The 223,356-nt window shown below is 47.3% G+C and overlaps 4 protein-coding genes, 1 long non-coding RNA gene and 2 other non-coding genes across 11 annotated transcripts; 4 read left to right on the top strand and 3 right to left on the bottom strand.

The window, feature by feature from the left end:
• Nucleotides 1-8,563: 8,563 nt before the first annotated feature.
• ADAM9 (ADAM metallopeptidase domain 9) lies at nucleotides 8,564-94,658 on the bottom strand. Its single transcript, XM_040970510.1, has 22 exons — nucleotides 94,478-94,658; nucleotides 83,486-83,583; nucleotides 80,814-80,872; nucleotides 78,964-79,042; nucleotides 72,780-72,856; nucleotides 71,667-71,862; nucleotides 68,504-68,569; nucleotides 65,020-65,091; nucleotides 63,337-63,506; nucleotides 62,006-62,087; nucleotides 61,366-61,499; nucleotides 53,254-53,425; nucleotides 47,604-47,696; nucleotides 45,638-45,833; nucleotides 38,543-38,648; nucleotides 36,592-36,775; nucleotides 25,799-25,879; nucleotides 25,460-25,565; nucleotides 22,975-23,113; nucleotides 22,024-22,111; nucleotides 12,451-12,518; nucleotides 8,564-9,933 (listed from the first exon to the last, which is right to left on the bottom strand). Exons 1-22 carry the CDS (start codon nucleotides 94,575-94,577, stop codon nucleotides 9,840-9,842), a joined length of 2,460 nt encoding a protein of 819 aa, XP_040826444.1. The 5' UTR covers nucleotides 94,578-94,658; the 3' UTR covers nucleotides 8,564-9,839.
• Nucleotides 70,219-70,322, top strand: LOC121150041. The gene has a single exon (XR_005882922.1). It is a non-coding gene; the product is annotated as a U6 spliceosomal RNA (small nuclear RNA).
• A 375-nt stretch (nucleotides 94,659-95,033) lies between the features above and the next one.
• Nucleotides 95,034-101,322, top strand: TM2D2 (TM2 domain containing 2). Its single transcript, XM_040970486.1, has 4 exons — nucleotides 95,034-95,322; nucleotides 95,944-96,031; nucleotides 99,610-99,725; nucleotides 100,633-101,322. Exons 1-4 carry the CDS (start codon nucleotides 95,096-95,098, stop codon nucleotides 100,844-100,846), a joined length of 645 nt encoding a protein of 214 aa, XP_040826420.1. The 5' UTR covers nucleotides 95,034-95,095; the 3' UTR covers nucleotides 100,847-101,322.
• Nucleotides 101,323-103,328: 2,006 nt separating this feature from the next.
• On the bottom strand, nucleotides 103,329-115,044 carry HTRA4 (HtrA serine peptidase 4). The gene is made up of 9 exons (XM_040970432.1): nucleotides 114,320-115,044; nucleotides 114,122-114,221; nucleotides 112,869-113,073; nucleotides 110,960-111,154; nucleotides 110,163-110,195; nucleotides 108,430-108,544; nucleotides 108,056-108,113; nucleotides 107,638-107,733; nucleotides 103,329-103,618 (listed from the first exon to the last, which is right to left on the bottom strand). Exons 1-9 carry the CDS (start codon nucleotides 114,792-114,794, stop codon nucleotides 103,453-103,455), a joined length of 1,443 nt encoding a protein of 480 aa, XP_040826366.1. The 5' UTR covers nucleotides 114,795-115,044; the 3' UTR covers nucleotides 103,329-103,452.
• A 92-nt stretch (nucleotides 115,045-115,136) lies between these two features.
• On the bottom strand, nucleotides 115,137-194,855 carry PLEKHA2 (pleckstrin homology domain containing A2). 4 transcript variants are annotated; one of them, XM_040970473.1, is made up of 12 exons: nucleotides 194,788-194,855; nucleotides 163,483-163,646; nucleotides 146,426-146,482; nucleotides 140,368-140,416; nucleotides 137,148-137,245; nucleotides 132,380-132,517; nucleotides 131,770-131,916; nucleotides 131,490-131,558; nucleotides 131,057-131,127; nucleotides 126,588-126,651; nucleotides 119,489-119,566; nucleotides 115,137-119,153 (listed from the first exon to the last, which is right to left on the bottom strand). In XM_040970473.1, the coding sequence occupies exons 2-12, from the start codon at nucleotides 163,621-163,623 to the stop codon at nucleotides 118,788-118,790; spliced, it is 1,278 nt and encodes a 425-aa protein (XP_040826407.1). In that variant the 5' UTR covers nucleotides 163,624-163,646; nucleotides 194,788-194,855; the 3' UTR covers nucleotides 115,137-118,787. The 4 variants fall into 4 exon arrangements, with proteins under 4 accessions (XP_040826407.1, XP_040826390.1, XP_040826380.1 ...); XM_040970456.1 differs by lacking the exon at nucleotides 194,788-194,855 and adding an exon at nucleotides 176,650-176,800; XM_040970446.1 differs by lacking the exon at nucleotides 194,788-194,855 and adding an exon at nucleotides 176,103-176,403.
• On the top strand, nucleotides 165,972-166,096 carry LOC121150046. Its single transcript, XR_005882923.1, has one exon. It is a non-coding gene; the product is annotated as a small nucleolar RNA ACA64 (small nucleolar RNA).
• On the top strand, nucleotides 185,190-186,999 carry LOC121149857. 2 transcript variants are annotated; one of them, XR_005882860.1, is made up of 2 exons: nucleotides 185,190-185,445; nucleotides 186,411-186,999. It is a non-coding gene; the product is annotated as an uncharacterized LOC121149857 (long non-coding RNA). The 2 variants fall into 2 exon arrangements; XR_005882859.1 differs by having other exon boundaries at nucleotides 186,289-186,999.
• Nucleotides 194,856-223,356: the final 28,501 nt, after the last annotated feature.

Below are 223,356 nucleotides of genomic sequence, written 5' to 3'. Positions count from 1 at the left end.
ATTTAACATTAAGAGACAGAAGAATATTCCCTTAAATATATATTTCTTAAAAGATAATGAGAACACAAAATGTTTATATTCAGCTAGATCATCATCCAGTTAAAAAGCAGAAGACAGAGTTACAGCAAAACATTATTATGTCAAACAGATTCTAGACATTTTAAATTAAGAGAAGGAAGATTACACAAAGTATTTAGAAAAGAAACCCAAAGTACCACAGATTTGTAAGGTTTTTTTTTTATCAATGCAAAAGCACATACTTGGTAAATATGATACAAATGAAAGGTAACAAAATCAAACAGAGTCATTATTCTAATACATTTGTACAGAAAAAAGTAATTACAAGAAAAATCTGCAGCTAGCAACCACAAAATCAAAATCCAATTACTCAGACCCATGAAATATTAAACAGAGACTTTAAGTTAATATTTATTTTTTGAAGGCCTAAAATACCACTTCAGCAAGGTTAAATGCATCCATTACATCAGATGGATTTTGTGTTCTGCGTATGAATGAGTCAAGGGGTCTACAAGCCCTTCGAACATAATTTAATGGAAGGTTGTGGAGACAGACCAAGTGACTTCCAGAACTCACACTGTGCCTCTAACCCACAGAGAAAGGGGTAATTATGAGGAAAGGGCCAAACGGAAATCCCTGGAGACGATCTCTGCCATTTACAAAGCACTAAACAAAGAGTCCACATACAGAAATTAGTCCTACCAAAAGGCAATTAAAATACGCAATAGTGATTCGCATTACGGACCCAGCATGACTCCTTTGTGTTGGAAAACAACACATACTAAACAAGAGAATGGACTAGAACAAGCTGGGACAATAGAGTGAGAAGCCATTAAAACAGGCAGAAAAGGACTAGCCAAGGAGAAGCAGAAAGGGGACACTCAGGGAAGTAGCAGAGGTCGGGAGGATGGCAGAGGGAGACCGACAGAGCCGTGGGCGCAGGGTAGCAGCCAGCCAACGGAACAGCACAGCAGCGAGCCCACCCCACAGCACCGTCCCTCAGGTGGGAAGGGGCCTCACCAAGAACGCAGCAGGTGAATTCAGCCAAGGAAGTGCAGGTCTGGCTGATTTTTTTTTAAAAGAAGTGTTTATTTTTTTATTGGAAAAGCAGACACACAAAGAGGAGGAGAGACAGAAAAGAAGATGGTCTGTCGACTGATTCATTCCCCAAGTAGTTGCAATGACTGAAGCTGCGCCAATCCAAAGTCAGGAGCCAGGAGCCAGGAGCCTCTCCCGGCTCTCCCACATGGATGCAGGACCCCAAAGCATTGGGCCGTCCTCGACTGTTTTCCCAGGCCACAAGCAGGGAGCTGGATGGGAAATGAAGCTGCCAGGATTAGAACTGGCGCCCCTATGGAATCCTGGCGAGTTCAAGGTAAGGACTTTAGCTGCGAGGCTATCGCACTGGGCCCTCTGATTTTTCTAATTCGATCACAAGCAAATACAGATTGCAGAGCCCATTTCAGATGGATATGGGAATGGGGTGGATTTCACAGCCCAGATATTCACCAGTGGCTTTTCATTTAAGGGGATGTATAGTAACTGTATAGCAAAGCCTCTGGGGGTGGGAGGAATGACAGCGAGCTGCGCACAGGCCGAGCCAGTGGAGAGCTCACGCCTGGCTCAAGGCATTGCACTGGTCCCAGCAGAAAAACAATACCGACTTGGCATCCCATCAGTTTCACCCAAAACAGGTCCAGGTTGTCCCCAGACCTAATTCTAAGCAGGTTCCAGCAAGAAGAGGAAAGAAAGGGCCCGGTGGCGCGGTGGCGCAAGTGGTTAAGGTCCTCGCCTTGCATGCCCGGGATCCCATATGGGCGCCGGTTCTATCCCGGCAGCCCCGCTTCCCTTCCAGCTCCCTGCCTGTGGCCCAGGAAAGCAGTCGAGGACGGCCCAAAGCTTTGGGAACCTGCACCCAACGTGGGAGACCCGGAAGAGGCTCCTGGCTTCGGACCGGCATAGTATCGGCTGTTGCGCTCACTTAGGGAGTGAATCATCGGATGGAAGATCTTCCTCTCTGTCTCTCCTCTCTGTATATCCGCCTTTCCAATAAAAATAAAAAGAATTTAAAAAAAGAAGAGGAAATAAAAAAAAAAATCCGTGCAGCGGGCACACCTGACAGCCCTGTGATCCAGTTTAAAGTCAGTTGGCGTCTTCCTAATCCCAAATTCTGCTGGACCCAGGGAGTGGAAAAAGGCTGAGCAGACAAAAGTGCGGCCACAACACGGAATCACAGGAGCCCTGGCTGCAGAGGACACGGCAGAAGCATAGCGTGGGAGCCTAAGACTGCCATTCGCTGGAAGCAGTGAGGCACGAGTGACACAAAAGCAGCAGCCACGAACCAGATTAGTCATGTTAACCTGTAAGCCTGTGGGTGGCACAGCTTACACACTGGCCAAGGGAGAAGGATCCAAACAGAGTTGCAGTCCCAAGGGAAAAAGAAGGGGCAGCATACAATGAGGTTACTGACAAAGCATCCCACAGAGGAGTGAAAGACTGGCTTACCTCGGAATTGACGGGGGAAGATGAGGTACAGATTTTTTTTAATTGCTATGAAGCTCCTTACAGACAATGAGAAGCACATAAAGGAGTTCAAGGAATTTAAGGAACACGTACACAGGAGAACCCAACATTGAAACAAAACTAAACTGAATTATTAGGAATGAGGAGCGCAATCCAACACATAAAAACTATCCAGACGCCCACTGAAAGAGGAAGGATAAAGAAATGGCGGTTGCACGCCTTCACTGTTGGTGGGATTAGGCTAGCGCAACCGCTATGGAAGTCAGTATGGAGGTTGCTAAGAGAACTGAAAATAGACCCGCTGGATGACTCAGCTGTCCTACTGCTGGGAATCGACCCAAAGGAAATGAGGTCTGCATGTGAGACAGGGATCTGTAATCCTATATTTACAGCAGCACAATCTGCAACAGCAAAGACATGGAAACGATCCAGACGCCCACCCAAAGAGGAGTGGTTAAAGAAAATGTGGTACTTCTACTCCATGGAATACTACTAAACCATTACAAAGAATGAATGTTCCCATTTACAACCAAATGGTCCTAACGACAGACCATTATGCTCAATGACATCAGTCAATCCCGGAAGGAAAGTTACCTCTGACACAAGTCAAAACATCATGCAAAATGTAGGATCAGTGGAGCTTGCAATACTGCGTCTCATGGGTTTTGATATTGTTATTTTTATTTTCATTTCTTCAAACATTTCTTCTATCAAATTCTTCACTGACTCATAGGTCATGCAGTAGCATCATTTTCTTCAAGAATTTTTTTTTGTTTTCTTTTTCATTTCCTCAACAACACATTGATCATTCAGTCGCAAGCTATTTAACTTCATAGCCTTGTACATTTTTAACTTTATTCCTGCTGTTGATTTGATTTGATGGCTTTTCATTTAAGGGGATGTATAGTAACTGTATAGCAGAGACAACCAGATGTGGAGATGTGAGGATACAATGCAGTATGTATCTCTACTTCCAAGTCAAAGATAGACTCCCAATGAAACGTCTAAGTCTATCTTGACAATAGGATGCTGGACTCTGCCATTGTCCATACCATAAACGTCAGGATACACTTCAATGGCAGAATGATGGACTTACGACTGACCGAAGGATGATACTACTATAATAATACTGGGGAAATCAGTAGGGGATGGGGTTGGGCAAGGGCGTGAAGGAAATCCCAGAGCTCGTGGAATCGTATCATAAAATTTTTAAAAGATGATATACAGTTGCTTTGGGGAAGATATTTTATTTGCTTTTGTATTCCCTAAATCTGAGTATTACAGGCTTACTAAAGAAAACTGATTTTTTTTTTTAATTTCAAAATTTGAACGAAAGAAAGAAAAAAGGAGGAGGAGGAGAAAGAGGAGGGGAGGAGGAGAAGAAGAAATAATTGTGCTGCCTCTGCTCCATGGAATGCTACTGAGACATTAAAAAAAGAATAAAATTCTACCATTTTCAATGAAGTGCTCAGTGAAATAACCAATCCTGAAGGACAGACAGCACATGTTGTCTCTGGTATGACACAGCCTTCATGCAAAATACAGGATCAGCAGATACACTGGAAAACATGTGTACACACGTCCTCACCGGAGGAACTGTGTAATGGAGACTAGCATTCCAGGAAGTGGAGATGCCTTGCAGTAGGCACCTCTACTCCCAAATAAAAGGACTCCCAATGAAGCTGTTAAGTATATCTTAATCATACGATACCAGACTCTCTGCCATCTCTACCTACAATGCCATGACACACTTCCATACCAGAATCACACCGTTGCAATAACATCGGGGAAAACGGTTGGTGGGGAAGAATGGAGCAGCAAGGAAAGGGGACTTGAGAGGGAGATCCCTATTCCTACGAACCCAAGTCATGAAAAAGAAATAAAAAAAAAAAAAACCAAGAGAATGGCAAAGAATGTTGTTGAATTTAATCTTTAATGGCAATGAATATTCTTGAGTTTTTAATTCTTGAATGTAATAACCACAGTAAAAAATGACATTGTTTCTAATATGGTCCGAAACAAACACAGGCATTTGCTATTAGATGGACCGCTGACACAGACCGTCTTCTGTATCGCGATAATCAGACACTTCACGCTTGCCTTTCTGCTTGGCACTAGTGGCAGGACACCTTGCCCGAAGACCTTGCTAAACTGCTGCTTCTGTTTGAACCTAGAATCCAGACATTTCACTATCTGTGGTAGAAAGAATGCTGACCCAAAGGTGTCCACCTTCTCAATGCCAGAACCGGTGATTATACTGCTCCATGGCACTGTCAAGGCTGCTAACCAGTAGACCATCAAGTACCTAACTATCTCAGATGAACTGAGCAGGCTTAACTTAACCAGAAGTGTCCTTACAAGTAGAAGCATGAAACATAAAGAGGTAGCAAGACAAGCACACAGCCCAGTGCTACTGAATGATGAAGATGAAGGGAAGGGGCTGCAAGCTAAGGGATGTGGGCAGCCACTAGAAGCTGAAGATTCTCCCCTTAGCAGAATCCGTGTGCCAGAAGGAACACTGCACCTCCAACATGCTCATTTAAACCCAGTCAGCCTTACTTTGGATTTACAACCCACCCGCCACTGATATCATTGTATGTGGCAATTTTCTACAACAGGAATAGGCAACTAAAAGCACCTCTGTAAGAAGAAATTAGAGGGCTCCATGCCTCTGGGCTCCACGATTCCATGGCTCTGAGACCTGAAGGAAGTAGCAGGTGAAGCAGAGCCCTGACAACGACTTACATACACTACACGAGAAGCCAGGTGCCTGAGCACACAGTGGGAAATATCCCCCACACGCAACAAGAGGAGCAGTACTGTGCAGCCCACTCTGGAAGCAGGGCTGCTTTGACCACTCACTCCCTGTCTTTGGGATCCAAGGTGAGGGAAGGCGCCTCCTGACATGGGCCGCAGTGCCAGCAGCTCCACAGGTTCTCCTTCCGAGCCAGGGGAAGTGAGCTCAGGCACAGTCTGACATTCAAATGGTGCAAAGAACCTGTGCTGGGCCTCTTCAAGAGAATCGCAGAAAGGCTCCCGGTGGTTTTGAAACAAAGACGGCTTCTCAGTGCTGCATGGAGTGGGTTGAACACTGACTTCTCAAAATATATACCCAGGTAGAGCCAGCACTGGGTCAGAGTATATTAAGGAGCAGCCAGGAATGCCAGCATCCCATATGGGCACCAGCCAACAGTCCTGGCTGTACCACTTCCAAAGACGTTACAAGTTATTGGCCTGGAGAGAGTAGTAAAAGATGGCCCGTATGTTTAGCTGCCTACCACCCATGCGGGAAACCTAGCTGATGTTCCTAGCTGCTGGCTGTGGCCCGGCACTCATCATTTGATCATGTGCAAAAAGCTGGGAAGTGAAACAGCGCATCTTTCTCTCTCCCTCCCTCTGTGTAATATATATAAAACTATAAAATATATATTATATATGTACATGTGTATATATGTGTGTGTGTGTGTGTGTGTGTGTGTGTGTGTGTGTGTGTGTATTGGTCCACCAAGAATGTATGAATGCAACCTTATTTGGAAAATAGGTTTTTGCAAGGTAGAATTGAGGATCTTAAGATAACAGCACCATGAGGGTGGATCTTCATTCCATTAACAAGCATCTTTAAATAAAACAAGAGAAGACACATGGTGATATAAAGAAAGGCAGAAATTGGGAAAACATATCTACAAGCCAAGGATGGCTGGAACGAACCAAAACCAGCAGAGGGCATGGAAGGGATGATCTGACTGAGCTTCCAAAAGGAACCAGCACTACCAACCCTTTGAGAGCAAACTCTCAGCCAGAGACAACATCAAATAATACATATCTGCTATTTTTAAGCGATCCTGTTGTGACAGAGCACAGGGGAGAAATGTGGCAGGTACATTTCTGGTAGCAAAGTTTCTGGTTTGTCACTGAAGTTTGAGAGACTAAAACTCCAATGATGTGATACTACAGGAAATACGTGCAAATACAAACTGACATTGCATGGCACTCCCTGGGCAATCCAATGGAAAGTTCACAACCAGGACTGGGCTTGGAAAGTTCCTAAAGGCTTCAGGTTGTTGAAGCGGATGACCCACAACCCAGGACACGCATCCCTACTGTACTTCCATTACCCCTTCAACCAACATGGATTATTCCCAATGAACAGCTGAGAGGCAAATTAGGCACCTGAAATGCCAATGGTACTCAAATAACAACTTCCAGAACCTTAAAAACCCATGTAGAATTGTCCCTGGAAGAGACCAGAAAAAAGAAGTCCTTTCAGTAAGTGAAATTATGCTTTTTTGCCCATATAAGGATCAGGTATGCTGTAGAGCAACTTTTCTTCTGTCCTCTTTTTAATTTAATGGCATATTAATATAAACAGATTTAATGTACTTCACATAGTTCCAAGAATACTTCCCTTTCTCTCTTGCTTAACCACTTTTTTCTTCTTCCTTTTCTTCCTTCCCTTATTTTAAAAATAAAGATAACCTTTAAGGGGATGAGTGCAGTAGAGATAGTCACAAACAGGTGGGAAGACACAATGCCATGTGCATCTCTACTTCCAATCAAAGATGGACTCCCAATGAAACTGTTGCCTGTATCCTCACAATAGGATGCTGGCCTCTGCCATTGTCCATGCCTACAATGTCAGGATACACTTCAATGGCAGAATCATGGACTTAGGACTGACTGTGAAGGGCCATACTATTGTAAGGACATGGGGGAGATGGGTAGGGGGCTGGGGATTTGAGGAGGGCGTAAGGGAAGTCCCAGAATCTAATGAACTGTATCATGGAATAACAATTTTAAGATTTTTAAAAATTTCATTGGAAAGTGAGATATGAACAAAGGAGGAGAGACAGAGAGCAAGATCTTCCGTCTGCTGAATCATTTCCCAAGTGGCCGCAAAGGCCAGAGCTGCATCCATCTGAATCCAGGAGTGAATTTTTTAAAAAATGAAGTGTAATGGAATAAATTGTGTTCAAACACACCGTGACATTAAAGGTAAGTAAAAATTTTGTAGTAGAATATTTTTAAAGTTTTATTGGACCACGGTTACCAAACATGATAACAAGAGTGAATAAAGATGTTCTATGGATGACTGAGAGGTATGCTGTGGGACACAATGTTTTCAATGAAGCATGCTTCAAATAATCAACAATTAACACTGCATTAAATGGATCATTTGGGGAAGGCACAATTATATCATACCTGATATGAAAACAGGCCACAATGCTACAGCGTTGTAATGGCTGAACAAAGGGATGACCAGGACAAAAGGCCCACAGCCAGGCCCGTGTTCAGACGGGCTGTACCTGTCACTTGTGGGCACTGCTCTGCTGGAAGGCTGTATTTTGCAGGCTGCACGGCCCAGCCGCCTTTATCCTCTGGGTTACGGATGAGGTCAGCTCAGAGCTCACAGGGACATCTCCAAGAGGCCCAACACGCACACTCCAAGTGTGCCCCTCTCCCCCGTCGCCATCTGCCCCCGACCGAGCGCCCACCAGGGCTCACAGCCCCGTCTGATGCCCACGGGGACCCCTCCACACGACAAAGGCCTTCCTGCGCCTGCGAGGGGCACAGGGGCGGCCCTGCCTTACCGGGGCCTGACGCCGGCGAGCCCCCGAGCCCGGCGAGCAGCAGCAGCAGCAGGTGGAACATGGTGCGCTCTGCTCTGTCGCCTCCCAGCGCCAACTGGGGGCGCGGCCGTTGGTCTCAGGGAGCGGGGCGCCTTTACCCGTCCCGTCGCGCGTTCGAGGCCGCGGGGCGCGGGACTCCCGTGGACACCAGTGCCCTGCGCGGCCCTCTCCTGACCCCCGCGGCCACCGCAGCCAGGCCGCCCCTACGGCATCCGCGCCCGACCCCCGGGGCCGTCCCCACACACGTTCCCCTCCATTTTGATGGTCTCAAAAAACTGAAGCGTTTTCCCAGCCAGTTAGGCAACATCTGTGAGTGTTTTATTAGGATTTTATCCAAAACTGAAACGTAATTAATGAGACATGAATATTGAAGAAGTTACTGGGAGACGTAAGAATTTTAAATTTTATTTATTGTGTTATATCTGTACATGTATACAAACCAAAAATCTGTTTAAAACTAATGAAATTCAGTTAATAAACATATTATTAAACTTTATTATGAAAGGTTATGAAAAAAATTTTGTTTAAAATTCTATTGCCCATACCATTTCTTACATAGTAAAAATTCATTTTTAATAAAACAGACAATCACTCACAGATACCACAGTAACTTTTGCATTTAAGAAAGCCACTTCTTTTCTCCGCCCACATTTCTAGGAAAATGTCTGCCAGAGGTCAGATCCAGCACACCGGAGTAAATGTAAACATTCTAAATGATTTGAAGTCAAGCTCTGAGAATTCAAATTTTAGACTTAAAGTGCTCATGAAATTCTCAAGTGCTTTTGTAACTGCTCCAACGGTTGAAGGTATTGAAAGTGTTTCTGCTTGAGTACAGCCATGAATCAACAGCGTTATCTGATTACATGTGTTAAACACCTCGTACCTTAAAGCTTGCAATTTGAAATGCGATTGTAAAAGGAGGCCCATGCGTTAAAATGATTCATAATAGAAATTCCCTAATATTAAATTCATGTTTACTAGTCATCATCTATGGGTGAATGAACGTTAAAATGGACGCTAACAACTGTGTGAGGACACAGGCTCCTGTGTCTTGCACTTTGACAATAAGGTCGCAACACTTTGATAAACAGTGTTTCTTGTGCATTCTTGCAAACAGAGCATCTGTCTGGGTGCTGAGGGAGTAACATTCTAGGTGTGTGGTTATTAACGTGTGCGACAGGACAAGCACTCAGTGTTTTCGCTGGCTAACTGGCTGGCACAGGTTGTTAGCTGTCACGCAGCAATTACATTAATTGTTCACCAGCAATTACATTAATGATAACTAAAGGTCAAAGGTTCAAATCAACATCGAAGCACACACATAATGAAGATTTTCACATCAATACAGTTCGTTTGAGAGTCACTGAAACAGCATCTTCCAAATGAGATAATCCAGAGAGAACGCGTCGCTCCACAGGTGACCGACTGAGGCGCATTCGGCCAGGGGGACTCTGAGTACCCCTCGGCTTCCTCCCGTGCGCTTGTGCTTCCAACTCGCGCGGCTGAGCTCCATTTCGCTGTGTTAGTGTAGTTTTATGCTATTTTGTTTTCATTCATAGTTGTAACAGGAGAAAAAGACTTTTCGGGAAAATGTGAGGAAGGAAAAAAAAAAAAAAAGTAGAAGCTGAGTTCCCTGAAGACAATTTGCCCAAAAAAGGGATTAAAAAAAACTCAGGTGAGAGAACTGTATAAAGGAGGGGCAGGTGCAGGGCGAGCAGGAACTAGATTTCCCTGAGATGGTATTTTCGGTTGTGGTGGAGGTGGCCTGCGAGGAGAGAAAAAAAAGATAGTAGCGGAATTGGAACGAACAAAATAACACCATATTTATTACTAATCAATCTAACATCATCTTCAACCTAGCTGGCAACAACAGGTCAGAGTACTTTAAATTATGAAGTTTTTTTTAATGAGCTATTCCATGGCCAAAGGGCTCTAAGCAGAGTCTAAAATAGAAATACGCGCTTTAAACTAACATTGCTCCAATACTCAATAGTGAAGGTTCTAGGCTGTATGTTTTAGATTTACTTAGCTAACCTATAGAAGAGAACTGGGACCACCAGGGGATAGAGAACTAAATGGGCTGTTTCATATCATGACAGCAAATTATTGTTAACTGTAAACCTAGCTGAGGGCCAACACCGCTATAGTGGGTTAAGATGCTGCCTACAATGACAGAATCCCATACGGGTGCTGGCTGGCGTCCTAACGTGCCTGGGAAAGCAGCAGGCGATAGCCCAAGCACTTGGGACCTGAACCCTACATGCAAGACCCCGAAGAAGCTCCTGGTTCCTGGCTTCAGACAGGCCCAGCTCCAGTAGTTGTGACCATTTTAGGGAATGAACTAATGAATGGAAATAAGTTTTTGCACATGCATTCTCTCTCTCTCTCTCACTCTGTCTCTCCCTCACCCTCTCTCTGTAACCCTGCTTTTTAAATAAATATTATAAAAGCACGTGAAAACTAGCTCTATGTTTACATGCGCATAATTGAAATTCTACCTCCTACAAGCTGAAGGGCCACTCTGAGAATTAAACCAGCTATTACTTCTATACTCACTGCTCGCAATTTTTATACACTACCAATCATTAGACACATCCAATTTTAGAGTACCTCTGATTCATTACCACAGGACACTGGATTCCACCATATCTATGCTCTTCCATCAATGTCCAGTTGCATTTTAATGTACTCTTACGGCATAATAAAGATTATATGTGAGATCACTCCTCAGCGTATTAATGTAGTTGTCATTTGATTTGATTTGTATTTTAAGGAATACAAAAATGTAGTAATAAATGCCTCCTTTCCGGCTGAGATTAAACTCATCCATTGAGTTCTTTGATCTCCGTTCTTGTTGTCATTCCTAGAACTGACATAGATCTGTTTGCAAAAAGATCTGCTCTGTGCTGAAATTCTCAGTCTTAACCACTGATCCCTTATTTTCAAGTCAGTGTGTGGCCATTATTAACAGGATCCCTTCTTCCCACGGTCTATTCTGGTTCTTGGCTTTAACCAAATTTTCTTTCCTTGTGCTTCTGGCTTTTTCATTAGGAGCAAGACTTAAAAATTACTGGTAATAGTTGAGAAAATAGTTCACTCTGACCTTTAGGATCCCAAAACAAAGACTGGGAACACCCTTAAGAGGACCCCAATTTTATTTTTTAAGATTTATTTTAGTTGGAAAGGCAGCTTTACAGAGAGAAGGAGAGAGAGAAAGATCTTCCATTTGCTGGTTCACTCCTCAAGTAGGCTTTGGGCCATCCTCCACTGCTTTCCCTGGCCACAAGCAGGGAGCTGGATGGGAAGTGGAGCATTTGAGACATGAACCAGTACCGATATGGGATCCCAGTGTATACAAGGCGAGGACTTCAGCCACTAGGCCATCATGCCAAGCTCCTAGGACCTCAATCTTCGTCCATGACCCTGAGTGTTTGTTGAATACACTCTTCACCTTCTTAGCCTATCAGTTGTCACTTTCAGAACAGGTGGACAAGTTAAGGACAGAAAAGTGACCCAACACTGAAAACCTCACCAGACTCCATTCCTCTTCTGGACCTTTCCCCCACAACTGCTCTCTTCCTGTTTCCAATGCTTTCAAATCACTTATTTTCTAACTTCAGCCAGTTTTTTGAACTGTTCTCAATGGGAAGGCTACTCCAACCCATCTGGTCCCTATAGCTGGCCGGTTCAAAGGCCTTCAACTGTGAATCATACAACCCAAAGGCTCAGCAGTAACTGGTCATATGTCTTTCTCAAGCTTCTTTAAATACCATTTTGATACTATACTAAGATGATTACAAGCTATTTCAAAAATGTGTAACCTTTATGCAAGCTGTCTTCTATCTAAATTTGCCCTCAACTTTGTAAGCTAAATGATGAATGCTAAATTAAATTAGAAAAAGGGGAAATTTTTTAATTATATTGGCCTTTTTCTTATTTTGACTCACTTATTTCATTTCTTAGAAAGGCAGAAAGACTTCTGTTTCTACAGAGACTGCCCATCTATTGGTTCCACCAAAGCCTACAAAAGCCCAGACTGGGCCAGGCCAAAGCCAAAAGTCAGGCACTCAATCCCAGTCTCTCTCCAGGGAGGCAGGAAGCCAGCCATCATGAAGCTGCACTCGGACCTAGCTTCTCCAATAGGAGCTGGGAGTGCCCTACCCAGCACCTGAACCACTACAGCAAGCCCTGCCCACCTGCCCTCAACACAGGGAAAATACTAGACATCAGTGATTCTCGGGCTCCACTCTGGTCACAGAATCAAAGCAAATTCACTTCAGACCTTGATGGGTACTGCTGAGGTTGCTTGGCTGCATAGGTTGGTACAGGAAATCGATTTGCATATATAGGCTAAAAAGAAAAAAAAGGCATCAATGTGAAAAACATTAAAACAGATGAAGAAGGATAACATAATGATCAAGGGACCCATTCAGCAAGAAGAGATCACCATAATAAATATACATGCACCAAATCCCAAGGCACCTAGCTACGTGAAACAAACATTAACAGACTTACAGGGAGAAACAGACTCCAATACAATCATAGTGACCTCAACACCTCTTTAACAGCAATGGACAGATAAAAAAAACAGAAACTCAGCAAAGAAACAACTCACCCAAACTCTAGAGCAAATGGACTTAGTTGATATCTATTGAACCTTTCATCCTACAGATAGAGAATACACTTTTTTTTTTCAGCAGTGTGTGGAACCTTCTCCAGAATTGACCATGTTATAGGCCACAAAACAGGCTCCAGCAAATTTGGAAAAATCGAAATTATACCATGCATCTTCTCAGACCATCATGGAGTGAAGCCAGAGACCAAGAATCAAAACACCCAAGAAGACTTGCAAACACATATAGACTGAATAATATGTTACTAAATGAGCAATGGATTAGAGAGGAAATCAAAGGGGAAATTTAAAAATTGCCTGAAACAAATAAAGGCATCAACACAACTTATCAAAACTTATGGAATACAATCGAGGCAGTGTTAAGAAGAAAGCTCATCTCAGTCAATGCTTATGTTAAGAAATTAGAAAGTCATCAAGTAAATCATCTAACCTTACAATTGAAGGAACTAGAAAAGCAATAGCAAAACAATACCAAGATTAGTAGGAACAAAGAAATCACCAAAATAAGGGAGGAAACAAACAAAATAGAGACCAAGAGAACTATACATAAGAACAATTAATCAAGGAGCTGGTTCTTTGAGAAAATCAACAAAATAGATTCCGCAGTAGCCCAACTAATAAAAAAAAAAAAAGGAGAGAGAAAATACACATCAATAGCATCAGAGACAAAAGGAGATATAACAACAGATACCTCAGAAATACAAAGAATCATCAGGAACTATTACAAGCAACTATATGTGAAAAAATCAGAAGACCTAGAAGAGAAGGACAGATTTTTGGATCCGTACAATCCACCAAATTGAATCAAGAAGCAATTAGCAGTCTAAATAAACCAATAACATGCACTGAGATTAAATCAGTAATCAAAGCCCTGCCAACCAAGAAAAGTCCTGGACCAGATGGCTTCACTGCTGATTCTACCAAACATTTCAAGAGGAAGTTACGCCAATCCTACACAAGCTTTTCCAAACAATAGAAAGAGAGGCAATCCATCCACATTCTTTCTATGAAGCTAGTATTACCTTAATACAAAAACCAGATAGACAAACAACAGAAAAAGAAAACTACAGAACAATATCCTTGATGAACGTAGATGCAAAGATCCTCAATAAAATACTAGCCAACAGGATCCAACAACACATCAGGCAGATCATTCACCTGCACCAGGTGGGATTCATCCCAGGCATGCACGGATGGTTCAACATTTCCAAAACAATGAATGTGATACACCACATCAACACATTGAAAAATAAAAACCATATGATCCTCACAATAGATGCAGAAAAGGCATTTGATAAAATCCAACAACACTTCATGCTGAAAACCCTAAGCAAGATAGGCATAGAAGGGACATTCTACAACACAGTCAAAGCAATCTGTGAAAAACCCAATGCCAGCATCATGCTAAATGGGGAAAGATTGGAAGCCTTCCCGCTAAAATCTGGAACTAGACAGGGATGTCCATTATCACCACTACTCTTCACTAAAGTAGTGGAAGTCCATGCCAGAGCTATTAAGCAAGAAAAAAAGAATTAAAGGAATCCAAATTGGAAAAGAGGAAATGAAATTATCTCTATTTGCAGGCGACATGATTCTCTACATAGGAGAACCAAAAGACTCAGTCAAGAGACTATTGGAACTCATAAGAGACTTTGGAAGGGTAGCAGGATACAAAATTAACTGATAGCACTAGTGTACACAAATAATTCCATGGCTGAGAAAGAAATTGTAAGTACAGTCCCTTTTAAGATAGAGGAGAGGAATCTTAAATACCCAGGAATTTTAGCTAACCAAATATGTGAAAGGTCTCTATGACAAAAACTACAAAACAATAAAAAAGGAAATAGAAGAAGACCTTGAAAAATTGAGAATCTTACCATGTTCCTGGATTGGCAGGATCAACATCATCAAAATGACCATATTACCAAAAGCAATATACAAACGCAATCCAAATCAAAATCCCAACAACATTATTCTCAGAAATAGAAAAGATGATACAAAAGTTCATCTGGAATCCTAAAAGACCACAAATAGCCAAACCTATCCTGAAAAATATAAATTAAGCTGGAGGAATCACAATTCTAGACTTCAAGGCATATGACAGAGCAGTGATCATAGAAACAGTCTGGTACTGGTACAGAAACAGAGAAGATGATCAATAGAACAGAATAGAAACACCAGAAGAGAGTCCACACATGGATAGTCAACTAATCTTTGACAATAACACTGAAAACAATCCAGGCAAAAAGCCTGGTCTCTTCAACAAATGCTGTTGGGACAACTGGGTAAACTTGCAGAATTAAGAATCAATTATAAGAAAATCAACTTTAAATGGATCAAGGACTTAAATCTATACCTGAAAACCATCAAACTCTTAAAGGAGAACATAAGAAACACACTCCAAGATATAGGAACAGAGAAAGACTTCTTAGAAAAGACATCAAAAGCAAAGGCAATCAAATCCCAACTGAACAAATGGGACTACATCAAACTAAGAAGCTTCTGTACAGCAAAGGAAACAATCAACAAAGTGAAGAAGCAATCAACTGAATGGGAGAAAATGTTTGCACACTACACAAGTGATAGGGGACTAAGATTTATAAAGAGCTTCAGAAACCCAGGGACAGCAAAACAAACAAAAAAACAGCCCTGCAACAATATGGGCAAATGAAATTAACAGACATTTTTCAAAAGAACAGATTCAAATGGCTAACAGACATATGAAAAGATGCTCAGGCTCCCTACCCATCAGAGGGATACAAATGAAAACCACATTGAGGTACCATCTAACTCCAGTGAGACTGGCATACATTCAGAACTCAACTAATAACACCTGCTGGTGTGGATGTGGGGAGAAAGGCACCCTCCTTCACTGCTGGTGGGAGTGCAGGCTAGTACAACCACTGTGGAAATCAGTATGGAGAGTGCTTGGAGAATTGCAAATGAACCTGCCACATGAACCAGCTATCCTGCTGCTAGCAATATACCCAACAGAAATGAAATCTGCATATGAGAAGGAGATATATAATCCTATATTTGCAGCAGCACAGTCTACACTAGCAAAGACATGGAAACAACATAGATGTGCGTCCAAAGAAGAGTGGTTAAAGAAACTGTGGTACTCCATGGAATATCATTCAACTACTAAGAAGAATGAAATCATACTATTTACAACTAGATGGTCCCAACTAGAGACCATCATGCTCAGTGAAATCAGTCAATCACAGAAGAACAAATACCGTATGTTCTCTCTTGTATAAGGAAGCCAGCATGCAAAGTGTAACTTCAATAATCTGATCAATACCGTTTTTGTTTTGTTTTGGCTGCATCCCATGTGTTTTGATGTTTTCTATTTCATTTTTATTTATTCCAAATACTCTCTTTTCTCTTGTCGAATTCATTGCTGGCTCGTGGATTATGCGGTGGCATCATTTTTCCCAAGAGACTTTTGTATATATTTGATAAAACAACTGAATGATTGATATTCTGGAACATTAATAATCCATAGGAAGGGTTATGTTCTTGTCCCTAGAATTTCTTGATGGATCCTCAGAACTGTGGGTTTCCCTATGGCTCATATGACCCTCGAAGTGCAGCAACTCCCTTGAATATAACACTGCCCTGGAGAAGATGCAACCCCAGTGGAACTGCCTCTAAGAACTGAAAAACTCAATTTGTTTAACATTCCTCTTGTTCCACCACAGGTCAGGAGTGCAGAGAAATTCTCCACCTTCTTAGAATGTTTGAGGAAGACTTTAAGTGTAACTTATTATTTATAGACAACAAATTCTTAACTGCATTAGGCATTAGAAAGCCATAGAAATTTGTAGTGGGATCCAAGCACAACCCTTACACCCTCTTAAAAGGAGGTTGTGTGTACAGAGCAGGAGGGGATCTCATGGTGGAACAGGAGGATAAGAGGTGGTCTGTATCCTAGTCCCGGAGACTCCCGGAAGCCTCCCAAGTGCTTCCGCTACAGAAGCAATGGGTACTTCGTTGAGGATTGTCAGTATGGACACCGGGAACTGTATCCTGGCTGCCTAGGAGATCACAGGGAATACGAATGCCCTCAGAGGCTGAGAACTCTGAGGTCACTCATTTCCTGCTGGATTTCCCACACAGGATGGTAGCAGCCCCAAACCCTCTCACGGGGTCTGGTGACATCGGAATAACAGCCTGGATGCCCAGGTGGTACTCAGAGATAAAAGGGTTGTAAATTTCCTTCTGGACTCAGGAGAGGAGCTTTCTCCAGTCCTTATCTAGTTCCAGCCTTGGCTCCCAGGCCTCTCTTACACCAACCATCAGGGTTGCTTGTGAGCCCCAAAATTAGTTCGGATAGACAGAGACTAATAAAGGTCAGCTAGTTGATAATCACGCAGCTTGTACTTTACTGATCAGGCTTCCTATTTGGCTTTTTAGATAGACAGAGAGAGACATAGATAAAGATATGGAAAGTCTGGAACAGCCAGGCAAAAGGCCAACTAGCCTATAATAGCTCAGCCTGTACGTACTGGTCAGGCTCCCTAGTTGCTTCTCCTGGACTTTACTAGGTAGGATGTAGAGTTAAATTCTTCCTCACTCACTGGGTTGTTGGGAATTTCCCTGCTCACCTGCCTAATACTTTTCTATTCTGCAAAACCACATTTAATCACTATATATTGCAAAGTTTCAATTGTGGCTTAATTTTCTCCCTCCAAAAAAACGTTCATCAATTTATGATTGTTAATGCTAAACAAGATGTAATTGCATAGAAACTTTGATGTTAAGTTTGTACTCAGCTTACTCAGCTGTTATTTATATGATGGATGTTAATGTTGATGCTTCCACTGTTCCTGTGCCACTCTGATTTAGGTTAAATTCAAAAACACATTAACTTAGCTTGGGAGAAAAAAAAAAGGGTTTATAGCAGCCAGTTATGTATATACTAAAATTGAGATGCCAAGGAAGTAGTTACAGGATGTGGTTAAGAAGTCACATTTTCTAATATATTGGTCACTCAATACCATGCCAATTAACTTCATGATGTTGTTAATTTCGATGTTTCTTCCTGTTATTGAAGTTGTGTAGTGACATCTCATTGGAGGAGATGATATTCTGCCAGCTCTACTTTCAGACCAAGGATGGTCTCCCAATGAAACTGTTGAATTTATCTGGACAATAAGATGCTGGACTCTCCCCATGGTCCATACCAGCAATGAAGGAATCATGACTGGATATGATCTGTACTACTGTAACAATATGGAGGAATTCAATATGGGGGGAAGTCTTGGAGAGGGACTGGGGGAATCCAAGAGCCTATGAAACTGTGTTATAAAATGATATAAAATTTTAAAAATAAATCTAAAATATATATATATATTATTAAAAAGTATAAAAGTTATGGGAGTCCTATAAGGAACGGAAAGAGAAGGTGGTTTTAAAAACATATTTAATGAAACTATAAAGGAAAATTTCCCTAATTGGGAAACAGAATACAGAAGGGGCACAGATTTCCCAACAAGGTTGACCAAAAGCGATCTTCACCACAACACATGATAATCAGGCTCTCTTCAGTTGCACATAAGGAACACATCCCTAAGTGTGCAAGAGAAAACAACAACTGACCTACAGAGGAACCCCAATCAGACTCACAGCTAACCTCTCACACAGAAAACTCTACAGGCCAGAAGAGAATGGACAACATAGTTCAGATTCTAGAAGCAAAAAACTGTCAACCCAGAATAACGTACCCAGCAAAGTTTTCCTTTGTGTTTGAAAATGAAATAAAATTCTTCCACAGTCAAGAAAAGCTCAAAGAATATGCCTTTTCCAGACTTGCCCTACAAAGGATAAAGATGTTCTTTTGACAGAGAAAGAAATAGCGCCCACCAAAACCAAAGGCACTTGTGAAAAACATCCCAGTAAAATAACAACAGAAGACTAAATCAAACAATGAACATCCCATTGCTAAAATGACGGGCCCATATTACCATCCTTTCGTATTAACGCTGAATGTAAATGGCTTACACTCATCAACAAACATCACAGACTACTAAACTGGATCAAAAATCAAAACCCATCTATCTCTTTCCTATAGCAGACACCTCTCCCCAACAAAGATCAGTGGAAACTATATCTCATGTATTTTGATGTTTTTGTTGTTATTTTCATTTTTTTCAAAAGTTTTTTCCTCATACTAAATTATTCAATGATTCATAGGTCATACAGTAGCATTCTTTTAAGAATGTTCTTGATTTTTTTTTCCATTTCTTCAGCAACACATGTTTTTTAACTTCAAGGTGTTGTAAATTTCTATTTTTCTTCCTGTTGTTAATTTTGTTTTGTGGCTTTTCATTTAATAGGATATATAGTAACTTATAATGGAGACTATATATCTAGATGTGAAGATACAATGCAGTATGCATCTCTACTTCCATATCAAAGATAGACTCACAATGCAACTGGTAAATGTATCTTGACAATAGAATACTGGGCTCTCTGCCATTATCCATGCCCTTATGTCTGTTTATGAAGAACTATACTACTGTAACAATATAGACAAAATCAGTATTTGGGAGTAGGAGATTTGGTGAGAGGGATAAGGCAAATCCCAGAACATAAGAAACTGTATCATGAAATAATAATAATGGAGAAAAAAGAAGAAATTCAGATGAAAACATGAAAAAATCCTCATGCTCATTAGTCAGCACGAAATGGAAATTAAAATGACAATGACGTTTCACTTCATCCCTGTTGGAATGGTTATCATCCAAAAATCAGATAACACTAGATGCTGGAGAGTATAGTGAAAAACATACTCTAGCCCACTGCTGGTGGGAATGTAAACCAATGTTACCATTATGGAGGACAATATGCAGATTCCTCAGATATCTGAATACAAATACACCATATGACCCAGCCATCCCACTCATGGGAATTCATCCAAATGAAATCAGCATATCAAGGAGAGTTATCTGTACTCCTATGTTCACAGTAGTTCAATTCATAATAACTAAGCTAGGAATCAACCCAGATGTCCACCAATGAACAACTGGATAAAGAAAATGTGGTATAAACACATGATGGAATATGATTCCGCTATGAGACAGAATGGACTCTTGTCTTTGCAAGCATACAGATGCAATAAGACCACTATGTTTAGTGAAGTAAGTCATTCCACAACACAAATTTCCCTAATCTGTGCTAACCAATCCAGAGTACCAAAAAAAGTAAACCTTAGGTATGAGAAGAACATGCTGGAACTTGATTAAGGTGTCTAATGTCTGTTTATACACCTGGAAAACAACAATTTTTTTGATTTTTGCATGCTTAGGTTTTTATTTCTTTGCTTACCTTTTTTCTTTTTTCTTTTTTTTTTTTATTGTTGCTTACATTGTATTATGTAGTACAGTTTTGATTCCCCCCCCCATACCCCTCCCCCCATGGTGGATTCCTCCACCTTGTTGCATAACCATAGTTCAAATTCAGTTGAGATTCATTGCTTGCAAACACATGCCTAGCATAAAGTTCAGCGTCTTATTGTCCAGATAAGTTCAGTGGCCTCTTGGGGAGACCTTCTATGGTCTGGAGATAGGTCAGCCTTGTTGGGGCTTTTAACTGACCGGATCTTTACTCTGTGCTTACCTTTTTTCAATGTTCTTTCAGATTATTACTATTATCTACCTTCCTTTGTGAATACTGTCACCGAATGAAGGTGAAGCATGTAAAAAATAATACACGCACACACACACACACACAAAAAGACAACCAACAAAGGCAACATTTCACAAGTCCACAGCTAAAACCACAACCAACAATGAAGAATTCAGCTTTTCCAAGAAGACAAGGCATCTTTATCTTGTATATTGATTCTATTAAACACAGTATTGGGAATCCTCAGCAGAGCAACCAAGCAAGAGGAAGAAATAAAAACTACCCAAAGTGTAAAGAAAAAGTCCCTGTTTGTAGCTCTTATATAGAAAACCCTAAAGGTTCCTCCTGAACACTAGAATAAACAAAACATGTAAAGTTACAAGATACAAATTCGATATATAAAAAGCAGTAGCTTATTAGACACTAAACATAAACCATCTCACCACCACCAACAAAAAAAATCTCATTTGGAATAACATTAAAAAGAAATAAAGTTGGAATAAATTGAACCAACCAGGAAAAAGTTCAATAAAACGAAATTATAAAATATTGATGAAGGAAACTGAAGAGAGAAAAATGCAAAATCTCATGCTAATGAATTGGAAGAATTAATATTAGTTAAAATGTCCAAAATACTCAAAGAAATCTACATACTCAATGCAATTCCCTTCACAATTCCAATGACATTCTTTGTAGCACTAGGGGGAAAAAATCTTAAAATCCCTAAGTACAAAAGCAGAAGCGGACAAGTGGTAGCACATCAGCATGAACGCAAAGGATACCCATTAACAGAGCGAAAGAATAATCTAGAAAAAGAATATTTGCAAACACACATCAACGAAGACTTGGTATCCAAAACCCATAAAGAATACAAACAACTCATCTGCCCAACACACACACACACACACACACACACACACACCAATGACAAACAGGCAGGAGACCCGAAGAGAGGTTCTCAGAAGATATCACGATGTCAACAAGCCTATGGACAAACACTCAACACCCTAATCATTAGGGAAGTGAAAATCAAAACTACAAGGAATTATCACTTCACAGCCGTGTCAAATGTCAAATACAACATTTTCTGAAAGTCTGAAAACAGAAAAACCCAATATATAAATGTAAATATGCTATAAATAAACAGCACAGGAATATATGTGTATTAATAAAATTACATCGCTACTGACACTTCTTAACATTTTCTTAGGAACTGCTAGTCCTAATGCTGTAACAACTCGGCATCTCCAGGAACTCACACCACGTCAACTGGGCGAAGCAAGGTATTGAACACAAGACGACCCGTGGACACAGGAAAGAACGGTGGTGACACAGTCCCTCCATTACACTCTGTTTCAAGGTAAGTCGGTGCTCCTGTGTGAAATTCCTTTCCCTTGTGCTCAGAGCCAGGGACTCAGCTACTATTCCTTTAAGATGGGGACTCCACAGGATATTCTTGACATTTTAATAGCCCTATCTGTATGCAGTTAGCTCTAGCTTGTAATCTTCAGACCTGGCAATGCAATGCATGAATACAATTAATACAGTACTTAACGCAATGAACTTTTTAATCTCCCACTTTAAACTTACAGCTTCTCTAGGAGTCGTCCCTGGAGAAACATGCCTGGGAGCACTCGCTGGCTGCCTAGAGACGTGGCCTTGAGTTTTTGCATCCGATCTAAAAGGCACAAGAATTTCTGAGCTGAAATAAAACGTCGATCATGATCTCTTACACATGCCTTCCACTTTTCCACATTCAGAAGAACAGAGTCAGTGTTGGTAATAACCCTAAGGAAAGCTGAAACTTGGGGTTTCATACGTGACATGAGTAAGCACTAAACACATTTCATCATTCGATGCGTCAAGTCAATAAGCAAACAAAATTCTAAGAAATTATGAAATCTTTCAGTTTCTATTTTCTTCATCAAATCTTTTTTTTTTTTTTGGCAAAGTAGCAGAGAAAGAGGGAATGGAGACTCTCTACCCTCTGGTGCCCACCCAAACAGCCCCAACAGCCAATCCCAGGCTGGAACTCCACCCTAGTGCCTGCACTGCTGGCGGGAACCCAAGCACTTAGGCCACTACCTGCTGCGTCCCCAAAGCGCCTTCCGGGGACACTGCTTTGAGAAGCTTGGCGCTCCCACAGCATGGAAGCGTGCCAAATGCTGGGCCACAGCATCCACCCCAAAACTTCTTTTTTAAAAAAAAATTAGATTCACAAAATCTGTTTTCAAAATTGAGAAAGTGTTCAACATTTACCTGTCTTATCTCCTGTTTTGATTGCTAGCCCTAATCTGATTTCATGTCCCAAATTCTACTTGTTCACCAACGGAAAGAAACTTCAGCTATAGTTAGTACCGAAGGCCATTTGCACCATGAGACAGGCCACTCATAATCTTTCCATCTCCCTGGGACAAGCAGCTTAACCACCATTATCTTTCAAAACATGCTAAGCAAAGACTGACAGCCCTTGTGAGAGCTTCATTGCCATTAAACCCTTACGTGCCATGCGGACTTCAAAGGAAAACACAAGCTATGTACCCGTATGCTTGCGACCTCTTCTTTCTGCACAAGGTTCTCCGGAGCCAGTCTCTCTTGATGAAGCAAAAAACAGCCAATGCCACGAGCAAAATGAGGAAGAAGAACGCGAGCAGACCATTCCTCAGGGCAGTATTCTTTTCTAGAGGGAGGACATGAGGGAGAATGGCCACAATGCTAAAACCATAACATTTTCCCTTAAAATTTCACATTATTCAGTACTGAAACGGATATAAACTGAATATACGGAGAGGTCTTGAACTCACGCCTGACCACTGCATTTCTGCCTTCACAAAAAAACACAGCCATTCTTATTCATTTCCTTCCTAATATCACATTTCGCAATATAAGCAAAACGTTCACTTTTACCAGCAGTCCTTCCTTACACAAAAATAATACACTATAAATATTGTTTGGCATGCCACTTTTTTTTAATTATGTATCTTTCAACAGCATAGAGGGCATATTCATTTTCTATACATGTATGCCAACCTCCAGACAATGTTGTGTAGTTAATTAAACCACTGCTTTACTAATACATACTTGGGTTTTGCCAGTCCTTCACTATTACAAAAACTATGCTGCAGTCAGTAGCCTGATGCACACATCACGTCATATGACTGCATGACTACGGAATAACATGCCAAAAGCAGAACTGCTGTACCAGAGGGTATATGCAGTCATCATTTGTAAAGACACTATTACCAAACTGCGCTCCAGAGTGATGGTTACAAGCTAGTTGCCCGTGTACAACATGGAGGAATTCCATACGTGGTCGCTTACACAGAAAAGTTGAGGATTTTTGCCAAACAGGTAGGTGCAACAACAATTTATTACCTCAATTCCATTTATATACCTTTTTAAATGCTATTCAGTTGAGCAATCATATCAGGCCACCTAAGTCTACTGAAATAAATCTCCTCAACAGAAATCCAGAAATATCCACTACCCAACAAGGTGAAACTCAAGATTTCTGGCTTCTCGCAGAAAAAAGTTACAAAGCATGCAAATAAACAAGGAAATATGACCCAAAATGAGAAAAAAAAATCTATTGAGACTAAAAAAATATATATTAGAAGTTATTAAAACTACACTCAACTTTTTTTAACAAAGGTATTGTGTTTAATTTATTTAACAAAAAATAATATGTTATACTGAGTCATGGAAAAGGTATATATTAAAAAGAAACTTCCAAGGTGTAAAGAGCATCAAAATAAAATAATTTTAAAAGAAAGGAACTTCCAAGAAAAGATATAATGTCGTGTGTGTGTGTGTGTGTGTGTGTGTGTGTGTGTGTAGAATTGGAGGCAAAGGGCCTCCACAAAAAAAAAAAAGTGAACTTAACAAATAACAACAGACATTATCCAAAATTAAACATAAAAATAAAGAATAGTGAAAAACAAAAGTAACATCGGCAGATGTAAAAGAACCCCAAAGAAGCAAGCATCCATGACGTAGAGTCTCTTGAGGGGAAAGAGATAAACAGGGCAAAATAAACAGCACCTGCATAGCAGCCAGCACCGTGTGGTACAGGGTAAAGCCACTCTGTGACATCAGCATCCCACAGGGGCACCAGTGTACGTCCCAGCTGTTCCACTTCGGATGCAGCTCCCCGCCATGGCTTAGTCAATGAGCATGACCCAAGCGCTTGGGTCCAGGCCATCCACACAGGAGACCTGGCTGAAGCTTCCAGCTCCTGACATCAGCCAGGCCCAGCCTTGACGTCTGCAGCCACTAATAATCTAATTAAACGTAAGTGGTCAAAACCCAATTAAAAGGTGGACATCGGCAGACCCAACGAAAACAAGTATATGGTCCAAATATATACTGTCCAGAACAAAAACAGATTAAAAGCAAAATGTTTGGGAAACTAGAGACTAATGCTGAGTCAGGTTCAAGTAGAATTTTACAAAAAGGCGACTGAAACAGTGACAAGGAAGTTCAGTTCTCATCTTTTTGCATGAACTGTTTCGTGCATGCTTACACACCTATGCTTAACAAATGCCTGTGTAGATGGTAGGAAAAAAATTATGGAAAAATCTTCCCAGTGCTGATTGAGGAAAAGGCATCTGGAGTGACTAAGTTGATACCTAGGTGCAAGGCAGGGAACACTACCAGGGATAAAGAAGACTATTTCATGATAAAAAGGAGCCAACATGTAAGGAAGGAACACCAGCTCTACACGTGCAGGAAGGAGAATACTCAAAGCAACAGCATTCCAAGAAGCAGGGCGGTGGGGACAGGCCCAGATAACACAACGCTTTCCTCTCGTCACCTGACGGAAGCAGCAGACAGCAAGCCAGCACGGAGCAGTGACTGTCGGGAGCTCTGACAGAACACTCCACACAACAGGAACAGCAGCTGGGATACAGAATCAACATGATCTATATCTAACAACTGCAGCAGGAAGGGAGGGAGCGATGTGGGGGAGACACTACCTAACCTGGGTCACCGGCCAATCACACTGATTTTCTTACTTATTACTTGCCATTGTACGTAGGTCCACTGTCCACACTTCCTCCGTATCCTGTAGTCTCACAATTTGGGGGAGCCCAGCCATCGTCACAGTGACAATTCTTATTGCTATTACACACCTTCGAAGCAATCAAAAAGCCACTTCCGTTAATTGTGAATGCGTTTTTGACAATCAACGCAAGAATGGGAACAAAGAAAAAGGATTAAATTCACACCAAGTTAGAAACACTCTTTAAGGATGAAACATTTATCAGGAGTCTACATTCTCTAACATTCCCGTAGCCTAAAATAAGCCTGGCAGCGCTTCTGTGGCACTCCCTCAAGAGACAAACCAAAGGGCAATATGACCTACCCCATGTCCATGGCACTTTTTCTCAACGTCACAGTCATAATTTAGAACAGAAGCATTTACACATTGGAAATTTCTACAGATCTGGAAAAAAGGAGGCAAAGAAAAATTGAACACATTAATGACATTAAAATCAATATCTGGGTACAGACTATCTCACTGGAGAATTCTATTACATTTCAGCAAATACAGAAAGGCAAGTGAAACTAACATAGAACCAGTGATCAAAAAGGGCCAAAAGCCACAAAACCACAGTATATGCTTGAATACGAAGATAGAGACGGAAAACCTAGACAGAATATTCCTAAGTGGATTTTTTTTTTTCAACTCAAAAGTAACTAGACAAGCTCACTCTAGGGCTGTTAGGTCAATAACATGAAATACACAATTATATTATCTATGGTAAACTCTCATTGTAACAGGCACCAAACACACTTCCAATTTTAAAATCATTCCAAAAAGAATAAAACAAGACATAGACTACAATCTACAACTTACTAAATTTCAGTTTTCTGGAAAGCTGATTAGTCTGTGTCAAGTTAGGAAGAGATTACTGGAGGGGTGGTGTTGTGGCACAGTGCACTAAGCTGCCACCCACTCCATATGAACACTGGTTCAGGTCCTGGCTACTCCATTGCCACACCAGGTCCGTGAGCATACCAGCACTAAAGCAGCAGCAGCTGGCCCGAGTTTTCAAACAGCTGTAATACAGGTTGGGGGGCGGGGGGCAAATGAAATTCAAGAATACCAGCCTGGCCCAGTCCCAGCTATTGCTCTCCATCTCTCCTTCGCTTTCCTCTCCCTCTCTCTCTCTCTCTCTCTCCCTCCCTCCCTTCCTCCCTACCTCTCTCTCTCTCTCTCTCCTCTCCTCTCCCCTCTCTTTTCTCCACACTCTTTCCCTTCCTCCCTTCTTTCTCGTCTCCATTCCTCGCTCTCGGCCTGCTTTTCAAATAAATAAATAAATATTTTTAAGAACATTAATTTTTAATTAATAATTAGGTGAAAGTGCACATTTTCATTAGGTAGCCAACTATAAATATGATCAGAATGCTTATATGCTCTGGTGAAATAAACAAAAAATAAAGAACACATGATAAAATATCAATGCACATCTTTATTCCTTCAGAAACACATAACAGTAAACATTCGGGGGATAGATTCATTTACCCGGATGGGACATCATTTAGGACTTACATGTATATAAACATTACATGACAGTCCATGAACAACAAACATACACTACTTCTATGTGTCAGTTTAAAACTAAAACAAGGGCCCAACACAGTAACCCAGTGGCTAAAATTGTCCCTTTGCATGTGCCAGGATTCCACATACGTGCCGGTTCTAATCCCGGCAGCCTCGCTTCTCATCCAGCTCCCTGCTTGTGGCCTGGGAAAGTAGTCGAGGACGGCCCAAAGCCTTGAGATCCTGCACCTGCATGGGCGACCCGGAAGAAGAAGCTCCTGGTTCCTGCTCCAGGCATTGCGGCCAACTGGAAGTGAATCATTGGAAGTGATCTTCCTCTCTGTCTCTCCTTTTCTCTGTAATCAGACTTTCCAATAAAAACAAATCTTTTTGAAAAATGAGCGCAGAACAATAGCCTAGAGGTTAAAATCCTAGCCATACATGCACTGGGATCCAATACGGGCTCTGGTTCCTATCCTGGCACTCCACTTCCCATCCAGCTCCCTGCTTGTGGCCTGGGAAAGCAGTCAAGGACTGCCCAAAGCCTTGAGAGCCTGCACCCATGTTGGACACCGGGAAGAGGCTCCTGGCTCCTGGCTTCGGATTGGCTCAGCTCCAGCCGCTGTAACCTCTTGGGGAGTGAACCACTGGATGGAAGATCTTTCTCTCTGTTTCTCCTTCTCTCTGTATATCTGCTTCCCAATAAAAATAAGTTTTTCAAAAACAACAATAATAACAAATAAGAAAATTTAAAACACAGGATTGAACAGATTTTTCTTAAGAATCTCTATATTCTGCTTTTTCTAATAACTTTCAATTTTTAAAGAAAATTCATTTTTAAACATTCATCTGATTAAAAAATTGAGATAGTACACACGATTCCTCAGTAAAACATCACTGTCATCTGTCCTGTAAGCACACAGTACACCTGGAAAACATTTTCTCAAAGTTTAGAAAACGTTAGCCAATGCTTTCTTTCAATCACTAATGTACAGTGGCTACCTAAAGCATTAAATAAACTTTTGCAAATAAGATTAATGTGTTAACGGCTGGCAGATTTGCTTTTTTAAAAAGCAGTAGCAAGAGAAGGTTGTTCTGACTGACAGTGTCAACTTTGGAGAGCAGATGGAACCAAAGCGGAAGCAGCACACACAGCAGGCCTGCCATGTTAACCTCAGCAGGCCCCACGCACAGGAGGAGCACACACAGCAGGCCTGGCGTGTTAACCTCAGCAGGCCCCACGCACGGGCAGGAGCAGAGCAGGCCTGCCGTGTTAACCTCAGCAGGCCCCACGCACGGGCAGGAGCAGAGCAGGCCTGCCGTGTTAACCTCAGCAGGCCCCACGCACGGGATGGAGCAGAGCAGGCCTGCCGTGTTAACCTCAGCAGACCCCACGCACGGGATGGAGCACACAGCAAGGCGGCAGCAGGTCCGTTGCAGACCTGGCTGCAAAGCCGAGCTGCCTGGAGCAGGGACAACCAAAGGAGGGTTTGGTTATTTTTCCCCATTTTCCCCTCCCAATGTCCCCTAAAATTATGTTGAATAAATATTTTAAAAGGTCCAGGTCTGGGGCAGGTGCTCGGCCTAAGAGTGAAGCGACTGCCGAGCACACCCAGCATCTCAGACTGGAATGGAGTTCCAGTCCCAGCTACTCCACTCCCAGTCTATTTTCCTGGGATGTTTTAAGGGCTGGAGGCCCTGGCACACACGGAGAAGAACTTAGAGCACCTGGCTTCTGCCTGGTCCCAGCCTGGTTACTGCAGGCACCAGGGAGTCATTCAGAAGATGAGAGCTCTTGCTCTCTCTTCTTGTTTCTTTACCTTACAGACAAAATACAAAGGGTCAAGCAGGTAAAAACTGTTTAGACGCTGAGTCTGAAGTTACAACCAAACTGGCAGGCCATGTAAACTGCCCACGGTTCAGTCTTTGGTAGAAGCCAGAGGAGGACCCAGCAACGTAGCCTAGCAGCTAAAATCCTGGCCTTGCATGCACAGGAATCCCATGTGGGTGCTGCCTTTAATCCCGGCAGCCTCACTTCCCATCCAGCTTTCTGCTTGCAGCCTGGGAAAGCAGTAGAGGATGACCCAGAATCTTGGGACCCTACACCCATGTGGGGGAGATCCAGAAGAGACTCCGGAGCCTGACTTTGAATTGGCACAGATTCGACCATTGCAGCCACTTGGGGAGTGAACCAATGGACAGAAGATCTTCCTGTCTCTCCTCCTCTCCAATATCTGCCTTTCCAATAAAATTGGGGAAAAAAAAAAAAGGCAGAAAGGCTGGAATCCAATCTACCTAATAAACTTCAGATGTGGGTGGTCATTTGGCCTAGCGGTCTCAGGATGGCACTGGGGATGCCCTTATGCTCTGTTAACGTGCCCAGGTTTAAGTCCCAGCTCTGCGTCTCATTCTAGCTTCCTGCTAATGTATGCCCAGGAAGGCAGCAGACAATGACTGATGTGCTTGAACGCCCCTCACCTCAATGGGAGCTCCTGCTCCTGAGGTGGGCTTGGCCCGGCCTCGGCTGGAAGGAGCTGAGCAGTGAGCCAGCAGATGGAATCTCTTTCCTGCCTGTGGCAAGCAATTGCTATACTATGGTATGAATACTGCTGGAATAGCTTGTTTTAATCAAGAAGATAAATAGACAGTAATGCGTATCGAAATAAAATGTCTTAAAACATGTTTATGTAACAGCATCTCAGACACTCATAGACAAATGGAATAAAAAGACAAATTGAATGGGCCCAGTGGGATGGTTCAATTGGCTAATCCTTCTGCTCAAAGAGCCAGGATCCCATCTGGCGCCAGTTCCTAATGCAGCAGCCCCACTTCCCATCCAGCTCCCTGCTTGTGGCCTGGGAAAGCAGTTGAGGACGGCCCAAAGCCTTGGGACCCTGCACCCGTGTGGGAGACCCCAAAGAAGCTCTAAGCTCCTGCTTCAGATAGGCTCAGCTCCAGCCATTGCAGCCACTTGGGGAGTGAACCATTGGACGGAAGATCTTCCTTTCTGTCTCTCCTCCCCTCTGTATATCTGACTTTGCAATAAAAATAAATACTTAGAAAAAAGTGATAGTAATAATAAAATTATAAATCCAAAAATGCATGGACTTAATAAAGACATGGAAAGATATCCAAGGAGGAAAATACCAAGTAAAATAATGATACTTTTTGTCACATAAAAATGCCAGAATTAAAAAGACTTGAGTTGACAAGAAGAGGGAGAAAAACATATGCAATTACAGGAATCCAAATTACTACCACTATCCTGAAAGTTACAACTTCTATCAAAGCTATAAAGGTATTACAACCCCTAATCTAAATCACCTTTTATGAATCTATCCAAATAGACACATTCACAAAAGCAGATGACATTAAATAAAGAAAAGTGTTTGGCATTAGTTAAATAAGTAAGTTATAGACAAAATCTCTTGTTATGTGGTTAACAATAACTTTTTCAATAATGAAGTGCAGAATTCTCCCTTCTCCATGATACTAAAAAGTCCTTTCAGGACACAAATCAGAGCCTCATCACAGGCCTCTGTGCTCTAGAGTCCTGAGAGAGGGCATTTAACACATTGTTAAGACAGCAACATAGCAGTGAGAGCATTCAATCCTAAAAAATCAGTTTAGAAGAAGAATTAGTAGGGCATAATCCAGGAAATCTATATATTCTTTTTTAAAAAAGATTTATTTATTTTTATTGGGAAGGCATATTCACAGAGAGAAAGAGGAAGATCTTGAATCTGCTGATTTTCTCTGCAAATGGCCACAACCCCTGCAACTGAGCCGATGAAGAGCCAGGAGCCTCTTCCGGATCTCCCACGTGGGTGGAGGGTCCCCAAGGCCTTGGGTCGTCGTCGACTGCTTTCCCAGGCCACAAGCAGGGGGCTGCATGGGAAGTGGAGCAGCCGAGACAGGAACTGGCATCATATGGGATTACAGTGCTTGCAGGTGGCAGATTAGTTAGTTGAGCCATCTCACCAGCTACAAACTTATAGGTCTCATTTATACAATATTTTTAAAAATCACAAAAACGTGATTTTTAAAAAGTTTTTAATTTTCTGATTTTTAATCACAAAAACGTCACAAACATCTTTCCTGAAAAGAAAAGCTTCTTCAAACTAAGAAAAAAATTTGACGGAAGTAGGAAATTGAAGACACACACTTGAGATGACATTGCAGGGAAGGGGGGGGAGGGGAGCTATGTAGCAAACCAACATAAAGAAAGTGTGGTGTTAACAGGAACACATGGAGTGAATTAATAAAAACAAAAGATGCAAAGTATGTTCGAAGTGAACGAAACACAGAATCCATAACTAAAATGTAATAGCCAAGAAACTACAAGGGTCCATCAGTCCTCTCAGTTGAGAAATGTTTTAACGTCTAGGAGAAAAACTGAAGACAGGAAACTGCAAGGCGAATTCAACATGCCTTTCTCGAAATCGTCAGTTGATTAAATAGAGCGTTCATTACAAACGTGAAGGATCTGAAAACCAGGATACTTCAGCAAGTGTGCAAACAAAATGAGACCGAAAGATACATTTAGTTTGACAACGTTTTGACAAAGCTTTACAGATCTGTTTTCAGAATAAGCATTTCCCATGAAGCACTGCAAGTTTTAAGAAAGAATACGCTCTTCGAAGCGCTCAGAACACAGAGGAAAAGACGAAAACATTACCAGCTTATTGAAAATGGGCATTTGGGTGTCTTCGTTCCAAAGTCAAGGAAATACTTGATAGCTTTTGAGCCAACAAAGCATGCCCAATTTCCAGAATTGAAGGCTTGTTCTCACAGTAAATCTTTTGTCCCATATTTTTCTGGATTTGAAACCAGGCAGTCAGCACTTACTCTGTTTCAGCAATCTTGCCGCAGACAAATCCCCTAACTTTGGGAACCCAGAGATTTGCGGCAGTCAGGCATGCTGGCACACAGCATCACTGCCCGTCACTCAGCCCACTGAGGTCAACCCAAGGCTCTCAATGTCAAGAGTTTCGTGTTCTCAATCAAGGTGACAGAGCACTCCAACACCAAATACCAAATGCCAAAGGACCAGCTGTCCTTTGTCTCTTCATTTAATTTTACAGAGCCAAAATAACACATGCACGTGGTTAGAAATGAAATGGTGTTGAAAGGTTTCTGACAAAAGCAACTCCGCTTCAGTAACCCTCTGCTCTGGCAGTCTACAAGCAGCCACTGTTTCTTTCAATAATTAACCTCTTGTTTTAAATTAATATGGTACTTCTTGATTTACTTATTTTTCAACACCAACCAACATCCTCCATGAACTTAGCTTTCTGACCTCACCCGCAAAGCCTCTCCTCCACCTGCTTCAAGTACGGTGTGATGGTTCCGGCATGTAAGTGGGCCTACTGCTGAGACTCAACCGCTCACTCCTTACCAAGCAAAGCCCCAGCTAGCCGAGAGAGGGCAAAGCTCTGCCTTTACTGCCAGCAAAGCATTTCTGTGACTTAAGCACACACTTAATGCACTTCTTGACAATGCACGCCAGAAACAAACTTAGCTGCCAAGCTACGGGCTGCTCCGGACAGCCTCGGCCTCCCCCACCATCAGAAGCAGGGGCTGCCCCACTGAGCTTAGTGCGTGGCTGAGAGAGCAGAGCAGACTGCACTCTGCAGGAGACCACATCTCAAGGAGAGGGCAGAAGGGCTGAGTCACCTGTGCCCAGTGCCCAGTGTCCTCAATAACTGGGACAGTCGCTTGGCCTAAGTGGGAGAGCAGGGAAGAGAATCAGCCCAAGTCTATTAGGAAACAGTCAGGGAAGGAGGTTGAGGGGTGTCTCTGGACAACTGAAACAAAAACAGGGCCCAGCTCAGCAGCCTAGCAGCTAAAGTTCTCGCCTTGCACATGCTGGGATCCTATATAGATGCCAGTTCTAATCCCAGCAGCCCCACTTCCCATCCAGCTCCCTGCTTGTGGCCTGGGAAAGCAGTCGAGGATGGCCCAAAGCCTTGGAATCCTGCATCCACATTGAGACCCAGAAGAGGCTTCCGGCTCCTGGCTTTGGATTGGGGATCAGCTCCAGCCATTGCAGCCACTTGGGGAGTGAATCAGCAGTCAAAAGATCTTCCTCTCCTCTCTCCTCCTCTCTGTGTACCTGACTTTCCAATAAAAATAAATGAATCCTTGCTTTTTTTAAAGCAGAAACACTGCTTTTTTTAAAGCAGTGTGTGCAAAATAAAGTACAATGAGTGTATTTTCCTTTGCTAATAGCACTTAATTTTTTTACTTCAAGTAAAACTTGCCTTTCTTCTTATACAACCTTCATCATAACCTTGATATTTTTTCCCTCAAGAAAGCAATGATGTCATATCCTCTTTTTACTTATTTTTTTCCACGATAAAGATTTGTAATCCCGGAGCCCTGTACAGAGCCCTTATGCTCCAGCTGAACTGTGCGTACCTACACCCCTTAGCCCTGATCACAGCCTGCTGTCTGGGAATTTCTCTTTCATCTTCTTCCGTTTTCTGAATTGAATTCTTTCACTTTTTTTGGTTTACTTCCTCATTTCCTAGAACATCATTTCAAATGATTACTTAAGAATGGACGAATTGCAATTAATGGGCTTAAGACATTGAGCATCTGAAATGCTTTTACTACTCTCCTCTCTTCGGAATGCTCATGTAATTTAAGAACATGCCCTTGTGCAAGCTAGATGAGAATCACTGCGAACCACAGAAGCAATGCGGAATTCCTCCGCCAGCTGCAGCACTGGGTTTCTGTTCTACCTTCACAATGAAAAGTCAAACTCTGGCTCTCAAGTCTGCAGCTCTGGACTGGACCGATACCGCCAGCAATGGGAAAAGAATCATGGAACGACTGTCCGAAATTCCACATTCCAGAGCCTTTTATTTGATCCTGTGGTTTGATTCAATCCAATCCCTTTGCTATTTTAACCAACAGGCAGCAGAGCTTTTGTGGTATCTGAGAACAGATTAAAATCACAGAGTAAACTTTTATAGGCCAAAAACAATTGAGACTTCAGTTACGAAAGCACAAAAGTATATTTACACACCAGCAAACAAAATTCAGGAATGCATCTAAAGGAACATAAAACATTTCATTATGGTGTTTGCTCTAGGAATGTGAGATTATAACGTAAAACATATGAAAGTGTATGATGTATAATAAATACACATAATCACTATAAAACATTATTGGGGAATGTAATAATGAGACCCGTTACATGAATAGGTCAAAAGAAAATAACTACTATTCTACTATGAAAAAATTACCGATAGGGCCCAGGACAAAGGCTCAACTGGCTAATACTCCCCCATTGCCAGAGCCAGAATCCCATGTGGACACCAGTTCATGTCCCGGCTGCTCCGCTTCCCATCCAGCTCCCTGCTTGTGGCCTGGGAAAGCAGCTGAGGACGGCCCAAAGCCCTGGGACCCTGCACCCACGTGGAGGAACCTGGAAGGAGTTCTTGGTCCCTGGCTTCACGTCGGCTCAGCTCCAGCTGTTGTGACTGTTGTGTTAGGGAATAAAGTAACAGAAGGAAGAGACTTTCGTCTCTTTTCTCTATAAATTTGCCATTCCAATAAAAATAAGTGGTATTTTTAAAGTTACCTATAAGGGTTTTAATTTTTTGTTCTCCTTGACTAGAATTTGAAATTAACAAATACTATCCATCCCAAGCCATCACCCCAAGCCACACACAAATGCAGAAGACCGGTTGTATTCTCAGCCGTTAGGATCAAGGCAAGGATGTGCACTATCATATTTAACATTGCTCTCAAACCTTTATCCTTGTAGTTGTATAAGAACAAATAAACTCTAATGTTCAGAAAATGATTATTTGCCTAGAAAATTTTAACCAACTAAAATACCTGACAATATACAGCTGGTAATAAAATGAATATATGCAAATTAATTTTGTGAATATCAATAATAGCCAGTCAAAAACATAGATAAAATAGCTTTTCTTATTAATTAAAAAAAATTAAAAATATACTATAAAATATATACACACATATGTAATATTATAAAAATGTGGAGGGGGCCCCATTAAAATGTCTAGGAATAAAACTAATCAAAAATTAAAATGGGCTATGTTGAAATCTTTTTAAAAGATCCCCCAAAAAACCAGAAAGACATACCATGTTCTTGTATGGGACTCAATAATGTAAACATGTCACTTTCCCCATAATAAAAGTATAAACTTAATGTCATCCCAACCAAAATTCCAAAGCGCCTTTTTTTTTTTTTAAGCACCTTGACAAACTGATCTCAAGTTCGTCTGAAATGATAAATAAATGAAAACAGCCAAGGAAATTACGAAGGAATGAGGAGGCTTTTCTCCTACCGGATGTTAACAAAACGCACAGCCATCCAAAGTCAAACAAAGCAGACCTGACACACGAGCAGTTGGACGCATCACCACACAGGAAGAGGAGCCAGAAGCTGAGCCCGAGGGAGACAGAGAAACTTAACAGGTAATTAAACAGATTTCAAATTATCACTGAGGCGGTCAGGCAGGGATAACCACTGTGAAACCAAAACACCAAAACCTGACATTTGCTAGTAATTTCTAATTCTAATCAACAAACAATAAAAAGAAAATCATCATCGAAATCTTTTAAAACAAATGCTACTTGCAGCCTTTGGGTTTCTAAAGCCACAATAAGTACAAACGTATTTCATAGTTAGAATAGTAGCCACCTCTCTTTATATAGTAATTTTTAAAAATTTTTTTCACTCTGATATTCAGACAGTAACAAAATCTTTTCCAAAGAGAAACAGAGCAAAACTGTTACTGTACCTAAAACCTAAAACCTATCAACATCACTGTAGTGATTTAATCTGAGAAAACAACAGGGAATTTTCTGAAACTTCTATGGTGATGCAATTTACGTACTGTTGTTCACGCTAGCTACGACACTGCAGTACATTTCAGCTGAAAGGGAAGTACAGAAGTATGTGGGTCTTGCTTCATGGAAAGCAAAGCACAGAACGTAAACCAATGCAAGTAACCTCACGGTCCACTCATTCATCGTTTTCATTGGGTACGTCATCGGCCAATCACATTCCCCGCTTCTCTGTACTCCTCCATCCAGGTTGGCTTCTTCAAAGTGATCTACAGCCCTGTTCCATCCTAACTCCACATCGCTTAAGCTTGTCACACTCCTCCTAGCCCAGCTAGATTCTGTCCTCGCTCTTCACTATCTTTCTTAACTGGACAGTCCCCTAAAATGGGGTATTTATCACAGGTCAGCTACATGGAACCAGTGATAGTTAAGTCCAGGGCTGGCTAGCTCTGGCACATATCTGACCCCAACTGCTGGGGTGAGGGGTGCGCACTGAGGAGCACAGGACTGCCACTGACATTTCTAACACACAGGCACACCCCAGCTCCTGGAGACCACCAAAATGTCCCCACAGCAGCAAAGACACTAACAAAATACAGCAAGACCCTGGATGGTGACACTAGGGTCCTTCCTTATTTTCTTCTTTGTGGCTCTGGATTTTTCTAATGCTACAATAAATACAAATGTTATTTCATAATGACAATAGTAACCACCTCTCTTTATGTAGCAATTTTTCAATTTTCTTTCACTTTCCTTTTGTAAGCAGAAAACATTTTGATTACCTTTCCAACACCACATTTTGTGCCTTCGTTAACCATCCCAGGATCTGGAACATCCGATCCCAGCTGGAAATCTACACCCCAACATTTGGTGCCCCGGCTGGGTGTCTGAATAATAGCAGGCACGATTCCAAATACCGGCATGTGCTGAACATTCTCACACTGAAGCTTCCCGCACAGAGCATTCCTGGAGGGAAATCATGTAAACACAAAAATCAGGGCATTAACACAGGCAAATGACATGCCTGTACACAGATCACAGATAAGGCCCATTACGATTCAGCGGAAAGGAATCCCAGCAGGGGGGAAAAATGCTGCTGTGTAACAGCGACGGAGATCAAAGCGGCTCTCCTTAAGTATGGCAGAGAAGGAAGGATGGTAGGCAGCTGCAAATACGGGAATGGTGCGAGTCGCAGGGGACGGTCATCCTCCTCCTTGTCCCACCTGAAGGCCTGCACTGTCCCCGAGCGCTCGTGTCTTCTCACTATCTGGGAAGGAGAAACACTGGGTGCTGTGATGTGACCCAACCTCTTCTGCCTGGTCCTTAGTCATGCAGTCACTTCATTCATTCATGAACTAATCCAGCGTTGAGTGTATGGAGTTCTCCCTGACTGCAGAGCTGTGTGTGTGACAGTCCTGTCCTATATTGTACAGAATCTTTTTTAAGATTTACTTTTTATTTAATAGGCAGATTTACAGATAAGGAGAGAATGAGAGAAAGATCTTCTATCCATAGGTTCACTCTCCAAGTGGCTGCAATGTTCAGAGTTGAACTGATCAGAAGCTCTAAGAGACCTCTTGCGGGTCTCTCCCATGGGTGCAGGGTCCCAAGGCTTTGGGCCATCCTCTGCTGCTTTTTCTGGCCATAAGTTGGGTGGGGAATGGAGCAGCTGGAACATGAACTGGGGCCCATATGGGATGCTGGCACCACAGCGTGTAGGATTAGCCTGCCGAGCCATGACGTCAGCTCCACGCTTACATACTTCTTATGTCAATTCCCATGATGCAGTACTGAGATTTCCCTCGTAACAGACTGTCAACGGGGACAACCACCCAACTCTACCACGGATCTCTTCTCGATTACTACCAAGTCATCACCGGACCTTTCCCCCAATATACCTAACTCGTGACCTCCAAAAACTTCCACGTCTTAACAGCCTTTGATTTCCTCAGTTAAAATTCATCTCCTTGGAATTTTTCCTTATTGGTTCCAGATTTTCTCCAAAAATACCCAGGGGAAAAAAAAATGCCTTTTTTTCTTTTCACATGTTAAAACACATATTTCTGAACAATTTTTAAATAGTTGCTAACTATTTACTTCGATAAGACAAAATCCTACAACTATTTTTCATGCTACAAGGAAGGCCCATTCAGAACACGTCCCGTTTGTCTCACTGCCTCTGGAACACAGTGCTCCAAATGGAGAGTGAAATCTTAATTACATATATCTTGACAATAGAATGCTGACTTTTAAAAAAAAGAACAAAAGAAAAAAATCTTAATTACAGCATAACAAAGAAAAACGCGAGCTCTCACTGACCGAATCAGACACACTGCACTTCTATCAAGCCCACTATTCTAGTAGCGTTTAGAGCAACTTTATTACATTATTGAGATGCTTATATCTACCACAAACTAAAATCCTACTTAAATTTTGAACATGCTGCTGGCAGGTCTTTTTCTGTCTTCTACAAGCATTTAGTAATATCTTCTATTGAAGGGCAAAGAGAAGGGGTATTTAGTTGCAGTTCCTGTTAGGCCAAGGATAAATGTTTTGAGACAATAGGTAACTAAAGGGATTAATGATTGTACCAGTTTTGTTCCTAACACCAGAATCTGAGGTCTTCGAAAAGTTCATGTATTAAAAGGGAAGAAGCACAGCAGTCGTAAGACATATGAGGGCTGACCTGTCTCACAGTCCTGTATATTCTCCTTGGAGCTCACCGCCACTTACCCGGTAGCACACTTCTTGTATTCATTGCCAGAGAAACCACAATTGCCAAATCTGTCACCTTTAGAATTCACTTCAATGAAACAATCTCTTGGGGCAGCTTTGGCTTCTGAAACATGAAACATTTCAAAAAGGAAAAAAGTTATGGCAATTTAACTCAGATGTACAAGCATTCCCTGTATCAGTTCACACTACTGGACCAACCTCCCCAATACATCTGACAAACTTAAGGTCTTACATACAGAACACTTCACTGTTTTTTATACATAACAAATGCAAAATAAAGCTTGGGGTATACTTAAAAATTAGGCTGGACTCAAATAACCAAGACTTTACAAAAAGGTCATTAAACAAGAATTCATAATTAAATTTAAAAGCACCAGAATATATAGTACTTTCAGAATAGTCACACTTCTTTCCCTTACATTTGGTTCCTTCTTCCTGGGTACTGGGAAGTGTAGAAACTCATGAGTGGTTTTCCTCTTTGTATCTCCTCTTCCCCCAGGAACAACAAGAAATGGCAAATTTGGAAGCAACAAATTCACCCACTTTTCCCTAAATCTTGATCTTTTCCATCCTAATAAACCATGTAATAATTTTTTAAATAAAATAAATTTTAAAGCTAAAAAAAGAAGTTCATGGAAAATGGGAAAAAAAAAAACTTGAAAAGACCAAGAACACAAAATAATTAGTTAATTAAGGATAAACTTTAAAAGACCCTAAAAGCAAAAACAGTTCCAACACTAAAAGCAGTAAGTTTCTACAGCGAGTGCACCGACCAAGTGCTTCGCAGGAAGAACAGAAACAGAGCCACATCGGGGTGAATCACCCTCATGGTCCCTAAGCTTTCCCAGAGCAACGAGAAAAGGGCACATGTGACAACTCAGAGGGGTCAGAGCCACGCCGCAGCTGGTGAAGCTGCCATCTGTAACCCTGGCATCCCAAGACAGAAGCCCAGGCTCAAGGCCCAGCCACTCCACTTCTCAGTTCCCTACTCATGTGCCTGGGAAAGCACAGAAAATGTCCAAGAACCAGTGGGAGGCCCAGGCGGAGTCCTGGGCTTCAGAATGGACCAGCCCCTGCCACTGCAACCATCTCTCTCTCTCTCTCTCTCCCCGACCTCTGTCACTCTGCCTTTCATAAATAAATAAAGCCTTTAAAAAAAGAGAATCAGAGCAGCTTCAGGCTTCACAGCAACTCTGTGAACTAGAAAATATCAAAGCAACGGCTTCAAAATTGTGAAGGAAAACTATTTCTTCTACTGTCAAAATATTTAGCAAAAGTATGCATTCGATTTATAAAAATAAAAACATTTTCACACTTCCAGGATCTCAAACGATTCACCTCTAATTCACCCTAAGGAAACCACAAAAAGAAAAGCTACACAGCTGGTTGGTTGGTTGGTTGGTTGGTTGGTTGGTTGGTTGGTTTGGCTGGTTGGTTGGTTGGTTGGTTGGTTGGCTGGCTGGTTGGTTGGTTGGTTGGTTGGTTGTTGAAACATGGAACAAAAGCAGCTTATAGTGTACATGTAGCAAACATCACGGTTTATATAAAGATATTCAAAGGGTTAAGGAGATTGAAATGCTACTCAGAGCACGGATGGCATTTAGACAACCTCATGCCTCCCTGGGATATTCCAAAAGATACACACCTTTCACCAGGACTATAAGAAATGAATTTGAGGAGGAGCCACAACATCCTTGAAAAGTTCATTGATGCTAGCTGACAACACTGCTTTATGTCTACAAGTGATTCCTATTTGGTATGTATGAGTTCATCAAATGAGCAGAAGATTAACTTGAATCATGAAATCAGAGACCCACAACCTCTCGGTCAACTCCTTGAGTCAGTTGACAGACACTCTTGAATGAACACAGACCTGGTTCCCTTATGAACATCCCCTGCACCCAAATACTGTGAAGCATTATCCAAGCCACTTTTAAGTGATCTTTCACCGGGTACTGCATATCTGCGTAGCCAATAATTCACATGCTGAAGCCTTAATGTCCAGTGTGATGCTACATGGAGACAGGTCTTACAATGGGTAAATCAAAGGTCACAGGGTGGAACTTCATGACACAATGAGTGGCCTTTTGAGAAGAGGGGATGATCTCCTTTCTCTTACCACTTCCGGAAGACACAAGAGCAACCATCTAGAAGGCAGCAGAAGAGACCACAGCAGACGTCACATTGGTTGCCATCTTTCACTTGGGCTTTGTTACATCCAGAACTGTGAGGGGAAAAATGCCTATTGCTCCGGTCACACCATCTATGCTCTCTCCCCTAAAAACTGTGTTCAGATTCAGCTGACACAGTAGCAGTAGTAAGAAGAGAAACACTTACTAAGTCTCCTTTTGTCTCCTGCCCTTCTGCTTCCCATCCTCTGCCATGCCATAATGAGACAGAACAGAAGGACTGGTTAAATCAAATCTCTTCTGACCTGAAATGTACTATGAATATTCACGTACCATCTCCTGACCTATCTATGGATTCATTTCCAGCACTAAGCCAACTGGGAGTAAGAAACATTCAAACCCTAATGAAAAAAGACCTCAACTGGCCTGGAAGAGATTTCTCTGAACTGCATGTCCCCCTAGAATAGCTCAGTATAACCCATATGTCACCCTACTGGGGAGGCAGTAGTATGTCCTAAAAAAGCAACTGCTCCTGGATAAAACGTCAAGCTGGGGTGCAAACTGAAGTGCCAGTGCCAAGAAAAGAGATCCGTACAGTGTAGCTACACATCCCCAACATAACAGCCCCTATTCAGCTCCTATCCGAGAGCCAATGGGCGGAACTACTTCCTGAAGTGCTATCTCCCTTATTTTTGAGCACAAACGCCCAATAATTCTTGCCTGGGTTGTATGTTGGCCTCCTGTCAAATTCCACTGCAAGGAAGTCCAAGTCTCAATGACACAGCAAATTGGCAGTGTCCAGTCTTCAGAACTGAGTCAATAAATTTCTCTCCATTATCAATTAATCAGCAGATGGTCTGTCGTGATGCTGCACAAAATGAACTTAAGACTAAGGCATTGTGCATCAGGACAAGAGAAATAGAATGTCAGGAAATACAGACACTGTATCTTAATTGAAACTACTTACAGCAGGCTCAAAATGTCCGTACGATCTACCAGCCAGGGTGGGAACTAAAGGTAGTTACATGAGCAGCAGAATTTTAGTTCACGTCTATACCATAGTAATCCCAGTAGGTCCCAAACTCATCTTGTGGATTTTTCCACGGATGCAGAATGGAACACTGGAGGACACACAGTGAGTAGCTGGTAAAGTTTCCACATGGTTTCCCTGATCTGAAGACTGGAGATTAATTTGGTCTAAAGACCACACAGAAGCCAGAGCCGAGCCTCCTCAGAAGCTCAGACGGAGCAGTGGACAGCACACTTAGTGCCAGGTGCACACGGATGATATGGCAGTCTATCGGAACCTGCAGAGGACACCTGGCACCACAACAGAGGACAGAACAAATCAATCAACTACCCCAGCCATTTGTTGGCAGTGAAAGACTGGGCAAACGGAGACTCTAAGGTGGACTATGTCAATCAGTGGATTCTGCAGCAACTTCATCACGCTTGGAATGGCGAGATTGCCAGCAATTCAGAACTGTTGAACTATCAAAAATACTTGAGCAAGCCCTCAGAGCATGCCCCACATCAGGGACCTGGGATGGGTGGGAGACCGAGTGGGCTTCTCTCTTTATCTCCCTCTTTACCCCAGATACAGAAAAAGAGAATGTGAAAATAATAGTCTTACCCGCTTTCCAGTAGCCCTCAAATCTTTGTGCCTTAATTAACTACGTAAAGATTGTCTCTCTCTCTCTCTCACACACACACACACACACACACACGAAAGACCACACAGAAGGCACCAGAACGGCCTCTACCAGAAAACAGTAAACCAAAGACTGCTGGACTGCTGCATCCCTAGAGGGACTGCAGAGACTAAGATCACTACTAAGGACCTGAAAGATCCATGGAAGGTGGTTCTTACCACAGTCATCGCACTCATCTTCATCTGTACAAAAAACAGTGGAATCTTGGATTATGGCAGTTGATAATCATACACTTAACAATTACAGCTACCTCACTATGCACAGGTTCCACATTTGTCACAGTGCATAACCCCCTGATGCCTGGAGTGCAACTAAAATATACCAATTGCCTCTCTCCCCATATCCATCCACAAAGTGTCAGACACAGGCTACTTTTTCCAGCTGGCAATGCCAACATCTAAACTGACACAGCATCAGGGATCCATCAATTCTCCAGTCTTTAGTCATAGTTTAGTTTGAGATTGTGACTGCCTCTCCCTTTCACACTATACCATGATACTCATGGAATGAAGTAAGCAAGAAGGGGCAACCACTCCAACATTGGGAAAACATCTGCAAGACAGCAAGCAGTAAATAAGGTTAACAAAAATTCAAAGGCCTTCTTCCCCAGTGGAATTTCTAGTCTAAAGGCATAAGACAGGCCAGTGTACTTCTTCCTGGAGCAATGATAAAATAGTGCTGTCTAGTGTTGTCTGGTCAATACCACAACCAAGACTTCAGGCGATAACTTGTGGTCAGTTGGATTTCAATGGCAGTAAAGTCCTCATTTGGTTGTGCTATTCTGGCCCAGTCACTCACGGATGCAAAAAACTGCTAGTCTGGAGGAGAGCCCAGGACAAAAGGAGGCTGTGTAATGCATCTAGGACATTGTGCAAGCCGATCTGCCACTCAGGCCAGTGACTCAGCAGATCAAACGGTGCTTAACTCCAAGCAACATGAACATCACCCGGGGCTTTTGGCGGCCACCTATGGGTGAGCCTAGTACAGCCCTTTAGGAATTTGAAGCAGACCCTGCCATCTCTGTGGGTGACTCCCCTCCTTTTAAGCAACGGGTCTTCCCTGGCACTGGGTCACGGAGCACACTGAGCAGGGCATCTTGGTACCTGTGCAGGCTTGGTCACAGATAACAAAGCCAAAGGAAGCTTAAGTCTTCTGTAAAATACCAGGGTATTTGCATACAGCCTGCATACATCCTTCTGTATACTTTAAATTACCTCTAGATTACTTGTAATACCTGGTATAACCTAAAAGCTGAACAAATATACTGTAGTTATTATTTGGGGAATAATAACAGATTTCCACATGTTCAATACAGACAGAATTTTCTTAATATTTTGAAACAAGTTTGGTTGAATCTATAATGTGAACTCATGGATACACAGGGTGGATTGCATAGACACACACACACACACACACACACACACACACACACACACACACACATTCCCTACTGATTTTATTTCAATACAAAAATTTGGCTAATGCAGGGGGAAGCCACTCAAAACTAAATCAAGTGTCAGACTTCTTAAAAACACATTGAAGTTGGGACCAGCAGTATGGCCTAGTGGCCAAAGTCCTTGCCTTGAACACCCCGGGATCCCATATGGGCGCCAGTTCTAATCCCAGCAGCTCCACTTCCCATCCAGCTCCCTGCTTGTGGCCTGGGAAAGCAGTCAACGATGGCCCAAAGCCTTGGGACCCTGCACCCACGTGGGAGACCTGGAAGTTCCTGGATCCTGGCTTCGGATCAGCATAGCATTGGTCGTTGCGTTCACCTGGGGAGTGAATCATCGGACAGAAGATCTTCCTCTTTATCTCTCCTCCTCTCTATATATCTGACTTTCCAATAAATAAATAAATCTTTAAAAAAAAAAACACACACATTGAAATTAATAGAATTCCTATGTCAGGCCACTGATTAAAAATTTATCATTCAGATAAAGGTAAGCAGAAACATAAGAGCACCAACCATCAGGGGAAGAAGTAAGGATCAAGAATCATTAACTCTAGCAAAAAAAAAAAAGCCAACAAGGCTGCAACTAAAACCACACTGAACTCACACTGGAAGAATGAAGAACAGAAAACGAATACAGATATAAGAGAACTGTCAAGGATTAAGAGAACAAGAAGAAAGAAAATTAATCCTTTTCCTGCACTGTTAAAATACATCCAACAGGACAGCTAGGACAGCGGGGGCCTGTGGGATCCTGTTGAGAAGAGGCTCCAGGAGAGAGGAGGCAGAGGGCCTCTCCCCGACAGTGCACTCCTGTCCCCACTGAGTCCCTGGATGTGCTTCCATGCTCTCCTTGAGGATAGACGAACATCTGTGCTCCGTCTAGTCACCCAAGGACAGACGGCACTCCTTATCTAGTCCCCATTTCAACAGTGCTCTGACCAAGGTGCCTTGTCAGCCTCCTTGAACTCCCTGCTCCCAGATATGACCAAATCCTGAGTTGTGTTTGAACTATCGTTTTACTAAACTTTGTCAGGTGCCCAAGAGAGCACTGTCCCCCCCATTTCTTTTCAGTCGCATTTCCTCCCCAGAAACCCACAAGGTAAAACTGCAGTTCACAATGATAAATTAACAGTTAATGCCTAGAATGGAAAAACCAAAAGCAGCATTATCAAAAGATACCTAAAGTCTAAAGCAAGTATCAAAAGTTATTAGCTAAAAAAGGCTGCCTCAAAGAACAGAGATATTGTCAATGGTACTTATTTTTTTCATAGTACACTTTAGACGATAATTTAGGTCTTTGTAGATGTGCACCTTCGATAACATGAAGAATTTTGAAGGAAGGAAAAAACAGGGGAAAAATCCAAAACATACTAAATATCTACTACTAAGAGAATGGGTAACTAAACCACCATCCACTTTTATAGTAGAATAATCTAATGTACTATTTACATATGAATATAAATGGACCTCAAGAACATTCTGAGTGACCAACACCAAACTCATGCGTACAACATCATATTATGAAGGCAAGAAAGTGACACTGCATGTGCATGTGTGCACCTGTGTATGGAAGGGTAGGTTTTATACATGAAGGATAAAGGAAGAGAGAGAAAGAGATGAGAAAAGCAAAAAAACACCAACTGAGTTTGCATACAGTAAACTTTATGACCATGACTGCCTCTGGAGAAGGAAGGGAAAAAAGACAGAAGAAAAGGAAACAATACCATTCAACTTGATCAATAATGCTTGATTTCCTTCTGTAAAGAAGACAGATTAGCTATAAATAATGACTTACTTGAACCAAAGATGACTTGACACTGAGCATCGTAATTCTGGCACATGCCGTTGTAGCAGTAGGCTTTGTTGTCCTGGCAAGGATGTCCGTTCTGAATAAAGACATCGGGCTGGCAGAACTGCGAAGAACCATTGCAGTACTCCGGGACATCACATTCACTGGTTTTTCCTCGACATAAAGAACCTCCTGGAAGGAACTAAGATGGTAAGATTTCAGTTAGACATGAATAACAGGACAATTTCCAACTATTAGTCAAAACTGGAACCAGAATAGTTATATCTAAAAAGCTTCCAACTGTTGGGGTCCGTGCGGTGGGTGTGGAGGACATGAAGGTGTGAACAGAACTGTCCCACTGCAGGCAAGGCCGCAAGGAATTTCCCGCTGCATGGCAAGGCCTGCGGGATGTGCCTGCACCCCCTGATGTCTTTCCACCTCCCTTTGGATGGACACCGGCCAACCCCACTGAGATTTCTGTAACCCATTTAGCCATTGTCTGCCACTGCGGAGTTGGTCTTTACTACCAACGTGAGCTTGGAAGTTGATGTTGCTGATGTAGCAAAAGGGCCTTTTACATTCATGCTGTCTCAGCTGCCATCATTGATCATGTGTTAATCAAGGGTGTAGCAGGGACCAATGCTTAGGGTTTTCCTCCCCCACTGACCATATGCTAATCAAGGGTGGTAAGTGCCTAGGTGCAGTGGGAATCTACTCTTTCCCTCTCTCCTTGAACTTTAGGTCCCTCCTTCTATGATGCACTTCCTCACTTAACTGTAGAATGAGGATTGTAGTAGGAATGTGTTACTGATTGACACGTGCCCTCTATTGAGAACTTCGTGACCTCAGGATCAGGATGGCGGATATCCTGCCTCAAGGGGAAACAATTGGCAGAACTATCCTTAGGCATGCCCGCTTGACCAGGTGTGAAAAGTCTGTGCCAGCCTTTGTGACGGCTGCTGTATAAATAAAGCGGACAGCTTTCTTGTATTGTCCATTACGATCCTGAAATCATAGTGGTCCGTTTCTTTTCTCTCTATGCCTATTCCACACACCCTTCTCAAGTTCCGAACTCGGCTGGAGCTGGACTTCAGCATCTAACCATAAGAAATAAAAAACTCAAAAGAAAAATGAACAAATGTCAATTATAGGGAATTCAAAGAAATCATAAATATGAAACATGAAAAACACAACCCCAAATAAACATGAAAGTAAAAAACAAAAAAATTTTTTAAATGTAAGTAAAAGCAAACATACATGGATATTCGACATTTACTGAATTAACTATGACTATGGTACTTGATAGTAACCAGTTCTGGCATAAGGAAACAAGTATTTGATGCCACTATTGCTAGAAGACCAGCACATTTGTTGCAAATATATAAAATACATAGCAAAAATTTTAATATGAATATTCCGAAAATGAATTTCTCTTATAACCAATAATAAACAATCCAAATGTCCATCATTAGTTGACCAAAGAAATTACGGCGCAAATATACAAAAGTACACTAACAAATAACCGATTAAGACTACGTGAATTTTTTCTTTAAAAAAAAATCTGTAGTATCTTATTAGTATATATCTTCATTTTTCTACATACCTACAAATATACACACACTCACATTGATAAAGAAAGAGTACCTAATCAACGAAGGCCTCAGAGTAGGGTAAAATGATAGAGGGTCTTTTTTATCATCTGCCTTCTATTCTACCTTCAACTTTGGCACTGTTAATTTTTTTAAAATATGCATTATTTTTAAAAATCAGAAAACAAGTTTCAACTTACCAAAAATAATCATTATAGACCTTTTATCACACAAGAATGCAACTAAACTGCAAAGAATCAACATAAAACTTTTTCCTATAATAATACATAAAAGTACTGCTAATGCCAGGAATCTTAGAAAATACATTTTGATATACACTGAATTTTCTATTTATTTGTTCTTAACACAAAGGAATGACTCACCTTACAGGTTTTGCAACAGTCACCATATGCACATTCAGCAAATGATTTAAGCTTACAAGTACTTCCTTCACAACAAGGGTCCAATTCACATTCCTGTGAATACAAAGGAACTGTCAAGAGTGAAATCAATTATCTGCCTTCCTATCCTTTACTATATTAGTTTTACGGATTATTTGAATGGCAGGGCAATGGAGAGAAAGAAAGAGAGGGAAAGGAAGGGTCCGGCGCCGTGACCTAGCAGCTAAAGTCCTCACCTTGAACACACCAGGATCCCATATGGGCACCGGTTCTAATCCCGGCTGCTCCACTTCCCATCCAGTTCCCTGCTTGTGGCCTGGGAAAGCAGCTGAGGATGGCCCGAGGGCTTGGGACCCTGCACCTGAGTGGGAGATCCAGAAGAGCTCCTGGATCCTGGCTTCAGATTGGCACAGCACCAGCTGTTATGGTCACTTGGGGAGTGAATCATCGGGTGGAAGATCTTCCTCTCTGTCTTTCCTCCTCTCTGTATATCTGACTTTCCAATAAAAAGGGAAAGAAAAGAAAGAGAAATCAGTCTTCCATCTACTGGCTCACTTCCCAAAAGCCTACCAGTGCCAGGTCTGGACCAGGAGGCAAGAACACCATCTGGGTTTTCCATCCGGGTGGCAGGGACCCAAGGACTTGGGCCACCTGCTGCTGCCGCTTCCCAGATTCCTTAGCAAGGAGCCAGGGTGTAAACAGAGCAGCCAGGGCTCAAATTAGTACTTGGGCATTCCAAGCACCGGCCCAGCAAGCTATGTCACAGTGTCCATTCCACTAAAATTTCCACCATTCTAACCCAACCATAGCAGTTACACCTAGAGGGAACCGGTGGATGGACTACCCCTGTCTGTACTTCTGACTTTCAATAAGTAAATAATTTTTTTAAGGTTTATCCATTTTTAAAGGAAGAGTTACAGAAAAAGGAAAGGAGAGAAAGAGAGAGATCTTCCATCTGCTGGTTCATTCCACAGAGAACCACAATGTCCGGGGCTGAGCCCGACTGAAGCCAGGAGCCCGGAACTTCTTTTGGGGCTCCCATGTAAGTACTCGCGCCATCTTCTGCTGCTTTCCCAGGCCATCAGCAAGAAGCTGGATAGAAGCAGATCACCCAGGGCACAAACCAACACCAGCCAGGACACAAAGCGACGCCAATATGGGATGCCAGCCTTCCAGACAGCAGCTTTATCAGCTATGCCACAATACCAGGCCCAGGATCTGACTTTTGGAAAAATATTTATGTTTTAAGTCATTTATTTGAAAGGCACAGTGGCAGAAAGAAACAGACACTGTCTATCTTCTATTCACTTGCCAAGTGGTTCCAAGACTGTGGCTGGAACAGGACAATACAAATAAGCAGAAATTCCATCCAGGCCTCTCACAGAGATGGCAGGAGGCAGGTTCTAGGACTATCCTCGACCCCTTTCCAGGCACATCAGCAAAGAACTGGACTGCAAGTAGAACAGCCAAGATTCAAATCAGTGCCCACAGGGGATGCTAGAATCACAGGCGGCAGCTTAACCCAATAAATCAAAACACTGAGCCCATGACCATCTTTCCTGACTTCTCCCATAACACCTTAAGTCACTATTGCTCCCCCTTACTCCTACCAACCAGAAACAGTGTAGGCCCCAGTCTCCCAAGGATTAACTCCACAGCACAGCTTGTTTCTCAAAGGTGTAACGGGAGGGGCAATCATGGCCTGATACATTTAGCCTGTGGCTTGACTGCAATCTCCTTCCTTCCTGCTTCCCCTTGTTGCATGTCCTTGGGGGAGCTTAGGTGTGGCTTAACCATTGGGAGGATCCTGGGAGGGGCCAAGCAGACTATAAAAGATGCAGCTTGACTTCAAATAAACGGCATTCTCCTCACACGAATGACCCACTGTGTGTTGTGTGTTGTCTGTCTTGTCTGTCTCATAACCCTAGTCCCTCCGCTCGACTCAGGGCTCGGGGTACGTGGCGACGCGGGCGTTGCCAACAAAACAGTGGGTCACCTGTGTTAACACAGCAGTATCAATGACCTGTTTTTCACACTGGGCACAGCATTGTAAGACATCATCATTCACAGAAACTGGCTGAAAAGTGCACGGACGCTGGGGCGTTTTTATACTTCCTGCCAGCTTACAATTTTTTTTATAATAAAACTTAAAAACTAGTGAACTATACACCACACCTTGCAACATATATCCAAAAAAACTCAAAATGGGTCATGTACAGAAACTAACATATTTGCATTTTTGAACCAGGTAAAAAAAATTCTCGGATACAACATAAAAAGCTCAACCTAGAAAACACACAAACTGATAAAACGGATTTCATCAAAATATCAAAGATGTCCATTTCAAAAAGATACTGTTAATACTAACTAACAAGCCAAAATTAGGGAAAAATAATTACAAATCCTCTTTTTTTTTTAAAGATTTATTTTTATTATTTTTTTATTGGAAAGGCAGATATACAGAGAGGAGAGACAGAGAGGAAGATCTTCCGTCCGGTGATTCACTCCCCAAGTGAGCACAATGGCCAGTGCTATGCTGGTCCGAAGCCAGGAGCCTCTTCCGGGTCTCCCAGGCGGGTGCAGGGTCCCAAAGCTTTGGGCTGTCCTCGACTGCTTTCCCGGGCCACAGGCAGAGAGCTGGAAGGGAAGTGGGGCTGCGGGGATAGAACCGGCGCCCATATGGGATCCCGGGCGTTCAAGGTGAGGACCTTAACCACTTGCGCCACCGCGCCGGGCCCAAATCCTCTAATCTTATAAAGGACTTTCTACAATATGCAAAATATTCTCAAAACTCAGTAATAGCAAATTATTAAACTTTTTTAAATGAAGGAGTTACAGAAACACATCACCACAACACGCACCAATGGTAAAGCAACATACAAACACATCATCATTAAGAAAACACAGGTTAAAACGCCAATGAAGCATCCAACCGCACCTAACAGAATGATTAAAATTAAGACTGCCTGTATGAGGCATGAGTGAGAAAGCAGAATCTTCACACACTGACAATGGAAAGGAGGGATGGTATGACCACTTTAGAAAGCAGTGTGAAAGTGTCCATGGGCAAATAGGGAGTCCTGGGTTCTTCTGCCACGCGTGTGCACGCATACGTACACACACACACACACACACACACACACACACAGTGGCATCTAGCCAACAGCAACATACTGATCAATTCCTTAGGTGAGAACGCAAAAAACTAGTTGGGAGCCTACCAAATTCGGGCAACTGTAAAATCAAGCTCGTCAAACCAGAGCAATTGGAGACACCGGCCATACTCTGGGCGCAGCACAGACACAATGAGGAGGAGACCCTCAGCTCTCAGAAACTCTCTGGCAGTCAGAGTTGGGCCACGTATGTGACATCACACCTTTGCAGGATGCTACCGGGGGAACCAGTTCCCACTTCACCTGCCTCTGAGCACTTACAGGACGTGGCATGCATTATACCCTCAGGAGACACAGGGTTAAAAAACACAGTGAGTTAAACCCGGAGGCAGACACCTGCCGCAGTTCCTCACTCTGGTTCACCAAAGTAAGCAGACATAAAATGTGACAAACCCAGGTCCTTCTCCTGAAAAAAGGACACATGTCCAAAACCAACATTTTCTGAAGTGACACCCAAACAAATAGCCTTTCTCTTTCCTGTTCAGCTGCTGACGGGGCTGGCATGCACTAGGATCCAAGAGCTACCTAGAACTAAGGTGGTTTCAACTACCATCCAGACATTTGCAAAAGCTGGTCAGCCGTGCTAAACAAAGAGCGAGAAAGCCTGGTTCGCGGCCAATCTCTAGGAGACCACATGGTAAATGTGCCAACCTTCCTCAGTTGCTCCTGTCATCTCGCTTGGGGAACGTTAATGGGCCCCAGGGAGTCTACACAACCTAAAACGTATTCACCTTACATAAATGAGATAATTCAAAATTTTAAAACAACAACAAGAGCAAGAGAAAGCAAAAGACCAAGCAATGAGCAATGAAAAAGAATAAGAAGAAAAACATACTAAAAATGTTCCAGAGACTCAAGGCCCACCAGCAAGCAGGTGGTAGAACATGCTATATAGCAGTCCAGGGTGAATAGATACAGAGAAAATTGCAAAGGATACCTTTGAGAAACAACGGTTTGAAAATTTCCCAATCTGGGAAAGGAAATGAATGTCCAATCCAGGGAGCCCAAGAAACTTCAAATCAGATGAATCAGAAAGATCAAGAGCAATCATGTTAAAACACAAAACACTGAAAGCAGCCAGAGAACATACAAGAGCAACTTGGCATTTATCGGACTAGCAGGTTTGTTTATTACCAGCAAAAATCTTGGTGGAAAGACACATTCAAAGATACGTTCAAATAAATAACTGAAGCTGAGAATATCACAGCAAAACTATTCTTCAGAAAGAGGAGAGCTAGGTCTTCCACAGAAAAACAAAAGCAAGCAACATAACTGAATATTCTTTGTTCATTTACTATACATGGTCTATAGGAGACTTGCTATGGTTCAAGGACATACATGGGCTGAAAGTAAAGGATAGAAAAAAAGATACCCCATGCAAATGGTAACGACAGAGAACAAGGATGGTTGTAGCAGAGAAAACAGGCTAAGCCAAAACGGTCACAAGACACAACAAAATTACATAGCAATAAAAACAACTGTACTTTGACACACTTTTGAAAAGGCTGAGATTGCTGCAAGACTTACCCACAATCAACAAGCTGTCTTAAAACTGAACACAAGGCCTAGGAGGAAAGGACTTTCCTAGGCCACTCTGAGAAGAGTACAGCTCAGGATGACAACCGGTGTGGCTCCCTGTGCCAGGGAGCAGGAGGTTAATGAAGGCAGAAGGCTACTATGAAGAGCAAGTGTTCTGATTCTGAAGGACTCCAGAGGACACGTAGGTCAGCTTCGGGTTTTTGTTGTTTTAGATTTATTTTATTTTTATTGGAAAGATAGATTACAGAGCAAAGAAGACAGAGAGAGGAAGATCTTCCACCCACTGGTTTTAACATCCCTAAATGGCCACAATGTTGGGAGCTGATCTGATCTGAAACCAGGAGTTTCCTCTGAGTCTCCCAAGCCAGTGCGGGATCCCAACGCTTTGCACCATCCTCCATTGCTTTCCCAGGCAATAAAAGCAGGAAGCTGGATCAGAAGTGGAACAGCCAGGACACTAACCAATACCCATATAGGATACTACGGTTTGCAAGTAGAGGATTAGCCAGTTGAGCCATCACATTGGCCCCACTTCAGTTTATTTTTAAAATGAATCCAGCCAACTAAAATAGATATTCCTGCAATGCAATGCCAGAATACTGAAAAATTCTAAGTACAAAGCCATGTGAAAGACAGGTTATTTAACATAAATACATAAGCCAACAACTGTTACAGAAAAGGTAGAAAAGAGCCAAAAAGAAAAAGTAGGTCAAAATACATCCTTTGACTATAAAACAGACAGAATGAGTTATATCACAAGTGCTCACCAGTCCCAACTGAACATCTACCTGAACAAAACAATAATCTTCATTTTGGCAATAACTTACTTCAGCCCCTCAGCTAGCGTTGCTCATAAAACATTTTGCTTTCTGCATATCTCATGGTAACTTTACAAAGCAAAGCTAAACAGTTGCACCAACCTTTGGAGTGCCACAGTCACACTCTTCGCCGGGGTCCACCAATTTATTACCACAGGAGGGAGCGCTGTACGCTTCATCAGGCTTTGGAACATTGAGAAGGCAATTTCCTCCTTTATTCAGAGTTAACTTCTCAAAGTCCTCAGCACTGCAACTGCTGAAGTTTCTGGAACCTCTGTAAGAAACAATAAGAAAAAGATCTTAAACTCTTTCTGAACTTTTAGGCCATCGCCAACAAGAAATGATTATTTTAACTTGGACACACACACAAAAAAAGAGCAAGCACAAGTACACAGAAATGAATATTACATGATTTAAACTGCCATGTAATGGTTCATTAATTTTTGTTACGCAAAACAATGACTTACACGGAAAGACAAAATCAAAATTCTCAGCTTCAAAAGAGACCTGTAAGTCACCTGGTACTATACAACATTAATTCAATTTATCTTACATGGTTAAAGTTCAAATATTAGAAGCAAACTAGATACTATGCCACCTCTTTTTATACTGCAGGGTAACAATCTCCTGCTAGAGCGCTTCCCCCCATTACTTATTGGGAGTGTTGTACACAGAACTTAAGTCGCAGGTCGCGCACTGCAGAACTGCAGCTGCTACTCTGAGACTGGTCCAGTTCAAGCTGTAAATGAGGTAATGCCTCGGGATGATGATGCATTCTCTGCAGGTCAGACAGGCTTTAGGAACCACCCAACTGGAATGTGTTTATATTAGATTTTATGCAAACAGATTTTGCAATGCTCTACATGGGATTCTTACTTGTTTTACGCCGCAACTGTAAAATATCTTCATATAGTCCACTGGCTAATTTTACCTTTGAAAACTACTAGGAAATACACCTATGCATCACAGATCTTTGAGAGAATCCTATCACATTAAAGTCATACCAGAGGTCATCCCGCTTAGTAAGGCCAAGGACTTTCTCCTGATGTTTCCACTTAGTTCTATGGTTTTTAAGTTTATTTCCAGTAGGTTTTTGTATGTGGTGTAAGTTAAGGGCACAATCTCATCATTTTACATGTGGAAATTCAAGCATCCAAGCACCGTTTACCGGAAACACAGTCCTTCCCTACTATGTCTTCTTCGTTCCCAAGTCAAAAAGCAGTTAGCCACACTCTGCGCTTGTACTGACTTCTGTTTTGTTCCACTGCTCTGTCTTTTTTCATTTTGGTGTCACAGTATTTTAATTACTTGTTAAAGCTTGCATGCAAGAAAGGAAACAGTCATACATCAAAATGCGGTCTACAGATTTCAGGAAAAATTAGCAAAATGTGAACCTGATAAGGAGTTAATATCTAAAACGCATTTAAGACAAAAACTCATGTTACAACTGAAAAACAAAAAATCAGAAAAAAATGCACACATTCTGCGAAGAAGATATAACAAGCATTGGGAAAGGTGCTCTGTGTCACTAGTCACGAGAGAAAAGCAAGTCAGAACCACAGGCCTGATCTCACACCTGCTAAATGGGCATCACCCAACACACAGCGAATGGCGCTGAAGGGCTACAGACAAGGCAATCTCCATGTGCTGCTGGTAAGAACGCAGACTGCCTCAGCCACCGTACAAACAGGGTGATATTTACAAAGAAAATGTCAAACAGATCTGTCCTATGGCTCAGCAGTCTCTCTGCTGGGTATGCATCCAAAAGAACCACCTCCAACACTTCCTAAACATCCTCCTCTTCAGTGAAGAAATCCCGCAGACAAGACACAGGAACAATCGAACGCTCATCCGTGTGTGAACAGACAAGGAAACTGCACTACGTAAACAGTACTCACGTTTGTACACACATGGGATGGAGCATCAGCCTGATAAAACGACATCGTGTCATTTCCCACCACATGAATCAAACCAGAGGACACTGTGCTGAGCCAGACACAAAGAAAAGAAAAATACTGCAGGACCTCGCTTATACAACTATGGGAGTTAAGAGTCAACTACACAGAAACAGAAAAGAAAGCAGTGGCTACAGTGAAAGGGGAGAAAATGGGAAGAGGAAGGCCTCAGAAACCAAGTGGCAGACATGAACAAACAAGTCCAGACATCTAAGATACGGTGTGAGGATGAAACTCAACTCAACGTATTCAAGACATTTTGCTACAAGAATTTTAAATGCCCTTGCCACACACACACACACAAAAAAAAACCCAAATATTTATTATTTGATTCTGTTGGAAAGATACACCCACAGAGAGAAGGAGAGACAGAAAGATTTCCAATACACTGCTTCACTCCCCAAGAGGCCATAACAGGCAGAGTTGAGTTGATCCAAAGCCACACGCCAGGAATTTCTCCAGGATTCCTACCTGAGTGCAGGGACTCAAGGCTTTGAACCAGCCTCCACTGCTTTCCTGGGCCACAAGCAGGGCGCTGGACAGGAAGTGGCACAGCCAGGACATGAACCAGAGCCCACATGGGATCCCAGCACTTGCAAGGGGAGCATTTCAGCCAATTGAGCCATCACGTCAGGCCCTGCTACAAAACTCTTTAAAAAGCTGCATAGGATGGACATGTTAATCTGCTGGACTGCAGCCTGTTTATTATCTATATGTATATCAAAATGCTAAATACCTCAACCATGAACAGTAACATTCCAAAATCAGGAAAGATTTGAGTTCTGGAACAATCTCTTTCAAATCAGGTTGAGCAACGGTTTATGCACACAGCAAACTATTACTCGGTGTTAAAACGGAAGGAATTCCTCACATGTGTAACAAGAATAACTTCAAGGACAATATGTTAAGTGAAATAAGCCAGTAACAGAACAAATACTGCATGATGACAAATAAGAAATCTAGGATAACCAAACTCTTGGAAGCAAAGATCAAAACTTAAAATTGTACCACAAGTGTGTCTAGCAGAGACTTGTGGATCAGCAGGTATAAAACTTCAGGTCTGGGGCCCTGCACTGTAGCCTAGTGGCCAAAGTCTTCGCCTTCACATACACTGGGACCCCATGTGGGTGCCAGTTCTAATCCCAGCAGGCCCCGAATCCCATCCAGCTCCTTGTTTGTGGTCTGGGAAAGCAGTCAAGAATGGCCCAAAGCTTTGGACCCTACACCCACAGGGGAGACCTGGGAGAGATTCCTGGCTCCTGGCTTCAGACCGGCACAGCTCCGGCCACTGTGGTCATTTGGGGAGTGAGCCACTGGACAGAAGATCTTCCTTTCTGTTCTCCTCCTTTCTGTATATCTGACTTTACAATTTAAATAAATCTTTTAAAAAAAGAAAAAGCAAAAGCCTTCAGTCCTGCAAGACATTCAAGTCAGATCCACTAAATGCACATCTCATGTCAACGGTTTTAATCATAATTTTAAAATATTTTAAATGTCAGTGTTTGGCTGGCAGTGTGGTGAAGTAGTGTAAGCTGCCTCCTGCAATGCTGGTATCCTACATGGTCAGCGATTCGAGTCAGACTGCTCCATTTCCAATCTAGCTCTGCTAACGCATCTGCAAAAGCACAGCCAGATGCCCCATCTGGACTAAGTCCCCAGCTCTGGCCTCAGCCAGGCCCAGCCCTGGCTACTCCAATCATTTGGGAGTAAATCAGCACATCAAAGCCTTAATTTTTCTCTCCTTCCATCTCTATCCTACCTCTTCCTTTGAAATTAAAAAATACAACCTAAAAATGTCAATGTCATGACTTCTTGATCTTTTACTATGAGACTACTGATATTTATTATGCCACTTCTCCAAAACATGGAATCACCCAATATTAATACAATCTTCACTGGGATCTTCCTTACTATAGTCCTCACTTTTATCAAAAAATTCATTGAGTCAGGCCTGGTGCCGTAGCCTGCTGGATAAAGTCCACCAGGATCCCATATATGCTCTAGTTTACGTCCCAGCAGCCCTGCTTCCCACGCAGCTCCCTGCTTTGTTGCCTGGGTAGGAAGTCAAGGATGGCCCATAGCCTTGGGACCCTGCATTCGTGTGGGAAACCTGGAAGAAGCTCCTGGCTTCGGACCGGCTCAGCTCCAGCCATTGCAGTCGCTTGGGGAGTGAATCATCAAACGGAAGATCTTCCTCTCTGGCCACTCCCCATCCCCTGGTACTGATGCAGTAAGGAGGTTTGGGTGAAGCTTCTCCCTGTATGTGCTCCCTTCCCCCCAGAAACAGGAAGGAAAGAAAAAAAAAGAAAATGTGCAAACTCATAACCCTTGACCCTTCCCAACCTAATCAGGTAAGTAAAAATCATCAAAAAATTTTTTAATTAAAAAAAAAACTATTCTACTTGTGACACTGTTTTATGGCATTCTTCCTGTAACTCTGAATATTCTTTTTATCTTATTGTTCTTTATTGATTTGTTCCCTGATGTCTTCCGTTGCCATCAAGCAAAACGAATGCTAAATTTATTTCCTCTCCTTTTCTTATGCATGTATATTTTATGAAGAATCATTTTTCCATAAGCACTATTTTAATTATTCTATATATTTTGGATCCTGAGATGGACTCAAAGACAGTCTAAATTCTGCTGGAGTGCTTCCCTTTCGGATTGCACTCTCAGACCTTCAACTGCAGAACTGTGCTCAGAAGCCTGAAAGAGGCAAGTTGAGCGGAACTTGGGGGCCACAGCTATCTCCCATATGAAATCTCCATCTGTGCTCCATAATAAAGATGGGGACGTCTCGCACTTAATCTCTCAGGTTTGCTTAATAATCCGCATTTCCACTGTGGCTATGTTCACTTCTCTGTTTAGAAAAACCTGCTAAAAGAAGAAGGAATTTTGATGCACTACAGTGAACCTAAGACAGAAGCCAACCCACCCTTGAACCCTCAACTGTAATCACTTAAAATGGAATCCTAGGTGGGCCTCAGGACTGGGCATCTGGCTCAGATTCCACGTCAAGCCACCATGTGCACATGGTGAGCTGTCCCCAGGCCTGCCTGGGCTCCTAGAGCTGCTCCCTTCAGGATAAGTCTCCGTGTCCCATCCGCCACTCTTACGGAGCAGTGGACGGGATTGGGGAAAGATACGACCTTGGGCCTGGGGGTTTAGACTTCCAGCAACCTTCTGGCTGGTGGACCTCAGGACAGAGCATCTTGCTCGGATCTCGGCTCCAGTACCACATGCATGTGGTGAGCTGTCCCCGGAGCCTGCGTGGGCTCTGGGGGCTGCTGCCTTTGAGGTAAGTCTCCAGGGCTGGGTTGGGCGGGCCCGGAGTCCAGGAATCCAGGGCCCACCTGCCGCTCTCACTGAGCAGTGGAAGGGATTAGGGAGGGGCGTGATCTTGGGCCTGGGGGTTTAAACTTCCAGCAACCTCCTGGCTGCTCGTGGGCCTCAGGACAGAGCGTCTTGCTTAAATCCCGTACTGCTCCATACTGGGCAGGACTGAGCAAACCTCAGCCTACAAGCTAGAAACTAGAAACTAGCATGGAGCACAAGTCATGCTGACCTAGGCTCTTACACCTACTTGTCTGCGGGAGACAGGGATGCTAAGCCAAAGGTCTAAGGCAGAGGCCAGACAAGTGAGGAGCTGAATCAAGCTGAGTCAGAGCAACCACTGGCATGCACGTGATCTATGGCTGGGAACAGGCCTGGTTGGGGACCTAAGGGGACACCCTAACTGGGTTGAGGTTCCCACCAAGGGGCACGTGGGCTGGAATGGGGGCTTCATTCTGATCAGGAAGCAGTTGTAGTCTCCCTTGGCACAAGTGTGGACTGGGACTAGAAGCACCAGCCAGGGTCAGACCCCAACACCCTCTGGTGTCCTGGAGGACCAGGGTAGATGTGGGACAGACTAGGCTAGGTCTCAACCCCTACTGAGCCATGTGTGAGCCATATGTGGGTATGGACGACTCATGGCTGGGCTGAAACATCCAATAGAAAGGACCAGTTTGGGTTGAAGCCCAGTCAGGAAAAGCCACTGTTCCTGCTAAGACAGAGGTGAACTGAGTAGGGCTGGCTCATGGACCCACTGGTATGTGCAAAATCTGGCATTGGGAGAGGTTCTGATGGAGGAGCCTGGGCAACTCCTCCGGCAGGACACAGACCCAGCAGGTAAGTGCAAGAAGCATGATAGGAAACAGCCCAGAACAGGCCATGGAAAGCTTCCCACTGGCATACATTCGGCATGGGTCGGGGGCAGACCAGTCTGAATCAGTTCACGTCATCCACTGGCAAATCTGAGCAGCAGAACAGAGTGTGGGTTGAGCCAGGTTCGGTCATGACAAAAACCAGTGCACAATATGGAATGTCAAGGTGAGGATGCCTCTACCGGATGTGACCGCAGCACCCAACCAGCATGCGTGAGAACCAGGAAAGGAGTGGGCAGAGCAGGCAGGGGAATAAGGGGTGGTTCCGTTGCCGCACAGCTACTTCCATGGAGAGTGTGAGTAGCTGTCATGGGGCAAACCAGCTGATTGGGGTGATGGACTGTGCCGGTCCCTATGCTTGCTAGAACATACAAGAATTTGGTCTGGGAATACCTCAAAGTTTCTTTGGGGATCTCCCCAATCAAAATGCCGGACTCAGATCCCTAACCAGGAAAAGACGGAAAACAGAACAGGTCAATCAACCACCTCAGCTATATGTTGGCAGCGAAATACTGGACAAATGGAGACTCTATGACGGACTGTCAATCAGTGGATTCTTCAACGACCTCATTGTGCTTGGATTGGCAAGATTGGCAGCGATTCAGAACTGGTGAACTATCAAAACCACTTGAGCGAGTATCTCAGAGCATGCCCCACCTGGGGTGGGTGGAAGACTCGGTGGGGCTTCTCCCTCAATATCCCCTTTACCTCAGATATATGAAGGAAACAATATGGAAATAATAGTCTTACCCACTTTCCTATAGCCCTTGACCCTTTTTACCCTAATTAACTACGTAAAGATTGTCAAAAATATAAAAAAAAAAGAAAAAGAAATAAGAATATATTAAAAAAACATTGTACAACGTATACGCACTTATGGCTCTCACGTGACCAAGACTACTGTTTGTCATATTGTATCCCTCAGGCTAAAACATTTCTTCATTCTGCGTTCATTTTGTTCTAATATTAAGTAACTCAAGCAGAAGTAAATAAATAAAGCATTATTAATTTAAACAAAAAAAAAAAAAAAGATGGACTCCTTAGCCTGGGACCCTGAGTTGCTGACTTCATGTCCGAGTCAGAGATTTGCTTGTGCGACATCCTCTTGGCTCCGTGGAGACAGCGCAGTACCAGCGCCTCACGGCTGCCTGGGCAGTAAGGCGAGGACATCATTCACGCTGCCTCTAATCGGGCCTCAACAAACCAACAGCTTAACTCATCAACCCCATCTGTTTTTTTCTCTTCTCTGGCTTGCCACTTGCATCTCTGCAGAACAGGACTTTTCTCATTAAGCGTATGTTAAGATTTCTTTTTTTTACTTACTATAACCATGCAGTGTTTTCTCAAGAAGAGGTTTCTGAGGAAATTTTTCAGACAGTCCTTCAGCTTAAACTAACCTACAGTGAATCTAGCAGAAATTTCCCTCATTTCTAATTCAGATATAAGGTTTTCCATGTTCTTTTGCCTGGGGCCTCTCATTTAGTTTATGGAGGAACATAGCTACATAACTGTGCAGATATAAATGTTTTCTCCTTAAAGCTCTGAGAAGGGCCCAGGTGCGATTGCCTAGCAGCTAAAGTCCTCACCTTGAATGCGCCAGGATCCCATACGGATGCCGGTTCTAATCCCAGAAGCTCCACTTCCCATCCAGCTCCCTATCTGTGGTCTGGGAAAGCAGTCGAGGACGGCCCAAAGCCTTGGGACCCTGCACCCATGTGGGAGACCTGGAAGAGCTCCTGGCTCCTGGCTCCGGATTGGTGCAGCTCCAGCCATTGTGGCTGCTTGCAGAGAGAATCATTGGATGGAAGCTCTTCCTCTCTGTCTCTCCTCCTCTCCCTGTATATCTAACTTTCCAATAAAAACAAAAATAAATCTTTAAAAAACAAGAGAAACTGGCCTCTCAATAGGTCATCATGTAATTTATTTCACAAAGAGCCAGGAAAACCTTTTCCTGTTTTCTCAATGGGAACATGAAAATCCTTCAGAATAGAAGAAATACTAATCTAAATTATCTTCTTAGTACGAGGAGGAGGAGGAGGAAGTCGGCTACTCACGAGGCTCCCGAGTTCATGATGCAGCTCTTTGCCCCACAGAAACAATCTCTGCCATCATCATGATTCATTCCAAGGTTGTGACCCAGCTCGTGAGCTACGATCGATGCAAATGTCTCCACAGTGATTTGCCCAAACTGTCCAAAAAAACAGGAAGGCAGTAATTAGGTTTCTGAACAAAAAGGAAATGTGTTGGTTCTTAGATTATTTTATCACAAAAAAACATTTATTAACTACGTTATCCGCAGTCCACATGATAAACTAAGCATCTTGCAATCGCTGTTAAACATCTAAATCCAGGATGATTCTGAAATCGGTATAATACCGATGACAGCGATGGATCCTTAAACAACACAACAGTTTTTACGATCAATGGCTCAAAGTAATTTATGCAAAAGTCAAATTGATCTTTCTTATTTGATTCTCTCAGACTCTTTCCTCCTCCGTCAAAGGTAAAGAAACAACCAAAACTTTTAGAAATATTAGCTTAATCTCATCTCACAGGAAAGAACACGCTACCTCTACTGTGTCCTATTATAACAGCAAAAATATTGCTGCAAGGATTAGGGGAGGAAAGACGGTCAGGAAGTGCTGGCTACTGTGCTACGGTGGCGTCCAGAGGCAAACATCGAGAACAACGTACCACATTGATCCCACCTGCGTGGCTCCTGGAACACACTGTTCCCACAAACGCCATTCCTGCAGTCCCACCAAAACCTTTCTTTCTAAATGAAAAGGTTAAAGTTATAAAATGTACCTGGGAAAAAAAGAATCACATTTCTTCTATTCTTATTACAGATAATCTTAACTGGATTGGTAAAAGCCTACAAAAGCTGCAAGGAAATGGCAAAGACAAACAGCATTTTAAAATCAAAATACAGTTGGCTTATCTCTTTGCTATCATGGAATCAGATTAATATTACAAAAAGCACTTTTACATTTTTTTTCAGATGAATAGCAATAACTTCTAGATACCAAATGTGTTTGTTTCTTTCACCTTCTGGATGAAAGCCTTTCCAAAAATCAGTGTTAGTGCAGAGACCTGTGAACCCAATGCGTTCCCACAGGAAGCTACAACGCAGTGAGAACATGAAGAGTCAGGGCTCCCCGCCCAACACTCTCCCTCAGGCCCTCCTCCCTGCTGCCTGGACGCTACATTTCCAGCAACGAGGAAAAAAATGCAGGCCGTGGGTAAAGATCCAGGAACCAGAATGATCTCAGCCTTCTCAGGAATTCAAAAAGCAACAGTGAGTTCAAGGGCAAAGGGACAAATAACCGAGGCAGTTACAAAACAGCACAAAGCATCCCTGGGTTAGGATCATCAGAGCTCAGGCCCAGCACCATGGCCTAGCGGCTAAAGTCCTTGCCTTGAAACGCGCCGAGATCTCATATGGGCACCGGTTCTAATCCCGGCTGCTCCACTTCCCATCCAGCTCCCTGCCTGTGGCCTGGGAAAGCAGTCGAGGACGGCCCAAAGCTTTGGGACCGTGTGGGAGACCCAGAAGAGCTCTTGGTTCCTGGCTTTGGATTGGCACAGTACCAGCCATTGCGCTCACTTGGGGAGTGAATCATCCGATGGAAGATCTTCCTCTCTGTCTCTCCTCCTCTCTGTATGTCTGACTTTGCAATAAAAATAAGTAAATCTTTTAAATTAAATAAATAATAATTTTTAAAAAAACAAGAAATAGAAAAGGATCATCAGAACTCAGCTGGGGTGAAGTGCGAAAACACAGCTTGCAGACATACAACCCACCACCAAAAGCAATGAGATCACACGTTGTACCAAATGAGGGGAATACACCCAAGAGAGAAGGCGGTTTAGGTGACAAAGAATGCCGACACAGCAGACACGTGTCATTTTTATAAAGTCACACGTGTGCTTTGGTATTCCCTCATTTAAATGAATGCCTAAAAACATTATTACTCTCCTGACCACTTCTTCACCAGTAAGGTTTAAAAACAAAAATCGCTTACAGAACCAGCTGTGCACTGTCATGTCTTCGACGTGTTATAAGAAACTTTTCCCTCCACTGCACAAAGTTCCCTAACACATCCCCAGCACCTCCAACGATGCTGATCAGGTTTCCATTTGTCCAAATCTCCAGCCCAACCAGCACAATGCGGATATTTAACATAATGTACATCTGGGAAAGAGAGAGAGAAAAAAGGATAAAACTAGTGTGAGAAAAATCACTGCATCACATGAAGTAGCACTACAACTCAACAGAAGACAGGGGCCAGCGCTGCAGCATAGCACGTCAACCCACCACCAGTCCCACTTGTGATCCAGCTCACTGTGAACGTGCCTTGGAAAGCAGCAGGAAGATGGCCCACGTGCTTCAGCCCCTGCTATCCATGTAACAGATCCTGAAGGAGCTCCTGGCTCCTGACTTCAGACCAGCACAGTTCTGATTCTGGGAGGAATCAGAAGATGGAAGATCTCTCTTTTTCTACTTGGCTGCTCTTCCTTTCAAATGAATAAATGTCTACACATAAAAGTACAATGCCCTCCAAATTCCCCCAAATCTTTCAATACAATGAGACTCTAGCTTCTAAAAAGTCTGTTTCCTCATTCAGAAAATGATACTAACAGAAATCAAACTCCTATCTTCCTTACTGAAAATCTGGCAAACACTGGAAATGAGACACTTCCAGTAAATCTGATGCCAAACGTACTGAGGTGATGCCCTTACTATAAACATTTCTAAAGTTCATGGCAGGAATGCCAACGAGCTTGGTCACAAAGCGCGTCCCCAAGGAAGTCAGAGAAATTACATGGCAAGTGGTAAACCGTGTCACCTTTGAAACACGTGTTCTACAGCCCTACAGGCATGTCTAAGGTTTCAGTTAGAACTGTGGCACCTGAGCACCTGCACACACTGTAGGAGTAACTGGGTTGTCGGATGTAAAGAGCCTAGTTCAACTGGCAGCACACGGTTAAGTATTAAGCCGAATATTATTACTATCATCTTTATATTTGCACTCATATTCATACTCAGGGAATGACTTATGGAGAAAACTGAAAGAACAGGTATCCCATTTGCTAACATCTCCCACTGAACTACCTTCAAAATCTCCACCAAATCACAAATACACATGCACAATTAATATTGTCATTTCTTGGCTTAGGGAGGACGCATCCTTATTTAAAATAAAACTCTCCCAATAAAAATTCACAGATGCTTTCACAAATGAGCACTAAAAAACTAGACATTGGTATGAAACTTTATGCAGTTCTCAGAATTCTCTCCTTGGCTACCACAGCCCACAACGGCGTGGCTGGCCTCAGCTTCTGCCTCCCTTCCCAGGACTGGCTTCCAGCTACAGCACACTCAGGGCAGCTCAAGTGGCGAGGTCCCTGCCAGTGCCAGAGGACACTGGGACTGCCTTCCTGGCTCCGCCCTGACCAGGCATCTGGGGAATGAGGAAGACAGCGGGCTGCTGCCAACACGCCCTTCCTCATTCCCTCCCTCCCCGTCTCCCAAATTTGTTTTTAATGTTTTTAAAGTTACAAAACAAGCTGGAACACAGATCTTTGAAAGACAAGCATTTAGGTACTCTGATAAGCATAGCTAAAAAGGAATCAATGTTGCAATTGTTCTAAGACCATGAAAGGACAGGACAAAGTAATACTAGTTAGTAGAAAACACAACTTACGCTATCCAAGTAGTTTGCTAATCGAATCATCTCCTCCCTCACAGCCGTCTGATTCCGACCCATCATGTCATACTGGGAAAGCAAAGTCAGCGAATCACCATGTCAGTTTCAATAAAGACAGGAAATAAGTATTTCCTCTGAACCGAAAACTGAGGCACTTAGACATTTATCCACATTTCAAATTAATAAGTAGAAACAACATTTGAGTGACAACTAAAATATAAACGAGTGTAAAACAATGAGAAAGCATTGCAGACTTCAGAGTCTCCAAACTCTCATAGCCTTAAAACAGTTTTATTCTCAATTCTCCTTTTTTTTTTATTTTAATGCAACAATATCGTCGAGCATTTTGCAAATGCAGAATTTAAGACCACCAAAATGCACAGGTAAAAGACATGAATCTAGAGGACTTCTAGGCGAACCACATAACCACAAACCGTGTCTAAACATTAGGTTAATTTAATAATGCAAGATTTTTAAAAATTGCAAGAGTAATCAATGACTACCAATAAAATGCAGAAACAAACATAAATTTAATCAAATTAAACCCTAGGCTAATTTAATAAGGGGGAAAGTCGGTTGTGGGGAAGAGTTCTGGGGGAAGGGGAGATCCCAGAACCTATGAAACTATGAAACTGTGCCATAAAATAATAAATAATGAGAGATCAGCCAATGATCACCAATCAATAAATTATATGGAAAGATATAGACATAAATTTAATCAAGTTAGAGCAATCAATTAATATGACTGATTTTTTCGAAATCTGTCAAAATCCAAATATATCCAACTTAACAATATTTTATACAGCTCAGTAATCAAAATAAAAATGTTCCTAGTTTCTTATTTTGTCCTATGATAAAGGCTTTAGCATCAGAATATATGAGCATAATTTTATCAGACGTCATTCTAAACAAGAAAAACTTGCAAGACATTTGACAGGGGTTGATTGAAACAGACCATTCTCCATCTGTCCAGGTGAGGAGTCTGCAGGGAGAGCCACACAGAGAAATGTCAATCTCTGTTTTCGTGACTTTTGCAAAACATTCTACAGAAATTTTTTTTAAAGATTTATTTTCTTGTTATTGGAAAGTCAGATATACAGAGAGGAGGAGAGACAGAGAGGAAGATCTTCCATCTGATGATTCACTCCCCAAGTGGCCGCAATGGCTGGAGCTGAGCCAATCCGAAGCCAGGAGCCAGGAACTTCTTCCAGGTCTCCCACACGGGTGCAGGGTCCCAAGGCTTTGGGCCATCCTCGACTGCTTTCTCAGGCCACAAGCAGGGAGCTGGATGGGAAGTGGAGCAGCAGGGATATGGGATCCCGGGGCATGTTCAAGGTGAGGACTTTGGCCGCTAGGCTATGCTGCCGGGCCCTCTACAGAAATTTTTTACCAAGTACAGTGACAGACTTTATTCTTGATCATATTTTCTAGACTTTTTTCCTCTTACCACTCGAGGATAATAAACCTATAATAAACAAATAAGACTTAGTTTCTGTCTCATAACACTTGTGGGTTATTTCTAAGCTACCTATGACAAGGGATTTCCCCTAACCATAACAATCCTCCAAAGAGAGGAACTGCCAATCAAAGTAAGTATCTACAAATAACCTTTCTGCACAAGCAGCAGGGGTGAAACAACAGACAGACCAAACATCTCAAGCAGTCTCACTGGCTTCGCTTTTCGTTTGTTTTTGTTTTCTGTTTTGTTTCGTTTTTTGAGAGGCAGAGAAACGTGACTGCTAGGACAGACAGGAAGAGCTCCTTGCCATTGGTTCATTGCCCAGTACCCGCAAAGTCTGCCCAGGGCTTAATTTCACATCTAGAGACTCAGTCCAGGCGTCCCAGATGGGTGGCAGGAACATAACGACTCGAGCCTTCACCACTGCCTCCCGGGATCTGCACGAACACGAAGTCGGGGTCAGGAGCTGGACCCAGGCATCAAACCCAAACACTCAAAGTGGCACATGGGTACCCTCACTAGCTTCTTAGCAACCGTGCCAAACACCTTCACAAACAACTGGTATTTTATTTAAAATTAATAACCCTGTAATTGCTGAAATAGACACATGATTTCAGTAAAGCACTCAGCTCAGTTTTCTTTTTTTTATCGTACGTTAGTATAGGAGGCCTAATACTAAAATTAGCACTATTCATTTCTTAAGCATGCCACAACTAGAAGTTTTCTACCTCTTAATGTGGCAAGTTAGCTGAAACTCTAAAAAGCAAAACAAGTTTATCAGGCCACAAAACTAACTTAGTTTATGGCAACAGCTCATGAAACTGATCTGAAAGAGTTTTGAAGCCTCTAAATGAGAAGAATTACACACAATTTAACACAACAAAGCCTGTCTAAGGAGCAGGCAGTCAGCCTCGTGGGCAAGACAGCTGCACCCCACAGCAGAACTCCTGCCTCTGAGACCCGGTGCCAGCTCCTCATCTCAGTTCCTGCTAACGCAGACCGGGAGCGGCAGAGGGGACATGCGGGAGAGCCCACTGCACGCCCAGCACGGGTCAGCCGGTGTGGGCATTCAGAGAAGTGAACCAGTGAACAGGAGAACCTTCTCTACCTCTCAAGCAAAATTTGTGACTAAACATTTTAAGAAAAGAATTCCACATGAGCAAATCACCAGGAGGACAAACACACACACACACACACACACACACACACACACACACACACAAAGAAAGCAAATGAAAGAGAGGTTCATTTGCTACATTCAGCTTCTGGTGGTATATTATACGATAAAGCCATTTTAATTATTAATTATCATTTAATAAAATGTATACAGGGATGAGTATCAAGATACAGTAGGTTAATATTCTACTTGTGAGCATGGTGCCAGCAAGGGTCAGCTGGCTAATCCTCTCCTTGCAAGCACCAGAATCCTATATGGATGCTGCTTCGTGTCCCAGCTGCTCCACTGCCCTTCCAGCTCCCTGCTGGCCTGGGAAAGCATGAAAGAATGGCCAAAGATCTTGGGCCCCTGCAACCCTGGGAGAAACGGAGAGGAAGCTCCTGGTTCCCGGTTTTGGATCAGCTCATCTCCAGCCACTGCAGCCACTTGAGGAGTGAGCCACTAGAAGGAAGATCTTTCCAATAAATCATTCTTTCCAGTAAAAAATAAGTAAATCTTTACAAAAGAAAAGAAAAGATATAAACAGATTCTGCTTGTGTCATGGCATCTGTTTGCTGCACGTCCAGGTCAGCCACCTGCTGAAAGCAGAGCTGAGGACCCAGGCACCCATTGGGGAAGCCAAGACGGAGCGTCCAGCTGCGGGCTTCAGCCTGGCCTCGTTCCAGTGGCTGCAGTAAAACAGCAGACGAAAGATTACTCTGTCTCTCCATTTCCCATTGCAACTCTGTGGAATAAATGAAATCTTTTTCTAAAAAAGGAAAAAAATCAGACACAGATGTATTTCATATTTCCCTCTAAACGACTGACTTTTCATGAAAAAGAAGCAAAACTGTCAGCAGTCTCACCCTTTCCTTGTCTACAACGATGAAAAGCTCCACATATCGGGTCTGTGGCAACACAGCTCTTCTCCTCTGTTAGGAAAGAAGAAAAGAAAATCACAAAGACAAAAATACGAAAGCTGCAAGGCTTTTATCCTAGATCACTAAAATAAAAACACATGGCATTTGGAAGAACTTACCAGAGGACATTCTAAAGATAAAAGGTGCTACACGAAAGCTTCCCCTCCAAAAAAAAAAGGATTATCGATTTTTTAAGATAAAACTACAAGCAAATTCACATTTTAACGAGAAACCCAGTGACTTATGTTGAGAGAGGAAAAAAATATTTAATATACGTCAATATCATAGAGCAAGAACTGGGACAAGGTTGTCACTTTAAAAAAAATGACTAATTCTGTCATTTTACAGAAGTTCCTACAGAAAGAAAATGTAAAGGTTTATGGTTTCCAAGGTTTAAACTTTAAAAAAGTACAGGGCCTGGCATTCAGGTGCAATGCTTGCATCCTCTAGAAGCTCCAGTCTGAGTCCCAGCTGCTTCACTTCTAATCTAGCTCCGTGTTACTGCACTGGGGAAAACAGCAGAAACCGGATCAAGTACATGGGCCCCTGACACCTGGGAGACCTGCAAGTAGTCTTCCACCTGGCCAAGCCCCAGCCAGCGTGGCAACTGAGTGTTGAGCCAGCAGACGGAATAACTTTTCTCTCTTTATCTTTCTGTAAATTCTGCCTCCCAAATAAGTATTTTTAAATAGCCAAAATAAAGATAAAAGTACAATGATTCGGGCCCAGCGCGATGGCGCAGCGGTTAAGGTCCTCGCCTTGAACGCGCCTGGATCCCATATGGGCGCTGGTTCTAATCCCGGCGGCCCGCTTCCCTTCCAGCTCCCTGCCTGTGGCCTGGGGAAAGCAGTCGAGGATGGCCCAAAGCTTTGAGACCCTGCACCCGCGTGGGATACCCGGAAGAGGCTCCGGGCTTCGGACCGGCATAGCATTGGCCATTGCGCTCACTTGGGGAATGAATCATCGAACGGAAGATCTTCCTCTCTGTCTCTCCTCTCTGTATATCCGCCTTTCCAATAAAAATTAAAAATAAATCTTTAAAAAAAAAAAGTACAATGATTCAAAAAAAGATAACAAAGAGACAATTCGGGGCCTGAGTCACCAGTCCCAGATCCTGGGGCCCACCTGCGAGAACAGGTCCTCCTCACCGGAAAAGGCGGTTAACAGAGGGCAGGCCCCATGCATGTCGAAGTCAGGGCAGCCCACTGAGAACTGCAGAGGACATCGGTTCCCACAGCAGAGGAAGGAGAACAGAACAAACTGGACAGTTACCCCAGCCAAACAATGACTGCAAAAACCTGGGGGAATGGAGACTGTAAGGTCAACTGTGTCAGCCAACAGACGTTGGAAAGGTCTCCTCCTTCCGGGACCACTGAGGTCAACAGCATTTCAGAGCTATCTAAACCACCTGGACAGAACCCTCAGAGCGTGCCACATCAGGACCCTGGGCTGGGATCAGGTGGCCATTCCCTTCCCCAGGTCCTGGGGCGCTCAGGAGGCTGGGTACAGCTCTTCCCCCTTATCGCCTCCCTTCCCCCAGAAACAGGAAGAAATAGGACATTTGGAAACAATGATGGCCCCTACTTTTCCCTAGCCCTCAGTGCTTCCCACCCTGATCGGCTACGTCAACATCGTCTACAATTAAAAACGTTTCTACGTGCTCGCTTCAGCGGCGTATATACTAAAATTGGGACAATACAAAGAAGATTAGCATGGCCCCTGCGCAACGATGACCCGCGTTCCATATTTTTTAAAAAAAAGTTTTTACTTTTAAAAAAATGCCATAAACCAGTATGAATTAATGCGGAAACATGCTTCCTTTTCTTAAGATGTATTTATTGATTTGGAAGGCAGAATTGCAGGGAGGTCTTCAATCACTGGTTCACTTTCTAAATGGCCACAAGGCCGGGCCCGAGCTAGGGGAAGCCAGAAGCTTCTTCAGTCACTAATTTCGAGTTCCTTATATATTCTGGATATTAAGACAAAGGTGTCTTATACACGGAGTGTAGATAGTTTCTTTCATTCTGTAGCATTTTTGTTTGCCCCACTATCCATCACTGAATCACAGGTTTAATAAAATGCAGTATCTATACATAATGGAATTTTTTTTTGTAAATGGAAATCTGCCATTTGCAGCGAAATGAATGCAATGGATAAATTCAAGCTAGGTAAAACAAGCCAATATAAAAAGGTAAATGCCACATATTTTCCCTTATATTTTGGAGCTGAAATTTAATACATAAAAAATAAAGGAATGCCTTCATGTATCAGTATTGCTATAAACAATTTTATAAACTTTTGTTGCATACCCTTATCAAACCAATGGTTAAGAATATTATATTACTATTGTTTTATATATTACCATTTTCTCAATGATCTGTGATTGCTTTATAATTTACTGTATATGGGTGAAGTGGTCACCGTTCCATTCAACTACGGTTTACAGCCCTTGTCCATATTCTTCCTCAACTAAGGTCTTCGGCTTTTTACCTATTAAACTTCCCATGTGCTAAAGAATTAAGCCTTTGACTGTAATAAATGTCATTATTGTTCCCTCAATAAACGAAAGGAAAGAAAGGAGGAAGAAACAAAGGAAGGAAAGGGACAGAGGGATTGAGAGGGGGAAGGGAGGGAACAGGAGCGGGGTGAAGCAAAGCGGGAAAGGAACATTATTAGATTCATAGCATTGTATCTGTGAACTATACTGACTCTGCTAATCAACTAAAACAAGTAGGATATGAGTGTCCTAGAGAGACAGCTGAAATAATTAAAATGTAAAGTCTCTCTCACTTTCCAATCTAGAACCAAAGAATCCCCACTCCAGCTTGTGTATGAAGTATCTAACGCCACTGCTCTCTAAAGCCAGCATAAAGCACTATTTCTCCAGCAGTGCTAACATATGGCTACTTGTTTTAGGCTTAAGCCCGGGCTTCCGAAACACAGAATCAACTCTACCCAAGCTGGTAGCAGGAACTGCATACTGCTCATCTTTCTACCGTCTGGCACGTGACTGGTAAAAGGATGAAGGAAGGAAGGAAACCAGTGATGCAGTTAGTACATGATCTTAGAAGGCTCCAGTCAACCACGGCAAGCGCCACCATTTCCTTACCCGGAGCAGCTGAGTCACGCTGGGCTGCGGCTCCTCTTCGGTATCCGCTGCTTCTTCCTCCGCACCCAAAGCGGACACTCCGCATTTCAGAGGCTCTTTGTGAACATCATCCATTCGATAAAACATGTGTTCAAAATGAGGACTGTTTTGCAGGGGTTCAATTCCATAACTTATATCCTCTAAATGTAGCAATCCTCTAAATGTCGTATTCACGAACACCATTTTTAAGGGGAAAAAAAAAATACATACAGGAAAAGGAATCAAGAAACTTGAACTTCATCGCCAGTTCTTAACGTGCATAAAAGGGGTGTCATGATATAGACAGGAAGTGGAAGTTTTAGGTCTAACTGGAAAACAGATGCTGTGTACTCCATCGCTGACTGCAAGCCACTAGCCTGTCGGAATGAGTACTGGAAGGCAGGAGGCGTTACAAAAGCACTGGTCAGCAGGGTGTGACCTGCACCCACAGGACCCAGCCTCTGCCTTAGCTGACAATCTGTACAAAACTGCTCTGAAAATTAAATTACAGAACCAACACAGACGGCTGGGAGCACTGTCTTCACCCAATTCAGTAACTGTTATACACAGAGAATCACAAATACTTGAATCTCATATTTGGTTTGAGAACTAAAGCTATTTACTAGCGCAAGCAATCATATAATCTCGCAGTCAACCAACAAGCAGTGGCACACTGCCAGGCCCTCAATAAACAGAATCTTAAAACTAGAGTTTCACTTGATGTGTGACACGCTTTCCTCTAAGCCTTTGCTTATTCCTTGGAATATGAAGAAAATGAGTACTTCTCGGTCCTCATGGGAGTTACATGAAAAAGACGGGCAAAATTTCATAAAGACAAAGTAACACCAAAATCCAAAGCATATTTCAAACAGGAAAAGATTATTTAATGGTCTCAAAGAATAAAATGGCCTTTTTGCTTTTAAAATTTACCGACTAGAATATCTTCTTAAATAAACATGCCAAGCATGTCTGAAACATAGCAGCACTACCAAAGAAAAAGCCAGTAGTGGCAAATAAATGACTTGATTTCAATTCAAGCCTGGGATAAAAAATGAGGTAACAAATGGAGAAGAAAAAAAACAGAAAATTCCTTACCTGAGTCCAGAACAGTCGCTAAGGGCAACAGATGAATTATCAACTCCTTCCACATAGCCCCGATAATGACAATGATTCTAAATTAAAAAATACTGCATTATCTTCAAATACTGTTAAATCACTGCAAAGTGATCACAGAAATCACAGAGCAGACAAAATGACTTGAGGCCAGTAACCTAAGTAAAGCACGTGGTTGACACCGGTCCCTCACAACACTTGACATTCTTCAGACTACCTGCAGGCCATCTGCTCTCACCCGACCAAGTACCGGCAGTGGGGGGGGGGTGGTGCCAAGTACAGTACACTGGGGGGTCGGGGGGCCAAGTACAGACAGTACACAGGAGGGCAAGTGCAGTACACCGGGGGTCGGGGGGCCAAGTACAGACAGTACACAGGAGGGGGGGGGGGCAAGTGCAGTACACCGGGGGGTCGGGGGGCCAAGTACAGACAGTACACAGGAGGGCAAGTGCAGTACACCGGGGGTCGGGGGGGCCAAGTACAGACAGTACACGGGAGGGAGGGGGTGGGGGGGCCAAGTACAGTACATGGGGTGGGGGGCCAAGTACAGACAGTACACTGCGGGCCAAGCACAGGCAGCCTGGCCCAGTGACCTTCCGGCCTACAGGCACAACAATCAGCATCATGTCATAGTTCACATTTTTAAACCACAGTCCAATTGAGAAGCAACAGTGTCCAACTGACATCCAATACAGGACCTTATAAAGAGAGAATAGGGCCAGGAAAAAAAAAGTCAGCATGACAGGGAGGAAAAGTGGCTTTGATCCAGTGATTTCTGTTTTTTCATATATATGTACTTAATACACTGTTATTAGTTACAAACTTAGTCATCTTCAGATACTTAAGCACCTTTACCCTTTGCTTTTCTTTCTTTTTTTCTTTTTTTTAACTGAAAGGCAAAGAGACAGTCAAGAGACAGAGACAACCTGGGTTGATATCGGTGGCGTTCCCCATCCTCGGGCACCGGGATGGCTGGGAGGTTGAGTATGTCCAATCCCCTTATGCCCCAGAAATGGGAAGAGCAAATAGAAAGTTTGGAAACAATCATCACACCCACTTTTCCCTAACCCTAGATCCTTCCTACCCTGATCAACTAGGTAAACATCACTTAAAATAATAATTTTTTAAAAGAGCTTAAAAGAGAGAGACAGAGAGACAGACTGACTCCCCAAATGCCCTCAACACCTGTGGCTGAGGCAGGCTGAAGCCAGGAGCCAGGAGCTTAAATGGGTCTCCCACATGGGTGACAGGGACCCAGAGACTCGAGCCATCAATTATTGTCTCCTGAGCTTTGCATTAGAAGAAAGCTCAACTGAGGAGACGCAGGCAGGACTTGAACCAGGCATTCTGACATGGAATCTGGGCATCCCCACATCCTGTCTTGACCACTGCACCAGAGTCCAGCATCTTTTGAGCAAGAGATTATCTGGGAAAAATACACGATAATATCACTTAGCAATCCTAAATTCCTCAGTTCCCAATCAGACTTCCTCATCTTTGAAATAATTACAAAGCACTAAAATACAAGAGCCAGGAACACTAGCCCTACCAGGCATTAAGACCCACCGCTGGCCCTTGCTAACGGAATCAGTGTGGTGCCGGTACGTTGTCCAAAGGCAGCAGGCAGAACGAGCTACAAACTGTCGAGATGAATCAAAGCGCACACAGAGCGACACAGGGCGAAAGTGGCATCTCTGGGCACGGAGAGTACTGGGTACCCGCCAACCAACACTGCCAGGTCCAAGATGAATCACATCCAAACGTCACACAAGATACTCAAAATGGATCAGGTTCAAATGAAAACACACAACAGAAGAAAATAAGGCGTACAGAAACACTTCTGTATCACAACTCACAGGCAGCGAAAGAAAATGGTATTAACTACATAGGCTGAATGCAAACCTAAAAATCCAAAATCTAAATTGTTCCAAATTTTCAAACCTTTGAGTTTTGAAATACCAAAAAAGGAACCTTCAAGTGAGAAAAGTCAAGGAACCTTCAAGTGACAAAATCTATGTAAATATTCCAAGATAAACACCCATACCTGAAATGCTTCACAAGGAATGCTCAATCTTAACACAAAATGCTCTCAGTTTCCACATGGAAACATCAAACAAAAGGTAAAAAAAAAAAAACAAAAAAACCCACATATAAACTGACTTCACAAAGAATATCCCTAAATGTAAATAAATATTGAGGGGGGAAGATTAAAAGCCTAACAGAAAATCAGGTGAAATGCATTAACATAAGGTTCACAACACAAGGCACCGGAAAGTGTCCTATCTGTGAAGATTTTCAATATCACACCTAACCAAGCAGGGGTTCACTGGTCCACCCTGATCTCTCTCTCTCTCTCTCACACACACACACACACACAAGATGTTTCCTCACAACCCCACAGCAGCAAGCACTAACAAGGAAGTCACTGTGACAATTGTCACACCAACTGATTCAGGCTGTGACTAAAGGCTGACACTGCCAGGAGAGAATCTGAGGAGTAAATGAGTACAGGAAGTACAGGGGGGGTTCAAGTACAGGCAGTACACGGGAAGGTAGGGGGGAGGGGGACAAGTACATTAATTTCAGAGTGACTTCCGGAAGCAGAAACCTGGCAGTTAACTCCTTAAGCAAAGACTCAGTGTTCCCAGCGTCAGGTCACCGAGCTAGCCCGCACCACGTGCCGGGCCATCAGCGGTGGTCCTGCCCCGGTGGTCCTGCCCCAAGCACCCACCCTGACGCTCCTCACCAGGAAACGTCAAGCAAACCTAACTGCAGGGGAGAGTACAAGAACGTGGTCTCAACTCTTCTGAATGCCACTGGCATGACGCCCGGGGACATGTAGGATTTGCAGCCAACAGGGTCTAAACAAAATGTGCACTCGCTGCAACACGTGAACTTTAGATCTTATTCGGCTGTAAACACATGATCGGGAACACTGATTCCAAGCCTCGGAGACAATGTCACGGTGATAAGCCTTTGCTTTCAGGATATTTACAACTAACGATTTAAATAGAAACAAACACCGTGTCTGGAGCACATTCTTACAAGGTTCAGAAGAAATGATAAAAAGATAGGATGACACAGGGCAAACAGGAACAGCTGAAGAAGCCAAGTAGAAGGGACGCGTGCCTTTTGGTTCAGGGGTAGGTTTTGCTTTTGTTTTTTGTCTTTGTGTTATTCATGTAAATTAGCCATGTAAATATAAGATCATTAAAAAAAATCTCAACTGCACACTACATACCACTAACTGAAGGACGACTTTCTCTATTGTGGGGCAGTTCACAACCTCTAAATCTTTCCTTTCTAAGTGCTTTGCTATTTTCTTCTCATGAACTCAAGGGAAACGGGCCCCTCCTGGTCCAGCAGCGGTCCACGGGCCCCTCAAGAGAAGCTCTCTTGTCCAAGCTAACTAACCTCCAGCAGGTCTACTGACCCATTAACTTGATGGATTTTTTAAACAGTTCATCTTACAAACACATCTCTATGGCATTCAACTTAGTTCTTGAGAAAAACAACAAATTCTATTTAAGCTTTCAAGATACATGAGGACGCTGGATGATTACAATAAAGGTACGGCTGGCATAAATTGTTCCGGAAACACACAAACTGCAAACAGAAATCCGAGATGGAGCAGAGCTAAGCAGAACAACCCCTGAGAGCTGCCTGGCAGCCCCGGGGTCCTCTGATCCAAGAGGATTACTAAACTGATTCTTCAACGAATTTGTTCCACTGGGAGAATTAATTAAAGACAATTTCTCATGTGTTTTCCAAATGCTCCCAAAGTTCGAATTCCTAATAATCTGGGCCTTTATGTCACACAACAACGTATGTTAAGCAGGTTCCCTAAAACTTGCTTCTTGTGGAAAATGGCCTGGTGAGAGACACTGATGCTGCAAACCAGGTAATGAATTATGAATTAGTCTTAAGCAACATTTCCTCAGTGTAACTTAATTGCATGTGATGGACCAAAATTCTGACAAATCAGCCATATATATATATATATATATGAAAACCCTCAAGTATCAAAGTTTCAATTTGTATCTCAAATTCACAAACCATACTTCCATGTACCTCACAATATTAAATATCAGATTAAGAAAGAAGTGAAAGACACCAGCTTTCTTAGGACCTATCAAATACCTAGGAAAGCCTAATCACTCCGGAACACTTCAACATTAATACTTACATAAATTCCCATGCAACTGAAATACACTTTAGTAGTTTCAAGTAGTTTCGACAATGCAAGTGAAAATTACCAGATTGTTCTAAGCACCTTACAAGCGGTAATTGTTCTAAAAAGAGTACAAGCCTCTCAATGGCTCCCTGAAGCATGCTCGCTCCCACGCTACAGCAAGGAAACTAAGGTACCAGCAGGTTAACGTAACTTCACTGGTAATAAATCACAGAGCCAGAATTCAAGTGCAAACGATGTGGGTCTCAGGAGACGCGCCAAAAAGCCTCCACCTCAAATGTGTTAAGATTGTTGCTTTTGTTAAGTGGCACAAAACTTGTGGTCTTTGGCCTCCTGCCACTGTAATCTGGAGAGAAGAATGAATAGATGTATTATTGTTTTTTATCTGACATACACTATAATGTAAATTTAAACTCCTCAAATTTCTATTCCACAATGAGCACACAGCACAGTAAAAAAGGTCAACAATGGATCAGAAAAGTATACGGCTAAGTTAATATTTTCTTATTCTCTAATTACTTTTTATTTTCTTATTCTCTAATTACTAATTATTTTCTTATTCTCTAATTACTCTTAGTAATTTAGAGTAACTATTTTGCCTTTTACTTGCTTGCAAAATGCTACTAAACGTGCAAGACAATCCAACCTGCCGCAGTGTTAAAAAAAAATTCAAACAGACAAAAAACTTCGGGCAACATAAGTTTTCCCAAGAAAACCACTGTCAAAGAAAACAAATGCATAGTATCTGTAACAAAGGACTGTAATAAAAGCCAGTTTTGTGGTGCAGCCCATTAAGCCGCTGTCTGCGGCACCAACATCCCATATGAGCTCCAGTTCAAGTCCCAGCTAGCCTACTTGCCAAGCCAGCTCCCTGCTGAGGTGCCTGGGAAAGGAGCAGAGGATGGCTGCCTCCTTGATTCCCTGCCACCAGTGGACGAAATGCAAAAGCCAGTGGGATCCTGGCTTCAGTCATCTGGTGAGAGAACTAGTAGACAGAAGATCTCTCCCCTTCTCTCCTAATAAACACAGCTTTTCAAAATACATTTTAGAAAGGACTATAATGAAGTCTTCCCAACAGATCCAGCAATATTCATGCTCTAGGTGTGAGGAAAAGAAGGAAGGAAGAAAGGCAGTCAGGGAGGGGGAGAGGGAGGAAGGAAGGAAAAAAGAAAAGCAAGCAAGTCAAATTTAACACCTGCCCATTATTTTGAGCATTCCTGGTCCACCATGTGCCCAGGTGTATTCTGTCCTCGGATGTGGAGAGAAGTGCACCTGATTAATAAAGGTTTTTAGTGAAAAATTAAATAAAATTAAATAACAACTCACAACGCTTAATAAGGAATATATGTTTTCAGAGATGCTTTTTTTAAAAAGATTGATCCATTAATTTGATTTCAAAGATACAATGATGGAAATGTTGTCAATCCATTGGTTCACTCCCCACATGCCCACAACAGCTGGGGCTGGCCCGTGCCGAAGCCAAGAGGCAGGAATGCCATCCAGCTCTTCCACGTGGGTAGGAGGGGCCCACGATCTGGAGCCACTGTCCGCTGCTTTCAGGCGCATCAGCAGGAAGTGGGAACAGAAGCAGAGCAGTCCAGACTGAGACCAACACTCCGATACAGAACACCAGCACCACAACCTGCGATTCAGCCCGCTGCGCCACAAATCTGGCTCCTCCTTTTAGCAATAATAATGTTCATCAACAACCTTCTTTTTTCCAAGCATACTCACTTTCTCCCTTCATAGCCAGTCAAGAATATCATTAAATAAAAATTATTTTCCTACCTTTAAAAAAAAAAAAATCCCTCTCTACTGAGCACAGATTAGTCTATATAAATATAGGCACCTATGTCAGAAGAGCACATCCATTTCAATGCTATGGTGCTCTGCAGGGCTGTACAATGTATTAGTCCCAGGTACTCGAAGTTGAATTGTTTCAAATGTTGTAAGGCCAAAAGGAAAATACGTTACCTCTATGTTGGGACGGTCAGAGATCAGAGCCCCTTCCTCACTGTAGGTATAAACTACAAAATCTTTAGGCAAAAGGTCACTGGAAGAAGAAAGACAAATATGAATTTATGTAATCTGTCTACAACTGAGGACACAATTCTAAGGCATTATTCCACAGTCAGACAAGCAGTAATGAGCAAAAACTGATTCTATAAAGAAGTTGCTACCCCCAAACTGAAAGCTCACACAGAGCTGAATATGAAACAGTCTAAGTACTGTTAGGTAATATTAAGGTCCACGTTTGTTCTTGTGGTCATGGCTGCAAAAACATAATACAGCGTAATTAATGACCCTAAATTTTTCTGATACATCTCACAAGAAAACTGGGTATGGACAGCACATGGCGTTAACAGAAGAAAATCAAATTTTTTAACAGTCTTTTTAAGATTCACTGCCCTAACCTCCTAAATACACAGACAAAATTCTATGTCAGATGCTGGAAGAAAGGATTTCTAATTTCCAAAGCTTCATTTCATGTGAAGAATAAGCCACATGGTCGGGGGTGGAGGGGAGGGGGGAGAATGGCTCTCATTACAGCACAGTGGGTAAAGCTGCCAGCTGCAGTGCCAGCATCCCTTATGGGTGCCAGCTTCCCATCCCTCTGAATCCTATTCCCTCCTAATGGTCTGGGAAAGGCAGCAGAAGACGGCTCAAGTGCTTGGCCCCTACCACCCATGGGTGAGATCCAGGTGAAATTCCTGGCTTTGGCTGGCTAAGTCCTGGCCGTGGCAACCATCTCAGGAGAGAACCAGGAGATGGAATATCTCTTGCTGTGTGCTGAGGTGGGGGAAGGGCCACTTGCTGTAACTGACTTGTAAATAAAAAAGTCAATACACGGAGGGTTTTGTGAGGCTGAACTGGAGCAGCTCTCCAAGTACATGGACAAGGCAAGGCATGCAATGTACCAACTAACTGCAGCAGGGGACCCTAGGTACCCCTCAAGGTCCCCAAGGCAGGGACCAGTTGACCTGAACCAACACCACAAGGACAACTGCAGCAGTCCAGGTACATGCCAAGTGTCATTCTGCGTAACAAGTTGTGTGGGCGGTGCTGCCACACTGACACGCCCAATCAGAACTTGAATAACTGAGCATGTATTAGGAATCCTAAAAGTTGTTTGTGGGACAACGCCCTGCTTTGCTCAGGGGCCAGGTTAGGAGAATGAGTTCTCAGGCTCTGCCGACATAAAAGGAACAAAGCAGTTTCTCTTATTCAAAGCCTTCCATGTCTGAGCAACCCACTAGGTAGTGACTTGGGATGTCCTGGTTCAAGGTCAAAAGTCTCCTGCTGGCACCTAGCACTATTGTTTCTCAACTGTGCGGAGATGGATAAACTGATGGTCATTGGGTCTAATCAGCTACACAGCCTTACCTTGGCTACACAGCCAATACAGCATAAAAGATTCCTTCAATAAACTTGTGCCAGGCTCCTGTAATACTAAGATGCCTTCCACACCTATCTGCGTATACTAGAAGCTGAAGACAAAGCGCAGGTGGGCCGCTGAGGAAGGGTCCTGGGTGTGCTGCCCAGTGGCCACAGCACGCCTGTGCCCTGATGCACTGCAGCCCTCCTTTCCCTGAGCAGCCCATGGCACCTTGAGTCCGTTCCATCCTCTCATCCCATCCTCCCCCACTCACCCACACGTACACACCCTCTGCCCTCTCTGCACACTGAGCAGAGCTGCCAATGAACGGCCAAGTCTCCTTCCACACTGGGTGCAGGATCACCCAACCAGCATCTAACAGAAAAGGTATCAACATACTATTGGGCAAGGAAACTACAAAAAGAAAAAGACAAAGTAAATGTCTTACGTGCTCCTCTCCAAGTGAACAATATGCTCCTTCCCTTCAATCGGAATGACGTAAGACACCTAAATAGAGAGCAGAAAAAAATGTAAATCATCATCAAGTCAATCACTTTCCAACATATGTCAGTTCCAAGACACAGGACCTTCCACCCTCAAGTGGAATAATTTCACACTGACCTGCAACGATCTTGGTGTCTATTTTTTAACTCAGAGAAAAGTACAGTAAGATTATCCCTACCTTCTTGTACTAATGGATAGTGGAAAATTATCCGTATACTTATGCAAACTCTTCCTAAATTCATTCACAATTTAAGAAGCTGCAATCTTAAGAGATTCCCTCCAAATCTAGTATCTACACGCTTCAGTGAAATCTCTTCATTTCAAGATAAGGCCTAGTTCTACTTACCCAAAATTTGGAAAGATGTGCATACTCTTCCCTGACTATCTTGACATGGCTGATGTCATTGTATCAGTGCCTAAGCAAACTTCTTCCCCCTGACATTCTTTACATTGAGAAGGCCTCACACAAACAGCAAGGAGCACTGCAGCACACCTGCGCCTCGCAGCCGGGGGCACCACAGTCAAGGAGTTAGGCGACTGCCCCCCACACTTTAAGTCTTCGAGCAGAGCACATTCCCTCCTCTGCATCAAATTATTCTATGGCAACCTGCCAAGTGCCCACATGTCCAGTCACCAGCTCACTAAATTCCCTGGAAACCAGGGATCTCCAATCTTCAATCAAACCGAAGTCACGGAGGGACCTCACAGCCCAACATTATCACACGGGTCTATCTTGCCCTACCCTTTCCCAACCCTCGGTTGTTTACACTTTGCCAAGAATCCGCCTGCTCCTCTCCCATGGCACACCAACTTCTGAGTTCTCCGACTGGGTGACTGGGCCCACATCTGGATCCAGGCATCACTTCCGCATCCTGAGAACTGCGTCAGTCTGAGAACTGTGTCAGTGACTTCAGCATGCAATTCCTACAGGAGAAGCACCAAGCTCCTCCCACTGCTACCACCGTTCCGGCCCATGCTTTCCTCTCCTTCCTCCTCTCGGCCAGGGATATGTGCAATACCGTCACTGCCCTCTCCAGTGAGAGGCAATGTGAGACTGTGAGAACGCTGTTCTATTCCACTGCTCCCTTCTGTCCCCCTGGACTGCTCACTCTGCTCCTCTGGCTTTCACTCCAGGGTCACCCTCTCAGGGAGATCCTTCCCAACCACCCTATTAAAAACTGCAAACCCTGCCCTTATCTGCCACCATCACCCCAAACTTGGTGCCTGCATTTCCTTCACAGCACTTACCTTCAGAAACACATATTATTCATCTGCTTTCTCTCTCTCTCTCTCTCTCTCTCTCTCTCTCTCTCTCTTTCCTCCCTCACTCTCTCCATCCTGACTAAATGTTCCAAAAAGGCATGAAATTTTGTCTACTTCGCTCACTTGCACATCCCCAGGGCCTAAACACATGTAACAGGCACTGAATAAGCAGTTCAAGATGAGGAAATTACACTCATATATTGCCTGAGCAAAATTCCAGCTCGGTATGCACTGACCGTACCATTCTTCCAGATAACTGTGGGAGCACATAAATGACAATTATTCACCACACCCTCCACGTGTGCAGCACTGATGACGTGTGCAGCACTGATGGCGTGTGCAGCACTGATGACGTGTGCTAGAAAGCTCATCCTCTCCTAAAGAAAACCGACCAGGCAATCAGAGACCGAGCCCACGTTACGGTAACCGCCTCATCACACAGCAGGCTGTCCAGTTCAGACCAGAACAGGGGAAATACCATAAGCTGCTCTGCCTGAAAGCCATCTTAAAGCTATTTCTTGCTTGCTGATGAAGGGGTAAATGGAGCTGAGTGACAGTGCAGTAAGTTCACAAGGCAAGGACTTGAACCAAAAGCTCCTGATTTTACAGTCTTCCCGTCACTAGGCTCAGCCCCTAAGTAACATCCGAGGTGCCCTGTAAGTCTGGAGGCATCTGTAACTCAGACGGAATAAGCTCAACTGGATCCTTCATTATCTCTCACTGCTAGAGTTAAATCACACTTCTATCTACAAGGTTGAATGGCTTGCAAACTCAGTTCAAGTCCAAACATACGATATCTGAACAAACTGGAAGAGAGACTATAACTGTTGGCATTGATTATCCCACTTACAGCACCACAGGTAAGTTCCTTTTGATGTAGAAATAAAACTCATATTTGAATAAATATTCCCAGATGTGATATATATGTATTAGGCACATCAAGAATATCCAGGGTCAGCAACAATACAAAGTATTCTAAGACATACTAAGTCTAATTAATTTTTTTAGTTAATTCTTACGATCAAACTGGGGTGGCCATTGTCAGCCAGTTAAGGATTAGAAATCAATGCCATTAGCTTGCTGGTTATAAAGTTCGACTTAACTGTCTACTTCTGTTATGTTTCAACTTGATCATTTCGATATTTTGAAAAAAAGATACTACAGCTTAGTAAGCTGCTTTTACGAGAATAAACATCCTATGGACATCAGTATTGCATGGTGCTAACTAATGGCTGACAAATAACCCTCTGAACCAATGACTGTTTCAAAAAACATCCTTGCATCAAAAAAGAAAGAAAAGGAAGAATGAAAAGAAAAATGTAGCTAGACACACACCAGTCAGCAGACACCCACCTGCGGTGAGTAGGGCCTCGGGGCCTCCCTTCGCTCTCTAGTTAATCTCCAAGGAGTGATAATTTCATAAGAAGAAGGAATCGGGGTTTGCTGAGAACCTGCAGGAAGAGGATTACAAGCTTAACAAGTGACCCTGACAGACGACGGGTAGCAAAAGGCAACACAAGCTAAAACCAGAGAATTCCAACCATACACAAACTGCCTGGCATCCTCATACGAAAATAAACATAGGTATTTTTATATAAGTTCTACATGAAAAAAAAAAATACTAACAAATAAGCGAAAGGGAAAAAAAAATTTCCTGAAAAAGAATGTTATGCGAACTATACCTAACATTCTCAAACATGTGTTAGCCTATAAATCATAACCCTTTATGTCAAAAGAAATCCTACCATATAACCACAAAGACAGGAAAACTGAAAGGGAGAGGCATCCTGGAGCCCAGCAGCATTCACTCACCTCCCATTCCGCACCCTCACCCAGCAGGAGCCACTTCCCCGGGGCAGCGCTACCAAACACAGGACAGACAGAAACAATGAGACAAAAAGAACTTGTGGCATATGATGGGTTAACTCCAACAACCGTACACTCAACAGAAGTGACTTCCCCCGATGCATTTGGAAAACAGAACTCTGCAAAATGTATTATTAACAGTTAGGCATTCAAGACAGCCGTGCCCTTACTTTCCATTTCAATCCTATCAACGTGGAATCACGTTTTAAAGGAGAAGCACATTGTCAATTCATCTCTCAAGCAAATCAAAATTGCCCAATGCAAATCCCTGAGGAAGATACATCATGCTGGAGTGCGAGCGCTCTCAGTCAGCCCAGCCCCGTCTGCTGTTCTTCCTGCACTGTTACCACCAATGCTGTGACCACTGAAAGCAAGGACCACCAGTGAAAAAGCCATCTCTGCATGTCGCTAAATAATAAAACCACGTGCAGTATAAGGAAACTGCAAAATGGCAAGCATGACCTCAGACAGAGGGAGGAACAGACTCAGTCTTCCACTCAGTTTCTGCTATGAGAAGCACCATGAAAAAAGGGAAGGGAGAGGGCCCAGTGCCGTGGCCTAGTAGCTAAAGTCCTCACCTTGAACATGCCGGGATCCCATATGGGTGCCAGTTCTAATCCCAGCAGCCCCATTTCCCATCCAGCTCCCTGCTTGTGGCCTGGGAAAGCAGTTGAGGATGGCCCAAAGCCTTGGGACCCTGCACCCACGTGGGAGACCTGGAAGAGACTCCTGGCTCCTGGCTTTGGATTGGCTCAGCTCCAGCCATTGCGGTCACTTGGGGAGTGAATCATCAGACAGAAGATCTTCCTCTCTGTCTCTCCTCCTGTCTGTATATCTTTCTAATAAAAACAAATAAATCTTTAAAAAAAAAAAAGACACAAACAGGAAAGCGAAAATCATATCCGATATAATGTGAATCATAGTAACAGCTTTCAAGCCATTTCCCGTTAATCCCTTCTATCCCTACACTGGCTTACCGCAGTGTATAAATGTGCTTTCACACAAATACACTAGAACTGAATCCCCAGAAAAACATCCACGGGTTAACCCGAGGCCTATTTATGACACATCATCACACAGTTACATCTTTACAGGGTTGACAACTGGAGGACCACGTCAAGAACTCCGCAGCTGTAAGAGCAGCAGATGGTGGGCCCAGCACTGTGGCACAGCTAAGCTGCAGACCGCCCCACTTGGGCACCTTTGAATGCTGTTCCAGTTCCAACGCAGCTCCCTGTCAATGCACGTGAGCAGGCAGTCGAAGACGACCCAAGCTGCCTGGGCTCCTGCCATCCTGCGTAAGACCACCAGAAGGCTTCTGGCTTCAACCTGGTCCAGCCCAGGCCACTATGGTCATTTGGGAAGTGAGCCAGGGGATGGAAAATATCTCTATTTCTCTTTCTATCTGTCTCATTCTGAAACTCTGCCTTTCGAATAAATAAATAATCTTTTTTTTAAAAAGGAGGATATGTATTTTTTTAAATAATTTATAAATTAATAGGCAGAAATATCCTTGGTCCTAAATTAACTGAGGTACAAAACTATTTCCTCCTGCAAATGACCTTTGGTTTTCTCAAATCCCTAAAACCACAGGCTAAATACTGAAGAATTTCACTCCAGAACAGGCTGCACAGTTTCCAGAGCAGTCATTCCAATGACCGGAAGCAGTTCTATGTGATACAAAATAAATCATCCCATATATTTCTTCCCAACCTCTTATAACGTAAACTTCAAAATAAAAATTGATTTTTATGGGCAAATATATATGCCAACAGGCACAGTTAAGTCTGTTCCAGCGGAAGGTTAAACAGGCAAAGAAACGGAAATGCCTTCATCAAAACTGGGGCACAAATTTGAAAAACAATTATAAATGCCTCTGAAAACAAAACATTTGTCGTCCTCCTGGACGCACAGGCAAAGAGCTCTCATTTGGAACAGGTTAAGTGACTTTCAAAGGTTACCCTTCTAGTTTCTAGAAGGGCTAGAAGCCAACTCTTCCGTATTACATGGATCTATTTCCAGATTACCAATGGGAACCAAAAAAGAAAACCAAGTATAGGAGAGATACCTATTCATTTTTTTTTCCCATCTTAAAAACAGAATGTCAGACTTCATTGTGTATTTTAGAAGGCTTTCCTTGTTGCTGCATAACTGTGTACTTTAAACATTATTTTATACCAATCTCTCAGCTGTAAATCCCAGGAATCCCTGTCTCAATTGAAGCCATGCCCTGTTGTAAGCCACAACTGGTATAGATGTCACTCAAAAATGATGCATGTGGAATTGTAGAAAAGCCCTGCTACACTACTTGGAAGAGTTGCAAAGCACTTAGTGAACCACTAAACCTGGTTCACTAGCCCAGCGTTCACAGTGCCAGTCACTGAGGGGTGGGAACTGCGGGCTGGGACTGCAGGAAAGCAGCTACTTAACTGCAAACGTGGAAGTCAGTCATTTCTGTCAAATAAAAAGTGACCAGGGTAACTCCGTTTTCAATGAATTTATCGACTCACAGGATTCAATTACACATACAGGTCTAACCACAAAGGTTTCTTCTACGATTCTGGTTAGAGCAAATATTAAACAGCTTTAGCCAAGTCCTACTTGCAAAGCTTTATGCCACAGGTAAGAAACAGAAACTTTAACAAACAAAAGTGTATGAAATGGACCAGTGCGAAGGCCTAGGATCACCTTGCAAGCACCAGGATGCTTTACAGGGACCAGTTTGTGTCCCAATTGCTCCATTTCCCATCCAGCTCCCTGCTTGTGGCCTGGGAAAGCAGTTGAGGACAGCCCAAGGCCTTGGGACCCTGCACCCACGTGGGAGACCTGGAAGAGCTCCTGGCTCCTGGCTTCAGATCAGTTTGGCTCTAGCCATTGCGGCCACTTGGGGAGTGAACCATGGACAGAAGATCTTTCTCTGTCTCTCCTTCTCTCTGTACATCTGCCTTTCCAAGAAAATAAATAAATCTCCAAAAAAAAGTGTATGAAAACTATATGGTTCACTGTCAAAAACACAAAACATTTGAAAGCAAGCTTTAATACTGTTTTAGCCCTTGTAGTCCCCCTTGAGCACTAATCCCTGATAGGAAACACTTCTGAGAGGCAGCAGATGGCAGTTACACTCACAAGACTCGAGGATGGGCAGAGCAGGGCTCAGCTCCGTGCCATAGCCAGTCAAATCTGCACCTGCAGTACCAGCCTCCCATGGAGGTGCTGGCAACTCCCCTTCCATCCAGCTCCCTGCTGATGGCCTGGGAAGGCAGCGGAGTGCCCCAGTGCTTGGACCCCTGCCCCCACAGGGGAGACCCGGAAGCAGCTCCTGGCTTCATATCCGCCCAGCTGCAGCCATTGCAGCCATTGGAGGAGTGAACCAGACAGAAGATCGATCTCTCTCTCTCTCTCTCTCTCTTTATGTGTCCTTCTCTCTCTGTTGCGACTCTGACTTCCAATAAATCAATCTTTTTGAAAGGGGTGTCAAAGCAAAAAAGTAGAGTTTGTGTGTTAAAAATAAAAATGGGTCCTGGGCTACTTGACAAGAATAAAAGCCCATTTCTGAGAATAAGTGGAAGGCAGACGGCAAAGGGGTAGGGGACACCCAGCGAGCAGTGGGAAAGCAGGCGAACAGGAACTTGTACGTTAGGATGGATTTTGTTTTCTACAGCGTGTGTACACTTACTACCTAAGTTTAGAGACACTAAGAACTCTTCTGCAGAAGTACTTGTCAAGAGAAGCCCTGCTCTCAGGTGTCCCTGCTCTGCATCGGCGTAGGGCAGGGCAGGGAGCTGGGCTGCAGGGCAGGGAGCTGGGCAACTGGAGCTCAATGCCCGGGGTGGGGGAGGATTCTTAAGAGATTGAAACTGGAGCTAAGAGGCGTGTGTTTCTGCTTGGTGAGTGGTGCTTGTAACCGCCTGACCTTCCTCTAACTGATCGGCTTGTTAGGGAATTTTTCTTCCAGGCAGGTGGGCTGCAGTTGTTCTGGTGTTTGTATTTAAGTCAGAGTTCACTTCTGCCCCAGGCCTGCCATTTCCCTGCCTGGACCTGGAATTCCCCTCAACAAACCCCTCCAGACTACGCTGGCCAGCAGGCAGGATCTTATCTACTGGAAAGGCAAACAGGGTCAGCTGTACCTCTCCCTCAAGTTAACCCCTAAAAGACCGGCAAGGACATGTTGGCGGAGGGAGACAGGTGACAGGCCCAGCTGCAGCCATTGCAGCAAAAGCTGTGCTTCTGCTTTGGGGACATTAGTATAGAGGATCAGTCTTCGCTGGATGTGAAAGTCCTTCTTGTCGTTTTTCACAATTCCTTTCTTATTCATTCTGGATCCTTTGCCCTTTTTGGTGTTGTGTATGCCACACAGACTTTCTTTTTTTTATTTTTTTTTTTTAATTCCAAACAGTAGCACTTTCCAGGGACATCAGTCAAATTTTCCCCATGCTTACTGTAATAAAAGAAGTCCATTAACATCATCTGTATAAAACTTGAACCTCTACACTGCTGACACCTGCACTAGGAAACTGCTCCGCTGTAGGGGTCATCCCGGAGACGCCCCGATGTTCAGCTGCATCCCTGGTCTCTACTGACTCAATGCTAACAGAGTGACAACTGGAAAGTGACTACCAACCACATGCCTTCCCCTAGATGAAAACTACCAGTATAGAGAGAACCTAAAACCTTCATGCGAACAACTTCGTGGGGAACACCATGGAATCCGACAGAATGAACTGGAAACCAAGGGCTGAAGACAAAAACTCAGATGGAAACACGGAACAAAGTGTCCCTCACTTAATAAAAGAAAGTTGCACTTCTCCTCCTTAGATACATTAGTTCTGTATTTTCCAGGAAGTCTTAGTGTGTTCTTCTTTATAGTAATCATAGTAAAAGGAAGTCAGTGTGTTCTCCCTAATTGCAAAGCAAACAAGTGCGAACTTCAAACCCTGTCTCACCTACCTCCTGTGTAAATAAATACCCACCTAAGGGCTTTCCCGGTAGGAAATAAACTGAGCTGTACATTTATTTTGGATGAGATAATTCGAGACAATTCTATTGTTCAATGCCTTTCTTGAAGAGAAACTGCAATTAGATCCACATCACTGTGAGTCATAAAGTAAATGCTCATTCTATTTCCAAAGTCAATTCCAGAGAAACACAAATCAGATATTAACAACTACGTTCAGACACACGGACGAAACTCTCAGATTGGAGTGGGTTTTTTTTTTTATTATTCATTTACCCAGTTAAAAAGCTATTCGTTTTTGGAATACTCTCTCTGGAAAAACATCAACCAGGCGAAGATTTAATGCTCCAGAAAAATGTCAATTCCTTCAGGAAGAATTAATAACTTCCTTAAAACCAAAGAACGCCTCTTACTCTTCCTGTACGTCTAGGTATTCGATATAACACATGCTAATACGCCTCTGCAGCTCTGCACGGCTGCGTGCTAGTTCTCACCGTTGTTAGTTATCATGTGTAACCTAAAGTAAGCCGGCCTTTGGTCATCAGCATCTCTCAGATCAACTGCCCTCCAAATCCACGTGGTGCGCACATTTGCCCCCTTAGTAGTTAAGCCATATTTTGCTGTAGTGCTCTGTCCCCAGGCTGCGTAAACACTGCCTGCAAGCAGCTGCCCTGGGAGCACGGGCCCAGAGGACAGCACCAGCAGGATTTCCAAGGTTTCAGTGCAGCTGGACAGGCAGGCTCTTGAGGAGTCCATGTGCACGAGCCCTGCGAAACTACCACACAGAAGAGCATGCTAAAATCAACCGAGTCACACAAAATCTTCTTTTAAAAAACCATGTCCAAGGGAAATGAACATGTGGAGGAATGCGTTTTGCCTTATATTTGGTACTGGCATTTTTTTTTTTCTAGGATCTACTTATTTACTTAAAACTCAGAGAGTTACAGAGACAGAATCTTCCATCTGGTGGCTGTCTCTCCAAATGGCTGCAACAGCCAGGGCCGGGCCAGATTCAAGAAAGGAGACAAGAGCCAGGAGCTTCATCCAAGTCTCCTACGTGGGTACAGGGACCCAAGTTCTTGGATCATTCTCCGCTGCTTTCCCAGGCCATCAGCATTGAGGCTGGATTTGAGGGGAACAGTGGAAATGCAAACCACTTACTCATATGGGATGCGAGTGTTGCAAGCGGTTGTACCAGCCTGCTACAACTTTTTTTTTTTACTTACAATATACCTTCTTTCGCCTTCTTATGTCAAGAGAAACAAATACTAAAGCAACTGTGTAGCAGAAAACTGACCAAATGAAGTTAACTCCTAAGATTCTGTCACTCTCAGGAGATGTCACAACAAGGGGACCATCCGCTTGGGATAGCACAAGCTAATCAGCTTCGGGTACTAGCTGCTCAGAATGTACTGGGGTACCTGGAGAGACAGGACACACCAAGGCTTAATGGGAGAACCAGCTCGATTCCCATATGCCAGCAGACTCAGGGGAGCGTTCAAGCTCCAAGTCCTGACCCCAGAACAAAACTGAGCGCTGCAGACACTAGTTCAAATCCCAGCTGCTCCACTTCCCATCTGGCTTCCTGCTAACGCCTCTGAGAAAGCAGCAGAGGAAGGTTAAATCGCTTGAGGCCCTGCACCTACATGGGAGGCCAGCTCCTGGCTTTGGCTTGACCCACATAACCAAGGCGACTGCATCTATGTGGAAGTGAATCAGCAGGCAGAAGACATTCATTCTTTCTCTCTTTTTCTCCTCTCCCTGCCCAATTTTTCCTCTATAACTGCTGTTCAAATAAGCAAAAAAAAAAAATTTTTTTAATTATCAGAACCACAGAAATAATTAGTTGCACTGTGATATTTCGCAGAACTTGCACCCCTCATCTTGTTCCTGGGTTTTTTGGTTTTGAGGGAGGGGGATTTTTTTGGTTTTTTTGGTTTTCGTTTTTACCTCAAGCAGAGGGACCCCTGCCACAAGAGGACAGCATTCTGGGCTTGTGACCAGTCAAGGAGACATCAGCGAGATGGTCCCTAAAGAAAATAGCAGTTTTAGCAGCAAGAGTTTAGGGGACATGTCACCATGGGAAGAGTGGTGGAGCGCTTCCTGTTCCAGCAGCGTTAGTCTTCACACACTGTATGCTCAATACTCTCAGACCATTCATTCCCTTGCGCCATCTTCTGGGGTGGCAGCCTGACCCCCTGGAAGAGGTCCCTCTCAATTCAATGCTGCAAGTAGTCTTCTAGAAACGTCTTCTGAAAAACCTGCTGAGCTGAGTACATTGTCTCAGAGTGCCCCCCTGTTCCTACAACACTCTTCCCAAATCCTTCACTTCCCGCTACAATGTATTTCAAGAAGCCCACCTCATCTGAACACTTTTGGAAAATAGCCTGACATAAACAACTTCACTGGATCCGTTCCGGACCCTTGCCATGTGTGGGGGATTTGGTTACGAGGAATCGAAGGGTCTAGATTCATTTATGAGACAATTGCATATAGCACAGGTTCTAAGGCTGGACTCACTCCGAGGCTCTGATACATACAAAGCTACATATTAAAAACATGTGTGTGTGTGTGTGTGTGTGTGTGTGTGTGTGTGTGTGTACCTAGCCAAGGAGCTGCCACCCTGGTTTGTGTCTTCTCCTTGGCCACCTTTGCAGACTTGGGCGCTGCCCTGGTTTCTTTCTATGTATTTGAGCAAGCAGTCATGGTTTCTGAGCAGCTATAAGGGAGGCTGTATCTAACAGGGGAAGTATTATCCACCACAGAATATCACATGAGGACCCAACGCAACTAGGTGATCCAGTTAGGGAAGAGACAGGAAAAAATGCTTGAAAACCCCCAGGCCACTTGCGGTTCACCAATGTCTTGCTTGGGACAGTTCACCCCGTCATCCCCCTAAAAGCATGTTCGACTTCTCTTTGTGCAATAAACCTCTGGCACATTTCCAACCGTCTCGTGGCCTTTTCCTTTTTATGCTCAGCTAAGGAGCCCTCTGCGCCTCACGCCCCCAACCCTCTAAGCAATGGGTCTGCACCTGCAGGTATTCCAAGGAAAAGCCGTCGGTGACTTAGACTTTCAATCTTCTCGAGGATTTTGAATAAGCCAGTTGTTTCTAGCAAAGAGCAAATCCAAAGATGGTAAGACACAACTTGAAGTGCTTTTCTGAAGATTGACTTTTGAAAGACAGTTACACGGACACAGAGACAGAAGACAGACAGACGTATCTTCAATCTGTTAGAAAACAGCCATTGCCCAAACTCCTGGGACTGGGCCAATCCAAAGCCAGGAGCCTGGCCCTCCAGCTGAGTCTCCCAAGTGAGTAGCGGAAACCCAGACACTTGGCCATCTTTCATCACTTTCCCAGGCACATCCACAGACAGCTGGATTTTACCAGGAGCAACCAGGAACATACGGGATGCCAGCACCACAGGAGGCAGCTTAACCCACTAAGCCATAACGTTGTCCCATCTTTTAAAAAGTGTCTTGTGAAAATCATCCTGGGACCCAGTAACTATACCTGTATGTATGTTAATTACCAGTGTTTTATTTTCCTCTTGCTAGTTTAAAACCTGGCTAGCTTTAAACCTAAGTCTGTATTCTCCCACATACCACAAACAGAAAGATCCAATTCAAATAATTGGCTGGCATCTAAAAACAAGATTACTGTGGACCTAAGCTGTTATACAGTGATTCATTGCGCGGTAAGTTTTCAAACCTTCGAATGATTATCTTTTAAAAAAAAACAAAAGTCTGAGTCTGGGCACCACAGTGACCGCCTTGAAAGGAAAACCAGAAGACGTCTTTTGCTATTTTTCATAATCACAGTTACCTTTGTTGGCCCCAGGTTTAAAGAGTTTGCTGCAAGTCAGCTGGTTGGACACTTCACTGCATTTTCTCGCTGGCACAACGTGATAAAGTTAGCAAAAATTCTCCTAAAACAGACTGAGTTTCTCTTGTATCTGTTCCACTATATGACCAACCGAGCTCTCAAATTCCTTTCATTAGCAAGAAATGTATCAGTGTATGTTTCCAACATCCTGTATTGCAAAAAAAAATCTGGTCAGCTGATTTTCAGAGAACATTCCCCTGGGGAAACTGGAGCTGACTCACTCACTCACTCAAAGCCTCTTAACTGGGCTCCCAGCCTCTCCTCCCCAGAACACATCCCCTCGTGGTGTGCCCAGCATGTCAGACACACCTACTTGAAAACTCTCACCGGCCAAAAAATGGTCTAAAAGGCCAGGGTCCAGATGGCTCTCCCATCCCTCCCTTTCACAAAGCCGCCTCCTAAGAAGTCAGGTCCCAGCCACTTCCTTCCTTCCTCTCACAAAAAACTTTTGCTGAGAAAGCATTCCCACCCTGAGATGCGTCATTTTCTCAAACAAAATCTCCCCCATCCATTCTCGAATAAACTCGGCGCTAGCATGGAGGTTCAATCCTGAAGACACGCACGCAGGCTTGAGGGACTGACCCACCTGTGGGCGCCTGACCTTCCAGGACTCCGCACACGCGCGCAGGCTCGTTAGAAAGACCACACGTGTTAACACTCAAACATTGGCCTCACTAACACTCTTTCGGATCACCGCAACCCTCGATACATAACCTTAAGCATAGCAAAATGTTGCCCATCTAGACCGCCACAGGAAAAGTAGTCTTAAAAAGTAACATTCGCATCCTCCTCCTCCTCCCCCAAAAAAACTCCATATTGACTTTCAGAATTATCCCCTGGGGCCAACGGACTTGAATTGCCAGAGATAAGGACAAATTAAGTAGTTTCCAGAAGGTCAGCGGTCCAGCGCTCTGAAATGAGTCTTCCTGGCCTCTGAATAACTCTCCCAGCAAATGCTGGGGAAACGCCTGCCTCTTCCGACAAATTCACCCCTGGCAGAGAAGATACTCCAACAGCCATGTGAACAAGAATGCAAAAGCAAACCAAAAAAAAAAAAAGAGCCGCGACAATGTTGGGGATTCACATCCATCCTGTCTGGACATCTTCAAAGACCTTACAATATTCAGAGCAAGTTCCACAACTCAAAAATTCGAGACGATTGACAATAACCCTGGGGAGTTCCAACAGCAGGCTTACGTGTCCAGATTTAAGTAAAAACAGAAATAAAGAGATTCTGTCGAGACTTTTAAAAAAACGGCCTGCGAGCAAGGAAGCGCTCCCCCACCCCTTTATTGCATGACTCAATTTGGCTCCGTGGACCCAGTGGTGTCTCGACTAACTCCCATCTCCAGTGCCCGGCGCCCCAAGTTCCACCTCCCAAGCCTTCTCCCCAGCACCTCTGCGCCCTGGAAAGCTGCACAGCCACCCAGGGCGCGCGCCCAGCCTGCGGGGTCCCGGCCGGGACGAGTCCAGGACGCAGCTCCGCGCCGTGCAGGACGGAGCAAGTGGAAGCCCAGCCCCCCGGCGTCGGGCCTGAGCGCTGTCCACCGGCCCCGGACGCCCGGGCTCCAGCCCTGCCTGGGCCAGCAGCCATCCCGCAGGAGCCCAGGGCTGGGTTGCGAGCGCAGACACCCACCTGGCCGCGCCCCACCGAGGACCGGGCCCACCAGGCCCAACCACAGCCACCACTGGACGCGGAGGGTCCGGGACGGCGGCGACTCGGCGTCCGCCCGCATGGCGGTGCGATCCCGCAGGTTGCCCTCAGCACTCGGTCGCCTCCGCCTCTTCCATCCTCCTCCAGCCCAGCCCGGGCCGCGGAGCTAGGACGCGCGCCTGGGAAGCAGGAGGACGAGCACGCGCGCCGCACTGACGCAACTCGGCCCCGGGTCCAAGCTCCCGCGCGGACATCGCGCCCGCCAGGCTGACGTCAGGAAAATTCCAATCGCTGCTCTCTGCCGCCCAACCACGCCGCGGCGGGAGAAGGGATTTCACACGCCCCGCCCCCGTCGCCGTCAGCCCCGCCCCTTTGCGAAGGCCGAAGGAGCCGATTGGAAGCGCAGACAGGGTGCGGCCCCGCCCCGCCCCGAGCCGCGCTTCCCGGTTGGCTGGCTGGCTGGCTGACTGGCTGGGCGGGGCGTCGCCGGGCGCGCCCATTGGCTGCTCGGCAGCGAGGAGCGAGGCTGCGCCGCGGCCTGGCAGACAGGGCACCCGGGCCGGCTCTCCTGGCCGTGGTTCCGCCGCTGGGCCTGGGAAGATGGTGCTGGGAGGCTGCCCGGTGAGTTACTTACTGCTGTGCGGCCAGGCCGCTTTGCTGCTGGGGAACCTCCTGCTGCTGCATTGCGTCTCTCGGAGCCACTCGCACAATGCCACCGCCGAGTCGGAAGTCGCGGCCGCCGCTGTCGCCCACCCGGAGAGCCCCGGCGGGGCGGCGAGCTGGGAGTATGGCGACCCTCAGTCTCCGGTCATCCTTTGCTCCTACCTGTAAGGCGGGGGAAGGGGTAGGGGGCCGCTGGCGGGAGGCGGGGACGGGGAGAGACGGCGTCCTGGGGGTGATACCCTGTCACCCAGGCGGTGACAGTCCTTTCTGTGGGGGCGGTAGGTGCTTTTTTGGGGGGTCCCGGAAGACGCGAACTGGGAAGGAGCAGTGGGGCGCAGTTACCGAGAGAGTGCACGGACAGTAAGGTGCTGGTGGACCGAACCACTAGTTCCTGTCTGCAAGGCACTTAAAAAAAAAGCCACCAATATCCTCGCCCTGGCCAAACCTAAACCACTTTATTAACAAGTGTGTTTGTTGTTGTTGTTTTAACAAGAAAGGGCATTTGGAAAATGCAAACAGAACTGCAAATCCCTTGGCTTCAGTTTGTGCCTGTTGGTCTGGTGGCGTTTGCGTAGGGATGAAAGTTGAACCTGTGGCAAAAGTAAAATCCATCCACAGGACAGGGCGACTCACCTCTCTTCCCCAACACGAGAGTGGGTCTCTCTGGGTGAAGTTGTCCGGGCTCGGCTTGGATGGACAGCGCCTCTTGGCCTTGTTGCTGCCGGGCCTTGGAGTAAATAACGCTTTGCAAAGATGGGGCTGACTGTCCCTTTCCTGATTTACAGGCCCGAGGAGTTTATAGAATGTGACGACCCAGTGGATCATTCGGGAAATGTAACCGCATCCCAGGAGCTCGGTTATGGCTGTCTCAAGGTGAGTTTGTTTGGTGGTCCTTGCGAGCTCTCAGCTCTGGTATAAACGCTTGCTACTGTTAACTGCCACTGCAGGGGTAGAAAGTGACCTGCTCCTGGAAGTTTGCAGCTGGCCTGGGTCAGCGGTTGAGCACGACGTGGTTTTCTGGGGAAGCATTGTCCATGCCAAAGCCACCCAGAAGCAAAGACCAACCTGACAGTGGGTTTCTTGCATTGAGATTGACAGGTGTGTGTCACTGTGGACTCTGACTGATGGTGGAAAGCTGAAGTTTATTAGCGTCATATAGGATAAGGGAGGAGGTATTGAGCTTATCAACAAAACCCATCAACAGTTTCTCTACTGTTGTTTGGAACTGCTTTTGTTGCACATCCCACCAAGTGTTCACCTGCTGTCCACTCAGCTGTTCTCATGATATCCAATCAGTTATACAAAAAGTATCCATTCAGCTGTACAGGGGACATCCAATCAGTCACACAAATGGCATCCATCCAGTTTTCACACAAATATTGTCCTATCAGTTGTAATCCTGTGCTCCCTGGCCTAGGGTCACAGTGTCCTTCTATAAGTGTGAATCTGCCGGGTTAACCCTTGGGCTGGCTTGCTAAGGTAGACACTTTGCTCAAAGCACAGAACAGAAGGCTGTGCGCTCTCCGGAGCTGGTGATGCATGCAGGGCGCAGCGCCGCCGTCTGCAGCCTTTCCACCAGGCAAGCCATGGACTTAGAAACTGTCCATGAGTACACACCTTTGTAGGAGGGTGAGACATTCGTGGGACGCCTTGGGTAAAAATGACCTCCTGGCATGAAAAGAAGCCATTTGGGTCCATTAGGAATAGTCCTAATCCTGACTGTTTTTTAAAGATTTATTTATTTTTATTGGAAAGGCAGATATACAGAGAGGAGAGACAGAAAGGAAGATCTTCTGTCCAATAGTTCACTCCCCAAGTGGCTGCCCCGCTGGAGCTGAGCCAATCAAGCCAGGAGCCTCTTCCCAGTCTCCCATGCAGGTGCAGGGTCCCAAGACTTTGGGCCGTCCTCAACTGCCTTCCCAGGCCACAGGCAGGGAACTGGATGGGAAGTGGGGCCGCCAGAATTAGAACTGGTACCCATATGGGATCCCAGGCATGCAAGGCAAGGACTTTAACCACTATGCTATCACGCCAGGCCCTAATCCTAATTTTTTTTTAAAGATTTATTTATTTTTATTGGAAAGTCAGATATACAGAGAGGAGGAGAGACAGAGAAGAAGATCTTCCATCCGATGATTCACTCCCCAAGTGGCAGCAACGGCCGATGCTATGCCGATCCGAAGCCAGGATCCAGGAACTTCTTCCGGGTCTCCCACACAGGTGCAGGGTCCCAAAGCTTTGGGCCATCCTCGACTGCTTTCTCTGGCCACAAGCAGGGAGCAGGATGGGAAGTGGAGCTTCTGGGATTAGAACCGGCACCCATATGGGATCCCGGGGTGTTCAAGGTGAGGACTTTAGTCGCTAGGCCACGGCGCCGGGCCCTCCTAATCCTAATTTTTAAAAAGGAAAGAAACTAATAAAGTTTGCAGATCTCCAGCCCAGCATGGATTCATCCTATATCCTGCATAATGCTTGTCATGATTTAATCAGATGATAGGAGGCAAATTAGGGGAAAAACCTTTCCTATATTAAATGTAAATCTTACAAACAGAAATAAACCTGACAGCAGCAAGAACAAAAAAAAAAAAAAAAAAGCAGCTCTTACTAAAATCACATGTAAAGAAACATTTCAGATACAACTGAATGTTGCCTTATTGGTCGTTAGTGATAAGAGCTTGGTGACCGTTAGAGCAAGGTTACTCACTTTTGCCGGTGTTTAATTGAAAACTGAGCTGATCCTATCCTGGCACCCGGCTCTCACGGGACCCAGAAGCTTTCAAGGACTGAGTATTCAGGGCATTCTGAGTTCCAGGGAGTTGCCCTTTCGTCCTCATTTCACAAAGCCATCCTTTTGGGAGAACATTCCAACAAAACAGTTGGAAACTACTCTGTTTTCACGGCAAGAATTGAGGCAAGCAAAATACAAGAGCCTCAATTCTGAAACTTGTTGCCAAAATTTAAACTATGTACGTACTGTAGATTTATAGCAATTACCCCTTCATTATTAAATTATGAAAACAGTAGGACTGGATTTTCAGCACAGCGAGTTAAAGCCACCAATCAGTGTAGTGAGGAGAACCACCTGCTGTAATGCCAGCATCCCACGGACATGTCAGGTCATGTCATGGCTGCTCCATTTCTAACCTGGCTTCCTGCAGCTGGCCTGAGAAAGCACTGGGAGATGACCCAAGTACTTGCGGCTCCTGCCATCCACACAGGAGACCCGGATGAAGCTCCCGGCTTCAACCTTGCATCGTGGCCATTTGGGGAGTGAGCCAACCAGTGAAAGACCTCTGTCTTATTTTCTCTCTCACTCACTCTCCCCGCCACTGCATCTGTGTCTCATCTTTGTGCACGTACCGTATCAGGATGCCAGTTCAACTCCTACCTACTCCACTTCTGATTCAGCTTCATGATGATGCACATGGAAAGCAGCTGAGGATGACCTAAGTACCGGGGTGTTTTCCCACCAATGTGGGAGACCCAAGTGGAATTCCTAACTCCTGCCTTTGACCTGACTTCACCCTAGCTGTTGTGGGCATTTAATGAAATTAATGATTTTCTTTTATTTTTTTTTTTTAAGATTTTATTTATTTATTGGGAAGTCAGATATACAGAGAGGAGGAGAGACAGAGAGGAAGATCTTCCATCCGATGATTCACTCCCCAAGTGGCAGCAACGGCCGATGCTATGCCGATCCGAAGCCAGGATCCAGGAACTTCTTCAGGGTCTCCCACACAGGTGCAGAGTCCCAAGGCTTTGGGCCGTCCTCGACTGCTCTCCCAGGCCACAAGCAGGAAGCTGGATGGGAAGTGGAGCTGCTGGGATTAGAACCAGCACCCATATGGGATCCCGGGGTGTTCAAGGTGAGGACTTTAGTCGCTAGGCCATGCCGCTGGACCCTGATTTTCTACATAGATATATATATACACACTGCAGGTTGCTTATTCATTATCCAAAATGCTTGTGTCCAAAAACGTTTCAGAATTTGGATTTTGTTTCTGTTTTTGGAGTTTTTTTGTGAATATGACATACCTTGGGGTCAGGACCAAAGTCCAAACGTAAAATTCCTTTATTTCTCATACGCACCTTGTAGCCTAAGTCCATGCTTATATCATATTTTCAGTGCACCTGCATTTGGACCGCAGCTTATCCCATGAGGGTAGTGTGAAACTTTATGCTTGCGACATTGGAGTGCTCAGGAAGTTCTGGATTTTGGGTGTCAGATTCAGGGTGCTTAACCCATGTAGAATCGGAGAAGCCAGTCGTGGGGGGAACCATCATTTGAAGCTTGTCACTAAATTCCATATTTTTGTAGCACTGCTTTACCCTAACCTTGTTCAAATAAAGCCAGTCCCAAGGCAGCTTTTATTAGTGACACGAAGATATGTTTTTGTATGCATTGTTTTGGTGACTTTGGCTTTCGTTGTGGTTTGGGCTGTTACCCACAGTTCGGCGGTCAGGCCTACAGTGACGTGGAACATACTGCAGTCCAGTGCCGAGCCCTCGATGGAATTGAGTGTGCCAGTCCCAGAACCTTCTTACGGGAAAATAAACCTTGTATAAAGTAAGTACAACTTTGAACGTGGCAGTTGATACTTGGGTGTGGATAAACCCATTTTCCTTGTGATTTCTTTCAATGTGGCTTTTTTTCTTTTAAATGTTTAAATATGATGTCTGGGCATTAAGTATTGGCACAGCCAGTGTGGTTATAGTAGAGAAGACATTGGCTAGGAGACCAGAAGTTGTGAATTCTAGATGTCTCTTTCCCTACTGGCTGGGGACCTGGAACCCTCTCCAAAATGAACTCCTCTCCAAAATGAGGATTTATTTTTAGATTTATTTACTTGAAAGGCAGAATTTCAGAGTGGAGGGGAGGTAGATGAAGAAACAAAACATACTTTCATCTGCTGATTCACTGCTGAAATGGCCGCAATGGCCAGAGCTGAGCCAGGCCAGAGCCAGGAGCCAGGAGCTTCCTCCAGGTCCTTCCCATGGATTCAGGGACCCAAGCACCTGGCCCATCCTCTGCTGCTTTCCACATTAGCAGGTGGCTGGATCAGAAGTGGAGCAGACAGGACCCATACTGGCACTCATATGGGATGTTGGCTTTGATAATGGCACATTTACCCCCTGTGCCACAACACCAGCCCCATGTGTTTAGCTCAGAGCCCATGGAAGCTATTCTTGCACCCACTCCCACCCTTTGCCCACAAGAAAGCCCACCAAAGGCAGTGAGTGACCCTCGGCTTCCAAGCACCACGGTGTCTTCTCCATAGGGCCTTACTCAGTGAGCCATGCTTCCTGCCTCTAACGCCTGGACTATAGTTATCTTTTTCTTTTTCCCCAGTTCCTCCTGGGTCTCCTCTCGTGATTACACCTGGCTGACCTTCTCATAAACTCCTCAGCCACATTAGGTTTGAGCGTCTTAAAGTTGTTGCTAAAACATCCTCCCTCTCGTCCCCTCGATCCAGGTACACGGGACACTACTTCATCACCACGCTGTTGTACTCCTTCTTCCTGGGCTGTTTCGGAGTGGACCGTTTCTGTCTGGGGCACACCGGCACAGCGGTGGGGAAGCTGTTGACGCTGGGAGGACTTGGCATCTGGTGGTTTGTTGACCTCATTTTGCTTATCACGGGAGGACTGATGCCAAGTGATGGCAGCAACTGGTGCACCGTCTACTGAGAGGAGCCACTGGGAGAGCCCAGGGGACCAGGGAACGCTGTCGTCCGAAGTCACCTCTGCAGGCTCACGGCTGCACGGGAGGAGACAGGATTGGTGGAGAAGGCTTCTTTCGACTTGGGATTTTCAGCCCAGATCTTAACTGTGGAGCTCAGAAGTGATCAACAGTGTTGTGGCAATCTAATCTGAGCCTCTCTCCCCGTGTACCAAATATAAAGGATAGTGACCAAACCATGAGCTGCAAAAAGGCTTCCATCGTGTTTGGCCCAGCGCATGGCCCCGTCTTCAGCCGCCGTCGGGAGCAAATGGAGCCGCCAGCACAAGCACCGTGAGTGGCGTGCTCCACTTGCCTTTTGCAACCCTGAGATTTGGAGTGTAGCCAGTGAACATCTTCAGCAGCAGAAGAAATGGCTGTGGATGTTCATACATGCCAAAGTTGTTAAATTATGTGGAAAAGAAATAAACGTGGCCAACCTGGGCGTTTGTGTGAATACCGTAATAGAGAGGGAAGCGCAGTATTTGGGTTGCTGTGAATGAGGCATTCAGAACGAGACACCCTCTGACTAACCCCTTCTCGCCATTCCTGTGCTCCAGAGGCAGTACAGGCCATGGTTTCAAAGCCACACTGTTTCACGCATGTGTAAGCTGAACCATTCCCCTTAGCAAAGCTGTCTGTCGGCTGGTTTAAAATATATACATATATATCATTGTAAAACTCCTCTTCACAGCTGACTCAGATACAGTGAGGCTTATCATGCCCTGTGAAGGAAGAGCACACTTCTCCTTAAAAAGTCCCGAGTACCAGGGCAGAGTTAGCATGTCAGTTACGGGGCAAGGGAACACGGAACACGTTCAGGCAGGATAAGCATGGCACCCAGCTCTCACAGGGACCTACCACGACAAAGAGGGCATAAGCAAGCTTTTGCATTCCCAGGTCACTAGGAATAAAAGGGAAATAAAACCAATTGTGATTCGTTTTCAAGAACTCTGCCCATACTTCACATTCAAGTTAAAAAAGAAAGACTGTTAAATATAAAAATAAAGGTGGGACTTGTGAGCAAGGCACACAAAGAGCCTGCTATTTGGACTAACTTTGAAATTGTAGAAAAAACCAAGGTAAAACTACCCACAGTTTGCTTTTAGGATAATCGGCTTAAAGAACAGGCATCAACGGTATTTTCCCTGGATGTGTTCTCTCATTTTGCAGCAACTTTCCAGAAAGTCTCTGCTCTGCCATTCCCAGATTTACATCATCAGCGTTCTTACCATAATTAAAGGCACAATTTTATTTAAAAAAAAAAATAGTTATTTTGTTCTGTCTTGAAAGTTTTGTGCCACACAGGCCTTAATCTTGCTTATAACAGTAAGGACTGGTAGACTCTTGATTCATAATGTCTGTACAGTAAGACAGTATTGTGTTAAGATTGATTCAAGAGGCAGAGCAACAGAGAAAAGCTTCACTCCTTAAAGGGCTTCAACAACCCAGGAACTCCATCCAGGTCTCCCACATGGGTGGCAGGGGTTCAGGCACATGGGCCTTCGTCCAGTACCTCCCAATATACGTCAGCAGGAAGCTGGACCTCTAACCAAAGTGGCACTCCAGTGTGGAACACCAACTTCAGAAGTAGTGGCTTCGCCATACCACGATGCCAGCCCCTAGGGCAGCGTCTTTCTTTGACATGAAGAGACTAGACCTTCTCCCCAGTAAAACACACGTAAAATTTTGGATAGAATTTAAGGAGGCTCAAAGATACCATATATTTTTTTTTTAAACTCGCTTTTGAGAAATATCAGGTACTAAAAACTTCCAAAATAAGATACTAATTGAAGTTCAAAGTCTTGCCTCATCCCACGTGCTGCTTTTGTATCTCTCCAAAGATACTCATCAACCCCATCAAAAGTTGTTTTCTTTAGAAGAAACGAATAAGAATTCAAAGTACTGATGTTGGCAGGAAGATGTTGGGTTAAAAACTCCTAGTCTAAAGGAATGTAGAAGCTTAGTGGTCAGGAAAGGCTGTTGGGGACTGAAGTTGTGTTCACTGTTACCATGACCTCAAGTAGACTCACAGGGCTACTCCTGTGTGACAGCTCCCAATTCTGCTTCAATCAAAGTGATGCCCATGATTGCTGGCCGCAGAGCCTGGCCAACTGTGACAGCCTGAAGAACTGAGTCGAACAGCAACAGCACTGGATCACCCGGATTCTGGTGGATTTTCTAAATACGGAAGGTGGATAGATAACACTTGTCTATATGTCTGTGCTGTATCTAGTTTGTGCCTGCTATTAAAACCGGAAACACTGGAAAGTCCCTCTGTAAAGGTTGGTTGCTTTTTTTCTTCTTCTTTCTTTCTTTTCAGTTTCCAATCTTTAATAAAATGTCATCAGTTCCCCAGACTTCCTGGCACCGTATCCTTCCTGCACTTGGCTTAATAAGGCTTCTCCAGACCAGCACCCCCAGGCTAATGATCCCTGAACATGTGTGGTGTGTGGAAAGCATCTGTTTTTCTTTATTCAAGAGATCTTTGCCATCTTTGGCACATCTTCAATACAAACCAGATATTATAACTTTGGCTTTTTTGCAAAGTAAGCTTTCTTTAAAGCAAGATGACTTAATTGATTATTTCAGGTATGACCGTCAGGAACAACGTTTCACGTCCTCGGCGGACGACGAAGGCAAGGGACTCGCTGTCCTTCACGGCGTCGATGACATCAGCGGTGGTAGTAACAGGTTGCCCATTTATGCTGACAATCACGTCGTGGTCTCTGAACCCAGAGCTGGGGAGAGAAGGGAAAATAAAAGTCCATAAACTTGGGAAAGGCATACTTACTCCCATCTAAAATTCTGGCATCGCCTTTCTTAAGAACTTCTCCTTCGTAGGCCCTGAACCACGGAACCAGAGAAAGCGGCTGATGTTCTGAATAGAAGAGCTCTTCTCAGATGTGTGGAAGGACAATCAGCCATCTCACTTCATAGGAATAACACCCGGCCGGCCGAGTCGCGTGTAAGAAGTGCGCTAGTCTACGGACTGGACTTGGCTTTGAACAGTGTGACGTTCAACATGTGTTCACATCTGGCCTCTGTTTACCGCAAGCACACGCCAGCAAAGATGCAAAGCCCGAGCAACACATTTCCCCTCACTTTGCTTCCTTTGCTTGTGGACCTGGAGTACATGCTCAGAAGCACATGGCAGCCCTGCTCCCAGTCAGTCACAAGGCCATCAACACTTCCAACTTCCTAAAGCTCTGCTTCTAGCTTCCTCTGCCCCATAATTGCAATTGCATGCATTCCATAATCTTCTCTTCCCATAGAAGAAATTTTCTATCAACAAGAACCAGCTCAAATATAAAACCCCGCAATAAATACAGAGCTATACTCTCCTTGGTCTTCAAGATGGAAATAGGATGGAGGGGGAGCATCAAGAAATGACTTTGGGGGCCCAGCGTGATGGCGCAGTGGTTAAGGTCCTCGCCTTGAACGCCCAGGAGCCCATATGGGCGCCAGTTCTAATCCTGGCAGCCCCGCTTCCCATCCAGCTCCCTGCCAGTGGCCCGGGAAAGCAGTGGAGGACGGCCCAAGGCTTTGGGACCCTGCACCCTCATGGGAGACCTGGAAGAGCTCCTGGCTTCGGATTGGCTCAGCTCCAGCCGTTGCGGCCGCCTGAGGAGTGAATCATCGGATGGAAGATCTGTCTCTGTCTCTCCTCTCTGTATATCCACTTTTCCAATAAAAATAAAATCTTAAAAAAAAAAAAATGACTTTGGGAGACGCCAGCTGAGAGAAATCAGAAACTTGAGGAAGGATGACTGTGGAAGGATTACCAGGACTGATGGAGTTTGCAGCCAGCAGCGTGTGGCACAGACATTTAAGCCACCCCAGGCACCCCATGTCAGGGCACCAGCTTGAGTCCACTTCACATCCAGCTCCCTGCTAATGCTTCGGGGAAGGCAGCAGAAAATGGCCCGAGGAGCTGGGCCACAGCCACCGGGTGGGAGACCTAGATGGAGTTCCATGTGCCTGGCTTTAGTGCTAGAAGGTCTACCCATCCTCAACACCATTACTCTACCATTCAAATAAATTTTTTCAAGAATGCATGGATCAGGGCCCAGTGCAGTAGCTCAGCAGTTAAAGTCCTCACCTTGCACATGCTGGGATCCCATTTGGGCACCAGTTCTAATCCCAGCAGCCCCACTTCCCATCCAGCTCCCTGCTTGTGGCCTGGGAAAGCCGTCGAGGATTGTATATCTGTATACTGTATATCTGACTTTCCAATAAAAATAAATCTTTAAAAAAAAAAAGAATGTGTAGATCTTGAAAAGAGGCAGAAAAGTGAGTGCTGCGGCACAGCCAGCTACACCAGGGCCTGGGATACCCACAGGAGTCCTGCCTGCTCCCTTTCCCATCCAGCTCCCTGCTAGCGCACCTGAGAGGCAGTGGTGATAGAAGTACTTGGGTTCCAACTACCTACATGGGAGACCCGATGGAGTTCCTGGCTCCTGGCTTCAACTGGGCCAACCCTGGCTGATGTGAGCACTTTTTAAAAAGATTTATTTATTTATTTTTGTTGGAAATGTAGATATTCAGAGAGGAGGAAAGACAGAGAGGAAGATCTTCCATCGGATGATTCACGCCCCAAGCGTCCGCAACGGCTGGAGCTGAGCCAATCCAAAGCCAGGAGCCAGGAACTTCCTCCAGCTCTCCCATGAGAGTGCAGGGTCCCAAGGCTTTGGGCCATCCTTAACTGCTTTCCCAGGCCACAAGCAGGGAGCTGGATGGGAAGTGGGGCTGCCAGGATTAAAACCGGTGCCCAAGAACTTTAGCTGCTAGGCTACCATGCCAGGCCCAGAAACTGAATTTCTAAGAGTCAGTTACTTTGAGCAGTAATTCTCTCACATTTTAAGCTTTATATGAATCTCCTGTGGATCTTGTTAAACTGGTAGATTCAACTTAGTGTACTGAAGGTTGGGCCTGCGATTCTGTATTTCTAACAAGCTCCAATTGAAGCCAATGCCAGGACTGAAAAGAGCCCTGGCCTTGAACCAGAAGTGAAAAATAAGAATGTGGGAATGGGCAGAAAAGTCTGTGACAAGCCCTACTTAGCATGTAGCTATGCTAAACAGCCATTACTCTATGGGTTCTATTTGTTAAAATTGATTTATTCGATTTATTCGTTTGAAAGGCCGAGTTCCAGAGAAGAAGAGGGAGAGATCTTCATCTCTGGTTCACGCTCCAAAGGTCTACAATGGCCCGAGGAGAGCCAGGTTGAAGCCAGGAGCTTCTTCCAGGTTTCCTACATGGGCGCAGGGGCCCGAACACTTCAGCCACCTTCTAGCTCCCTGCTTTCTGAGGTATACCAGCAAGGCGCTAGATTATAAGCAGGGCCGCCGGGACTCGAACCAGTGCCCATATGGAATGCCGGTATCACAAGCACCCCACAATACCAGCCCCCACTCTACGACTTCTTTACCCTAGTAGAAATGTTGACAAAACCAAAGCACATTACTCAGCTCTTGGAAACTAAGCAAAAAATAGTGACAAGGACATACAGAAACACAAGAAAAAGACTTGGCGGAATGGTTGTAGGATAATCCACCTGTTCTGTCAGTAGCTGGTATTGATTGCATGCTTTAAACCAAAAGCAAATCAGCTCAAGAACCTTCTTTTCACAGTGTCCTAACTTTTGCTTCATTACACAGAAAAGAAAAAAGTGTTTGAAAAAACCTGACATATGTACAAAACCTAGGAGCACCTTGTATTCTTCCCATTCTTAATAACCGTTAACTATTTGACCTTAGTTAAGTCATGCACTATCTAAATAATTATAGACTTTTAATAATTAACTTCAGGATCTGCCTAGAGTTCAGCCATCTCCTGTAACAGCAGCGTCCTACATGTGATCCCGTTCAAACCCTGGCTGCTCTGTTTTCAATCCTGCTTCCTGCTAAGGTGGCGGGGAAGGCAGTGGAGGATGGCCCAAGTGCCTGGGCCCCTGGCACCCCTTGTGAGAGACCTGGAAGAAGCTTCAGCCTGACCAAGCCCTGCTTATTGGGGCCATTGAGGAGTGATTTTAATTATGCCTTTAAAATAAATAACATTTAAAAAAATTAATTGTTAATAATGATTAGCAACGGAGACTTTTAAACAGCCAAAATAGTAACTCTTACTATTTAAAGGGCAGACTTGGAAAATCCTAGCGAAGATAAGTAAAACTTAGACTGTTCACTCTTATCTTGAGGTTTTGTTGAAAGACACAGAACCAAACCCCCTCCACAAAAATACAAGGGGTCTTCAGAAAGTTAATGAACACATGTGTATTATGGGGGCCAGTACTGTGGTGTAGTGGGTTACACTGCCAGCTGCGACGCCAACACCATATACAGGCTCCACTTACAAGGCAAAGCCCAGCTAGTGAGCCTCGGAAAGCAGCAGCAGATGGCCCAGGTGCTTGGACCCCTACCACCCATGGGGGAGACCTGGACTGAATTTCCATATCCCAGTTTCAACCCAGCCTGACTCAGCCATTTCAGGCCTCCGGGAAGTTCATCAAGAGGGTGGGTGTTCTCTCTATCTGTCCCTCTCTCTGCCTTCCTGCATATCAAATAAAAAACTTTAAATTTTTTTAAAGTGCTTCTGGATTTTTTAGATTAATCAAAATTAAATACAACTTAGAATTCATTCAAAGTGTTCACACATATTCAGTGGCCACCCTAATGGGCAGAACAAATCTAGATCCCACCCACATGCCCCCCTACACAGGTCTAGAAGGAACGAAGGAAGCTGAGCCCACGCTTCTCACCTTTCTGCAGCAGTTCCTTGAATCACTTCATAGACAAAAACCCCAGAACTCACATCAGGAAAGTCCGGATCCTGCCTTTTCATTTCCTGGAGGAGGCTGCAAGAAGCAAGAAGATAAGCAAGGAGGATAGCGTGGCCCCTGAGCCCCAGCCAAAGCCTGCAACTGTCCTGCTCCAGGTTCCAGGTAACGTCAACACGGCATCGAGGCACTCACAGTCACCCTCCCCCAGTGCAGGTGGATCCTCTGTGCCACAGCTTTGGATCCCTGGACAAAATTGAACGCAGCTGCAGTGAGAGGCATCATGTGCAGGCCAAGGCAGTCCCAGGGCCCCTGGCAAACAGGACCCCTGGTCTCCATCGCTTTAGCTTAACACTGTCCAGCCATGGCTTTGGCCCCCATGGATGGAACACATGCTTACTTCAGGGTGAGGGGCAGCATTCGAAGACCCAGGTATTTCTTCTGTGAAAAAGCCTTTCCTGTGAAAGAAAATTACAATGTGTTACTAACCACAAAGCCTCCTTCCTTTTAGGAAAACTTCAAAGACATCAGACTTAGAGACACTCTTTCCTCTTGGTGCACTGTGAAATACATGCCTCGGAAAAACCCTCAGGGCACCCACTCACATCTCTCCCAACCCAGCTCCAAGCCTCCAGCCCTTGGGTCTCTTTTCACTCTGGTTCAGTGCAAATACTGCTGCAGACAGTCCATGCTCAGTTTGGCCACCAGATCCACTCTGAGCAGCATCCTGAAACACACGCAAGAAGGGACCAAAACCCTCCCAGCACCCTTTACCTTTCAACTGGCGCTCGTGGTAGTCTGCCAAGAACTGCCTGATGCGATCTGAGGGAATCGCAAAGGAGATGCCCGCGGTCACCTTCAGTGTATTGATGCCAATTACATCACCATCCTGGAGAGGGAAGAGACCTCATGCAATGGGAGTTGCGCAAGCTGAACAGTGCCAACCGCAGCACACACAGGAAGGGGTGATGTTAGTCCCTTAGAGAGAGGTACCCTGCAGACAGCAATGCAAGTTTTGTGGCAGCAGAGCAGAGCTGCACTTGGGCAAAGTTCTCTGTTCTTCCGAGGTCAAGGAGTCAAGCCAGCTGAAAAGGTTTTTTTTTGTTTTTTTTTTTTTTCATCTTGAGTTCATGGTTTTCTCTTAGAAAGTTACATTGATACTTTACAAGGGCGTCATTTGATACAAATAAAAACATAAGGAGGATTTGCCTTTTCATGACTCTAACAAACCTAGAAACCAGCGTGCAAAAGATGACCTAGCTGCTGGATTTTCAGCAATACTTCAAGGAAGCCACTCAGAAGAATTAGAAAAACCGATGTTAGGCAACTAAGGTCAGCTAAGCTCAAAATGGAAAGCAGAACTTACTTTCCCAGTATCACGCTTCGGCATCTGCTAGCCTTTGCTTGGCAATGGAAAAGACAGCTTTTCAAATACAGATTCTAACTCAGTATGTCTAAAGAGCCTAAAATTCTATATTTTATGTCTGCTCTACTTCATTGTGTCAAAAAAGAAAGATGAGCACAAAAATCTACAATGTTATAAATACAGGGCACTCAATTCTTTCATATATACTGCATGCTCTTCAAGGTAAATGGAGTGAGCGTTTGGCACAGCCGTTTAAGTCACCTGAGACACCATATCCCATATAGGATCCAATGCTAGCTTTCTGCCAAAATGCACCTGGGAGGCAGTAGGTGACAGCTCAAAACCTCGAGTCCTTTCCATTCCCATGGAAGACTGGGGTGGAAATGCCAGTTTCTAGCTTTAACCTGACCCCAGCCCCAACCATTGAGGGTGTCTGGGAAGAGAACCAGTGGATGGGAGCTATCTCTCTGTCTCGAGCTCCCTGCCTTTCAAATAAATAAATAAGCAAACACAAGATTTAAAGAAGAGTCAGACCAATCAGCTCAGATGGGCCTGGGAAGCAGGAGCTAGGCTGGGTGTCCAAGGGCATTGCACTGGCTTATATCTGAGCAACTGGAAACCCTACCCTTGCCACCAAAAGCAAACAAAACTGAAGACAAAATATGGAACAAGGCAATGAGTTCTGGCTGCAGCTCTTCTGCTCTCAGTGGGTCAAGGTGAGCCCCAGGAAGCCATGGAGCGTCTCCATTATGGAATCAGCATTGTTGCATGACACAGCAGCAGCAGGGACTTGGGGGTATATAGACACAGCACAGCTGGTCATTTGGCCTAAATCTGAGTTTAATATCCAGACCGTTGGGTTACTCTCCAAAGAAAACAGAAAGGATATTGAAAGGGAAAACGTGTAACCAGCGAGCCAGTAACCAGGTACTGTCACTCGTGTGAGACCACACTTCAGGAGGATACAGCCACACTAGACCTTGGATTTCTCCTAACTTTGTTCTCAAGACCCAAGGATGGAAGCATACCATTCTACAACCCTCCGTGCAAGCGCAGCATGCCACAGCTGCACTATGCCATTCGGTAAAAAGCCTTTGATGGTTAGAAAGAAACACGAAGCAGCAAGAGCGTGGCCACTCACCAAGTTCACCAGAGGACCCCCAGAATTCCCGTGCTGAAGACAGAATTTGAAAAAAAATAAATACAAGCATCAGTCAAGGCAGTGAATATGTCTTCTTATTGTTCTCTACACAGAGTTTCCAAACAGGGCTAGCTTTAGCAAGCTCTGGAAGCCTCTTATGGCCCGAGAGCAGGGGAAATTGCACCCCTCTCATGACCGGCACTGTGGTCAGTGTGGGCACAACAGAGGGCAGCCACCTGTGATGACCAACAGCAACATGGGCTCCTAGCACAGACCCTCAGAGTCCACCCAGCATCCTGATGCCCACCCATCCTATCCAACAGCCTGATATCAGAATACGCACTATTTGGGAGTTGGCACTGTGGCAAAGCAGGGAAAGCCACCAGTGCACCCTGCATGAGCTGTGCTTCAAGTCCCAACCTCGCCACTTCCCGTGCAGCTGCCTGCTAATGTGCCTGGGAGAGCAGTGCAAGATGGTCCCTGCACCCACCCCTGCTTCCTGGCTTCAGACTGGCCCAGTTCCAGCCACTGTAGTTTGCAGAGTGAGCCAGCAGATGGAAGATGCCTCTTTTTCTCTCTCTCTCTATCTGCCCTTCCCTCTCTCTGACTCTGCCTTTCAAATAAATAAGTAAATATTTTTTAAAAATGAATCGGCGGCATTCCAGTCTTCCCCTGGCAGTCTAACTGAACCCTGGACACCCCAGGGAGCCAAAAGGAAAAGAGGCTGTTGTCGATGTTTGTGTCTCGCTGTGCTGCCCGTGTCTCATGGGCTGAGGACAGGCCTCCTGATGACTCACGTTAATGATGGCATCGGTCTGGATATAGTCCATGTCTGAATCCTTCAGCCCTAGCTCTCTGCCCCCTCGCTGCGTGGTGCTGACAATCCCCGCGGTCACTGTGTCCTGCAGAGAAAATGGGCTTCCCAAGGCCACCACGAACTCTCCAGCCCGCAGGTCCGATGACCTTCCCAGCAGCAATACAGGAAGGTCAGTCTGCGCATGGGGCAAAGAGGGACAAGGAGGACAGGTTAGGTGAGGGACACATCCAGGCAGAACTGGCTGGTCTGGGTGCATCACGTATGTGTCACAGCACTGCTCTGGTTTTAGCATGTACTGTCTACGATGCTCCCATCCATGCAGGTTCCACAGTTGCCTCACATCAGACTGCAAAGCCTCGCTTGTTGAAAATCAGGGTGATCTCTGAGATCTTAAATCACTGTGGTAGCCTAGCACCTAGGGCGCTCGCCTTGAGCATGCCGAAATCCCATATGGCCGCTGGTTCTAATCCCGGCAGCTCCACTTCCCGTCTAGCTCCCTGCTTATGGCTTGGGAGAGCAGTCGAGAATGGCCCCAAAGCCTTGGGACCCTGCACCCGTGTGGGAGACCTGGAGGAAGTTCCTGGATCCTGGCTTCGGATCGGCAGAGCACCGGTGTGGGAGACCTGGAGGAGGTTCCTAGCTTTTGGCTTCAGATCGGCGCAGCTCCAGCAGTTGCACTCACTTGGGGTGTAAATCATCAGACGGAAGATCTTCCTCTCTGTCTCTCCTCCTCTCTGTATATCTGACTTTCCAATAAAAAATAATTTTTTAAAGATTTATTTATTTATTGGGAAGTCAGATATGCAGAGAGGAGAGACAGAGAGGAAGATCTTCCATCCGATGATTCACTCCCCAAGTGAGCGCAGCGGCCAATGCTATGCTAATCCGAAGCCGGGAACCAGGAACATCTTCCAGGTCTCCCACAAGGATGCAGGCTCCCAAGGCTTTGGGCCGTCCTCGACTGCTTTCCCAGGCCACAAGCAGGGAGCTGGATGGGAAGTGGGGCTGCCGGGATTAGAACCGGCACCCATATGGGATCCCGAAGCGTTCAAGGTGAGGACTTTAGCCGCTAGGCCATGCCGCCAGGCCCAAAAAACTTTTAAAAATCACTGCTGAAAGAAATCAGTAGTCATAAACCACCAGCAAAGGAGCTGACGAAGATGAATTGACATCAGCCATCATGGAACCCCATTCTAGTTCAAAAGTTTACAAGATGAACATGCCACAAACAAAAAGCAGAGCTTCCACAGGACCCTTCAGGGATCTCAATCAAGTGCAGTTTCCAAGGCAGGGAGCTGAATGGATTGGAATCTGCCTTTCCAGAAAGCTATGCATGTACCATCTGCAGGTTAACTAATGCTGCTAGGGTACAGGTGAGGCAAGGATACCAAAACATTTCAGCTCATGGCAGTCATTTCTGATAAGCTCAGGCAAGTACAGAAATGATTTTCCCAGAGGCTGTGTCTGTTGAAGAAGGAATTACAGGAGGGAAAAACAAAGAAACAAAAAGGTTGGGGAAGGGGTTGACTGCTGGGCAGTAACTGAAATTATTAGGCAACTCCAGGTTGCCATGGTTGCAAATAAACACAGCACGGAGTAGAAAACAGAATCTAGGGGGTAAAAAAAACCTTCAGATAGGTCTGAATCTTCAAAAAGTTTGTGGAAATTGCAAATTCTGAAACAGAAACTACACATGGATTTCAAATTGCTTTGGCATCAAAATCACCTTTTATTTAGTTTTTTCCACCAACTTTTTAAAGTCCTTTTTACGCTACCTAGGAAAGCCGTGGTGCAGGAGTGAAGAAAGGAAATATCGGCACATACATGGAAAAAATATCTTGCCCTACGCAGACTGTAATTCTTCTAATTCTTAGACTTCAAATACTCACATCAGGTTCAATCTTAATCAATGCAAGATCCAATCTGTGGTCAATGTCCTTGATGGCGGCCTCATACTGGGCCCCGTTCTGCAGCTCCACCCGGATGCGCTGCTGGTTGGTAAGGACGTGAGCGTTGGTGACAATGAGCCCATCCTCAGACACTATGAAACCAGAGCCGCTGGATGAGGGGATGTCCTTGCCGGTCAGAGGTGACCTGTCCCCACAAGAGAACCGCATGAGCAAGGAGCAGTGACACCCAGTGCAGCTCTGGGAATCATGGGAACCTCACAGGGACTAAACACACACACACACACACACACACACACACTCACACACACACTCAGTTGCCTGGAACATTCTTCTGCCCATCAGTGCTTATATTTCCTCCATGGTTTGGGCACAGACAACATACCCGGCCCATGTCCTGCCAACATGATAGACAGTTGGTTCCAACTGCCCTTTTCTAGGAGGTCCTGGCCTCTGTTGGTACACGTGGCAGCCCTGTGGGTCCTAGGCTACAAAGAAGTTAATCCCCATGCAAATACTTCAGACAAAAACAGGCCTAGGACCTCCCCCCCACACACACACATTGTGGCCTAGCAGCTTAAGTCCTCGCCATATGGGCGCCAGTTCTAATCCCGGCGGCCCCACTTCCCATCCAGCTCCCTGCTTGTGGCCTGGGAAAGCAGTCGAGGACAGCCCAAAGCCTTGGGACCCTGCACCCGTGTGGGAGACCTGGAAGAAGCTCCTGGCTTCGGATCGGCTCAGCTCCAGCCACTGTGGTCACTTGGGGAGTGAATCATCAGACGGAAGATCTTCCTCTCTGTCTCTCCTTCTCTCTGTATATCTGACTTCCCAATAAAACAAATAAATTAAAAAAAAAAAAAAAAAAGCAGGCCTAGGAAGCCACAGTATCCAGGACCCATGTCAGGAAACCATCAAAGTTACCTAGTCCTGACTCCTCACTGGTCTAGTAGGACAACCCTGCACCTTCGGGGACTGAGTGTCCTTGCACACCAAACAGGACGCCCAGAGAAAGCCTCCCCACCCACCGCCCTCGGGCCTTAAGTTTTGCCAGAGGAGAAAGAAGCCCCAAGAATTTCTGCTCATGCGTCATGCCCCTAGTTAGTACTTGGAAACCAGATTGCTTGTTCCTCTGCTCTTGGGCTACATGTCCTTGAAACAGGTGTTTCAGCCTCTCTGAGCCTCGACAGCCTTCTAGGATTTAGGTGTGTGGTTGGACCTCCCAACAAAGCCTTTACCTGCGGAACAGCTGCAAGTGAACCACAGATGGCGCCACCTTCTCCACCACGGTGGCGATGAAGTTGTACTTGCTCCGGAGCTGGCCTGTGCTTCTGGTTCCTAGGAAGCAACGTTTGGTGCTTACGGCCCTGTCGGGTGTCTTTGCCCACAAACACATTCTCTCTCCCACCGCGAATGAGGTGACGTGCCAGGCTCACCTGGGTCCCCGCAGCCACCCTTCTGTATGGGCACCGCCGGGAGTGCGCCTCGAAGGCGCGCGGCACGGTTCTCAGCACGGAGTGCGCACAGGCTGGGGTAGGTACGCCCGTCGCTGCCGCACACGGCCGCATCCTCCTCCGGACAGTCGCAGGTGCCGAGCCAGCTGCCTCTGACCGGCTTCAGGTGGCACTGCAGCCCTGGGGCGCACGGCCGGCCCCGCAGCCCGCCGCAAGCTTCGCCCTCCGCCCCGGCGCAGACGCGGCAGCAGCGACAGCGGTCCAGCACTGGGGGCATCCCCGCGGAGCAGGTGGGCAGCGGCGGGCAGCGCATCGGCTCGCAGACTGCGGGGCACGGAAGCAAGGGCCTGGACCTTCTCGCCTCGACCTTTGGGGTAGGCTCAGGGGACAGCAGCAGCAGCAACCACAGCCAGAGGCAAGAGCCGAGCTCAGCCGGCAGCCGCTGAGGTCTGGTCATGCTGCTCCCCTTGGCTGTCTGCTTCCCCCTGTTCCAGTTACTTCACTCTGGCCCCGAAATGAAGTGAGCAATACTTTCTCTGGGCTGGGACGTCACCTCCGCCAGTCCCCAGGCTTTAAGGGACAGACCTTGGCAGACCTCTGCAGAAACACACCCCAGCGGTGGCACCAGCGTCCAGCCGCCCAGGGACCAGGCCTGTCCCTCCTCCCTTCTCCCCTCCAGGCAGTCCCCAGTCCCGGGACTGGTCTGAGCCATAAAAAACAACAGGGGCAGACTAAGGAAAAAAGTGATCCACCCACGGCCAGAAGGTCAGTGTGGGGCAAACGGTTGACAGCTCCTCAGTCATTTCCCATGGTTTTATTACAAAACAAGCAACAAAACAGTTTTAGAAAATTATTCTTGTGTTACATACCAATGAAGAGATCACATAAAATGAGAAGCAGGCACAGTCTGCACACAGCCCAGCCGCGCTTACAGCCGAGTGCGTTTCACAGCTCAAACACACAGAACTAGTTCAAAACACAGTCCAGCCACACATCCCGGACTGGAGGGAACAAGGGTGCAGAGTGCTGCTGCCAAACGTGTCGCTCTGTCTGCACTCCGCTTAGCAGAAATGACTAACTGCTGCAGGAAGGAACAGAGACAAACGGGGACCCTGGGGGCAGAAAAGCAAGGGTGGGAGATGCTTCTAGAAGAGACGCAGGAACCTCGTCCACGCCAGTCATGCTCACAGCTCCTGAAGCTGACGTGGGAAACTCACTTTCCAAAATGCTGTTACCCCATATGCTGGTTGAACTGGTTGACGCCCGAAAACCAATCTGCTAAACTACCAATTCTCTTTATTGATAGGGACTTTGGGGCTGGTGTCCGAGCATGCTTAGGTTCAAAAAAAGAGAGGGGAAAAGTTTGCTTCAAGTAAACGAAGAAGCTAGATCTTAAATCTACTTTCTTTCTCACCGGAGCCCAGCATTCAACTCAAAACCAAACGTGGAAGTCCATCATTTGGACCTAATATACACCTATGTGTATATTATGATAGCTTACAAAACGCAAAGGGCCAAACCGTTTTCACCAAGCCACTGGCCAAGAGCAAGCAAGCCCTTCAGAGCTTGCAGGAACAGTGGAGGGGTGAGCATAGCGTCTGAAATACTGTTGCAAACAAGGTCAAGATCACATCAAAAGCCTTCTAAGGGCCAGCCCAACTCAGAGAAGGCTTTCAACCCACAAACAAAACAGTTACCTTCTTTCTACAATTCACTTATTCCAAAGCCTATTGCCCACAGCTTATCCTGCACCCTCACTCTATTTTTTTCCCCCTATTTGGTTCTATTTTAGACATTTCAACACTAAATGCTTTGGTCATGCGTGCACCGTCTTTGGCTCACAATTAGAAGGTCATAGTGTGAAATCACCCAGCAGGTAAGAAAGAGGGACATGAAATGAGAAATGAAAATTGAAATGAGATTTGGAAATGAGACTGCAGAGCTCATCGTACTTTTTATATTGGAAGACTGACAATGTTGTAACTTGAACTTCCCAAGTATTTGACAGTGAGAGTCCTTGTTTTCCCTTTATCAAGACAATACAATCTGGACTGCAAATATGTTTCACACACACTCTTAAAATAGATCTTACTGATTAGGAATGCTGCCACTTCACAACAGCCACTGTATTTAAGACTAGCAATCTAGCAGACAGTTTCAACAAGACAGACATGGGTAGAGTTACGCAATGAAAACGTGACATCTTTGCCATTAGTTGGGGAATGTTTAAGGACATCTCTGAAGCTCTTTACGTTTCTCCATTAGTTCCATGTTAAGTGACGTACTTTTTCTTTGGGCAGCTGAAGAAGTTTCTTTAGGAAAATGTTACAGTGAAGTTAGAAATAAGGAATTTGAGGAACTCAGAATGGCCTCTGGAAGTCAGCCTACCCAGAACATGATGTCGAGTCTGGGCCGTTCCTAAGCCAGGATATGAGAACAAAAAGTACTTAAGTGTATAGAAAGGAAGAGAGTGGGGGGAGAGAAAGCTAAAGAGATGCAGTGGTGAATTTCTTTCTTTTAGGCCAGGACCAAAAGATCAAACTTTATGTTAGTAAGGGACATGGCTGGACCAGTTTCTTAGTGGGACTCAGACTACAGGGAAACTGCACTTCCTGAGACACAAATGTTTCTCCTTAGGCACCAGGGATTCTTCTCATCAAACAATTCTTCCATGCATCAGATAGAGACACAGGAGAAAGGGGATTTACTTAGAGAAAAATATCTATCTTAGTCTCCTCCCTCTAAACACTAACATAACATTGAATGATCTAGCTGCTCAAAGTTACAGAAATGGGCTGTGTTCGGTGTGTACTGGGGAGCTCCTAGGAAGTTCGCATTAGCATCTCATCAGCTATGCCGGCTAGACAGATTCTCCCAGAGACATGGGAAAAAATGGAAGAACAAAAGGTGTTGCACTTAAAAGGAAACCCAACTTTCCTCTGCTCTTCTACCTGGAATGTCCCTAGCTAGAGACTTATGGCTTCTAAGTCAGTGATTCTACGCCCAGTTCCTACTTCACTCAACACACAGATGTCTCAGGACTACCTCTGCCTCGCTCCCGTTAAGTGCAGGGAACCCTCGTCACATCACGGGGTTTGATCATGCGTGCACACCAGGATTCATCCAAAGAGCAACACAAGGAATAAAAGAGAAAGCAGGCATTTGACCTACGGGTTAAGAGTGCCCGGCTGCGTTCATGTCCTGGCTGTGTTTCCGATTCCAGCTTTGTGCTAACACACCCTGGGTGGCAGCAGTCACGGCTCAAGCAGCCCAGTCCCTGCTACCCACTTGGGTACTCACAGCTCCCAACTTCTACCAGGGCCACCCAGCTCTGGTCGTTGTGGGCATTTGGAAAGTAAATGTCTTGTTCCTCTCTCTCCTTTTGCCTCTCCAATAATAGAAAGAAAAACAGTACATCAGCCAGGGCCTACAAAACACTGCACTTGACATTATGCCAATCTTGGTCAATGCAAGAAGCAGCATGTGGCATGGGTTCAAGGTAACTGATCTTTGCCAAAATGGGACTTTTCTGCTGCCTGGGAAACGTGAATGATGAAGCTTAGCTGCATGAACTGTAATGCCCCCTTCCAAGCACCTGCTTTAAAGCTGATGTGAAACCCCAAAACCGAGATCCATCCATCACACACTTCACAGGTTCTCCAACCTGCCACCCGTCCCTGATAACACTATGTCATGGAAATTCGGTTCTCAGTAACATTTAACACTGCTGAACCAGACACAGAAACTGGGTTGGTAGGTCTGTAGTATACATTTAGAGCATTTTAGACAGAGGGCATCTAGAGGAGACGAACATAGTTTCCGAAGCTGGCTGCCGCACTGGGATGAAGTTACTCCCCTCACCCTCCAAGAGGTCCCCATCTCTTCCCCAGGATCTGATGTCCAGCCCCCAAATTTTCACAGCACCTCTCACAGTGCATCCCGACGATGCTGAGGCTTGGGGCTCCCATCGCCTCCCTGCCTATCACCCTCCAATGCACAAGCCTCAATCCATATACAGGAATGGGCTAACACCGAGGAACTAACCTATGGTTCTCCGCCTGGACTGGATAAACTAAAACATGGCACAAGGCAAAAGAAAAAAAAAAAAAAACTGGCTTAGAGGTGCACCTGAACTCCCATGGGCCTCTGGAAAGGAACCGCCTCCCAACCCTCGGAGGAGTTCAACAAAGGGCACCCTGCTCTCCAGTGAGGAGCCTACAGGTCCAGCCCAGTGACCTTTCCCAACTTAAATACACTGCATCAATATTACAAAGAGTGAAATAAAAAAAAAAAAAAAAGCCAGTTAGATGAGCCCTTCCCAGAAGCATCCACAGGAATACAGGTGCCACCCAGGCCTCTGGTCACCCCTCCAACAAGGCAGGGAAGCTGAGACACAGCCGCCTTCTCTCCAGACATCCTTCCCTCCCGTCCTCCCTCCCTCTAGGCTGCATCACACATCCGAGGTCCGAATATTCTCATCGTCAAGGTTGAACACGAAAGGTTTCTCCTTGGGGTGCTGGGGCTCCGATCTGTGCCTCATCCGGGAGCCGGACAACGCCCCAGCGGTGCTGCTCTCTCCGCTGCCCAGTCGAGGCAAGAACAACGGATCCCCCAGGGTCTCTTCGGTGGGCAGCATCTTTTCCGTGGCCTGGGGCACAGGTGTCCAGGGCTGCCAGGAGGCGGCTACCGAGGGAGCTTTGCAGAGGGTTTTCTTTTCTTCCACGGGTGGCCGTCTGCCCAAAACGGAGTTGACGCCACCCGAAAGGCTGGAACTTCCAGGTCGTGTCAAAGAAATGGATCTGGAAAAGGATAATTCCTACAGGACCAGACGGGAAGAAAAAGGCAAAGTCAGGACTTCTCCCAACAGTGTCAGCCCCCAAGTCCCAGCCCAGGACCACCCCCATCTTGGGCTCACGCATGCCCCGTGGGTCACAGTCTGCCTGGCACATCAGAAAACCCTGCTTCACCTCCTCCAACAACCAGAAGAAAAAATGTGTTTCCAAAGGAGCAGAAGCAGAAAAATAAATCAAACACCTGAGTCTTCAAGTGCCCGTCCGGGCCAGATGCCCACATCACTAAGTACACTACGCTGGCTTGAGGGGGCTGCATCTCTTGAAATTGACTGTACGCAGTGAACAGGAAGTGACTTACCCTGGGGTGGCACTTGAGGGCCTGGGCAGCTGCCCCGATCTCCTTAATCCAGCTGTGCATGTCTTCTGGACTATCCGCCTGTAAAAACAGTTACAGCGCTGAGACAGGACTCCCTGGCACCGCCAGTTGAGTTTCCCAGTCTGACTCAGTGCAAAGTTTCATAAAATTCCCTGGCAGGGATCTCAGAAACCACCTAGCCCACTGGCTGCCAGCCTGCTGACGGCATTTTTCCCCCTCCTTGCGATAACTTATATGATACCCAGTAAATAAATCGGAAACGGAACTGCTCCCAAGTGGGTCAGAGGTCAAGGAGCTGGCGAAGGACTGACAGCTAGCGGAGCCCTGATTTTAACAGCCCCGTTCAGGAGGATTTGCAGAGAGGTTTGGCTTTTGTGGGGCTGTCACTGAAAGCAGGTCATTCTGTTCTGATAACCAGGATTGGAAAAAAAAAAAAAAAATGGCTAAGTTGAGAACAGGAGAACTCGAATCTAAACCAGCCACAATAAACCTTGCGCTCTCTGCTCTGGACCAACCAAGGGACCATTTCAGTGCATAAATAAATAAATAAATGTCTTCAAAAATTTCACAGACATAAGCGTTACGCAAAAACTGCAGGAATTTCAGAAATAGTTTGCGTCTGAATAAACTTATTTTTTAGCGCCATTTTTTTTCCCGTGAACTTTTTGAAGCATCCCGAACATTATCATATCTGAACAAGCCAGACCTCAAGTGTGGCAGGATTTGGAAAGCCAAACTTAAGGCACAAAGTCTGGCTGTGCAGTGCAGAGTAACTGTTTGATCCTCAGAAACAACTGGTCAACCCCAGAAGGGGGCAGCAGCGGCTCTAGGAACAAGAGGGAGGCACACCCAGAGGCAGGGCCCCTGCAGCTGAGCTGAGCTGCACCCACAGCTGCAGGCAGTTCCGTCTAAGGGAACTCAGCCCGTGACAGCTCCAAGCTGCCTCAGGTGCTGCTGGTCACGGCCATGGGCCCCCAGCTGAGAGCCCACTACGTGCCTCCGCTGTGCCCTCTAGCACCTCCCCTAGGAGTCCCAGCCGAGCACAGAGGAGTGCACCTATGTCCATGTGCAAACACGGCTGCGAACATCCCACACTGATCTCCAAATGTTCTCTGCATCCTCCCCATCACTTTCTCCATCTCCTCTTTTCGCATTAACAGCATACATAAGGCCAAATTTCTTTCTCAAGCCTCAAACCGATGTTTCTATCACCCATTCCTGGGCCCCCCAAAACAAACCCTGGTGGGTTGGCTAGGTGCAGGAGGCGCCCACCAAGGAAGCTGAGAAAGGTGACAGCAACAAGTGCCAGCAGGGGGAAGGAGGGCACCCCTCTCACCTCAACTCTACTTGCAAACTGGACTTTTGTATTCCGGGGCTCTCCTTGACTTTTCCCAGCTCTGTCCCTGACACGCTAACTGCAGGTAATCCCTACCTCAGATGAATGAAGTGTTAAGATCAAAGATCTTTGCAAGGGGGTGGGGAGGGGGATGGAGGTCTTCGTCCATCAAAGGAAAAGCATTTATCATTAGAGATTCCCTTCCTAGGGTCAGGACGGAAGCCCAGAGGGAGTTAGAGAGGCACACACTTGGAAAGCCTCCGGAGGACCACCCCCAAATCACTGTCCTGCAGTTGCTGAGCTACTTTCCAGGAACCTCAGCAGCACACGCAATGTCAGCCCACGAGCCACGGGCCACCCATCTGATCTGCTCTGAGTCACCCTCACCAGGCACTGACACCCCATTACCCTAAACCTTCGTACTCGGCAAGGAATCGCTGGATCAAAGAAAACCAGGAGCCATCAGGATGCGGATACGTTCATCACAATGAGTTGTTTTCTCTCTCTCTCTCTCTCTCTCTCTCTCTCTCTTTTCTTAAAAAATTACATATTTAGGGCCTGGCGCAATAGCCTGGGGGCTAAAGTCCTCACCTTGAACACACTGGGATCCCACATGAATGCCATTTCTAATCCCAGCAGCCTCGCTTCCCATCCTGCTCCCCGTTTCTGGCCTTGGGACCCTGCATCCACCTGGGAGACCTGGAAGAAGCTCCAGGCTCCTGGCTTCACATCAGCTCAGCTGTGGCTGTTGACACTATCTAGGGAGTGAATCAGAGGTTGGAAGATGTTTCTTTCTGTCTCTCCTTAGCTCTATAAATCTGCCTTTCCCATAAAAATCAATAAATCTTTTAAAAAATGTGCTAAGGTGTATAACAACATGGAAAAATACTAAGATATGACGTATTCTCTTATTTAGAAAACAAATAGCAGAGTTAAACAATATATCGATATTTGTCTTCAAATTAAGTTTTGGGGTGCTTTCAACTCTTTTATTTTCCAGCATTTATTTTGTGACTATCCTTTACGAGGCCTTATTACATGCAAATAGGAAAAGGGGATAATAGCAAACTGCATTAGATCATTGCTCAAGAATAGTTAATAGGAGCCAGTGTTGCAGTGCTGCGTATTAAGCTGCTGTCTGCAACACCAGCATCGCATATCGGAACACTGGTTTGAGTGCTCTGCTTCTGATCTGGGTCCCTGCTAATGCACCCAGGAAGGCAGGGGATGATGGCCCAAGTACCTGGGGCCCTGAACTCATGGTCCAGGTTTGGTCCAGCCCAGCCTCAGCCACTGTGGCCATTTAGGAGTGAATCAGTGATTAAAGATTCATTCGCTCTCACTCCCTTCCTTTCTGTGTAACTCTGCCTTTAAAGTAAATAACCAAATGCTTAAAAAAAAAAAAAAAAAGAAAGAAAGAAAGAAAAGGAGAGCTGAAGGCCACCCGCCGCATGGTGAATTACTGAGAAACTAAAAACTTCTGAAAACCGAGGAACAAAAAAAACCTGCTACATTCACACCTTCCTTAACTGCCCGACGTGCGAACAGCGTGTGCATTTGCTTGTGGCACTCGGTTCAGACCAAAGGCTGGGTTTCCATCCTGGAGGGCAGTTTTTCAGGGTCAGAGGACCAAAGGTGTCACAATGCAGCCTGCGGCTTCATCGCAGTCCGGTGAGCTCCATCAAGTAACGACGGGGAGCCCAGTGCTCTGACATGCCGAGTCCAGAAGCAATGCATTCCAGAAGCCATCGCAGAAGGGCTCCAGTGCCTGCCTCTGTTGTTGTTGCCCTTGCTCCTTCCAAACTACCGAGGCAGCTCCCCCCTTCCGGAGCCTCTCTGCCCGACAAAGGACTTGCAGCCCTTTTCTGAAAACCAATGCCATGTTGGTACACAGCCCTGCCACCCCCATGACTCCAGGTGCTGTCATTCACCTTGCAGTCTAACTTAAACAAGTGAGTATCCACAAAGCTTTAGGCCTGTACTCTGACTACGACTCATCTTGTTTATTTTGAAAGGCAGACTGACTGACACAGAGGGAGAACATTTGATCTGGATGATGCCTCAAATGGCTCCCAGGCCAAAGCCAGGATCCAGGTAACTCCCATGCAGGTGGCAGGGGCCCAATCACCTGGGCTGTCTTCCAGTGCTTTCCCAAGTGCATTAGCACAGAGCTGGGACTCAAACTTGGGTTCCTATCGGATGCTGGTGTCAGAGGTAGGAGCTTAACCAGCCAGTACCGACCAATCCCCTGGCCTGCCAGCAGTGCTAACTCGTCCTTACAGGGCAGTCTAGTCCCAACAACTGAGTTAGTAACCAGTTGTCAAGTCACATTTATACTTAATGCATTTATCATTTCAAGTAACTGACCCAACTTCTCAATAACCTGCATAACACCCTTGAAAATAAATAAGTGGCTGACCACTGCTAATCTGACAGCCCAAGAATTAAAATCATATGTATCCATTTGCTGACCAACTTGCCACTAGCACCTGTCTAGAGACCCCATTACTACAGATACTGAATTTTTGGTCACTCCATTTGCCCAGATCCCCAGTTACCCTACACTGGTCTCCCCTGATGCAATCAGGCATCCTCGGTTGTTTACAGCCACACTGTTAATAATAATTAGGGTTCTGGACCAGGCTGCACTTCACAGAACTAAGTCTAGTTCCAGCACCTACCACTTTCCAGTCAGGTCTATAATTTACTGGACTTATGAGACTGGACAAATATAGGGAAATTTTAAGAAATTAAAGGAAAACAGAATTAAAAGAGAATTTATTGTGGTGCAAAAAAATATTAATCTATGTGTAGTTTTTCCATGATAAGGATTTTCCAAAAACTTATTGAAGAATCCACATGGATCTAAAAAAAAAAATCTGCACCATAAGAAGCTTCTCTTTTATTCATTTTAAAAATTGTATTTACTTATTTGAAAGGCAGAGAGAAGGGCAAAGACAGATTATCCATCTGCTGGTTCACTCTCCAAATGACGCTAGCCATCAAGGCTGGGCCTGGCGGAAAGCAAGCAGCTTGGAATTCTAGCCAGGTCTCTCACATCGGAAGAACAACTGCCTCGTCTTCTGTAGCTTCTCCAAGCACATCAACAGACAGCACTCAAACGAGCGTTCATATGACGCCACAGCCTCGCTGTCTGGACCACAATGTCAATCCCATCTTTCCATGAACTTCTTGAAATATCCATGTCATCTGTTGTTATAGACTCCGTTTCCCCATATGCAAAATGCAAATGATTTCGGAGACTCCTGAGAAGCCAATGCCAGCGTGTTGCTTGGCGTGTTCAGTGTCTGCTAAACAGCGAAGACTGTTACGGTGTGGGATACAGGGTAAAATGATCCCTACGTGGGACACAGACATGACAGAGAAGTGAAATGACCGACGCGTGCATGGTGAGAATCCAACCCAGGTCTTTCTCTCCTAAGGAGCGCTATTCTCTGCCCTGATCAACCCTGCTGTCAGGCCAGCATCCCTAAACACTGAAGCTAAACAGCTCTTGCTGACAGATGTACTGGTCGTATCTCAGAAAGCAGTGGGCAAAACTGCTGGCATCTCAACACCAAATCGTACATGCAGTCACCTTTGGCGCTCGGGGAAAAAAAAAAAAAAATTGGCAGCCAACACAAACTTACTCGGATATCCTGTAGACTTTTTCCCCAAGACGGATGAAATGATCCTGTAATGTTGGACAGTATTTCCTTTGCCAGTGACAAATTTCGGTCTTTTGAAGCAAAAATTAGAACTTCAGAAAACATCTATCTAGCTCCCTGGGCTTGACAGCGTTCCATAGTTAAAGACACCACTAAGGAACATCAGTGGCAAAGCAAATGGCATGATTTTGTGACACTGCAGAACCCCGGTATCTGAGTATCCAGATGACCAGTGTATACCGTTACAAAATCATGCCTGAATAAAAAATGTTATCTATTCCAAGTACAAAATGAACCAATGGATTTCAACCTAAAACTGGGGTCGTTTTCTGCGGGTATGCCTTAGGTTCCGTGTTTCGCCTACCTGTTAAGGAGGCACCATTTGTTAGGCTGGGGCCATGTGGCTCAGCCCCCACCTGCATCACATTGTCACATGGGCCACAGTTCAAGCACCAGCACCTTCCCCTCCAACCCTGCTGCCGGCCAGCGGCCTGGGAAGGCAGCGGACGGTGGCCCAAGCTTGGGTCCCTGCACTCATATGGGCGACCACTCCTGACTTCGCACAGCCCCAACTCTGGCCGCCGCATCCATTTGTGGAGTGAACTGGTAATTGGAACATCTCTTTCTCGGTCTTACCTTTCCTGTTACACTACCCTTCAAATAAAAATGAAGTCTCAAGAAAATCACCATTTGTGAAGCTTCAATATAAAATCAAAGACCTCCCAAATGATCTAAATAGGCTATGAAAATATTCTTGATTTGCAAACGTGTATCTGTGTGAGGCCAGATTGTCTTCAGATTCTCCCATCAAAACAACATATGGTCACAGATAAAATTCAGAAGCAGATATGAGGAAAATGTTGTTACCTTCTAATTAAGTCAGCAATTAAAAGAATATGCAAAAATATAAAAACAGTGCAAACTTTCTTTGTAATTTCTTGAAACATTGTTTTTTTTTTTTCATAAATGTGTTAACATATAATGAGTTCATGGTTGCTGTTTTTAGGTGAGTTAATAAATATTTTCAGTGACTTTTTTAAGTCTGCGTTATTCTGGTACTTTTCATTCTGAGTTTGGTGCCATAAATAGATGTGTCCCTTTGCTGCCTTGTTTATTTCAGGCAATGCTCATGTTCTTTTATTGCTGACGAGGGGGTGGGGCGGGGGGAGAACAGAACACAAACGTGGACAAAGCAATGAGAGACTGTCTTGGCAAATGTGCACATGGCCATGAAGATGTCGCAATGCATTTTGAATGCTGTGTGTTGTTGTTGTCTGTGTCCCAGACCGTTGTCATTAGTACAAAGCTCTCTCCCAAACTCGCCACCAGCAATATCTTCCTCTTACAAACACCTATGGAGCGTCATGAGTGGAACGCAGTGCAAGTGCTTGGGCCCCTGTCACCCACTTGGGGAAGCCTGGATGAAGTTCCTAGCTTCACCTTGATCCAGTCCTGGCCATCGTGGCTACAATGCCATGAACCCAGATTCCCTCCCCCTGCACACTGCTAGGCAGCCTGGGCTGGGAACTTGGCCCTTATTAGGGCTAGAGCCCCTGTTGGGACGCCTGCTTTTCCAGCTCCTATGACTTTGGAAGATGTTGGGAGGACTCCAGAGCCACGGGTGGAGAAGGAGCTTCTGCCAAGCGCCCCGTCACAGCCCAAACAATGGCTTTCTCTGTGCAGCTGGGTCTTGCACCTGGTGCCTGCGCAGCGCCCTCTGCGCTTCTGTCCTTCCGCACAGTGATGCCCACACGTAGACAGCACTTATAAATACCCTCTAAAGGAGAAGTGAAACCACTGGCCAGTTCCCCTTTTCTCTGCTTAGCTGCAGCCCAGCAGCTGAGAGCAGTTGGTACAAACTCGCTTGCCCCCAGTGCAATGGTTCAACGTGCTCTTATTATTTTATGGTCGGGAAGTCTTGGGCAAACATCCTGTTGAAAATAAAATGAGACTTGGGGGCGGGGGGAGCTAAACTTATCCCACCACCACCACCACCACCTGAAACCTCAAGCAAAATAAAAGAGAAAGCAAAGTCAAGGGCAGGCCTGTCAGTGAGCCTTCCAGAGGGGGTATTTACCTGCACATAGAAGGTCCTGGAGCTCGTGATGATTTCAAACAGGTTGTCCCTCATTAAGAGATCGCTGCACAAAGACAAGGATGAAGTTAGCCAGCCTGCTGGCGCACACACCAAGGACTTCCTCTGTCCAGGCACTGGCCCCCGACTACCACTGAAAGAAGGACAGTGGGACCTTCCAGGCCATTCCTCACTCCACCCCTGCCCCTTCCCTCGAGCCTCACCTCCTTGAGGGGCTCAGCAGCCCCTGTGATCCCGGTGGACTCTCCCGCACACCTCAGTTCTGACAAGACAGAGCCTCCTTTGCCCCCACAGTCCTGCCTGTCAGTTCTCTTCACCTTTCTTAGTACTTAAGACGCATGGGATGATGCATGAAAATATTAGGTTTTGTGGGCTTTTTAAGAAGATTTATTTTATTCATTTGAATAAAGATTTATTTTAGGGATGGGTGGGAGGCTGGGTGGGGCTCTTCCCTTTGTTTCTCCCCTGACCCCAGATACAGGGGAAAAAATGATGATATTAGTGTGGAAACAATGATATTACCCACTGTCCAGTAGCCCCTGATCCTCTGTACCCTAATCAACCAAGATCATCTTTAAAAATAAATTATGGAAACTTAAAAAAAAATGATTTATTTTATTTATTTGAAAGGTAGAATGACAAAAAGAGAGAGCCTATGAATGAATGAATGAATGAATGAATGAATCTATCTACTGGTTTACTCCCCAGATAGCCACAAACCCAGGGCTGGGTCAGGCCAAAGCCAGGAACCCAGACCTTCATCCAGGCCTCCCATGGGAGCTGGCAGGAGCCCAGGTACTCGGGCCATCTTCTGCTGCTTTCCTAGGTACATCAGCGGGAAGCTGGATCGGAAGCAGAGCATCTGGGATTCAATTCACTGGACGCCACAGGTGGAGGCTTGCCCACTGCCCAAAAACACAGAGCCCTACCGCACTATTCTAGGTGTTTCTCTGCGCATGATTTCATCAAACCTTCACAAAAACTCAGCACTTAAGATTTTCTCCATTTCTTGTCGAGCAAAGTCAGGCTCCAACACTCTATAGGACTTGTCTACGGTGCCAGAGGTTTGAAGCCAGATCCAACCCAGAGTCTATGTCTTCTTCACTCCTGTGGGAGCCAACTCTTCATTTCCAAAACCTCCCGCCCCCTCGGCGGCATCCCCAGCATTTTCACTCCACTCCTGCTCTTTGCCTCACTGCACTGAGCCCAGGCGGACAAGCAGCCAAGGAGGAGAAAAGCGAGGTGAGTACCTAACAAGGCTTCATACAGGGTGTGGTTTTGGGAAGAGAAATCAATGCTGACTTCTACAAGGACAAGGGCAGCGAAGAGCTGATGCTCAGGGTCAAACCTCAAATTCAGCCCAGATTAATTACAGTGTGAAATGCCTGTGCAGTCACTAAAGACTGAAAGCTCCAATTCCCACCTTAGGAAAAACCAGAAGGCAGACATATGCAATCAGATGTTTGGAGTCACACTATTTGCCAAGAGCTAAAACAACACCAGTAGGGCTTTGCACAATGGCCTGGTGGCTAAATCCTTGCTTTGCATATGCCGCGATCCCAAGTGGGTACCAGTTTGTGTCCCAGCTGCTCTGCTTCCCTTCTAGCTCCCTGCTATTGGCCTGGGAAGGCAAGAGAGGATGGCCAGAAGCTTGGGATCCTGCACTCATGTGGGAGACCTGGAGGAAGTTCCTGACTCCCAGCTTCCCATCGGCTCAGCTCTGGCCATTGTGGCCACTTGGGGAGTGAACCAGCAGATGGAAAATCTTTCTCTCTGTGTCTCCTTCTCCGTGTATCTGCCTTTCCAATAAAAATAAATAAATCCCCAAACAAACAAACAAACAAGCTCCAGAAAAGGACTGAGCACAGTCAGCGCTGCCTTTGAAATGGCAGGGGCCTGGCCAGTGGCACGGGAACGGGCAGAAAGGGGAGCAGTAGACCAAAGCTGTGTGTGTGTGCAGAGGAGCAAGACAGGGCTCAGACAGGCCCAAGATCTAACCCCGACGGGTTTACAGAGAGGGCATTTCTGGCTGTTAGTAAACTACGGAGGGTGGACCGGACGCAGGGATGGAGGCATCACCGGAGACAGCTCCATCCCACATTGCAGTGCAGGACTTAAGTCTTGGCTCCACTCTCGATTCCAGCTTCCCACTAACTCACACCCTGGCAGGTGGAGGGTGATGGCTCAAGCGGTTGTCTTCCACTGCCCACATGGGTGATCCGGACTGTGTGTCCAGCTCCCAGCTTTGGCCTGGCCCAGCCTTGACTGTTTTGGGCATTTGGGGAGTAAAGCAGTGGATAAGAGACCTTCATCTGTCCATCTCTCTCTCTCTCTTTCAAAAAGCAGATATTTAAAAGTAAAAACCTCACAAGCTTCCGTGAAGTCCTCAAGTACTAAGCGGAGGGGGGAACAGCGTCCTTTATCCATCAGGGAGTCAGGACAGAAGCACCTGGCACATGCGTGTCAGCACAGCCCCCTTCTGAGTTGAAACCGCTCTTCTTCCTGACTTAAACGGCTCATGCATTCAAACCATCCATGCATAGATGAGCACAGAGCAAGCACAAACGCAACGGCTGTGGTGGTAAGATCAAAGCAGGTGGGAAGCCCCCACCCCTTCCACATCTGCCCGTTGCTTTCGACTCAATTCAGTGTAACCAAACACACGCAAGTGCGTTACTCAGATGGGCTCATCCCTGCGTCCAGCTTCCGGTCAAACAGTCCAACAGCCACATACACTGCCTGCTCCAGAGACCTCCTTTCCCATGGGCTCCCACTCCCTTCACTTCTACTCAGAATTTGGTGTTATTCTGGCAGAGGTTTAGGGGAGAAAAGCATGAAATGTTCTTAGCTTAGAATCCCCACCCCTGTTTCTCCATAATGTGCCAACCTGCCCCAGGGCAGGGCTGATGCTTGCATTAGTGACATCCCATGCCAGAGGGCCAGTCTGAATCGTGCTTGCCCTGCTTCCAATCCAGCTTCCTACTAATGTGCCTGGAAGGACAGCAAAAGTCGGATGGAGGCTTTGGCTTCAGCTTGGCCCAGGCCTAAATATTGTGATCACCTGGGGAGTGAACCAACAGAAGGAGAATTTCTCACTCAATCCTTCACCCTTCTTCATTCTTATCTTTCAAATAAATCTTCTTAAGAGATGCTTAGGGGTTCTCTCATCTGCAGGAGCCGTCCAGAGTGAGGCATAATCAGGGTCCTCCAAGGACCTAGACAGGCCCAGTTTTCCCGGTATTCACAGTGGGTTTCTGGAGCCAGGCTCCCGGTGCTTCCTCCCACGGCTTCTCCTGTGACCTCGCCAATCTGTGCTCTGCAGCAACCGTCATTTGTTGCCTTTGCCTCTGCTTCCTCGGCTCACACAGAACCTTGCTCTCCCACAAGACCTTCCACGCCTTTGTGGAAGAACAGGCAACCCTCCTCAGACAACGATGGCTGCAGGCTCTGCCCGCACACCCCACAGGACGGAGAGATACAAGCGCAGTGTCTCAGGTCCACACACACAAATGGCCCCGAAGAGGACTTCCAGAGGCAGAGAATCACCAAGGTTTAGTTCCAGGTGCAACTGTGTTTGGGATTGGATGTGGGAGATCCCTTAGCCAGGTCTCAAATGCTTCCTTAGTGCTCCACTGCCCTTGAAAGGTAGCTAATCCCTAGTGGAAAGAACATACTAAAAATATGTGTTATTCATATCCCAACGAGGATAAGAGAGACACTGTGGGTCACCCTCGGTGTTAATGGACTGAAAGGGTCAAAAGGAAGGGACAAGAAGAGGCTTAAGAAGCCAAGAGAGGCTGCCTCCGCATGAGCTGATGCCAGTGAGTACGGGCTTGATGTCCCCGGAACCGTGAGCAGCAAGTACCCCAGGAACAGCAAGCTCTGCTCTCCTTCTCCATATTGACATTTTTCTTTTCCTCCACTTTTTTTATTTACTTGAAAGGCAGAATTTTAAAAAGAGATAAGGAGACACTGAGAGAAAAAAAAAAAAAGACCTCCTAACTGCTGGTTTCACCCTCTCAATGGCTGGGCCAAGCCAACATAAGGAGCTTAGAACTCCATCCGGGTCTCCCACATGGGTTGCACAGGCCCAGGCATTTAAGACCATCTTCTGCCACTTTCCTAGGCACATTAGCAGGAGCTGGATTGAAAGTGGAATGGCCAGGAATCGAATCGATCTTCATAGAGGATGCTGACATCCCAGGAAGCTCCATAATACCAGCCCCTCTACCTGAAATGATGAGAGACTCAGTGGCTTAGCAGTGAGAGTAAGGCATCTAAACAGTCTCGGGATGTCAGACAAGACTCTGGGCCCCCACTCCCCACTCCTGGAAAAACATAAGGACTGGTGAAGAGAGCCCCAGAAGAGCGGAAGTGACAGTGTGAGCCAACAAAGGCTGTACAGTAGAAACCCAGCTATCAGCAGAGAAACAATAAGCAGAGACAATTACCCAGACTTGACCAGACACTCATGGGTCTTGAGGACATCCTTGAGGAAGATGGTACGCAGTGGCTCTCGGTCCTGGCAGGGCACAAATGCAACAGCAGGTGAGTAAGTCCACGGACTTCCTTCATCCCACAACCCAGACCAGCCACCCAATGTCTTCCGCTGAGCAGGCTCAAGCAAGTTGTTCTCAAACTCAGAGGGAAAAACTCATCTCTGAAGAAAGTGCTTAGTGTCTTAGACTGTTCAGGGGCTCAAGGTGCAGCAGGAGAGGGGGCAGCAGGAAGTAAAGGCCACTCCAACAGCCTGGGAAAGTCCACAGCCAAGGGCACTCTGGACATCTCTGTGTGTCTGTCTGGATGCCTATTCATGCACTCTCTGGCCTGCAGTGCAGCCATGAGCCTCCTCAATGTCACCAGGACCCCCAGGCTGCTACCAACCTGCTCACCCTTGAAGTAGCAGATGGTGAAGTCGTCGAGGACGAAGAAGCGGCGTTTCCAGCTCTTGCGCTGAATCAGGAATTAAGAAAGCGGGGCGTGAGGCAGTGGCACTAAACTGTCCAGGAGCCCACACACACAGCACAAAGGCTTCTGGCCCTCGGGGACAACAACTGCCACACACGGGTGGCTCCATAGCTATTCCCCACATCCCAGTGGCTTGGGTGAGACCAGCAGGGAAGACTGTCCTAGTATGCCCCTCAACCTGCAGGCTGCCACTCACCACGTTGCCCTGTTTCACACAGTAGCCGCACTTGATGAGGGGTGGCCCGGTGGAGGCACGGCAGCCTGACGTGGGGATGTAGCTCTGAGACCTCCGAAGGATGGCATGGGAGCCTGGCTCGCTCCCTTCCTGCCCGTCCCCACCATTCTAGAAAGAAAGAGTGTTGGGATCAGCACCTCCTCCTCTTACTTCCTGTGTGTAGCTGCAGCCGCCACCCACCTCCAGCCAGCCCAATCCCTTCCTTGCCTCTCAGAAGCCGAATCGATATATAAGAAGCAGGCAAGAAAACGAAGGATGTCTTGCTGCCATTAGGAGCACGCAGAGAAGGGCGGGCAGACACTCCCAGGGCAGTAGGGACACTGGGCCTGTCACCAGCCTCCCCTCCATTGTCAGCCCATCGCCTGGGTTGACATGTGGGCCATGCCACGTCAACCAAGTTCAAAGTGCAGCATCGCCATTCCTTACACACCCACTCCTGCCCGCGGTCTTCCTGATCGCTCCATCTCAACAGCTCCTCTTATCCAAGGTACCCCTCCCTCACTGGCACACCACGGGCACTGCCAACACCCACCACCACCCCCTGGTAGCCCCCACCGGGCCCCCAGAGCACCTGGTTGATAGGTGTGTGCACCACCACTCCTCCGATGATCTCTGTCTTATAGGCCACTTGAGGCTTCTTATCCAGTGCTTGGGGAGCTGTTAAGTTTTTGAGGACTTCGGTTGCCAGGGGCAAGGGTACTTTGGGTACCTGGGAAGAAGGCCAGCCTGGTTAGAAGGCTTGGAAAAGTAGGGAGAATAAAAAAAGTGGTGGTCGGCGGGGGGGGGGGGCATGGTTGGGATGGGGGCAAGAAAGGCTACATTACAGAGAAACTCCCAGCCTATCCATAGATCCATGTCTGAACATAAAGAACTCAGCCAGGAACACTCCCATGTATAGAGTTACTCAAAGTTACTCAACATGTATCATAAGCCAGTCCTTCGGGGCTATAAACCAAAGACAAAATATCGAACAAAATAAACATGGTGGTTACGTGCCATCAGGACACAGCCACCACGACAGAATATGTACTGTGGGAAATGACCAGCATAATTGCAAACGATAGGAGCATCCCTAAAAAGTAAGTGGGAGAGAGTAGGAAAGCAGTCCCTCGAAATGAGATGAGCATGGCAGGTGGAAAGAGAGGGAAGGAGAGAGGGAGAGAAGGAGGTGTTTAAACAGCAGCCTGGAAGAAAGGCGCCAGGTGCAACAGGTGCAAATGCATATGGTAGAGGATGGGGATTCCTAACCTGAAAACCCCTAACCCCAAATGCTCTACCTTCCCAAACTTCTGAGCATGAACGCAGTGAGCAACCCACTCAAAGGACAGGGCACAGTCAAAATGCAGGGGCACTGAAAATACCGCAGGACATGACCTTCAGGTTAATAAGCACACAAAATGAACCTGAAACAGCAGTGAATTTCATGGTGAAACTTGGACCCCCATCCCCATGCCATCCCACCATGTACATGCAAATCTTCCAAAACCCCCAAATGCAAAATCTAGTCCCAAGGCTTTCAGCCAAAGAAACTCGACCCGTGTAAGCCAGAGAACGAGGGGAGCATGAGGTTTTGCAGCCGGAAGGCCTGGGGTCAACCTCTTCACCTCGAGTGTCTGACATGCAAAGCACACAGAGCAACCCCAGCTGCATCCCAAGAGCTGGGCTTCTCAATGACAGAGCCTCCAAATCGAAACACTTGGGAAACACAAAAAGTCAACCATAGGACCAAATATTTTAATTAACACTGAAACTAGGGTTTACAAATGAGTCCTGGAACAAAGTTCTCTTTGTTCTTGCCCGACAGAGACCTTTTAGAGCAAGCTGAAGAGCACAGGTCAGAGGTTGCGAGCGGGTAGCCCACGGTCAGACTCTGCCCAAACCATGCTTTGCTTGCCCTTTCAAGTGTGTTTCTCAATCCACATCAGAAGTTGGCTATATTCATCGGAAAACCCAGCTAAGCAGCAGTTCCTTCCTTGTTAACAGAGAAATATCCACCCTTCAGCCTGGTCCCTACGATTCTCTCCCATACAGAGAGCACCCGTCCAATGTCATCTGTCCACATCTGCTGCCATTCTTCCTGCTTCTTGCCTGTTTCACTAATGTACATTAGAGTCTGCGAGCCATGATGAACTCTTTGATTTTGCGAAGCAAGAGGGTTGGGCTAGTTACTATGTCAGTGGTCCAAAGCCATGATTAAAAATTGAACAGATTGGGCCCAGCACGATAGTGTGATGGTTAACGTCCTCGCCTTGAATGCACCAGGATCCCATGTGGGCGCCGGTTCTGATCCTGGCAGCACCACTTCCCATCCAGCTCCCTGTCTGTGACCTGGGAAAGCAGTCGAGGACAGCCCGAGGCCTTGGGACCCTGGGCCCACGTGGGAGATCCAGAAGAGGTTCCTGGCTCCTGGCTTCGGATCGGCGCAGCACCGGCCCTTGCGGCCACTTGGGGAGTGAATCATTGGACGGGGGATCTTCATCTCTCTTTCTCCTCCTCGCTGTGTATCTGCCTTTCCAATAAAATAATAAATCTTAAAAAAAAAAACTGAACAGGGCCCGGCGCGGTGGCGCAAGTGGTTAAAGGTCCTCGCCTTGCACGCCCGGGATCCCATGTGGGCGCCGGTTCTGATCCCGGCAGCCCCGCTTCCCTTCCGGCTCCCTGCCTGTGGCCTGGGAAGGCAGTCGAGGACGGCCCAAAGCTTTGGGATGCTGCACCCACATGGGAGACCCGGAAGAGGCTCCTGGCTTCGGATCGGCATAGTATCGGCCCGTTGCGCTCACTTGGGGAGTGAATCATCGGACGGAAGATCTTCCTCTCTGTCTCTCCTCTCTCTGTATATCCGCCTTTCCAATGAAAAAATAATAAAAAAAAAAAACTGAACAGATTAGACCAGGCCTCCCATGGTCAGTAGGCTGTGCATAGCCTCACAGTGCCACCTACACGAGGAGGCAGCATGGTGCCCCTCTGTCAGAAAAGGAGCACAGGTCTCAGGAGAAAGGCTTGAGCCAAGGATGCAGAGGCCCTGCCCCAGCTGGCAGCTCAGAGCTCTAGGAAGGCACTCTGTGAAGGACGGGGACTGAAGCATCCGGAGTCTTTGGAAGCAGGAGGAACTCCCCGATTATACTGGAGCCCCAGAATGACAATGAGGACTGGGCATGCAGTCACCTAGGAGTACATTACAGGAAGCCTGTGCTGGCTGGGATGAAAAGATGGTTTGGGGGCTGAAAAACAAAGTTGAGGTTCACACGGTTATTTTGTAACCTGCCTTCTCCAAGAAGCTTCTGCAGACTCTGCATCTATAAGGATGCCCTCTGCTCTACCTACTCCTCCACCCAGACCAGCATGTCTGCTTTTTCTTACCCTGACCGTCTGGGACCTGACAGCAGGCACCATTTCCTGAGGCGCCCATTCGGGGTCAAGCAGTGTGCTAAGCTACTTGCTGCACCAGCCCTACTCTTCAAGCAAACCGTCTCCATTTCATAGATGAGGTAAACTGGAAGAGGCTCATTAAAATAAAGAAAGGTGGGGGGGAGGGGCTAGTGCTGTGACATAGTCAGTGGATTAAACCACCACCTGCAGTGTTGGCAACCTATATAGGTGCTGGTTCACATCCCAGCTGTTCCACTTCTGACCCAGCTCCCTGTGAAGGCACCTGGGAAAGTAGTGAATGATGGACCATGTGTTAGGCCTCCTGCAGCCAGAAGGGAGTCCTGGATGAAGCCGCAGGTTCCTGGCTTTGGGCTGGCCAGTCTTGGCTCTTGTTGACTTTGGGGGTATGAACCAGCAGATGGAAGATCTCTGCCTGCCTTTACCATGGCCTTTCTATAACCCTGCTTTCCAAATATATAAAAGAAATCACTTTAAAAAGAAGGAAAAAGAAAAAAAAAAAAAAAAACATTGTGCCCAGGGCTGCTGAAGTAGTACTAGCTGCTGAAGTACTACTACCACTTTGAATCTGTGAGTTTTGCAATTGTGGGCTCAAAATTTTTAGGGATGCTGACTTTTGCTATGGTATTTAGTGTTATACTTAGAACACAGAAATTCCCCCTCAACTTCCCAAGCAAATTCCCTTTTAACCCAGCAGAGGAGCAAAGGAACTCTTCGGAGTGGTCAGAAGGGGCTCCGGGAAGCAAAGCTTGATGATGCCATGCTGTCTCTCAGGACCTTGTGGGCCCACCTGCAACAACTAGGCCCTCCCTCCTAGGCTGCTCTGGCCACTCATGATCTGTTTCGGTTTCCTGAGTTGAAAGCCGTCTGCAGAAGACACACTCAACCAGAACCAAGCCACAGAATTTGAAAGGGCGTTCTTATAGTCACCCATACCCCAGGGACCTCTTGGCAGGTCTCCTTCTGCCACCTCCCCTGCAGCCAGGCTATCCCTGATGGACTGGTATGCAAGGAAACTGAAATCTTCACGAACTCCGCTTGCTTCCCCCTGGCACAGCCAGAGGACCAAGAGCAATAGTCCACCTTCGGGAGAAAGATGTGTTCAAGTTTGCTCCATGCGCCACCTTCTTGGGAAATGTGGTCATTTGAAAAAAATGTCCCCCTAAACTGTCTATCAGTAACTTGGAATGTGATCTGATTTAAAAACAGGGTCTGGGACTTGCCTCCAGCCCCAGCATCCCATTTCAGCCCCAGCTGCAGTCCCAGCTGCTCCATCTCCCTGTGAACAAGCCAGTAAAACAGCAGGAAGATGGCCCAAGTGCTCAGGCCCCTGCACCCAAGTGGAGCTGTGGATGGAGTTTCTGATTGGTTTAATCTGCTGATGCAGAACTCACAAATGCGGAGTGGGGACCACCTTCTGCAGATTCCTAATGTTCCCATCACGTAGAAATGATACATGGCTGACATGAGAGCTCTGCCCACACTCTGCCCACGCTCTGCCCAGCTCTACCCATCATCCTGACCTGGTAAGGACACATTACACATATGTGAAACTTCCTTCTCTGCCAGTGCATGTAACCGTCATGTGTCAATTCAGGTTTTTAAAGTTCTGACGTCCTTCCCCACAGGCTTTTCCCTTTTCCCTCAGAGTAAGTACCTCCTTTTCCAGTGCTCCCACGTTCTGAGTCAGCATCCCAGGTTACTCAGTACACTACTGCCCAGGATCCCTCCTGGGACGCTCAAGGGACTCTCCATCAATTTCCCTTTGAACTTGATGCAAACTCGCACCTCTAAATTGCAACCTGTGGTTTTTCAGCTTAGGCACGCAAAGTAGAGGACGACAAGACCAGGCTCCTGGGACAGTCCTACGGCCATGTGAGTAGACCTGCATGTCCTCCTGCTGTGGAGGGTGCTGGTACTGTGGCCCAGAAGAGAGAAGAAACCATACGTACTGTGATCTTGCTGGCTTGGTTCAGGGCTTCAACCCAGTCCTTCAGATCTTTCTGGTCGTTGGCTTGAAGGAAGTATCTCTGAGACAAGGCATTGATAACTGCAAAAGTCAGGGAGGCAGAAGGGAGAAATTCCCAAATCAGAACACCTGCAACACAACACTCCACAAAGTCCGAATGATCGAGGCAGCAAAGGCAGCCTCCAACCACAAAGTCAATTCAGAAATGGATCGTGATGTGCAAACAGCTTCCACCAGCCTACAAGCACAAGCTCGCTCTTTCATCTTTCAAAGTAAAACATTCCAGGGCCAGGGTAGTGTTGCAACAGGCTAATACTCTACCTGCAAGTGCCGGCATCTCATGTGGTTGCCAGCTCCACTTCTGATCCAGCTCCCTGCTTAAGGCCTGGGAAAGCACAGGAGGATGACCCAAGTCCTTGAGACCCCACACCCACACGGGAGACCTGGAAGAGGCTCCGGACTTCAGATAGCCTCAGCTCTGACAGCTATAGTCATTTGGAGAGTGTACCAGAACACAGAAGACCTCTCTTCATTTTTCCTCCTCTCTGTCAATGTGCTTTTCAAATAAAAATGAGAAAAATCTTAAAAAAAAAAAAAAAAGGTAAAATGAAAGACATATTTCACAAGAATGACACACGCCAACGCCAACATTGGCTTTTAAAGTGCTGCCCTGTGGTCACAAAGAGGCTGCTGCTGCTCTGTCCTCACTGAGTTTCCCCCGCCACTGCTTTGCTGCAGTGCCGAGCAATGGACGATGATGCTGATGGGAACGTGAACCCAAGAGGAGCACTCCTCCCACCAGCACAACTGGCTGGGCTTGGGAAAGAGTGCAAAGCTACAATCATGGCCTCACTTTCAACCTGAGTTTTCCTCTGGGCTCAATATATATATTTTTCTTTTTAAAATCTACTAACCCACAAAAACTAAGAGTCATCCCTGAGCTCAGCAACAGTATTGACAAGAAATGAGTAAAGCAGCAGTCATTGTGGCACAGTGGGTGAAGCAGCTGCCCACGACATCGGCACTCCCTATGGGCACTGCCTGGTGCTCCGCTTCATTCAATCTCCTGCTAATGGAATGGGAAAGCAGCAGAGTGTCACTTTGTGGCCCTGCCACCCCCATGAGACTCAGATGACGCTCCTGGTTTTAAACCGGCCCAGCCCTTGCCTTTGCAATCATTTGGTGAATGAGCCTGTGGATGGAGGAGATCGATCTCTCTCTCTCTCTCTCTCTCTCTCTCTCTCTCTCTCTCTCTTCCACTCTCCATCTCTCTAGCTCTGACTTCCAAATAAATGCTAGGAAATAAGGAAGGAAGGATGGATGGAAAGAAAGAAGGAAAGGAAAGCATCAAAGAAATTTGGAAAAAAATCTGAAGTTGACAGAAAAGACAGCTCTAAGGACTATTTTATCGTCTCAGCATAAGCCTGAAGAATAGGAAGAGACTATCGTGGGTAAGATGTAAAATTCATTAGTTCATTCATTCATTCAACAAATACTGACTTGGCGGCCCCCGTGTGCCAGGAGTCACTCTAAGTGCTGAGACTCTAAGGGACCAGACCTGGGGACAGCCCTGCCACAAGATGCTGCGCATATACCGGGGAACCTGATCCTGTTTGCTCAAAGCACTTACCCCAGCTCTGAGAACACGGGCAGAACTGAGTCAGGATTCTCTGGCTGGACAGGCCGGTGGCACAGCCGGCGAAGCCACCACTTGTGACACCCATATCAAAGTGCCTGGTTTGAACCCTGGTTCCTCCACTTCTGATCCAGCGTTCAGCTAACGCACACCACCGGAAGCAGCAGAGGATGGCCCATGCACTTGGGCTCCTGACTCTCAACTACAAGATCCAGATGGAGTTGGCTCCTGACTGTGGCTGGGTACAGGCATCGGAGAAGTGAACCAGTGACAGAAGTGGTGTTTTTTTTTTTTCTCTCTCTCTCTCCCTGGCTGCCCCCTGCCCTGTCATTTTGTCTTTCAAATAAGTAAGTCTTCACAAGGATTAGATGAGTGAGTCACTGAACTCATCAGTGAACCAATGACACGAGGCACCCATTGGCTGCTCCCTATAGCCTTCCCCGGTACTGTTATTCTTCTGGCAACACCGGGGCCTAGCAATGGTTTGGATGTGGCTTGACCCTTCAGAGTTCATGGACTGGAAGCCTCATCCCCAATTTAGCAAAGTCAAGAGGTGATGGGGCGTTGAATGAGTGAGGCTTAAGGGGTGACCTCATGGCACACTGGGTTAAGCTGTGGTCTCAGACACAGGGCACGAACAGCCCATACTGCGGCACTGATTCAAGTCCCGGCTGCTCCGTTTCTGACCCAGCTTTCCATTCACACATGCGAGAGGCAGCAATGGTGATTCAAGTACCTGGGTCCCTGCCACCCACGTGGGAGACAAACACAGAATTCCAGGCTCCTGGCTTCAGCCTGGCCCAGCCCCAGCAATTGTGAGCATTTGGGAAGTGAACAAGCAGATGGAACACTTTTCTCCTTTTCTCCCACACTGCCTTTCAAACGAATACATAAATTCTAACAACAACAAAAATAGGTGGGGCTTAGTAGTAGGCCAAAAGATAGGCCCCTCCCACACTTTGACCCCCCAATCTCAGAAGCCTTGTCCTCTAACACATACCTAACCTTCCAGGTACTCCCACCATGTCGCCATCTGTGTGATGGGATGCAGCTAGAGGGCCCCCACCATAGCCTGTGCCATGCTAGCTGGACTTTCAGCATCCAACCCTCTGAGTTAATTAAACCTCAATCTTTCTCTCCCCTACCTCTTTTTTTAATGGCAAGTTACCTAGCCTGGGATATGTAAGGACAGTCACAGAAGAGCGATGACCGCAAACTCTGACCCAAACCCTCCTTCCTGCTTTCTCTTGCGCCCCAAGGCCCCACGCTAAGCACACCAGCACCTAGCTCGAACACGAGGGCACCAGGAGCAGCTGCGCACCTCCTTCCCTGTGGCATCAAACGAACTGCGATGTTTCCTGGCCCTGCCTATCTGCCCTGACGTTACCAGCACTCTCTGCAGCGAGACCAAAGGCAGACGGGACTCTCGGGTCACATACAAACGCCACTGCGTTTTCAATCACCCACACGCATGGGCGTAGTCACATGGGATCACAGGACTGTGTCCACGCAAAAGGGGAAGTGTATGCACAGCCTGGAGAAAACCCAGCCCAGGCCCAGTACTTACCAAAGCAAAATGGAGTCTTCGGTTTCTGCTTTGGGGTTGCTACGCTCACCTACATCAAGTGAAAAAAAAAAAAAAATACATGTATGATTTGCTTCTAGCACTGTGGAAAATGTTTTTGTGAAATGTTTCCTATGTATAAATGTTACTGAACATGAGAATGTATGTTAAAGAGTCGGTGAAAACCCCACACTCGTCGTCCACCCGAATTGGTATTCTTGGTCTTACTTTTTGCTAGTTTCCGGTGTGTCCTGCCCCAGGCAGACACACTCCTCAGAGATTCCTGGTAACTTGATATCTGCGTACATCTCCGTCTTCACAAAATCACTTTGGGAAGCCACCGAGTCCTCCCAAACACTCCCTGGGTCAGAAGACCTCATTCTCGCAAGCAGGATTTGATTCCCCTTACAGCCACTGCCCACCCCCCAGCCTCCCGGATGACTGAGCAGAGAACAGTCCCAAGTAGACTCCAACGCCAGCTCTCAGGAAGCTGAGTCCACACGCCCCTCACCAACTTGAGGCATACTCCACCAACTGGCCTTTCTATCCACTCTTTCCCGTGTGCACAGCAGGGCTGAGGCACCAGAGAGAGGATCTGCACGTCTAAGGGCACTTGGAAACGTTCTGATGGCTCCAGATTCTTTCTTTCAGCTGGCACTGGCCATCCTACCCCCTCGCCCACACATTGCTGATACACAAGTCCGCAGACACAAGTCAGTCGGGGTGAGACACAATCAAGGATGCAAGGCTAGTCTGACCCCAAAGGCTAGGAGAGGAGCCCCAGTGATGGCTGAGCGTCCCTGGAGCGGGCCTTCTCCTACATCTGGGATTTCTGAGAGAAGCAGGCACCTTCCTACAGGTCCTAGGCTGAGATGGTTCAACTGCTGCTGTAATCCTCCCCGGGTTACCAGCCCCATCCAGCCAGTCCCCCGGGGCTGGCTCCTGACTCCAGCTTCCTGCTAATGCAAACCAGCAGACAGCCGGTGATGCCCAGGTGCTTGGGCCCCTGCCACACGTGAGGGAATCCTGGGTTGAGTTTCCAGCTCCCCAATTTAAGCCGTTGCAGCCATTTGAGGAACAAGCCAAAGATATCACAGTTCTTATTCTTTCTCTACATCTTAAACAAAAAATAAAAAAAAAGTTTAAAAAAATAAAAAAAGTTATGCTGACCTGCATGGTAGCCTAATGGCTAAAGTGTTCGCCTTGCATGCGCAGAGTTCCCATATGGGCACCAGTTCTAATGCTGGCATCCCCACTTCCCATCTAGCTCCCTGCTTGTGGCCTTGGAAAAGCAGTTGAAGATGGCCCAAAGCCTTGGGACCCTATACCCACGTGAGAGACCTCTGGGTTTCCTGGCTCCTGGCTTCTGGCTTCAGGTCAGCTCAGCTCCAGCCATTGTAGCTGCTTGGGAAATGAGTCAATGGACAGAAGATCTTCTCTGTCTCTCCTTCTCTGCATATATCTAACTTTCCAATAAACTAAAAAAAAAAAAAAAAAAAAAAAAAAAACCTTTAAAAAAAAGTTCATGCTAAGTGAAATTAGAAGGTAAGTTGAGTGACCTGAGTGACCGGAGTTGTAGCATGCAGATGGAGCCACCGCATGGGACATAGGCATCCCATGACAGGATGCCAGCTTGAGTACTGGCTGCTCCATCCCAGACCCAGCTCCCTGCTAATGCACTTGGAAAAGCAGCAGATTACAGATGAATATATCAGTGGTTGCAAGCTCTCCCTCTCTCGGTCACACTTTCAAATAAATAAATACATCTTAAAAATATAAAAAAATAAATTATTAGGGCCCGGTGGCGTGGTCTAACAGCTAAAGTCCTCGCCTTGAATGCGTTGGGATCCCATATGGGCGCCGGTTCTAATCCCGGCAGCTCCACTTTCCACCCAGTTCCCTGCTTGTGGCCTGGGAAAGCAGTCCAGGATGACCCAAGGTTTGGGACCCTGCACCTGCATGGAAGACCCAGAAGAGGCTCTAGGCTCCTGGCTTCAGATTGGCTCAGCTCCAGCCGCTTGGGAAGTGAATCATTGGACAGAAGATCTTCCTGTTTCTCCTGCTTTCTGTATATCTGACTTTCCAATTAAAAATATATCTTTAGAAAAAAGCTCTTCAGGGTTCCCAGTAGCTGCGGTCTAATTATGACTGGGCTTACAAGTCAGTCTGGGTTCTCATTCTCGGCTTTAAATTCTTCTTCATGAGGCACTGCCCAGGTTCTAAAATTGATAGATTTAAATTAATATAGTTTAGAACCCACATACAAAACTAGGAACCCAACACTGAGGAAAGATCCAAAGAAGGGTAGTCCAGCCTAGGCCACAATCCCAGGCACCCCGGCTGCGGGACCTTCATTTCCTGCTCTACCCAGGGAAGGAAAAATCGCATCCAGTTTTCATCGGATTGTCATGAAAACTGATCAACCCTTTCACCCTAACACTGTCAATCAAAAAAGGGCCTGTTTGCAGCCCCAGGTACCTCATTTTGTTTAAAGGCCCATGCTGGGCCTGGCGGTATGGCCTAGCTGCTAAAGTCCTTGCCTTGAATGTGCCAGGATCCCATATGGGCCCTGGTTCTAATCCCAACTCCACTTCCCATCCAGCTCCCTGCTTGTGGCCTGGGAAAGCACTCGAGGATGGCCCAAAGCCTTGGGACCCTGCACCCGCGTGGGAGACCTGGAAGAAGTTCCTGGCTCCTGGCTTCAGATCGGCAGAGCGTCGGCCGTTGCGCTCACTTGGGGAGTGAATCATTGGACGGAAGATCTTCCTCTCTGTCTCTCCTCCTCTCTGTATATCTGACTTTGTAATAAAAATAATTAAATCTTAAAAAAAAAAAAAAAGGCCATGGCACACACTGATACAAGGAATGCCACGCTGGAGATGATGGACAAAATGCTGGGAGCCCACAGGCTTCTCCAGTCCGGAAATTTACACATAAGACATGAGAAGGAAAAAGTAAAAAGCCCTGTCATCCAACATACAAGACACAGATGCAGCACCACGTGCCATAGACAGGTACTCAATAACATGGCTGCCGGGCACAATGTCAACCCGGCAGAAATGTATTCACATAGACCCAACAAGTCACATTCAGTCAACCTCACCCCATTTTCAACTAAGCATCCCCCTCCAAAAAACTTACAGAGTCCATTACATTTGTAAAAAAAATTAATAGCTTCATTTTTCTCAGTTTCCAAGAATCCTTGGGCGCTCAGAACTCCGAGCCGATCGTAAATTAGATGAGTGACTCACACTTTCAACTATTTCACAGCCAAAAATACTACACCCAATGGGGGCCATGGGTGTTGACCACGACGTAAGGTCATGGTCTTACATCGGGGCTAAGAAGGTTTAAGCAAGGGTAAATCCACGCCACCCAGATGACTCAACTTGGCCCTTCACACTTGCAGGCAGCAAGCAGGACACCACCACCACCACCACCACCACCACAGCAGGTGCGAGTCCCACTGTCCTCTTGGCCATGAACTTGTACATGTCAGGCAGGCCCTTGGGTTTCTGCACTACTGGCCACACTAGCAAGGCCTGGTTCCGTTAGCTTCTGAACAACACGGTAGGTGTACTGCTGGGAGTTAGGCAGCATATGTGTGATCTCTCCAGCTGTTCTCTCTCTCTCTCTCTCTCTCTCTCTCTCTCTCTCTCTCAGTGAGCATCTGAAGCACCCCGGGAAGCCCAGCATTCCCAGGCCCTCTGTGGTTTACCTCTGCTGCCGCCTGATGTGGCTTGCCACACTCGGATTACAGACCCCGACTTACTAGCCAGGCCACACTGTAAGAAGAGTACCATGCTAATTGCAGCAGCAGAAGCTTCCAAAGAGATGGGCTGGCTGTGGTTTGCTTTCCTACGTGTGCTCAGTCTGCAGTGATGAATCGAGTTGCGTGCCTCTGTAATGGACCTCACACCTCAGAGAGTCCCTGCGAAGCAACTCCAGGCTGAGTAAATAGGATCAGTTCTGGTGGCTGCCCCACACCCACAGGGAGTAACACACAGAGCCTGCAGTGACATGGGGGGAGGGTGGCGGTGAGGGCACAGAGCATCGGCAGGGTGACGCGGCAGGCAGGGCCTCTGCACAACTCAACAGGCCCTTATCAGATCCAAGCGAGGCCACAGGAGTGTCAGGGTGCGCCCTGCCCGTCCTGGACCGGAAGCCCCTTCTGCTAGGAGTGGTGACAGGTCTGGGAGCTGAGAGGAGAGAGGAGCTGTGCGGCTCTGTCCTAGGGTCTGGAGGACAGGGGACAAGCCAGCAAGTGACACCAGCATCTCCAGCATCAGGCTATGCACACACAGGCACATTCAATTGGAGAATGGTCCCTCCTTGACATCAGACGCTGCCTGCCACCACCCAAACCATAAACAACTCTTATTCCATACATTCTGAAGGAGACCCAGGCTGGGAGGGAAGGGGCCCTCAGGACAGAAGTGGCTGGGAGGGAAGAGCTGAAGGCAGGGAGATGCGGGTGGCCTTAACTGCCTTAGAACGGGTCCTGCTGCCACAGATCCTGGCCAGCAACATTTCTGAGCCTCCTGGAAAGGCTCTGTGCCCACCCCCATTTCCCCAGAGTGCTGGCCACCAGCAGAACCATCAGACCCCGTGGCAATGGCTCCCTCGGGGAGGGTTACCTGAGGGCTAACTACAAATGACCTAGCAGGTGACACTGGACCCCAGTCCCTCAGCGAAATGCTCCTCCAGGCAACCCCTCTGGTCTAAGGGTCAGGCAGGAGTTAAAAGTTCCCAAGTCTGTGTAGCCCAACCCAGAGGCAGCTGTGGGTTCTGGACAAACCCACCCAGGCCCTGCCCCTCCCTGGGGAAGGGCTAAGCAGCAGCTCCTTCCCCCTGGAAATGTGGCAGCTGCCAGAGCTGACAGTTTAAAAAACAAAACCAAAAAAAAAAAAAAAAAAAAAAATCCCAACCCTCCTCTTAGCTGCACTTATAAATCATGACGCAGCAGGAGACTGCGTCCACTCTTGGCCCTTCAAACCAGCTCAAAACAGGACAGAGTTTCGGTTTTCATGATGATGAGATGCACAGCTCCCTCCTGCACCCCGCCCCCCTGCAGCTCAACAGGCAGGGGAGGGGAGAGAGGGGAGCAGAGGGGAGTAAAGGGGAGGCTGGTGCAGGCCTCTAGCTGAGCTGGATTAGCGGGCCAGGCAGACCCAAACTGCCCGCAGCTGGGCAAAGACCCTTCCCCCTCACCTAGGGTCAGAATCACCCCCTGCAACCCCAGCAGACACCTCCCGCATTTTGGCCCCAGCAGTCAAGCTCTTCCCCTCCAGGACCGCCCTTCCCGGGGTTGGGGGCATTCTAGACCCTCCTCCTGACTAGTCCCTAAAGTTGAGGGCCTCTCCCCCAGAGGGTGGAGGAGCAGGCAGGCTGGGAAGCAGAAGCCCCAGAGGCTCAGGGCGTGCAGAGCAGCACAGGACTTCCGGAGCCTGGGTGCTGGCTGGGTGCCACCTGGCTCTGCTCACTGTACAAAGAGTTCCTCTTTCTGGGGAGGCTGCAAATCCCCTGGCTTTTTGATTGCTGCTGCATCATGGGTCAGCAATGGTGCCTGCCCCGGGAGGGACCGCCCAAAGGAGCTGAACTTGGCAATGGCAGGGCATCCTCCGCCAGCCCTTCCTCCCTCTCCGGGGCTCAGCATGTCTGCCCCTGCAGGACCCTGCGGCAGTTGCTGGCCCCACTGGGCATCTTCCCTCCAAAAGGTTGACAATGCTCTAGGCAAGTCTAGCTCTTTGTCCCTTTCCTCTCTACCCTTCAAGGGTACCGGATTTGGAGTGGTAGTTTGTGTGTGCCTTTTTCTCCCAGTCCCACAAAAGGAAGTCATGTTCCCTCCACTCCCAACCCACAGCTCGACCACCACCACCACCACTGCTCACCCTCTGAGACCCTGCTAACCAACCAGCAGTTAATCTGCCATAGGTCCCATTTGGAGAAGAGGAGTAAATTAAGGTCCCCCAAGTGCTAAGTCCCAAAGGTCTTGTCACTCTGCTTTGTGTACAAGTGAAACCTACTTCGCAGTATCCCCTGAGCCCCATGCCAGCATTACCTTTGAGATGTAGGTCAGCTGCAAAGATCCGACAGCGCCAGACCCAACTGCCAGGTTCTGAAAGACACAAGGTTTGTTTTTTTTCAATTAGAAGAATGCCACGTGGGACGACGTGGAGAGACGGAGTTTCCAGATGTGGTGACGCCGCCGCGCTGCGGCTCTGCACCCCGAACCAGTCACTGAAAAATGAAAGTCATTGAAAGTGAGCCACTTTCCTCACCTGCAAACCAGTGATTCATGATTCAGTTTCCTCGTGGAAACTTGTAACCTTCACACTGTTTAATTACCTCTTATTATAGAGATTTTACGAGAGTGGTTAAAATGTAGGTGTTCCACCACCGGACAGTCAACAGCTTTTCTTAACCAAGAGCCTGAATCTTCCCTTTGCTACAAGCAGTCATGAAACGCTGCACTCCGAAACACTTTGTCAGTGGACTGTCAACACGGCAAGACGCTCAGAGGTGCCGTGTCTGGAAACACGCTCTAGCTGGACATGACCTCTTTTTGCTTTCCAGTGTCCCCGGCTGCTGGGGATAAAGAAATCAAAGCACAGGGACAGAAACATGACAAGGTGAAGGCCAAGACCAGATATCACAGCTGCGCAGTTTCCCCCAAGGATGATCTGGAAAACCCACTCATGAAGCTGAGAATCTGTCCCTCAGTGACCTCTCCAACTGTGCCATCTGATGATGGCATTGCTGTGGGCCAGGAGAAGCCACCACGTCAGCATGCCTTATTTGTGCACTGGTTCAAGTCCCAGCTGCTTTGCCTCCAACCCAGCTCCCTACTAACACACCTGGGAAAGCAGCAGAGGACCCTGCACCCATGTGGGAGACCCATATGAGGCTACTGGCTCCTGGCTTTCACCTGGCTCAGCTGTGGCTCCTGCGACCAACTGGGGTGTGAACCAATGGATGGGAGGTGTGTCTCTCAATCTCTCCTCCCTCTCTGCCACTCTGCCTTTCAAATCAATCAATAAATCTTTCTTTTAAGATACATTTATTTTTATTGGAAAGGCAGATGTACAGAGAGGAGACATAAAGATCTCCTGGTTTATTTCTTAAATGGCTGCAATAGCCAGAACTGAGCTGATCTGAAACCAGGACCCAGGAGCACCCTCCCAGTCTTCCACACGGGTACAGGGTCCCGAGGCCTTGGACCGTCCTCGACTGCTTTCCCAGGCCACAGGCAGGGAGCTTGATGGGAGGTAGAGCAGCCAGAGATGACCAGGTACCCATATGGGATCCTGTGCTTGTAACAGGAGAATCAGCCAACTGAGCCATCATGCTGGGCCTAATCAATAAGTCTCTTAAGAAAAGATAAAGAAAGGACCATCAGAATCTTAGGATCCTCATGCGTGACCCAGGAAGGCCTTGGCCCAGCGTGCCTACATGGTGCTCCAGCAGCCGGACTGGCACTGCGGAGTATGCATGAGCTTTACACTTGATTTTGCACATTTTTTTTCCAACTGCATAGAGATTTTTGCTTTGTTTTGTGTTTGGAAACCTCTAAGGGGCAGAGACAGGCCTTGTAGCTCCTAGATTCCCAATAAGCCGCAGCTCCCCAAAAGGCTTGTGCGTGATGACCAAAGCCCTAAGGGTCACTGTGAACTCCCTGGGCAGAGGGGAGCTCTGTGTGGGTTCCCAAGGTTGGCTTCTCAGGAATCCACAGAGCCACGGGCCTCTGCCCCATTCTCCACTTGCTTTGACAGCTGAGGTCAGGGAGACTTGTGAACAAAAGAATTGGTGGGGCCCGGCGCAGTGGCGCAGTAGTTAAGGTCCTCACCTTGAACAACGCCTGGGATCCCATATGGGCGCCGGTTCTAATCCCGGCAGCCCCGCTTCCCATCCAGCTCCCTGCCTGTGGCCTGGGAAAGCAGTCCAGGACGGCCCAAAGCCTTGGGACTCTGCAGCCATGTGGGAGACCCGGAAGAGGCTCCTGGCTTCAGATCGGCATAGTATCGGCCATTGCGCTCCCTTGGGGAGTGAATCATCAGACGGAAGATCTTCTGTCTCTCCTATCTGTATATTCGCCTTTCCGAGCAGAACAGGAAGCCTGCTTTCCGCTTCCAGTCTATACCCAAGTGACAGCAGGGTGTAACTCGGAAGGCTGGCACTGTGGGGATTCTAACTGTCCCAGGGACAACATCAGAGTCACCTAGGACTTGGCGAGAATCTGCTCCTTGGGGTGGTGGTGAGAGCAAGGGAAGCTGCCTGCCCCGTGCCCTCCGGCAGGTGCCAGGGCTGCTCCCACACACGGCCCAGAGGCCTCCAGGACCAGTGGGGTTTGGGGAACCATTCAGATAAGAAACCATGCAGAACAGAAAGAACCACAGGGCTGGTCAAATTTCAGCTCCGTCATCCCCACCTCCCTAGGGGAGCGGCCTGTGTGGGCTACTCCAGGCCTGGCCTCCCCACCTCTCCCGAGGTTCAGAGAGGCTGCAGCAGCAGTAGCTCCGATGCCCCAGAGGCAAAGGTGGGGGAGTCCTCACCCTCTCCCTCTCCACCCTCACCCCACCGGGGCAGTTCCTGGGCTCAGCTGCACCCCGCCTGGCCATGAAAGCCAGGAAAATAGGAGACACGTCTGAAAATGCTACCTCCCCCAACCCAAGGAACAGGCTACACGGGAGAAAACAGCCCCAGGACCCACGGGGCTTGATCCAAAGCGACACACACTGTCCACTGCAATTACCAGACCTACAGGATTAACAGTGACAGCTGACTGCCCTCGTGGCACATGGGCAACGCCCGGCGGGCAATTCCTGAGAAGGGCGATTGCGCCAAGGTGCCCGCACTGAGGACCAAGCAGCCAGTGTCAGAGCAGGTACCAGGTGAAGGCTGGGGACCAGACCTGGGGATAGGCGCCTGCATGAGCTGCCTGTCCTGGCCCCAGCTCGGGATCCTCTCCCTTGGAAATGGAGACCCTGGGCCTGCTCTGGCTTTCCTGCACACTAGAGCCACCGGGGGAACTTGTATGGAAAAGCCCAGGCCCGAAGAGCAGCTGCACACCAGAGAATCAGCATCGTGGCAATGGCGAGAGCTCCCCAGGGACAGACCTAGGCCCAGCACCTAAGCTGCCTGCCACAGCCGTGTGCAGCATCTGCGTTCAGCCTTGTGCAGCGCCTGCGTTCGACCCTGTGCAGCGTCTGCGTTCAGCCATGTGCAGCGTCTGTGTTCGGCCGTGTGCAGCGCCTGGTTCGGCCATGTGCAGAGCCTGCCTTCGGCCATGTGCAGCGCCTGGTTCGGCCGTGTGCAGAGCCTGCCTTCGGCCGTGTGCAGCGCCTGGTTCGGGATGCCGGCGAGGAGAGCGGGTGCCTGCACCAGCTGGGTTCCTACATAGAAAATCTGGTTGGAGTCCCAGCTCTTGGCTTCCACCCAGTCCAGCACTGGCTTTTGCAGACATTGAGGGAGAAGACCAGCCGATGAAAGCTCATTCGCTTTCTCTCTCTGCCTCTCAAATTCAAAAAATAATAACATTGAAAGAATAAAAAATGTTGCCCAATGATCCTTAAACAGGCCCATGTTTTGTCCTGGTTAACAGGACAAAGATCTAGCCCTGTAGTTTGAAGAGCCCTGTATATTGAATAGCCTTGTATATTAGATTTATGTACTTATTTTCAAGACAGAATTATAGAGTAGGGCCTGGCACGGTAGCCTAGCAGTTAAAGTTCTCGCCTTGAACACACTGGGATCCCATATGAGCGCCAGTTCTGATCCCGGCAGCTCCACTTCCCATCCAGCTCCCTACTTGTGGCCTGGGAAAGCAGTGGAGGACGACCCAAAGCCTTGGGACCCTGCACCCTCATGGGAAACCCGGAAGAAGCTCCTGGCTCCCGGCTTTGGATCGGGTCAGCTCCAGTCATTGCAATCACTTGAGGAGTGAATCATCAGACGGAAGATCTTCTCTGTCTCTCCTCCTCTCTGTATATCTGACTTTCCAATAAAAATTAAAAAGAAACAAACAAAAAAAATTACTGAGTGGAAGACTCAGAGATCTTTTATCCACTGGTTCACTTCCCCAGATGGTCACAAGGGCCAGCACTTGGACCAGGCAGCAAGACTGGACCAGTAAACAGGAGGTGTTCAAAAAGTCCACAGAAATACGTATAATAAAAAAAAAAAAAGAAAGCTTTTTTTGAGGGCTTCTTTTCCCACTAACATAGACCTATCTTTGAATCCCCTTTTCCAACATGTGGCAGCCATGTTTGGCAAGCACATCTGAGTAACGGGTCTAACCATGCCTACACATGTCTTTGCATTGGAAACCTTCAACCTCTCCCGTCAGTGTCAACCATCGTTACTTTACAGAACCTGGCAAAGTCTTTGTGGGTGTTTCTTTGTATTTGAGAGCAAACTAGCAAGCAAGAGAGACAAAACGAGGCTCCGGGCTGCTTAGTTCCCAAGAGCCCTGAAGGGTGGGGCCGGGGCTGGAGCCAGAAGCCTGGAACTCTAAAGCCGGATCTCCCCAGTCACGTGAGCCATCGCTAATGCCCGCCCCGCCCCAGGGTCCTCATTAGGAGAGAGCAGCAGTCAGGAATGGAATCCCAGGACAACCGAGTGGCCAGGGGCATCCCAACCTCTAGGCTAAATGCTCCCTGCACTTCACTCGCTCCCGGGGTAGGGCCCAGCACTGTATGCTATGGGGGCTCTGGAGTAACAGCATGGCACCTCCAGGTCAGAAAGCCAGAGCTGCAGATTAGCTGGGCCTGCTGATTCTGCACTGGAACCAGAGGCAGCTGTGAAACAAGGCCACACCCAGCCTGCAGCCCACACAGCGCCTCTGCTTGCTGCACCAGCAGTAAATAGCAGGGGTGGGGAGGGCGGGTGGAGCAGGGTGGGGAGCGGGGGCGGGAGGGGACCGTGCCGTGCAAGGCCTGCGGCCATCCTTCACGGGGTGTCTGAGATCAGCAGCAGCCTAGACGCTTCCTGGACTTGCGAGTTTTCCAGGGCGATGTTGGGCGCGGGGCAGGTTCCTGTTAGAAGGCCAAAGGCTTTAGGAAGACACACTTACTGCTCTGTGCTCTTCTGACACCAAGGTTCTAGAAAGAGTCCCTGTGCGTGCAAAATACACAGTTTTTCCTTTTCTGTGTTACTAAGGAAAGAGTTGAGGTGCCTGTGCAGAGATGAGACACACCTCCTGCCTTAAGCTTTTTTTCTAGAAAGAGCAGAAAATTTGACTCACTTCTGCTTCCTTTTCTAACCAGAAGACCCAACTATTGATTCAAAGTACCAGAGGGGCTGGCGTTGTGGCACAGTGGATTAAGCTGCCACCTGCAATACTAGCATCCAACCAGCATATCACCAGTTGTCATCCAGACTGCTCCACCTCCAATGCAGTTCCTTGCTAATGTGGCTGGAAAAAGCTTGGCCCAGCTGGCCCTGGTCACCCACATGTGAAACCCAGATGGAGTTGCAGGCTCCTGGCTCTGGCCTGACCCAGCATGGGTCATTACAACCACCTGGAGGGAATGAAAAAGCACATGGACGGTCTCTCTCTCCCTCTCTCTCACATTCCTTGTTTCTTTGGAGACACAGTTGTCATCCCTAACACCAATCTAAAGCTCGACTGGAAAGAAGAAAGCTGGTTACGCTGCTAGGAACTTACAAACACTGTCCCTTAACGCTACAAAATGCACGCTTCAGTCAAGCCAGAACCCTGACCCAACACTTGCACTTTCCCTACGTCACACCACCTCCCAGAAGAAGGTGACCTCAGAGCTGATTATCAACAAAAGGCAAACACACAGCAGAACCAGCAGGGCTACACCAGAAGAAGCCCTAGCCCGTTGCCCAAGATGGGCAAGCTAGCAACTAGTCCAACAAGCTGGCGTGTGCCAAACTCCACAGGCCAAGGGATTCAGAGCAGAAACGGGGGAGAAGGAGAGATGCTGGGACTTCCTTGCGATGTCTTTTGTCCCCAGCATACAGCAGGTGGTCAGTGTCCCCTTACTGCTTGTCAAGGGCAAGGAGAAGGGAATGTAGGTGGCAATCAATGCAGAGGGCATGCACCAACAAGGCTGCCCACCAACTGAGACCACAGCCAAACCACCAAACGCCAAGGCCATCCTGCCCGGGCTCACTGGAAAGAACTGAATGAATGAGTGAGAGGAGGAGCAGAGGGGAACGATGGAATGAACCCCTCACCCAGGTGCTCATCGTGGCAGAGGCCTCACCACTGTATCCAACACCTCTCCTCCCCTCCACCTTGTGGCTCCACTTCCTGACACTAACAGGAAGTGTGTGAAGTTAGTATCAGGCCCCATATCATCACTGCTGGGTCGGTTAAAGGCTGTCACCCTGCTGTCTCATTCTGGCTCATAGACATGCTGTCGTCAGTCTCCTGGACACCACATCCCCCAGACCCTTCCGTTTCTTCCTTCCAATGCAGCTGATACAGACTGGAAGCCATGGGCTCCGGGAAATGGGCAGGAGACCCGAGGGACGCCACACCCGCACTCAGGGCAACCTGAATGGTCCTGAGGCCTGGAGCTTTAAAAGCCCACCACCATCCCCCACACTTTTCATCTCCCCTCTGCCCAGGTTCTAAACGCTCAGAGGCTGGACTTCCTCCTTCACTCAGCCACCAAGCCTGCCTTTTTCTTCCTTCATGCGCCCTTTAACCCTACCACCTCCCTCTCCCAGACACACCAGCGAGCTCCGTCATCCATTCCCAGCTGTGTTCTCCAGCCGCCCCCCCACTCCCTCTTTAGTCTGGAGCTCACTGCCAGAACAGACTTTGTTTCCCACAGCTCTCGAGCCCCTTGAGTGGGTGAAGACTCTTTCCACATGCATCTCTTTATCTCATCTTCACAGTAACTATGTCACAGAGCTCATTACCATGAGCTGCCAGTATTAAGATGAGGACGAGAGGTTCAACCACAACGACGACACAGACAGTATTTTATTTAGCAACACCTCTGTAACAGATGCATATAATTAACTGATAAAGTAGTAATAAAACCACATTCTTAGGGGCAAGCATGTGGCCTATAGCAGTGACCATGCCCGAGTCCCACATCACAGTGCCTGGGTCCAACATCCAGTTCCTCTGGCTGCTGACTCCAGTTTCCTGGCAACACAGACTCAGAGAAGCAGGCATGATGGCGCAAACCATGAGCCCCTGCCATTCATGTGGGAGGCCTCATCGAGTTCAGGCTCCCGGCTGGCCCAGTCCCAGCTGCTCGGGGTAGCTAAAGGATGAACCATCAGATGACCAGCTCCCCCCTCCTGCTTTCTCTCACTCTCCCTCTCTCCTTCCCCCGCCCTCTCTGAATGTCGTGTGTGTGTATGCACGTGTGCGCATGTGCCTCTGTCCCTCTCAAATAAAATGCCATTCTTCTATATAGAATTAGCTACATAAATAAGTACACATATGCATGTATATGATATTTATTAAACAAAGATTGAAGGTTAAAAACCTAAAGCAAGGGCCCAACACAAAGGCTCCATTGGCTAGTCTTTTCCCTTTAAGCACTGGGATCCCATATAGGGACCAGTTTGTACCCCTATTACTCCACTTCCCATCCAGCTCCCTGCCTGTGGCCTGGGAAAACAGTCGAGGACGGCCTAAAGTCTTGGGACCCTGCACTCATGTAGGAGACCTGGAAAAAGTTGTTGGCTTCAGATCAGCTTAACCCCAGCTGTTGTGGCCACTTGGGAAGTGAATCAGTAGATGGAAAATCTTTCTCTCTGTCCCTCCTTCCCTGTAAGTCTTATCTGCCTTTCCAATTGAAGTAAATAAATCTTTTCAAATTCTAAAGCAAATGTAATAACACAACAAAATACAGTTTGAAGAAAACATGGAACAGTCATTACCAGGGTTTTGCAATAGGGAAACTCCTTCCATAGCTTCTACTTGTTAGCTACACTTTAATACCAAGTAGTACTATTAACATGACTGGCCTAAAGTGCTTCTTAGCTTTTAGTTTCTTAGGCAAAGAGCCTCCTGTTTCAAAGACACTAGTTGTGTTTAAAACTCAGCTTTGTATGAGAAACACACACACACAAAATTTTTATTCCACTACCTCCCCTGGAAGTGTCCAACAGCAGAGAGCAAGGAAAAAAAGGAAAACTACAAAAAGTTAAATTTTAAAAACCTCAATAATTTTACCCTTGGACAATCTGTATTTCATGAAAACACAAAGATAGTGTTTAAAATCTTCTTTTGAGATTGTTTCCCAAAAGCAGCGGACTCCTACTCTACTGCGATTTAGACCAAAGCCTGTGGCAATTCTACTTACTCCCTGAAGTCAAGTCTGTACGGATGCTTAGTGTACCAATTAGCCTTCAAAAATTGTGAATTGAAAATATTTTGTCCAAAAACACCTGCCAAAGAGCTGAGAGTTATCACGATTCTATTGCAAAGAATCTCTGGTCTAGACAGACACGCAATGCCAGACAACACTGTCCACTTCTGCTGCAGGGACAAGGTGACCTGGGGTCAGCAGGGTGCAGAAGAGATTGACCCATAACTCCTCCTGAATTAAATTTTGTACCATGTGTACATACAGTTACTATTTTTAAATATTCATTTACTCAAAGAGACCCAGACAGAGCTCGCCCATCTACTAGTTCTCTCCCCAAATGCTTGCAAGGTGTAGGGCTGGGCCAGGTTGAAGCTGGAAGCTAGAAACTCAACCCAGACCTCCCACGTGGGTGGCAGGGACCCAAAGGCTTGACCCGCCACCACTTCCTGCTCAGGGCTGCATTAGCAAGAAGCTGAGTCAGGAGCAGAGCCAGGTGTGAGCATTCCAACACAGGACACCAGATTCTTGGTAGCTACTCGGGATGCTTGTCCCATCATTTTTTATAAAAAGCTATTTCCTGATTTTTGCTATTTTTGACAGGTAGAAGCAAATGACGCAAACATCTTTTCAGGGTGCAGCACGTGGCTCAGTAGCTAAATCCTCACCTTGCACATACTAGGATCCCGTGTAGGTGCCGGTTCATGTCCTGGCTGCTACACACACATCCCTTCCAGCTCCCTGCATGGGGCCTGAGACAGCAGCAGACCCTGCACCCCGTGGGAGACCTGGAGGAAGCTCGTGGCTCTTGGCTGTTGATCGGTTCAGCACTGGCCGTGGCAGCCACCTGGGGAGTGAACCAGCGAATGGAAGATCTTTCTGTATTTCCTTCTTTCTGTACATCTGCCTTTCCAATAAAAACAAGTAAATCTTTAAAAACTATTTTTTAACTCTTTATCTGTGAAGGTTCCTGAAATAGAAAATGAAACGTACAAAAGCACCAGTATTTGCCTCGCCTTTATGTCAGCACTGTTGCCCATTATAATACTCCAACTGCTTATGTTCTGCTAACACACAGCCAAATTCCATCTCATTGTCAAGACTGCTAAAGCTCTTTGTCTCCAGCAATGGCAAGAACTGCTTTCAGCTTATTGGGGGGAAAAAAAGGCAAAGGGCTTTCCTTTCGGTTCCCAGGTTAGGAGAACAGATGCAATCCTGAATGCTATCTTAATCCATAATTCACATCACGCCCTTTGAAAGGCCCAGGACCTAAACACCGGGGTGGGGATGGAGCAAAAACATGTCATAGAGTAAATGTGACAGTAGCAATTACCTAGTGCCATCCACGCTCCTGGCACCCTCTGCTTGGGACCACATGGTGAGTCTTGGGATGACAATGCCACACGCAGGTTAGAAAGGTCGCTATGTGACTCAACCCTTTGCCACCTAAAAGTAGGTCTGTGCCATAGACTAGCCCTATATAGGGAATCCCACCTCCTCTAACATAATAGGGATTCATGCCAAATTCAAATCCAAGTTCTACAGCCATCATAACCTAGTCATGGTTTAAGGGAAATCTCCAACCAATGATTGTTTCCATTCAAGAACTCTTTGTTGGGCTTGGTATTACGGCATAGCAAGTTAAGCCACCACTCAGGACCTGAAGCATCTCCTGCTAGGGCACTACTTTAAGCTCTGGCTGCTCTGCTTCTGATCCAGCAACTGGTTAATGCACCTGGAAAAGCAGTGGGTCACGGCCCAAATGCTCGGACCCCTGAAGCCACGTGAGAGTCCCAGAAGAAGCTCCTTGCTTTGGGCTAAAACAGAAGCAGCAGATGGAAGATCTCTCTCTCTCTCCCTCTTTCACTCCCTCCCTCCTTCCCACTCTGTCCCTCTCCCTATCAAATACATAAATAAATCTTTTTTACAAGAATGATTTGTTTGCGTACAGGATGGACAAGCTCTAGAGAGAGATCTTTGGTGTGCCATTGCACCTATATAAGACAGTAACCATGCACTTACCTCTGAGAGGGCAGATGTCATAACCAAATGGTTTTTTTTTAAAGATTTATTTTATTTTTATTGGAAAGGCAGATATACAGAGAGGAGAGACAGAGAGGAAGATCTTCCTTCCGATGATTCACTCCCCAAGTGAGCGCAACAGCCAATGCTATGCCGATCTGAAGCCAGAAGCCAGGAACCTCTTCCAAGTCTCCCACACGCGGGTGCAGGGTCCCAAAGCTTTGGGCCGTCCTCGACTGCTTTCCCAGGCCACAGGCAGGGAGCTGGATGGGAAGTGGGGCTGCCGGGATTAGAACCGGCGCCCATATGGGATCCCGGGCATGCAAGGCAAGGACCTTAACCACTGCGCCATTGCGCCGGGCCCATAACTAAATGTTTTTCCAACAAGTGCTTGCTTGAGCTTCTCAGCACACTGACTGTTCCACGCGGTAACCAAACCAACAGCCACGGTCAGTAACACCAGAACAGCAGAGCGTGCTTTCAGCTGATGAGCCTTGTCCAGTATCAGGTCAGCATCGCCACTGCGTCCTTGGGAAAAACCCTGACTCCTTCCTTTGCTGCACCAATCCTCAACTCTGCCAGACGGTCAGAGCTAACCTGCTGCACACCCTGGCCCCTATGGCCTCACTGTAGGGCCTGCTAGCAGACCCTTAGTTCCTCAGATCCCGTTCTGCTCATGCCTGCCGCCTCGGGGGACCACCTTGGGCTTGCCCACACTGGCAGGGCCAAGACCTGTCCAGCCTGGGCACATGCGAGCCCCCGAGGAGGACAGCTCCTTCCAGAGCTCCCCGCAGGCCAAGGGCAACAACCTGGCCGGGCTCACACACTGCTCCTCCCAGCTGTCTAAACAACCCCTGAGGAATACATTCCTAATGAAGACATTTCCAAGGAATCCTCACCTCCCTCTGAAGACCCCAATCTTGTCCATCCCTCAGACCCCATGAGCTCCCCTTCCTCCCTCAGCCTCTAGTGCGATGGCTAATTCCGCCTCCTCCTTTTCGTCTCCGATGAAGGGGAAAAGACGCAGAACAAATCAAATCGATCTTGGTAGAAATAAATAGACACATCAAATCCCAAATGCCTTCATGAACAGGAGGGCTCTGGAGTCAAAAATGACTCTAATCCCACCCATCCATCAAGATCTGGCACCACTGTTCACAGGAACCTGGCCTAGTGGCTAAAGTCCTCGCCTTGAACAAGCCGGGATCCCGTGTGGGCGCCGGTTCTAATCCCAGCTCCACTTCCCATCCTGCTCCCTGCTTGTGGCCTGGGAAAGAAGTCGAGGACGGCCCAAAGCTTTGGGACCCTGCACCCATGTGGGAGACCCGGAAGAAGTTCCTGGCTCCTGGCTTCGGATCAGCATAGCATCGGCCGTTGCGCTCACTTGGGGAGTGAATCATCGGACGGAAGATCTTCCTCTCTGTCTCTCCTCCTCTCTGTGTATCTGACTTTGTAATAAAAATAAAATAAACCTTAAAAAAAAAAAAAAAGAATAATATACAGGCCTGGTGTGGTAGCCTAGCAGCTAAAGTCCTTGCCTTGCACACGCCGGGATCCCATATGGGCACCGGTTCTAATCTTGGCAGCCCTATTTTCCATCCAGCTCCCTGCTTGTGGCCTAGGAAAGCAGTCAAGGACGGCCCAAAGCCTTAGGACCCTGCAACCATGTGGGAGACCCAAAGGAGGCTCCAGGTTCCTGGCTTCAGATCGGCACAGCTCCAGATGTTGCGGCTACTTGGGAATTGAATCAGTGGATCGAAGATCTTCCTCTCTGTCTCTCCTCCTCTCTGTATAAATGACTTTCCAATTTCAATTTAAAATAAATTTAAAATAAATAAATAAATAAATAAATCTTTTTTTTAAAAATGGACACAACTTAGTTCATTATGTTAAATGAACTAAGCCAGACACAGAAACACAAATGTTCTTCCTTATCCATGAAGCTAAAATGAAAAAACAGAACAAAAGAAAAAGATCTATACCTGTATTCACACTGCTGTCAGTATGGGTCAAACTCTGTTTTGTATCTTTGTCAAGCCACCGATTAAGAATAATATACAGTTATGGTTGCAATGATCTGTGATTATTTTAAAATTTATTGTATATGTGTAAAATGGACATCTTCCTATTTGATTATTAATTCTAGCCCTGGCCTATATACTCCTCCAAACTAGGTTGCTTTACACTTTCTTCTTCCTTGAACTTATTTTTATTTGAAAAACAGAGTTACAGAGAGGACAGACAGACAGATCTTCCATCCATTAGTTCACTCCCAAAATAGCCGCAACGGCCGGAGCTGAGCTGACCCGAAGCCAGGAGCCAGGAGCCTTTTCAGAGTCTCCCACACAGGTGCAGGGGGCACAAGCACTTGGGCCGTCCTCGACTGCTTTCGCAGGCCACAAGCAGGGAGCTGGAAGGGAAGTGCAGTTGCTGGAATTTGAACCGGCGCCCATATGGGATCCCGTGCTGCAGACAGAAGCTTTAACCCATTACGCCACGGCACCAGCCTTAGTCAAACATTAAGCCTTTGCCTATAATGTAAAGACACGTTATCTCAGAAACTTAAAAAAAGAGAGAGGGAGGAGGAAAGGAAGAAACACATTCTTAGCACTGTGTCCGCGAACCACACCGAAGCAGTTCTTGCACGAATCTCACGCTGACACGTTGCATTGTGGCAATTGTCAGGAATTTGCTGGAATCCTGAGACTCTCACGAATTTATAAACTCCCTGAGCGACAGGGAGATCTGCATTTAGTGGGGCCTCTTCCGTCTCCCCCCCCCCAACAGCATAAGACCCGTGAACATGGTTTTTCTGTTTACTGGCCTTGAAGACGAGTTTAGTGATCAAAAGATTACTTCAAAAAGTTCACTTGGAAAAAAAAAAAAATGTAAAGAAGAGGGGCTAGTCTAAGCCCCAGCTGCCACACTTCCCATCCAGCTACCTGATACGGTGCCTGGGCAGGCATGAGAACACCACCCAAGGACTGGGCCCCCACAGCCACGTGGGAGACGAGGAAGGAGCTCTGGACTCCTGGCTGCAGTGTGGCCAACCCCACTCGGGGAGAAAATCAGTGGGTATGTCTCTGCCCTTATCCCACTCGCTCTGCAGCACTGCCTTTCAAACAGATTTTAAAACCAATTTAAAATAAATAAATAGGGGTCTGGCACAGCAGCCTAGTGGCTAAAGTCCTCACCTTGCACGCGCCAGAATCCCCTATGGGTGCCAGTTTTAATCTCGGCAGCTCCACTTCCCATCCAGCTCCCTGCTTGTGGCCTGGGAAAGCAGTCGAGGACGGCCCAAAGCCTTGGGACCCTGCACCCGCGTGGGAGACTCCGAAAAGGCTCCTGGCTCCTGACTTCAGATCTGGCTCAGCTCCAACCATTGCTGCCATTTGGGGAGTTAAACCAACAGATGGAAGGTGTTTCTCTATTTCTTCTCTCTGTAAATCTGCCTTCTAAGTCAAAATAAATCTTTTTTTTTTTAGACATAAACTTAATTTAGTGCAAAAAAAAAAGCAACAAACAAAAACATTTGAAACCCAGGCACAGTTTCTAATCTACATCTCCCATGAGCTTTTCAAAGACCCCTTGCATGTGTGACCCCCCAGGATCTGCCTCTACACTCAAGGTCCGCAGGAAATGACGAGCTAAAGTCACCCAAGGATCAGCCGGCAGGTCACACACCGGATGCCGCATGGCTCCAACACCAATCAACAGGCCTAATGATGGAGCAGCTCTGTAACCTTCTGGTCTCCCAGAGCCGAGAACTTTCCATGGGACGTCTCTATAGCCTCTCGATACGGGCAGCAGCCAAGACTGCCACTTCTTCACTAAGCTGGCATCTCCGCAGGACTTCCTTCCACCCACCACCAAGCTCCGTCTTCCCTGCCATCCGCCATAACGGCAGGGCCATCGGACAAGACCCCTGGCTCCGTCTCCTCCTTACCAGGTAACCGCAAACGAAGCTCTTCCCAGCTCGGCCTCCCGCCGCTCACCTTTGCAATGAGGACAGTCACACCTCCTCTGAAGAACTGACATGGGCCAGAACTGCTGCTGCATCCCAGTGTGGCATGTCCCTTTTCAGGTGCAAGCCAAACCAAGCAATCTACCACTTCCTGAGAAAAGTGCAAAGACTTTGCAGCCAGCAGCCCCAGCCACAGGCTCTCTCAGAGGGCTTTGTCATCAAGAACACCCCAAGAGCTTAGCTGTGCGTACACACAGTGAGAAGCTGCCAGGCAGGGAGGGTCTGGTGGAGAAGCTGACCTTAGAGAGTCCGGTAAGGGGGCCTTAGGCATAGCACCCAAAGGCCCAAGTGACCCAAATCTAGCCAGAGGGTGAGAGGATGCGCACAACAAGCCCGGCTCAGGAGCTCCAATGGCCACACCATGTTCCTGCGTGATCCATCGCTAACAAAAGTCTCAGTATGTGGCTCCAAGCAGGACGCACGGTCCAGCCGCAGAGACCATCGGCCGGCAGCACTGGCAAGGCTCCCCAGGAAAGCCATTTTGAGTTCAGAAAAGTGCTCACTGGGGCGCGTACACGACCTCGCGGTGAAGACACGGGCCGGGAATCCTGCATTCTGTAGGAGCGAGGGCTCCCGTCCCGTGCACCTTCCCGCTTCTGCACACTGCAGAAGGCGGCAGGTGTGGGCCCAACCACCACCCACAAGGGGATCCTTGCCACCCACAGGGGAGACCAACAGAGTTTCCAGATCCCAGCTGCTAGGCTTGCCCTAAAGCGATTGCTGATATCCGGGGAGTGAATCAGTAGGTGGGAGCAGTCTCTGTCTTTCTCTCAAAAAAAAAAAAAAAAAAAAAAATTGGGGGGGGGCCTGGTGCAGTGGCTTAGCAGCTAAAGTCCCCATTGAAAGCACCAGGATCCCATTATGAGCACCGGTTCTAATGCCAGCAGTCCTGCTTCCCTTCCAGCTCCTGCTTGTGGCCTGAGAAAGCAGTCAAGAACAGCCCAAAGCCTTGGGACCCTGCACCCGCATGAGGGACCCGGAAGAAGCTCCTGGTTCCTGCCTTTGGATTAGCTCAGCTCCGGCCATAGCAGCCGCTTGTGGAGTGAACCATCGGACAGAAGATCTTCCTCTCTGTCTCTCCTCCTCTCTGTATATCTGACTTTGTAATAAAAATTAAATAAATAAATAAAAATAAATCTAAAAAACAAAAAAAGAAATGCAACAGCCTGGACTGGAACTGGTGCCCACACTGAGATGCCAGCCCTAATAAAAATTACTTTTAGAAAGAACAGGTATTGCATAAAACAGTTTCATTAAGAAAAAAAAAATATTCAAATGACTTGAGCTAACCTGGCAGGTGACTGAAAGAAGGTCCACCAAGGAGGGCACAGAGAAAGGGCCTGGCGGTCACCCAGGGCTCGTTCCAGGCCTGCAAAGATTTAGGTCCAAGCTCTGTGTGAGCAGCACCTTCAACACATCCCGTCCCCCGCGGAGCCGTGGGCCTGAGCGTGGATGCCACACACAGACCACAGACAGGAAATCACCGAGCTGGGCGAGGGGGTGCCGAGGTGGGATTCAGTGCGGATACCCAGGTTCACTGGGGAGATGGGGCAAAACCCCAGGGGTGCAGGCTTTCCTGCAGAGGACCTTAGCAGCAGCTGAGCTCCTGGGCACGTTTGCTGCACCTGCCGTGTCCTCTCCAGGCCATCCCAAGGCAGATCCCAAAGGCCTCAGAAGACAACGGCGCGGGGAATTCACACAAGCCCATCCCCACCCTCACACTTGAACCAGAGAGCCCAGTGACAGCCCCTCCCGCCTTTTCAGTCCTCACTGGCCAAGACCACTGAGGCCGTGCCAGTCCTGGTTGCCATCCTCCCAGCAAAGGGAGGAGAAAGGGTGCCAGGAACACACTCAGCTATGGACTTCCACATTAGGCAACGGAGCAGCTTTCTCCCACACCAGGGGTAATACCAGGGACTTTCGCGCACGGCAAGGAAACTTGGGGGGCCTTATCCACAAAAAAAAAAAAAAAAATGCAGCTCATCTAATTGCACTCACGTCCTTGCCAGGGACAGGGATCATTTTGGCTTTTTTCCTGCCAAGGGCCATTTGGATATTTGTAACATCATTCACGGGCCACACACAACGACCCACTGAAAAATCAGCCTGCTGGATTGATTTATTGAATTTCGAGCCCCGCCTGGACAGCCAGATCAGATGATTAGGCGGGCCTTCCAAGGCCCTGTGGGATGGACGCTCCTGCCCCCCACCTCCCCAGCCACGCATCTCCCTCCCTCCATCCCCCGCCACCCTAGCCCATCACAAGCTGTTCAGACCCAGGTTTTTGTTTTATGCGGCAAACCCAGATGAGCTCCCAAGTCTGGCTCCATGTTTGAGGACTTTCTGCCCTAGAAGGACAAACAAGTCCAACGTGGTTCCAAGCTCAGGGAGCCAGGTCACATTCTCTGCTGGGTGCGGCCCCAGACTGGAAGGGCAGGAGCAGCGACCAGGTCTTACAGCCCTGCTGAGCAGCAAGGAAACAGGCCAGGCCTCACAGCCCGGATCCAGCCTGGCTGGCCACTGCCCGACTTTCGCAAAGGCAAAACCCCTACATGTGTGAGAAAAAAGGCACTGCTGGGATCTGAGATGGCGTACGTGTTTGTGCGCGCGCGCGCTCGCACACACAGCGGAGGGGAGCATCCTTCCTTCTTACTGACCAGCAGCAGGCTGCAGTGCTCGAGCGAGGAAGCCCTCCCACGGGCTAAGCCCCTCTCCTGGACGGCCAGGGAGGGGGGCAGCCGGCGCCAACCCCCTCCTGCCGCCTCTCACCTGGGGGTTGTCCATGTACCAGAGAAGGCAGTTGGCTTGGGTGTCCAGAATGAAGTACCTCCGCAGGAACTTGCCGCTGCTCTCATTCTCCTCGATGTCCAGGAACCCACAGATCCGGTTCTGCCGATCCACATAAGGCATTCCTGACCTCTGCTCATAGCACCCTGCGTGGAGGGAGGGAGACATGGCTGAGGAGGCTGCGGCAGGATGGGCCTGGGAATCCCTCCCTGCCCAGCCTGACTCCGCTCTGGGAGAAGCCCAGCAGGGACTCCCTCCGTCTATCAGCTTCGTTCCCCGCAGGACACCAAATGCAACCTCCCACCCTCCCAACCCAAAGACGACCAAGGGTCATCTTGATCCTTTCCATCCCGGAGCCTCTGCGTCCTTTAAACAGGGTAACAGCTGGATCCAAGCAGCTCCTCCCTCGCCCAAAGCCCCTCCACTCCAGCTTCCTGCCGCTGTGAGACGGCAGGTGACAGCGCACGCCCCTGGGCCCCTGCCAGGAAGACAGGAGCCTGGGCTGGAGTTCCAGGCTCCAGGTTTGGGTCTGATGGCAGCTTAGCCGTGTGCACATGGGGGAGTGAGCCAACAGTGAGAAGATCTCTCTCACGCGCTCTTTCTCAGATTTTCAAATAAATAAAATACAGCATTTTGCCTTTTAATTTTTAACTTTCTTTTTTTTTAAAAAAAAGTTTTAAGAATTTAAATGTATTTTTCAAAACATGGTTTTTCTTTTGCCACTACACATCCTCTACCAACTTGCCCAAGACACCTTGTAGGCACAGACCTGAAGAAATGTCTCCACCAAAATAAACTATTTTGCTCCATTTCCATGAATCTTTTAGAGTACTTTCCTAGCTTGACACTTAAGGAGGTAATTAGATTCACAGGAAGACATTAGGTCGGTCCTGACCCTTGGTGACACACCCTTCTAAGTAGAAATCTGGACAGGCCAAGGCTCGGAGGGAGGACGACACGAAGGCACAGGCAGACGAAGCCACGCAGCTTGTGGCGTCCAGGATCTTGGCCTTGCAGCACCCGTTTCTGTTGGGCAAGCCCTTCAGGCCTTGAAATGAGAATCTGAAGACAAGGTCTGGGTACATCCACAGCCTTGGAAGGGAGCCAGGCCACAGCCCGAGCTAGCCTCCCTTCCTGCCGAAACCACCCTGGGTCTCTCTGCAAAGAGCTGGAGGAGGACATGTCTGTCCCCACACACAAGCAGGGATGCACACAGCCCTCTCGCCCGGGTTACAAAACCCCACGCCAGAGACAGGTGACACCCCCCACGGGAGGCCAGACAGCTTTGGCAGAGCAGCACACACAGTGGCCTGAGCGGGGCACTGGGCCGGAGGGTTCTGCAGGGCTGGCCCACAATGCAACACTCAAGCAGGATGGCCGTGAGCCCTAGAGCCCAGCAGGGCAGGAGACCCATTCCCACAGGGTCAGGCTGACTCTAGGCAGACTGCCAGGACACGCACCTAGAGGCACATACATGCAGGCACATGCCAGCACACGGACACCCGTGCCCAGCACGTCCCCTGCTTCAGCTAAGGCCAGGTCAACTGTCCTAGGGGACAGAAGATGCTCACCGGGCAATGAAGGGAGCACACAAGGACAAAGCCAAAAAGAAAGAAAGAGAAAAAGAAACAAATGAAATGAAAGTAAAATAGGAATTGAGAGAATGACAAAATGCGGAAAGAGTTTTTTTTTTTTTAAGAGTTATTTTTATTATTTTTTCATTAAAAAAGTCAGATACACAGAGATGAGGAGAGACAGAGAGGAAGATCTTCCGTCCAATGATTCACTCCCCAAGTGAGCGCAACGGCCGATGCTATGCCGATCCGAAGCCAGGAGCCTCTTCCGGGTCTCCCACGCGGGTGCAGGGTCCCAAAGCTTTGGGCCGTCCTGGACTGCTTTCCCAGGCCACAGGCAGGGAGCTGGAAGGGAAGCGGGGCTGCCACGACTAGAACCGGCGCCCATATGGGATCCCGGGCGTGCAGGGCGAGGACCTTAACCACTTGCGCCACCGCGCCGGGCCCGGAAAGAGGTTTTAAAAAGACAGCAGAGTTGGGGCCAATGCAGTGGCATAGTAAGCTAATCCTCCACTTGAGGCACCAACATCCCATACGGTGCCGGTTCAAGTCCTGGCTGCTTCACTTCCGATCCAATTTCCTGATAATGTTGCCAGAGGATGGTCCAGGGGCTTCAGCCCCTGCCACTGACTCACGAGGGAGACCAGATGAAGTTCTAGGAGCCTTGGCTTCTTCACAGTTGTGTGTGTATGTGTGTGTTTCAAGTAGACAAATTTCCAAAACAATGTGTAAGCATTCTTTGCCTTTCAGCCTGCAAGGATGCCTATCTCCTACTCAAATCAGAATCTCAGGCAACACTCTTGGGACAAGTCTGCCGCTGTGCACTGTTGTTGAGGGGGTGTTTGGTTGCGCGGATCCAGTGTTGTGAGCGGACCCTCACAGTCCATAAGAACTGGCGCTGGATGAAAATCGCCCTGGCTTTGGCCATAGCCATGGATGAGATTCAGCGCCTAGAGCCACCAGGAGCCTCAGCTCATCTCCCACTGCCTGTGTGGAAAGGTGAGACCCAGGCCCCGACAGGAACAAAACAGGAAACGACAAGCAGGAGCTAAAAGAAAACCAGAGTCTTCCAGCCTCCGCATGGGGGCTGCAAGGCCCCGGGACAAGTAGCGTCTCATGCCTGGATCGCATGCGGCCGCTACCATGCGTGCGTCCGGAGCCGGTATCGGGCTTGCAGGAACATCGTGGACTACTCACGGAGCTCTGTGTAGCGGGTCCGACTGCTTCACTGCTCACCTGCGGGCTTGAGCTGGGGGCAGGACCGGGAGGGGGTGGAGCTTGAACCTGGGGAAGCAGTCTTCCAACCACCGCATGGAGCTGGAAGGCGCCAGGACAAGTAGCGTCTCATGCCTGGATCGCAGGCGGCCTCCACCATGCGTGCGTCCGGAGCCGGTATCGGGCTTGCGGAGCGCCATGTGGTGGGAAGCTCCGCCTGCTGGCCCCCCGGCCAGGGAGCTCTGGGATTTGGTTTCTATGATTGCTGCTTGGAAATCTCCATGATGAACCCTCAGGGTTTTGGGCACATGAATCAACCCTAAAGATTCCCAATGATGAAAATCTCCCCCATGGACCTCTACCAACTAATTTGGTCTCAACCCATGTGTTTTTAAAATTGTATAACCAAATATATTCTCAAAACCTTTTGCTACTCAGAAATTGGGCGGGAGAGCAAAGAAACCTTCCATCTCCTGTGAACGTGTGAGGAAGCCGTGTAGTGTAACCTCTCAGGCACATAACAGGTAACTTGTAGACAATAGATTCAAGACAACATTGGACAACAGTAAAACTACAAAGACATACAGGGGGAATCAACAGCGACCCTGACAACCTATTAACAGGGGCACAGAGCAGTGGGGGACCACCGAGTGGAGCAGGTGGACAGGAGGAGACTTGTATCCCAAACCTGGAGTCTCCCAGATCCCCACCAAGGACTATCAGTACGGGCGCCAAGGACCACATCCCAACTGCCAAAGAGACCACAGGGGACTGGAATGCCTTCGGAGGTGGAGAACTCAGAGGACATCCCCCACCCCGCCTTTGGACCTACACGGGATGGAAGCTGAATCCTTCATCATAGAATCCAAGGTCATCGGAACAACAACCAGGAAACCTGAGCGGTCTTCAGAAACAGAAGAACAGTAAACTCCCTTCAGGACTAGGGAGAGGAGCTATCTCTGGTTCTTACTTGGCTCCAACTTCGGGTCCCCACCCTCTCTGCAATGACCATGAGGGACGCTCCTGAGCCCCCCCACCAACACACACACACACACACTCACAAATTGGAATGGATAGGCAGAGAACAACAAGGAAAGCTTGGTCAGCATGGACTCACACACACCTTACTAGGTAGGACACAGGGATTAAGTACTCCTCACCAAGGTATGGAAGATTTCTCTGCACACCCTTCCTAAAACTGTTTTGCACCTCAATTGTTGAAATGCCATTGAAATAGTCACAGGAAGTTGTTAAGACCATGCATCCAATTCTGACAAATTGGTTGCTCAATACTTTGTCAATTTATCCCTTAACGTTATATATTGTTGCTGATGTTATGTTGGGGCTTTTAATTGACTGGGATTCTACTCTGTTGGCTCTGCCTTTGGACCGGGGAGGGTCTCCCCAAGAAGCCGCTGAACTTGACCGGACAATGAGATGCTGGACTCTGTGCTTGGTATATGCTTGCAATGAAGGAATCTCAACTAAATTTGAACTGTGGTTGCACAGCGGGGCGGAGGGGGGTGGGGAGGGGTGTAGGTGGGAGAAACCCACCATGGGGGGAGGGTTGGGAAAGGGGTGGGTGGGGAGTCCCAGTGTCTATATTGAACTGTGTCACATAATACAATAAATATTAAAAAAAGAAAAAGAAAAGAAAAGATAAGAAGAACCCTGGTTCCATCTCCCGGCTGCCTACAGCCCGGCCTGCCCCATCAGAGGGCTGGAGGGTGGGGGCGGGAAGAGCCTGCTCCGATGGATGTCCTAAGCACAGCTGAGTCACCACTCAGCAAGAACGTGGGAGGTACAGGGCAGGCTCAGCTGCCGGGGTGTGGAGCATCCCACGGAGACGGGGTTCTAACCAGCTGGCCCTGCCCTCAACCAGGAGCAAAGCCAGGGGTACCAAGTCCTAACCCTTGGACAGTTTCTTCCAAACTCCCGGCCCTAACAGCTGCCTAGATCTAGCACCCAGAGCCCGAAGCCCTGTGCCCCCACTTCCCTCCTAGCATCTGCACCCACATCGCCACCACCTTCAAGTCTTCCCTGGTTCCTCCCTGTTTGAGGGACAAGGGTCTCTGAAAAATTTGCTCTCGGCTGTCCCACCCTCTAACCTCCACAGACAGGAGGAGTAGAGGGGGGTGTGCTGGCCACTGCTATGGAAGGGGTCAAGTGGATGGACACTCAACCTACAGTAGCCACCAGAGAGAGTAAAAATACAGATTAGAAGGTAACGCGTGGGGATTTATCCTAGGAGACCCCTCTGCCCAGGCAAGCCCACATCGCATCTCCTTCTCTACTTCCTGCAGTGAGAAAGCACGCGTGCCTACAGGCTCGGGCACAACACCAAAACTCTCCTCGTGCGTCAGTCCCCTCACCTCTGACCAGCATCATGAAACTCTGGTCTTCCAACATGTGACCCAAACACCTGGCTCAGGGCACAGACAGCGGGGGATTCTGTCCCACCCACATGCAGCCCTGACTTGCCCAGCACGACACATCTCCCTAGTGTCCCCCAAAATCATGAAGGATGCCGCAAGTTTCAGAACAAAAATCACTCCAGCCAACAGTTTTCACTTTCACATCCATATAATCCGCCTTTTCCAAACGTTAAATGATATTGTATGCCTTTTGCATGTTGCTACGGGGTGTTTATATAATCACTGTTTTAACTGGTTGCATAATGTTAAATTTCTAAAATTTATTTAACCACTTGTCTATGATTAGATCACTAAGTTATACGTAATTTTCACAATTATCAATAATAGTATTCCTATTTTCACAATTTACTTCTTCTTTTACACAAAACGAGCATACATCCCACATAAGATGACTGGATCACAAGCCATGACCTTTTACAATTCTTCAGATTTATTACAACACTACCTTCTAAAAATACTTCACTTACAGTGCAGCCGGCCCTATAGTGTTACCATCATTATAATTCTTACATAGCCTGGATGCTATTATTTTTAACTGTTGCCAGTTTCACAATGACGACTAAAGGAGACTGAATATTTTTTTCATGTTTGCTTTCTATTTCATCTGCCTTCCTGGAGTTTGGTAAAAGCAAATCAAATCAAATAAGCATACATTCCCTCCCTCCTCCTCTCCTGATTGCTAACTTCTCTTCTCTCTCAACACACACACACACACACCCCAAACCAACAAAAAGCATGGCCCCGTGTAATTCAACAATTAAATCATGCTTTTTCATGTAAAGCAAAGTAAAAAGACTACAGTTTCATAGGATCCCATTTTTTTCTTTCAGTAGAATACAATTTTCTAAACATGGCACTGTAAATGAAAAAATAGTTCTTTAGTTTCTGGTAAAAGTGAAGCTTGCAGACAGAGGATCGGCACGGCATTCCCCAGGAATCAGTGATGGAGAGCAAGCCAGGCCACCTGCCCGCCAGCCGGAAGATGTTCACAAGACGCAGAGGCCGCGGCCACCTACCGTGGAAGAAAATGCAGGGCCCTGAGCTGTATCTCCCCTCTAATGCCTGAAGTTCTGCAACTGGGAATCCCAACCAGGAATGAAACTAACCCTATCCTGAAATCTTTATCAAGCATGTATCATAAACAGACTGCTAGGATTCTGGTCCTGGGAAAACAGAATCTACCCCAGATGGGACACATGGAGCTAGACTGGAAAGGGAACATTCCAAGCCATCCACTCTTACATGCTAAGGAGAGCATTATGGACCTTTCAAGAGATCAATCTGGCACTACAAAGCAAGAGACCTAAAACTGTTGATGCCCTGTGACCCAGTAATTCAGCTTCCAGAATGCCATAGAAGCAACGAAGTCTAAAGTGAAACGATGACAACAACTGGACTCGAATTGACGAACAACAACAACAGAGAAGGCATCCTGTATGCCCCATGAATCAGAGGATAAGTCAATAAATGACAGGGCACCGAGGCAAGGCATTACTACACAACTGCTGCAAAGCTATCTTTTTTTGGAACTGGCATTACAGGAGAACATGATAAGCCACTGCTTTTCACACTTCCATCCCAATTTGGAGCACCATTCCCAGATGTTCCACCTGCCATCCAGCTCCCTCAAAACGCAGCTGGGAAAGTGACAGAAGGTGGTCCAAATGCTTGGGCCCCTGCCACCCACATGGGAGACCTGGCTTCTGCCTGGCCCAGGTCCTGCCAGTGCAGCCACTTGGGGAGTGAACCAGTGGCTGCCAGATCACTTGCTGAGACTCTGGGGCCCTCTTTCAGTCACTCTGCCTTTCAAATAAAATGAACAAACAAACAACAACCAGTCTTTTGTAAAAAGCTATCTTTCCAAGTAATTTTTAATGAACCAGGAGACCAAAAAAAAAAAAAAAAAGTTTTGCACGTGATGCATAACATAACCTCAATCACTTATTTTTTTTTTATTGCTGTATATGGATTTTTTGAAGACTAGCTACAGTCATCAAAATATTGTTATTGTCTATGGATCATGGACATATTTTACTTCTATGTATTTTTCTACATATTCTATGTAGAATATTTTCATGTTCTTATTTTGCCTAATTCTATGCATTCTTCCATATTGTATATATTTTCCCTATTTTCCAAGTTTCTCTATGGGGAAAGTGTGACTTTATTTGGCAGGAGAGAACGCTATTGCACATGTACTAAATGCTAGGCCTGTGTGAGTTCGGAACCTGAGAGTAAACGTCTCCATCTTCCTTAAACACGCAAGATTCCAAGCTCTCTGGGGATTCTGCTGGCGTTCCAACCAATCACGCTCACCCATCGCAATCACCCCACAGACAGATAAACTGCCCGGAGCCTGAGTACTCTTCCACCCCCTGTGCTTCCTACTTCCTGTTGCAAGTTCCCCTTAGACAGCCTGCTCCCTTCCCCTCTGCCTTGCGGTGGGAGGGAGTCCACGCGCTCCAGGCCAAGGTCAGCCCGAGGGTCAGGCCCAGCTCAAGGTCAAGCTTGCCAAGTACCCCCACATCTTCCTCTCCACCCCACACCCTGGCAAGCACCCTCAGTCGCTTTCGTTCTTGAATTTGGAGTGAGGAGGCTGACACCTTGGAATGCAGGGTCTGATAGAAAAATGGAGAGATGGATTAAAGGGAGGAATAAAAAGAAGGGAGGGTAGAGGAGGGAGAGGGAGGGACGGGAAGGAGAAGGGAGGGGTTTGAGTCCGGGTCACTCCACCTCCCGCCCAGGTAATGAGCCTGGGAAAGCAGCAGAAAATAGCCCAAGGACTCAGACCCCCACCACCTCTGGGGGAGACCTGGAGAGAGCTACAAACTTTTGAAACCTTGGTTTTCTGTAACGGCCCTCTTCCTATTATATATATATATATATTCTTTTTTTATTGATTACATTGCATTATGTGACAGTTTCAAAGGCTCTGGGATTAGCCGTCCTGATTTCTAATCCAGAGGCCTGAAAAACTTACACGGGAAATACATATTATGAAAAGCTCTTTGCACACAAATAAGCATAAGCATATAAATCCTTTTACTGCTTTCTCCATAACCATTCTGAAGTCCCCTCGTTGTCTGTAGGAGAGTGAAAAGGGGCATGCATTGGTCTGACCTCTCCATCGCATCTAAGCTCCAACAACGGGCGGTAACACTACAGAGCCAATGGCTGGAAGGAAACTGGCCCCGTTACAAAGCGATTTATAACAACCTTAATTCAAAAATGGGGGAAAAAACTAATTTATTTCTAACATTTCAAGGTTTTGTCCCTCGAGCAAGAAAGACAGGGACCTTCTTGGACTTTGCCTTGGAAAATAATCCAGAAGTTTACCGCCAGCCATGTCCGAGATGGGGGCCGAAGTCAGACGGCGGCACCAGCCATGACTGACACGGAGGGGGTCCTGAGAGCGAGCTGTCCAACTTGCAGGGGGAGACAATCCTGCAGACTGGAATCAGGACGTGAAGGTCAAGATCACAGCACCAGCACGGCCAGAGCAGGAAGGTCAGGACAAGAGGCTGTTCCCAGGCACTCAGCCGGACAGCACACAGTGTCCAGTGCAGCTGGCCCCCTCCTTGGAAACCCCAGCCCAGCTGATTCCAGAACAGGTCCTGAGAATGGCCTCAAGGTGGTGGTGGTGGGGGGGAGCGTCGTCGTTAGCGCCACAGCTCCCGTTTCCTGTACTGTGACATAGCTGCCTTTTGCGACTGTCTTCAGAGTCAAGTTCAAACTAAGGCACACAATAAGGAGAGACAGAAGGGAAGGTACTGAGAACTGTCTCCATGGAAGTTCAGGGCAAGGAAAGCAAACCTCTACAGGAATGGGTAGGTTGGAGGGATAGCCCAAATCCCCCTGGGGCAGGGGCAGGAGGTCAGGGGAGACAGGAGAGGGCAAGAGACATTCAAGAAGGAAACTTCTGAAAAGGGGGAAAATAAACAGTGCTGGGAAAGGCAGGAGTAACTACAGACTGATTCTTCTGAAACAAAGATGGCCCAAACAACACAATATTTTAAAGGCTCATGACCTCTCTTAACAGCAGCCTCCCTGATGTTCAAAGAAAATGCGGTTTGGGGAGCCTGTAGGAAACAAAAGATATGTGTGGTTGAAAGCTGGCTGGGCCCTCTCCGCCAGCGAGATCACCAGAGCAGGCACGCAGCCACATTCAGTTTATAAATAGCCCATTAGAGCTGAGCTCTCCGACTTGGAGAATTGCAAGTCCTCCGCTCAGGCGATTGCGTTTCCCCTACTGCTCCCCGAGAACAGCAATGTCACGGGCACAGAGCTGCGACACCCGCCCATCGGAGGGCACGGCGAGATGATGACTACACGGCATCTCCTTCTCCTGCCTGCTGGTCTTTTACAAAGTGCCAGGGCCAGTACAGAGGACCCAGGCATCGGCCTCTGAAGTCCCCTGAGCGAGGGCTGCTCCACTTGTGCTCCAGCTCCCTGCTGATGAACCCGGGAAAGCAATGACGGATGGCTCTCATGCTTCCCTTCCCACTGCTTCCCGGGCGGGGGCCCAGACGGGTTTCTGGCCTTCCTGGTTTGGCCAACCCCAGCATCTGGGAATCACCCTGCCTTTCAAATGGATAAATAAATACATAATATCACCCCACTGGGGGAAAGAGATGGCACTACCCATGGTGAGAATTATGTGCACAGAACAAAGTTCCCTTTGAGTTCTCCGACTTTCCACTTCTAAACTCGCACAAGGGGATCCGGCACAGTGGTGGGACAAGTTAATCCTTCACAGGCAGGCTTCTCATGTGGGCATCGACTCGTGTCCCAGCTGCTCCACTTCCCATCCTGCTCCCTGCTTATGGCTTGGGGAGGCAGAAGAGGACGGCCCACAACCTTGGGACCTTAAAGAGGCTTGGCTGCCAGCTTTAGATCTGTCCAGCTCTGGCCATTGCAGTCATTTGAACCAGGGGATGAAAGATATCTCTCTCTCTCTCTCTCTCTCTCTCTCTCTCTCTCTCTCTCTCCCTCTCTCTGTTTCTTCTCTCTATGTAACTATGACTTTCCAAGTAAAATAAATGAGTCTTAAAAAAACATTAAAATTAAATCCAATTAAAAAGCCACCAGCTGACCATCTGGAGGGGTATGCTGCCTTGTGCCACCTCCCACGCAGGACTGTGAAGATGAGTTTCACAGTCACACGGCCCTGAATCTAAAGGTAGACACGGCTTAGCTCTTCTGGGCCTTTTTCCTCATTTGCCAAGTGGAGACAATAGCTTTAACTTACTTCACAAAGCATCAAGAGGACGCAAAAGTGGGAGCACACTGCCTAACACACAGAGAAAGCACAGGGATACACATGGCAGGTGTTCCAGTGTGTGTGTGTGTGTGTGTGTGCGCGCGCGCGCGCGTCTGCCCATGGACACAGGACCCGGCTACCATAACAACTGCAAAGTTGCTCAGGGCAGGACAGGCAGCTGCAGGCAAGCGGGCCACTTGCAAAGGCACCTGTTACCCCTGGTTCCTCTTCAGCATCCTATTCCATCCCTCCAAAGACTCCAAAAGGGAGGTTACACAAGGAAGGTTAAACCCTAGAAGGTAAGAGAATCCAGATGTGTCTACTTGGCTTCCAGAAAAGGGAACCTGCAGGAGCAGGCTGCTGCCTCACCCGCAGAGGAGCGGAGGAGCATAGCAGCCCGGAGGGCCTTGGAGAAATGACCCGACCTCAGCACCACGGTGTCCCCCAGGCAGGGAAGGGACTTTCAGAAGCAAGCTCAGAGATCAAACCTGAAAGGTTGGGAGAGCTGCACAGCAGGGAAGCAGAAGAGAGGGGAGGGGAAGGGAGCCCAGGGGAGGGTGGCAGCCACCCAAGACTTGCAGCCAAGCCAGTGAGGCCTTCCAGTGCCTCACTGAAGAAGACAGGCAAGGACTCAGCAGCCCTAGCCATTCCCAGCCCGTCCGCAATCCAGTCTCTGAAATGGGCTTCCAGGCCTGGAATTCTTCTTTTCCCATATGAGAACACTTGCTCTGCTTCCTTCCCTTCCAAAAGCCTGCACAGATGAGCCAGACGGCAAGGAGACCTGTCCCCCTCACTGGGGTAAGGAACCCAAAGGGCTCCCAGTGGGAGGGGACAGGAGACAACCAAGCCCATCCAGGGTGGGAACTGCATCCGACTCATTCCACCTGCCACGGAGCCACCTCCTCCCTCCCCTCCACCACCCCAGAAGTGCAGGCTGAATGTACGCAACACACTTTATTTGGGGGGTCGGGTGGGACTTCTCCCGCTCGCCTGCTGGCTGGCGGGGGTGCCAGCTCTTAGGGATCTATTTGTCTTTCAGTAAAAATACTGGGCTGAAGACCTGCGGCTCACTGTTGATGAAATTTCCAGGGCTTTACTTCCTGACATGGCAAAAAGATCATGAGCAAAGGTTTAAAAAAAATCTGTAAACTCCTGCCCACCAAATCGCAGGTCGTTTCCTGCACTTGGGCAGTCCCCCCATGTGTGAAGTCAGCTAGGCCCCCCAGCACAGTCGCCACAGGAGCGCCACAGACAGCACAAGTTCAACATAAACAAATAAATAATTGAAAAGGAAGGCTGACCAAGCGGGCCAAAAGAATGGTAGCCGCAAAAGCAGCTGGGTGGGCCTCTTGTCCCCAGGCTGCAGGCGCCACCTGGCTCATCTCGGCTCTCGCCTTTGGGCGACCGCATACAAAACCATCCCATCCCACGATCCCTCCATTGCAACAGAAAGCAAGAACTCCGCTTCTCTCCAACCTCCTGCTTTCCAGTGGCTCCACGCTTTGCCACCAAGCAAACAAGCAAGATATCAAGAAGAACACGGATGCAAATCTGAAACCGTTGCCTCAAAGGCGTAGGTACACTCTACCCTCCTCCGAAAAGACCCACTTGAAGCCAGAAAAGGAGCTCGCGAGGGGGGGGGGGGAGGGCAGGTGGGGCAGACGGCAGATGACAGCATCAAAAGGGGAAGCTGCAGCTCGAACCTGGGCTCACCAGCAAGGAAGGAAGCGGAACCTTTATGCGAAAGGCAGAGGGCAAGACCGGCTGGGGCCGGGGGGGCGGGGAAGCAGGGTGCTGGGGCTGGCCCTGCCGCGCCTCCCCTGGGGGACATGTCTGGACAGGGGCCACTTTCCTTCCCACACGGCCTGGCCTCATCTCCCCACCACCACCACCAGCAGCAGCACGCCCCACTACGCCTCTCCCCTGCACACGCCCACTTCACCCACTCCCATCTCCAGTCTCTCTCTTTTTTAAATTGCTTTCCAATTTTTGGTGAAATAAATCTTCAGGACCGCAGCAACCAAAAACCAAGAAACAAAAAATAAAGCGGGAGAGTTGAGACGTGAGGAGGGTGGAGCAGGCAAGAGAAACAGACCGCGCGCTCCCCGAGGGGCATACCCAGCTGGGCACCGAATCGGCTCCGGAGCGCGGCTCTCCCGACGATTCGCCTCCCTGGCACCGAGGCCCGAGGATGCACCCAGAAGTCAGGGAAAGAGCAAAGCGACTTCCTACGCCGTGCAAGCCAGGGCCTGTCAAAGTCCAGAGCTAATGGGGCGACGGCGAGTAGGCAGCGGCGTGTCCGCGGCCCGCGGGCTGCCCGACAGACTTGCCTGGGACGGTCTCAGCTCGGTTCCCTTCGCCGCGCAGCCGTTGTGGGGCCGGTGCCCCGGCGCCACAGCCCGCGGAGAAGTTTTCGCCGCTGCAAACGTGAGAAAATGCAGCTCCGCACAACCCCCGCCCCCGCCCGCCCCCGCGGCTCCACCCCCGCCGCCCGAGCGCTGGCTGGCGGCGGCGACCTTGGGCATCCCGGCCGCTCGGGGCCCGGGAGGAGGGGCTGCCCTCGGGGTGGGAGTGGACAGCGGAGAGGTCAGGTGCAGGCCGCGGGCTCCCCCAAAACCGGGGGGTCGCCGGAACCCTCCCGCGCGCGCTAGGACGCCGCACTCACCCCACCACGCCGTGCCGGGGGTTGGCGCAGGGTGGGTTACACCGGGGGAGCGCCCACGTCCCCGGCCGCGGAGTCCTCCAGGCTCCTGGGGGAGCGAGGGGTGCGGATGCGGGGGAGGTGGCGCGTGCCGGGCGAAGGGGATTGCTTGGCGTCGCTGCCAAACTCCCGGAGACCCGTCGCTCCTCCCGCCCTCCCCGCAGCCTCGGCCCCCTCCTCCTCCTCCTCCTCCCGGGGCCCTTTTTTCCGGGTTAATTGCGTTTCAAGAGAAAGCAAAACCCAGCCCCGGATGTGAGTACAAAGCTCGGCGGGCTCCGCCGAAGGGTGGAGGTTGAGGGGCGGGTGCCCGGGGCGCCGAGGCTGGGAGGGAGGATCGCGGCGGGCTGCGCGGAGGAGGTGTGGGTGCGGGAGCGGCGCGCAGGTGGGCGGCGTGCGCCTCGGACGGCTTTCCTCTCCCACCCTACCCTCTGACCCGGGAGGCTCCTCCCCGCGCCCGGAGCCCGGTGCCTGGGCGACAGCTGTCCCGGCCGGAGGAAGAAGGCGAGCTCCCCATTTTGTGCAGCTTCTAGCGTCCCGCTCCACGCCTCCCACCATGCCTGATCCGCGCAGTTACGTTAGGGTTAGGGTGGAAAGGCCAGTGGATCCTTTCGGGTTGTCAAGGATAAGGTTCCCGCAGTCCCCGTGGGCCTTAAACTCGCTGCTGACCGGGCTTCTCGAGACTCTACCCGGGAGATGGGGCGCACCGCCCGACTTACTCTCGCGGCCACCTGTGGATGCCCTGCGTCCCCCCGCTGGCCAGCAGGCAGGTGTGGCGGGGTCCTGATGGCGACCTCACTGGGGACAGGATCCTGGGATGGCCGCCTGGTAGGGCGCACCGGTGATGGGTGGAAGCTATGGTCTAGCGGGTTGAACTGCTGCCTGGAATCCAGCGCCCTGCTGGTGGCACATCCTGGCAGGCTACACACGATGGATAGAGCAGGTACTAGGGCCCCTGAGTTGAGGGAGAGAAACCCCTGTGGTGCTCCTGGCTCTGGCTGGGCCCAACACGCCAGAGGAGTTAAACAGCGTGTGAAAGATCTGTGTGTGTGTCCAATACACAAATCTTAAATCAAGGGTGAACCCAGGAGCTGGGGTTGTCAGGGGAAGGGAGAGGGTGCTTCCCAGTGCTGGGGTTAGGGAGAAGGCAGGATTTCAGGTTTTGACAGGCGCCATGCTGGAAGGGAAACAGGCAGAAGTGAAACAGCAGCCAATGCCCCCAAAGCCCCAGTGAGGAAGCCACTTAGGTTTCCTCTTCCATTTTGATGAGCAAAGCAGAAATGAGCTAGGGGACACGCTCAGGTGTGAAAGAAGACGGTTTGCTTTAGAAAGTTTTGCTATGAATGAGGGAGCAAAGAAGGACACCAGAGCAGAGCAAAACCAGTCTGGCGAAATAAATGTGTACAGGGCCCATGTGTTCCGTCCGTGTATGGTCGCAGGTGTGTCTAGGGCAGGAGGGAGAGATGTTAGGCAAAGCAGGATTTGATGCCACCTGTGGCTTTGGCATGCCGTCTTTGAGTACAGGCTGCTCCAACCCCAGCTCCGCTTCTGACCGAGCTCCCTGCAAATGTACCTGAGACAGAAGCAGAAGATGGCCCAAGTGCTTGGACCCCTCTACCCATGTGGGAGACCCTGAGAAAGCTCCCGGCTGTAGCCAAACCCAGCCTGGCCCACTGGAGCCAACTGGGGAGCAAACCAGCAAATCAACCTGCCCTCTGTAACTCTGCTTTTCAAAGAAACAGTTCAAACTTAAAGGGTCCATGAAGTAACACTGGTAAAGTGTTTAGCTTACTATGAAACATGAAGACTTTCATGGATTTTTAAAGTTTTAGAAGCAGATGATCATGTTTAGCATAAAAAGGAGCCCAGTTCATCCAGCTACAAGCAGATCTGACGGATTTACGAGCAGAGTGATGAGGCGAGGGCGTCAGGTTTCATGGTATGATTTCTATTAAAAACCCATAAAACTCTACTCCCTGTGCAGCTGGCCCGACTCCCTCACCCTCAGTGCCACACACACGTGGTCTGTATGCAGTGCCCGGGAGGCAGGCGGCACCCAAAGGTGCCAGCCTCCCTGGGGTAAACACCATTTGTGTCTAGCCTCTAATATATACTTTTGTTATTTCTTGATTGACAACACTTTCAAACTATTTCCATTGTCTGAAATTATACATCAACATTTTAGTACAATAAAAATGCCTGATGTCAGAACCTGGGACTCAACTTCCGGGGAAAGCAGTGTTGAGAAATGCTGCTTGTGACTGCCATTGTGCGGTAACCGATAAAGCCAGCTGTAGGAGGACATTGTGTCCCTGGAAGGTCAGCAGCACAGGATTGCAGTTCATTGGACAGTATTTGCATGATAACAACCTAATGGCTACCTTTTGTATACCTGTTGGGAGATAGTTCTGTAAGGCTCTAGTAAAGAGCATGTAAATGAGAGCACCTGGTGTAATATACAAAACAAAAGGAGTTCCAATCTAGAGTTTGATAACAGTTGATGGGTTTGTTGATAAGCTCAATACTTCCTCCCCTACCCTATAGGGACTCTCAGCGTATAAAGTCTGATGCCCCTAATAAACTTCGGCTTTGACCATCAGTCAGGGTCCACGCGTGTTATTATCGGCTCCGTCGCTGCGGGACAGCGACAGCCAGCTCCCTGCTTATGCAGCTAGGAAAGCCAGATAGCCTAAGTGTGTGAGCCCCTGCTGCCCACCCATGTGGGAGATCCTGGCCCAGCCCTGGCCATCGGGGCCATTGGGGGGAGCGAATCAGCAGATGGAAGATATTTGTCTCTCCCTCTGTCTCTGCCATTCAGACTTTCAAAGAAATAAGTCTTTTCTCCAAAGCAGCCATCCGACATCATTTATCCCAGTTCCCTCCTGGAGCCAACATAAAATCAGGTTTGATAAATGACTCAAGGTTTGAGTCCGTGAGTTAGGATCCTGTGGCATTAGCAGAAGACCTTTTCCATGTAGGTAGGAACTTCTAGCTCAAAACCCTAAAAAAAAAAAAAAAACCGTCAGGGCAGAAAGCTTTGTAGTCTAACCGTTGATTTATGTACTTTGTGTTAATGGTCAGTGTCCCTGTCTGGGTAACGAGATGAGCTAATACCCTCCGCTGGTGAGCCAGTGGACCCGCAGGGAATTAATCTCGTTATTCCTGGAGCCTCAGAAGGACCTGTTACATAAGGTACCACACTGCAGCCTGGGCTAGTTAGTTCTCTCTGGCAAAGTGTGGGACCAAAGAGGCCAAGGTCATTGGTTCATCCTGCTTCAGGACAGTGAATTTTGCAGGTAACTGCTTCAAAGCCACGCGCTGCACTTGTCATGAAAGCTGGGCGTTTTATAAATGTGTGCTATTGACCAAACCGTGAATGGCTCTGCACCATTCATTTCCACAGAGATTGTTCAATTGTATTCAACAAAGAACGGTCTGAACCTAGTACCACTTTGCCTTCCTTATAGCTGGCGTGGACTGATTGCTCAGGTAAGCACTAAATACCAGCTGCTTTACGTTTATTATCTCACTCAAGTCTTTGAGATTTATTTATTTTTATTTGAAAGGCAGATTTACAGAGAGAAGGAGAAATGGAAAGATCTTACATTTGTTGGCACACTCCCCACATGGCCACAAGAGTCAGGGCCGAGCTGATCAAGAGCTAGTAGCTTCTTCTGGGTCTCCTGCGCAGGTGCGGGATCCCAAGGAATTGGGCCATCCTCTACTGCTTCCCTGGGTCATACTCAGGGAAGCTAGATGGGAAATGGAGCAGCCGGGACATGAATCAGCACCCATACAGGATGCTGGGCACGTGCAGGTAGAGAATTAGCCTGTTGGGCCACAGTACCAGCCTTGATCTCCTTGAAGTCTTACAACCACACGAGCAGCTCAGAGGTGTTCTAGTTCCTATTTTATGCTGTTGGGACTAAGGCAGAGAGATGAAGACTGGATACAAATCATGGGCAGCCTGAGCTACAGCCTTCTAAAGAATCTACAAAGGCATAAAAAGGACACTTTGCATGGCTTTTCCCATCAGATTGTTCAGAATCTTCAGCCTTATCACCTAGCAGCTCTGTGTCCCTGTAGAGTCATGTGGTCTGTGCACACACACACACACACACACACACACACACACACTCATAGGTACTGGGGACTTCAAAAACGGAGTGCAAATGGCATTGATTTTGGTGCAAAATGGGTTTTGAAACCCATGGACAATATTTTCCAGTGAAGACATGATATATATTGACTGCAGCATTGTCTCTCGTGGAACTCATTTTCATGTTTGCTGATAAGAGATTAAGCAAGTAAATGACACAGCATAGAGTCTTACACTGTGCTGCTGCTAGGAAAGAGAGGGGCCCGGCGGCATGGCCTAGTGGCGGAGGTCCTCGCCTTGCACGTGCCAGGATCCCATATGGGTGCTGGTTCTAATCCCGGCAGCTCCACTTCCCATCCAGCTCTCTATGCTTGTGGCCTGGGAAAGCACTCCAGGGCGGCCCAAAGCTTTGGGACCCTGCACCCACGTGGGAAACTCGGAAGAGGCTCCTGGCTCCTGGCTTCGGATTGGCGCAGTACTGGCCGTTGCACTCACTTGGGGAGTGAATTATCGAATGGAAGATCTTTCTCTCTGTCTCTCCTCCTCTCTGTATATCTGACTTTGTAATAAAAAAGAAAGAAAAGAATGACAGGGCCCAGGGTTGTGGCGCAGCACGGAGCCGCTGCTTACTACTGGAGCCCCATATCCAAGAGCTCATTCCAGCCCCAGCTGCTCTGCTTCTGACGCAGCTCACTGCGCGTGCGGCTGGGAACAGCAACAGATGGCCCAAGTGCTTGAGTCCCTGCCACACAGGAGGGAGTTTCTGGCATCTCATGGTTGTTGTGACCCTCTGGGGAGCGAACCACACGCTGTCCCTCTGATTTTCAAAAGAAAATCTTAAATAACATCTCCACGAAAAATACCAAATATTTTAAGTAAAAAAAAAAAAATACAGAGTTACATATATGTAGTATAATCCCACTTCTCTGAATGCATTTTTGCGCAGCTACATGTTTTTATTTGCATCCATGTATTACCCCAGACATGTCTAGGAGAGTCATCCCAGACTGGCACAGTTGTCTTAGGGTGGTGGAGGTGGAGGCGGGGGGCCCAAGGGTGCTCACATTGATGATGCTCACGTTCTGGCATGTACAGCATTCTGCTGCGTTTGTTTATTTGCAACAAGTGCGCATGCATTTTGGTTCTAAAAAAAATGATTTAAATCTTTAATCAGATGTAAAAGCTTTACGAGAAATATCATCATTTTGAAACCCTCCTCCTGTAGCAGGGAGGGGCCACAGCACACACAGACATGACTTTCACAAAAGCCAGCAACAGAGAGCAGCAGACAGAGAGAGGAGCCTCTGGGAAGCTTATCGGCCAGGTACCATTGAGAGGCACGGGGGGAAATGTCTGAAGAAGGTGGTCCTTGGGACCAGCCTTGAAGAGAAAAAAGAGCATGTGGAGAGATGGGGAGGCAGGTGAGAATGGGCAGGTTCCAGATGAACATTCCAGCACGCAGTGCAGAGGCCTGGAGTCTATTCAGAGATTTGCAGCTGGTGCAACTGGGCTACGGCACTGGAGGCAAACGAAACATTTTTGTGGGAAAACAAACAGGAAAAAAGGTGGCTAGGTCCTTGACAGCTAAACCAAGTCAATTCTGTATGTATTGCTTTAGGGTTCAGAAGTCACAGAAGGGGGCCCGGCAGCGTGGCCTAGCAGCTAATGTCCTCACCTTGAACACGCCAGGATCCCATATGGACGCCGGTTCTAATCCCGGCAGCTCCACTTCCCTTCCAGCTCCCTGCTTGGGCCCTGGGAAAGCAGCCAAGAACAGCCCAAAGCTTTGGGACTCTGCACACACCTGTGTGGGAGACCTGGAAGAAGTTCCTGGATCCTGGCTTCAGATCGGCATAGCATCGGCCGTTGCGCTCACTTGGGGAGTGAATCATCGGACGGAAGATCTTCCTCTCTATCTCTCCTCCTCTCTGTATATCTGGCTTTCCAATAAAAAAATATAAATCTTTATATATATATTAAAAAAAAAAGTCACAGAAGGGCTTTGGGCAAGAAAGGGGAACAATCACCCAACGGGAGAAGCAGTCATTTCTGGCTTGACAGGTGCCTGGGAGCCAGGGTCTAACACCTGTCTGCCCGGGTCTGCCTCCCATGGCTGCCCTCACTTAGCAGAGTAGCCATGGGTCGGTTCCCTTCCTTCCCTGTTTGCCTAAATTGGGAAAGGTGATGAGCGTGTGAGGAGTCAGAGGGGATAGTAGACAGTTAGAGGTTTTCTGATCCCCAATTTTTTAAAACCTTTTTGTGTTTGTCCCCCATGGTTTTACATCAATTCACCCTCTAGAAGTGACCCAGCTGGTCTCATCTCTGGGCCACTGTCAAGGAGACGGCTACTACCTCCATGATCAGCTCATCTTCAGAAGGGGAAGGAGGAAGTTAACTTATCCCACCCTCCTGGTGCTGTTGAGAACAGCTTATTTCCTTTGTCCTTTGGGTAACACCCCTGCCACTATGGCAGGGGGGGGTCTCAGGACACATGGAGCCCCCCTCCTGCCACCGTGGCAGGAGCCCTTTTCCCCTTGTTTCCCTAAAAAAATCCTGCACTGCAAACCGGACTTGTCCACATGAAAATTCTTCTCTTGTATGAGACAGGAAGCAAGGTTGCTGCCATGTTCTGCTTCGAAACATCCTACAACAACAGATAATGTGCTCACGTCGGAGTTGTTGGAACTGATTTAATGTGTGGGGGCTGATGCTCGGTAAATGCTAATAATGCAAAAACAAAACAAAACACGTTCCCGGGACAGGTGTCGTGGCCCCCGGGTTAAGTGACTGTCATATCACGGCCTCCCATGCCAGTGAAAGTTTGAGTCGGGCTGCTCCATTTCCAGTCCAGCTCCCGGCTAACGCACCCGGGAAGGGGGCTCAAGTGCTTGGGCCACGTGGGAAACTTGGATGGAGTTCAAGACCCTTGCCCTGGCCCAGTCCCAACAATCGCAAACATTTGGGCCGTGAACTAGTGGGGGCAAAATCCCCAATCTCTACCTCTCCCTGTCACTCTGCCTTTCAAATAAATTAAATATTTATTTTATTTTTATTGGAAAGGCAGATATACAAAGAGTAGAGACAGAGAGGAAGATCTTCTGTCCAATGATACACTCCCCAAGCAGCTGCAATGGCCAGAGCTGAGCTGATCTGAAGCCAGGAGCCTCTTCAGAGTCTCCCACACGGGTGCAGGGTCCCAAGGCTTTGGGCCGTCCGGGAGTGCTTTCCCAGGCCACAAGCAGAGAGCTGGATGGGAAGCCGAGATCCCGGGATTAGAACTAGAGCCCACATGGGATCCCGGTGTGTTCAAGGCAAGGATCTTAGCCACTAGGATATTGCGCCGGGCCTTCACATTTACTTTTGAAACTTGTATTACGGGCCCGGCGCGGTGGCGCAAGTGGTTAAGGTCCTCGCCTTGCACACCCGGGATCCCATATGGGCGCCAGTTCTAATCCCAGCAACCCTGCTTCCCTTCCAGCTCCCTGCTTGTGGCCCGGGAAAGCAGTTGAGGATGGCCCAAAGCTTTGGGACCCTGTACCCGCGTGGGAGACACGCAAGAGGCTCCTGGCTTTGGATCGGCATAGTATCGGCCGTTGCGCTCACTTGGGGAGTGAATCATCGGACGGAAGATCTTCCTCTCTGTCTCTCCTCTCTGTATATCCGCCTTTCCAATGAAAAAATAATAAAAATAAATCTTTAAAAAAAAAAAAGAAACTTGTATTACAAAGTACTAACATTACAAGACAGATTATTGGTTTTTTTCACGCTCAGAGGATTATGGATTTTTCATCTTTTGCAAATGAAATAATTTTAAGTTGAAAACAATCCTAGACCCATATAGCCAGGCATGGTCTGAATCCCTTAGTTCGAGTATTCCTGTCCAGTAGCTACAAGTTCCTCTTAGCTTAAATGCTTAGAATCAGAAAGGAAGAAACTTTGGAACTTTCTGTTTATAAAAGAAAGGAAATAGCAGTGAGGGACAGGAATAAAGTAAAATAAAAAAAAAGATAAAGCTTTGGCAGGACACTTGGACATTTGTATATAAAAATCAAACAAAAGATAAACAAGAGATAAATATGTACATGAACATGTACGCACACACATAGGTACCTACACACATCCGCATGCTACAAGGGTTTCCCGGCGACAAAGCTGGAACATGGTGCTGCACTGCCCAATCGGACGCTAACATAAACCTCAAGATGCAATGTGTATCCTGTCCCCAGAAATAACAGCCTGCCAGCTGGATGCACCACTGCGATTGGTTCGAGCGCACGGCATTGTCCTCCCGTCAGCGCGAGTCAGCGCAGGACACGAGCAGGCTCCTCCGGGAGAAGCGGGAGAAGCGGGAGAAGCGGGTCCCAGCAGGCCAGAGCACGAGGAAGACGTGGGGCGGTGAACGAGAGGCTGTGTGCTATGGTAAACGCCTGTGGGTGAACACAGTCAATGTTATTAGCAGGAAGCAACTGGACCTAGCGGAGCCCAAGCGCTGCTTCTGCTGCTCAGCCAAGTGGATCGGCTTTGTCTCCGGTGACTTTCCGCAGAAGCTGAGCTGCAAGCACAGAGGACCAAGCAAAGCCAGAAGGCTGCTGGCACCTATGGACTCGGGTCTCTCCGGGGTGTTGCTAAGAGGGACGATTTGCACACGGCACAAAGTCCAAAAGGTACAAAAAGCGTAGCAATGAAAATCACTATTTCTTTTCCATTTTAAGACTTGTCTTTATTGGAAAGTCAGACACACAGAGAGGAGGAGAGACAGAGAGGAAGATCTTCTGTCTGCTGATTCACTTCCCAAATGGCCACAATCTGAAGCCTCCTCCAGGTCTCCCACATAGGTGCAGGGTCCCTAAGGTTTTGGGCCATCCTCGACTGCTTTCCCAGGCCACAAGCAGGGAGCTGGATGGGAAGCAGGGCTGCTAGGATTAGAACTAGTGCCCATATGGGATACTGGCATGTACAAGACAAGGACTTTAGCCACTAGGCTACGGCACTGGGCTCCAGAAGCACTGTTTCTTGTACCTGTGTTCTCCCACCCTCTGGGCTCTTCCCCGGACATGATCATCAGTATTCAGGGGTGGACCTTCAGCAGAGCAGTTAAGAGGTTGCTTCAGATACCTGAACCCCATTACCTGTGTGTGTGGGTTCAAGTCTCAGCTCTGCCTTCAATCCCTGCGTCGTGCTACTGTGCACCCTGACTCCCCCTCGGAGACCCCTGGCTTCAGCCTGGCCAGTCCCAGGCATCCCAGGTATTTGGGGAGTGAGCCAGGTTCTATATTTCTGGGTTTCCAGGTTTTCTTTAATAAGTAGGGACCAAGTTTATGATTAGAAACATTTTGGAAATAAGCAGGGTTTTTTTTTTTTTTACCATGAAAACAACTCAGAGATCTTAAAGCTGTTTCGCCATTTAGAAAACAAAATCACTTCATGCTTGAAAATATTTGCTAGCATGTGGTTACATTTTTTAAAAACGGTAGCCAATTTCGTATCAACTCTCATTAAAATCGCAGCACCTGATCAGCTACTCGAACTCTGAAAACTGGCAAAACCTCAGTGTGAGTCACAGGAAGCAGGTCGTTTGCTCTGGAATCTTCCTTCAAATGTCTTCATCATTTGCATGATGACCCCACAGGTGTATGCAACTCAACTATATTAACATCAAGAGGAGCCCCAAGCTGGAGAGTGGAATCCAGGCCAGCTTCACTGAGCAGTTACGAAGGAACCCTCCAGCGGAGGCTGAAAACTGCTGCAGGCCAGCCAACTGCACCTTCAGGCTCTGAGCTGCTCACAAGACAGAGGAACCCACATCCTTCTGGCAACTTCCATCTCTGAGAAAACACTTGGAACTCCCAGGCGAGAAGAAGCTAGCCAAAGTGCTTATTGATCTTGATCGAATATCTAATTTCAAAAGGCCCCACTGAATTGTTTCCCAGCTGTCAGCAGATCAGAAACGGAGGGAGCACGGAGAAGCCATGAGGGCTGGGGAGGGCAGGGTGTGGAGGCGTAAGTGATTTAGCCAGCCGGGTCCCATGGCCATACATGGAATAGCAGACAAGAGCAGAGGAAGAGAGGGGAAAGTTAAACAAACCCGACTTGGGTCACTCCACGTTGTACAGCTCACACACTTCTTGAATGATTATACCACACCTCATTCAATATGTGCCACTGTCAGCTTTCAATTCTCTAATGAAATTAAAAAAAGCGATCCAGCATTCCCAGAGGCTACCTGTGCTGAAGTCAGTCTTCACCATTCCTGGTAATGACCTTGCTGTGCAACGGGAGAGAGCAGTGAAAATAGGGACAGATGTCTTTGTTTGAGGAAGCAGATGTTATCTGGTTTTGCTGGTGGGGCCGGGGCGAGGAGGGCAGCGTGCTCTCTGAGCTGGTGAGAGCTTCCCAACCATTCATTCATGCTTTCGTATTTTCCCAATATTATGTAACTTACACGTCTTTTTTTTTTTTTTTAAAGGAAAGACTTTATCAAAGACAATAACAATGATATAAACGCTGGGAGGGGCAGAGCAGGGTAATGCCACCTGTGATACCAGCATCCCGTAAGGGCACCAGTTTGCATCCCGGCTGCTCTGCTCTTTGCTGTTCCAGCTGGGAAAGAAACAAACGCTGGCCCGAGTGCTTGGATCTCTGCATCCCACTTGGGAAATTTGGATGGAGTTCCAGGCTCCTGTTTTTGGCCCGGCCCAGCCCAGCCCGACCATTATGGATACCGAGATCCTTCTCTCTCTCTTTTTTTCTCTCTCCCCTTATCGCTTTTGCAACTGCCTTTTAAATAAACCTTTTTTTTTTTTTTTTTTTTTTTAAAGATTTATTTTTATTATTTTTTTATTGGAAAGGCGGATATACAGAGAGGAGAGACAGAGAGGAAGATCTTCCGTCCGATGATTCACTCCCCAAGTGAGCGCAACAGACCGATACTATGCCGATCCGAAGCCAGGAGCCTCTTCTGGGTCTCCCACGCGGGTGCAGGTTCCCAAAGCTTTGGGCCGTCCTCAACTGCTTTCCCAGGCCACAGGCAGGGAGCTGGAAGGGAAGCGGGGCTGCCGGGATTAGAACCGGCGCCCATATGGGATCCCGGGCGTGCAAGGCGAGGACTTAACCACTTGCGCCACCGCGCCGGGCCCCTAAATAAACCTTTAAACATTTTTTTTCACATGCTGAATATAGCTCTGATTACGGAACGTTTTGCAGTGCTAACAACCACAGAAATGCAGAGCAGACTCATGGTTACCAAGGGTTAAGCAGGGGCTATGGCGGAAGAACGTGAGTGTAGATACAACAGGACAGCACAGGAAACCCCCTGGGGACCAGTGTGCTCCATCTTGGCTGAGCCGACTGATGCCAGCATCCTGTAGTGATGCTGTTAGGAACCAGTGCACTGTGGCTTATTGGGGGAAAATGTGCCTCCTGTGGCACCGGTACATAGCAACCCATACTGGTCCCTGTTGGAATCCCAGCTGCTCCACTTCTGATCCAGCTCCCTGGCACTGGGACCCACAATGCACCAGAGGATGGCCCCAAAACTTGGGCCATGTGGGAGGTCTGGAAGAAGCTCCTGGCTCCAGACCAGCGGAACATCTTCCTCTCTCTGTCTCTCCTTTTTTCTCTCTATAACTCTGCCTTTCAAAAGGATAAATAAATCTTCAAAAAGAGACACTGGCATGGGGGGAAACCTGTAAAGGGTATATAGGCTCTCCATAAAGTGCTTAAATAAAGAGTTTTATTTATTTATTATGAAGATTTATTTGCTAGGCAAGACGATGTGGAGTTGGGAACGATTTTCCATTTGTTGGATCGCTCCTCAAATTATTTGTGTTTTCGGTGTTTTTTTTAATTATTTTTTATTTTTGAAATTTACCATACAATTCTGTATAGTCCAGGATTTCCCGCTCCCCAATTCCCCCCCCCCCCATTGATTTTTCCCATAATGTCACAACTCTTCACAAGGAGTTACCATTCCATCAGTGTGCTATTTAAGTGTGCCCCGACATTGCTGGCACAGACAGCGTCAGACAGTCCAGCATCCCATTGTCTAGACAGATCCAACACTTTCACTGCAGCCCATCTTTTGTTTGGAAGCAGAGATGCAGGTCGCATTGTGCCTTCACATCTGGAGATGGTAGTCTCCGTTGCTCCATCACTATACGTTCCAACTTACATAACGATTCCTTATATTAGAGAGAACATATGGTATTTCCCTTTCTGTGATTGGCTTATTTCACTGAGCATAATGGTCTCTAGTGGAGACCGTCTAGTTGCAAATTGTATAATTTCATCCTTTTTCGTGACTGAATAATATTCCATGGAGTAGATGTACCATAGTTTCTTTAGCCATTCCTCTTTGGATGGGCATCTGGGTTGTTTCCATGTCTTTGCTATTGTAGATTGTGCTGCTGTAGATATAGGATTACAGATCCCCTTCTCATATGTAGTTTGAATTTCTTTTGGGTAAATTCCTAGGAGTGGGATAGCTGCATGGCACTCCTCAAATTGTTGAAACCAGGAACCAAGAGTGGGTCTCTCAAGCACTTGGCCCCTCTTCCATTGCTTTCCCCAAGCCATTGGCAAGAAACTAGATCAGAAGTGGAGCAGGCAGGACACAAGCTGGTACCCATAATGCGATGCTATTTTCACAGAGAATGGATTTCCTCACTACCCACAATGGTGGCCCCACAAAAAAGAATGCACAAGTTAACAAAGTGTTGTGGGATTTTTTTTTCTGCTCAAATGCATCTATTTTTAAAAGTCACTTGTGGTAAAACACATCCCCTCTTGGTCCCAGATAACTGACACAGCATTACTTAGGACATTCCACAGAAGCCGACGAAGCTTTGCAGGCTGTGGCTAACACCGCTGCCTCTCACACCTGTATCCACACACTCCAACCAACCAAGCAGTCAAAAGGTTTGAGGGGAAAAAAAAAATTGCTCCACTGAACACGAACCGTTGCGGGGGTTTGTTTTTGTTTGTTTTTGGAAATGCAACATTACAACTATTTACACTGTGTTTAGGAGTTGCATTTGGCAGAGGTCTACAGCACAGTTACATGCAAATATCATGCATAGTTGCATGCAAATACTGTGAGGTTTATCTTAGGGACTTGCACATGTGTAGATTTGGGCATCTCCAGGCATCCTGGGTCCCCACCCTTCCCCACTGTGCCAAACACCAAGGGACAGGTGTTTACCGATGCTCCAGTTGTGGTGACCAAGCACTACAGCTTTGGTCCCGGCATGAAAAGCAGGGCTGTCTGTGCCTCAACTGCTACAATTCCCCACACCAATAACCTCACCACATCCACTCCCACCACCACCACTACCCCCCAACACAAAAGCATTTCCCTGCCATTTGGACACCTAGTTGTTGCCAACCATTTTTCTGTCTTCCATAAAAAAAGAAAGTAAGTGCTTGGAGACACAGCCCGTGGCTGCCAAAGCGCACAGGACGCTGCACTGCTGCCGGCGCTCCGGCCATCTTCAGAAGCTGACCAGCAAGCATTAGGAGAAGGCTGTTGGGATGCAGCTGGTAAATTACAAGTTACCGCACACACCATGAGTCAAACCTTGCCCGCTGCGATGCAACTGCATATTCTTGAAATAGTTCAGCCTTGAGGTCTAGAAGCTGATTTATTTTTGGTTTCCCCAGTTGAAGCCACGGTGCCGTGACTCCGTCACTACCCTGGCTGGGGTGCACGGGGAGGCGCACAGAACTGTAACCCAGGAATCCTCCGGACACTGCAGGCCCAAGAAGGTGATTCCTGCTGCTCACACCTGTGGGGAGCTGGAGTGCCAGTGAGACAGTGGTGCAGAGCAGGGCCTTCCAGTTCTGTCCTACATCCCCCAGCACGTGGATGCAGGGGCCCAGGGGCTTGAGCCATCTTCTCCTGCTTTCCCGGGCCGTAGCCTGGGAGCTGGATCTGAGGCGGAGCAGCCGGTGCCAGGGTGGATGATAACACCTCAGGCAGAGGCTTGGCTTGCTATGCTACAGCACACACCCTGCCATTTATAGTTTTATAACAATTCATTTCTTCATTTTTTTTAAAGAAGCACACAGAGAAAGAGAGTGTGTTTTTCCATCTGTTGTGGTTGCTCCCCAAGCAACCACTTCCAAGGCTAGGTCTGGGAGCCTGGAAAACAGTCTAGGTCCCTGAGTGGCAAGGACCTCATTACTTGAGCAATCCTTGGCATCTGCATCCGGTTGCCTAGTGCAGCTCCCTACCTCTGTAACTTGTTTATTTATTTGACAGAGTTACAGGGAGGGAGAGAGAGAGAGAGCTTCCATCTGCTGGTTCATTTCCTCAGATGACTACAATTGGTGAGTCTAAGCCAAAACTTAAGTCAGGAGCCGGGAACTTCTGCTGGGTCTCCTCTATGTGTGCAGGGTCCCAAGGCTTTGGGCCGTCCTCCAGTGGCTTTCCCAGGCCACAAACAGGAAGCTGGGTGGGAAGTGGAGCAACTGGGACACAAACTGGCACCCATATCAAACACTGGAGTTATAGGCAGCAGCCTCATCCCCTGCCCCATATCAGCCCTACATTTTTAAAAATCCGTATTCTGTATTGTAAAGTCAGATACACAGACAGGAAGAGAGACAGAGAGGAAGATCTTCCACCCATTGAATCATTCCCCAAACAGCTGCAATGGTTGGAGCTGAGCTGAACAGGAGCCAGGAGTCTCCTCTGGGTCTCCCAAGCAGGTGCAGGGTCCCAAGGTCTTGGGCTGTCCTCAAGTGCTTTCTCAGGTCACAAATTGGGAGCTGGATGGGAAGCAGGGCCACTGGGCTTAGAACCGGCGCCCATATGTGATTCTGGAGTGTGCAAGGCAAGGACTTTAGCCACTAGGCTACCGCACCGGGTCCAGCCTGCATTTTCTAACCATAGGTTGAGTGCTGACAAAGTTCTGCGGACTGTTAGTGCAATATGTTCTAAAACCAAGTTGTTACCCGACTCCTTTAAATGTATCCGTGGCCTCTAAGTACCATTGAAATTTGACACCATCATCCATTTTTAAAAATGAACAGGCTGCTCTGTGACAGAAGTGTTAGCTCACTGCCTTTCCTCCTTGAACTTTCCCTGCATCCCACTTCCGCCGCAGAGCTGGATCCAAGAGTCAGATGTTTTTATACTGGAGCATCTTCTATTGATTTCTCTGTCGGTTTTTCTCAAAATAAAAATGCACCCACAAATTGATTTTATGATTTTTCAAAACTCCAGTCTCCATTGGCTTGCAGTGGTAAAAGATTTTTTTGAGACTGAATAATCATTACAATTATTAATAACAAGGTAAACAGATATTGTATTGATTACTCAACATAAGACACTTCTATAGTCATGGAGATTATTCTCTCAGTGAGATGGATTAGGATAGAGTTCTAAATATGTGTATTTTATTTTTTTAAAAAAGACTCATTTATTTTTTTTATTTGAAAGGCAGAGTTTACAGAGAGGGAGAGGTACAGAGAGATCGTCCATTTCGACGGCTCACTCCCCAAACGGCCAGTGTGGCCAGAGCTGAGCTGACCCGAAGCTGGGAGCCAGGAGCTGCTTCTACGTCTCCCACATGGGTGGACCGACGGTCCCAAGGCCATCCTCCACTGCTTTCCTAGACCATAAGCAGGGAGCTGGATGGGAAATAGAGCAGCCAGGTCTAAACTGACACCCATAGGAGCTGTCAGCACTTGCCAGTGGAGGATTAGCCAGTTGAACCATCCCACCAGCCCCAACATATGTGTTTTAAATACATGTATATGAATGAGTTCAAGCATCCATATATATATATGTGTGTGTGTGTGTGTGTGTGTGTATACACTTTTTTTTTTTGCAAGAAATGAGCAGACTTTGGGTCCAGTTCCACCATTTGCAATTCCTGCATCCCATAAGGAAGCTCTGGTTCAAGTCCCAACTTCTCTGCTTCCAAGTCAACTTTCCTTAATGCTCCTGGGAAGGCAGCAAAAGATGCTCCAAGTGCTTGTGGGCCGCCACCCCCACGGGAGACCCTGACGGAGTTTCAGTTTCTTCTAGCTTTGGTTCAGCCAAGCTCTGGCCATTGCAATCTCGGCCATCTGTGGAGAGAACCAGTGAATGGAAGATCTCTCTCTCTCTGTCTCTCCCTCTCTTTCAGATAAACAAATAATACCAAAGAATGACAATAATGGTAATAAACCTACTGGAAGGGCTAAGTGACACCAGAACACCAGCCTGTGTGAGCATCCTGGCCAGCCCACCTTCACGGGGCACCCCAGAAACCTACCCCTCATTGGGGCTGCAGCTGACAAGTTTGATCCATCAGTTTTTGAGCGTCCTGCAGCTGCAGGACAATGACCGAAGGTCTTGTCTCACAAGTTACCCTACAGGGGCAGGTGCCTGGGCAAGAGTGGGTGCAGAAAGGGTGTTCCCAACTGTGCTGCGAAGCCCAAACTGCTCAAAAATACAAAGCATGTTTGATGAGACAGAAATTATTCTGATGATCTGTCCGTGGGCTGTTCTCCAAGTTTCATGGTCAGCAATGCGTTCAAAACCTCCACATCCCCACCTGCACAATAATCTCTGGTACAAAAGCCTTTCATGCTCTCAACGCAAACACCAGTGTTTCTAATTGTCCCTCTTCTTGGTGCTGGAGGTTTTTATGACCTCGGGCCACGCCCTCCTCTCCTTTTTCAGAAATAAGCCTGGGTGGGGAGTGAGAGGGAGGGAGGTAAGGGAGGGACCCAGCCTGAAGACAGCTCAACTCCCGTCTCCCGCACAACTGGGAACTGTGCCCTCAGGGTGGCTACACATTCAAACCTGCAAATCAAGGCACCTGCAACTTCGGAGGTGTCTACATAGGGGCGGGGAAGCACCTGGGGGACGCACAAGGGTCTTCACTGAAGACACCCATTATGAAAAAATATATATGCATGGTTTCAAACAGGCTGGACAACTGAATTGATAAATCCATGTTTCCACTCACTTTAAAAAGGCTGTGCACAGGGCCCGGCGCCGTGGCCTAGCAGCTAAAGTCCTCGCCTTGAACGCGCCAGGATCCCATATTGGCGCCAGTTCTAATCCCGGCAGCTCCACTTCCCTTCCAGCTCCCTGCTTGTGGCCTGGGAAAGCAGTCGAGGACGGCCCAAAGCCTTGGGACCCTGCACCCACCTGGGAGACCTGGAAGACGTTCCTGGTTCCCGGCTTCGGATTAGTACAGCATCGGCCGCTGCGCTCACTTGGGGAGTGAATCATCGGACGGAAGATTTTCTTCTCTGTCTCTCCTCCTCTCTGTATATCTGACTTTCCAATAAATAAAATATATCAAAGATGGAATAGAAATTTCAGGTCAGACTTTTATTGCCCTGACAAAGAGGGTCTGAAATTCACATCTAACTGGATGGGTGTGCAGTGTCTACCTGGCAAAGCATCCTTTCTAACCTAAAAAGAATGATGCACTTGAATGGTGAACCTGTCTTTCTCCCCGGACTCAACCCTCCAAGGCAATGCTGCTTTATCGTTTTTCACCACGTTGTATGCTCATCTTCTGATGCAAAGCGAAAATGCGAGCAGAAACAACCACAAAAATGACCAGAAAATCCCTAGGGCTGGGGACACAGCGTGGAGGCACCTCCTTCCTGTCCCCAACACGGGCCACACAGACGCTGTAGGCCAAGCAGACAGCCATCCACAAACCTTCCTCAAGTCCAGCTACAGTCTCCCAACACCAACACCGGTGCTTTCCGGAGCCGACCCGCGCAGCCTTCCCATCGTCTTCCCGGCGACGCCCACTTGCTACAGCAGCAGCCATCTCTCCTGGCCCAAGCACCTGCTCAGCTTTTTTTTTTTTTTACCTTCCTGTGGGTGTGCGAGGGACCTCCTGCGTTGTTCTGGGCTTCCACTGCTCCATCTGTAATTCAGCAGGGTGCGGGCTCTGCGCCCTGCCCTCACCTCCTGCGCTTAAATACATGCGGAGTGCAGAGCCCTGCCCGGAACCACCACCCGCTCCACCGCTGCCCCAGCGTCCACTTACCCAGCTCCGGGTCTCGGGTGAAGGGAGTTCCCTCTGGCCTCGCTGCTCAGGGCAAGGTGGCCCGTGACTAGCAAGGAGGAAGGGCTGTGCTAGTCTCTAGTTCACGGGACCAGGGCCAGTTCCTGTTTCAAAGCTTTGAAGCACCGCTCCGAGAGGGGTTCCCTCGCCCCAGTTCGTCCACGTGACTCCCTTGAGGGTCCCTTGCGGGTGGAGAGGGGGTGCAGGCAGCAGCTCTTCCTGTCTTAAACATAACTCCTGTACTGGCCCCACCACACCTTCACATCTCCTGCTCAGCTAGGGTCCCCGGGAAATGTGTGTTATGGAAAATAAATTAATTCCTTAAAAGGCTTGAGTAGGGGGATGGAGAGAGCGGGAACAAGCCAAGGGACTGCACAGCCAAACTTTCTGTGGTTGGGCCAATTTTAGTTTAGGTTTTTGTGACTTGTCTCCCCCGTTCCTTCCTGTGCTGAAGATGATGCTTAAAGCAACAACAACAAAACCCACTGCTTCCCCAGGGAAGAGCCTTTGCTTGCACTTGCAGCCTAGCAGGAGGCAGAGGAACGGGCTGGTGGTCCCGGAGGAACCTCTGGTCAGATATCCTCCCAGACTCTAACAGCTATGCTGCACTGAGCCCCAGGGATGCACCCCTTAAAGGTATTGGGCTGCAGAGGCAACAGCTAGAGGTCACTCCCCTCTTTTCCTGTTTCGTTCCATTCCTCTCTCTGGGCAGTTACCTTATGTTAAAATCAGTGAGGGGCTAGCACTGTGGCATAGTGACTGAAGCTGTTGCCTGCAGGGCCGGCATCTCATATGGTCACTGGTTTGAGCACTGGTTGCCCCGCTTTTGATCCAGCTCCCTGCTAACAAGCCTGAGAAAGCAGTGGGGAACAGCCCAAGTGCTGAGGCCTCTGCACCCATGTGGGACATCTAGAAGAAGCTCCCGGATCCTGGCTCCTGATTCATGGCTGTTGGCCTCATTGCTGGTCCAGCTTTAGCCCTTGTGGCCACCTGGGAAGTGAACCAAGAGATAGAAGGGGCTCTCTCTCTAACTCTGCCTTTCAAATAAATAAATAAATCTTAAAAAAAAAACACAAGTTAATGGAGGCCCAGCATGGTAGCCTAGTGGCTAAAATCCTCACCTTCAATGCACCTGGGATCCAATATGGGCACCGGTTCTAATCCCAGCAGCCCCACTTCCCATCCAGCTCCCTGCTTGTGGCCTGGGAAAGCAGTCAAGGACGGCCCAAAGCTCTGCACCTGTGTGGGAGACCCGGAGGAAGTTCCTGGCTCCTGGCTGCGGATTGGCTCAGCTCCAGCCATTGCGGTCACTTGGGGGAATAAACCAGCGAGTGGAAAATCTTCCTCCCTGTCTCTTCTTCTCTCTGTATATCTGCTTTCTCAATAAAAACTAATGGAAGAAATGTTTTTATAAAAAGGAAATAAATAAAATAAAATAACCCCTGACATACACGAAACTGCATTAAATAAACATATCACATTGTTACGTCTCTGTTTACCCGCTTGTTTTCCACTCTAGATTGTGAAAGTCTCGCTCATTCTTTTTTTTTTTTAAAGATTTATTTTTATTATTTTTTCATTGGAAAGGCGGATATACAGAGAGGAGAGACAGAGAGGAAGATCTTCCATCCGATGATTCACTCCCCAAGTGAGCGCAACAGCCGATGCTATGCCGATCTGAGGCCAGGAGCCGCTTCCTGGTCTCCCACGGGGGTGCAGGGTCCCAAAGCTTTGGGCCGTCCTTGACTGCTTTCCCGGGCCACAAGCAGGGAGCTGGAAGGGAAGCGGGGCTGCTGGGATTAGAACCGGCGCCCATATTGGATCCCGGGTGTGCAAGGCAAGGACCTTAACCACTGTGCCACCGCGCCGGGCCCTGGCTCATTCTTATAATCAGCTCTACCTACAGCATACCTGACATACAGCAGACACTCAGTATATGCTGAACCAATGAATCCATCCAAGGTGAGTACTTGGCCCCACCCTTCCCTGGCCCTGTTCTCTTTAGCATTGCTCCCTGGAACCTGGTCCTAGAAATAAAATTCTGAAAGTAATTTGCTTGACTGAATCCCAGTACTCCACTTCCCAGACATGTGAACCGGAGTACCAGAACAACTTGGGTTGTTGGTATTTCTGAGTCTGTTGCAGAGATGTGGCGTGTTTGCAGGAAAGCAAGATTCCAAGGTGCCATTTATATTCAAGGAACTTTAAAGAGCAGAGAAAATCAGTCTTCCTGATGTCCTGCAAGAAGAACAAATGCAGAGAGAGAGAGAATAAAAATGCAGGCCCCTGCATACTTAACTGTATCTCTGCTCCCTCTTAAACCTTCACTAAAATAAGTGTAACTGTGAGAAAGCAACAAAAATCTGTAAACCTTCAAGGGGTCAGAGGGTGTGAGATCAGGGTCAGCAAAATTTGGGAAATGTTATGCTGCATGCATGCGTGCAAAGCAAGCCACCCGACTCTCAGAGCAAAGCCTGGCCCTGAGGTGAGCGGCCAGCGAGAAGCCAGCTGCTGCGCACCTCCTGCACTGGTCGCCAGGAACCTCGGAGAGCAGTGGCCTCGGTGGGGCTGCAGACAGGACGGCCAAAAGCTCCCAAGACTAGAAGGTGGTGGTTTGATGGGAAAGCGCGGTTTGAGGACCAAGCGCGGATGATTGAGAGCAGAGCGGCAGGTTTATTGCACAAACCAACGGAGCTGCGGGACACGGTGAAAAAGCCCTCCCACGAAAGAGCTCAGTCAAGACAAGCACGTGGCAGGGAACGAGGGGAGTTAGAAAAGTCAGGCGGCGTAGGAAGACAAAAATCTCCCGTACCTAGAAAGAGAAAGCAATTGAGTTTGATTTATTCTTTCATTCACTCCTTTATTTATTTTGAAAGGTTCAGGGAGAGAGAGAGAGTTCTTTTGTCAGCTGGTTCACGCCTCAAATGGCTGGGGCTGGAGACAGAACTCCAGCGGGGTCTCCCACACAGATGGCAGAGAAACAAGAACTTACGCCATCACCTCCTGTCCCCCTGAGTGTGTGGTACGGAAGTCCGGTCTTCAGCAGAGAAGCTAGGACTCGATCGAGCCCTCTGCCACGGGTTAAGTGCCTCAAGTGACGACTTAGCCGACATCCCAAACACGGAGCCCCGCATTCACTACAAAATATGTTTATATCAAGAGGCTTCTTAGAACGTTCAGAGAGCAAGAACTACGTGAAATTACAAACTAACGGGCAGGGGAAAAAATTGAGTAGGGAAGTTAACAGATAAAGTTGGGGAAGTCTATCAGGAAATAAAATAGAGAGGCAAGGAATTGGGAAATAGGAAAGATGAACAAAATCAGATACAAATCGAAGAGGTCCAGCTACATAAGTAATAATAAAAAAAAAAAAAGGTGTGTGTTGAGGGGTAGAATATCAAATCAGTAAAAATTTCAACAAGAAAAATCAAAGGCTGATTCACAGCAGATTTTCAGGAATTAAGCACATCGCTTTCTCAGCCCAGCATAGTAGATGAGCACAGGACCATGGCAGGTTTCAGAACTCCAGGGATGAAAATCCCCAAAGGGCCCAGCGGCATGGCCTAGCGGCTAAAGTCCTCGCCTTGAACAAGCCGGGATCCCATGTGGGCTCCGGTTCTAATCCCAGCAGCTCCACTTCCGATCCAGCTCCCTGCCTGTGGGCCGGGAAAGCAGCTGAAGACGGCCCAAAGCTTTGGGACCCTGCACCCGCGTGGGAGACCTGGAAGAAGTCCCTGGCTCCTGGCTTCGGATCTGCATAGCATCGGACGCTGCGCTCACTTGGGGAGTGAATCATCGGATGAAAGTTCTTCCTCTCTCTGTCTCTCCTCCTCTCTGCATATTTGACTTTCCAATAAATAAATAAATCTTTTTTAAAAAAATCCCCAAAACTTCCAGAGAGCGAGAGAAATAGGTCAGCTACAGACAGGGGACTCCAGGAACAAGCACGGTGTTAGATGTCTAGCCAGTAGTATCAGAATCTAAGACAGGATTGAGGCTTTGAAAAGGAGGGCCAGACGTTGTGGCTCAGTGTGTTAATCTGCCTCTGGTCCCGGCTGCTCTGCTTCCAATCCAGCTCCCTGTTCTTACACCTGGGAAAGCAGTAGAGGATGGTCCAAGTGTTGGATCCCTTCCGTCCCATGTAGGAAACGCAGAAGGAACTCCAAGCTCCTAGGTTTGGCCTGGCCCAGCTCTGGCTGTTGTGGCCATGTGGGAAGTGAACCAGCAGATGGAAGATTTTTGTGTTTAATCAATATAACTCTGCCTTTCAAATAAAGAATAATAATAAACTACTGAAAAATGTGCATCTGCAAGCTCCTGGTGCTATAGCTTAGTGGCTAAAGTCCTCACCTTGCAAGTGCCAGGATCCCATATGGATCCAGTTTGTATCTTGGCTGCTTCACTTCCCATGCAGATCCCCACTTGTGACCTGGAAAAGCAGCACAGGACAGCCCAAATCCTTGGGACCCTGCATCCATGTGGGAGGCCTGGAAGAAGCTCCTGGCTTTGGATCTACTCTGCTCCAGCTATTGAGGCCACTTGGGGAATATCTTTCTCTCTGTGTATCCTTTTCTGTATAAATCTGACTATCCAATAAAATAAATAAAATTTTTTTTTAACGTGCATCTCCACAACAAGGGCAAGGGATGTTGGAAGATTCTTGAAAGTGTAAGGTTGCCTGGTGGCTGGGGTCCTTACCTTTCACGTGCCAGCATCCCACATGAGTACTAGTTCTAATCCCGGTGGCCCTGCTCCCCATCCAGCTCCCTGCTTGTGGCCTGGGAAAGCAGTCGAGGACAGCCCAAAGCCTTGGGACTCTGCACCCGTGTGGAGACCTGGAAGAGGCTCTTAGCTCCTGGCTTTGGTTTGGTACAGTTCCTGATATTGTGGCCGCTTAGGGAGTGAATCATTGGACAGAAGATCTTCCTCTCTGTCTCTCCTCCTCTCTGTATATCTGACTTTCCAATAAGAGTAAATAAATCTTGAAAGAAAGAAAGAAAGCATAGGGCAAACACCGTGGACAGAAGAAATTCCTAGTATAGCTGTGGAGAGGAGGTTCTGCATACTAGGTGTCTTGTCAGACCCAGGGACAAGCAGTTCGTATCAGAAGAACCTAAACATCACTGATGTATCCAAAAGTATTCGGAAGGATTTGACAATCCTGGGAAAGCTGGGAGATGAATTAACGACCAATACATAAAGCAACCGTAACCAAATCAAGGCAGTTCTAAATTCCAGGAGATGCAGCACATTATGCAGAAAAAAAACAAGCCACGATGAAGCCCTACGCAGCTCCATGCTCTATCATGTTTGCATAAATAATAATGTAAATATTGAGTGTGTGTAACTACTGCTCTGCAGGTGGAAGGTCAAGCAGAAAGAAAACAAAAACCTCACACTTGATAGTAAGACACCTGCAGGAGGGAAAATCAAGACCCCAAACCCAGCAGGTGATTCTGACCAAAGAAGCAGGGGGCAGGTGTTCGCCCTGAGGGCTGAGATGCTGTCAGCCCTAGCTGAGTCCCAGGGCGCCACTCCTGGCTTGGGCTCCCCACTCCTGGCTTGGGTCCCCGGCCCAACACAACCGCTGCTTCCCACCAGCGGGGACTTGGAGGCAGCCATGATGGCTCAGATGATGGGGCAGCTTCCTGCCCCCACATGGCACAACTGGATTGAGCTGTGCCGTTCGCTTCCACCTCCATCCTCGCAAGTAACTAAATAATTAATAAAGAAGGTAAAGACTGTAAGATACAGCTAGGAAAGAGCCAAGCAATTTCCTCTCAGGCAAGGGTGGTGCCTGAAAGAGCTATGTTTTGTTTATAAACCTTATAGTATAAGTATGTGTTGGTTTTTTTTTTTTTAATTGGGCGCATCTGTGTCTTCTAGGATCATTTTAAAGATGACAAAACAGGCATTCCACGCCCTGGCCTGGGCTGCTGTATGCTCCTGCTGCAGGTTCTTCGTCTCTTGTCCGTTAAAAGATGTGTATGGGGTGAGGGTCAGGGGAGTAAGTACGCAGAGCCCTCTCACCCCAGCTGCTCGGCAAGCAGGTTGCACTGGTGAGGTGGACCAGTGAGGTGAGGTGGAGCCGGCCTGCTTCATCCTTGGGAAAGGACTCTCACTCACCCCATCTCTCCTGAGAAACACTTTTTCTGGCGTCCATGCTGAATCTTGGCATTCATCTGTAAACCGGCGTGCCAGTGGACACCTGCCCTTAGGCTGTGCTTGGTGCCCTGCTTGCCTGGTCAGCTGCTCCGACCCTAACCAATGGTTCTGTTTCCTGAAATATTTCAAACTGGAGCTGGATAATAAGTGACATTTTCTTGTGTGCTGAAGCTAGGTATGAGACAAACCTCAACCTCAGGCAGGTGGAGAGAGCTGCTCCGGGTGATGGAAGCCTCTGGGCATGAGAACATATGCTATGCAGAAGCCTCGCTTCCTGGCAGCCCTGCCCAGCTGACACCTGCAGAGTAAAAGCCCCTTCTTTCCTTGCACTGCTCCTGTTCCTGCTGACCTGGAGTCCTGCCTGATGTTTCCCCATCTGCTGATTCACTCCCTCAGGTGCCCACAGCAGCCATGGCTGGGCTGGGCCAGAGCCAGGAACCCTGATGTCAGTTTGGGTTGCATATGTGGGTGGCAAGGATCAAAGGACTTGAGCCATCCCCTGTGCCTCCCAGGCATGCATTAGCAGGGAGCTGGATGGAGAGCAGGGCCGGAACTCCAACATGGGAATGAGGACATCTCAGAGCAGCTTCCCAACCACGCTGTCAACCAGCCACCCTGATCAGCATACAGAAGACTTCTTCTTTCTCCCATCTCCTTTGCCTCTCAAATGAATAAGTGACTTTTGAATCACCAGTTTTTCTCATTTGGTAGACTGCTGCCATTTAAAATTCCAAATAGATTCCCAGAACCGGCTAAGTTCTACTGTTCTAGAACCAACCAAATACTTCTGCTTCAAAATGGGTAATCGGGAGCCAAATAAAGACAGTGACATGCATCAGTGTCACCTTGCTATGTCCCCAGGATTTCTGAGAATGTACTAAAGAGACTTGGAAATTCAGTCCTACTGATTTTCAAAGATGGCTAGGTCAGCATTCTATTTCAAAAGCTTTGTTAAGCATGGGCTTGGCCAGCAAACTATATTTAGACCTTAATGGCCAATGATATTCTCACTTGGGAACGGTAAAATAGGCAGAAGGCTCAGGACACACGAGTCTAGGTTTTTTTTGACTTTGGTCTTAGCTTCCTGTGTGAGCTTGGGTGAGTCACTTCACGATTTGGAAGATGACACTAAAAAGAGGGAGGAAGTCAGTTTATTTCAGAAAGTGGAAGTGTGGGTATATGGGTACAAATGTGCATCAAGAAGTTCGTGGAAAATAAAATATTTTGGTGCAAAAAAAAAAATAATTTGAAGGGCAGATGTGTGGTAGCTGAGTGGCCACCTGGGCTACCTAAAGGCTGCATCTGAGTGCCTTGCTCAAAGCCCAGCTACTCCACTCCCAATCCAGCTCCCTGCTGCTGTGCTAACTGCGAGGCAGCCCTTGATGGCGCCTGTGCTGGGCTCCCTGTCACCCACGAGGGAGACCCAGATGAAGCTCCCGGCTTCAGCTTCACCCAGCTCTGGCTGTTGCAGCCATCAGGGAAGGGAGCCAGCGGATGGAAGGTCTTTCTCTTTAAGTTTCTGTGTTTCGGGCCCGGCGCAAGTGGTTAAGGTCCTCGCCTTGCACGCCCGGGATCCCATATGGGCGCCGGTTCTAATCCCGGCGGCCCCTCTTCCCATCCAGCTCCCTGCTTGTGGCCTGGGAAAGCAGTCCAGGACGGCCCAAAGCTTTGGGACCCTGCACCCGCGTGGGAGACCCGGAAGAGGCTCCTGGCTTCGGATTGGCATAGCATAGCATCGGCCGTTGCGCTCACTTGGGGAGTGAATCAACGGATGGAAGATCTTCTCTGTCTCTCCTCTCTGTATATCCGCCTTTCCAATAAAAATAAAATAAATCTATATAAAAAAAAAGTTTCTGTGTCTCTTGAATAAAATAAGAGGTGAAATGTTTGAGTGCCCACAACATTTTTTAACCCATGTATACGATGGATCTTTGAAAGTTTTGTGGGAAATGCGTATCATGAAAGAGCTAGGCATGGATTCCAGTTTTTACACCAAGGTGAGCCTTGTTTTACTTCTGCTCTTACACCAATCTTTTTCAAGTCAGTTTTTGAGACAGTTCACTCCCCATATGGCTACAACAGCTGGGACTGGGCCAGGCTGAAGCCAGGAGCTTCTGCCAGATCTTCTACATGCTTGGCAGGGTCACCAACACTTGAGCTATTCTCTACTGTTTTCCTAAGCACGTGAGCAGGGAGCTGGGTTGAAAGTGGAGCAGCTGTGACTCAAGCTGGTACCCATATTAGGTGCCAGTGCCACAGGTGATGGCTTAACCCACTAAGCCGCAGGGCTGGGCCTATAATTCTGTTTTCACTTAAAGTTGAAGCATTCTCTTATGTCCATTGTCTTATGGCAATGAACAAAACAAGCTTCACATCCTTACGGAGCCTGCACTAAGAGATAACATAAATGTGTTTGTTAAGTAACAATATGTACAGAGAAAGGAAAGTATAGCAAGAAAGAGGAATAGGAAGAGAAGGGGAAGTTTTAGATAGGTGGCTGGGTAATGTCTCATTGAGAAGGGGACAGTGAATCAAATCCTGAAGGCAGTGAGGGTACCAGGCATAGGGAGTTCTGGGAGGAAGAACAGGTGCAAAGGCCAGAGATGTAGAAGTCTGAATCCAAAGCGAGTGGAGAACAAAAGAGTGGAAACCAATGAGGCACCTGTGGTGTGATTCAGGGAGCTACTGACCAAGCTCTGAACTGCCTTCTGGGCTTCTCTGTGAACCACCAAGTCCACCCCTACTGGGTTAAGCCATTGAGCATGAATTATTGCTACACCCAACACAACAGAATCTATTGTTGATTCGTCCACTTATTTAAGAATGGTGGCATACCAGTTGCTTTTCTTTTTTTTAAGACTTACTTATTTTCATTTCAGAGGCAAATGTTATACAGAAAGAAGGAAAAACAGAGGAAGGTCTTCCATCCACTGGTTCACTCCCCAAATAGTCACAACAGCCCAAGCTGAGCCATACCAAAGCCAGGAGCCAGGAGCTTCTTCCAGGTCTCCCACATAGGTGTGGGGACCCAAGGACTTGGGCCATCCTCTGCTGCATTCCCAAGCCATAAGCAGAGAGCTGGATGGGAAGTGGGGCAGCCAGACCTTGAATTGGCACTCTAGTATGGGGTCCTATGTCTTCAGCAGCAGCCAGCCCTGTGATTTCATATTGTAGACATATAGTAAAATAGAGAAGAGGGTGCGTTGTGGAGCTGGCGCTGAAGTGCCTGCATTCTAAGAAAGGTTGCATTTGGCTTCAAGTGTCATCTGAGCTGGGGGCTTTGCTCCTTACCTCCAGATTCCCATGCCTAATTTTCTCTTGGTCTTCTACCACTGAATGTCCCAAACTTGAGCAAGAGGGTACTTCAAAAAAGGGTACAGAAATTTATCCAAAAGATACCACAGATGTCCCTAGACCTTGAATGAATAAATGAAAAATTTGAACTTGAATATATGACAAGTCTTTAAAGAGTCCATGGAAAAGTACATAGGATGAAAACTGCATGAGGATTTCAAACGACTTGCACCAAAATACTTTTAATCTGTTCTTCTGTAAACTTATTTGAGAGACAAAGAGAAAAAAGAGAGTTACCATCTGCTGGTTCACTTCCCTGATGCTTGGAATGGGGGATGGTCAAACCCAGGCGTTCAATCTGGATCTTCCACAAGAGTGCCAGGAGCCCATTTACTTGAGCTGGCGCATAACAGAACAGGAATCGGAAGTGAGACTCCAAAGCCAGAGCTGCATGGTAAACCCAGATGCTTGGATGTGGCCCGCTGGCATCTCAGGCTAGTGCAAACACCTGCTTCCCATGCACTTCCTGCAGTATCCTCCCTTTTCTGCGTATTTACTTGTTTATGTGAAGATAAAACACAAGGGAGGGGTACAAAAAATTCATGAACAATGAAATGAAAAGATCTGATGACATTTTGAGGCACTCTGTCCCACCTGGCCTCGTTGACTTTGCCTCCTAGTCATCTTGTCTGTATCCCCTGTCTCTGCAAGGGCGATGCTTCCTACCCAACCAGCCCGGCCAGAAACCTAAATGTCATCCCTCCTCCTCCCTGCCCACCTACAGTTGTCGAGCCCTGCCAATTCTCGCTGACTCACATCTTTCCTCTTTCTCTGTTCTCTCTCCTTGCCTCAGTCAGGTCCTTACGATCCACAGTTCTGATCACTGATTCACTCATTCATGCATGCAATCTCTAGGGATGTGACCAGGATGACCCTTTGCTCATACAGCTTATCTGTGGGGTTAAAAAACGACAGTCACACAAAATAACCACAAGTTTCGCAAGATGGCCAAGTGATTGGAAGGATGCAGTCACCCGCTTTAATAACATGGGTTTGAGAAGAGAGACTGAAAAAACCCCTGGGAAGGAGTCCTTGGGAGAGATCACAAGCAAGTTCTCCAAGCAGGAGGAACGGCAGGTTAATGCGAAGACACTGGGGACGAGAGCTTGCCATGTCTGAGCAGCTGGCACGTGGTCCCATTGTCATAGTCCCACTCAGAGAGGGAAAGTGGTAGAAGATAGCAAGGTCCTTCTGGAAAACAAGTTTCCCGGATTTTAAGTTCTTAGAAAAGTGTAATCAGGAGTATGACTTATCTCCATGGAATTTTTTTCCCCCTGCCTTCCAATCTAGGTCGATCTTTGGAGTTTAAAAACTTCCAATGACTCCCATTGGTCTACTTATAACACCTAAGCAGCTTAGTTTGGCCCCCAAAGCTCTTCATGGTCTTGGCCCATGTTTCACTCCATTCTTTTTTAATTTGAGAGAGACGGAGAGAGAGAGAGCCAACAGCATCATAAATTCATTACAGGTCTCTCAACATGAGTGGCAGGAATTCAACTACTCAATTTGTCTCAACTGCCTCCCCAGGGTATGCATCAGGAGTCAGGACCTGGGACTCGAACCCAAGTAAAATACAGGATGCAGGTATCTTAACCACTACACCGTGCCTCCTCTCACTCTCATTTCTTCATTCCCCTCTGTTGTACCATAAGCAACTTCCACATTGCCTAAGGGGTTCCACCTGCTCCCTAGCCCACCATCAAGCCCGAATCTACTCAGCTTTCAAGATGAAGCTCAAATACCACTCCGTCCATCACTCCCTTCTGGTCAGTGCCCCCCAGACAGAGTGCACTTGTCCCCTATTTTGGCATCCTCAGCGAGCACTGGGCAAACCCATATCTACTAGCTGATATGTCTCTGTTCACACGTGACCCTTTCTTTGGCACATGTCTTCCCTACTGCCTAGCACAGAAGTTGGAACTCTTGTAGCAGGAATCCTCCTCCCACTTCAGCATGTCAAGGTTACACCTGTTAGTTCTTCCAACACAGCCAGAATACAACACAGATGCTTGGAGCTCAGAATCTTGGCAAAAATGCCCAATAAGATAGACAGAATACAGCAAACCCCGGATCGGTCACGAAAGCAAATGGCTCCTCATTAGTAAAGATGGAAGTGGGAAGGAAGTGGAGCAGTGAAAACATCTGTGAGACACAAGTTGTTCTGAAGCCTGCTACTCGTCAGCCAACCCTCCTCAGGCTACAGTGTCCACAGGGTCAGAGGTCTGGGTAGTGTTTGTCCAATAGGAGGTAAAGCAAGGGGCATTAGTAGAAGACTAAGACTGCCATTAGTACAGGACGGCCAGGGATGAACCTGTCAGCCAGTGCTCTGCCTGGTGGAGTATAGATGGCGAGAAATACAGAAGAAAGTAACTTCTCCCTTATATTTGGGGAATGGAGATTGTGATTATTTTATTCTGGTTTGTAGAAATCGACTTATTTGAAAGGCAGAGTGACAGAGAAAGAGAGAGAATGAAACAAAGAGATCTTCTACTTAAATGGCTGCAGTGGCCAGGACTGGGCCAGGCTGATGCCTGGTGCCCAGAGCTCCATCCGGGTCTCTCATGTAGGTGCTAGGAACCCTAGCGCTTGGGCCATCTTCCCACTAGCAGGGAGCTGGATCAGAAAAGGAGCATCCAGAACTCAAAACAACACTCCCAGCTGGAATGCCAGCGTCGTAGACAGCACTCCATTAGCCACATTGCTTCTCATTCCGCACGTTGATATGCCAGACAAAAGTATAGATGATAACCTTGGACCATGCCATCGCTCGCTCCGTGACATATTCCCCAGTCAGCAAATACTGCACTCCTTTTTTTTCAGGCCCTCCTGACCTTGATGTTGAGAAGTCAATGGCCAAGCTCCTACCGGCTTGTGTCTTCCGACCGTGAGCTGGGCCCCCCCATGAGGCTGAGTCATAAAATAGCAGAAGACGACCGTGTCCAGTGCTCAGAGTACAGTTCCCCTCCCTTGTCCATGGGGGATCTCTCCCAAGACCTGCCTCCCAGTTTGGACTCCTGACGCAAACAAAAAAATCCCAACCCCGTGGACACGATCAGTTTTCCTATATCTATGATGTTCACAAATCAGGCACATGAACAATAGCAACTAAAATAGAGCAGGTATAACAATGCACTGTCATGAGTGTTGTTTAAGTCTTCAGAATAGTTCCTGTGGGCAACTTCCCATTTCATGCGCTGGGACCCAGGTAGATTGTGGGTAACCGAAGTCACGTGGGTGAGGGCATGGTCCTGCCCTATACTGAGAGCATGTTTGCAGTGTCTGCCTGTCCTGCCTCTTCCTAGAAGGCCTGGGCAACACTGACCTGTGGGTTTTGATGGCCTGTCGTCCTCCCAGCAGCGCTCATAATGCTGACCTCCTGTGGTCTCCAGTGGCAAGCACAACACAGCCCCTCGGTGATGCCCACCAGTGCACCTCCTCGCCGAAGGTGTAGAATGCCAGTCACCTTGTACTCACTTCTGGGTTTTTGCTACATGTGCTTCTTGACTGGCGAATCCAATCTGACACAGGAGACCCAGCATCCTGGGCACAGGGGTCAGTGTAGTCTGCCCTGCATGGAGCAAGCTTGCATTTAAGATGAAGAGGGCTCTGTGGCTTGACTATCTCATCAGGTTTGAGCTTTTTAGATCACAGTGAGACATTTAATAATCGATGGAAATATCACCTTACATGAAATCCATCTTCGCGTGGCTCCAATCTCTCCCTCTCTTTGTCTTGCACGCACATGCACACATACACACACTCAGCATAACACAGCTGTACTCAAGAAGCGGTTGCCCTTGAATCGCTTAAGAGTTGCTTGCAGTCCTGTTTATGCCCTTGCAATCATCTTTCATCTTTGGTGTCTCCAGAGGCAAATGAGCTGGGAATCCACAGCTTTGCTGTGTGGGTAACAATTGGCACAGTGTGTCGAATCTGTTCTTCCCACCTGTCGCTGGTACCAAGCAGAGTTCCAGATCTTTGCTCTGGGTTCCAGCTGTAACTGCAATTCACTCTGAACCCAAGAACCTAAACCTTGACTTAAAGAATTAAGCTAAAATGTTAGTAACGTTAGTTGATGTGAATAGCATTTGTGGCTATGAACAATGAGCTAATGTTATTTGGGTAGCAGCTTGCATTAACTACACTACTCTGAATAACTGGAGTTTTGGGATAGGGGAGTTGTTTGGCAAGAAGTCAGGATGCTTCTTGGGCTGCCTGCATCCCATGGGCTCAAGCCCTGGCTCCGTGTCCACTTTCAGTTTCCTATAATGTGCGCGCCGAGAGCAGCTGGTGATGGCACACCTGGTCCCTGAGGGAGACCTGGATGGAGTGTCTGGGCTGCAGGCTGCGTAGGCATCTGCTGAACAAACCAGCGATGCAAGCTCTCACTCTACATTTGAAGTAATGACATTTGCATTTTCTAAAAATGACTTCAGTCTAACCTCCTGTACCGTAAGCTTAGTAGGGGAGTCTGTCTTTAGATAAGTCACTTGACCTTTCACTTAGAAGGGAAAAAGCAGCAACAGCAGTTGAATCAGCCTCACAGGGTACCACTTGCAGCTGGCATCAGGGAGCCCCTCCCCACTCGCGTCAGCACCACATAAAGCGCTGGAGTGTGTGGCGCCAGATGGCTCCCCCAAGCTGCTCCGGAGGCTGTCTGCAATGCCTGGGAGCCCTCCCGCCCCTGTCCTTCCCTCCGGCTGGCGAAAAGGCAGAATCTCGGGGCTGTGCCGCTGGCACCAACACAGCACAAGCTTCTTGTCCCTCATGGGACCACTTCTCCCCATGTCATCACCTACCTGTGACACCCAAAAGGACAGAGATGAGCCAGGGAGCAAGTCCCCTCCAACCGAGGTTCTTGGCTCGATTCGCCTGCCCATCTGGCGAGATAAGGTCCCAATGCTCCCCACCCCCTGCCCAGCCGGGCTGGAACCCTGAGCTTTGGTGGCTCTTCTTCCCCTACGAAGTGCCTTGCCTTTTGTTCAAAGTCAGAACTTCCAAAGAGTGCAAACAGAAATCCCGGCTTGCTCATGGCTCTGTCCCCACCACCTCCTTCTCTTTTCTTCCCCCTCCTGGCTCCAGGTCGGTGACGAAAGCTCCCCAGGAGTATTTCTGGATGGGGGTATCTGTGGTTGACCTTGTGGTTGCACTAATCCCCTGGCTTCTGGCTGTTCTGACAGTCACAAGGGTGGCTGGGTTGGGAGTGGGGAGGAGACAGCGTGTCACCCAGCAGCAGTACGTTTATTTATACATCAGGCCTTTTGCTTTCCTTCCTGGAGTCATCTGTTAATGCTGTCATCTCCTTAAAAACCTCCCTTTGTGGGGGCGGGGGGTGGTGGCTGGTGAGAGGGGGCAGTGCTCTGGGATGAAAGGCGAGGGGTCTGGGAGCCGGGGCACCCAAAGGCCTCTTTCCTTAATTACCACAGGCAGATCCTGGGAGGCCCAAATTCCTGGGCGGTCCACCGCTCGGCTTTTGTACTTCCTCAGTGGCCCCAGAGGTGTGGCCAAGCCGGATGCTCCTGACTGGGGTCACGTGATCAGTAGCTGGGGGGGGGGGGAGTGTGAGTCCAATTCCTGGGAAACTTCAGCTTCCTTTTGTCAACGTCTGTGGTCTTGTGGGCCAGACACTCCCTTTGGGATCTTGGAAGGGCACTCTGGGAAACTGGCTGTTACTTAGAGCCAGAGAGACTAGAGGTGAAAAGGGCCTGACTTTGCACAGCCTGTGCCATGTGTTCGCTGTAGTCTGCATTAAGAAACGAAGGGAAACCCCAGAGCTTTGGGGGGCGGGCCAGCGTGAACGTGGGAGCCCCGTGAATAAAGGTGGAGGAAGACTCTAGGGTCCACAGTCAGCCCGGGACTCCTTACCCACACTGAGGACCATGGCTGGTTCTTGGGTTCAAGTTTGAACTTTATTAGGCAGGAACTCATCATGGGCAGGAGCCAGAGAGCGCGGAGCTCCACTGAGTCTCAGTGATCCCGGGCAGGCTACCCTGGTGTGGACTTCTTTTAAAAAAGATGTGTTTATTTTACTTGAAAGAGTTACAAAGAGAAGGAGAGAGACAGACAGAGAGAAGAAAGTACTGCATCTACTGGTTCACTCCCCAGAAGGCCGCAATGGCCAGAGCTGAACTGATCCAAAGCCAGGAGCCCAGAACCTCTTCCATGTCTCCCATGCGGGTGCAGGGTCCCAAGTCTTTGACCCATCATTCCCCTGCTTTTTCAGGCCACAAACAGGGAGCAGGATGGGAAGTGGAGCAGCCAGGACATGAACTGGCACCCACAGGGGATGCTGGGAGGCAGAAGATTAGGCTGATACACCACAGTGCCAGTCCTGGATCCATCCTCCCTCCCTCCCTTCCTCCCTTCCTCTCTCTCCCTCCCTCCTTCCCTCCCTCACTCCCCCTTCCTCCTTCCCTCCCTCCCCCTCCCTCCCCCTCCCTCCTCCCTCCCGCCTACCTCCCTCTCTCCCTCCTTTCCTTCCTTCCTTCCTTCCTTTTCTTCTTTCTTAAGTTATTGATTCAAAGCAATTGTATTTCACAGAATACCTCAAAAAATCCCTGGAAAAAATGGAAATGAAAATCTTGGCGTTGTTGGCGTAGGGTGTGTTAGAAATGGCTCAGGTTAGGGGCTGGCGCTGAGGCATAGCCCCTTAATCTGTCACTGCAGCTACAGTATCCTATATGGGCCCCGGGGCAAATCCCAGCTGAATCCCAGCTGCTCCACTTCTGATCCAATTCCCTGCTAATGCATCTGGGAAAGAAGCAGAAGATGACACAATGCCTTGGATCCTGGTACCCATGTGGGAGATCAAAAAGAAGTCCCTTGGCTGGGCCTGGTACAGCCCTCATGGTTCTCATCTGGGCAGTGAGCCACTAAGTGGAAGCTCTCTCTCTCACCCTCCTATCCCTCCCTGCAATTCTGCCTTTCAAATAAATCTTGAAGAAATGGCTCACATTGACCCCCTGTCCTAATTCCTGCTGTGCTGCAATCAGAACACACAAGACCAGCCTCTGCTTCTGAGCTCCTTAATAAGTCTTTGCTTGGGAGGTTGGTAGCCCTTTAGGCATTTGTCCTCTGTAGTCTCACCGTATTTGAGATTCAGAAAGTGTTTGTAACTCCAGGCAGGGGGATCTGTGGAGTGGGCCCTGTAGACTTCTGCCCCTGGAGGTTGTTGCCCTTATCTCAGCAAAAGGATGCCACCTGCTCTACAAGGCAAAGGGATACATTCTTGAAACATGAAATATGAATATCGTCCCTACTCATGGGCGACATGATTATGTGTGTTGAAAACTCTGATCTATAATAATTTGCTAATAAATCATCTTAGCAACATTCCAGGATGCAAGGATTAAAAAAAAAGGTGCTTTTCTATGTAATGAAAGGAAGAGTAGCAAGTGGAAATTTGAGTCAGTTTTTCCCAATTTCATGTAAATAAAATTTCAAAGAGATCTATTTTTTTTCATGATACAGATTTATAAGCATGTGGGAGCAATAAGGCTGTGAAAAATATTTCAAAGTCATTAACCTTCAGGAAAATAAAAATTAATCATAATCATATACGTGATAATGGGTAAAGTTAAAAACATCTAACAACACCAATCTTAAGTATTGGGATTCTCTGAGGTTAGGAAAGCTACTTAGAGACCCTAGCCTAATGTCTCCAGTTTTATCTATTAAGTGATTTTTTTTTCTCCACCTTGATTAGCTTTTTAATTACAAATACCACATCTTGGGCCCAGCTTGGTGGCCTAGCAGCTAAAGTCCTCACCGTGAACGCGCCAGGATTCCATATGGGCCCTGGTTCTAATCCTGGCAGCTCTGATTCCCATCCAGCTCCCTTCTTGTGGCCTGGGAAAGCAGTCGAGGACGACCCAAAGCCTTGGGACCCTGCACCCGTGTGGGAGACCTGGAGGAAGTTCCTGGCTTTGGATCAGTGTAGCATCGGCCATTGCAGTCACTTGGGGGGTGAATCATCGGATGGAAGATCTTCCTCTCTGTCTCTCTTCCTCTCTGTATATCTGACTTTGCAATAAAAATAAAATAAATCTTAAAATAAAATAAAAATACCACATCTTGGAACTGTGCTTTGGCTCAACTGGCTAATACTCCACTTCTACCCATGTGGGTACTGGTTCATGTCCCAGCTGCTCCACTTCCCATCCAGCTCCCTGCTTGTGGCCTGGGAAAGCTGTAGAGGATGGCCCAAAGCCTAGGGATTCTGTACTCACATGGGAGGGAGACACAGAAGAAGCTCCTAGCCCTGGATCAGCTCAGCTCTGGTCCTCATGGCCATTTGGGAAGTGAACTAGCAGATGGAAGATCTTTCTCTGTCTCTCCTCTCTGTAAATATGTCTTTCCAATAAAAATCTTTTAAAAATCTTCAAAAAGGCCAGGAGGGACAGAAAGGGATGCAGAGCTCTCCTATGTATTGATTTACTCCCCAAATACCTGCGATAGTCAGCGCGACGAACGCACTGCATGTGGGCCAGCAGTGTGGTGCCTCAGGTTAAGCCCCCGTTGGCATCCATATGGTCACTAGTTCAAGTCCTGGCTGCTCCACCTCTGATCCAGATCCCTGCCAATGCCCCTGGGAAAGCAGCAGCAGATGGCCCCTGCACTCATGTGGGAGACCAGGACAAACCCTCTGGCTTCAGCCTAGCCTGGCCCTGGCCATTGCAGCCTTTTAGGGAGAAATCAGCAAATGGAAGCTTTCTTTCTGGGTCTCTTCTCTTTCTCTAACCCTGTGTCTCAACTAAATCTTACCCAAAAAGAAAAAATCCTCAAATAAATAAGTTTTTGAAAAGAAGAAAAAAAAAATAAGACGCACGTTCCACAGCAGCTTCAGGGCCCCAGTGACTTGAGCCATCACTTGCTGTCTCCCAGGAAACACACAAGCAGGAAGCTAGAGTTGTAAACAGAGCTGGAACTCAAACGTCCACCCCAGGAGTTCTCTAACACAGAGAGCTGACTGCCTGGCCTCCCCGTCTCCCTCCAGGGTTGTCCTTGCTTCTATTCAACTGACTCCTGCTCTTTACAAGCCAAAGTGTCTGCACTTTTATCCCCACTCTCTGTGGTGTCTGAGTGGGGTTAGTACGTGCATGAGGCTTTTCGGGAGTGTTTTACGTGCCTCCTTGGGAACCATCCCGGCGTCGCTCCCTTCCTGGTCTCAGGTGAGGCACAGGTACAGCATGGGCAAGCAGGCTTGTTGGATTGGCAGGTAAGGGGTGGAGCCACAGTGCAGAGCTGGGGGCAGAGGTTATTCAAGGATGTCTTCTGCCCTTCTCCTGCACCCCCATCTTACTGATTCCCTCACCCTGATTTCCCATGGGTGACCCCTTGCACCTCATTCCTCTAGGGTTGCTTGTCCCTGGGTTTTCCCTGTCCTTTCTCTGTTCCCTCTGACCTGCATACTACCCACCATGTCCACCCTTGCTAGACCGATTGGCAAGCACCTCTCTCATGCACCTTTCCTTGTTGGGTGCTTTCTGGGCTGTCCTGGTCTCACCAAGCCTCAAAAAAAAGTAACAAAACAAAATCACACACACACACGAAGAAAATCTTACTGCCAGAGCTGCAGCCACCAGTGGCTCACTCCTCACTCCAGCCCTGCCACCTCCACCCCGAGCCCCAGGCCAGGAGGAATAGAACTGGGCACAACACTTATATTGCAGAAGTAACTTGGTCAAGGTTAGGTGAATGAGTGGACACGACTAATGACACAGAAGTAGCAACAGTGGTACTCCGTCTGTCAGAAATCGCTTTGTAGACTTGGATACAAAAAAATAAAACGGGCAGCGGTGGGTTGCAGGTGAGGATGGGGAGGGTAACATGCCCAGTGCGACATCTCAGTCCCTCGCAGGCGAATGAGGGCCTCCGGCCTGAGTACTCCTCACACAGGTGGCAGAGGTATGCCTGGGAGCAGGCACCTGAATTTTTAGCGGGAGGCCTTCCTGCACCGGACCCTAGGAGCCAGGAAGTTGGAGGTGTTGCCGAAAGGGAAGTAAAAGTTGCCTGAAATGACAGCGCCTCAGAGGGTTGCTTCCTCACGTTTTCCTTAGCTCCTGGTCACTAGACTCCATGTGTCCCACCTCTCTCCTGGCTGGGTTGGCAAGCCTGGCTGGGTTGGTCATGGCCCCCTTTAGTCTAAGACCCCTTATGGTCTTAGTTGAGGAGAAGTTGTTCAGCCGTTCAGCTGTTGTTTGGTTCCTGGACAGCTGGCTTCAGACTCTAAGTCAACTTTTTTTTTTAAAGATTTATTTTATTTTTATTGGAAAGTCAGATATACAGAGAGGAGGAGAGACAGAGAGGATAATCTTCTGTCCAATGATTCACTCCCCAACCGCACCCCCCCCCCAACTGGCCACAGCAACTGGAACTGAGCCAATCTGAAGCCAGGAGCCTGGAGCCTCTTCCAGGTCTCCCATGAGGGTGCAGGATCCCAGGGTTTTGGGCTGTCCTCGACTGCTTTCCCAAGCCACAATCAGGGAGCTGGATGGGAAGCTGGGTTGCCGGGATTAGAACCAGGGCCCATATGGGATTCTGGTGTGTTCAAGGTGAGGACTTTAGCTGCTAGGCCACCACACCACACCCTAAGTCTACTTCTTGATGGAAGCTCCCTTCCTCCTTCCAAGGCTGAACTGTATTGTAGGATCAAGTTTGTAATCAAAGCAGTGCACTAGCCATTGGGGAGAGGAGCCTGCCTGGCCCTGCATGGTGAGCCGAGGAAGGCTGGCAACACCTGTTCACTTCCTTTGCTATGCAGGGGTGCCCACTTGGGGTTGCACTTGTGAGTCTCTCCGCCCAGGCGCCCTAGCTGTTTTCCATTCCTAAGCTTGTCCTCAGAGAAACCTGGACATGCCCGCCCATTTCTTTCGGTGAGTCACACTCTGAACTCCAAAGTGGGATAAATAAAAGCAACCCCAGGAGGACTCTGTCAAGCTCCAAATGTTTGATCCGAAAAGCTGGTCGAACCCACCCTGGCTGGCCGAAGTCCTTCTGGGTGACCTGCGATGATCCGGGTGACCTGGGTGATCCATGGCAGTCACCCCCACACCAGAATGGGGCGCTTCTACAGCCTCCTCCTAGCATCAACGAAGACACCCTCCACCCCTGGGATCAGGGCCTGTCCTCTTCCTGGAAACCATTTAAACCCCAAAGACCATTAAAAATACACTTAATCGTTGGAGAGGATCCCTGTGCCATTTAACATCTGAGCTCATGGCCCCTGGGAGTCAAGCGACATTTTCATCCTGGTATGTAAGTTGTTTACTTTTTTTTTTTTTTTTCTTGAGATTCATTTTGGTGCGGCTATATCTCTGAAAAACTTATTTTCACATTTTCAGGAAACTTCTTTTCCATGGCCAGTCACACTGGTTCCTATTCTGTTCCCTTCCCCACTCACCCCTACCTCGACGCGCTCAGCTTGACCAACTTCCCCATTTCTCAGCTTCAAACTGATTGTACTGGTGGTTAGACTATTTCCCCACCTCGCTGAAGTTTCCAATTCCCCGCCTTGTTACCCCCAGGGTTGGGGCTACAGAGTGCGTGAGGCCTGTGTGGGTGGGAGGGCTGCACGGGGGGGTTCTCTGGTCTGGCATCACCAACAAGGAAACCCAGGCTGCCACGTTGGGACCAACAAGATGGTTTTCAAGTAAGGCACAGGACTGACAGCAGAGCTGAGTAAGGGGAGTAGAGCCTTCCTATTGTGTGAGTGAGAGAGGCATGACCATCCTAAATACAGAGGCCAACCAAGTCATCGTCTTCCGCCAAGGGCTCGGTGTATAACGCAAGACTCATCTCCCCTGGCACCTTTTCTTTGAATGTTGTTATTAAAAGCCGTGTTGAATTTGGCTTGTTTTTCCAAGCGGCAGACTCTGTCTCAGGGTTTTTGGAAGAGGCAGAGAGACAGCGTTCCCAGCCACCATTCAGTCTTCAGATGCCCAAGGTGGACAGGGCCAAAGCTTGGGAAGTCAGGAATGAGCTACAGGTTACCCCCTTGTGGGTTATCCCCTTGTGGGTTACCCCCTTGTGGGTGGGGGGAACCCAGTCACTTGCACCATCACACTGTGTCCGTAGGAGTGAGTTTGTATCAACAAGGAACTGAAGTTAGAAGCCAGAACTGGGAATGGAATCTTGTGGGGTGCAGGGCTGCTTGCCAATATCTTAACCACGAGATCAAATGTGCTCCCCTGTTTCTCACTGTGAAAGCCTGTCAACAGGCACACGGGCTAAGTACAGCTTAACTCCAGGAAACACCCTGTACATTACTTACGATACGTAAGAGGCCTCCAAAAGTTTCTGAAATCTGTACATTCTGGAAAACCTTAGTGTGGGTTTCAAAAGCTGCTTGAGCCAAAATAAAGATGCACAGGCTTGTGATGGCTGAATGGGGTCAAGTTTGGGGCACAACAAAGGATAAGGCATCAGTTTGAAAATAACTCTTGTCAGCGTAACATGAATTCTGTGAAGAGTGAAATAAGAACAAACATCTGCTTTACAGTTACACTTGGTGGGAAAATGGTGAACTCATTACTTTTTTTTTAAGATATATTTTTCAAATTTTTAAATATTTTTATTGGAAAGTCAGATATTCAGACAGGAAAGACAGAAAGGAAGATCTTCCGTCTGTTGATGCACTCCCAAGTGACTGCAACAGCCAGAGCTGAGTTGATCTGGAGCCAGGAGCCTCTTCTGGGTCTCCCAGGCAGGTGTAGGGTCCCAAGGTTTTGGGCCGTCCTGGACTGATTTCCCAGGCCACAAGCAGGGAGCTGGATGGGAGGCAAGGCTGCTAGGGTTGGAACCAGCACCCATATGGGATGCAAGGCAAGGACTTTAGCCACTAAGCTAGAACGCTGGGCCTGAAATCATTAAATTTTATGAAGTCTATGGAGACAGTGATCCCCTCCGGCCCTTTTTTTAAAGTTCAGTAGCATTAGCTAGGATCAGGGTGTTTAGGCCTCTAGTGGAGATGCTTGTGTCTTCTATGGGGAGGATAAAACAGCCTCAGGAGACTCCCAAGGACAGGGTAACTTTACTTGAAGGTAAGCGAGGGTACTGAGACCTGGTGGGGGAAGGGGTGGATGATCTGTGTGGGTCAGATTGATACACCAACCTACATGTGAGTCCTGTGTAGGACTTGTTAGCACCGAACAATGCTGACCATCACATGCTACAGTTCATGTGAAAGCTAGGACTGGGGCCTGTCTAGCAGGGCTAGATCCTAGTACCTGACAGAATGTCGGAACAGGGGACAGGTCACATTAGGCAGGGCCATGACACTAAGCAGCACATGGGAGAACCAGGTCTGGGGGTAGATTCTCGGGGGGTGGGGGGATGTATGGGCCCAACCCTGTGGAAACACAAGCTCAAGAGTTTGGGTGGTGATGGGCTGAGCTAGATGTGATCATGGAACCTGCCATCACTCACAGGTACAGGGACTGATTACAATCTGGGCAGATCCAGGCTGTAGCACCTGCATGTGCATCCTAAAACAGGGTGTGGGGTAGGCCACAATATTCACCAGCTCATACAAGGCCAAGATGTAAGATTAAGATGGAAGGGCAGACTATGCCAGGCACTGGCCTAACACGCGCTGGCATGATGAGATCTGGGTCTGGGAGTGGATCAAGGGGGGAACTTGGGAAACTCCCCTAGTGAGTCATAACTCTCAGTGATGATCACATCACATGGTCCAGGCCTGGGGGTCAGGCAAACTGGGCAAAGTTGTGTGTGGGTTGGTTATGGAAGGGGGCGGACTGGGCAAGGCCGGGCAAACCTTAATTCACAAGCAAGAACAGAAATCAAGCTGGGGCACAGGTCATGCCAAGCTAGGCTCTTACACCTATTGGTCTGCATGAGCCAGGGATGGGAATAGATTGAGCAGGGCCAGGTTCCATCACCCGCCAGAGAGAATGATGATGGGGGGCAGGCTAGGTCAGGCCAAGCTACAGCATCTAAGGCAAAGGCCAAGACAGGTGAGGGGCTGTGCCAGGCTGGGTCAGAGCAACCGCTGGCATGCGCGTGATCTATGGCTGGGAGCAGGCCCGACTGGGGAGCTAAGGGGTCACCCTGACTGGGTTGGGGTTCCCACTGTTAACTATAGGGCTGGAGTGGGAGCTGCGTTCTGGTCTGGATATGGCTGCAATGTCCCTCGGCACAAGTGTGGACTGAGGCTGGGCGCACTGGACTAGGCTAGAATTCAACACCAATTGGTGCTCTGGAGGACCAGGGTAGGTGTAGGACGGACTAGGCTAGGTCTCTGCCCCTGCAAAGCCATGTGTGAGCTGTGTCTAGGTGTGGACCAGGCTTGGCTGGGTTGAAAGATCCAATAGTAAAAACTGGAATGGGTTGAAGGCCAGTCAGGAAAGGCCACTGTTCCTACCAGAACAGAAGATGAGCTAAGTGGGCCTGGCCCATGGACCCACCAATGTGTGCGAGATCTGGCATTGGGAGAGATCTGGATGGAGGAGCTTGGGAAGCTCTTCTGTTGGGAAACAGTCCCTGCAGGTGAATGCAAGAACCACAATAGGGAACAGACCAGACCAGGCCAGGGAAAGGTACCCACTGGCATACATTTGGCACAGTCAGGGGCTAACCAGGCTGAGCCAGTTCACATCATCCGCTGACAAATTCGAGTGCCAGAAGAGAATGTGGGTTGGGCTGGGTTGGACTGCAACACAAGCCAGTTCACATGAGGGCCAGGACTAGGGGCCAGCTGGGCTGGGCTAGGTTGTAGCCCCCACCAGCGTGAGCTGGAACTAGGGGCAGGCCGGGCAAAGACCTATTTTGATCCATAGGATGCCAAAGTCAGTATTTTTTTTCCCTGTGGGACCAGTGCAATGCACTGAGCTCAGTGAGTTCACTCCCAGCTTAGCACATGAGCAGCTCAATACTACACTGTGAAAAATGGTGCCTGATGTGCCACTACTGGAGTTCTTGATCTGCTGGCTATCGTATTTGAGGTCTACTCGGACCTATTTTGGGTAGAACCTGTAGGATGCCAAGTTGTTGCAGCGCACCGAGCCAGAAATGAGTTCACTTCCAGCTCTATGCATGGGCAATGCTGTCCATAGCCTTTGCCTCCCTATACTAAACGGCACTCGATTTGGCTCTGGAGGGCAGACTGGGCTGTGAAATCTACTGTTTTCCGCACCGCCCGTCTGGGACCTGGTGCTCTGTCTGCTCCTGATCAAATCAAACAGACCAGCAGGACGGGCAGTTCTTTGGGTTCACCTCCCAAGCTCCCAGTGAACACCCCTTCCCACTGGGTTGCTGGTGGAGTTCAGATCACTGCTGGGGTTTCAGTCACTGCAACACCACACTGTTGAGTCTGCTGCTTTCCTGTGTGTGTCAGTCTCCAGGTGCCCCTCTGCTGTCGTTCTGTCCTCTCCTATTTCCTGGACTGTGCCCTCTCTGGTTCACACTGGTCCATGTTTCTCCGCTTAAACATGTCCTTGCCCTATTCCGCCATCTTGATTCTCAATGTGTACTTTTTTCCTGAACTTTCTAAGACGCCTTGAACATGTCTATATTCTCGGAATTCTCTTTTGAAGCAACTATAATACTTTCTATTTCCTGATTAGTGAGCTTGATACTCTTTCATGTGTTCATTTATAAATCCACGAAAGTTATGATCATATTCTCTTTTTAAAATGCCTCCAGCCCCTTACAGGGTTCTTATGAGGTTCAAAAGGATCAGTAAACATTAGATCCTGAGAGTCATGCTCAACACAGGGAAAGTGCTTAAAGGGTGCCAAGCACTGATGTTATTTCTGTTTAGCTCTCAGCACCCTTCCATGTAATTGCAACTGGGCCTCTCCCTTATGACACCTGCTCTGCCCTTCCCGTGTAAGGTCCGTCAGGATCAGAACTTCAAACCCCAGCACTGAGAACAATCGATTCAAGCATCAAAAACCCAAACACAAAAACAAAGGAGGCAGTCAGTAAATGAGCTGAACAATAGATGACTTGGGATAGGAGTTGGCAGTTGTTTGGTGAAAGATCAGACAGTAAATCCTGGGGACTTGGAAGGCCAAGTGGTCTCCAGTGCAACTACTCAACTCTGCGACGTGGTACAAAGGCAGCCACAGACTCTAGGTAACCCTGGAGGAAGCATGGCTGCTATGGGATAAAAAGTTATGTCTGGACGCTGATATTCAAGTTTAATTTGCACATGACAAGATGGTCTCTTGTTTTCCAACCATTTAAGAATGTGAAAACCTGCTTTTGAAGATAAGATCAAAACCAGGAGGTGGACCAGTTTTGGCTCTGGACTTAGTCTGGGAACTCTGGATAATGTGGCAAGAACTATATCTTATTCATATAACCTTTTAGGTCCAGCCTATCTTGTGTAAAACATGTTCACGTAAAGTTTGTTAAGTTACACATGGATCAAGGTAGAAAGGAGAGATTTCAGGGGAGTGACTTGCTAAATCATTTCAGAAAGACCATTTGAGGTGATGACACACTGATGGCTAACTTAAGCCTGCTGTGTAGGTGGGCTGGCAGTGACTGGGCCCAATGCATCCACCAAGTCTTCTGTCATGATTACTCTGAGCTGAAATCCTAGTTGACATTGATGCTTTTTACAGCCCACCTACAAATTGCCTTAAAGTTTTGTTTTTTTTTTAGAACAAAATGAAATCACAAATAGAACTAGATTAATAGCTACATATCTTTCCCAGACAAGCTAGGAAAGAGGTCAAACACTTTTAGACTGACATTTTTGGTTCATTTTATAGACCACAGTTAGGAATTTTCCACATCAAGAAAAAGTGACGGATCGGTCTCCAAAAGCAAATAGGCTGAGAATTTGTTCCACCTACAGAACTGGAACAGACCCAGGCCAAGTGTGCAGATGCTTGTGCCTCCGTGCCCGCCTCCCTCCCCCTCACACACTCCGCCTCCCAGACAGAACCAAGCATCTGCCTCCAGCCCACTGAACCTCCACCCCTACAAAGATCCTGTGTCCATGAATGCCCACTTAGGGCATTCCTAAGGCTCCACAAAGGGGCTCTTATTGTTTGGCTTAAAGACTCATATAATTCCAGTTCTTTTCTGAGCCCATTAGCTGATGGCACATAGGGCCCAGGCAATTGTTTTTAATATTAATTTTGTTTATTTTAAAGGCAGAGTTACAAAGAGAGAGGGAGAGAGAGAAAAATCTTCCACCTCTGGATTTGCAGCAAATGTCTGCAATGGCTGGAGCTGGGCTTGGCTGAAGCCAGAAGCCAGGAGCTTCATTTGTATTTTCTATGTGGATGGCATCTTCCACTGCCTTCTCCAGGTCCTTTGAAGGGAGCTGGATCAGAAGAGGTCCATATGGGAAGGCAACTTTACCTTCTATGCCACGGTGCCAACCCCCTAGGCAATTGCTAATTTGGATAATGGGCTTTTAAACAGATTTTAGCATAACAATTTTTACCACTTTTTTCATAATTAGATATTCCATCTATACACATATTACTATGTTTTCTTCATCAGGGATATTAATATCACAAGATGCAGGCTGCAAGACAGTGATCACAGAGTCCAGTCAAGTGCATGGTGTAAGTCAGTGAAAACTGCATACTGGATACTATGACGCCTGTGCCATGCTTCCACATATCAGAGAAAGCATGACAGCTGTCCCTCTGTGTCTGACTTGTTTCACTTAGCACACTGTTCTCCAGCTCTAGCCACTTTTCCTCAAATGTCAGGATTTTATTCTCGCGGCTGAGTAAAATTCCATCATGTGAACTGACCACATTTTCCTGGTTGAGTTGGTTGGTGAGCATCTAGGTAGATTCTGTATCTTTGGTATGGTGAGTTGTACTGCTATGAAAATCGGAGTGTAGGTGTTTATCTTTCGAAAGCTGGGTTTATTTCCTTTGAACATATTCCAGACGTAGGATAGCTCGGCCAAATGGCAGACCCATTTTTAGTTGTATGAGGAATCTGCGTACTGCTTTCTGTAACAGTTGTACTAATTTCCACTGCTTCCAATAGTGCATCAGGCACCCATACTCCACAGCCTTTCATATGCTGCTTCCATATTCTTTTTTTAATTTATCACTTCTTAATTTTTTTTCCCATGACACAGTTCCATATGCTCAGGAATTTCTCCTTCCACTTGCCCCATGATCCTTCCCCGCCAAATGATTTTCCCTCTATTATTACAATAGTATAGTCTTTCGGGACCGGCGCGGTGGCGCAAGTGGTTAAGGTCCTCGCCTTGAATGCCCGGGATCCCATGTGGGTGCTGGTTCTAATCCCGGCAGCCCCGCTTCCCTTCCAGCTCCCTGCCTGTGGCCTGGGAAAGCAGTTGAGGACCGCCTAAAGCTTTGGGACCCTGCACCCACGTGGGAGACCCGGAAGAGGCTCCTGGCTTTGGATCGGCATAGCATTGGCCATTGCAGCCACTTGGGGAGTGAATCATCGGACGGAAGATCTTCCTCTCTGTCTCTCCTCTCTGTATATCCGCCTTTCCAATAAAAACATAATAAAAATAAAATCTTTAAAAAAAATAGTATAGTCTTTCAGCAGCACTCTCAAGTCCAGGCCAACATTCTGCTGTTGAAGTGTATCCTGACATTGTAGGTATAGACATGATAGAAAGTCAAGATATATTTAACAGTTTCATTAGATAGGTGCTTTATTTTTATCAAATGCCATCTCTCTATCTATTGAAGCAGCCATATGATTTTTACCCTTCATTTTGTTGATGTGATGTATCACATTTACTAATTTACCCATGTTGAACCATCCCTACATTCTGGAATAAATTCTACTTGGGCAGGGTGGATGTTCATTTGTTGGATTTGTTTTGCTAGTATTTTGTTGAGGATTTTTGCATCTGTGTTCATCAAGGATATTAGTCTATAGTTTTGTTCTGTTATGTAGTAATAGTAACATCTTTCTCTGGTTTTGGAGTTCAGGCAATGCTGGCATCACGGAGTGAATTTGGAAGGATTCTCTCCATTTCAATTTTGTTGAATGGTTTTAAGAAGAACTGATGTTAGTTCTTCCTCAGATGTATCATAGAATTCAGCAATG

This window comes from Ochotona curzoniae, unplaced genomic scaffold, assembly GCF_017591425.1.
Source record: "Ochotona curzoniae isolate NIBS_2020 unplaced genomic scaffold, NIBS_Ocur_1.0 contig_1976, whole genome shotgun sequence".
NCBI lineage: Eukaryota > Metazoa > Chordata > Mammalia > Lagomorpha > Ochotonidae > Ochotona > Ochotona curzoniae.
Note: the sequence above shows the minus strand (reverse complement) of the source record. Positions and strands in the feature narration are given on the sequence as shown.

What these genes read in the sequence shown, in the direction of transcription:
- PLEKHA2 (XM_040970473.1), bottom strand. Translation starts at nt 163,623, where the DNA reads ATGCCTTATGTGGATCGGCAGAACCGGATCTGTGGGTTCCTGGACATC. An exon ending in AGCTGACCTACATCTCAAAG is followed by an intron (nt 140,417 to 146,425) that starts GTAATGCTGGCA and finishes CACTTGATGTAG; the next exon opens with GTGAGCGTAGCAACCCCAAA. An exon ending in GAAGACTCCATTTTGCTTTG is followed by an intron (nt 137,246 to 140,367) that starts GTAAGTACTGGG and finishes TGACTTTTGCAG; the next exon opens with TTATCAATGCCTTGTCTCAG.
- HTRA4 (XM_040970432.1), bottom strand. Translation starts at nt 114,794, where the DNA reads ATGACCAGACCTCAGCGGCTGCCGGCTGAGCTCGGCTCTTGCCTCTGG. An exon ending in GGGGTCCTCTGGTGAACTTG is followed by an intron (nt 108,545 to 110,162) that starts GTGAGTGGCCAC and finishes TTCCCTCTCCAG; the next exon opens with GATGGTGATGTAATTGGCAT. An exon ending in ATGCTGCCCCTCACCCTGAA is followed by an intron (nt 107,734 to 108,055) that starts GTAAGCATGTGT and finishes TGCTTCTTGCAG; the next exon opens with CCTCCTCCAGGAAATGAAAA.
- ADAM9 (XM_040970510.1), bottom strand. Translation starts at nt 94,577, where the DNA reads ATGCGGGCGGACGCCGAGTCGCCGCCGTCCCGGACCCTCCGCGTCCAG. An exon ending in CGAGGCCCTACTCACCGCAG is followed by an intron (nt 80,873 to 83,485) that starts GTGGGTGTCTGC and finishes CTCTCTATTTAG; the next exon opens with GTGTCTTACGTCATTCCGAT. An exon ending in TCAAGTCATCTTTGGTTCAA is followed by an intron (nt 38,649 to 45,637) that starts GTAAGTCATTAT and finishes TTCATGTTTCAG; the next exon opens with AAGCCAAAGCTGCCCCAAGA.
- TM2D2 (XM_040970486.1), top strand. Translation starts at nt 95,096, where the DNA reads ATGGTGCTGGGAGGCTGCCCGGTGAGTTACTTACTGCTGTGCGGCCAG. An exon ending in TCGGTTATGGCTGTCTCAAG is followed by an intron (nt 96,032 to 99,609) that starts GTGAGTTTGTTT and finishes TGTTACCCACAG; the next exon opens with TTCGGCGGTCAGGCCTACAG. An exon ending in GAAAATAAACCTTGTATAAA is followed by an intron (nt 99,726 to 100,632) that starts GTAAGTACAACT and finishes CCCTCGATCCAG; the next exon opens with GTACACGGGACACTACTTCA.